The following is a 287,193-nucleotide window of genomic DNA, read 5'->3' on the forward strand; positions in this document are numbered from 1 at the left end:
TCCAGATAATTCTGGGTAATTGGAACATACATAACCTCTGGCTCATGTCCAGTTAAATCAACGATACGACGTTTGCTTTTTCTTATCGTTATTATTACATTTTCCTTTTGATTGCTGTTGCATCAAAGGACGTACCGCAGCTCCAACAGCAGCAGCCATAACCATAGCCTGTTCTTGGGAAAGCACTCGCTCTGCTGTTTCCAGCAGCTGAGCAGTGGTACTGCCTCGAGGTAGGGTACTAAGAGCTTTTTTGGTTTTATCATTTGCATTATCAAAAGCAAGTAAGTCTAAAAACTTCGCTTTCATTGTCTCATCAAGGTCAGGGTGAGCAGAAATAGCCGCATGCAATCTATCAACAAACTCAGAATAAGGCTCTGTAGATTTTTGGCGAACATTTGTGAAAGCAGGAGGAGTTTTTTCCCCTCTAATCCCCAAAAAAGCCCTGTGAGCTAACTGTTGACTGAGTTGCAAAACCTCCACAGCAAAATTAGCTTGCCAATCAGTCCGAACGTAAGGTCCCGTCCCCATTAACATCTGTATTTGTACCCCATACAAAGGATCACCTTGAGGACGCGGGGTGGCAGCAGCCTGATCACATAGGTTCTGCCACACACTGAAAAACTGCAACTGCTGAGAAGGGGTGAGCAACATTTGAGAAATCTGCTTTGAATCATGTGGTGTGAGTAAATTCGCAGTAAATAAATGCTCTACCATAGCCCTAGTATAGGGAGAGCTTAGTCCATATTGGCTAACAGCTTGTTTTGCCTCCTTTAACAATTTCCAATCAAACGGTTCCCAATCCTTTCCACCCCCCGCATTAGCAAACACCGGAAACGCCATAGGATCAAGAAACACGCCCTCAATTGCCGCATCTCTAATTACTCGCCTCCATCGGTTTGTTAATTCTTTCTCCCCTCCTACCGCTCCCCCACCCCCCGCATTTTCCGACGATGGTGGCCACGACAAGGCATGATGAGGCAGTGGCAAAGGAGCAGGGTAAACTGGAGAAGCTCGTGAACTGGATTGATCGTCTAGACGAGCTTCCATCGCTTCCAACTTTTTTAACAACTCCCGGAATTGATGGTCTGTCAGTACACCAGGTGGTACTCTAGTGCTGCTGCCGGGTGATGGTGGAGTAGAGGGTGGCAGAGGAGGGTACGGTATTGACTGATCCCTGGAATCCTCAGGGGAGTCTCCTTCGGTATTTTCAACAACAGAGTCTTTGGGAGGGGGAGGAGGAAACATAGTTTCTTCCTCTTTTCCACTTTCATAAACAGGTGTCTCAAGAGAGTCTGTAGCGGGAGTAGGCTGGCTCGGGGCAGTAACGGTGCGACTCGCTACATTCCCCTGTGTTATTCTGCAGCCCCGGGGTTGAGGGACGACAGCTTCTGGCGATCCCCCGAAAGAAAGACTCGTGGGAGAAACATCCTTAACTCCAGGTGTTAATGCTGCAAAGGCAGAGGCAGCCGCAGCACGTTCTGCCTGCATTGTTTTCAAAGTCTCTGATACTAACCTCCACACGGCGGAGAGTTTCTGCGCCTCCTTGGATCCTTTACTTACGTCATCCCACAACACCGCTCCTATTTTAGCCCACGTATCTTGAGCAAAAGCGGTAGCAACAGTGGGGATAAGTCCTTTATCCCGCGCCCACACTAAGAGCGCCTTCAAGGTAGGCGTATCATACTTTAATCCTCTCGTAGAGAGTATATGTTGGAGGAGCTTAACTACTGCCTCTTCTTCTTTGGAGAGTGTAGACCCCATCTCCTCCCCGGCCGCTCGCTTGGCCAATGCGAGATTCCCTACCTTGATGCGCTAGCGTCTTCCCGAGTGCCGGGGCAGCACTCGCCTATCGACCGGCTTCTTCCACCCCCTCCGTCCGTCGGTTGCTCATCGGGTATTTGCTGATCCCAATACCGATCTGAGGGTCCCTGTTCGGGCGCCACTTGTCGGCGCGGAAGGCTCGGACAATAACACAGCGACCAATGTGATCAGGTTAATGCCAGTTTATTGCACAGATAGCTCAGTTATTATAGATGTTCTGATTCCGCATCGCGCGCCGACAATTTGCTGATTGGTTGCACGAGCTGTGCACGCGGCAAGCAACATATTATAATTGGCTTAAAGCATCTGTCCACGCGGACAATCACCCCTCCTATATCCTGGGTGAAGTTCTACATTTCGCACACTGAATTCAGCACATTTTCTCATATCTTGTTGGTCTCAGCATTTCTAACATCGCTACAATGTTCTCACATGGCCTTCAAACTAACAAAGCCTACATGGTTGTTAGCAGTTCTTTGGTGCTTGGCCTACATAGTTGTTAGCAGCTCTTCGGTGCTTGGAGTGTTCACAGGATGACCCCTTTGTATTAAAAATCCTCCAACAAATCCCCCTTTTTGTTTTTGAACAATCCAAGCACCTGAAAACATTTTTTCCACAGACGCTTCTAAAGATCTTCGTAGACAAGAAAACAAACAAGGTAAAATGATCAGCAATATCATTACAACAATCAAAATTACAAGGCCCTGTTTCAACAAATCTTGTACCCAGCCTGCCAGTCCCCAAGAATTAAACAATTGCTCCAACCACGAATGACCCTGAGTGAGCTTATGCATATTGTGCTGTAACTGGGCTAAGTGGTCATGAATGGAGCGTGAGTGATCAGACAAATTCATACAACACATGCCTTCAAAATCCTCACAACCATGGCCTTGTGCTAACAACAAAAAATCAATAGCAGCACGATTCTGCAGCACAGCATGTCGTATACTATCAACATCTGTTAATAAAGCAGAAATCATCTCAGAAGTCAGGTTAAACTGTTTTATACTCCAACAGGCTAGCTTTTCTAGATCTGTTAAAGCCTTAGCTGCAATCACACCTGGAGCTAAAAAGCCTGCAAAAACTTTTGATGGGCGGTCCCAAAACTTGATGTGATCACTGCACTCAGGGGTAAAATCGGTAATCGCTCGTCGTGATCGCCGTGACTGGTTTCTAAGATTAATAAGACTAATCCTGTCAGGAGCAAACAAGGTAAGTCTGCCTAAATAACACGGTCCTCCTACTGTGCGACTAGGAATGCCTCCCCAAGCTCGATCACCACATATCAAAAAATATCCAGGTGGAAGTAGCTTTGGAAAAGATGCATTATTCCAAATCCCTCCATATGATAGTCCTAGATCAGCACCTTCGTTTTGACAATAATTACTCTTAATAAATGATACAGTAGGAGTAACATTTTGCATACCAGTGAAAGCACCTGTCATCTTAAACCCATAATCTCTTTGTAATACTGAATTTTGTCCTCCCAATTCAATACATCCTAAGCTAAAGTTGCCAATATGCTTGCCAGTATTGTTTCCCACATGATGTCCCACTGCTGGAAGTGACCCCAAAAGATCCAATTCCTACAAAGGAAAAGGAAATGATCGGTTTAAATGATTAATGAGATGACCTTGAAATAAGGATCCTACTCCTTTTGGACACCAATAGCTGTCTGCAGATCCTCGCAACAGGTTACAAGTGACGTTAACCTGCTCTGATTCTAACAACGAACTATTTGTTAAATTCACTTGGGATACATAGCCTTCAAAGTCCTCCAATCGCAGGAACGGAAAACCAATCAAACATGTTCGGAAAGGATCTGATGGAGTAGCCATGGATAAGCAAAAAGCCGAATTGCCTGTCTGATTTGCCCATGTTACCCATATGTTCTGCCTAGGGGATGTGTTTGTAATACCTTCCACTTCTGGTCCCACTAAACCAATAATCATTATCCCAATTATCCAACCCATGTTGCTGCTATGACTTTCCTTTTTGCTTCCAGCCAAATCGCCTTGCACACTTTTTCTTCGTCTTCTCCCACTCTTCCGGTTTTACCTTCCAAATGTGAGGTATTAAAACTTTTCTGCTACATGCCCTGTTAAAATAGCTATACGAACAGCCTGTTGTATTCTTACATACCGAACTTCCAGACAATCCGAACACCAAAACCCCGTCAATCCGGCACGTTGATAAAGTTGCTTCTTCCACTCGTTACACTTACAAAGAACCCACAATTCACATTCTTTACAAACTGGACATATGACAGTTGTCAAGCCTGCGAGAGCCAGAGTGGTGAGGTCACATGGTCACATCACTGTCTCGCGTTCTACTCTCTTGCGTTTCAGGTTCCCTCCACGGCTTAATCCAACGTGCTGGTACCCATCTTGGACCTTGATCTGTCAAAACACAAACATATCCGCGACCAGTCATTTTTATCTCCACTGGACCCTTCCATTGCCCTGATTGCCAATCCTTATACTGTACCCGTACTGGTGTGGTTGCTTGCAAACCAGACCGTAATGACATGTGATGAATCACTATCGGAGGTGAGTCACGTTCTCCAGTTAATCGCAAATAGTTCAATACATATAAAGCTTTTGCAAGGCGTTCTGCAGGAGAAGAGGTAATTTCTCCCCCTTTTTGTTTTTGCAAAAGCGACTTCAAGGTAGCATGTGCACGCTCGACTATGGCCTGTCCTGTGGGAGAATGAGGAATTCCAGTATGTTTACGTATACCCCATAAAGTACAGAATTTAGCAAATCGTTGAGAAACATAAGCAGGTCCATTATCGGTTTTAATTTCCTGGGGTACCCCCAAAACTGCTATAGCTGCACACATATGCTTAATAACATGTTTGGCCGTTTCTCCAGTTTGTGCTGTGGCCCAGATGGCATGCGAATAGGTATCAATGCTTACATGGACATATTTGAGCCGTCCAAATTCAGGAACATGGGTAATATCCATTTGCCATAATTGCAAGGAATGCAACCCACGTGGGTTCACACCCAGGCCAAGCCCAAAACCAGTTCCTTGGCAATCTGGACAGGATTGCACAATGCCACGTGTCTCAGAAATAGGTAAATTAAACTGTCTCGCTAATACTTTAGCTGATTGATGAAAAAATTCATGAGACACTCGAGCTTGTTCAAATAGGTTCGTTTGACGGTTCTCCCAGGTTGCTGCAACCAAACGGTCAGCACGATTATTACCAATGGCCAGGCCATAATCAGGTTGATGGCTACGTATGTGCACTATAAAATAAGGATACATTCTCTGATTTAACAAATGTAACAATTGTAACAATAACTGATATAAGACAGAATTTCTAAGAGATCGAAGCATCGAGCGTTCCAGTCTCATAACAGTACCAACAACATACATAGAATCTGAAACAATATTAATCGGTTCTTCCTGCCAATTTTGAAAAGCCCACACCACTGCCCGTAGTTCTAAAGTCTGTAAAGAATCTTGTAAAGCACCATCGAGCAGTTTGGAATGCCATTGTCCATTAAGGTACCAGGTAATCGCTGCTCTTTTTGATTTCTTTCCGGCATCCGTAAATACCGTGAGTCCAGATACTGGAGAATTCGAACGTCGTGGAGTCTCTTCAAAAGTTTGATTTCGGATCAATGGCAAGAGTTTCATCGGTGGGTAGACATTAGTGATTTGTCCAGAAAAATCCTCTAATGCATATTGTAAAACCTCTGAGGAAGAGAGAAGCCAATCCAGATAATTCTGGGTAATTGGAACATACATAACCTCTGGCTCATGTCCAGTTAAATCAACGATACGACGTTTGCTTTTTCTTATCGTTATTATTACATTTTCCTTTTGATTGCTGTTGCATCAAAGGACGTACCGCAGCTCCAACAGCAGCAGCCATAACCATAGCCTGTTCTTGGGAAAGCACTCGCTCTGCTGTTTCCAGCAGCTGAGCAGTGGTACTGCCTCGAGGTAGGGTACTAAGAGCTTTTTTGGTTTTATCATTTGCATTATCAAAAGCAAGTAAGTCTAAAAACTTCGCTTTCATTGTCTCATCAAGGTCAGGGTGAGCAGAAATAGCCGCATGCAATCTATCAACAAACTCAGAATAAGGCTCTGTAGATTTTTGGCGAACATTTGTGAAAGCAGGAGGAGTTTTTTCCCCTCTAATCCCCAAAAAAGCCCTGTGAGCTAACTGTTGACTGAGTTGCAAAACCTCCACAGCAAAATTAGCTTGCCAATCAGTCCAAACGTAAGGTCCCGTCCCCATTAACATCTGTATTTGTACCCCATACAAAGGATCACCTTGAGGACGCGGGGTGGCAGCAGCCTGATCACATAGGTTCTGCCACACACTGAAAAACTGCAACTGCTGAGAAGGGGTGAGCAACATTTGAGAAATCTGCTTTGAATCATGTGGTGTGAGTAAATTCGCAGTAAATAAATGCTCTACCATAGCCCTAGTATAGGGAGAGCTTAGTCCATATTGGCTAACAGCTTGTTTTGCCTCCTTTAACAATTTCCAATCAAACGGTTCCCAATCCTTTCCACCCCCCGCATTAGCAAACACCAGAAACGCCATAGGATCAAGAAACACGCCCTCAATTGCCGCATCTCTAATTACTCGCCTCCATCGGTTTGTTAATTCTTTCTCCCCTCCTACCGCTCCCCCACCCCCCGCATTTTCCGACGATGGTGGCCACGACAAGGCATGATGAGGCAGTGGCAAAGGAGCAGGGTAAACTGGAGAAGCTCGTGAACTGGATTGATCGTCTAGACGAGCTTCCATCGCTTCCAACTTTTTTAACAACTCCCGGAATTGATGGTCTGTCAGTACACCAGGTGGTACTCTAGTGCTGCTGCCGGGTGATGGTGGAGTAGAGGGTGGCAGAGGAGGGTACGGTATTGACTGATCCCTGGAATCCTCAGGGGAGTCTCCTTCGGTATTTTCAACAACAGAGTCTTTGGGAGGGGGAGGAGGAAACATAGTTTCTTCCTCTTTTCCACTTTCATAAACAGGTGTCTCAAGAGAGTCTGTAGCGGGAGTAGGCTGGCTCGGGGCAGTAACGGTGCGACTCGCTACATTCCCCTGTGTTATTCTGCAGCCCCGGGGTTGAGGGACGACAGCTTCTGGCGATCCCCCGAAAGAAAGACTCGTGGGAGAAACATCCTTAACTCCAGGTGTTAATGCTGCAAAGGCAGAGGCAGCCGCAGCACGTTCTGCCTGCATTGTTTTCAAAGTCTCTGATACTAACCTCCACACGGCGGAGAGTTTCTGCGCCTCCTTGGATCCTTTACTTACGTCATCCCACAACACCGCTCCTATTTTAGCCCACGTATCTTGAGCAAAAGCGGTAGCAACAGTGGGGATAAGTCCTTTATCCCGCGCCCACACTAAGAGCGCCTTCAAGGTAGGCGTATCATACTTTAATCCTCTCGTAGAGAGTATATGTTGGAGGAGCTTAACTACTGCCTCTTCTTCTTTGGAGAGTGTAGACCCCATCTCCTCCCCGGCCGCTCGCTTGGCCAATGCGAGATTCCCTACCTTGATGCGCTAGCGTCTTCCCGAGTGCCGGGGCAGCACTCGCCTATCGACCGGCTTCTTCCACCCCCTCCGTCCGTCGGTTGCTCATCGGGTATTTGCTGATCCCAATACCGATCTGAGGGTCCCTGTTCGGGCGCCACTTGTCGGCGCGGAAGGCTCGGACAATAACACAGCGACCAATGTGATCAGGTTAATGCCAGTTTATTGCACAGATAGCTCAGTTATTATAGATGTTCTGATTCCGCATCGCGCGCCGACAATTTGCTGATTGGTTGCACGAGCTGTGCACGCGGCAAGCAACATATTATAATTGGCTTAAAGCATCTGTCCACGCGGACAATCACCCCTCCTATATCCTGGGTGAAGTTCTACATTTCGCACACTGAATTCAGCACATTTTCTCATATCTTGTTGGTCTCAGCATTTCTAACATCGCTACAATGTTCTCACATGGCCTTCAAACTAACAAAGCCTACATGGTTGTTAGCAGTTCTTTGGTGCTTGGCCTACATAGTTGTTAGCAGCTCTTCGGTGCTTGGAGTGTTCACAGGATGACCCCTTTGTATTAAAAATCCTCCAACAAATCCCCCTTTTTGTTTTTGAACAATCCAAGCACCTGAAAACATTTTTTCCACAGACGCTTCTAAAGATCTTCGTAGACAAGAAAACAAACAAGGTAAAATGATCAGCAATATCATTACAACAATCAAAATTACAAGGCCCTGTTTCAACAAATCTTGTACCCAGCCTGCCAGTCCCCAAGAATTAAACAATTGCTCCAACCACGAATGACCCTGAGTGAGCTTATGCATATTGTGCTGTAACTGGGCTAAGTGGTCATGAATGGAGCGTGAGTGATCAGACAAATTCATACAACACATGCCTTCAAAATCCTCACAACCATGGCCTTGTGCTAACAACAAAAAATCAATAGCAGCACGATTCTGCAGCACAGCATGTCGTATACTATCAACATCTGTTAATAAAGCAGAAATCATCTCAGAAGTCAGGTTAAACTGTTTTATACTCCAACAGGCTAGCTTTTCTAGATCTGTTAAAGCCTTAGCTGCAATCACACCTGGAGCTAAAAAGCCTGCAAAAACTTTTGATGGGCGGTCCCAAAACTTGATGTGATCACTGCACTCAGGGGTAAAATCGGTAATCGCTCGTCGTGATCGCCGTGACTGGTTTCTAAGATTAATAAGACTAATCCTGTCAGGAGCAAACAAGGTAAGTCTGCCTAAATAACACGGTCCTCCTACTGTGCGACTAGGAATGCCTCCCCAAGCTCGATCACCACATATCAAAAAATATCCAGGTGGAAGTAGCTTTGGAAAAGATGCATTATTCCAAATCCCTCCATATGATAGTCCTAGATCAGCACCTTCGTTTTGACAATAATTACTCTTAATAAATGATACAGTAGGAGTAACATTTTGCATACCAGTGAAAGCACCTGTCATCTTAAACCCATAATCTCTTTGTAATACTGAATTTTGTCCTCCCAATTCAATACATCCTAAGCTAAAGTTGCCAATATGCTTGCCAGTATTGTTTCCCACATGATGTCCCACTGCTGGAAGTGACCCCAAAAGATCCAATTCCTACAAAGGAAAAGGAAATGATCGGTTTAAATGATTAATGAGATGACCTTGAAATAAGGATCCTACTCCTTTTGGACACCAATAGCTGTCTGCAGATCCTCGCAACAGGTTACAAGTGACGTTAACCTGCTCTGATTCTAACAACGAACTATTTGTTAAATTCACTTGGGATACATAGCCTTCAAAGTCCTCCAATCGCAGGAACGGAAAACCAATCAAACATGTTCGGAAAGGATCTGATGGAGTAGCCATGGATAAGCAAAAAGCCGAATTGCCTGTCTGATTTGCCCATGTTACCCATATGTTCTGCCTAGGGGATGTGTTTGTAATACCTTCCACTTCTGGTCCCACTAAACCAATAATCATTATCCCAATTATCCAACCCATGTTGCTGCTATGACTTTCCTTTTTGCTTCCAGCCAAATCGCCTTGCACACTTTTTCTTCGTCTTCTCCCACTCTTCCGGTTTTACCTTCCAAATGTGAGGTATTAAAACTTTTCTGCTACATGCCCTGTTAAAATAGCTATACGAACAGCCTGTTGTATTCTTACATACTGAACTTCCAGACAATCCGAACACCAAAACCCCGTCAATCCGGCACGTTGATAAAGTTGCTTCTTCCACTCGTTACACTTACAAAGAACCCACAATTCACATTCTTTACAAACTGGACATATGACAGTTGTCAAGCCTGCGAGAGCCAGAGTGGTGAGGTCACATGGTCACATCACTGTCTCGCGTTCTACTCTCTTGCGTTTCAGGTTCCCTCCACGGCTTAATCCAACGTGCTGGTACCCATCTTGGACCTTGATCTGTCAAAACACAAACATATCCGCGACCAGTCATTTTTATCTCCACTGGACCCTTCCATTGCCCTGATTGCCAATCCTTATACTGTACCCGTACTGGTGTGGTTGCTTGCAAACCAGACCGTAATGACATGTGATGAATCACTATCGGAGGTGAGTCACGTTCTCCAGTTAATCGCAAATAGTTCAATACATATAAAGCTTTTGCAAGGCGTTCTGCAGGAGAAGAGGTAATTTCTCCCCCTTTTTGTTTTTGCAAAAGCGACTTCAAGGTAGCGTGTGCACGCTCGACTATGGCCTGTCCTGTGGGAGAATGAGGAATTCCAGTATGTTTACGTATACCCCATAAAGTACAGAATTTAGCAAATCGTTGAGAAACATAAGCAGGTCCATTATCGGTTTTAATTTCCTGGGGTACCCCCAAAACTGCTATAGCTGCACACATATGCTTAATAACATGTTTGGCCGTTTCTCCAGTTTGTGCTGTGGCCCAGATGGCATGCGAATAGGTATCAATGCTTACATGGACATATTTGAGCCGTCCAAATTCAGGAACATGGGTAATATCCATTTGCCATAATTGCAAGGAATGCAACCCACGTGGGTTCACACCCAGGCCAAGCCCAAAACCAGTTCCTTGGCAATCTGGACAGGATTGCACAATGCCACGTGTCTCAGAAATAGGTAAATTAAACTGTCTCGCTAATACTTTAGCTGATTGATGAAAAAATTCATGAGACACTCGAGCTTGTTCAAATAGGTTCGTTTGACGGTTCTCCCAGGTTGCTGCAACCAAACGGTCAGCACGATTATTACCAATGGCCAGGCCATAATCAGGTTGATGGCTACGTATGTGCACTATAAAATAAGGATACATTCTCTGATTTAACAAATGTAACAATTGTAACAATAACTGATATAAGACAGAATTTCTAAGAGATCGAAGCATCGAGCGTTCCAGTCTCATAACAGTACCAACAACATACATAGAATCTGAAACAATATTAATCGGTTCTTCCTGCCAATTTTGAAAAGCCCACACCACTGCCCGTAGTTCTAAAGTCTGTAAAGAATCTTGTAAAGCACCATCGAGCAGTTTGGAATGCCATTGTCCATTAAGGTACCAGGTAATCGCTGCTCTTTTTGATTTCTTTCCGGCATCCGTAAATACCGTGAGTCCAGATACTGGAGAATTCGAACGTCGTGGAGTCTCTTCAAAAGTTTGATTTCGGATCAATGGCAAGAGTTTCATCGGTGGGTAGACATTAGTGATTTGTCCAGAAAAATCCTCTAATGCATATTGTAAAACCTCTGAGGAAGAGAGAAGCCAATCCAGATAATTCTGGGTAATTGGAACATACATAACCTCTGGCTCATGTCCAGTTAAATCAACGATACGACGTTTGCTTTTTCTTATCGTTATTATTACATTTTCCTTTTGATTGCTGTTGCATCAAAGGACGTACCGCAGCTCCAACAGCAGCAGCCATAACCATAGCCTGTTCTTGGGAAAGCACTCGCTCTGCTGTTTCCAGCAGCTGAGCAGTGGTACTGCCTCGAGGTAGGGTACTAAGAGCTTTTTTGGTTTTATCATTTGCATTATCAAAAGCAAGTAAGTCTAAAAACTTCGCTTTCATTGTCTCATCAAGGTCAGGGTGAGCAGAAATAGCCGCATGCAATCTATCAACAAACTCAGAATAAGGCTCTGTAGATTTTTGGCGAACATTTGTGAAAGCAGGAGGAGTTTTTTCCCCTCTAATCCCCAAAAAAGCCCTGTGAGCTAACTGTTGACTGAGTTGCAAAACCTCCACAGCAAAATTAGCTTGCCAATCAGTCCGAACGTAAGGTCCCGTCCCCATTAACATCTGTATTTGTACCCCATACAAAGGATCACCTTGAGGACGCGGGGTGGCAGCAGCCTGATCACATAGGTTCTGCCACACACTGAAAAACTGCAACTGCTGAGAAGGGGTGAGCAACATTTGAGAAATCTGCTTTGAATCATGTGGTGTGAGTAAATTCGCAGTAAATAAATGCTCTACCATAGCCCTAGTATAGGGAGAGCTTAGTCCATATTGGCTAACAGCTTGTTTTGCCTCCTTTAACAATTTCCAATCAAACGGTTCCCAATCCTTTCCACCCCCCGCATTAGCAAACACCGGAAACGCCATAGGATCAAGAAACACGCCCTCAATTGCCGCATCTCTAATTACTCGCCTCCATCGGTTTGTTAATTCTTTCTCCCCTCCTACCGCTCCCCCACCCCCCGCATTTTCCGACGATGGTGGCCACGACAAGGCATGATGAGGCAGTGGCAAAGGAGCAGGGTAAACTGGAGAAGCTCGTGAACTGGATTGATCGTCTAGACGAGCTTCCATCGCTTCCAACTTTTTTAACAACTCCCGGAATTGATGGTCTGTCAGTACACCAGGTGGTACTCTAGTGCTGCTGCCGGGTGATGGTGGAGTAGAGGGTGGCAGAGGAGGGTACGGTATTGACTGATCCCTGGAATCCTCAGGGGAGTCTCCTTCGGTATTTTCAACAACAGAGTCTTTGGGAGGGGGAGGAGGAAACATAGTTTCTTCCTCTTTTCCACTTTCATAAACAGGTGTCTCAAGAGAGTCTGTAGCGGGAGTAGGCTGGCTCGGGGCAGTAACGGTGCGACTCGCTACATTCCCCTGTGTTATTCTGCAGCCCCGGGGTTGAGGGACGACAGCTTCTGGCGATCCCCCGAAAGAAAGACTCGTGGGAGAAACATCCTTAACTCCAGGTGTTAATGCTGCAAAGGCAGAGGCAGCCGCAGCACGTTCTGCCTGCATTGTTTTCAAAGTCTCTGATACTAACCTCCACACGGCGGAGAGTTTCTGCGCCTCCTTGGATCCTTTACTTACGTCATCCCACAACACCGCTCCTATTTTAGCCCACGTATCTTGAGCAAAAGCGGTAGCAACAGTGGGGATAAGTCCTTTATCCCGCGCCCACACTAAGAGCGCCTTCAAGGTAGGCGTATCATACTTTAATCCTCTCGTAGAGAGTATATGTTGGAGGAGCTTAACTACTGCCTCTTCTTCTTTGGAGAGTGTAGACCCCATCTCCTCCCCGGCCGCTCGCTTGGCCAATGCGAGATTCCCTACCTTGATGCGCTAGCGTCTTCCCGAGTGCCGGGGCAGCACTCGCCTATCGACCGGCTTCTTCCACCCCCTCCGTCCGTCGGTTGCTCATCGGGTATTTGCTGATCCCAATACCGATCTGAGGGTCCCTGTTCGGGCGCCACTTGTCGGCGCGGAAGGCTCGGACAATAACACAGCGACCAATGTGATCAGGTTAATGCCAGTTTATTGCACAGATAGCTCAGTTATTATAGATGTTCTGATTCCGCATCGCGCGCCGACAATTTGCTGATTGGTTGCACGAGCTGTGCACGCGGCAAGCAACATATTATAATTGGCTTAAAGCATCTGTCCACGCGGACAATCACCCCTCCTATATCCTGGGTGAAGTTCTACATTTCGCACACTGAATTCAGCACATTTTCTCATATCTTGTTGGTCTCAGCATTTCTAACATCGCTACAATGTTCTCACATGGCCTTCAAACTAACAAAGCCTACATGGTTGTTAGCAGTTCTTTGGTGCTTGGCCTACATAGTTGTTAGCAGCTCTTCGGTGCTTGGAGTGTTCACAGGATGACCCCTTTGTATTAAAAATCCTCCAACAAATCCCCCTTTTTGTTTTTGAACAATCCAAGCACCTGAAAACATTTTTTCCACAGACGCTTCTAAAGATCTTCGTAGACAAGAAAACAAACAAGGTAAAATGATCAGCAATATCATTACAACAATCAAAATTACAAGGCCCTGTTTCAACAAATCTTGTACCCAGCCTGCCAGTCCCCAAGAATTAAACAATTGCTCCAACCACGAATGACCCTGAGTGAGCTTATGCATATTGTGCTGTAACTGGGCTAAGTGGTCATGAATGGAGCGTGAGTGATCAGACAAATTCATACAACACATGCCTTCAAAATCCTCACAACCATGGCCTTGTGCTAACAACAAAAAATCAATAGCAGCACGATTCTGCAGCACAGCATGTCGTATACTATCAACATCTGTTAATAAAGCAGAAATCATCTCAGAAGTCAGGTTAAACTGTTTTATACTCCAACAGGCTAGCTTTTCTAGATCTGTTAAAGCCTTAGCTGCAATCACACCTGGAGCTAAAAAGCCTGCAAAAACTTTTGATGGGCGGTCCCAAAACTTGATGTGATCACTGCACTCAGGGGTAAAATCGGTAATCGCTCGTCGTGATCGCCGTGACTGGTTTCTAAGATTAATAAGACTAATCCTGTCAGGAGCAAACAAGGTAAGTCTGCCTAAATAACACGGTCCTCCTACTGTGCGACTAGGAATGCCTCCCCAAGCTCGATCACCACATATCAAAAAATATCCAGGTGGAAGTAGCTTTGGAAAAGATGCATTATTCCAAATCCCTCCATATGATAGTCCTAGATCAGCACCTTCGTTTTGACAATAATTACTCTTAATAAATGATACAGTAGGAGTAACATTTTGCATACCAGTGAAAGCACCTGTCATCTTAAACCCATAATCTCTTTGTAATACTGAATTTTGTCCTCCCAATTCAATACATCCTAAGCTAAAGTTGCCAATATGCTTGCCAGTATTGTTTCCCACATGATGTCCCACTGCTGGAAGTGACCCCAAAAGATCCAATTCCTACAAAGGAAAAGGAAATGATCGGTTTAAATGATTAATGAGATGACCTTGAAATAAGGATCCTACTCCTTTTGGACACCAATAGCTGTCTGCAGATCCTCGCAACAGGTTACAAGTGACGTTAACCTGCTCTGATTCTAACAACGAACTATTTGTTAAATTCACTTGGGATACATAGCCTTCAAAGTCCTCCAATCGCAGGAACGGAAAACCAATCAAACATGTTCGGAAAGGATCTGATGGAGTAGCCATGGATAAGCAAAAAGCCGAATTGCCTGTCTGATTTGCCCATGTTACCCATATGTTCTGCCTAGGGGATGTGTTTGTAATACCTTCCACTTCTGGTCCCACTAAACCAATAATCATTATCCCAATTATCCAACCCATGTTGCTGCTATGACTTTCCTTTTTGCTTCCAGCCAAATCGCCTTGCACACTTTTTCTTCGTCTTCTCCCACTCTTCCGGTTTTACCTTCCAAATGTGAGGTATTAAAACTTTTCTGCTACATGCCCTGTTAAAATAGCTATACGAACAGCCTGTTGTATTCTTACATACCGAACTTCCAGACAATCCGAACACCAAAACCCCGTCAATCCGGCACGTTGATAAAGTTGCTTCTTCCACTCGTTACACTTACAAAGAACCCACAATTCACATTCTTTACAAACTGGACATATGACAGTTGTCAAGCCTGCGAGAGCCAGAGTGGTGAGGTCACATGGTCACATCACTGTCTCGCGTTCTACTCTCTTGCGTTTCAGGTTCCCTCCACGGCTTAATCCAACGTGCTGGTACCCATCTTGGACCTTGATCTGTCAAAACACAAACATATCCGCGACCAGTCATTTTTATCTCCACTGGACCCTTCCATTGCCCTGATTGCCAATCCTTATACTGTACCCGTACTGGTGTGGTTGCTTGCAAACCAGACCGTAATGACATGTGATGAATCACTATCGGAGGTGAGTCACGTTCTCCAGTTAATCGCAAATAGTTCAATACATATAAAGCTTTTGCAAGGCGTTCTGCAGGAGAAGAGGTAATTTCTCCCCCTTTTTGTTTTTGCAAAAGCGACTTCAAGGTAGCGTGTGCACGCTCGACTATGGCCTGTCCTGTGGGAGAATGAGGAATTCCAGTATGTTTACGTATACCCCATAAAGTACAGAATTTAGCAAATCGTTGAGAAACATAAGCAGGTCCATTATCGGTTTTAATTTCCTGGGGTACCCCCAAAACTGCTATAGCTGCACACATATGCTTAATAACATGTTTGGCCGTTTCTCCAGTTTGTGCTGTGGCCCAGATGGCATGCGAATAGGTATCAATGCTTACATGGACATATTTGAGCCGTCCAAATTCAGGAACATGGGTAATATCCATTTGCCATAATTGCAAGGAATGCAACCCACGTGGGTTCACACCCAGGCCAAGCCCAAAACCAGTTCCTTGGCAATCTGGACAGGATTGCACAATGCCACGTGTCTCAGAAATAGGTAAATTAAACTGTCTCGCTAATACTTTAGCTGATTGATGAAAAAATTCATGAGACACTCGAGCTTGTTCAAATAGGTTCGTTTGACGGTTCTCCCAGGTTGCTGCAACCAAACGGTCAGCACGATTATTACCAATGGCCAGGCCATAATCAGGTTGATGGCTACGTATGTGCACTATAAAATAAGGATACATTCTCTGATTTAACAAATGTAACAATTGTAACAATAACTGATATAAGACAGAATTTCTAAGAGATCGAAGCATCGAGCGTTCCAGTCTCATAACAGTACCAACAACATACATAGAATCTGAAACAATATTAATCGGTTCTTCCTGCCAATTTTGAAAAGCCCACACCACTGCCCGTAGTTCTAAAGTCTGTAAAGAATCTTGTAAAGCACCATCGAGCAGTTTGGAATGCCATTGTCCATTAAGGTACCAGGTAATCGCTGCTCTTTTTGATTTCTTTCCGGCATCCGTAAATACCGTGAGTCCAGATACTGGAGAATTCGAACGTCGTGGAGTCTCTTCAAAAGTTTGATTTCGGATCAATGGCAAGAGTTTCATCGGTGGGTAGACATTAGTGATTTGTCCAGAAAAATCCTCTAATGCATATTGTAAAACCTCTGAGGAAGAGAGAAGCCAATCCAGATAATTCTGGGTAATTGGAACATACATAACCTCTGGCTCATGTCCAGTTAAATCAACGATACGACGTTTGCTTTTTCTTATCGTTATTATTACATTTTCCTTTTGATTGCTGTTGCATCAAAGGACGTACCGCAGCTCCAACAGCAGCAGCCATAACCATAGCCTGTTCTTGGGAAAGCACTCGCTCTGCTGTTTCCAGCAGCTGAGCAGTGGTACTGCCTCGAGGTAGGGTACTAAGAGCTTTTTTGGTTTTATCATTTGCATTATCAAAAGCAAGTAAGTCTAAAAACTTCGCTTTCATTGTCTCATCAAGGTCAGGGTGAGCAGAAATAGCCGCATGCAATCTATCAACAAACTCAGAATAAGGCTCTGTAGATTTTTGGCGAACATTTGTGAAAGCAGGAGGAGTTTTTTCCCCTCTAATCCCCAAAAAAGCCCTGTGAGCTAACTGTTGACTGAGTTGCAAAACCTCCACAGCAAAATTAGCTTGCCAATCAGTCCGAACGTAAGGTCCCGTCCCCATTAACATCTGTATTTGTACCCCATACAAAGGATCACCTTGAGGACGCGGGGTGGCAGCAGCCTGATCACATAGGTTCTGCCACACACTGAAAAACTGCAACTGCTGAGAAGGGGTGAGCAACATTTGAGAAATCTGCTTTGAATCATGTGGTGTGAGTAAATTCGCAGTAAATAAATGCTCTACCATAGCCCTAGTATAGGGAGAGCTTAGTCCATATTGGCTAACAGCTTGTTTTGCCTCCTTTAACAATTTCCAATCAAACGGTTCCCAATCCTTTCCACCCCCCGCATTAGCAAACACCGGAAACGCCATAGGATCAAGAAACACGCCCTCAATTGCCGCATCTCTAATTACTCCCCTCCATCGGTTTGTTAATTCTTTCTCCCCTCCTACCGCTCCCCCACCCCCCGCATTTTCCGACGATGGTGGCCACGACAAGGCATGATGAGGCAGTGGCAAAGGAGCAGGGTAAACTGGAGAAGCTCGTGAACTGGATTGATCGTCTAGACGAGCTTCCATCGCTTCCAACTTTTTTAACAACTCCCGGAATTGATGGTCTGTCAGTACACCAGGTGGTACTCTAGTGCTGCTGCCGGGTGATGGTGGAGTAGAGGGTGGCAGAGGAGGGTACGGTATTGACTGATCCCTGGAATCCTCAGGGGAGTCTCCTTCGGTATTTTCAACAACAGAGTCTTTGGGAGGGGGAGGAGGAAACATAGTTTCTTCCTCTTTTCCACTTTCATAAACAGGTGTCTCAAGAGAGTCTGTAGCGGGAGTAGGCTGGCTCGGGGCAGTAACGGTGCGACTCGCTACATTCCCCTGTGTTATTCTGCAGCCCCGGGGTTGAGGGACGACAGCTTCTGGCGATCCCCCGAAAGAAAGACTCGTGGGAGAAACATCCTTAACTCCAGGTGTTAATGCTGCAAAGGCAGAGGCAGCCGCAGCACGTTCTGCCTGCATTGTTTTCAAAGTCTCTGATACTAACCTCCACACGGCGGAGAGTTTCTGCGCCTCCTTGGATCCTTTACTTACGTCATCCCACAACACCGCTCCTATTTTAGCCCACGTATCTTGAGCAAAAGCGGTAGCAACAGTGGGGATAAGTCCTTTATCCCGCGCCCACACTAAGAGCGCCTTCAAGGTAGGCGTATCATACTTTAATCCTCTCGTAGAGAGTATATGTTGGAGGAGCTTAACTACTGCCTCTTCTTCTTTGGAGAGTGTAGACCCCATCTCCTCCCCGGCCGCTCGCTTGGCCAATGCGAGATTCCCTACCTTGATGCGCTAGCGTCTTCCCGAGTGCCGGGGCAGCACTCGCCTATCGACCGGCTTCTTCCACCCCCTCCGTCCGTCGGTTGCTCATCGGGTATTTGCTGATCCCAATACCGATCTGAGGGTCCCTGTTCGGGCGCCACTTGTCGGCGCGGAAGGCTCGGACAATAACACAGCGACCAATGTGATCAGGTTAATGCCAGTTTATTGCACAGATAGCTCAGTTATTATAGATGTTCTGATTCCGCATCGCGCGCCGACAATTTGCTGATTGGTTGCACGAGCTGTGCACGCGGCAAGCAACATATTATAATTGGCTTAAAGCATCTGTCCACGCGGACAATCACCCCTCCTATATCCTGGGTGAAGTTCTACATTTCGCACACTGAATTCAGCACATTTTCTCATATCTTGTTGGTCTCAGCATTTCTAACATCGCTACAATGTTCTCACATGGCCTTCAAACTAACAAAGCCTACATAGTTGTTAGCAGTTCTTTGGTGCTTGGCCTACACAGTGGTTAGCAGCTCTTCGGTGCTTGGAGTGTTCACAGGATGACCCCTTTGTATTAAAAATCCTCCAACAGTTTTCTTAAACGTTTGTTCTTTATTTGGCTGCGTATTGCCTTGTAGTGCCCTGTATGGTGTTCTGTCTTGCGTTGCATTGCCCCGTCGTTCTCTTCACTGTCATTGTGGACGCTCTGGGATAGTAGCCATCTGTATCGTGGGGGTTTTACCGGGTGCTCTTTCTTTGACCACCGTGTATTGCCGTGCTACCGCCTTTGTGTTGGGTCTCGAATTGTATTGCCGCGTCATTGTTTTGACTGCCATCTGATGCGTCTGAGCATTAGACCGTCCTGTGTTGTCTTACGTTGTGCGTTGTATTGCTCTGTCGGTATCTTGCCTGCTGTCTGACCTCTGTTGGCGTTGGAAGGCACAGTATTGTGGGTCCCTTTGTGGGTTATTTATTTGACTGACTATTGCACTGTACTGCGCTGTGTAAAGTTACGTCTCGGATTCTGTTGTCCTGTAACTGTCTCGACCGCCACCTGACGCCCTGTGGGATGGTACTGCCCTGTGTGTTGGGGTTTTGCCAGGTTGTTCTTTCTTTCATTCTGTTTTGCATTGTACTGCCCTGTGCTGTGTTACGTTTGGCATTGTATTGCCATGTAATTGTCCCGAGTGCCACGTGATATATTGTGGCAGGGTGCTTCACAGTTTTGTGGTATTTTTTTAAGGGATGGTTGTTGATGTGAGTGTGTTTTGCCTTGTAGTGCCCTGTATCGTGTTTTGTCTTGCGTTGTATTGCCCTGTCATTGTCTAGACGGTCATTTTATAGACGTTCTGTCCTAGGACTGCACTGTAGTGTGACTTCTTTAATAGGTTGTTCTTTCTTTGACCGTGCAGTGTCTTGTAGTGCCCCATATCGTGTTACGCCTTGCGTTGTGTCGCTCTGTCGTTGTCTCGACTGCCATCTGAGAGAGAGTCTGGCATTGTATGGCACTGTACTGTGAATTCTTTCCTTGGCTGTTCTTTATTTGATGGTGTATGGCGTTGTACTGCCCTGTGTCACTTTGTCTTGCCTTGTATTACCCTGACGTTGTCTTGCTTGTTATTTGAGCTTGTCTGGGATTGGACTGCACTGTATTGTGAGTTTCTGAATGAGTTCTTGGGTTGTGTGTTCCATCGTAGCGTCCTGTACTGTTAGGCATTGCATTGCATTGCCCCATCGTTGTTTTGACGATCACTTGAAACATTCTGTCGGAGGACTGCGCTGTATCGTGGGTGTGTTGATGGGTTGTTCTTAATTTGGCTGCGTATTGCCTCGTGCTGCCCCGTGTTGTGTTATGTCTTGCATTGTATTGGTCTGTCATTGTTTCGACTGTTGTTTTAGGCTGTCTGGGATTGTACTGCTCTGTGTTGTGAATTCTTGAATTGGTTGTTCTTTGTTTGACCGGTGTGGTGGTGCGGTGCCCTCCTCCCCGCTGGTTCCCACCCCCTCACCCCCCCAACCCCCTTTTCTCTCCTCCCCGCAGGCAACAGAGTCAACACACCATCTGGAGTGAGGACTGAGTTATTTTTTTCCCAGGCTGATCTGACTACAAGTCAATTAGCTTCCTCTACAAATAGTGGACAGGACAAGAGCCCTTGGAGCCTTCCTGCCCGGCAGCGGCCTGTTCGCCACCTGCTGCACTTGAGCAGGGACGCTCACGTAAGGTTCTGCTCCTCGAGGTTGAGAGACGCCTTGCCGCAGCAGAATCTGGGTAAGTGACTAATAGCATGCAGAGCTTTGCAATCTTAGCTGAGTGATAGAACGGGTTGATGGCGCAGATACGATCCTTTAGAGGGAAAGGGTTGCCCAAGGCCGGGGCAAGGATGGGATCCAGCTGCACCTAGACTCCTCTCGGAGAAGGAGTTTAGAAAGCAAGGGGGTCCTTTCCGAGCCTCGTGACTCAAGGGGAGGGTCTCCCTGACAGCTCGTCTGACCCTGGCCCCTAGGCAGTAAATAACCCGGGGTACGTGGCCGTGCAATCTGCTGAAGCGCTGTCACGTGCACTGCTACCTTTGTTGAATCCCTGCGTGTGTGTTTCTAAATGTTTCCTTCTCTCTTAGGAGTGAAGTGAATCGCTCTGCCCGCCACAACTGCATATTGCCTTGTCCGGCCCTGTGTGGTGTTACGTCTTGCGTTGTATGGCTCTGTTGTTGTCTTGACTGTCACCTGATCTTTTCTGCCATTGTATGCCACCGTCTTGTCACTTCCTTCATCAGCTGTTTTTTATTTGACGGTGTATTGCATTGTACTGCCATGTACGCTGTTACGCTTTCTCGCATGGTATTGTCCTGTCATTGCCGGCTTTTTGACTTTAGACTTTGTGTTTAAAACTTTCACAATCCACTGCAGTCTGACCATTGGCTGTTGTTTATTGAACTGTGTGTCTGTTAAACAATTCCCAATCCCGTGCAGTCCTAGAATTGTTTGCTGTTTATTTGAGCGGGTATTGGCTTGTGCTGACCCGTATAGTGCTATGTCTGGTGTTGGATTACCCCGTCATTGTTTGGATTGTCATTTCAGCCATTGTGTTAAAAAATTCTCAAGACTGTGCAGTTCTGGACTCGTTTTCTTTGTATTTCACCGTGTATCGAATTGTAGTGCCCGGTATACTGTTAGGTCTTGCGTTGTATTGCTCTGGACCCGTCTTGATTGATATCTGATATGGTCTCTCATTGCAGTGCGCTGTCTCGTCAGTTGCCTTGATATCTGATATGTCCTCTCATTGTAGTGCGCTGTCTCGTCAATTTTGTATGCAGTTCTAGAATCTTTTTCTTTGTATTTCACCGTGTATCGGATTGTAGTGCCCAGTATACTGCTAGGTCTTGCGTTGTATTGCTCTGGACCCGTCTTGATGGATATCTGATATGTCCTCTCAATGCAGTGCGCTGTCTCGTCAGTTTTGTATGCAGTTCTAGAATCGTTTTCTTTGTATTTCACCGTGTATCGGACTGTAGTGCCCGGTATACTGTTAGGTCTTGCATTTTATATTGCTCTGGACCCGTCTTGATTGATATCTGATATGGTCTCTTATTGTAGCGCGCTGTCTCGTCAGTTTTCTAATGGGTTGTTCTCTGTTTGACTGCAGATTGCATTCTACTGTCCCCTATAATGGTATGTCTTGGATTCTGTTGCTCAGTCATTTTATCGAGTGCCATCTGCGACCGGGATTGCAGCGCACTCGTGTGTGGGTTTTCGATTGTCGGTTCATTAGTTGACTACCTCTTGCCTCGTCCTGCCCCGTGTTGTGTTTTGTCTTGCATTGTATTGGTATTGCCCTGTAATCGCCCTGACGACCGTCTGATCCGTTCCGGTATGTGCCGGTCGGTCTTGCGGTTTTTTTAAACGTTTGTTCTTTATTTGGCTGCGTATTGCCTTGTAGTGCCCTGTATGGTGTTCTGTCTTGCGTTGTCTTGCCCTGTCGTTCTCTTCACTGTCATTGTGGACGCTCTGGGATAGTAGCCATCTGTATCGTGGGGGTTTTACCGGGTGCTCTTTCTTAACCACCGTGTATTGCCGTGCTACTGCCTTTGTGTTGGGTCTCGAATTGTTTTGCCCCGTCATTGCTTTGACTGCCATCTGATGTGTCTTAGCATTAGACCGTCCTCTATTGTCCTTTCCGAGCCTCCTGACTCAAGGGGAGGGTCTCCCTGACAGCTCGTCTGACCCTTGGCCCTAGGCAGTAAATAACCCGGGGTACGTGGCCGTGGAGTCTGGTGAGGTGCCATCCTGTGCGCTCCTGCTACCTTTGTTGAATCACTTTGTTTGTGTTTCTAAAAGGCGCTCTGTTCTCTAGGCATCCATTTTCAGTGACTGGGACTTCTTCCCTGCATCCTTAAGATCTTAGGTCTCGAGGCCAGACTTCCTAGCGCATACATCTTCTCAGGTTCAGAGTCGTTTTTTGTGGCGTGCCGTGTTTGTGGTTTTGCGTGGGGGTTTTTTTTTTGTTTTGTTTTTTTTTTTTTTTTTTTTTTTTTTTAACGGCAGGTTGTAGTGTTACTCTGCACGGTATTTCTAAGTCAAAAGAAGACCTTGTTGTGGGGCGGGCAGTGTGTGTCACATGGGGTTCCCCCTAAAAGTGAAGGGAGAGCATCTAGGAAGAAGATGCAGAGCTGGTGGTCGGGGAGAGGCTCAGGGGAGGGGGTGATGTGCTGTGGGGCTTTGGCAATGGCCCCTGTTTCCAGTGGGCTCCAGCTGGGGCTGAGGCAGCCCAGGTGGGACCCATGAGGTGAGCATGGGCTGGGCCAAGGGCTTAAAGAGAAAGGCTGCCCTGGGGATGGGTCTGCTTTGCCAAGGGCCTCTAGCTTCCAAGGGGGCTGCCTGGGCACAGCTGCCTGCCAGCGCTGGCTGAGGAGTCAAACGAAGGGGGTTCCGACAGGCAGGTGCCTCCAGCCAGGAACGGACGGTCCCCGCAGCGAGGAAGGATCCCTCCCAGCCATCCCTGACGGAGGGCACCACCAGCACAGAGCGCCGGGAGCTCGCTGCCTTCGTCGGCTGCGTGTGTGAGCCTCATGGGACAAGAGCGTCGAGGCACCCCCTGCCCGCTCCTAGGTGGGCAAGGGTCGTCAGGTCGCCTGCACCACGGAGGACGAAGGGGCAGAGAGAGAAGCCTGTGAGCAGCGAAGGTCTCCCACACGTGCCAGGAGCTGCGGTGAGTCGTGTGCCCTCTTGTGCATGTCCAGGCCTTTCCCTGCCATGCCTCTTCTGATCTCTGCCTGCCGCCTTGCTTGTCCCGGCTTCTGGCTCCCCAAAAGCTTTTTGCTCCTCTGCTTAATGCCAGCATGTTCTTTCTCCCCTTCTCCGTTTCCTTTCTGTGCCTCTGCCTTCCCAGCTCCCCATGCTCTATTATTTTATTCTTCCCCCACTGCCTTCTTCGCTGTTGCTTGTGAAAATTGCATTTGTAGGTCTCCCCCTACCCAGCAACCTGTCTCTATTTCTAGTGACTCCCTCTGCTCCACCCCGCATCCCTCTTCCAGTGTCCTTTCTCTGTGGCTGTCGGTCCGACTCCATCTCCTGCTATTTAAATGGCTGCCTGCCTGTATGGCCAGTACCCCGTTGCTTTCCAAATCTTCTTTCTGTGTCTCCATTTACCCAGATCCCTGTCTGTATTTTTTAATGCTTCTTGCCTGTCCTCTACTTAGTTACTTTTCCAATTTTGTTTCATTGTCTGTCTTTATTCAGTTTGTTGACCCTTTTTTTTTTTTTTTGCTCCCTGTTTTCTTAATCTGTTTGTTTTTTAAATTTTCTTTCTCTCAACTTTTATCCAGTTTGCCATCCTCGCCTTGTTATTTTTCTTGTCTTTCTCTTACCCCCTCGCTTTAAAAATTCTGTGTCTACTTTTATGAAGCTGCCAGTACCAATTTTGGTTTCTTCTGTATTGGTCTGGTACTCCGTTCCGTTTACACTTTTTTATTTATTTTGCCCTTGCTATGTTTTTAATTTTTTTCCTTTCTTTCTGTCATCAGTCTTGCTTTTAAAAGGTTCTTTTTGTCCATTTTTATCTGGTGCACTGGGTATATTTTTAAATGTTTTCTTATTTCTTTAATGCAGAGGCTTTTTAAAATTTTCTTTCTACATCTCCGTTGCAGTTTGCCGTCCGTGTTTCCTAATCATTTTGTTTTGTTTCCCCAATCCCCATCACTTCTTAAGTTTTGGGGTTTTTTGGTCTTGTTTGTTGTCTTTATGGCTTATCTTTTCATTGAATCATTTCCTGTCTTTCCTTCCTGCTGTTGCATTTAAAATTGTCTTTCTACATCTGTCTTTGGTCGCCGTCCCTAATTTGTAATTTTTCTCTTTATTTACTCTACTGGTACCGCTCTTTCAGTGTTCTTGCTATGTATACTTTTGTTCTCTTTGCTGTCATTTTAAAATTATTTGTTGTCTTTCCTTAACGCTGTTGCTTTTTAATTTTTGTTTCTACGTCTCCGATTTAGTTTGCCATTGTTATTCTGTAATTCGTTTCCTTGCTCCTTTAATCACGGACGCTTTTAAGATTTTCCGTTTACACTTACCTCCTTTGCTGTCTTTCTTTTTAATTGTTTCTTGTCTTTCCTTCGTGCCCTCTGTTTTTTGATTTTCTTTCTAAGTGTTTTGAGTTCGCCATTTCTATTCTTTAATTTTTTTTTTCTTATTTTCTTAATTCCTGTGACTTATAAAATTTTACGTCTGAGCTCTTTCTCTCAGAAACCCGTCCTCAGCTGTGTTTGTGCCTCGGAGCCCTGTTATCACCCTCTGTGCCATCTAGGATGCTTCCATTTGGTCCCCGGCCTCCTGAGGACATCTGCACTCTGTTCCACCGCCCCCCTCCACTTTCCTCCTCATGTCCCTGTACCTTCTTCTGTCCCTGTGGCCCATTCAGGACCCTTCTCATCACGTCACAACAGCTATAGATGCCTCCGAGGTTACCCTTAGCACATATTCAGCTTTGTCGCGGACTTTGCGCACCCCTCTCCTTCCCTCGGAAGACTTCCCAAGTCCCTATATGTGACACAGTGTCACACCCCGAAGTTTTGCTTAGACCTGCGGAGCCTTGGGCTGCAAGATGTAACCTAGCAGCATAGCAGACTTTGGCTGAGCTCCTCCTTAGTCCAAGAAGGGTGGATAGTAGTTGCGTTTGAATTTGATATATTGGAACTTAACTAGCACAACGAAATTGTATAAGTAATATTGATGAAGAGCGTATGCTTAACGTTACAAATTTGAGTGACCGTTACGATCAAAGGAAAGGGAACTCTAATTCTTGGAAATGAAGAAAGGGACCTTTCTCTCCTGCGTCAGCAGAAGGCTGAGATACAGCTGTGAGATGGGACAGAGAGATCAGAAAAGCGAGTGAGAAGGTCAAAGCACTTGCACCAAAACTCCAGTCATCGAAGAGGACATGTAAGGGCTGAACAATTCAATCGGAGAAGAGACACGCGCTTGTCACATGAACACGGGCAGGAAAAGCTTATGTCATAGATGGTGAAGCTTCATAAAGCACAGGAAAAGCATCGAGGGGACGCTCAGCTCGAGCCGTATTAAAGCAAGTCTGTGACAGAATTTGTTGCCGAACCGTTCTTTACAGTCGGAGGCTAAGACTGGATCCAGCCGCACCTAGAGTCCTCCCTGAGAAGGAGTTTAGGAAGCAAGGGCTTCCGGTCTGAATGTCACTGTTCTTCTGTCCTCTCCTCCTTATAGCCGTGCAGCTATTAGTTCCCTGGCCTCCGAGGCAACGTTTACTCAGTCTGGATCCCCTCCAGATTTAATCATCACGTTCCCTGTCGCTTTTCTGTCTCTCCGGCTCCGTCGGGACTTTTCTTCTCCCGGTCACGATGCCCCTCGGGAGTTTCCCGGCGACCGGCATGCATCTCGTAGCATTTTAGGTGGGTCCGTCTTTGAGATGTAGTGCACTCATTTGTTTCTCTGTGCTACCTAGGATTCCCGTATTTCATCTCCAGCCACCCGGGAACATGCGTACTCCCCTCAGACGATCATCCGAGTTCCTCCTAGTCCTCCGCCCAGCCTTCTTTTGTCTATCAGCACCCCTCGATGCCCCTTTTTTCACCCTCACCAAGCCTCCCAAGACCTTTCTGGAACTCCACAGCTCCTCATAGCATTTTATCTCCCTTTCTGTCTCTCTTGTTCCATCAGAGCCTCCCGTGCTTCTTTGCTACGTGGCGCCCCTTCATCTTTCTCTCTACCATCGAGGGCGTCTCCATGGAGTTCCGCTCTCACTCCTTTGTCTGTAGTTTGTCTGTACCTCTTCCTGAGGCTCCTAAAGCCTTGCTGCGTGTCCGAGCCTTTTTTTCCTACCCTACCCCCTCAGAACGCCTGCGCTTTTTAAAGCCTTGTCTTCCGAGTCCTTTCTTATACTCCACAGCACTTCAGCTCCCTTTCGATTTTGTTCTTTTTGTGCTCTCCAGAGCGCCCTTAACTTCTTCTTTGATGCTTAGGATGCCTTTATTCTGTCCCCTGACGTCATCTGTACTTTGTCAAAATTCCCTTCAGAGTTCTGTCTTGTTATCTGTGAGGCTTATTCGGTCTCTCAGGCGGGGACTCGTCCGCTACCATCGCCGAGCTCTCGCAAGATATCCCTTAAGCGCCAGAACCTCATTTTAGCTCTGGAGCGCACTTTGCACCCCTTCTTTCCCTTCAGAACCTTTCCCAAGTTTGCAACGGTTAATGCCATCAGTCTTCCTGTTCTTTCTTGCTTTTGGTGCGCCTGAAGTCGGTCCCCTGAGGACAATCGTACTTTGCTCGATGCCCTGTTGATCTCATCGCATCCCAAGATATGTTTAGTTTCTCTGGCTCCTTCAGGACCTCTCTAATCTATGCGATAACGCGTCTTGTTCTGCGAGAACCTTTTCCAAAGTCATCTGTGTGCTCTAGAGCCTTGTGTTTGGTTTCTGTGGTATAATATTTTTCTACTTTGTATCGGGTTTCCTAAAGATGTCTACCATAGTCTCAGATCTCCTCTTAGCCTTCATCTACTTCTATCCATATGTCCACTATGATGATTTTTGCTGCCTTTTACAATTTGTTTTTCTTCTAGCTACTTAGGTGTTAATTAGGGTGCTTTATGGAGGTTCAGGAAATATGTGACTTGTATTTCCATGCTTTTTTGTTGCTTTTTGTATTTTGGGACTCAAGTAGCGCTGTTGAGTAAAAAGTCAAAGAGAGATTATCAACATGACTTTAAATTGCTAGCAATTTACAGTAAATACCGTATTTCACAGAGGAATATGTTTTGGAGAAAGTTTTCTTACAGAATCTGATTCTGTTTTGTTACTCACTCCCATCCACAAAGGGCTTCTGGCAGAAGTTCAGTAGTGCACGCGGTCTCGCTAGAAATAAGGAATGACCCCATAATAATATATCGTGTTTGGGTTTGTATTTTTTCCTTTTTGAAGGACGCTTAAGTACCTAAATTGAAATGATAATGTTGTCGTTGCACTGAATGAACTACTTTGCTATAGAGATTAGTCTGATATTTATTTTTTTTCTATCTACGTCCCGTAAAAAAAATAATTTAATTGCTTACCTGGACACATCATTGATGCAATAGATGTAGCTGCAAGCGCTGTCACGTGCACTGCTACCTTTGTTGAATGCCTGTGTGTGTGTGTTTCTAAATGTTTCTCCCCTTCTCTCTTAGGAGTGAAGTGAATCGCTCTGCCCGCCACAACTGCATATTGCCTTGTCCGGCCCCGTGTGGTGTCACGTCTTGCGTTGTATGGCTCTGTTGTTGTCTTGACTGTCATCTGATCTATTCTGCCGTTGTAGGCCACCGTCTTGTCACTTCCTTCATCAGCTGTTTTTTATTTGACGGTGTATTGCATTGTACTGCCATGTACGCCGTTACGCTGTCTCGCATTGTATTGTCCTGTCATTGTCGGGTTTTTGACTTTAGACTTTGTGTTGAAAACTTTCACAGTCCGACAATTGGCTGTTGCTTATTGAGCTGTGTATTCGTTAAACAATTCCCAATCCCGTGCAGTCCTAGAATTGTTTGCTGTTTATTTGAGCGGGTATTGGCTTGTGCTGACCCGTATAGTGCTATGTCTGGTGTTGGATTACCCCGTCATTGTTTGGATTGTCATTTCAGCCATTGTGTTACAAAATTCTCGAGAACGTGCAGTTCTGGAAACGTTTTCTTTGTATTTCACCGTGTATCAGATTGTAGTGCCCGGTATACTGTTAGGTCTTGCGTTGTATTGCTCTGGACCGATCTTGATTGATATCTGATATTTTCTCTCATTGTAGTGCACTGTCTCGTCAGTTTTGTAATGGGTTGTTCTCTGACTGCATATTGCATTCTACCGCCGCTATAATCACAGAATCACAGAATCTTAGTGGTTGGAAGGGACCTCTGAGATCATCAAGTCCAACCAGAAAAAAAAAAACCACACCAACACCCACCTACTAAACTCCACACCCACAACCCCACACCCAACACCCCACCACAAACCAATAATCTTGGGCACGAGATCATGCCCTGAAGAGCCACGTCTACACGTTTCTTAAATACCTCCAGCGATGGTGACTCCACCACCTCCCCGGGTAGGCCGCTCCAGTGCCTGACCACTCTTTCAGTAAAGTAATTCTTCCTAATATCTAATCTAAATCTCCCTTGCCGCAGCTTCATACCATTTCCTCTGGTCCTGTCGTTATTCCCTTGGGAGAAGAGGCCAACCCCTGCCTCTCTACAGTTTCCTTTCAGGTAGTTGTAGAGGGCAATGACGTCTCCCCTCAGCCTCCTCTTCTCCAAACTAAACATGCCCAGCTCCCTCAGCCTCTCCTCGTAGGACTTGTTCTCCAGACCCCTCACCAGCTTGGTGGCTCTCCTCTGGACACGCTCCAGCACTTCAATGTCTTTCCTGTAGTGAGGGGCCCAAAACTGAACACAGTACTTGAGGTGAGGCCTCACCAGTGCCGAGTACAGAGGCACGATGACTTCCCTACTCCTGCTGGCCACGCTATTCCTGATACAAGCCAGGATGCCATTGGCCCTCTTGGCCACCTGGGCACACTGCTGGCTCATGTTAAGCTGGCCGTTCACCAGCACCCCCAGGTCCTTTTCTGCCGGGCAGCTTTCGAGCCACTCTTCCCCAAGCCTGTAGCGTTGCCCGGGGTTGTTGTGACGAAAATGAAGGACCCGGCACTTGGCCTTATTAAACCTCATCCCATTGGCCTTGGCCCATTGATCCAGCCTGTCCAGGTCCCTCTGTAGAGCCTTCCTACCCTCAAGCAGATCAACACTCCCACCTAGTTTGGTGTCATCCGCAAACTTACTGAGGGTGCATTCAATCCCCTTGTCTAGATCATCAATAAAGATATTGAACAAGACTGGCCCCAAAACTGACCCCTGGGGGACACCACTGGTGACCGGCCGCCAACCAGATTTTGCTCCATTAATCACAACTTGCTGGGCACGGCCATCCAGCCAGTTTTTTATCCAGCAGAGGGTACACTTGTCTATGCCATGATTCTCCAGTTTCTCCAGGAGAATGCCGTGGGGGACGGTGTCGAAGGCCTTACCAAAGTCCAGGTAGACAACGTCCACAGCCTTCCCCTCATCGAGAAAGCGGGTCACATGGTCATAGAAAGAGATCAAGTTGGTCAGGCAGGACCTCCCTTTCATAAACCCATGCTGGCTGGCCCTGATCCCTTGGCTGCCCTGCACTTGCCTTGAGAGCTCACTCAGGATGATCCTCTCCATGATCTTTCCCGGTACCGAGGTCAGGCTGACGGGCCTGTAGTTTCCGGGATCCTCCTTCCGGCCCTTCTTGTAGATGGGCGTCACATTGGCCACCCTCCAGTCATCCGGCACCTCTCCTGTTGACCAGGATTGTTGATAGATAATGGAGAGAGGCTTGGTGAGCTCTCTTGCCAGCTCCCTGAGAACCTTTGGGTGAATCCCGTCCGGCCCCATAGACTTATGCGTGTCCAGGTGCATAAGCAAATCATTAACTACTTCCTCCTGGATTACAGGGGGGTTGTCCTGTTCTCCATTCTTATCTTCCAGACCAAGAAGCTGACCACCCTGGGGGTAGCTGGTCTGACTATTAAAGACAGAGGCAAAGGCGGCATTAAGTATCTCAGCCTTCTCCTCGTCCATGGTTGCAAGGTTTCCCCCCACATCCAGTAAGGGATGGACATTCTCTGTCACTCTCTTTTTGTTGATGTATTTATAGAAACTTTTTTTGTTGTCCCTTATGTTAATTGCCAGGTTGAGTTCCAGCTGGGCTTTTGCCTTCCTGATTTTTTCTCTGTATGACCTAACACGATCTCTGTACTCCTCCTGAGTTGCCTGTCCCCTCTTCCAAAGGTGGTAAACCTTCCTTTTTTCCTTAAGTCCCATCAAGAGCTCTTTGTTCATCCAGGCCGGCCATTTTCCCCGCCCTTTAATTTTGCGCCTCATGGGGACAGCCTGCTCCTGGGCCTTTAGGATTTCCCTCTTGAAGAGCGTCCAGCCTTCCTGGGCTCCTTTGTCTCTCAGGACTACCTCCCACGGGACTCTCCCAACCAGGGTTCTGAACAGGCTAAAGTCTGCCCACCGGAAGTCCAAGATGGAGGTTTTGTTAACCCCCTTCCTTACCTCACTACGGATGGAAAACTTAACCATTTCATGGTCACTAAGCCCAAGACGGCCTCCGACCTCCACATCCCCCACTAGCCCTTCTTTGTTTGTGAACAGTAGGTCTAGCAAGGCGACTCCCCTGGTAGGCTCACCTACCATTTGTGTCAGGAAGTTATCCTCCATACGCTCGAGGAACCTCCTAGCCTGCCTGCTCTCTGCTGTGTTATATTTCCAGCAGATGTCTGGTAAGTTGAAGTAAGTCCCCAACTAGAACAAGGGCTGGCGTTTGCGAGACTGCAGTCGGCCGCTTATAGAATACCTCATCAACCTGCTCATCCTGGTTGGGTGGTCTATAGCAAACTCCCAGCAAAAAGTCACCTTTGTTAGCCTTCCCTTTCACCCTTACCCATAAACACTCAACTTCTTCATCGACGGCTCGAGCCGTATTAATTATTAATTAATTAATTAATTTAATACAGCTCGAGCCGTATTAAAGCAAGTCTGTGACAGAATTTGTTGCCGAACCGTTCTTTACAGTCGGAGGCTAAGACTGGATCCAGCCGCACCTAGACTCCTCCCTGAGAAGGAGTTTAGGAAGCAAGGGCTTCCGGTCTGAATGTCACTGCTCGGCAGGAGGGTCTTCTCGGCTGTTCTTCAACACCCAACGCTGTTCTTCAACACCCAACGCTGTTCTTCTGTCCTCTCCTCCTTATAGCCGTGCAGCTATTAGTTCCCTGGCCTCCGAGGCAACGTTTACTCAGTCTGGATCCCCTCCAGATTTAATCATCACGTTCCCTGTCGCTTTTCTGTCTCTCCGGCTCCGTCGGGACTTTTCTTCTCCCGGTCACGATGCCCCTCGGGAGTTTCCCGGCGACCAGCATGCATCTCGTAGCATTTTAGGTGGGTCCGTCTTTGAGATGTAGTGCACTCATTTGTTTCTCTGTGCTACCTAGGATTCCCGTATTTCGTCTCCAGCCACCCGGGAACATGCGTACTCCCCTCAGACGATCATCCGAGTTCCTCCTAGTCCTCCGCCCAGCCTTCTTTTGTCTATCAGCACCCCTCGATGCCCCTTTTTTCACCCTCACCAAGCCTCCCGAGACCTTTCTGGAACTCCACAGCTCCTCATAGCATTTTATCTCCCTTTCTGTCTCTCTTGTTCCATCAGAGCCTCCCGTGCTTCTTTGCTACGTGGCGCCCCTTCATCTTTCTCTCTACCATCGAGGGCGTCTCCATGGAGTTCCGCTCTCACTCCTTCGTCTGTAGTTTGTCCGTACCTCTTCCTGAGGCTCCTAAAGCCTTGCTGCGTGTCCGAGCCTTTTTTTCCTACCCTACCCCCTCAGAACGCCTGCGCTTTTTAAAGCCTTGTCTTCCGAGTCCTTTCTTATACTCCACAGCACTTCAGCTCCCTTTCGATTTTGTTCTTTTTGTGCTCTCCAGAGCGCCCTTAACTTCTTCTTTGATGCTTAGGATGCCTTTATTCTGTCCCCTGACGTCATCTGTACTTTGTCAAAATTCCCTTCAGAGTTCTGTCTTGTTATCTGTGAGGCTTATTCGGTCTCTCAGGCGGGGACTCGTCCGCTACCATCGCCGAGCTCTCGCAAGATATCCCTTAAGCGCCAGAACCTCATTTTAGCTCTGGAGCGCACTTTGCACCCCTTCTTTCCCTTCAGAACCTTTCCCAAGTTTGCAACGGTTAATGCCATCAGTCTTCCTGTTCTTTCTTGCTTTTGGTGCGCCTGAAGTCGGTCCCCTGAGGACAATCGTACTTTGCTCGATGCCCTGTTGATCTCATCGCATCCCAAGATATGTTTAGTTTCTCTGGCTCCTTCAGGACCTCTCTAATCTATGCGATAACGCGTCTTGTTCTGCGAGAACCTTTTCCAAAGTCATCTGTGTGCTCTAGAGCCTTGTGTTTGGTTTCTGTGGTATAATATTTTTCTACTTTGTATCGGGTTTCCTAAAGATGTCTACCATAGTCTCAGATCTCCTCTTAGCCTTCATCTACTTCTATCCATATGTCCACTATGATGATTTTTGCTGCCTTTTACAATTTGTTTTTCTTCTAGCTACTTAGGTGTTAATTAGGGTGCTTTATGGAGGTTCAGGAAATATGTGACTTGTATTTCCATGCTTTTTTGTTGCTTTTTGTATTTTGGGACTCAAGTAGCGCTGTTGAGTAAAAAGTCAAAGAGAGATTATCAACATGACTTTAAATTGCTAGCAATTTACAGTAAATACCGTATTTCACAGAGGAATATGTTTTGGAGAAAGTTTTCTTACAGAATCTGATTCTGTTTTGTTACTCACTCCCATCCACAAAGGGCTTCTGGCAGAAGTTCAGTAGTGCACGCGGTCTCGCTAGAAATAAGGAATGACCCCATAATAATATATCGTGTTTGGGTTTGTATTTTTTCCTTTTTGAAGGACGCTTAAGTACCTAAATTGAAATGATAATGTTGTCGTTGCACTGAATGAACTACTTTGCTATAGAGATTAGTCTGATATTTATTTTTTTTCTATCTACGTCCCGTAAAAAAAATAATTTAATTGCTTACCTGGACACATCATTGATGCAATAGATGTAGCTGCAAGCGCTGTCACGTGCACTGCTACCTTTGTTGAATGCCTGTGTGTGTGTGTTTCTAAATGTTTCTCCCCTTCTCTCTTAGGAGTGAAGTGAATCGCTCTGCCCGCCACAACTGCATATTGCCTTGTCCGGCCCCGTGTGGTGTCACGTCTTGCGTTGTATGGCTCTGTTGTTGTCTTGACTGTCATCTGATCTTTTCTGCCGTTGTAGGCCACCGTCTTGTCACTTCCTTCATCAGCTGTTTTTTATTTGACGGTGTATTGCATTGTACTGCCATGTACGCCGTTACGCTGTCTCGCATTGTATTGTCCTGTCATTGTCGGGTTTTTGACTTTAGACTTTGTGTTGAAAACTTTCACAGTCCGACAATTGGCTGTTGCTTATTGAGCTGTGTATTCGTTAAACAATTCCCAATCCCGTGCAGTCCTAGAATTGTTTGCTGTTTATTTGAGCGGGTATTGGCTTGTGCTGACCCGTATAGTGCTATGTCTGGTGTTGGATTACCCCGTCATTGTTTGGATTGTCATTTCAGCCATTGTGTTACAAAATTCTCGAGACCGTGCAGTTCTGGAAACGTTTTCTTTGTATTTCACCATGTATCAGATTGTAGTGCCCGGTATACTGTTAGGTCTTGCGTTGTATTGCTCTGGACCGATCTTGATTGATATCTGATATTTTCTCTCATTGTAGTGCACTGTCTCGTCAGTTTTGTAATGGGTTGTTCTCTGACTGCATATTGCATTCTACCGCCGCTATAATCACAGAATCACAGAATCTTAGTGGTTGGAAGGGACCTCTGAGATCATCAAGTCCAACCAGAAAAAAAAAAACCACACCAACACCCACCTACTAAACTCCACACCCACAACCCCACACCCAACACCCCACCACAAACCAATAATCTTGGGCACTAGATCATGCCCTGAAGAGCCACGTCTACACGTTTCTTAAATACCTCCAGCGATGGTGACTCCACCACCTCCCCGGGTAGGCCGCTCCAGTGCCTGACCACTCTTTCAGTAAAGTAATTCTTCCTAATATCTAATCTAAATCTCCCTTGCCGCAGCTTCATACCATTTCCTCTGGTCCTGTCGTTATTCCCTTGGGAGAAGAGGCCAACCCCTGCCTCTCTACAGTTTCCTTTCAGGTAGTTGTAGAGGGCAATGACGTCTCCCCTCAGCCTCCTCTTCTCCAAACTAAACATGCCCAGCTCCCTCAGCCTCTCCTCGTAGGACTTGTTCTCCAGACCCCTCACCAGCTTGGTGGCTCTCCTCTGGACACGCTCCAGCACTTCAATGTCTTTCCTGTAGTGAGGGGCCCAAAACTGAACACAGTACTTGAGGTGAGGCCTCACCAGTGCCGAGTACAGAGGCACGATGACTTCCCTACTCCTGCTGGCCACGCTATTCCTGATACAAGCCAGGATGCCATTGGCCCTCTTGGCCACCTGGGCACACTGCTGGCTCATGTTAAGCTGGCCGTTCACCAGCACCCCCAGGTCCTTTTCTGCCGGGCAGCTTTCGAGCCACTCTTCCCCAAGCCTGTAGCGTTGCCCGGGGTTGTTGTGACGAAAATGAAGGACCCGGCACTTGGCCTTATTAAACCTCATCCCATTGGCCTTGGCCCATTGATCCAGCCTGTCCAGGTCCCTCTGTAGAGCCTTCCTACCCTCAAGCAGATCAACACTCCCACCTAGTTTGGTGTCATCCGCAAACTTACTGAGGGTGCATTCAATCCCCTTGTCTAGATCATCAATAAAGATATTGAACAAGACTGGCCCCAAAACTGACCCCTGGGGGACACCACTGGTGACCGGCCGCCAACCAGATTTTGCTCCATTAATCACAACTTGCTGGGCACGGCCATCCAGCCAGTTTTTTATCCAGCAGAGGGTACACTTGTCTATGCCATGATTCTCCAGTTTCTCCAGGAGAATGCCGTGGGGGACGGTGTCGAAGGCCTTACCAAAGTCCAGGTAGACAACGTCCACAGCCTTCCCCTCATCGAGAAAGCGGGTCACATGGTCATAGAAAGAGATCAAGTTGGTCAGGCAGGACCTCCCTTTCATAAACCCATGCTGGCTGGCCCTGATCCCTTGGCTGCCCTGCACTTGCCTTGAGAGCTCACTCAGGATGATCCTCTCCATGATCTTTCCCAGTACCGAGGTCAGGCTGACAGGCCTGTAGTTTCCGGGATCCTCCTTCCGGCCCTTCTTGTAGATGGGCGTCACATTGGCCACCCTCCAGTCATCCGGCACCTCTCCTGTTGACCAGGATTGTTGATAGATAATGGAGAGAGGCTTGGTGAGCTCTCTTGCCAGCTCCCTGAGAACCTTTGGGTGAATCCCGTCCGGCCCCATAGACTTATGCGTGTCCAGGTGCATAAGCAAATCATTAACTACTTCCTCCTGGATTACAGGGGGGTTGTCCTGTTCTCCATTCTTATCTTCCAGACCAAGAAGCTGACCACCCTGGGGGTAGCTGGTCTGACTATTAAAGACAGAGGCAAAGGCGGCATTAAGTATCTCAGCCTTCTCCTCGTCCATGGTTGCAAGGTTTCCCCCCACATCCAGTAAGGGATGGACATTCTCTGTCACTCTCTTTTTGTTGATGTATTTATAGAAACTTTTTTTGTTGTCCCTTATGTTAATTGCCAGGTTGAGTTCCAGCTGGGCTTTTGCCTTCCTGATTTTTTCTCTGTATGACCTAACACGATCTCTGTACTCCTCCTGAGTTGCCTGTCCCCTCTTCCAAAGGTGGTAAACCTTCCTTTTTTCCTTAAGTCCCATCAAGAGCTCTTTGTTCATCCAGGCCGGCCATTTTCCCCGCCCTTTAATTTTGCGCCTCATGGGGACAGCCTGCTCCTGGGCCTTTAGGATTTCCCTCTTGAAGAGCGTCCAGCCTTCCTGGGCTCCTTTGTCTCTCAGGACTACCTCCCACGGGACTCTCCCAACCAGGGTTCTGAACAGGCTAAAGTCTGCCCACCGGAAGTCCAAGATGGAGGTTTTGTTAACCCCCTTCCTTACCTCACTACGGATGGAAAACTTAACCATTTCATGGTCACTAAGCCCAAGACGGCCTCCGACCTCCACATCCCCCACTAGCCCTTCTTTGTTTGTGAACAGTAGGTCTAGCAAGGCAACTCCCCTGGTAGGCTCACCTACCATTTGTGTCAGGAAGTTATCCTCCATACGCTCGAGGAACCTCCTAGCCTGCCTGCTCTCTGCTGTGTTATATTTCCAGCAGATGTCTGATAAGTTGAAGTAAGTCCCCAACTAGAACAAGGGCTGGCGTTTGCGAGACTGCAGTCGGCCGCTTATAGAATACCTCATCAACCTGCTCATCCTGGTTGGGTGGTCTATAGCAAACTCCCAGCAAAAAGTCACCTTTGTTAGCCTTCCCTTTCACCCTTACCCATAAACACTCAACTTCTTCATCGACGGCTCGAGCCGTATTAATTATTAATTAATTAATTAATTTAATACAGCTCGAGCCGTATTAAAGCAAGTCTGTGACAGAATTTGTTGCCGAACCGTTCTTTACAGTCGGAGGCTAAGACTGGATCCAGCCGCACCTAGACTCCTCCCTGAGAAGGAGTTTAGGAAGCAAGGGCTTCCGGTCTGAATGTCACTGCTCGGCAGGAGGGTCTTCTCGGCTGTTCTTCAACACCCAACGCTGTTCTTCAACACCCAACGCTGTTCTTCTGTCCTCTCCTCCTTATAGCCGTGCAGCTATTAGTTCCCTGGCCTCCGAGGCAACGTTTACTCAGTCTGGATCCCCTCCAGATTTAATCATCACGTTCCCTGTCGCTTTTCTGTCTCTCCGGCTCCGTCGGGACTTTTCTTCTCCCGGTCACGATGCCCCTCGGGAGTTTCCCGGCGACCGGCATGCATCTCGTAGCATTTTAGGTGGGTCCGTCTTTGAGATGTAGTGCACTCATTTGTTTCTCTGTACTACCTAGGATTCCCGTATTTCGTCTCCAGCCACCCGGGAACACGCGTACTCCCCTCAGACGATCATCCGAGTTCCTCCTAGTCCTCCGCCCAGCCTTCTTTTGTCTATCAGCACCCCTCGATGCCCCTTTTTTCACCCTCACCAAGCCTCCCGAGACCTTTCTGGAACTCCACAGCTCCTCATAGCATTTTATCTCTCTTTCTGTCTCTCTTGTTCCATCAGAGCCTCCCGTGCTTCTTTGCTACGTGGCGCCCTTTCATCTTTCTCTCTACCATCGAGGGCGTCTCCATGGAGTTCCGCTCTCACTCCTTCGTCTGTAGTTTGTCCGTACCTCTTCCTGAGGCTCCTAAAGCCTTGCTGCGTGTCCGAGCCTTTTTTTCCTACCCTACCCCCTCAGAACGCCTGCGCTTTTTAAAGCCTTGTCTTCCGAGTCCTTTCTTATACTCCACAGCACTTCAGCTCCCTTTCGATTTTGTTCTTTTTGTGCTCTCCAGAGCGCCCTTAACTTCTTCTTTGATGCTTAGGATGCCTTTATTCTGTCCCCTGACGTCATCTGTACTTTGTCAAAATTCCCTTCAGAGTTCTGTCTTGTTATCTGTGAGGCTTATTCGGTCTCTCAGGCGGGGACTCGTCCGCTACCATCGCCGAGCTCTCGCAAGATATCCCTTAAGCGCCAGAACCTCATTTTAGCTCTGGAGCGCACTTTGCACCCCTTCTTTCCCTTCAGAACCTTTCCCAAGTTTGCAACGGTTAATGCCATCAGTCTTCCTGTTCTTTCTTGCTTTTGGTGCGCCTGAAGTCGGTCCCCTGAGGACAATCGTACTTTGCTCGATGCCCTGTTGATCTCATCGCATCCCAAGATATGTTTAGTTTCTCTGGCTCCTTCAGGACCTCTCTAATCTATGCGATAACGCGTCTTGTTCTGCGAGAACCTTTTCCAAAGTCATCTGTGTGCTCTAGAGCCTTGTGTTTGGTTTCTGTGGTATAATATTTTTCTACTTTGTATCGGGTTTCCTAAAGATGTCTACCATAGTCTCAGATCTCCTCTTAGCCTTCATCTACTTCTATCCATATGTCCACTATGATGATTTTTGCTGCCTTTTACAATTTGTTTTTCTTCTAGCTACTTAGGTGTTAATTAGGGTGCTTTATGGAGGTTCAGGAAATATGTGACTTGTATTTCCATGCTTTTTTGTTCCTTTTTGTATTTTGGGACTCAAGTAGTGCTGTAGGAATGTGTCTGAGAGAAAATGGTCATGTGAGCCAGCCTCCCTACTATGAGAGATTAGATTAAGGGCAAAACAGGTGGTAGAAGATGGAATTAGTACATGGGAAAAACAGGAACTGAGAAGGTAGAAAACATGTTGTGCTAATGACTAAGTAATTTACTATGTGAATTCTTGTAACCAACCTGATCTGTGAATGAACTGCATGGACAGCGCGTGAACAGAGACTGTAAGCCAATCATATAGCTGCCGCTAGCGCGTGCTCTTATTGCCTGTCTATATCTACTCTGTGTAAACTGGAATAAAGGGAGAACGATCATACTCATATTGAGATTCCATCGTTACTCCGGGTCCGTCTCCCACTCCGACATCTTCCGACATCTGGTAGCAGAGGATGGTTCAGCGCGACTGAGTTCTCCGAGACTGCGGTAAGCAGCTAGAGGAGGGGAGTGGGAAACTTCGGCTGGGAGACGTGCTGCTTGGGCGCATCAGCGGGAGCAGACAACGGCGTGAGGTCGCTCCTCACCTCCCAGGCGCAGCTATGGAAACAGAAGCTGCGGCCTCGCTACTCGCTGGGATCCTCTCTAAGAGAGGGATTGAAACACCAGCGAAACTGTTGCTCAAACTGATTAAGCCGGGGCAGGAGATGGGGCAACAAGTAACAAAAGAAGAAGGGGCTATATTAAGACTTCTCCTGCATATCCTCTCTAAGAGAGGGGTGAAATACGATGAGCGTATGCTCCGAAGGTTGTTAACCTGGTGCAGAGAGAACGGATTTGCACCAGAGCCCCAGACAGCTTTTAAACCAGAAATATGGGAGGCTGTTGGGAAAAAACTGTGGGAAGTGATAAGTAAAGGAGACAAAGAGGCATCACCGTTAGCGACGACATGGTGGTTGGTGTTATCGACCTTACAAGATATGAACGCGGAGCGAGCCACAGCAGCCGGGGCTTTTGCAGCATTACAACCCACGGGAGGGGGATCGAACAGGCCAGGTCCGAAGGTCTGGGACGATCCCCTGCTGATCCCCTCTGCTCCACCTGAGGCTGATGGAGGAGGCAGAATGTCAGCAGAGAAGGACAGAGCTGGAGCTGTTTGCTCCTGACATTGCCCGCCTCACCCCCTCCCCTCCCCAGTCATCTCCCTGAGATAAAAGTGCTGGTTTTGTATGTCTGCTGTGTAAGTGTGTGTGGGCGCCAGCTTGTACCTGCTGATCAGCATGTGTGCTACTGTTTGCTTTTTGTTGTGTGCAGTGTCGTTAGGTGACTCCACTTGAGCAGGTGTTCTGCCCAGTGTGGTACTGTTCGTATGCGACTAGGGCTGACACTCCGTCAAGTGAAGAAGTTTGTGTATACACAATGCTTAGACGTAAGGCGAGCGCACCCCAGGTAGATATACCAGGATGGGCTGTAGAACCGATGGAAGTCCTGAAATATTGGGGGAGTTTTCATGAGCCGACACGTTTACACTCTCGGGAACGGCTCGCCCGTGCAGGGCGTATCGCTGGTTGTTTGTTGTTTGTCTATAAGGTCATGGTTGATTGGGAAAAGGAGTTGAGCCAAAATCTATAGGATGCTCTGTATGAAAATGAGAAACTTAAGGAAAAATGAGAAACTGAGCTCTTGTTGCAAAGGCAGACTTTTATGTCAGTCGTAAGTGAAGAAAAAAAAAAAAAAAAGAAAAAAAAAGAAAAAAAGAGAAAAGAAAAAAAAGAAAAATAATTAAAAAAAAAAAAAAGAGGGAAAAAAAAAAAAAAAAAAAAAAAAAAAAGAAACCAAACAGGAACAATTAGATGGGAAATGTGCCACGTTAGCACAAAAGTATGCCATACGCGCTAGGAGAAAGCATCAGAAAAAGAGAAATAGGACACCTGATTCAAAGCAGTACCATAGAGATATGTTTTTGGGTTTTTTCCTATATGTGTATATGTTATTGCATGCCTTAGTAGATTGCTCTGTGTTATACCCTGCGAGACTAAAATGAACCCCAGCAGAAGCGGTCTCTTGAGCAAGGGGGTGGAATATGGGAAAGCAACGGAAAATCGGTGAGGAGGACTGTAAATACACGCAAGGGACTCGCACCTGGGTGCTGGAAAACACAGATATCACACCAATTGTTATTCAGTCTCGGGTGCTTGCAAGAAAAACATTTGGATGACATAAGCCTGTAATGGACGCACAGACACCTTATCCAGCTGCTTGGGAATCTTGGCCTGTTGTGGAAGAAGATCAAAGCACAGTACCAGCAAGAACAGGGAGTCCGCATGCGCTCTTGCTAACGAGGACTCTTTTGCTGCCAAGGATTTGTGATAACAAGGACTCTCTTGCTGCCAAGGATAAGTTTAACAATGCTACTAGTACCGCTATTTCTGAGTTATTGCTAGATGTAGATAGTATTCGATATGCGATGTTGCAAAACAGAACTGCTACTGATTTTTTGCTTTCAGCTCACAGACATGGTTGTCAAGATTTTAAAGGACTGTATTGTATGAATCTAAGTGACCACTCCAAATCCATCCATGCCCAGTTGCAGGAACTGCACCGACCGAACCAGCAACTTGTGGAGACCACTGGGTGAAATCTCTTTGCTGGATGGACTTGGGGGTGGGGTTGGTTGAAGCAAATTATACTCATCGCCTGTGTGGAAGGAATTTGTCTGTTATGTTTAGTATGCTGTTTGCTGTGTTTAATAAGCATTATACAATTAGTTGTAAATGCCGCTTTGCATCGTACCCTTGTACGAGTTGTAGAATATGTTGCTCTAAAAACTATGTGTGTATCCATGAGAACCTGACCTTCACAGAAGAAGATAACAAGAAGGGATTACAACAATGTAGTCACGTATCAGACAGCTGCCGTTAGCAAAGCTGGATCATGAGTTTGGTGAGACTCGCTGCATACACTGGCCACGTGTGCAGCGACTCTGGCCTGTACTTTTCTACTCGATCTAGTGCAGGAGAGTCTGGCGGGACTCGCTGCATGCACTGGCCATGCATGCAGCGACTCTAGCCTGTACTTCTCCACTCAATCCAGTGCAGGATATAAGGAGGCTGTCTCAGGTCAGAGAGGGGGAGAGAGACATGAGCACACTTTGAAGGTACAGGGGATGCCCTGAAGCACTGTGTCTGCCCCCGCCCCCCCCCATAAGTTCTATGTTCATTAACCCCAACAGCTCTGAAGGCATTACAGTATGTTGCAAGATAAGATATAGTCTACTACTGCTGCAAGACACACTGAACACCTTCCTACAAGAATTTCAACTTTATGCCCTGATAGGACAGTGGGATGATGCACTCGCAAAGAGCCTGACTGGGTTAGAGTGGGTATTTTGCCACATACCTTTTCAAAACCAGTAACTATGATGATTGAAATGTTACCACAATTGTTTTTCCAGGGTCGCTTGTGCTGTCAGCAACCGCAATGTATTTGAAATATTACAAAAGGATTTCTCGTGGGTAAATCCAAAGAAATTGGCTTTCTGGGCTAAATTTAGGAATCTGGGTATTTATTGCCTTAGCAGGGTTCTTTTTGATTCTGTTTTAATTGTGTTTAGTATATAACCTGCTAAGAGCGTCACAATGACTAGAAGCACAAGTCATGGCAACCTTGTTAATAAATGGTCTGGTGTTAAACAAAAAAGGGGGAGATGGGGCAGATCTATGAGCAGAGGCCTGCGTACGGCCAAAGATACAGTGAGCAGAGCACACAGTAACCACAGAGCCAAGAGAACAGTTCATACCTTCACTCCATCCTGTGATGACCATATAACATTTTCGAATCTCGGACAAAGAATAGGGCTAAGTATTCTTCCTTTGCTAGGAACAGCAACGGCATTAAATATGTTGAATAAGATAGGGTGTTGGGCAAGTAAACAGATAAACCTTACAACTGAAATCATATCTAGCTTGCTTACTGATGTTGATAGCATTCGGCATGCTATGTTGCAAAATCGAGCGGGTATTGATTTTTTGCTGTTAGCTCAGGGTCATGGATGTGAAGATTTTGAAGGTATGTGTTGTATGAACCTTTCCGACCACTCATCATCCATTCATAAGCAGTTACGGGATCTGAAGGATAACATGTCCAAATTAAAAGTGGTAAAAAACGGTTTCGATGATTGATTAAGCTCATGGGGTGTAACGGGATGGTTATCAGACTTCCTAAAACAAGGGCTCATGCTACTGTTGGTTATATTATTATTGATTATGGTAGCCTCATGTGTTCTCCGCAAAGTGACTGACATGATAGAAAATGTCATGCATAAGGTCTGGCTGGCTCAAGAAGAAAAAGGGGGTATTGTAGGAATGTGTCTGAGAGAAAATGGTCATGTGAGCCAGCCTCCCTACTATGAGAGATTAGATTAAGGGCAAAACAGGTGGTAGAAGATGGAATTAGTACATGGGAAAAACAGGAACTGAGAAGGTAGAAAACATGTTGTGCTAATGACTAAGTAATTTACTATGTGAATTCTTGTAACCAACCTGATCTGTGAATGAACTGCATGGACAGCGCGTGAACAGAGACTGTAAGCCAATCATATAGCTGCCGCTAGCGCGTGCTCTTATTGCCTGTCTATATCTACTCTGTGTAAACTGGAATAAAGGGAGAACGATCATACTCATATTGAGATTCCATCGTTACTCCGGGTCCGTCTCCCACTCCAACATAGTGCTGTTGAGTAAAAAGTCAAAGAGAGATTATCAACATGACTTTAAATTGCTAGCAATTTACAGTAAATACCGTATTTCACAGAGGAATATGTTTTGGAGAAAGTTTTCTTACAGAATCTGATTCTGTTTTGTTACTCACTCCCATCCACAAAGGGCTTCTGGCAGAAGTTCAGTAGTGCACGCGGTCTCGCTAGAAATAAGGAATGACCCCATAATAATATATCGTGTTTGGGTTTGTATTTTTTCCTTTTTGAAGGACGCTTAAGTACCTAAATTGAAATGATAATGTTGTCGTTGCACTGAATGAACTACTTTGCTATAGAGATTAGTCTGATATTTATTTTTTTTCTATCTACATCCCGTAAAAAAAATAATTTAATTGCTTACCTGGACACATCATTGATGCAATAGATGTAGCTGCAAGCGCTGTCACGTGCACTGCTACCTTTGTTGAATCCCTGTGTGTGTGTGTTTCTAAATGTTTCTCCCCTTCTCTCTTAGGAGTGAAGTGAATCGCTCTGCCTGCCACAACTGCATATTGCCTTGTCCGGCCCCGTGTGGTGTTACGTCTTGCGTTGTATGGCTCTGTTGTTGTCTTGACTGTCATCTGATCTTTTCTGCCGTTGTAGGCCACCGTCTTGTCACTTCCTTCATCAGCTGGTTTTTATTTGACGGTGTATTGCATTGTACTGCCATGTACGCCGTTACGCTGTCTCGCATTGTATTGTCCTGTCATTGTCAGGTTTGTGACTTTAGACTTTGTGTTTAAAACTTTCACAGTCCACTGCAGTCCAAAAATTGGCTGTTGTGTATTGAACTGTGTATTCGTTAAACAATTCCCAATCCCGTGCAGTCCTAGAATTGTTTGCTGTTTATTTGAGCGGGTATTGGCTTGTGCTGACCCGTATAGTGCTATGTCTGGTGTTGGATTACCCCGTCATTGTTTGGATTGTCATTTCAGCCATTGTGTTACAAAATTCTCGAGACCGTGCAGTTCTGGACTCGTTTTCTTTGTATTTCACCATGTATCGGATTGTAGTGCCTGGTATACTGGTAGGTCTTGCATTGTATTGCTCTGGACCCATCTTGATTGATATCTGATATGTCCTCTCATTGAAGCGTGCTGTCTCGTCAGTTTTGTATGCAGTTCTAGAATCGTTTTCTTTGTATTTCACCGTGTATCGCATTGTAGTGCCCGGTATACTGTTAGGTCTTGCATTTTATATTGCTCTGGACCCATCTTGATTGATATCTGATATGGTCTCTCATTGTAGCGCGCTGTCTCGTCAGTTTTCTAATGGGTTGTTCTCTGTTTGACTGCAGATTGCATTCTACCGCCCCCTATAATGGTATGTCTTGGATTCTGTTGCTCAGTCATTTTATCGAGTGCCATCTGCGACCGGGATTGCAGCGCACTCGTGTGTGGGTTTTCGATTGTCGGTTCATTAGTTGACTACCTCTTGCCTCGTCCTGCCCCGTGTTGTGTTTTGTCTTGCATTGTATTGCCCTGTAATCGCCCTGACGACCGTCTGATCCGTTCCGGTACGTGCCGCTCGGTCTTGCGGTTTTTTTAAACGTTTGTTCTTTATTTGGCTGCGTATTGCCTTGTAGTGCCCTGTATGGTGTTCTGTCTTGCGTTGCATTGCGCCGTCGTTCTCCTCACTGTCATTGTGGACGCTCTGGGATAGTAGCCATCTGTATCGTGGGGGTTTTACCGGGTGCTCTTTCTTTGACCACCGTGTATTGCCGTGCTACTGCCTTTGTGTTGTGTCTCGAATTGTATTGCCGCGTCATTGTTTTGACTGCCATCTGATGCGTCTGAGCATTAGACCGTCCTCTGTTGTCTTACGTTGTGCGTTGTATTGCTCTGTCGGTATCTTGCCTGCTGTCTGACCTCTGTTGGCGTTGGAAGGCACAGTATTGTGGGTCCCTTTGTGGGTTATTTATTTGACTGACTATTGCACTGTACTGCGCTGTGTAAAGTTACGTCTCGGATTCTGTTGTCCTGTGACTGTCTCGACCGCCACCTGACGCCCTGTGGGATGGTACTGCCCTGTGTGTTGGGGTTTTGCCAGGTTGTTCTTTCTTTCATTCTGTTTTGCATTGTACTGCCCTGTGCTGTGTTACGTTTGGCATTGTATTGCCATGTAATTGTCCTGAGTGCCACATGATATATTGTGGCAGGGTGCTGCACAGTTTTGTGGTATTTTTTTATGGGGTGGTTGTTGATGTGAGTGTGTTTTGCCTTGTAGTGCCCTGTATCGTGTTTTGTCTTGCGTTGTATTGCCCTGTCATTGTCTAGACGGTCATTTTATAGACGTTCTGTCCTAGGACTGCACTGTAGTGTGACTTCTTTAATCGGTTGTTGTTTCTTTGACAGTGCAGTGTCTTGTAGTGCCCCGTATCGTGTTACGCCTTGCATTGTGTCGCTCTGTCGTTGTCTCGACTGCCATCTGAGAGAGAGTCTGGCATTGTATGGCACTGTACTGTGAATTCTTTCCTTGGCTGTTCTTTATTTGATGGTGTATGGCGTTGTACTGCCCTGTGTCACTTTGTCTTGCCTTGTATTGCCCTGACGTTGTCTTGCTTGTTATTTGAGCTTGTCTGGGATTGGACTGCACTGTATTGTGAGTTTCTGAATGAGTTCTTGGGTTGTGTGTTCCATCGTAGCGTCCTGTACTGTTAGGCATTGCATTGCATTGCCCCATCGTTGTTTTGACGGTCACTTGAAACATTCTGTCGGAGGACTGCGCTGTATCGTGGGTGTGTTGATGGGTTGTTCTTAATTTGGCTGCGTATTGCCTCGTGCTGCCCCGTGTTGTGTTATGTCTTGCATTGTATTGGTCTGTCATTGTTTCGACTGTTGTTTTAAGCTGTCTGGGATTGTACTGCTCTGTGTTGTGAATTCTTGAATTGGTTGTTCTTTGTTTGACCGGTGTGGTGGTGCGGTGCCCTCCTCCCCGCTGGTTCCCACCCCCTCACCCCCCCAACCCCCTTTTCTCTCCTCCCCGCAGGCAACAGAGTCAACACACCATCTGGAGTGAGGACTGAGTTATTTTTTTCCCAGGCTGATCTGACTACAAGTCAATTAGCTTCCTCTACAAATAGTGGACAGGACAAGAGCCCTTGGAGCCTTCCTGCCCGGCAGCGGCCTGTTCGCCACCTGCTGCACTTGAGCAGGGACGCTCATGTAAGTTTCCGCTCCTCGAGGTTGAGAGATGCCTTGCCGCAGCAGAATCTGGGTAAATGACTAATAGCATGCAGAGCTTTGCAATCTTAGCTGAGTGATAGAACGGGTTGATGGCGCAGATACGATCCTTTAGAGGGAAAGGGTTGCCCAAGGCCGGGGCAAGGATGGGATCCAGCTGCACCTAGACTCCTCTCGGAGAAGGAGTTTAGAAAGCAAGGGGGTCCTTTCCGAGCCTCGTGACTCAAGGGGAGGGTCTCCCTGACAGCTCGTCTGACCCTGGCCCCTAGGCAGTAAATAACCCGGGGTACGTGGCCGTGCAATCTGCTGAAGCGCTGTCACGTGCACTGCTACCTTTGTTGAATCCCTGCGTGTGTGTTTCTAAATGTTTCCTTCTCTCTTAGGAGTGAAGTGAATCGCTCTGCCCGCCACAACTGCATATTGCCTTGTCCGGCCCTGTGTGGTGTTACGTCTTGCGTTGTATGGCTCTGTTGTTGTCTTGACTGTCACCTGATCTTTTCTGCCATTGTATGCCACCGTCTTGTCACTTCCTTCATCAGCTGTTTTTTATTTGACGGTGTATTGCATTGTACTGCCATGTACGCTGTTACGCTTTCTCGCATGGTATTGTCCTGTCATTGCCGGCTTTTTGACTTTAGACTTTGTGTTTAAAACTTTCACAATCCACTGCAGTCTGACCATTGGCTGTTGTTTATTGAACTGTGTGTCTGTTAAACAATTCCCAATCCCGTGCAGTCCTAGAATTGTTTGCTGTTTATTTGAGCGGGTATTGGCTTGTGCTGACCCGTATAGTGCTATGTCTGGTGTTGGATTACCCCGTCATTGTTTGGATTGTCATTTCAGCCATTGTGTTAAAAAATTCTCAAGACTGTGCAGTTCTGGACTCGTTTTCTTTGTATTTCACCGTGTATCGAATTGTAGTGCCCGGTATACTGTTAGGTCTTGCGTTGTATTGCTCTGGACCCGTCTTGATTGATATCTGATATGGTCTCTCATTGCAGTGCGCTGTCTCGTCAGTTGCCTTGATATCTGATATGTCCTCTCATTGTAGTGCGCTGTCTCGTCAATTTTGTATGCAGTTCTAGAATCTTTTTCTTTGTATTTCACCGTGTATCGGATTGTAGTGCCCAGTATACTGCTAGGTCTTGCGTTGTATTGCTCTGGACCCGTCTTGATGGATATCTGATATGTCCTCTCAATGCAGTGCGCTGTCTCGTCAGTTTTGTATGCAGTTCTAGAATCGTTTTCTTTGTATTTCACCGTGTATCGGACTGTAGTGCCCGGTATACTGTTAGGTCTTGCATTTTATATTGCTCTGGACCCGTCTTGATTGATATCTGATATGGTCTCTTATTGTAGCGCTCTGTCTCGTCAGTTTTCTAATGGGTTGTTCTCTGTTTGACTGCAGATTGCATTCTACTGTCCCCTATAATGGTATGTCTTGGATTCTGTTGCTCAGTCATTTTATCGAGTGCCATCTGCGACCGGGATTGCAGCGCACTCGTGTGTGGGTTTTCGATTGTCGGTTCATTAGTTGACTACCTCTTGCCTCGTCCTGCCCCGTGTTGTGTTTTGTCTTGCATTGTATTGGTATTGCCCTGTAATCGCCCTGACGACCGTCTGATCCGTTCCGGTGTGTGCCGGTCGGTCTTGCGGTTTTTTTAAACGTTTGTTCTTTATTTGGCTGCGTATTGCCTTGTAGTGCCCTGTATGGTGTTCTGTCTTGCGTTGTCTTGCCCTGTCGTTCTCTTCACTGTCATTGTGGACGCTCTGGGATAGTAGCCATCTGTATCGTGGGGGTTTTACCGGGTGCTCTTTCTTTGACCACCGTGTATTGCCGTGCTACTGCCTTTGTGTTGGGTCTCGAATTGTTTTGCCCCGTCATTGCTTTGACTGCCATCTGATGTGTCTTAGCATTAGACCGTCCTCTATTGTCCTTTCCGAGCCTCCTGACTCAAGGGGAGGGTTTCCCTGACAGCTCGTCTGACCCTTGGCCCTAGGCAGTAAATAACCCGGGGTACGTGGCCGTGGAGTCTGGTGAGGTGCCATCCTGTGCGCTCCTGCTACCTTTGTTGAATCACTTTGTTTGTGTTTCTAAAAGGCGCTCTGTTCTCTAGGCATCCATTTTCAGTGACTGGGACTTCTTCCCTGCATCCTTAAGATCTTAGGTCTTGAGGCCAGACTTCCTAGCGCATACATCTTCTCAGGTTCAGAGTCGTTTTTTGTGGCGTGCCGTGTTTGTGGTTTTGCGTGGGGGTTTTTTTTTTGTTTTGTTTTTTTGTTTGTTTTTTTTTTTTTTAACGGCAGGTTGTAGTGTTACTCTGCACGGTATTTCTAAGTCAAAAGAAGACCTTGTTGTGGGGCGGGCAGTGTGTGTCACATGGGGTTCCCCCTAAAAGTGAAGGGAGAGCATCTAGGAAGAAGATGCAGAGCTGGTGGTCGGGGAGAGGCTCAGGGGAGGGGGTGATGTGCTGTGGGGCTTTGGCAATGGCCCCTGTTTCCAGTGGGCTCCAGCTGGGGCTGAGGCAGCCCAGGTGGGACCCATGAGGTGAGCATGGGCTGGGCCAAGGGCTTAAAAAGAAAGGCTGCCCTGGGGATGGGTCTGCTTTGCCAAGGGCCTCTAGCTTCCAAGGGGGCTGCCTGGGCACAGCTGCCTGCCAGCGCTGGCTGAGGAGTCAAACGAAGGGGGTTCCGACAGGCAGGTGCCTCCAGCCAGGAACGGACGGTCCCCGCAGCGAGGAAGGATCCCTCCCAGCCATCCCTGACGGAGGGCACCACCAGCACAGAGCGCCGGGAGCTCGCTGCCTTCGTCGGCTGCGTGTGTGAGCCTCATGGGACAAGAGCGTCGAGGCACCCCCTGCCCGCTCCTAGGTGGGCAAGGGTCGTCAGGTCGCCTGCACCACGGAGGACGAAGGGGCAGAGAGAGAAGCCTGTGAGCAGCGAAGGTCTCCCACACGTGCCAGGAGCTGCGGTGAGTCGTGTGCCCTCTTGTGCATGTCCAGGCCTTTCCCTGCCATGCCTCTTCTGATCTCTGCCTGCCGCCTTGCTTGTCCCGGCTTCTGGCTCCCCAAAAGCTTTTTGCTCCTTTGCTTAATGCCAGCATGTTCTTTCTCCCCTTCTCCGTTTCCTTTCTGTGCCTCTGCCTTCCCAGCTCCCCATGCTCTATTATTTTATTCTTCCCCCACTGCCTTCTTCGCTGTTGCTTGTGAAAATTGCATTTGTAGGTCTCCCCCTACCCAGCAACCTGTCTCTATTTCTAGTGACTCCCTCTGCTCCACCCCGCATCCCTCTTCCAGTGTCCTTTCTCTGTGGCTGTCGGTCCGACTCCATCTCCTGCTATTTAAATGGCTGCCTGCCTGTATGGCCAGTACCCCGTTGCTTTCCAAATCTTCTTTCTGTGTCTCCATTTACCCAGATCCCTGTCTGTGTTTTTTAATGCTTCTTGCCTGTCCTCTACTTAGTTACTTTTCCAATTTTGTTTCATTGTCTGTCTTTATTCAGTTTGTTGACCCTTTTTTTTTTGCTCCCTGTTTTCTTAATCTGTTTGTTTTTTAAATTTTCTTTCTCTCAACTTTTATCCAGTTTGCCATCCTCGCCTTGTTATTTTTCTTGTCTTTCTCTTACCCCCTCGCTTTAAAAATTCTGTGTCTACTTTTATGAAGCTGCCAGTACCAATTTTGGTTTCTTCTGTATTGGTCTGGTACTCCGTTCCGTTTACACTTTTTTATTTATTTTGCCCTTGCTATGTTTTTAATTTTTTTCCTTTCTTTCTGTCATCAGTCTTGCTTTTAAAAGGTTCTTTTTGTCCATTTTTATCTGGTGCACTGGGTATATTTTTAAATGTTTTCTTATTTCTTTAATGCAGAGGCTTTTTAAAATTTTCTTTCTACATCTCCGTTGCAGTTTGCCGTCCGTGTTTCCTAATCATTTTGTTTTGTTTCCCCAATCCCCATCACTTCTTAAGTTTTGGGGTTTTTTGGTCTTGTTTGTTGTCTTTATGGCTTATCTTTTCATTGAATCATTTCCTGTCTTTCCTTCCTGCTGTTGCATTTAAAATTGTCTTTCTACATCTGTCTTTGGTCGCCGTCCCTAATTTGTAATTTTTCTCTTTATTTACTCTACTGGTACCACTCTTTCAGTGTTCTTGCTATGTATACTTTTGTTCTCTTTGCTGTCATTTTAAAATTATTTGTTGTCTTTCCTTAACGCTGTTGCTTTTTAATTTTTGTTTCTACGTCTCCGATTTAGTTTGCCATTGTTATTCTGTAATTCGTTTCCTTGCTCCTTTAATCACGGACGCTTTTAAGATTTTCCGTTTACACTTACCTCCTTTGCTGTCTTTCTTTTTAATTGTTTCTTGTCTTTCCTTCGTGCCCTCTGTTTTTTGATTTTCTTTCTAAGTGTTTTGAGTTCGCCATTTCTATTCTTTAATTTTTTTTTTCTTATTTTCTTAATTCCTGTGACTTATAAAATTTTACGTCTGAGCTCTTTCTCTCAGAAACCCGTCCTCAGCTGTGTTTGTGCCTTGGAGCCCTGTTATCACCCTCTGTGCCATCTAGGATGCTTCCATTTGGTCCCCGGCCTCCTGAGGACATCTGCACTCTGTTCCACCGCCCCCCTCCACTTTCCTCCTCATGTCCCTGTACCTTCTTCTGTCCCTGTGGCCCATTCAGGACCCTTCTCATCACGTCACAACAGCTATAGATGCCTCCGAGGTTACCCTTAGCACATATTCAGCTTTGTCGCGGACTTTGCGCACCCCTCTCCTTCCCTCGGAAGACTTCCCAAGTCCCTATATGTGACACAGTGTCACACCCCGAAGTTTTGCTTAGACCTGCGGAGCCTTGGGCTGCAAGATGTAACCTAGCAGCATAGCAGACTTTGGCTGAGCTCCTCCTTAGTCCAAGAAGGGCGGATAGTAGTTGCGTTTGAATTTGATATATTGGAACTTAACTAGCACAACGAAATTGTATAAGTAATATTGATGAAGAGCGTATGCTTAACGTTACAAATTTGAGTGACCGTTACGATCAAAGGAAAGGGAACTCTAATTCTTGGAAATGAAGAAAGGGACCTTTCTCTCCTGCGTCAGCAGAAGGCTGAGATACAGCTGTGAGATGGGACAGAGAGATCAGAAAAGCGAGTGAGAAGGTCAAAGCACTTGCATCAAAACTCCAGTCATCGAAGAGGACATGTAAGGGCTGAACAATTCAATCGGAGAAGAGACACGCGCTTGTCACATGAACACGGGCAGGAATAGCTTATGTCATAGATGGTGAGGCTTCATAAAGCACAGGAAAAGCATCGAGGGGTCGCTCATCTCGAGCCGTATTAAAGCAAGTCTGTGACAGAATTTGTTGCCGAACCGTTCTTTACAGTCGGAGGCTAAGACTGGATCCAGCCGCACCTAGACTCCTCCCTGAGAAGGAGTTTAGGAAGCAAGGGCTTCCGGTCTGACTGTCACTGCTTGGCAGGAGGGTCTTCTCGGCTGTTCTTCAACACCCAACGCTGTTCTTCTGTCCTCTCCTCCTTATAGCCGTGCAGCTATTAGTTCCCTGGCCTCCGAGGCAACGTTTACTCCGTCTGGATCCCCTCCAGATTTAATCATCACGTTCCCTGTCGTTTTTCTGTCTCTCCGGCTCCGTCGGGACTTTTCTTCTCCCGGTCACGATGCCCCTCGGGAGTTTCCCGGCGACCGGCATGCATCTCGTAGCATTTTAGGTGGGTCCGTCTTTGAGATGTAGTGCACTCATTTGTTTCTCTGTGCTACCTAGGATTCCCGTATTTCGTCTCCAGCCACCCGGGAACACGCGTACTCCCCTCAGATGATCATCCGAGTTCCTCCTAGTCCTCCGCCCAGCCTTCTTTTGTCTATCAGCACCCCTCGATGCCCCTTTTTTCACCCTCACCAAGCCTCCCAAGACCTTTCTGGAACTCCACAGCTCCTCATAGCATTTTATCTCCCTTTCTGTCTCTCTTGTTCCATCAGAGCCTCCCGTGCTTCTTTGCTACGTGGCGCCCCTTCATCTTTCTCTCTACCATCGAGGGCGTCTCCATGGAGTTCCGCTCTCACTCCTTCGTCTGTAGTTTGTCTGTACCTCTTCCTGAGGCTCCTAAAGCCTTGCTGCGTGTCCGAGCCTTTTTTTCCTACCCTACCCCCTCAGAACGCCTGCGCTTTTTAAAGCCTTGTCTTCCGAGTCCTTTCTTATACTCCACAGCACTTCAGCTCCCTTTCGATTTTGTTCTTTTTGTGCTCTCCAGAGCGCCCTTAACTTCTTCTTTGATGCTTAGGATGCCTTTATTCTGTCCCCTGACGTCATCTGTACTTTGTCAAAATTCCCTTCAGAGTTCTGTCTTGTTATCTGTGAGGCTTATTCGGTCTCTCAGGCGGGGACTCGTCCACTACCATCGCCGAGCTCTCGCAAGATATCCCTTAAGCGCCAGAACCTCATTTTAGCTCTGGAGCGCACTTTGCACCCCTTCTTTCCCTTCAGAACCTTTCCCAAGTTTGCAACGGTTAATGCCATCAGTCTTCCTGTTCTTTCTTGCTTTTGGTGCGCCTGAAGTCGGTCCCCTGAGGACAATCGTACTTTGCTCGATGCCCTGTTGATCTCATCGCATCCCAAGATATGTTTAGTTTCTCTGGCTCCTTCAGGACCTCTCTAATCTATGCGATAACGCGTCTTGTTCTGCGAGAACCTTTTCCAAAGTCATCTATGTGCTCTAGAGCCTTGTGTTTGGTTTCTGTGGTATAATATTTTTCTACTTTGTATCGGGTTTCCTAAAGATGTCTACCATAGTCTCAGATCTCCTCTTAGCCTTCATCTACTTCTATCCATATGTCCACTATGATGATTTTTGCTGCCTTTTACAATTTGTTTTTCTTCTAGCTACTTAGGTGTTAATTAGGGTGCTTTATGGAGGTTCAGGAAATACGTGACTTGTATTTCCATGCTTTTTTGTTGCTTTTTGTATTTTGGGACTCAAGTAGCGCTGTTGAGTAAAAAGTCAAAGAGAGATTATCAACATGACTTTAAATTGCTAGCAATTTACAGTAAATACCGTATTTCACAGAGGAATATGTTTTGGAGAAAGTTTTCTTACAGAATCTGATTCTGTTTTGTTACTCACTCCCATCCACAAAGGGCTTCTGGCAGAAGTTCAGTAGTGCACGCGGTCTCGCTAGAAATAAGGAATGACCCCATAATAATATATCGTGTTTGGGTTTGTATTTTTTCCTTTTTGAAGGACGCTTAAGTACCTAAATTGAAATGATAATGTTGTCATTGCACTGAATAAACTACTTTGCTATAGAGATTAGTCTGATATTTATTTTTTTTCTATCTACGTCCCGTAAAAAAAATAATTTAATTGCTTACCTGGACACATCATTGATGCAATAGATGTAGCTGCAAGCGCTGTCACGTGCACTGCTACCTTTGTTGAATGCCTGTGTGTGTGTGTTTCTAAATGTTTCTCCCCTTCTCTCTTAGGAGTGAAGTGAATCGCTCTGCCCGCCACAACTGCATATTGCCTTGTCCGGCCCCGTGTGGTGTCACGTCTTGCGTTGTATGGCTCTGTTGTTGTCTTGACTGTCATCTGATCTATTCTGCCATTGTAGGCCACCGTCTTGTCACTTCCTTCATCAGCTGTTTTTTATTTGACGGTGTATTGCATTGTACTGCCATGTACGCCGTTACGCTGTCTCGCATTGTATTGTCCTGTCATTGTCGGGTTTGTGACTTCAGACTTTGTGTTGAAAACTTTCACAGTCCGACAATTGGCTGTTGCTTGTTGAGCTGTGTATTCGTTAAACAATTCCCAATCCCGTGCAGTCCTAGAACTGTTTGCTGTTTATTTGAGCGGGTATTGGCTTGTGCTGACCCGTATAGTGCTATGTCTGGTGTTGGATTACCCCGTCATTGTTTGGATTGTCATTTCAGCCATTGTGTTACAAAATTCTCGAGACCGTGCAGTTCTGGAAACGTTTTCTTTGTATTTCACCATGTATCAGATTGTAGTGCCCGGTATACTGTTAGGTCTTGCGTTGTATTGCTCTGGACCGATCTTGATTGATATCTGATATTTTCTCTCATTGTAGTGCACTGTCTCGTCAGTTTTGTAATGGGTTGTTCTCTGACTGCATATTGCATTCTACCGCCGCTATAATCACAGAATCACAGAATCTTAGTGGTTGGAAGGGACCTCTGAGATCATCAAGTCCAACCAGAAAAAAAAAAACCACACCAACACCCACCTACTAAACTCCACACCCACAACCCCACACCCAACACCCCACCACAAACCAATAATCTTGGGCACTAGATCATGCCCTGAAGAGCCACGTCTACACGTTTCTTAAATACCTCCAGCGATGGTGACTCCACCACCTCCCCGGGTAGGCCGCTCCAGTGCCTGACCACTCTTTCAGTAAAGTAATTCTTCCTAATATCTAATCTAAATCTCCCTTGCCGCAGCTTCATACCATTTCCTCTGGTCCTGTCGTTATTCCCTTGGGAGAAGAGGCCAACCCCTGCCTCTCTACAGTTTCCTTTCAGGTAGTTGTAGAGGGCAATGACGTCTCCCCTCAGCCTCCTCTTCTCCAAACTAAACATGCCCAGCTCCCTCAGCCTCTCCTCGTAGGACTTGTTCTCCAGACCCCTCACCAGCTTGGTGGCTCTCCTCTGGACACGCTCCAGCACTTCAATGTCTTTCCTGTAGTGAGGGGCCCAAAACTGAACACAGTACTTGAGGTGAGGCCTCACCAGTGCCGAGTACAGAGGCACGATGACTTCCCTACTCCTGCTGGCCACGCTATTCCTGATACAAGCCAGGATGCCATTGGCCCTCTTGGCCACCTGGGCACACTGCTGGCTCATGTTAAGCTGGCCGTTCACCAGCACCCCCAGGTCCTTTTCTGCCGGGCAGCTTTCGAGCCACTCTTCCCCAAGCCTGTAGCGTTGCCCGGGGTTGTTGTGACGAAAATGAAGGACCCGGCATTTGGCCTTATTAAACCTCATCCCATTGGCCTTGGCCCATTGATCCAGCCTGTCCAGGTCCCTCTGTAGAGCCTTCCTACCCTCAAGCAGATCAACACTCCCACCTAGTTTGGTGTCATCCGCAAACTTACTGAGGGTGCATTCAATCCCCTTGTCTAGATCATCAATAAAGATATTGAACAAGACTGGCCCCAAAACTGACCCCTGGGGGACACCACTGGTGACCGGCCGCCAACCAGATTTTGCTCCATTAATCACAACTTGCTGGGCACGGCCATCCAGCCAGTTTTTTATCCAGCAGAGGGTACACTTGTCTATGCCATGATTCTCCAGTTTCTCCAGGAGAATGCCGTGGGGGACGGTGTCGAAGGCCTTACCAAAGTCCAGGTAGACAACGTCCACAGCCTTCCCCTCATCGAGAAAGCGGGTCACATGGTCATAGAAAGAGATCAAGTTGGTCAGGCAGGACCTCCCTTTCATAAACCCATGCTGGCTGGCCCTGATCCCTTGGCTGCCCTGCACTTGCCTTGAGAGCTCACTCAGGATGATCCTCTCCATGATCTTTCCCGGTACCGAGGTCAGGCTGACGGGCCTGTAGTTTCCGGGATCCTCCTTCCGGCCCTTCTTGTAGATGGGCGTCACATTGGCCACCCTCCAGTCATCCGGCACCTCTCCTGTTGACCAGGATTGTTGATAGATAATGGAGAGAGGCTTGGTGAGCTCTCTTGCCAGCTCCCTGAGAACCTTTGGGTGAATCCCGTCCGGCCCCATAGACTTATGCGTGTCCAGGTGCATAAGCAAATCATTAACTACTTCCTCCTGGATTACAGGGGGGTTGTCCTGTTCTCCATTCTTATCTTCCAGACCAAGAAGCTGACCACCCTGGGGGTAGCTGGTCTGACTATTAAAGACAGAGGCAAAGGCGGCATTAAGTATCTCAGCCTTCTCCTCGTCCATGGTTGCAAGGTTTCCCCCCACATCCAGTAAGGGATGGACATTCTCTGTCACTCTCTTTTTGTTGATGTATTTATAGAAACTTTTTTTGTTGTCCCTTATGTTAATTGCCAGGTTGAGTTCCAGCTGGGCTTTTGCCTTCCTGATTTTTTCTCTGTATGACCTAACACGATCTCTGTACTCCTCCTGAGTTGCCTGTCCCCTCTTCCAAAGGTGGTAAACCTTCCTTTTTTCCTTAAGTCCCATCAAGAGCTCTTTGTTCATCCAGGCCGGCCATTTTCCCCGCCCTTTAATTTTGCGCCTCATGGGGACAGCCTGCTCCTGGGCCTTTAGGATTTCCCTCTTGAAGAGCGTCCAGCCTTCCTGGGCTCCTTTGTCTCTCAGGACTACCTCCCACGGGACTCTCCCAACCAGGGTTCTGAACAGGCTAAAGTCTGCCCACCGGAAGTCCAAGATGGAGGTTTTGTTAACCCCCTTCCTTACCTCACTACGGATGGAAAACTTAACCATTTCATGGTCACTAAGCCCAAGACGGCCTCCGACCTCCACATCCCCCACTAGCCCTTCTTTGTTTGTGAACAGTAGGTCTAGCAAGGCAACTCCCCTGGTAGGCTCACCTACCATTTGTGTCAGGAAGTTATCCTCCATACGCTCGAGGAACCTCCTAGCCTGCCTGCTCTCTGCTGTGTTATATTTCCAGCAGATGTCTGGTAAGTTGAAGTAAGTCCCCAACTAGAACAAGGGCTGGCGTTTGCGAGACTGCAGTCGGCCGCTTATAGAATACCTCATCAACCTGCTCATCCTGGTTGGGTGGTCTATAGCAAACTCCCAGCAAAAAGTCACCTTTGTTAGCCTTCCCTTTCACCCTTACCCATAAACACTCAACTTCTTCATCGACGGCTCGAGCCGTATTAATTATTAATTAATTAATTAATTTAATACAGCTCGAGCCGTATTAAAGCAAGTCTGTGACAGAATTTGTTGCCGAACCGTTCTTTACAGTCGGAGGCTAAGACTGGATCCAGCCGCACCTAGAGTCCTCCCTGAGAAGGAGTTTAGGAAGTAAGGGCTTCCGGTCTGACTGTCACTGCTCGGCAGGAGGGTCTTCTCGGCTGTTCTTCAACACCCAACGCTGTTCTTCTGTCCTCTCCTCCTTATAGCCGTGCAGCTATTAGTTCCCTGGCCTCCGAGGCAACGTTTACTCAGTCTGGATCCCCTCCAGATTTAATCATCACGTTCCCTGTCGCTTTTCTGTCTCTCCGGCTCCGTCGGGACTTTTCTTCTCCCGGTCACGATGCCCCTCGGGAGTTTCCCGGCGACCGGCATGCATCTCGTAGCATTTTAGGTGGGTCCGTCTTTGAGATGTAGTGCACTCATTTGTTTCTCTGTGCTACCTAGGATTCCCGTATTTCGTCTCCAGCCACCCGGGAACACGCGTACTCCCCTCAGACGATCATCCGAGTTCCTCCTAGTCCTCCGCCCAGCCTTCTTTTGTCTATCAGCACCCCTCGATGCCCCTTTTTTCACCCTCACCAAGCCTCCCGAGACCTTTCTGGAACTCCACAGCTCCTCATAGCATTTTATCTCCCTTTCTGTCTCTCTTGTTCCATCAGAGCCTCCCGTGCTTCTTTGCTACGTGGCGCCCCTTCATCTTTCTCTCTACCATCGAGGGCGTCTCCATGGAGTTCCGCTCTCACTCCTTCGTCTGTAGTTTGTCTGTACCTCTTCCTGAGGCTCCTAAAGCCTTGCTGCGTGTCCGAGCCTTTTTTTCCTACCCTACCCCCTCAGAACGCCTGCGCTTTTTAAAGCCTTGTCTTCCGAGTCCTTTCTTATACTCCACAGCACTTCAGCTCCCTTTCGATTTTGTTCTTTTTGTGCTCTCCAGAGCGCCCTTAACTTCTTCTTTGATGCTTAGGATGCCTTTATTCTGTCCCCTGACGTCATCTGTACTTTGTCAAAATTCCCTTCAGAGTTCTGTCTTGTTATCTGTGAGGCTTATTCGGTCTCTCAGGCGGGGACTCGTCCGCTACCATCGCCGAGCTCTCGCAAGATATCCCTTAAGCGCCAGAACCTCATTTTAGCTCTGGAGCGCACTTTGCACCCCTTCTTTCCCTTCAGAACCTTTCCCAAGTTTGCAACGGTTAATGCCATCAGTCTTCCTGTTCTTTCTTGCTTTTGGTGCGCCTGAAGTCGGTCCCCTGAGGACAATCGTACTTTGCTCGATGCCCTGTTGATCTCATCGCATCCCAAGATATGTTTAGTTTCTCTGGCTCCTTCAGGACCTCTCTAATCTATGCGATAACGCGTCTTGTTCTGCGAGAACCTTTTCCAAAGTCATCTGTGTGCTCTAGAGCCTTGTGTTTGGTTTCTGTGGTATAATATTTTTCTTCTTTGTATCGGGTTTCCTAAAGATGTCTACCATAGTCTCAGATCTCCTCTTAGCCTTCATCTACTTCTATCCATATGTCCACTATGATGATTTTTGCTGCCTTTTACAATTTGTTTTTCTTCTAGCTACTTAGGTGTTAATTAGGGTGCTTTATGGAGGTTCAGGAAACATGTGACTTGTATTTCCATGCTTTTTTGTTCCTTTTTGTATTTTGGGACTCAAGTAGCGCTGTTGAGTAAAAAGTCAAAGAGAGATTATCAACATGACTTTAAATTGCTAGCAATTTACAGTAAATACCGTATTTCACAGAGGAATATGTTTTGGAGAAAGTTTTCTTACAGAATCTGATTCTGTTTTGTTACTCACTCCCATCCACAAAGGGCTTCTGGCAGAAGTTCAGTAGTGCACGCGGTCTCGCTAGAAATAAGGAATGACCCCATAATAATATATCGTGTTTGGGTTTGTATTTTTTCCTTTTTGAAGGACGCTTAAGTACCTAAATTGAAATGATAATGTTGTCGTTGCACTGAATGAACTACTTTGCTATAGAGATTAGTCTGATATTTATTTTTTTTCTATCTACATCCCGTAAAAAAAATAATTTAATTGCTTACCTGGACACATCATTGATGCAATAGATGTAGCTGCAAGCGCTGTCACGTGCACTGCTACCTTTGTTGAATCCCTGTGTGTGTGTGTTTCTAAATGTTTCTCCCCTTCTCTCTTAGGAGTGAAGTGAGTCGCTCTGCCTGCCACAACTGCATATTGCCTTGTCCGGCCCCGTGTGGTGTTACGTCTTGCGTTGTCTGGCTCTGTTGTTCTCTTGACTGTCATCTGATCTTTTCTGCCATTGTAGGCCACCGTCTTGTCACTTCCTTCATCAGCTGTTTTTTATTTGACGGTGTATTGCATTGTACTGCCATGTACGCCGTTACGCTGTCTCGCATTGTATTGTCCTGTCATTGTCAGGTTTGTGACTTTAGACTTTGTGTTTAAAACTTTCACAGTCCACTGCAGTCCAAAAATTGGCTGTTGTGTATTGAACTGTGTATTCGTTAAACAATTCCCAATCCCGTGCAGTCCTAGAATTGGTTGCTGTTTATTTGAGCGGGTATTGGCTTGTGCTGACCCGTATAGTGCTATGTCTGGTGTTGGATTACCCCGTCATTGTTTGGATTGTCATTTCAGCCATTGTGTTACAAAATTCTCGAGACCATGCAGTTCTGGACTCGTTTTCTTTGTATTTCACCGTGTATCGAATTGTAGTGCCCGGTATACTGTTAGGTCTTGCGTTGTATTGCTCTGGACCCATCTTGATTGATATCTGATATGTCCTCTCATTGAAGCGTGCTGTCTCGTCAGTTTTGTATGCAGTTCTAGAATCGTTTTCTTTGTATTTCACCATGTATCGGATTGTAGTGCCCGGTATACTGTTAGGTCTTGCATTGTATTGCTCTGGACCCGTCTTGATTGATGTCTGATATGTCCTCTCATTGCAGTGCGCTGTCTCGTCAGTTTTGTATGCAGTTCTAGAATAGTTTTCTTTGTATTTCACCGTGTATCGCATTGTAGTGCCCGGTATACTGTTAGGTCTTGCATTTTATATTGCTCTGGACCCATCTTGATTGATATCTGATATGGTCTCTCATTGTAGCGCGCTGTCTCGTCAGTTTTCTAATGGGTTGTTCTCTGTTTGACTGCAGATTGCATTCTACCGCCCCCTATAATGTTATGTCATGGATTCTGTTGCTCAGTCATTTTATCGAGTGCCATCTGCGACCGGGATTGCAGCGCACTCGTCTGTGCGTTTTCGATCGGCGGTTCATTATTTGACTACCTCTTGCCTCGTCCTGCCCCGTGTTGTGTTTTGTCTTGCATTGTATTGGTATTTCCCTGTAATCGCCCTGACGACCGTCTGATCCATTCCGGTACGTGCCGCTCGGTCTTGCGGGTTTTTTAAACGTTTGTTCTTTATTTGGCTGCGTATTGCCTTGTAGTGCCCTGTATGGTGTTCTGTCTTGCGTTGTCTTGCCCTGTCGTCCTCTTCACTGTCATTGTGGACGCTCTGGGATAGTAGCCATCTGTATCGTGGGGGTTTTACCGGGTGCTCTTTCTTTGACCACCGTGTATTGCCGTGCTACTGCCTTTGTGTTGTGTCTCGAATTGTATTGCCGCGTCATTGTTTTGACTGCCATCTGATGCGTCTGAGCATTAGACCGTCCTCTGTTGTCTTACGTTGTGCGTTGTATTGCTCTGTCGGTATCTTGCCTGCTGTCTGACCTCTGTTGGCGTTGGAAGGCACAGTATTGTGGGTCCCTTCGTGGGTTATTTATTTGACTGACTATTGCACTGTACTGCGCTGTGTAAAGTTACGTCTCGGATTCTGTTGTCCTGTAACTGTCTCGACCGCCACCTGACGCCCTGTGGGATCGTACTGCCCTGTGTGTTGGGGTTTTGCCAGGTTGTTCTTTCTTTCATTCTGTTTTGCATTGTACTGCCCTGTGCTGTGTTACGTTTGGCATTGTATTGCCATGTAATTGTCCTGAGTGCCACATGATATATTGTGGCAGGGTGCTGCACAGTTTTGTGGTATTTTTTTATGGGGTGGTTGTTGATGTGAGTGTGTTTTGCCTTGTAGTGCCCTGTATCGTGTTTTGTCATGCGTTGTATTGCCCTGTCATTGTCTAGACGGTCATTTTATAGACGTTCTGTCCTAGGACTGCACTGTAGTGTGACTTCTTTAATAGGTTGTTGTTTCTTTGACCGTGCAGTGTCTTGTAGTGCCCCGTATCGTGTTACGCCTTGCGTTGTGTCGCTCTGTCGTTGTCTCGACTGCCATCTGAGAGAGAGTCTGGCATTGTATGGCACTGTACTGTGAATTCTTTCCTTGGCTGTTCTTTATTTGATGGTGTATGGCGTTGTACTGCCCTGTGTAACTTTGTCTTGCCTTGTATTACCCTGACGTTGTCTTACTTGTTATTTGAGCTTGTCTGGGATTGGACTGCACTGTATTGTGAGTTTCTGAATGAGTTCTTGGGTTGTGTGTTCCATCGTAGCGTCCTGTACTGTTAGGCATTGCATTGCATTGCCCCATCGTTGTTTTGACGGTCACTTGAAACATTCTGTCGGAGGACTGCGCTGTATCGTGGGTGTGTTGATGGGTTGTTCTTAATTTGGCTGCGTATTGCCTCGTGCTGCCCCGTGTTGTGTTATGTCTTGCATTGTATTGGTCTGTCATTGTTTCGACTGTTGTTTTAGGCTGTCTGGGATTGTACTGCTCTGTGTTGTGAATTCTTGAATTGGTTGTTCTTTGTTTGACCGGTGTGGTGGTGCGGTGCCCTCCTCCCCGCTGGTTCCCACCCCCTCACCCCCCCAACCCCCTTTTCTCTCCTCCCCGCAGGCAACAGAGTCAACACACCATCTGGAGTGAGGACTGAGTTATTTTTTTCCCAGGCTGATCTGACTACAAGTCAATTAGCTTCCTCTACAAATAGTGGACAGGACAAGAGCCCTTAGAGCCTTCCTGCCCGGCAGCGGCCTGTTCGCCACCTGCTGCACTTGAGCAGGGACGCTCATGTAAGTTTCCGCTCCTCGAGGTTGAGAGACGCCTTGCCGCAGCAGAATCTGGGTAAATGACTAATAGCATGCAGAGCTTTGCAATCTTAGCTGAGTGATAGAACGGGTTGATGGCGCAGATACGATCCTTTAGAGGGAAAGGGTTGCCCAAGGCCGGGGCAAGGATGGGATCCAGCTGCACCTAGACTCCTCTCGGAGAAGGAGTTTAGAAAGCAAGGGGGTCCTTTCCGAGCCTCGTGACTCAAGGGGAGGGTCTCCCTGACAGCTCGTCTGACCCTGGCCCCTAGGCAGTAAATAACCCGGGGTACGTGGCCATGCAATCTGCTGAAGCGCTGTCACGTGCACTGCTACCTTTGTTGAATCCCTGCGTGTGTGTTTCTAAATGTTTCCTTCTCTCTTAGGAGTGAAGTGAATCGCTCTGCCCGCCACAACTGCATATTGCCTTGTCCGGCCCTGTGTGGTGTTACGTCTTGCGTTGTATGGCTCTGTTGTTGTCTTGACTGTCACCTGATCTTTTCTGCCATTGTATGCCACCGTCTTGTCACTTCCTTCATCAGCTGGTTTTTATTTGACGGTGTATTGCATTGTACTGCCATGTACGCTGTTACGCTTTCTCGCATGGTATTGTCCTGTCATTGCCGGCTTTTTGACTTTAGACTTTGTGTTTAAAACTTTCACAATCCACTGCAGTCTGACCATTGGCTGTTGTTTATTGAACTGTGTGTCTGTTAAACAATTCCCAATCCCGTGCAGTCCTAGAATTGTTTGCTGTTTATTTGAGCGGGTATTGGCTTGTGCTGACCCGTATAGTGCTATGTCTGGTGTTGGATTACCCCGTCATTGTTTGGATTGTCATTTCAGCCATTGTGTTAAAAAATTCTCAAGACTGTGCAGTTCTGGACTCGTTTTCTTTGTATTTCACCGTGTATCGAATTGTAGTGCCCGGTATACTGTTAGGTCTTGCGTTGTATTGCTCTGGACCCGTCTTGATGGATATCTGATATGTCCTCTCATTGAAGCGTGCTGTCTCGTCAGTTTTGTATGCAGTTCTAGAATCGTTTTCTTTGTATTTCACCATGTATCGGATTGTAGTGCCTGGTATACTGGTAGGTCTTGCATTGTATTGCTCTGGACCCGTCTTGATTGATGTCTGATATGTCCTCTCATTGCAGTGCGCTGTCTCGTCAGTTTTGTATGCAGTTCTAGAATCGTTTTCTTTGTATTTCACCGTGTATCGCATTGTAGTGCCCGGTATACTGTTAGGTCTTGCATTTTATATTGCTCTGGACCCATCTTGATTGATATCTGATATGGTCTCTCATTGTAGCGCGCTGTCTCGTCAGTTTTCTAATGGGTTGTTCTCTGTTTGACTGCAGATTGCATTCTACCGCCCCCTATAATGGTATGTCTTGGATTCTGTTGCTCAGTCATTTTATCGAGTGCCATCTGCGACCGGGATTGCAGCGCACTCGTCTGTGCGTTTTCGATCGGCGGTTCATTAGTTGACTACCTCTTGCCTCGTCCTGCCCCGTGTTGTGTTTTGTCTTGCATGGTATTGCCCTGTAATCGCCCTGACGACCGTCTGATCCGTTCCGGTACGTGCCGCTCGGTCTTGCGGGTTTTTTAAACGTTTGTTCTTTATTTGGCTGCGTATTGCCTTGTAGTGCCCTGTATGGTGTTCTGTCTTGCGTTGTCTTGCCCTGTCGTCCTCTTCACTGTCATTGTGGACGCTCTGGGATAGTAGCCATCTGTATCGTGGGGGTTTTACCGGGTGCTCTTTCTTTGACCACCGTGTATTGCCGTGCTACTGCCTTTGTGTTGTGTCTCGAATTGTATTGCCGCGTCATTGTTTTGACTGCCATCTGATGCGTCTGAGCATTAGACCGTCCTGTGTTGTCTTACGTTGTGCGTTGTATTGCTCTGTCGGTATCTTGCCTGCTGTCTGACCTCTGTTGGCGTTGGAAGGCACAGTATTGTGGGTCCCTTCGTGGGTTATTTATTTGACTGACTATTGCACTGTACTGCGCTGTGTAAAGTTACGTCTCGGATTCTGTTGTCCTGTAACTGTCTCGACCGCCACCTGACGCCCTGTGGGATGGTACTGCCCTGTGTGTTGGGGTTTTGCCAGGTTGTTCTTTCTTTCATTCTGTTTTGCATTGTACTGCCCTGTGCTGTGTTACGTTTGGCATTGTATTGCCATGTAATTGTCCCGAGTGCCACGTGATATATTGTGGCAGGGTGCTGCACAGTTTTGTGGTATTTTTTTATGGGGTGGTTGTTGATGTGAGTGTGTTTTGCCTTGTAGTGCCCTGTATCGTGTTTTGTCTTGCGTTGTATTGCCCTGTCATTGTCTAGACGGTCATTTTATAGACGTTCTGTCCTAGGACTGCACTGTAGTGTGACTTCTTTAATAGGTTGTTGTTTCTTTGACCGTGCAGTGTCTTGTAGTGCCCCATATCGTGTTACGCCTTGCGTTGTGTCGCTCTGTCGTTGTCTCGACTGCCATCTGAGAGAGTGTCTGGCATTGTATGGCACTGTACTGTGAATTCTTTCCTTGGCTGTTCTTTATTTGATGGTGTATGGCGTTGTACTGCCCTGTGTAACTTTGTCTGGCCTTGTATTACCCTGACGTTGTCTTACTTGTTATTTGAGCTTGTCTGGGATTGGACTGCACTGTATTGTGAGTTTCTGAATGAGTTCTTGGGTTGTGTGTTCCATCGTAGCGTCCTGTATTGTTAGGCATTGCACTGCATTGCCCCATCGTTGTTTTGACGGTCACTTGAAACATTCTGTCGGAGGACTGCGCTGTATCGTGGGTGTGTTGATGGGTTGTTCTTAATTTGGCTGCGTATTGCCTCGTGCTGCCCCGTGTTGTGTTATGTCTTGCATTGTATTGGTCTGTCATTGTTTCGACTGTTGTTTTAGGCTGTCTGGGATTGTACTGCTCTGTGTTGTGAATTCTTGAATTGGTTGTTCTTTGTTTGACCGGTGTGGTGGTGCGGTGCCCTCCTCCCCGCCGTTTCCCACCCCCTCACCCCCCCAACCCCCTTTTCTCTCCTCCCCGCAGGCAACAGAGTCAACACACCGTCTGGAGTGAGGACTGAACTATTTTTTTCCCAGGCTGATCTGACTACAAGTCAATTAGCTTCCTCTACAAATAGTGGACAGGACAAGAGCCCTTGGAGCCTTCCTGCCCGGCAGCGGCCTGTTCGCCACCTGCTGCGCTTGAGCGGGGACGCTCACGTAAGGTTCTGCTCCTCGAGGTTGAGAGACGCCTTGCCGCAGCAGAATCTGGGTAAGTGACTAATAGCATGCAGAGCTTTGCAATCTTAGCTGAGTGATAGAACGGGTTGATGGCGCAGATACGATCCTTTAGAGGGAAAGGGTTGCCCAAGGCCGGGGCAAGGATGGGATCCAGCCGCACCTAGACTCCTCTCGGAGAAGGAGTTTAGAAAGCAAGGGGGTCCTTTCCGAGCCTCGTGACTCAGGGGGAGGGTCTCCCTGACAGCTCGTCTGACCCTGGCCCCTAGGCAGTAAATAACCCGGGGTACGTGGCCGTGCAATCTGCTGAAGCGCTGTCACGTGCACTGCTACCTTTGTTGAATCCCTGCGTGTGTGTTTCTAAATGTTTCCTTCTCTCTTAGGAGTGAAGTGAATCGCTCTGCCCGCCACAACTGCATATTGCCTTGTCCGGCCCCGTGTGGTGTCACGTCTTGGTTGTATGGCTCTGTTGTTGTCTTGACTGTCACCTGATCTTTTCTGCCGTTGTAGGCCACCGTCTTGTCACTTCCTTCATCAGCTGGTTTTTATTTGACGGTGTATTGCATTGTACTGCCATGTACGCTGTTACGCTGTCTCGCATTGTATTGTCCTGTCATTGTCGGGTTTGTGACTTTAGACTTTGTGTTTAAAACTTTCACAGTCCACTGCAGTCCAAAAATTGGCTGTTGTTTATTGAACTGTGTATTCGTTAAACAATTCCCAATCCCGTGCAGTCCTAGAATTGTTTGCTGTTTATTTGAGCGGGTATTGGCTTGTGCTGACCCGTATAGTGCTATGTCTGGTGTTGGATTACCCCGTCATTGTTTGGATTGTCATTTCAGCCATTGTGTTACAAAATTCTCGAGACCGTGCAGTTCTGGACTCGTTTTCTTTTTATTTCACCGTTTATCGGATTGTAGTGCCCGGTATACTGTTAGGTCTTGCGTTGTATTGCTCTGGACCCGTCTTGATTGATATCTGATATGTCCTCTCATTGAAGCGTGCTGTCTCGTCAGTTTTGTATGCAGTTCTAGAATCGTTTTCTTTGTATTTCACCATGTATCGGATTGTAGTGCCTGGTATACTGTTAGGTCTTGCATTGTATTGCTCTGGACCCGTCTTGATTGATATCTGATATGTCCTCTCATTGCAGTGCGCTGTCTCGTCAGTTTTGTATGCAGTTCTAGAATCATTTTCTTTGTATTTCACCGTGTATCGCATTGTAGTGCCCGGTATACTGTTACATCTTGCATTGTATTGCTCTGGACGCGTCTCGAATGATATCTGGTATTTTCTATCATTAGAGCGCGCTGTCTCGTCAGTTTTCTAATGGGTTGTTCCCTGTTTGACTGCAGATTGCATTCTACCGCCCCCTATAATGTTATGTCTTGGATTCTGTTGCTCAGTCACTTTATTGAGTGCCATCTGCGACCGGGATTGCAGCGCACTCGTCTGTGGGTTTTCGATTGTCGGTTCATTATTTGACTACCTCTTGCCTCGTCCTGCCCCGTGTTGTGTTTTGTCTTGCATTGTATTGGTATTGCCCTGTAATCGCCCTGACGACCGTCTGATCCGTTCCGGTACGTGCCACTTGGTATTGCGGTTTTCTGTCGGCGCGGAAGGCTCGGACAATAACACAGCGACCAATGTGATCAGGTTAATGCCAGTTTATTGCACAGATAGCTCAGTTATTATAGATGTTCTGATTCCGCATCACGCGCCGACAATTTGCTGATTGGTTGCACGAGCTGTGCACGCGGCAAGCAACATATTATAATTGGCTTAAAGCATCTGTCCACGCGGACAATCACCCCTCCTATATCCTGGGTGAAGTTCTACATTTCGCACACTGAATTCAGCACATTTTCTCATATCTTGTTGGTCTCAGCATTTCTAACATCGCTACAATGTTCTCACATGGCCTTCAAACTAACAAAGCCTACATGGTTGTTAGCAGTTCTTTGGTGCTTGGCCTACATAGTTGTTAGCAGCTCTTCGGTGCTTGGAGTGTTCACAGGATGACCCCTTTGTATTAAAAATCCTCCAACAAATCCCCCTTTTTGTTTTTGAACAATCCAAGCACCTGAAAACATTTTTTCCACAGACGCTTCTAAAGATCTTCGTAGACAAGAAAACAAACAAGGTAAAATGATCAGCAATATCATTACAACAATCAAAATTACAAGGCCCTGTTTCAACAAATCTTGTACCCAGCCTGCCAGTCCCCAAGAATTAAACAATTGCTCCAACCACGAATGACCCTGAGTGAGCTTATGCATATTGTGCTGTAACTGGGCTAAGTGGTCATGAATGGAGCGTGAGTGATCAGACAAATTCATACAACACATGCCTTCAAAATCCTCACAACCATGGCCTTGTGCTAACAACAAAAAATCAATAGCAGCACGATTCTGCAGCACAGCATGTCGTATACTATCAACATCTGTTAATAAAGCAGAAATCATCTCAGAAGTCAGGTTAAACTGTTTTATACTCCAACAGGCTAGCTTTTCTAGATCTGTTAAAGCCTTAGCTGCAATCACACCTGGAGCTAAAAAGCCTGCAAAAACTTTTGATGGGCGGTCCCAAAACTTGATGTGATCACTGCACTCAGGGGTAAAATCGGTAATCGCTCGTCGTGATCGCCGTGACTGGTTTCTAAGATTAATAAGACTAATCCTGTCAGGAGCAAACAAGGTAAGTCTGCCTAAATAACACGGTCCTCCTACTGTGCGACTAGGAATGCCTCCCCAAGCTCGATCACCACATATCAAAAAATATCCAGGTGGAAGTAGCTTTGGAAAAGATGCATTATTCCAAATCCCTCCATATGATAGTCCTAGATCAGCACCTTCGTTTTGACAATAATTACTCTTAATAAATGATACAGTAGGAGTAACATTTTGCATACCAGTGAAAGCACCTGTCATCTTAAACCCATAATCTCTTTGTAATACTGAATTTTGTCCTCCCAATTCAATACATCCTAAGCTAAAGTTGCCAATATGCTTGCCAGTATTGTTTCCCACATGATGTCCCACTGCTGGAAGTGACCCCAAAAGATCCAATTCCTACAAAGGAAAAGGAAATGATCGGTTTAAATGATTAATGAGATGACCTTGAAATAAGGATCCTACTCCTTTTGGACACCAATAGCTGTCTGCAGATCCTCGCAACAGGTTACAAGTGACGTTAACCTGCTCTGATTCTAACAACGAACTATTTGTTAAATTCACTTGGGATACATAGCCTTCAAAGTCCTCCAATCGCAGGAACGGAAAACCAATCAAACATGTTCGGAAAGGATCTGATGGAGTAGCCATGGATAAGCAAAAAGCCGAATTGCCTGTCTGATTTGCCCATGTTACCCATATGTTCTGCCTAGGGGATGTGTTTGTAATACCTTCCACTTCTGGTCCCACTAAACCAATAATCATTATCCCAATTATCCAACCCATGTTGCTGCTATGACTTTCCTTTTTGCTTCCAGCCAAATCGCCTTGCACACTTTTTCTTCGTCTTCTCCCACTCTTCCGGTTTTACCTTCCAAATGTGAGGTATTAAAACTTTTCTGCTACATGCCCTGTTAAAATAGCTATACGAACAGCCTGTTGTATTCTTACATACCGAACTTCCAGACAATCCGAACACCAAAACCCCGTCAATCCGGCACGTTGATAAAGTTGCTTCTTCCACTCGTTACACTTACAAAGAACCCACAATTCACATTCTTTACAAACTGGACATATGACAGTTGTCAAGCCTGCGAGAGCCAGAGTGGTGAGGTCACATGGTCACATCACTGTCTCGCGTTCTACTCTCTTGCGTTTCAGGTTCCCTCCACGGCTTAATCCAACGTGCTGGTACCCATCTTGGACCTTGATCTGTCAAAACACAAACATATCCGCGACCAGTCATTTTTATCTCCACTGGACCCTTCCATTGCCCTGATTGCCAATCCTTATACTGTACCCGTACTGGTGTGGTTGCTTGCAAACCAGACCGTAATGACATGTGATGAATCACTATCGGAGGTGAGTCACGTTCTCCAGTTAATCGCAAATAGTTCAATACATATAAAGCTTTTGCAAGGCGTTCTGCAGGAGAAGAGGTAATTTCTCCCCCTTTTTGTTTTTGCAAAAGCGACTTCAAGGTAGCGTGTGCACGCTCGACTATGGCCTGTCCTGTGGGAGAATGAGGAATTCCAGTATGTTTACGTATACCCCATAAAGTACAGAATTTAGCAAATCGTTGAGAAACATAAGCAGGTCCATTATCGGTTTTAATTTCCTGGGGTACCCCCAAAACTGCTATAGCTGCACACATATGCTTAATAACATGTTTGGCCGTTTCTCCAGTTTGTGCTGTGGCCCAGATGGCATGCGAATAGGTATCAATGCTTACATGGACATATTTGAGCCGTCCAAATTCAGGAACATGGGTAATATCCATTTGCCATAATTGCAAGGAATGCAACCCACGTGGGTTCACACCCAGGCCAAGCCCAAAACCAGTTCCTTGGCAATCTGGACAGGATTGCACAATGCCACGTGTCTCAGAAATAGGTAAATTAAACTGTCTCGCTAATACTTTAGCTGATTGATGAAAAAATTCATGAGACACTCGAGCTTGTTCAAATAGGTTCGTTTGACGGTTCTCCCAGGTTGCTGCAACCAAACGGTCAGCACGATTATTACCAATGGCCAGGCCATAATCAGGTTGATGGCTACGTATGTGCACTATAAAATAAGGATACATTCTCTGATTTAACAAATGTAACAATTGTAACAATAACTGATATAAGACAGAATTTCTAAGAGATCGAAGCATCGAGCGTTCCAGTCTCATAACAGTACCAACAACATACATAGAATCTGAAACAATATTAATCGGTTCTTCCTGCCAATTTTGAAAAGCCCGCACCACTGCCCGTAGTTCTAAAGTCTGTAAAGAATCTTGTAAAGCACCATCGAGCAGTTTGGAATGCCATTGTCCATTAAGGTACCAGGTAATCGCTGCTCTTTTTGATTTCTTTCCGGCATCCGTAAATACCGTGAGTCCAGATACTGGAGAATTCGAACGTCGTGGAGTCTCTTCAAAAGTTTGATTTCGGATCAATGGCAAGAGTTTCATCGGTGGGTAGACATTAGTGATTTGTCCAGAAAAATCCTCTAATGCATATTGTAAAACCTCTGAGGAAGAGAGAAGCCAATCCAGATAATTCTGGGTAATTGGAACATACATAACCTCTGGCTCATGTCCAGTTAAATCAACGATACGACGTTTGCTTTTTCTTATCGTTATTATTACATTTTCCTTTTGATTGCTGTTGCATCAAAGGACGTACCGCAGCTCCAACAGCAGCAGCCATAACCATAGCCTGTTCTTGGGAAAGCACTCGCTCTGCTGTTTCCAGCAGCTGAGCAGTGGTACTGCCTCGAGGTAGGGTACTAAGAGCTTTTTTGGTTTTATCATTTGCATTATCAAAAGCAAGTAAGTCTAAAAACTTCGCTTTCATTGTCTCATCAAGGTCAGGGTGAGCAGAAATAGCCGCATGCAATCTATCAACAAACTCAGAATAAGGCTCTGTAGATTTTTGGCGAACATTTGTGAAAGCAGGAGGAGTTTTTTCCCCTCTAATCCCCAAAAAAGCCCTGTGAGCTAACTGTTGACTGAGTTGCAAAACCTCCACAGCAAAATTAGCTTGCCAATCAGTCCGAACGTAAGGTCCCGTCCCCATTAACATCTGTATTTGTACCCCATACAAAGGATCACCTTGAGGACGCGGGGTGGCAGCAGCCTGATCACATAGGTTCTGCCACACACTGAAAAACTGCAACTGCTGAGAAGGGGTGAGCAACATTTGAGAAATCTGCTTTGAATCATGTGGTGTGAGTAAATTCGCAGTAAATAAATGCTCTACCATAGCCCTAGTATAGGGAGAGCTTAGTCCATATTGGCTAACAGCTTGTTTTGCCTCCTTTAACAATTTCCAATCAAACGGTTCCCAATCCTTTCCACCCCCCGCATTAGCAAACACCGGAAACGCCATAGGATCAAGAAACACGCCCTCAATTGCCGCATCTCTAATTACTCCCCTCCATCGGTTTGTTAATTCTTTCTCCCCTCCTACCGCTCCCCCACCCCCCGCATTTTCCGACGATGGTGGCCACGACAAGGCATGATGAGGCAGTGGCAAAGGAGCAGGGTAAACTGGAGAAGCTCGTGAACTGGATTGATCGTCTAGACGAGCTTCCATCGCTTCCAACTTTTTTAACAACTCCCGGAATTGATGGTCTGTCAGTACACCAGGTGGTACTCTAGTGCTGCTGCCGGGTGATGGTGGAGTAGAGGGTGGCAGAGGAGGGTACGGTATTGACTGATCCCTGGAATCCTCAGGGGAGTCTCCTTCGGTATTTTCAACAACAGAGTCTTTGGGAGGGGGAGGAGGAAACATAGTTTCTTCCTCTTTTCCACTTTCATAAACAGGTGTCTCAAGAGAGTCTGTAGCGGGAGTAGGCTGGCTCGGGGCAGTAACGGTGCGACTCGCTACATTCCCCTGTGTTATTCTGCAGCCCCGGGGTTGAGGGACGACAGCTTCTGGCGATCCCCCGAAAGAAAGACTCGTGGGAGAAACATCCTTAACTCCAGGTGTTAATGCTGCAAAGGCAGAGGCAGCCGCAGCACGTTCTGCCTGCATTGTTTTCAAAGTCTCTGATACTAACCTCCACACGGCGGAGAGTTTCTGCGCCTCCTTGGATCCTTTACTTACGTCATCCCACAACACCGCTCCTATTTTAGCCCACGTATCTTGAGCAAAAGCGGTAGCAACAGTGGGGATAAGTCCTTTATCCCGCGCCCACACTAAGAGCGCCTTCAAGGTAGGCGTATCATACTTTAATCCTCTCGTAGAGAGTATATGTTGGAGGAGCTTAACTACTGCCTCTTCTTCTTTGGAGAGTGTAGACCCCATCTCCTCCCCGGCCGCTCGCTTGGCCAATGCGAGATTCCCTACCTTGATGCGCTAGCGTCTTCCCGAGTGCCGGGGCAGCACTCGCCTATCGACCGGCTTCTTCCACCCCCTCCGTCCGTCGGTTGCTCATCGGGTATTTGCTGATCCCAATACCGATCTGAGGGTCCCTGTTCGGGCGCCACTTGTCGGCGCGGAAGGCTCGGACAATAACACAGCGACCAATGTGATCAGGTTAATGCCAGTTTATTGCACAGATAGCTCAGTTATTATAGATGTTCTGATTCCGCATCGCGCGCCGACAATTTGCTGATTGGTTGCACGAGCTGTGCACGCGGCAAGCAACATATTATAATTGGCTTAAAGCATCTGTCCACGCGGACAATCACCCCTCCTATATCCTGGGTGAAGTTCTACATTTCGCACACTGAATTCAGCACATTTTCTCATATCTTGTTGGTCTCAGCATTTCTAACATCGCTACAATGTTTTCACATGGCCTTCAAACTAACAAAGCCTACATAGTTGTTAGCAGTTCTTTGGTGCTTGGCCTACACAGTGGTTAGCAGCTCTTCGGTGCTTGGAGTGTTCACAGGATGACCCCTTTGTATTAAAAATCCTCCAACAGTTTTCTTAAACGTTTGTTCTTTATTTGGCTGCGTATTGCCTTGTAGTGCCCTGTATGGTGTTCTGTCTTGCGTTGCATTGCCCCGTCGTTCTCTTCACTGTCATTGTGGACGCTCTGGGATAGTAGCCATCTGTATCGTGGGGGTTTTACCGGGTGCTCTTTCTTTGACCACCGTGTATTGCCGTGCTACCGCCTTTGTGTTGGGTCTCGAATTGTATTGCCGCGTCATTGTTTTGACTGCCATCTGATGCGTCTGAGCATTAGACCGTCCTGTGTTGTCTTACGTTGTGCGTTGTATTGCTCTGTCGGTATCTTGCCTGCTGTCTGACCTCTGTTGGCGTTGGAAGGCACAGTATTGTGGGTCCCTTTGTGGGTTATTTATTTGACTGACTATTGCACTGTACTGCGCTGTGTAAAGTTACGTCTCGGATTCTGTTGTCCTGTAACTGTCTCGACCGCCACCTGACGCCCTGTGGGATGGTACTGCCCTGTGTGTTGGGGTTTTGCCAGGTTGTTCTTTCTTTCATTCTGTTTTGCATTGTACTGCCCTGTGCTGTGTTACGTTTGGCATTGTATTGCCATGTAATTGTCCCGAGTGCCACGTGATATATTGTGGCAGGGTGCTGCAGTGTGTTGTGGGGTTTTTTTTAAGGGGTGGTTGTTGATGTGAGTGTGTTTTGCCTTGTAGTGCCCTGTATCGTGTTTTGTCTTGTGTTGTATTGCCCTGTCATTGTCTAGACAGTCATTTTATAGACGTTCTGTCCTAGGACTGCACTGTAGTGTGACTTCTTTAATAGGTTGTTGTTTCTTTGACCGTGCAGTGTCTTGTAGTGCCCCATATCGTGTTACGCCTTGCGTTGTGTCGCTCTGTCGTTGTCTCGACTGCCATCTGAGAGAGAGTCTGGCATTGTATGGCACTGTACTGTGAATTCTTTCCTTGGCTGTTCTTTATTTGATGGTGTATGGCATTGTACTGCCCTGTGTCACTTTGTCTTGCCTTGTATTACCCTGACGTTGTCTTGCTTGTTATTTGAGCTTGTCTGGGATTGGACTGCACTGTATTGTGAGTTTCTGAATGAGTTCTTGGGTTGTGTGTTCCATCGTAGCGTCCTGTATTGTTAGGCATTGCACTGCATTGCCCCATCGTTGTTTTGACGGTCACTTGAAACATTCTGTCGGAGGACTGCGCTGTATCGTGGGTGTGTTGATGGGTTGTTCTTAATTTGGCTGCGTATTGCCTCGTGCTGCCCCGTGTTGTGTTATGTCTTGCATTGTATTGGTCTGTCATTGTTTCGACTGTTGTTTTAGGCTGTCTGGGATTGTACTGCTCTGTGTTGTGAATTCTTGAATTGGTTGTTCTTTGTTTGACCGGTGTGGTGTTGCGGTGCCCTCCTCCCCGCTGGTTCCCACCCCCTCACCCCCCCAACCCCCTTTTCTCTCCTCCCCGCAGGCAACAGAGTCAACACACCGTCTGGAGTGAGGACTGAACTATTTTTTTCCCAGGCTGATCTGACTACAAGTCAATTAGCTTCCTCTACAAATAGTGGACAGGACAAGAGCCCTTGGAGCCTTCCTGCCCGGCAGCGGCCTGTTCGCCACCTGCTGCGCTTGAGCGGGGACGCTCACGTAAGTTTCCGCTCCTCGAGGTTGAGAGATGCCTTGCCGCAGCAGAATCTGGGTAAGTGACTAATAGCATGCAGAGCTTTGCAATCTTAGCTGAGTGATAGAACGGGTTGATGGCGCAGATACGATCCTTTAGAGGGAAAGGGTTGCCCAAAGCCGGGGCAAGGATGGGATCCAGCCGCACCTAGACTCCTCTCGGAGAAGGAGTTTAGAAAGCAAGGGGGTCCTTTCCGAGCCTCGTGACTCAAGGGGAGGGTCTCCCTGACAGCTCGTCTGACCCTGGCCCCTAGGCAGTAAATAACCCGGGGTACGTGGCCGTGCAATCTGCTGAAGCGCTGTCACGTGCACTGCTACCTTTGTTGAATCCCTGCGTGTGTGTTTCTAAATGTTTCCTTCTCTCTTAGGAGTGAAGTGAATCGCTCTGCCCGCCACAACTGCATATTGCCTTGTCCGGCCCCGTGTGGTGTCACGTCTTGCGTTGTATGGCTCTGTTGTTGTCTTGACTGTCACCTGATCTTTTCTGCCGTTGTATGCCACCGTCTTGTCACTTCCTTCATCAGCTGTTTTTTATTTGACGGTGTATTGCATTGTACTGCCATGTACGCCGTTACGCTGTCTCGCATTGTATTGTCCTGTCATTGTCGGGTTTGTGACTTTAGACTTTGTGTTTAAAACTTTCACAGTCCACTGCAGTCCAAAAATTGTCTGTTGTTTATTGAACTGTGTATTCGTTAAACAATTCCCAATCCCGTGCAGTCCTAGAATTGTTTGCTGTTTATTTGAGCGGGTATTGGCTTGTGCTGATCCGTATAGTGCTATGTCTGGTGTTGGAGTACCCCATCATTGTTTGGATTGTCATTTCAGCCATTGTGTTACAAAATTCTCAAGACTGTGCAGTTCTGGACTCCTTTTCTTTTTATTTCACCGTTTATCGGATTGTAGTGCCAGGTATAGTGTTAGGTCTTGCGTTGTATTGCTCTGGACCCGTCTTGATTGATATCTGATATGTCCTCTCATTGAAGCGTGCTGTCTCGTCAGTTTTGTATGCAGTTCTAGAATCGTTTTCTTTGTATTTCACCATGTATCGGATTGTAGTGCCTGGTATACTGTTAGGTCTTGCATTGTATTGCTCTGGACCCGTCTTGATTGATATCTGATATGTCCTCTCATTGCAGTGCGCTGTCTCGTCAGTTTTGTATGCAGTTCTAGAATCGTTTTCTTTGTATTTCACCGTGTATCGCATTGTAGTGCCCGGTATACTGTTACATCTTGCATTGTATTGCTCTGGACGCGTCTCGAATGATATCTGATATTTTCTATCATTAGAGCGCGCTTTCTCGTCAGTTTTCTAATGGGTTGTTCCCTGTTTGACTGCAGATTGCATTCTACCGCCCCCTATAATGTTATGTCTTGGATTCTGTTGCTCAGTCACTTTATTGAGTGCCATCTGCGACCGGGATTGCAGCGCACTCGTCTGTGGGTTTTCGATCGGCGGTTCATTATTTGACTACCTCTTGCCTCGTCCTGCCCCGTGTTGTGTTTTGTCTTGCATTGTATTGGTATTGCCCTGTAATCGCCCTGACGACCGTCTGATCCGTTCCGGTACGTGCCACTTGGTATTGCGGTTTTCTTAAACGTTTGTTCTTTATTTGGCTGTGTATTGCCTTGTAGTGCCCTGTATGGTGTTCTGTCTTGCGTTGCATTGCCCCATCGTTCTCTTCACTGTCATTGTGGACGCTCTGGGATAGTAGCCATCTGTATCGTGGGGGTTTTACCGGGTGCTCTTTCTTTGACCACCGTGTATTGCCGTGCTACCGCCTTTGTGTTGGGTCTCGAATTGTATTGCCGCGTCATTGTTTTGACTGCCATCTGATGCGTCTGAGCATTAGACCGTCCTCTGTTGTCTTACGTTGTGCGTTGTATTGCTCTGTCGGTATCTTGCCTGCTGTCTGACCTCTGTTGGCGTTGGAAGGCACAGTATTGTGGGTCCCTTTGTGGGTTATTTATTTGACTGACTATTGCACTGTACTGCGCTGTGTAAAGTTACGTCTCGGATTCTGTTGTCCTGTAACTGTCTCGACCGCCACCTGACGCCCTGTGGGATGGTACTGCCCTGTGTGTTGGGGTTTTGCCAGGTTGTTCTTTCTTTCATTCTGTTTTGCATTGTACTGCCCTGTGCTGTGTTACGTTTGGCATTGTATTGCCATGTAATTGTCCTGAGTGCCACGTGATATATTGTGGCAGGGTGCTGCAGTGTGTTGTGGGGTTTTTTTTAAGGGGTGGTTGTTGATGTGAGTGTGTTTTGCCTTGTAGTGCCCTGTATCGTGTTTTGTCTTGTGTTGTATTGCCCTGTCATTGTCTAGACGGTCATTTTATAGACGTTCTGTCCTAGGACTGCACTGTAGTGTGACTTCTTTAATAGGTTGTTGTTTCTTTGACCGTGCAGTGTCTTGTAGTGCCCCATATCGTGTTACGCCTTGCGTTGTGTCGCTCTGTCGTTGTCTCGACTGCCATCTGAGAGAGAGTCTGGCATTGTATGGCACTGTACTGTGAATTCTTTCCTTGGCTGTTCTTTATTTGATGGTGTATGGCGTTGTACTGCCCTGTGTCACTTTGTCTTGCCTTGTATTGCCCTGACGTTGTCTTGCTTGTTATTTGAGCTTGTCTGGGATTGGACTGCACTGTATTGTGAGTTTCTGAATGAGTTCTTGGGTTGTGTGTTCCATCGTAGCGTCCTGTATTGTTAGGCATTGCACTGCATTGCCCCATCGTTGTTTTGACGGTCACTTGAAACATTCTGTCGGAGGACTGCGCTGTATCGTGGGTGTGTTGATGGGTTGTTCTTAATTTGGCTGCGTATTGCCTCGTGCTGCCCCGTGTTGTGTTATGTCTTGCATTGTATTGGTCTGTCATTGTTTCGACTGTTGTTTTAGGCTGTCTGGGATTGTACTGCTCTGTGTTGTGAATTCTTGAATTGGTTGTTCTTTGTTTGACCGGTGTGGTGGTGCGGTGCCCTCCTCCCCGCCATTTCCCACCCCCTCACCCCCCCAACCCCCTTTTCTCTCCTCCCCGCAGGCAACAGAGTCAACACACCATCTGGACTGGGGACTGAGTTATTTTTTTCCCAGGCTGATCTGACTACAAGTCAATTAGCTTCCTCTACAAATAGTGGACAGGACAAGAGCCCTTGGAGCCTTCCTGCCCGGCAGCGGCCTGTTCGCCACCTGCTGCGCTTGAGCGGGGACGCTCATGTAAGGTTCTGCTCCTCGAGGTTGAGAGACGCCTTGCCGCAGCAGAATCTGGGTAAGTGACTAATAGCATGCAGAGCTTTGCAATCTTAGCTGAGTGAAAGAACGGGTTGATGGCGCAGATACGATCCTTTAGAGGGAAAGGGTTGCCCAAAGCCGGGGCAAGGATGGGATCCAGCCGCACCTAGACTCCTCTCGGAGAAGGAGTTTAGAAAGCAAGGGGGTCCTTTCCGAGCCTCGTGACTCAAGGGGAGGGTCTCCCTGACAGCTCGTCTGACCCTGGCCCCTAGGCAGTAAATAACCCGGGGTACGTGGCCGTGCAATCTGCTGAAGCGCTGTCACGTGCACTGCTACCTTTGTTGAATCCCTGCGTGTGTGTTTCTAAATGTTTCCTTCTCTCTTAGGAGTGAAGTGAATCGCTCTGCCCGCCACAACTGCATATTGCCTTGTCCGGCCCCGTGTGGTGTCACGTCTTGGTTGTATGGCTCTGTTGTTGTCTTGACTGTCACCTGATCTTTTCTGCCGTTGTATGCCACCGTCTTGTCACTTCCTTCATCAGCTGTTTTTTATTTGACGGTGTATTGCATTGTACTGCCATGTACGCCGTTACGCTGTCTCGCATTGTATTGTCCTGTCATTGTCGGGTTTGTGACTTTAGACTTTGTGTTTAAAACTTTCACAGTCCACTGCAGTCCAAAAATTGGCTGTTGTTTATTGAACTGTGTATTTGTTAAACAATTCCCAATCCCGTGCAGTCCTAGAATTGTTTGCTGTTTATTTGAGCGGGTAATGGCTTGTGCTGACCCGTATAGTGCTATGTCTGGTGTTGGATTACCCCGTCATTGTTTGGATTGTCATTTCAGCCATTGTGTTAAAAAATTCTCAAGACTGTGCAGTTCTGGACTCCTTTTCTTTTTATTTCACCGTTTATCGGATTGTAGTGCCCGGTATAGTGTTAGGTCTTGCGTTGTATTGCTCTGGACCCGTCTTGATTGATATCTGATATGTCCTCTCATTGAAGCGTGCTGTCTCGTCAGTTTTGTATGCAGTTCTAGAATCGTTTTCTTTGTATTTCACCATGTATCGGATTGTAGTGCCTGGTATACTGTTAGGTCTTGCATTGTATTGCTCTGGACGCGTCTCGAATGATATCTGATATTTTCTATCATTAGAGCGCTCTGTCTCGTCAGTTTTCTAATGGGTTGTTCCCTGTTTGACTGCAGATTGCATTCTACCGCCCCCTATAATGTTATGTCTTGGATTCTGTTGCTCAGTCACTTTATTGAGTGCCATCTGCGACCGGGATTGCAGCGCACTCGTCTGTGGGTTTTCGATCGGCGGTTCATTATTTGACTACCTCTTGCCTCGTCCTGCCCCGTGTTGTGTTTTGTCTTGCATTGTATTGGTATTGCCCTGTAATCGCCCTGACGACCGTCTGATCCGTTCCGGTACGTGCCACTTGGTATTGCGGTTTTCTTAAACGTTTGTTCTTTATTTGGCTGCGTATTGCCTTGTAGTGCCCTGTATGGTGTTCTGTCTTGCGTTGCATTGCCCCGTCGTTCTCTTCACTGTCATTGTGGACGCTCTGGGATAGTAGCCATCTGTATCGTGGGGGTTTTACCGGGTGCTCTTTCTTTGACCACCGTGTATTGCCGTGCTACGGCCTTTGTGTTGGGTCTCGAATTGTATTGCTGCGTCATTGTTTTGACTGCCATCTGATGCGTCTGAGCATTAGACCGTCCTGTGTTGTCTTACGTTGTGCGTTGTATTGCTCTGTCGGTATCTTGCCTGCTGTCTGACCTCTGTTGGCGTTGGAAGGCACAGTATTGTGGGTCCCTTTGTGGGTTATTTATTTGACTGACTATTGCACTGTACTGCGCTGTGTAAAGTTACGTCTCGGATTCTGTTGTCCTGTAACTGTCTCGACCGCCACCTGACGCCCTGTGGGATGGTACTGCCCTGTGTGTTGGGGTTTTGCCAGGTTGTTCTTTCTTTCATTCTGTTTTGCATTGTACTGCCCTGTGCTGTGTTACGTTTGGCATTGTATTGCCATGTAATTGTCCTGAGTGCCACATGATATATTGTGGCAGGGTGCTGCAGTGTGTTGTGGGTTTTTTTATAAGGGGTGGTTGTTGATGTGAGTGTGTTTTGCCTTGTAGTGCCCTGTATCGTGTTTTGTCATGCGTTGTATTGCCCTGTCATTGTCTAGACGGTCATTTTATAGACGTTCTGTCCTAGGACTGCACTGTAGTGTGACTTCTTTAATAGGTTGTTGTTTCTTTGACCGTGCAGTGTCTTGTAGTGCCCCATATCGTGTTACGCCTTGCATTGTGTCGCTCTGTCGTTGTCTCGACTGCCATCTGAGAGAGAGTCTGGCATTGTATGGCACTGTACTGTGAATTCTTTCCTTGGCTGTTCTTTATTTGATGGTGTATGGCGTTGTACTGCCCTGTGTCACTTTGTCTTGCCTTGTATTGCCCTGACGTTGTCTTGCTTGTTATTTGAGCTTGTCTGGGATTGGACTGCACTGTATTGTGAGTTTCTGAATGAGTTCTTGGGTTGTGTGTTCCATCGTAGCGTCCTGTATTGTTAGGCATTGCACTGCATTGCCCCATCGTTGTTTTGACGGTCACTTGAAACATTCTGTCGGAGGACTGCGCTGTATCGTGGGTGTGTTGATGGGTTGTTCTTAATTTGGCTGCGTATTGCCTCGTGCTGCCCCGTGTTGTGTTATGTCTTGCATTGTATTGGTCTGTCATTGTTTCGACTGTTGTTTTAGGCTGTCTGGGATTGTACTGCTCTGTGTTGTGAATTCTTGAATTGGTTTTTCTTTGTTTGACCGGTGTGGTGTTGCGGTGCCCTCCTCCCCGCCGTTTCCCACCCCCTCACCCCCCCAACCCCCTTTTCTCTCCTCCCCGCAGGCAACAGAGTCAACACACCGTCTGGAGTGAGGACTGAACTATTTTTTTCCCAGGCTGATCTGACTACAAGTCAATTAGCTTCCTCTACAAATAGTGGACAGGACAAGAGCCCTTGGAGCCTTCCTGCCCGGCAGCGGCCTGTTCGCCACCTGCTGCGCTTGAGCGGGGACGCTCACGTAAGTTTCCGCTCCTCGAGGTTGAGAGATGCCTTGCCGCAGCAGAATCTGGGTAAATGACTAATAGCATGCAGAGCTTTGCAATCTTAGCTGAGTGATAGAACGGGTTGATGGCGCAGATACGATCCTTTAGAGGGAAAGGGTTGCCCAAGGCCGGGGCAAGGATGGGATCCAGCCGCACCTAGACTCCTCTCGGAGAAGGAGTTTAGAAAGCAAGGGGGTCCTTTCTGAGCCTCGTGACTCAAGGGGAGGGTCTCCCTGACAGCTTGTCTGACCCTGGCCCCTAGGCAGTAAATAACCCGGGGTACGTGGCCGTGCAATCTGCTGAAGCGCTGTCACGTGCACTGCTACCTTTGTTGAATCCCTGCGTGTGTGTTTCTAAATGTTTCCTTCTCTCTTAGGAGTGAAGTGAATCGCTCTGCCCGCCACAACTGCATATTGCCTTGTCCGGCCCCGTGTGGTGTCACGTCTTGCGTTGTATGGCTCTGTTGTTGTCTTGACTGTCACCTGATCTTTTCTGCCGTTGTATGCCACCGTCTTGTCACTTCCTTCATCAGCTGTTTTTTATTTGACGGTGTATTGCATTGTACTGCCATGTACGCCGTTACGCTGTCTCGCATTGTATTGTCCTGTCATTGTCGGGTTTGTGACTTTAGACTTTGTGTTTAAAACTTTCACAGTCCACTGCAGTCCAAAAATTGTCTGTTGTTTATTGAACTGTGTATTCGTTAAACAATTCCCAATCCCGTGCAGTCCTAGAATTGTTTGCTGTTTATTTGAGCGGGTATTGGCTTGTGCTGATCCGTATAGTGCTATGTCTGGTGTTGGAGTACCCCATCATTGTTTGGATTGTCATTTCAGCCATTGTGTTACAAAATTCTCAAGACTGTGCAGTTCTGGACTCCTTTTCTTTTTATTTCACCGTTTATCGGATTGTAGTGCCAGGTATAGTGTTAGGTCTTGCGTTGTATTGCTCTGGACCCGTCTTGATTGATATCTGATATGTCCTCTCATTGAAGCGTGCTGTCTCGTCAGTTTTGTATGCAGTTCTAGAATCGTTTTCTTTGTATTTCACCATGTATCGGATTGTAGTGCCTGGTATACTGTTAGGTCTTGCATTGTATTGCTCTGGACCCGTCTTGATTGATATCTGATATGTCCTCTCATTGCAGTGCGCTGTCTCGTCAGTTTTGTATGCAGTTCTAGAATCGTTTTCTTTGTATTTCACCGTGTATCGCATTGTAGTGCCCGGTATACTGTTACATCTTGCATTGTATTGCTCTGGACGCGTCTCGAATGATATCTGATATTTTCTATCATTAGAGCGCGCTTTCTCGTCAGTTTTCTAATGGGTTGTTCCCTGTTTGACTGCAGATTGCATTCTACCGCCCCCTATAATGTTATGTCTTGGATTCTGTTGCTCAGTCACTTTATTGAGTGCCATCTGCGACCGGGATTGCAGCGCACTCGTCTGTGGGTTTTCGATCGGCGGTTCATTATTTGACTACCTCTTGCCTCGTCCTGCCCCGTGTTGTGTTTTGTCTTGCATTGTATTGGTATTGCCCTGTAATCGCCCTGACGACCGTCTGATCCGTTCCGGTACGTGCCACTTGGTATTGCGGTTTTCTTAAACGTTTGTTCTTTATTTGGCTGTGTATTGCCTTGTAGTGCCCTGTATGGTGTTCTGTCTTGCGTTGCATTGCCCCGTCGTTCTCTTCACTGTCATTGTGGACGCTCTGGGATAGTAGCCATCTGTATCGTGGGGGTTTTACCGGGTGCTCTTTCTTTGACCACCGTGTATTGCCGTGCTACCGCCTTTGTGTTGGGTCTCGAATTGTATTGCCGCGTCATTGTTTTGACTGCCATCTGATGCGTCTGAGCATTAGACCGTCCTGTGTTGTCTTACGTTGTGCGTTGTATTGCTCTGTCGGTATCTTGCCTGCTGTCTGACCTCTGTTGGCGTTGGAAGGCACAGTATTGTGGGTCCCTTTGTGGGTTATTTATTTGACTGACTATTGCACTGTACTGCGCTGTGTAAAGTTACGTCTCGGATTCTGTTGTCCTGTAACTGTCTCGACCGCCACCTGACGCCCTGTGGGATGGTACTGCCCTGTGTGTTGGGGTTTTGCCAGGTTGTTCTTTCTTTCATTCTGTTTTGCATTGTACTGCCCTGTGCTGTGTTACGTTTGGCATTGTATTGCCATGTAATTGTCCTGAGTGCCACGTGATATATTGTGGCAGGGTGCTGCAGTGTGTTGTGGGGTTTTTTTTAAGGGGTGGTTGTTGATGTGAGTGTGTTTTGCCTTGTAGTGCCCTGTATCGTGTTTTGTCTTGTGTTGTATTGCCCTGTCATTGTCTAGACGGTCATTTTATAGACGTTCTGTCCTAGGACTGCACTGTAGTGTGACTTCTTTAATAGGTTGTTGTTTCTTTGACCGTGCAGTGTCTTGTAGTGCCCCATATCGTGTTACGCCTTGCGTTGTGTCGCTCTGTCGTTGTCTCGACTGCCATCTGAGAGAGAGTCTGGCATTGTATGGCACTGTACTGTGAATTCTTTCCTTGGCTGTTCTTTATTTGATGGTGTATGGCGTTGTACTGCCCTGTGTCACTTTGTCTTGCCTTGTATTGCCCTGACGTTGTCTTGCTTGTTATTTGAGCTTGTCTGGGATTGGACTGCACTGTATTGTGAGTTTCTGAATGAGTTCTTGGGTTGTGTGTTCCATCGTAGCGTCCTGTATTGTTAGGCATTGCACTGCATTGCCCCATCGTTGTTTTGACGGTCACTTGAAACATTCTGTCGGAGGACTGCGCTGTATCGTGGGTGTGTTGATGGGTTGTTCTTAATTTGGCTGCGTATTGCCTCGTGCTGCCCCGTGTTGTGTTATGTCTTGCATTGTATTGGTCTGTCATTGTTTCGACTGTTGTTTTAGGCTGTCTGGGATTGTACTGCTCTGTGTTGTGAATTCTTGAATTGGTTGTTCTTTGTTTGACCGGTGTGGTGGTGCGGTGCCCTCCTCCCCGCCATTTCCCACCCCCTCACCCCCCCAACCCCCTTTTCTCTCCTCCCCGCAGGCAACAGAGTCAACACACCATCTGGACTGGGGACTGAGTTATTTTTTTCCCAGGCTGATCTGACTACAAGTCAATTAGCTTCCTCTACAAATAGTGGACAGGACAAGAGCCCTTGGAGCCTTCCTGCCCGGCAGCGGCCTGTTCGCCACCTGCTGCGCTTGAGCGGGGACGCTCATGTAAGGTTCTGCTCCTCGAGGTTGAGAGACGCCTTGCCGCAGCAGAATCTGGGTAAGTGACTAATAGCATGCAGAGCTTTGCAATCTTAGCTGAGTGAAAGAACGGGTTGATGGCGCAGATACGATCCTTTAGAGGGAAAGGGTTGCCCAAAGCCGGGGCAAGGATGGGATCCAGCCGCACCTAGACTCCTCTCGGAGAAGGAGTTTAGAAAGCAAGGGGGTCCTTTCCGAGCCTCGTGACTCAAGGGGAGGGTCTCCCTGACAGCTCGTCTGACCCTGGCCCCTAGGCAGTAAATAACCCGGGGTACGTGGCCGTGCAATCTGCTGAAGCGCTGTCACGTGCACTGCTACCTTTGTTGAATCCCTGCGTGTGTGTTTCTAAATGTTTCCTTCTCTCTTAGGAGTGAAGTGAATCGCTCTGCCCGCCACAACTGCATATTGCCTTGTCCGGCCCCGTGTGGTGTCACGTCTTGGTTGTATGGCTCTGTTGTTGTCTTGACTGTCACCTGATCTTTTCTGCCGTTGTATGCCACCGTCTTGTCACTTCCTTCATCAGCTGTTTTTTATTTGACGGTGTATTGCATTGTACTGCCATGTACGCCGTTACGCTGTCTCGCATTGTATTGTCCTGTCATTGTCGGGTTTGTGACTTTAGACTTTGTGTTTAAAACTTTCACAGTCCACTGCAGTCCAAAAATTGGCTGTTGTTTATTGAACTGTGTATTTGTTAAACAATTCCCAATCCCGTGCAGTCCTAGAATTGTTTGCTGTTTATTTGAGCGGGTATTGGCTTGTGCTGACCCGTATAGTGCTATGTCTGGTGTTGGATTACCCCGTCATTGTTTGGATTGTCATTTCAGCCATTGTGTTAAAAAATTCTCAAGACTGTGCAGTTCTGGACTCCTTTTCTTTTTATTTCACCGTTTATCGGATTGTAGTGCCCGGTATAGTGTTAGGTCTTGCGTTGTATTGCTCTGGACCCGTCTTGATTGATATCTGATATGTCCTCTCATTGAAGCGTGCTGTCTCGTCAGTTTTGTATGCAGTTCTAGAATCGTTTTCTTTGTATTTCACCATGTATCGGATTGTAGTGCCTGGTATACTGTTAGGTCTTGCATTGTATTGCTCTGGACCCGTCTTGATTGATATCTGATATGTCCTCTCATTGCAGTGCGCTGTCTCGTCAGTTTTGTATGCAGTTCTAGAATCATTTTCTTTGTATTTCACCGTGTATCGCATTGTAGTGCCCGGTATACTGTTACATCTTGCATTGTATTGCTCTGGACGCGTCTCGAATGTTATCTGATATTTTCTATCATTAGAGCGCTCTGTCTCGTCAGTTTTCTAATGGGTTGTTCCCTGTTTGACTGCAGATTGCATTCTACCGCCCCCTATAATGTTATGTCTTGGATTCTGTTGCTCAGTCACTTTATTGAGTGCCATCTGCGACCGGGATTGCAGCGCACTCGTCTGTGGGTTTTCGATCGGCGGTTCATTATTTGACTACCTCTTGCCTCGTCCTGCCCCGTGTTGTGTTTTGTCTTGCATTGTATTGGTATTGCCCTGTAATCGCCCTGACGACCGTCTGATCCGTTCCGGTACGTGCCACTTGGTATTGCAGTTTTCTTAAACGTTTGTTCTTTATTTGGCTGCGTATTGCCTTGTAGTGCCCTGTATGGTGTTCTGTCTTGCGTTGCATTGCCCCATCGTTCTCTTCACTGTCATTGTGGACGCTCTGGGATAGTAGCCATCTGTATCGTGGGGGTTTTACCGGGTGCTCTTTCTTTGACCACCGTGTATTGCCGTGCTACCGCCTTTGTGTTGGGTCTCGAATTGTATTGCCGCGTCATTGTTTTGACTGCCATCTGATGCGTCTGAGCATTAGACCGTCCTCTGTTGTCTTACGTTGTGCGTTGTATTGCTCTGTCGGTATCTTGCCTGCTGTCTGACCTCTGTTGGCGTTGGAAGGCACAGTATTGTGGGTCCCTTTGTGGGTTATTTATTTGACTGACTATTGCACTGTACTGCGCTGTGTAAAGTTACGTCTCGGATTCTGTTGTCCTGTAACTGTCTCGACCGCCACCTGACGCCCTGTGGGATGGTACTGCCCTGTGTGTTGGGGTTTTGCCAGGTTGTTCTTTCTTTCATTCTGTTTTGCATTGTACTGCCCTGTGCTGTGTTATGTTTGGCATTGTATTGCCATGTAATTGTCCTGAGTGCCACGTGATATATTGTGGCAGGGTGCTGCAGTGTGTTGTGGGTTTTTTTATAAGGGGTGGTTGTTGATGTGAGTGTGTTTTGCCTTGTAGTGCCCTGTATCGTGTTTTGTCATGCGTTGTATTGCCCTGTCATTGTCTAGACGGTCATTTTATAGACGTTCTGTCCTAGGACTGCACTGTAGTGTGACTTCTTTAATAGGTTGTTGTTTCTTTGACCGTGCAGTGTCTTGTAGTGCCCCGTATCGTGTTACGCCTTGCATTGTGTCGCTCTGTCGTTGTCTCGACTGCCATCTGAGAGAGAGTCTGGCATTGTATGGCACTGTACTGTGAATTCTTTCCTTGGCTGTTCTTTATTTGATGGTGTATGGCGTTGTACTGCCCTGTGTCACTTTGTCTTGCCTTGTATTGCCCTGACGTTGTCTTGCTTGTTATTTGAGCTTGTCTGGGATTGGACTGCACTGTATTGTGAGTTTCTGAATGAGTTCTTGGGTTGTGTGTTCCATCGTAGCGTCCTGTACTGTTAGGCATTGCATTGCATTGCCCCATCGTTGTTTTGACGGTCACTTGAAACATTCTGTCGGAGGACTGCGCTGTATCGTGGGTGTGTTGATGGGTTGTTCTTAATTTGGCTGCGTATTGCCTCGTGCTGCCCCGTGTTGTGTTATGTCTTGCATTGTATTGGTCTGTCATTGTTTCGACTGTTGTTTTAGGCTGTCTGGGATTGTACTGCTCTGTGTTGTGAATTCTTGAATTGGTCGTTCTTTGTTTGACCGGTGTGGTGGTGCGGTGGCCTCCTCCCCGCCGTTTCCCACCCCCTCACCCCCCCCAACCCCCTTTTCTCTCCTCCCCGCAGGCAACAGAGTCAACACACCGTCTGGAGTGAGGACTGAACTATTTTTTTCCCAGGCTGATCTGACTACAAGTCAATTAGCTTCCTCTACAAATAGTGGACAGGACAAGAGCCCTTGGAGCCTTCCTGCCTGGCAGCGGCCTGTTCGCCACCTGCTGCACTTGAGCAGGGACGCTCATGTAAGTTTCCGCTCCTCGAGGTTGAGAGACGCCTTGCCGCAGCAGAATCTGGGTAAGTGACTAATAGCATGCAGAGCTTTGCAATCTTAGCTGAGTGATAGAACGGGTTGATGGCGCAGATACGATCCTTTAGAGGGAAAGGGTTGCCCAAGGCCGGGGCAAGGATGGGATCCAGCCGCACCTAGACTCCTCTCGGAGAAGGAGTTTAGAAAGCAAGGGGGTCCTTTCCGAGCCTCGTGACTCAAGGGGAGGGTCTCCCTGACAGCTCGCCTGACCCTGGCCCCTAGGCAGTAAATAACCCGGGGTACGTGGCCGTGCAATCTGCTGAAGCGCTGTCACGTGCACTTCTACCTTTCTTGAGTCCCTGCGTGTGTGTTTCTAAGTGCGCTCTGTTCTCTAGGCATCCATTTTCAGTGACTGGGACTTCTTCCCTGCATTCTTAAGATCTTAGGTCTTGAAGCCAGGATTCCTGCGCATACATCTTTTCAGTTTGAGAATCACTTTGTGTGGTGTGTCATGTTTGTGGTTTTGTGGTATTGTTTTTGTGCTGGTGTTTTGGTTGGTGTTTGTTTTTTTTTTTTTTTTTTTTGGCTAATTGGCAGAGCGCCCACTGGGCGCTTCTTGTCCTGCCGAACAATTTTAAAGCGCTGATCGGACTTGCCTCTCAGAAGTCTCCAGACGGTCCTCTTCTGCAGCGTCGTTGCCAGCTGCCTGAGGAGCTGTCTTCTCTGAGCCCTAGCAGTTCTAGCCACCTACTGTTACGCACTGGGATTTCTTCCCTGCATCCTTACGTTCTCAGGTCTTGAAGCCATGCTTCCTGCACATACGTCATCTCTGTTTTGACAGGAACTTCTTGGAATGGTCCGTTACATTTGACTCTTTTATGGCTTGGCCGTAGAGCCTGGTCGCGTCAGCGCTGCGGCCCTGTCGGTCTTCTTGCCCGACAGCGTCTCTTGTCTGAAAGTCATTCTTCTTGTGGAGAGTTTTCTCTCGTCTCGGAGTCACGTTGTCTCTAGTGCTGTGTGGTGTTGGGCTGCACGTGGGTGTGTTTGGCGTGGAGCTGCGCTGCCTGGGGCTGTAGAGTCAGGGGTAGGGGGAAGAGCAGCAAGAGTCTATGGGTAATACGTTGATCTAATGATACTGCTGAGGCAAAGGTGGTACAGTCAACTCCCATCAAGTAGCCATCAGCAGGTGGTGTGGGCAGCTCTTTAATTAAGGGGTTTTTTTTTGGGATGAGCAGAGCTATGTGGGACATGCTGTTCAGCAGTAGTGAAGCAGACTGCCTCTCCAAGATGTTAAGGCTGCTTTGTGTGGGGTGTGATGTTTGTGTATTTTTTTTTTTGATGTCAGGCTGTAATTGTACTCCAGCTGGTATTTCTAAGTCAAGAGAAGACCTTTTCGGGGGGTGTGGAGTGTCACATGGGGTTCCCCCCAAAAGAGGCAGTTCACAGTCCAAAAATGCCTGAAAATTCATGGGGGGAATGTGTGTTTAAAAATAGAATAAAACCTGTATATATGGGCATGAGGCATTGAAATAAAGGACTTTCTCATTTTTATACCTATTGTTAAACATGAGTTTATGTATATAAAAAGGAGTTCAAAATAAAAACCTCCATCTGCTATATTATAGAAACGATGTTATCATATTGAAAGATCTGTCCCATAGCCAATTTTTGTCTTCATGGTTCTCTCTCTGTCTGGCTCCCTCTCGCTTTCTTCTGTCTGGTCTGTAGCCCATGGTTGTTTTCTTTCCCCTGTGGCTCCCTTTGCCTGTTCCCTGCCGCCCCCGCTTCTCTGCCCTGGAGCAGATGGCTGTTGTATTGGGTTTACGTGACAAGGTCTTTGCGGGGGCAGGGGCTGCAGGGGTGGGTTCTGTGAGAAGACACCAGAAGCTCCCCCCACGTTGGGCACAGCCAGCTCAGAGAGGGACCTTCCGCTGGTCAAACACCACTGTGGTCAGCAACACTGGCCAGGAGCGGAGCAGAGAGTCCCCTGCAACCCCTGGAGGCCCCGCTGTTGGAGCAGAAAAAAGAGGGCGAGGAGGAGGGAGCGGCAGAGACAATGCGAGATGAACCGACCACAGCCCTGACTCCCTGTCACCCTGCGTTGTCCGGGGTTACGATGTAGAGAAGTTCATCAGTGAAGATGATCCCAGACAAAAAGAGAGGGGTGGTGGGAAGGTGTTTTTTAAATTCGTTTTTGTTTCTCATTATGCGATTGGCAATAAATTAAATGGATTTCCCCAAACTGAGTCTGTTGCTCAACGTACAGGCTTTTTGATGTTAATTTCTCCCCTTGTCTCGTTGAGGAAGGGCAGAGACAGAGTGGCTGGGTGGGTACCCAGGGGCCAGCCGAGGTCAATCCACCACAGATGACTTCTACTACGCTCCCTGGCCTTGTCTTTTCACGCTTGACTAAGTTTCTTGTACCCGATCTCTTTTGAAACTTAATTTCTTACTTTCCATCTCTTTCTTTCTAATTCTTATGTTTCTTGATCCCAGTTAGTTTTCAATTATTCTTGCTACCTTTCCCTCTATCTGTCTCCCCAAATAAGTTTTAATTTCTTTCCCACGTTTCTTGTACCCTGTCGCTTTTCATAATAGTCTTCCTCCCTCTCTTTCTGTGCAGTCTTGGGTATGATTCTTGTATCCTGCACCTTTCAAAATTTTGTGTCTGCATCTCCTTCTAACCATTTCCCTGTCTATAATTCCCTGTTCTTCCCTCTCTGTCCTGCACCCTGTCACTTTTTTCATGTTTTTTTTCTACATCTCTCTGTTAGTTTTTGCTTATGTTTCTTGTGCCCTGTTGTTTTTCGAAGTTTTCTTTCAATGTGTACTTCTGTCGGGGTCCCTGTTTCTCTTTTTTATTTCTTCATGATTTTACATTTCCCCCGCTCCTTTGTCTCGTCTCTGTCGTCTTGTCCTGCTGGTCCCTTCCGCCTCTCTCTCCTGCTCCCCGTCTCTCTTCTTTGTCCTTCCATCTCTCTGTCCCTGGGCTTTTTTGCACAGTGTCTCCCTTCTCCTCTCTCAGCTCTTGTTGGCGGCATCCCCTTTCCTGCCTTCCTGTCGCACCCCCCTTCCCTATGTCCCTCTGTTCTTCCTCCTGCTTTTTCCTTCCCTTTTCTCCCGCTGTCCTGTTGCCTTTGGGCACTGAGCCTCGTAGCCAACTCGCTGCCGGGATTTCTTGGGCACATGAAGGAAGAAACACTTCCTGCCTCCTCTGTGCACCTGGCTGCCTTTGCTGCCCCCAGGGTGCAGAGCTGGCTGGCTTGCTGGGAGGGGCTCAGGGGAGGGGGTGATGTGCTGTGGGGCTTTGGCAATGGCCCCTGTTTCCAGTGGGCTCCAGCTGGGGCTGAGGCAGCCCAGGTGGGACCCATGAGGTGAGCATGGGCTGGGCCAAGGGCTTAAAAAGAAAGGCTGCCCTGGGGATGGGTCTGCTTTGCCAAGGGCCTCTAGCTTCCAAGGGGGCTGCCTGGGCACAGCTGCCTGCCAGCACTGGCTGAGGAGTCAAACGAAGGGGGTTCCGACAGGCAGGTGCCTCCAGCCAGGAACGGACGGTCCCCGCAGCGAGGAAGGATCCCTCCCAGCCATCCCTGACGGAGGGCACCACCAGCACAGAGCGCCGGGAGCTCGCTGCCTTCGTCGGCTGCGTGTGTGAGCCTCATGGGACAAGAGCGTCGAGGCACCCCCTGCCCGCTCCTAGGTGGGCAAGGGTCGTCAGGTCGCCTGCACCACGGAGGACGAAGGGGCAGAGAGAGAAGCCTGTGAGCAGCGAAGGTCTCCCACACGTGCCAGGAGCTGCGGTGAGTCGTGTGCCCTCTTGTGCATGTCCAGGCCTTTCCCTGCCATGCCTCTTCTGATCTCTGCCTGCCGCCTTGCTTGTCCCGGCTTCTGGCTCCCCAAAAGCTTTTTGCTCTTCTGCTTAATGCCAGCATGTTCTTTCTCCCCTTCTCCGTTTCCTTTCTGTGCCTCTGCCTTCCCAGCTCCCCATGCTCTATTATTTTATTCTTCCCCCACTGCCTTCTTCGCTGTTGCTTGTGAAAATTGCATTTGTAGGTCTCCCCCTACCCAGCAACCTGTCTCTATTTCTAGTGACTCCCTCTGCTCCACCCCGCATCCCTCTTCCAGTGTCCTTTCTCTGTGGCTGTCGGTCCGACTCCATCTCCTGCTATTTAAATGGCTGCCTGCCTGTATGGCCAGTACCCCGTTGCTTTCCAAATCTTCTTTCTGTGTCTCCATTTACCCAGATCCCTGTCTGTGTTTTTTAATGCTTCTTGCCTGTCCTCTACTTAGTTACTTTTCCAATTTTGTTTCATTGTCTGTCTTTATTCAGTTTGTTGACCCTTTTTTTTTTTTTGCTCCCTGTTTTCTTAATCTGTTTGTTTTTTAAATTTTCTTTCTCTCAACTTTTATCCAGTTTGCCATCCTCGCCTTGTTATTTTTCTTGTCTTTCTCTTACCCCCTCGCTTTAAAAATTCTGTGTCTACTTTTATGAAGCTGCCAGTACCAATTTTGGTTTCTTCTGTATTGGTCTGGTACTCCGTTCCGTTTACACTTTTTTATTTATTTTGCCCTTGCTATGTTTTTAATTTTTTTCCTTTCTTTCTGTCATCAGTCTTGCTTTTAAAAGGTTCTTTTTGTCCATTTTTATCTGGTGCACTGGGTATATTTTTAAATGTTTTCTTATTTCTTTAATGCAGAGGCTTTTTAAAATTTTCTTTCTACATCTCCGTTGCAGTTTGCCGTCCGTGTTTCCTAATCATTTTGTTTTGTTTCCCCAATCCCCATCACTTCTTAAGTTTTGGGGTTTTTTGGTCTTGTTTGTTGTCTTTATGGCTTATCTTTTCATTGAATCATTTCCTGTCTTTCCTTCCTGCTGTTGCATTTAAAATTGTCTTTCTACATCTGTCTTTGGTCGCCGTCCCTAATTTGTAATTTTTCTCTTTATTTACTCTACTGGTACCACTCTTTCAGTGTTCTTGCTATGTATACTTTTGTTCTCTTTGCTGTCATTTTAAAATTATTTGTTGTCTTTCCTTAACGCTGTTGCTTTTTAATTTTTGTTTCTACGTCTCCGATTTAGTTTGCCATTGTTATTCTGTAATTCGTTTCCTTGCTCCTTTAATCACGGACGCTTTTAAGATTTTCCGTTTACACTTACCTCCTTTGCTGTCTTTCTTTTTAATTGTTTCTTGTCTTTCCTTCGTGCCCTCTGTTTTTTGATTTTCTTTCTAAGTGTTTTGAGTTCGCCATTTCTATTCTTTAATTTTTTTTTTCTTATTTTCTTAATTCCTGTGACTTATAAAATTTTACGTCTGAGCTCTTTCTCTCAGAAACCCGTCCTCAGCTGTGTTTGTGCCTCGGAGCCCTGTTATCACCCTCTGTGCCATCTAGGATGCTTCCATTTGGTCCCCGGCCTCCTGAGGACATCTGCACTCTGTTCCACCGCCCCCCTCCACTTTCCTCCTCATGTCCCTGTACCTTCTTCTGTCCCTGTGGCCCATTCAGGACCCTTCTCATCACGTCACAACAGCTATAGATGCCTCCGAGGTTACCCTTAGCACATATTCAGCTTTGTCGCGGACTTTGCGCACCCCTCTCCTTCCCTCGGAAGACTTCCCAAGTCCCTATATGTGACACAGTGTCACACCCCGAAGTTTTGCTTAGACCTGCGGAGCCTTGGGCTGCAAGATGTAACCTAGCAGCATAGCAGACTTTGGCTGAGCTCCTCCTTAGTCCAAGAAGGGCGGATAGTAGTTGCGTTTGAATTTGATATATTGGAACTTAACTAGCACAACGAAATTGTATAAGTAATATTGATGAAGAGCGTATGCTTAACGTTACAAATTTGAGTGACCGTTACGATCAAAGGAAAGGGAACTCTAATTCTTGGAAATGAAGAAAGGGACCTTTCTCTCCTGCGTCAGCAGAAGGCTGAGATACAGCTGTGAGATGGGACAGAGAGATCAGAAAAGCGAGTGAGAAGGTCAAAGCACTTGCATCAAAACTCCAGTCATCGAAGAGGACATGTAAGGGCTGAACAATTCAATCGGAGAAGAGACACGCGCTTGTCACATGAACACGGGCAGGAATAGCTTATGTCATAGATGGTGAGGCTTCATAAAGCACAGGAAAAGCATCGAGGGGTCGCTCAGCTCGAGCCGTATTAAAGCAAGTCTGTGACAGAATTTGTTGCCGAACCGTTCTTTACAGTCGGAGGCTAAGACTGGATCCAGCCGCACCTAGACTCCTCCCTGAGAAGGAGTTTAGGAAGTAAGGGCTTCCGGTCTGAATGTCACTGTTCTTCTGTCCTCTCCTCCTTATAGCCGTGCAGCTATTAGTTCCCTGGCCTCCGAGGCAATGTTTACTCAGTCTGGATCCCCTCCAGATTTAATCATCACGTTCCCTGTCGCTTTTCTGTCTCTCCGGCTCCGTCGGGACTTTTCTTCTCCCGGTCACGATGCCCCTCGGGAGTTTCCCGGCGACCGGCATGCATCTCGTAGCATTTTAGGTGGGTCCGTCTTTGAGATGTAGTGCACTCATTTGTTTCTCTGTGCTACCTAGGATTCCCGTATTTCGTCTCCAGCCACCCGGGAACACGCGTACTCCCCTCAGACGATCATCCGAGTTCCTCCTAGTCCTCCGCCCAGCCTTCTTTTGTCTATCAGCACCCCTCGATGCCCCTTTTTTCACCCTCACCAAGCCTCCCGAGACCTTTCTGGAACTCCACAGCTCCTCATAGCATTTTATCTCCCTTTCTGTCTCTCTTGTTCCATCAGAGCCTCCCGTGCTTCTTTGCTACGTGGCGCCCCTTCATCTTTCTCTCTACCATCGAGGGCGTCTCCATGGAGTTCCGCTCTCACTCCTTCGTCTGTAGTTTGTCCGTACCTCTTCCTGAGGCTCCTAAAGCCTTGCTGCGTGTCCGAGCCTTTTTTTCCTACCCTACCCCCTCAGAACGCCTGCGCTTTTTAAAGCCTTGTCTTCCGAGTCCTTTCTTATACTCCACAGCACTTCAGCTCCCTTTCGATTTTGTTCTTTTTGTGCTCTCCAGAGCGCCCTTAACTTCTTCTTTGATGCTTAGGATGCCTTTATTCTGTCCCCTGACGTCATCTGTACTTTGTCAAAATTCCCTTCAGAGTTCTGTCTTGTTATCTGTGAGGCTTATTCGGTCTCTCAGGCGGGGACTCGTCCGCTACCATCGCCGAGCTCTCGCAAGATATCCCTTAAGCGCCAGAACCTCATTTTAGCTCTGGAGCGCACTTTGCACCCCTTCTTTCCCTTCAGAACCTTTCCCAAGTTTGCAACGGTTAATGCCATCAGTCTTCCTGTTCTTTCTTGCTTTTGGTGCGCCTGAAGTCGGTCCCCTGAGGACAATCGTACTTTGCTCGATGCCCTGTTGATCTCATCGCATCCCAAGATATGTTTAGTTTCTCTGGCTCCTTCAGGACCTCTCTAATCTATGCGATAACGCGTCTTGTTCTGCGAGAACCTTTTCCAAAGTCATCTGTGTGCTCTAGAGCCTTGTGTTTGGTTTCTGTGGTATAATATTTTTCTACTTTGTATCGGGTTTCCTAAAGATGTCTACCATAGTCTCAGATCTCCTCGTAGCCTTCATCTACTTCTATCCATATGTCCACTATGATGATTTTTGCTGCCTTTTACAATTTGTTTTTCTTCTAGCTACTTAGGTGTTAATTAGGGTGCTTTATGGAGGTTCAGGAAATATGTGACTTGTATTTCCATGCTTTTTTGTTGCTTTTTGTATTTTGGGACTCAAGTAGCGCTGTTGAGTAAAAAGTCAAAGAGAGATTATCAACATGACTTTAAATTGCTAGCAATTTACAGTAAATACCGTATTTCACAGAGGAATATGTTTTGGAGAAAGTTTTCTTACAGAATCTGATTCTGTTTTGTTACTCACTCCCATCCACAAAGGGCTTCTGGCAGAAGTTCAGTAGTGCACGCGGTCTCGCTAGAAATAAGGAATGACCCCATAATAATATATCGTGTTTGGGTTTGTATTTTTTCCTTTTTGAAGGACGCTTAAGTACCTAAATTGAAATGATAATGTTGTCGTTGCACTGAATGAACTACTTTGCTATAGAGATTAGTCTGATATTTATTTTTTTTCTATCTACATCCCGTAAAAAAAATAATTTAATTGCTTACCTGGACACATCATTGATGCAATAGATGTAGCTGCAAGCGCTGTCACGTGCACTGCTACCTTTGTTGAATCCCTGTGTGTGTGTGTTTCTAAATGTTTCTCCCCTTCTCTCTTAGGAGTGAAGTGAGTCGCTCTGCCTGCCACAACTGCATATTGCCTTGTCCGGCCCCGTGTGGTGTTACGTCTTGCGTTGTCTGGCTCTGTTGTTCTCTTGACTGTCATCTGATCTTTTCTGCCGTTGTAGGCCACCGTCTTGTCACTTCCTTCATCAGCTGTTTTTTATTTGATGGTGTATTGCATTGTACTGCCATGTACGCCGTTACGCTGTCTCGCATTGTATTGTCCTGTCATTGTCAGGTTTGTGACTTTAGACTTTGTGTTTAAAACTTTCACAGTCCACTGCAGTCCAAAAATTGGCTGTTGTTTATTGAACTGTGTATTCGTTAAACAATTCCCAATCCCGTGCAGTCCTAGAATTGTTTGCTGTTTATTTGAGCGGGTATTGGCTTGTGCTGACCCGTATAGTGCTATGTCTGGTGTTGGATTACCCCGTCATTGTTTGGATTGTCATTTCAGCCATTGTGTTACAAAATTCTCGAGACCGTGCAGTTCTGGACTCGTTTTCTTTGTATTTCACCGTGTATCGAATTGTAGTGCCCGGTATACTGTTAGGTCTTGCGTTGTATTGCTCTGGACCCATCTTGATTGATATCTGATATGTCCTCTCATTGCAGTGCGCTGTCTCGTCAGTTTTGTATGCAGTTCTAGAATCGTTTTCTTTGTATTTCACCGTGTATCGCATTGTAGTGCCCGGTATACTGTTAGGTCTTGCATTTTATATTGCTCTGGACCCGTCTTGATTGATATCTGATATGGTCTCTCATTGTAGCGCGCTGTCTCGTCAGTTTTCTAATGGGTTGTTCTCTGTTTGACTGCAGATTGCATTCTACCGCCCCCTATAATGGTATGTCTTGGATTCTGTTGCTCAGTCATTTTATCGAGTGCCATCTGCGACCGGGATTGCAGCGCACTCGTCTGTGCGTTTTCGATCGGCGGTTCATTAGTTGACTACCTCTTGCCTCGTCCTGCCCTGTGTTGTGTTTTGTCTTGCATTGTATTTCCCTGTAATCGCCCTGACGACCGTCTGATCCGTTCCGGTATGTGCCGGTCGGTCTTGCGGTTTTCTTAAACGTTTGTTCTTTATTTGGCTGCGTATTGCCTTGTAGTGCCCTGTATGGTGTTCTGTCTTGCGTTGTCTTGCCCTGTCGTTCTCTTCACTGTCATTGTGGACGCTCTGGGATAGTAGCCATCTGTATCGTGGGGGTTTTACCGGGTGCTCTTTCTTTGACCACCGTGTATTGCCGTGCTACTGCCTTTGTGTTGTGTCTCGAATTGTATTGCCGCGTCATTGTTTTGACTGCCATCTGATGCGTCTGAGCATTAGACCGTCCTCTATTGTCTTACGTTGTGCGTTGTATTGCTCTGTCGGTATCTTGCCTGCTGTCTGACCTCTGTTGGCGTTGGAAGGCACAGTATTGTGGGTCCCTTCGTGGGTTATTTATTTGACTGACTATTGCACTGTACTGCGCTGTGTAATGTTACGTCTCGGATTCTGTTGTCCTGTAACTGTCTCGACCGCCACCTGACGCCCTGTGGGATGGTACTGCCCTGTGTGTTGGGGTTTTGCCAGGTTGTTCTTTCTTTCATTCTGTTTTGCATTGTACTGCCCTGTGCTGTGTTATGTTTGGCATTGTATTGCCATGTAATTGTCCTGAGTGCCACATGATATATTGTGGCAGGGTGCTGCACAGTTTTGTGGTATTTTTTTATGAGGTGGTTGTTGATGTGAGTGTGTTTTGCCTTGTAGTGCCCTGTATCGTGTTTTGTCATGCGTTGTATTGCCCTGTCATTGTCTAGACGGTCATTTTATAGACGTTCTGTCCTAGGACTGCACTGTAGTGTGACTTCTTTAATAGGTTGTTGTTTCTTTGACAGTGCAGTGTCTTGTAGTGCCCCGTATCGTGTTACGCCTTGCATTGTGTCGCTCTGTCGTTGTCTCGACTGCCATCTGAGAGAGAGTCTGGCATTGTATGGCACTGTACTGTGAATTCTTTCCTTGGCTGTTCTTTATTTGATGGTGTATGGCGTTGTACTGCCCTGTGTAACTTTGTCTTGCCTTGTATTACCCTGACGTTGTCTTACTTGTTATTTGAGCTTGTCTGGGATTGGACTGCACTGTATTGTGAGTTTCTGAATGAGTTCTTGGGTTGTGTGTTCCATCGTAGCGTCCTGTACTGTTAGGCATTGCATTGCATTGCCCCATCGTTGTTTTGACGGTCACTTGAAACATTCTGTCGGAGGACTGCGCTGTATCGTGGGTGTGTTGATGGGTTGTTCTTAATTTGGCTGCGTATTGCCTCGTGCTGCCCCGTGTTGTGTTATGTCTTGCATTGTATTGGTCTGTCATTGTTTCGACTGTTGTTTTAGGCTGTCTGGGATTGTACTGCTCTGTGTTGTGAATTCTTGAATTGGTTGTTCTTTGTTTGACCGGTGTGGTGGTGCGGTGCCCTCCTCCCCGCTGGTTCCCACCCCCTCACCCCCCCAACCCCCTTTTCTCTCCTCCCCGCAGGCAACAGAGTCAACACACCATCTGGAGTGAGGACTGAGTTATTTTTTTCCCAGGCTGATCTGACTACAAGTCAATTAGCTTCCTCTACAAATAGTGGACAGGACAAGAGCCCTTGGAGCCTTCCTGCCCGGCAGCGGCCTGTTCGCCACCTGCTGCACTTGAGCAGGGACGCTCATGTAAGTTTCCGCTCCTCGAGGTTGAGAGACGCCTTGCCGCAGCAGAATCTGGGTAAATGACTAATAGCATGCAGAGCTTTGCAATCTTAGCTGAGTGATAGAACGGGTTGATGGCGCAGATACGATCCTTTAGAGGGAAAGGGTTGCCCAAGGCCGGGGCAAGGATGGGATCCAGCTGCACCTAGACTCCTCTCGGAGAAGGAGTTTAGAAAGCAAGGGGGTCCTTTCCGAGCCTCGTGACTCACGGGGAGGGTCTCCCTGACAGCTCGTCTGACCCTGGCCCCTAGGCAGTAAATAACCCGGGGTACGTGGCCGTGCAATCTGCTGAAGCGCTGTCACGTGCACTGCTACCTTTGTTGAATCCCTGCGTGTGTGTTTCTAAATGTTTCCTTCTCTCTTAGGAGTGAAGTGAATTGCTCTGCCCGCCACAACTGCGTATTGCCTTGTCCGGCCCTGTGTGGTGTTACGTCTTGCGTTGTATGGCTCTGTTGTTGTCTTGACTGTCACCTGATCTTTTCTGCCATTGTATGCCACTGTCTTGTCACTTCCTTCATCAGCTGTTTTTTATTTGACGGTGTATTGCATTGTACTGCCATGTACGCCGTTACGCTTTCTCGCATTGTATTGTCCTGTCATTGCCGGCTTTTTGACTTTAGACTTTGTGTTTAAAACTTTCACAATCCACTGCAGTCTGACCATTGGCTGTTGTTTATTGAACTGTGTGTCTGTTAAACAATTCCCAATCCCGTGCAGTCCTAGAATTGTTTGCTGTTTATTTGAGCGGGTATTGGCTTGTGCTGACCCGTATAGTGCTATGTCTGGTGTTGGATTACCCCGTCATTGTTTGGATTGTCATTTCAGCCATTGTGTTAAAAAATTCTCAAGACTGTGCAGTTCTGGACTCGTTTTCTTTGTATTTCACCGTGTATCGGATTGTAGTGCCCGGTATACTGTTAGGTCTTGCGTTGTATTGCTCTGGACCCGTCTTGATTGATATCTGATATGGTCTCTCATTGCAGTGCGCTGTCTCGTCAGTTGCCTTGATATCTGATATGTCCTCTCATTGTAGTGCGCTGTCTCGTCAATTTTGTATGCAGTTCTAGAATCTTTTTCTTTGTATTTCACCGTGTATCGGATTGTAGTGCCCAGTATACTGCTAGGTCTTGCGTTGTATTGCTCTGGACCCGTCTTGATGGATATCTGATATGTCCTCTCAATGCAGTGCGCTGTCTCGTCAGTTTTGTATGCAGTTCTAGAATCGTTTTCTTTGTATTTCACCGTGTATCGGACTGTAGTGCCCGGTATACTGTTAGGTCTTGCATTTTATATTGCTCTGGACCCGTCTTGATTGATATCTGATATGGTCTCTCATTGTAGCGCTCTGTCTCGTCAGTTTTCTAATGGGTTGTTCTCTGTTTGACTGCAGATTGCATTCTACTGTCCCCTATAATGGTATGTCTTGGATTCTGTTGCTCAGTCATTTTATCGAGTGCCATCTGCGACCGGGATTGCAGCGCACTCGTGTGTGGGTTTTCGATTGTCGGTTCATTAGTTGACTACCTCTTGCCTCGTCCTGCCCCGTGTTGTGTTTTGTCTTGCATTGTATTGGTATTGCCCTGTAATCGCCCTGACGACCGTCTGATCCGTTCCGGTATGTGCCGGTCGGTCTTGCGGTTTTTTTAAACGTTTGTTCTTTATTTGGCTGCGTATTGCCTTGTAGTGCCCTGTATGGTGTTCTGTCTTGCGTTGTCTTGCCCTGTCGTTCTCTTCACTGTCATTGTGGACGCTCTGGGATAGTAGCCATCTGTATCGTGGGGGTTTTACCGGGTGCTCTTTCTTTGACCACCGTGTATTGCCGTGCTACTGCCTTTGTGTTGGGTCTCGAATTGTATTGCCGCGTCATTGCTTTGACTGCCATCTGATGTGTCTTAGCATTAGACCGTCCTCTATTGTCCTTTCCGAGCCTCCTGACTCAAGGGGAGGGTCTCCCTGACAGCTCGTCTGACCCTTGGCCCTAGGCAGTAAATAACCCGGGGTACGTGGCCGTGGAGTCTGGTGAGGTGCCATCCTGTGCGCTCCTGCTACCTTTGTTGAATCACTTTGTTTGTGTTTCTAAAAGGCGCTCTGTTCTCTAGGCATCCATTTTCAGTGACTGGGACTTCTTCCCTGCATCCTTAAGATCTTAGGTCTCGAGGCCAGACTTCCTAGCGCATACATCTTCTCAGGTTCAGAGTCGTTTTTTGTGGCGTGCCGTGTTTGTGGTTTTGCGTGGGGTTTTTTTTTTTGTTTTGTTTATTTGTTTGTTTTTTTTTTTTTTAACGGCAGGTTGTAGTGTTACTCTGCACGGTATTTCTAAGTCAAAAGAAGACCTTGTTGTGGGGCGGGCAGTGTGTGTCACATGGGGTTCCCCCTAAAAGTGAAGGGAGAGCATCTAGGAAGAAGATGCAGAGCTGGTGGTCGGGGAGAGGCTCAGGGGAGGGGGTGATGTGCTGTGGGGCTTTGGCAATGGCCCCTGTTTCCAGTGGGCTCCAGCTGGGGCTGAGGCAGCCCAGGTGGGACCCGTGAGGTGAGCATGGGCTGGGCCAAGGGCTTAAAAAGAAAGGCTGCCCTGGGGATGGGTCTGCTTTGCCAAGGGCCTCTAGCTTCCAAGGGGGCTGCCTGGGCACAGCTGCCTGCCAGCGCTGGCTGAGGAGTCAAACGAAGGGGGTTCCGACAGGCAGGTGCCTCCAGCCAGGAACGGACGGTCCCCGCAGCGAGGAAGGATCCCTCCCAGCCATCCCTGACGGAGGGCACCACCAGCACAGAGCGCCGGGAGCTCGCTGCCTTCGTCGGCTGCGTGTGTGAGCCTCATGGGACAAGAGCGTCGAGGCACCCCCTGCCCGCTCCTAGGTGGGCAAGGGTCGTCAGGTCGCCTGCACCACGGAGGACGAAGGGGCAGAGAGAGAAGCCTGTGAGCAGCGAAGGTCTCCCACACGTGCCAGGAGCTGCGGTGAGTCGTGTGCCCTCTTGTGCATGTCCAGGCCTTTCCCTGCCATGCCTCTTCTGATCTCTGCCTGCCGCCTTGCTTGTCCCGGCTTCTGGCTCCCCAAAAGCTTTTTGCTCTTCTGCTTAATGCCAGCATGTTCTTTCTCCCCTTCTCCGTTTCCTTTCTGTGCCTCTGCCTTCCCAGCTCCCCATGCTCTATTATTTTATTCTTCCCCCACTGCCTTCTTCGCTGTTGCTTGTGAAAATTGCATTTGTAGGTCTCCCCCTACCCAGCAACCTGTCTCTATTTCTAGTGACTCCCTCTGCTCCACCCCGCATCCCTCTTCCAGTGTCCTTTCTCTGTGGCTGTCGGTCCGACTCCATCTCCTGCTATTTAAATGGCTGCCTGCCTGTATGGCCAGTACCCCGTTGCTTTCCAAATCTTCTTTCTGTGTCTCCATTTACCCAGATCCCTGTCTGTGTTTTTTAATGCTTCTTGCCTGTCCTCTACTTAGTTACTTTTCCAATTTTGTTTCATTGTCTGTCTTTATTCAGTTTGTTGACCCTTTTTTTTTTGCTCCCTGTTTTCTTAATCTGTTTGTTTTTTAAATTTTCTTTCTCTCAACTTTTATCCAGTTTGCCATCCTCGCCTTGTTATTTTTCTTGTCTTTCTCTTACCCCCTCGCTTTAAAAATTCTGTGTCTACTTTTATGAAGCTGCCAGTACCAATTTTGGTTTCTTCTGTATTGGTCTGGTACTCCGTTCCGTTTACACTTTTTTATTTATTTTGCCCTTGCTATGTTTTTAATTTTTTTCCTTTCTTTCTGTCATCAGTCTTGCTTTTAAAAGGTTCTTTTTGTCCATTTTTATCTGGTGCACTGGGTATATTTTTAAATGTTTTCTTATTTCTTTAATGCAGAGGCTTTTTAAAATTTTCTTTCTACATCTCCGTTGCAGTTTGCCGTCCGTGTTTCCTAATCATTTTGTTTTGTTTCCCCAATCCCCATCACTTCTTAAGTTTTGGGGTTTTTTGGTCTTGTTTGTTGTCTTTATGGCTTATCTTTTCATTGAATCATTTCCTGTCTTTCCTTCCTGCTGTTGCATTTAAAATTGTCTTTCTACATCTGTCTTTGGTCGCCGTCCCTAATTTGTAATTTTTCTCTTTATTTACTCTACTGGTACCGCTCTTTCAGTGTTCTTGCTATGTATACTTTTGTTCTCTTTGCTGTCATTTTAAAATTATTTGTTGTCTTTCCTTAACGCTGTTGCTTTTTAATTTTTGTTTCTACGTCTCCGATTTAGTTTGCCATTGTTATTCTGTAATTCGTTTCCTTGCTCCTTTAATCACGGACGCTTTTAAGATTTTCCGTTTACACTTACCTCCTTTGCTGTCTTTCTTTTTAATTGTTTCTTGTCTTTCCTTCGTGCCCTCTGTTTTTTGATTTTCTTTCTAAGTGTTTTGAGTTCGCCATTTCTATTCTTTAATTTTTTTTTTCTTATTTTCTTAATTCCTGTGACTTATAAAATTTTACGTCTGAGCTCTTTCTCTCAGAAACCCGTCCTCAGCTGTGTTTGTGCCTCGGAGCCCTGTTATCACCCTCTGTGCCATCTAGGATGCTTCCATTTGGTCCCCGGCCTCCTGAGGACATCTGCACTCTGTTCCACCGCCCCCCTCCACTTTCCTCCTCATGTCCCTGTACCTTCTTCTGTCCCTGTGGCCCATTCAGGACCCTTCTCATCACGTCACAACAGCTATAGATGCCTCCGAGGTTACCCTTAGCACATATTCAGCTTTGTCGCGGACTTTGCGCACCCCTCTCCTTCCCTCGGAAGACTTCCCAAGTCCCTATATGTGACACAGTGTCACACCCCGAAGTTTTGCTTAGACCTGCGGAGCCTTGGGCTGCAAGATGTAACCTAGCAGCATAGCAGACTTTGGCTGAGCTCCTCCTTAGTCCAAGAAGGGCGGATAGTAGTTGCGTTTGAATTTGATATATTGGAACTTAACTAGCACAACGAAATTGTATAAGTAATATTGATGAAGAGCGTATGCTTAACGTTACAAATTTGAGTGACCGTTACGATCAAAGGAAAGGGAACTCTAATTCTTGGAAATGAAGAAAGGGACCTTTCTCTCCTGCGTCAGCAGAAGGCTGAGATACAGCTGTGAGATGGGACAGAGAGATCAGAAAAGCGAGTGAGAAGGTCAAAGCACTTGCATCAAAACTCCAGTCATCGAAGAGGACATGTAAGGGCTGAACAATTCAATCGGAGAAGAGACACGCGCTTGTCACATGAACACGGGCAGGAATAGCTTATGTCATAGATGGTGAGGCTTCATAAAGCACAGGAAAAGCATCGAGGGGTCGCTCAGCTCGAGCCGTATTAAAGCAAGTCTGTGACAGAATTTGTTGCCGAACCGTTCTTTACAGTCGGAGGCTAAGACTGGATCCAGCCGCACCTAGACTCCTCCCTGAGAAGGAGTTTAGGAAGTAAGGGCTTCCGGTCTGAATGTCACTGTTCTTCTGTCCTCTCCTCCTTATAGCCGTGCAGCTATTAGTTCCCTGGCCTCCGAGGCAACGTTTACTCAGTCTGGATCCCCTCCAGATTTAATCATCACGTTCCCTGTCGCTTTTCTGTCTCTCCGGCTCCGTCGGGACTTTTCTTCTCCCGGTCACGATGCCCCTCGGGAGTTTCCCGGCGACCGGCATGCATCTCGTAGCATTTTAGGTGGGTCCGTCTTTGAGATGTAGTGCACTCATTTGTTTCTCTGTGCTACCTAGGATTCCCGTATTTCGTCTCCAGCCACCCGGGAACACGCGTACTCCCCTCAGACGATCATCCGAGTTCCTCCTAGTCCTCCGCCCAGCCTTCTTTTGTCTATCAGCACCCCTCGATGCCCCTTTTTTCACCCTCACCAAGCCTCCCGAGACCTTTCTGGAACTCCACAGCTCCTCATAGCATTTTATCTCCCTTTCTGTCTCTCTTGTTCCATCAGAGCCTCCCGTGCTTCTTTGCTACGTGGCGCCCCTTCATCTTTCTCTCTACCATCGAGGGCGTCTCCATGGAGTTCCGCTCTCACTCCTTCGTCTGTAGTTTGTCCGTACCTCTTCCTGAGGCTCCTAAAGCCTTGCTGCGTGTCCGAGCCTTTTTTTCCTACCCTACCCCCTCAGAACGCCTGCGCTTTTTAAAGCCTTGTCTTCCGAGTCCTTTCTTATACTCCACAGCACTTCAGCTCCCTTTCGATTTTGTTCTTTTTGTGCTCTCCAGAGCGCCCTTAACTTCTTCTTTGATGCTTAGGATGCCTTTATTCTGTCCCCTGACGTCATCTGTACTTTGTCAAAATTCCCTTCAGAGTTCTGTCTTGTTATCTGTGAGGCTTATTCGGTCTCTCAGGCGGGGACTCGTCCGCTACCATCGCCGAGCTCTCGCAAGATATCCCTTAAGCGCCAGAACCTCATTTTAGCTCTGGAGCGCACTTTGCACCCCTTCTTTCCCTTCAGAACCTTTCCCAAGTTTGCAACGGTTAATGCCATCAGTCTTCCTGTTCTTTCTTGCTTTTGGTGCGCCTGAAGTCGGTCCCCTGAGGACAATCGTACTTTGCTCGATGCCCTGTTGATCTCATCGCATCCCAAGATATGTTTAGTTTCTCTGGCTCCTTCAGGACCTCTCTAATCTATGCGATAACGCGTCTTGTTCTGCGAGAACCTTTTCCAAAGTCATCTGTGTGCTCTAGAGCCTTGTGTTTGGTTTCTGTGGTATAATATTTTTCTACTTTGTATCGGGTTTCCTAAAGATGTCTACCATAGTCTCAGATCTCCTCTTAGCCTTCATCTACTTCTATCCATATGTCCACTATGATGATTTTTGCTGCCTTTTACAATTTGTTTTTCTTCTAGCTACTTAGGTGTTAATTAGGGTGCTTTATGGAGGTTCAGGAAATACGTGACTTGTATTTCCATGCTTTTTTGTTCCTTTTTGTATTTTGGGACTCAAGTAGCGCTGTTGAGTAAAAAGTCAAAGAGAGATTATCAACATGACTTTAAATTGCTAGCAATTTACAGTAAATACCGTATTTCACAGAGGAATATGTTTTGGAGAAAGTTTTCTTACAGAATCTGATTCTGTTTTGTTACTCACTCCCATCCACAAAGGGCTTCTGGCAGAAGTTCAGTAGTGCACGCGGTCTCGCTAGAAATAAGGAATGACCCCATAATAATATATCGTGTTTGGGTTTGTATTTTTTCCTTTTTGAAGGACGCTTAAGTACCTAAATTGAAATGATAATGTTGTCGTTGCACTGAATGAACTACTTTGCTATAGAGATTAGTCTGATATTTATTTTTTTTCTATCTACATCCCGTAAAAAAAATAATTTAATTGCTTACCTGGACACATCATTGATGCAATAGATGTAGCTGCAAGCGCTGTCACGTGCACTGCTACCTTTGTTGAATCCCTGTGTGTGTGTGTTTCTAAATGTTTCTCCCCTTCTCTCTTAGGAGTGAAGTGAATCGCTCTGCCTGCCACAACTGCATATTGCCTTGTCCGGCCCCGTGTGGTGTTACGTCTTGCGTTGTCTGGCTCTGTTGTTCTCTTGACTGTCATCTGATCTTTTCTGCCGTTGTAGGCCACCGTCTTGTCACTTCCTTCATCAGCTGTTTTTTATTTGATGGTGTATTGCATTGTACTGCCATGTACGCCGTTACGCTGTCTCGCATTGTATTGTCCTGTCATTGTCAGGTTTGTGACTTTAGACTTTGTGTTTAAAACTTTCACAGTCCACTGCAGTCCAAAAATTGGCTGTTGTGTCTTGAACTGTGTATTCGTTAAACAATTCCCAATCCCGTGCAGTCCTAGAATTGTTTGCTGTTTATTTGAGCGGGTATTGGCTTGTGCTGACCCGTATAGTGCTATGTCTGGTGTTGGATTACCCCGTCATTGTTTGGATTGTCATTTCAGCCATTGTGTTACAAAATTCTCGAGACCGTGCAGTTCTGGACTCGTTTTCTTTGTATTTCACCGTGTATCGAATTGTAGTGCCCGGTATACTGTTAGGTCTTGCGTTGTATTGCTCTGGACCCGTCTTGATTGATATCTGATATGTCCTCTCATTGAAGCGTGCTGTCTCGTCAGTTTTGTATGCAGTTCTAGAATCGTTTTCTTTGTATTTCACCATGTATCGGATTGTAGTGCCTGGTATACTGGTAGGTCTTGCATTCTATTGCTCTGGACCCGTCTTGATTGATGTCTGATATGTCCTCTCATTGCAGTGCGCTGTCTCGTCAGTTTTGTATGCAGTTCTAGAATCGTTTTCTTTGTATTTCAACGTGTATCGCATTGTAGTGCCCGGTATACTGTTAGGTCTTGCATTTTATATTGCTCTGGACCCATCTTGATTGATATCTGATATGGTCTCTCATTGTAGCGCGCTGTCTCGTCAGTTTTCTAATGGGTTGTTCTCTGTTTGACTGCAGATTGCATTCTACCGCCCCCTATAATGGTATGTCTTGGATTCTGTTGCTCAGTCATTTTATCGAGTGCCATCTGCGACCGGGATTGCAGCGCACTCGTCTGTGCGTTTTCGATCGGCGGTTCATTAGTTGACTACCTCTTGCCTCGTCCTGCCCCGTGTTGTGTTTTGTCTTGCATTGTATTTCCCTGTAATCGCCCTGACGACCGTCTGATCCGTTCCGGTATGTGCCGGTCGGTCTTGCGGTTTTCTTAAACGTTTGTTCTTTATTTGGCTGCGTATTGCCTTGTAGTGCCCCGTATGGTGTTCTGTCTTGCGTTGCATTGCCCCGTCGTTCTCTTCACTGTCATTGTGGACGCTCTGGGATAGTAGCCATCTGTATCGTGGGGGTTTTACCGGGTGCTCTTTCTTTGACCACCGTGTATTGCCGTGCTACCGCCTTTGTGTTGGGTCTCGAATTGTATTGCCGCGTCATTGTTTTGACTGCCATCTGATGCGTCTGAGCATTAGACCGTCCTGTGTTGTCTTACGTTGTGCGTTGTATTGCTCTGTCGGTATCTTGCCTGCTGTCTGACCTCTGTTGGCGTTGGAAGGCACAGTATTGTGGGTCCCTTCGTGGGTTATTTATTTGACTGACTATTGCACTGTACTGCGCTGTGTAAAGTTACGTCTCGGATTCTGTTGTCCTGTAACTGTCTCGACCGCCACCTGACGCCCTGTGGGATGGTACTGCCCTGTGTGTTGGGGTTTTGCCAGGTTGTTCTTTCTTTCATTCTGTTTTGCATTGTACTGCCCTGTGCTGTGTTACGTTTGGCATTGTATTGCCATGTAATTGTCCTGAGTGCCACATGATATATTGTGGCAGGGTGCTGCACAGTTTTGTGGTATTTTTTTATGGGGTGGTTGTTGATGTGAGTGTGTTTTGCCTTGTAGTGCCCTGTATCGTGTTTTGTCTTGCGTTGTATTGCCCTGTCATTGTCTAGACGGTCATTTTATAGACGTTCTGTCCTAGGACTGCACTGTAGTGTGACTTCTTTAATAGGTTGTTGTTTCTTTGACAGTGCAGTGTCTTGTAGTGCCCCGTATCGTGTTACGCCTTGCATTGTGTCGCTCTGTCGTTGTCTCGACTGCCATCTGAGAGAGAGTCTGGCATTGTATGGCACTGTACTGTGAATTCTTTCCTTGGCTGTTCTTTATTTGATGGTGTATGGCGTTGTACTGCCCTGTGTAACTTTGTCTGGCCTTGTATTACCCTGACGTTGTCTTACTTGTTATTTGAGCTTGTCTGGGATTGGACTGCACTGTATTGTGAGTTTCTGAATGAGTTCTTGGGTTGTGTGTTCCATCGTAGCGTCCTGTACTGTTAGGCATTGCATTGCATTGCCCCATCGTTGTTTTGACGGTCACTTGAAACATTCTGTCGGAGGACTGCGCTGTATCGTGGGTGTGTTGATGGGTTGTTCTTAATTTGGCTGCGTATTGCCTCGTGCTGCCCCGTGTTGTGTTATGTCTTGCATTGTATTGGTCTGTCATTGTTTCGACTGTTGTTTTAGGCTGTCTGGGATTGTACTGCTCTGTGTTGTGAATTCTTGAATTGGTTGTTCTTTGTTTGACCGGTGTGGTGGTGCGGTGCCCTCCTCCCCGCTGGTTCCCACCCCCTCACCCCCCCAACCCCCTTTTCTCTCCTCCCCGCAGGCAACAGAGTCAACACACCATCTGGAGTGAGGACTGAGTTATTTTTTTCCCAGGCTGATCTGACTACAAGTCAATTAGCTTCCTCTACAAATAGTGGACAGGACAAGAGCCCTTGGAGCCTTCCTGCCCGGCAGCGGCCTGTTCGCCACCTGCTGCGCTTGAGCAGGGACGCTCATGTAAGTTTCCGCTCCTCGAGGTTGAGAGACGCCTTGCCGCAGCAGAATCTGGGTAAATGACTAATAGCATGCAGAGCTTTGCAATCTTAGCTGAGTGATAGAACGGGTTGATGGCGCAGATACGATCCTTTAGAGGGAAAGGGTTGCCCAAGGCCGGGGCAAGGATGGGATCCAGCTGCACCTAGACTCCTCTCGGAGAAGGAGTTTAGAAAGCAAGGGGGTCCTTTCCGAGCCTCGTGACTCAAGGGGAGGGTCTCCCTGACAGCTCGTCTGACCCTGGCCCCTAGGCAGTAAATAACCCGGGGTACGTGGCCGTGCAATCTGCTGAAGCGCTGTCACGTGCACTGCTACCTTTGTTGAATCCCTGCGTGTGTGTTTCTAAATGTTTCCTTCTCTCTTAGGAGTGAAGTGAATCGCTCTGCCCGCCACAACTGCATATTGCCTTGTCCGGCCCTGTGTGGTGTTACGTCTTGCGTTGTATGGCTCTGTTGTTGTCTTGACTGTCACCTGATCTTTTCTGCCGTTGTATGCCACCGTCTTGTCACTTCCTTCATCAGCTGTTTTTTATTTGACGGTGTATTGCATTGTACTGCCATGTACGCTGTTACGCTTTCTCGCATTGTATTGTCCTGTCATTGCCGGCTTTTTGACTTTAGACTTTGTGTTTAAAACTTTCACAATCCACTGCAGTCTGACCATTGGCTGTTGTTTATTGAACTGTGTGTCTGTTAAACAATTCCCAATCCCGTGCAGTCCTAGAATTGTTTGCTGTTTATTTGAGCGGGTATTGGCTTGTGCTGACCCGTATAGTGCTATGTCTGGTGTTGGATTACCCCGTCATTGTTTGGATTGTCATTTCAGCCATTGTGTTAAAAAATTCTCAAGACTGTGCAGTTCTGGACTCGTTTTCTTTGTATTTCACCGTGTATCGAATTGTAGTGCCCGGTATACTGTTAGGTCTTGCGTTGTATTGCTCTGGACCCGTCTTGATTGATATCTGATATGGTCTCTCATTGCAGTGCGCTGTCTCGTCAGTTGCCTTGATATCTGATATGTCCTCTCATTGTAGTGCGCTGTCTCGTCAATTTTGTATGCAGTTCTAGAATCTTTTTCTTTGTATTTCACCATGTATCGGATTGTAGTGCCCAGTATACTGCTAGGTCTTGCGTTGTATTGCTCTGGACCCGTCTTGATGGATATCTGATATGTCCTCTCAATGCAGTGCGCTGTCTCGTCAGTTTTGTATGCAGTTCTAGAATCGTTTTCTTTGTATTTCACCGTGTATCGGACTGTAGTGCCCGGTATACTGTTAGGTCTTGCATTTTATATTGCTCTGGACCCGTCTTGATTGATATCTGATATGGTCTCTCATTGTAGCGCTCTGTCTCGTCAGTTTTCTAATGGGTTGTTCTCTGTTTGACTGCAGATTGCATTCTACTGTCCCCTATAATGGTATGTCTTGGATTCTGTTGCTCAGTCATTTTATCGAGTGCCATCTGCGACCGGGATTGCAGCGCACTCGTGTGTGGGTTTTCGATTGTCGGTTCATTAGTTGACTACCTCTTGCCTCGTCCTGCCCCGTGTTGTGTTTTGTCTTGCATTGTATTGGTATTGCCCTGTAATCGCCCTGACGACCGTCTGATCCGTTCCGGTACGTGCCGCTCGGTCTTGCGGTTTTTTTAAACGTTTGTTCTTTATTTGGCTGCGTATTGCCTTGTAGTGCCCTGTATGGTGTTCTGTCTTGCGTTGTCTTGCCCTGTCGTTCTCTTCACTGTCATTGTGGACGCTCTGGGATAGTAGCCATCTGTATCGTGGGGGTTTTACCGGGTGCTCTTTCTTTGACCACCGTGTATTGCCGTGCTACTGCCTTTGTGTTGGGTCTCGAATTGTTTTGCCCCGTCATTGCTTTGACTGCCATCTGATGTGTCTTAGCATTAGACCGTCCTCTATTGTCCTTTCCGAGCCTCCTGACTCAAGGGGAGGGTCTCCCTGACAGCTCGTCTGACCCTTGGCCCTAGGCAGTAAATAACCCGGGGTACGTGGCCGTGGAGTCTGGTGAGGTGCCATCCTGTGCGCTCCTGCTACCTTTGTTGAATCACTTTGTTTGTGTTTCTAAAAGGCGCTCTGTTCTCTAGGCATCCATTTTCAGTGACTGGGACTTCTTCCCTGCATCCTTAAGATCTTAGGTCTTGAGGCCAGACTTCCTAGCGCATACATCTTCTCAGGTTCAGAGTCGTTTTTTGTGGCGTGCCGTGTTTGTGGTTTTGCGTGGGGGTTTTTTTTTTGTTTTGTTTTTTTGTTTGTTTTTTTTTTTTTTAACGGCAGGTTGTAGTGTTACTCTGCACGGTATTTCTAAGTCAAAAGAAGACCTTGTTGTGGGGCGGGCAGTGTGTGTCACATGGGGTTCCCCCTAAAAGTGAAGGGAGAGCATCTAGGAAGAAGATGCAGAGCTGGTGGTCGGGGAGAGGCTCAGGGGAGGGGGTGATGTGCTGTGGGGCTTTGGCAATGGCCCCTGTTTCCAGTGGGCTCCAGCTGGGGCTGAGGCAGCCCAGGTGGGACCCATGAGGTGAGCATGGGCTGGGCCAAGGGCTTAAAAAGAAAGGCTGCCCTGGGGATGGGTCTGCTTTGCCAAGGGCCTCTAGCTTCCAAGGGGGCTGCCTGGGCACAGCTGCCTGCCAGCGCTGGCTGAGGAGTCAAACGAAGGGGGTTCCGACAGGCAGGTGCCTCCAGCCAGGAACGGACGGTCCCCGCAGCGAGGAAGGATCCCTCCCAGCCATCCCTGACGGAGGGCACCACCAGCACAGAGCGCCGGGAGCTCGCTGCCTTCGTCGGCTGCGTGTGTGAGCCTCATGGGACAAGAGCGTCGAGGCACCCCCTGCCCGCTCCTAGGTGGGCAAGGGTCGTCAGGTCGCCTGCACCATGGAGGACGAAGGGGCAGAGAGAGAAGCCTGTGAGCAGCGAAGGTCTCCCACACGTGCCAGGAGCTGCGGTGAGTCGTGTGCCCTCTTGTGCATGTCCAGGCCTTTCCCTGCCATGCCTCTTCTGATCTCTGCCTGCCGCCTTGCTTGTCCCGGCTTCTGGCTCCCCAAAAGCTTTTTGCTCCTCTGCTTAATGCCAGCATGTTCTTTCTCCCCTTCTCCGTTTCCTTTCTGTGCCTCTGCCTTCCCAGCTCCCCATGCTCTATTATTTTATTCTTCCCCCACTGCCTTCTTCGCTGTTGCTTGTGAAAATTGCATTTGTAGGTCTCCCCCTACCCAGCAACCTGTCTCTATTTCTAGTGACTCCCTCTGCTCCACCCCGCATCCCTCTTCCAGTGTCCTTTCTCTGTGGCTGTCGGTCCGACTCCATCTCCTGCTATTTAAATGGCTGCCTGCCTGTATGGCCAGTACCCCGTTGCTTTCCAAATCTTCTTTCTGTGTCTCCATTTACCCAGATCCCTGTCTGTGTTTTTTAATGCTTCTTGCCTGTCCTCTACTTAGTTACTTTTCCAATTTTGTTTCATTGTCTGTCTTTATTCAGTTTGTTGACCCTTTTTTTTTTGCTCCCTGTTTTCTTAATCTGTTTGTTTTTTAAATTTTCTTTCTCTCAACTTTTATCCAGTTTGCCATCCTCGCCTTGTTATTTTTCTTGTCTTTCTCTTACCCCCTCGCTTTAAAAATTCTGTGTCTACTTTTATGAAGCTGCCAGTACCAATTTTGGTTTCTTCTGTATTGGTCTGGTACTCCGTTCCGTTTACACTTTTTTATTTATTTTGCCCTTGCTATGTTTTTAATTTTTTTCCTTTCTTTCTGTCATCAGTCTTGCTTTTAAAAGGTTCTTTTTGTCCATTTTTATCTGGTGCACTGGGTATATTTTTAAATGTTTTCTTATTTCTTTAATGCAGAGGCTTTTTAAAATTTTCTTTCTACATCTCCGTTGCAGTTTGCCGTCCGTGTTTCCTAATCATTTTGTTTTGTTTCCCCAATCCCCATCACTTCTTAAGGTTTGGGGTTTTTTGGTCTTGTTTGTTGTCTTTATGGCTTATCTTTTCATTGAATCATTTCCTGTCTTTCCTTCCTGCTGTTGCATTTAAAATTGTCTTTCTACATCTGTCTTTGGTCGCCGTCCCTAATTTGTAATATTTCTCTTTATTTACTCTACTGGTACCGCTCTTTCAGTGTTCTTGCTATGTATACTTTTGTTCTCTTTGCTGTCATTTTAAAATTATTTATTGTCTTTCCTTAACGCTGTTGCTTTTTAATTTTTGTTTCTACGTCTCCGATTTAGTTTGCCATTGTTATTCTGTAATTCGTTTCCTTGCTCCTTTAATCACGGACGCTTTTAAGATTTTCCGTTTACACTTACCTCCTTTGCTGTCTTTCTTTTTAATTGTTTCTTGTCTTTCCTTCGTGCCCTCTGTTTTTTGATTTTCTTTCTAAGTGTTTTGAGTTCGCCATTTCTATTCTTTAATTTTTTTTTTCTTATTTTCTTAATTCCTGTGACTTATAAAATTTTACGTCTGAGCTCTTTCTCTCAGAAACCCGTCCTCAGCTGTGTTTGTGCCTCGGAGCCCTGTTATCACCCTCTGTGCCATCTAGGATGCTTCCATTTGGTCCCCGGCCTCCTGAGGACATCTGCACTCTGTTCCACCGCCCCCCTCCACTTTCCTCCTCATGTCCCTGTACCTTCTTCTGTCCCTGTGGCCCATTCAGGACCCTTCTCATCACGTCACAACAGCTATAGATGCCTCCGAGGTTACCCTTAGCACATATTCAGCTTTGTCGCGGACTTTGCGCACCCCTCTCCTTCCCTCGGAAGACTTCCCAAGTCCCTATATGTGACACAGTGTCACACCCCGAAGTTTTGCTTAGACCTGCGGAGCCTTGGGCTGCAAGATGTAACCTAGCAGCATAGCAGACTTTGGCTGAGCTCCTCCTTAGTCCAAGAAGGGCGGATAGTAGTTGCGTTTGAATTTGATATATTGGAACTTAACTAGCACAACGAAATTGTATAAGTAATATTGATGAAGAGCGTATGCTTAACGTTACAAATTTGAGTGACCGTTACGATCAAAGGAAAGGGAACTCTAATTCTTGGAAATGAAGAAAGGGACCTTTCTCTCCTGCATCAGCAGAAGGCTGAGATACAGCTGTGGGATGGGACAGAGAGATCAGAAAAGCGAGTGAGAAGGTCAAAGCACTTGCATCAAAACTCCAGTCATCGAAGAGGACATGTAAGGGCTGAACAATTCAATCGGAGAAGAGACACGCGCTTGTCACATGAACACGGGCAGGAATAGCTTATGTCATAGATGGTGAGGCTTCATAAAGCACAGGAAAAGCATCGAGGGGTCGCTCAGCTCGAGCCGTATTAAAGCAAGTCTGTGACAGAATTTGTTGCCGAACCGTTCTTTACAGTCGGAGGCTAAGACTGGATCCAGCCGCACCTAGACTCCTCCCTGAGAAGGAGTTTAGGAAGTAAGGGCTTCCGGTCTGAATGTCACTGTTCTTCTGTCCTCTCCTCCTTATAGCCGTGCAGCTATTAGTTCCCTGGCCTCCGAGGCAACGTTTACTCAGTCTGGATCCCCTCCAGATTTAATCATCACGTTCCCTGTCGCTTTTCTGTCTCTCCGGCTCCGTCGGGACTTTTCTTCTCCCGGTCACGATGCCCCTCGGGAGTTTCCCGGCGACCGGCATGCATCTCGTAGCATTTTAGGTGGGTCCGTCTTTGAGATGTAGTGCACTCATTTGTTTCTCTGTGCTACCTAGGATTCCCGTATTTCGTCTCCAGCCACCCGGGAACACGCGTACTCCCCTCAGACGATCATCCGAGTTCCTCCTAGTCCTCCGCCCAGCCTTCTTTTGTCTATCAGCACCCCTCGATGCCCCTTTTTTCACCCTCACCAAGCCTCCCGAGACCTTTCTGGAACTCCACAGCTCCTCATAGCATTTTATCTCCCTTTCTGTCTCTCTTGTTCCATCAGAGCCTCCCGTGCTTCTTTGCTACGTGGCGCCCCTTCATCTTTCTCTCTACCATCGAGGGCGTCTCCATGGAGTTCCGCTCTCACTCCTTCGTCTGTAGTTTGTCCGTACCTCTTCCTGAGGCTCCTAAAGCCTTGCTGCGTGTCCGAGCCTTTTTTTCCTACCCTACCCCCTCAGAACGCCTGCGCTTTTTAAAGCCTTGTCTTCCGAGTCCTTTCTTATACTCCACAGCACTTCAGCTCCCTTTCGATTTTGTTCTTTTTGTGCTCTCCAGAGCGCCCTTAACTTCTTCTTTGATGCTTAGGATGCCTTTATTCTGTCCCCTGACGTCATCTGTACTTTGTCAAAATTCCCTTCAGAGTTCTGTCTTGTTATCTGTGAGGCTTATTCGGTCTCTCAGGCGGGGACTCGTCCGCTACCATCGCCGAGCTCTCGCAAGATATCCCTTAAGCGCCAGAACCTCATTTTAGCTCTGGAGCGCACTTTGCACCCCTTCTTTCCCTTCAGAACCTTTCCCAAGTTTGCAACGGTTAATGCCATCAGTCTTCCTGTTCTTTCTTGCTTTTGGTGCGCCTGAAGTCGGTCCCCTGAGGACAATCGTACTTTGCTCGATGCCCTGTTGATCTCATCGCATCCCAAGATATGTTTAGTTTCTCTGGCTCCTTCAGGACCTCTCTAATCTATGCGATAACGCGTCTTGTTCTGCGAGAACCTTTTCCAAAGTCATCTGTGTGCTCTAGAGCCTTGTGTTTGGTTTCTGTGGTATAATATTTTTCTACTTTGTATCGGGTTTCCTAAAGATGTCTACCATAGTCTCAGATCTCCTCTTAGCCTTCATCTACTTCTATCCATATGTCCACTATGATGATTTTTGCTGCCTTTTACAATTTGTTTTTCTTCTAGCTACTTAGGTGTTAATTAGGGTGCTTTATGGAGGTTCAGGAAATATGTGACTTGTATTTCCATGCTTTTTTGTTGCTTTTTGTATTTTGGGACTCAAGTAGCGCTGTTGAGTAAAAAGTCAAAGAGAGATTATCAACATGACTTTAAATTGCTAGCAATTTACAGTAAATACCGTATTTCACAGAGGAATATGTTTTGGAGAAAGTTTTCTTACAGAATCTGATTCTGTTTTGTTACTCACTCCCATCCACAAAGGGCCTCTGGCAGAAGTTCAGTAGTGCACGCGGTCTCGCTAGAAATAAGGAATGACCCCATAATAATATATCGTGTTTGGGTTTGTATTTTTTCCTTTTTGAAGGACGCTTAAGTACCTAAATTGAAATGATAATGTTGTCGTTGCACTGAATGAACTACTTTGCTATAGAGATTAGTCTGATATTTATTTTTTTTCTATCTACATCCCGTAAAAAAAATAATTTAATTGCTTACCTGGACACATCATTGATGCAATAGATGTAGCTGCAAGCGCTGTCACGTGCACTGCTACCTTTGTTGAATCCCTGTGTGTGTGTGTTTCTAAATGTTTCTCCCCTTCTCTCTTAGGAGTGAAGTGAATCGCTCTGCCTGCCACAACTGCATATTGCCTTGTCCGGCCCCGTGTGGTGTTACGTCTTGCGTTGTCTGGCTCTGTTGTTGTCTTGACTGTCATCTGATCTTTTCTGCCGTTGTAGGCCACCGTCTTGTCACTTCCTTCATCAGCTGTTTTTTATTTGACGGTGTATTGCATTGTACTGCCATGTACGCCGTTACGCTGTCTCGCATTGTATTGTCCTGTCATTGTCAGGTTTGTGACTTTAGACTTTGTGTTTAAAACTTTCACAATCCACTGCAGTCTGACCATTGGCTGTTGTGTCTTGAACTGTGTATTCGTTAAACAATTCCCAATCCCGTGCAGTCCTAGAATTGTTTGCTGTTTATTTGAGCGGGTATTGGCTTGTGCTGACCCGTATAGTGCTATGTCTGGTGTTGGATTACCCCGTCATTGTTTGGATTGTCATTTCAGCCATTGTGTTACAAAATTCTCGAGACCATGCAGTTCTGGACTCGTTTTCTTTGTATTTCACCGTGTATCGAATTGTAGTGCCCGGTATACTGTTAGGTCTTGCGTTGTATTGCTCTGGACCCATCTTGATTGATATCTGATATGTCCTCTCATTGAAGCGTGCTGTCTCGTCCGTTTTGTAATGGGTTGTTCTCTGACTGCATATTGCATTCTACCGCCGCTATAATCACAGAATCACAGAATCTTAGTGGTTGGAAGGGACCTCTGAGATCATCAAGTCCAACCAGAAAAAAAAAACAACAACAACAACAAAAAAAACCACACCAACACCCACCTACTAAACTCCACACCCACAACCCCACACCCAACACCCCACCACAAACCAATAATCTTGGGCACGAGATCATGCCCTGAAGAGCCACGTCTACACGTTTCTTAAATACCTCCAGCGATGGTGACTCCACCACCTCCCCGGGTAGGCCGCTCCAGTGCCTGACCACTCTTTCAGTAAAGTAATTCTTCCTAATATCTAATCTAAATCTCCCTTGCCGCAGCTTCATACCATTTCCTCTGGTCCTGTCGTTATTCCCTTGGGAGAAGAGGCCAACCCCTGCCTCTCTACAGTTTCCTTTCAGGTAGTTGTAGAGCGCAATGACGTCTCCCCTCAGCCTCCTCTTCTCCAAACTAAACATGCCCAGCTCCCTCAGCCTCTCCTCGTAGGACTTGTTCTCCAGACCCCTCACCAGCTTGGTGGCTCTCCTCTGGACACGCTCCAGCACTTCAATGTCTTTCCTGTAGTGAGGGGCCCAAAACTGAACACAGTACTTGAGGTGAGGCCTCACCAGTGCCGAGTACAGAGGCACGATGACTTCCCTACTCCTGCTGGCCACGCTATTCCTGATACAAGCCAGGATGCCATTGGCCCTCTTGGCCACCTGGGCACACTGCTGGCTCATGTTAAGCTGGCCGTTCACCAGCACCCCCAGGTCCTTTTCTGCCGGGCAGCTTTCGAGCCACTCTTCCCCAAGCCTGTAGCGTTGCCCGGGGTTGTTGTGACGAAAATGAAGGACCCGGCATTTGGCCTTATTAAACCTCATCCCATTGGCCTTGGCCCATTGATCCAGCCTGTCCAGGTCCCTCTGTAGAGCCTTCCTACCCTCAAGCAGATCAACACTCCCACCTAGTTTGGTGTCATCCGCAAACTTACTGAGGGTGCATTCAATCCCCTTGTCTAGATCATCAATAAAGATATTGAACAAGACTGGCCCCAAAACTGACCCCTGGGGGACACCACTGGTGACCGGCCGCCAACCAGATTTTGCTCCATTAATCACAACTTGCTGGGCACGGCCATCCAGCCAGTTTTTTATCCAGCAGAGGGTACACTTGTCTATGCCATGATTCTCCAGTTTCTCCAGGAGAATGCCGTGGGGGACGGTGTCGAAGGCCTTACCAAAGTCCAGGTAGACAACGTCCACAGCCTTCCCCTCATCGAGAAAGCGGGTCACATGGTCATAGAAAGAGATCAAGTTGGTCAGGCAGGACCTCCCTTTCATAAACCCATGCTGGCTGGCCCTGATCCCTTGGCTGCCCTGCACTTGCCTTGAGAGCTCACTCAGGATGATCCTCTCCATGATCTTTCCCGGTACCGAGGTCAGGCTGACAGGCCTGTAGTTTCCGGGATCCTCCTTCCGGCCCTTCTTGTAGATGGGCGTCACATTGGCCACCCTCCAGTCATCCGGCACCTCTCCTGTTGACCAGGATTGTTGATAGATAATGGAGAGAGGCTTGGTGAGCTCTCTTGCCAGCTCCCTGAGAACCTTTGGGTGAATCCCGTCCGGCCCCATAGACTTATGCGTGTCCAGGTGCATAAGCAAATCATTTTAACTACTTCCTCCTGGATTACAGGGGGGTTGTCCTGTTCTCCATTCTTATCTTCCAGACCAAGAAGCTGACCACCCTGGGGGTAGCTGGTCTGACTATTAAAGACAGAGGCAAAGGCGGCATTAAGTATCTCAGCCTTCTCCTCGTCCATGGTTGCAAGGTTTCCCCCCACATCCAGTAAGGGATGGACATTCTCTGTCACTCTCTTTTTGTTGATGTATTTATAGAAACTTTTTTTGTTGTCCCTTATGTTAATTGCCAGGTTGAGTTCCAGCTGGGCTTTTGCCTTCCTGATTTTTTCTCTGTATGACCTAACACGATCTCTGTACTCCTCCTGAGTTGCCTGTCCCCTCTTCCAAAGGTGGTAAACCTTCCTTTTTTCCTTAAGTCCCATCAAGAGCTCTTTGTTCATCCAGGCCGGCCATTTTCCCCGCCCTTTAATTTTGCGCCTCATGGGGACAGCCTGCTCCTGGGCCTTTAGGATTTCCCTCTTGAAGAGCGTCCAGCCTTCCTGGGCTCCTTTGTCTCTCAGGACTACCTCCCACGGGACTCTCCCAACCAGGGTTCTGAACAGGCTAAAGTCTGCCCACCGGAAGTCCAAGATGGAGGTTTTGTTAACCCCCTTCCTTACCTCACTACGGATGGAAAACTTAACCATTTCATGGTCACTAAGCCCAAGACGGCCTCCGACCTCCACATCCCCCACTAGCCCTTCTTTGTTTGTGAACAGTAGGTCTAGCAAGGCAACTCCCCTGGTAGGCTCACCTACCATTTGTGTCAGGAAGTTATCCTCCATACGCTCGAGGAACCTCCTAGCCTGCCTGCTCTCTGCTGTGTTATATTTCCAGCAGATGTCTGGTAAGTTGAAGTAAGTCCCCAACTAGAACAAGGGCTGGCGTTTGCGAGACTGCAGTCGGCCGCTTATAGAATACCTCATCAACCTGCTCATCCTGGTTGGGTGGTCTATAGCAAACTCCCAGCAAAAAGTCACCTTTGTTAGCCTTCCCTTTCACCCTTACCCATAAACACTCAACTTCTTCATCGACGGCTCGAGCCGTATTAATTATTAATTAATTAATTAATTTAATACAGCTCGAGCCGTATTAAAGCAAGTCTGTGACAGAATTTGTTGCCGAACTGTTCTTTACAGTCGGAGGCTAAGACTGGATCCAGCCGCACCTAGAGTCCTCCCTGAGAAGGAGTTTAGGAAGCAAGGGCTTCCGGTCTGAATGTCACTGCTCGGCAGGAGGGTCTTCTCGGCTGTTCTTCAACACCCAACGCTGTTCTTCTGTCCTCTCCTCCTTATAGCCGTGCAGCTATTAGTTCCCTGGCCTCCGAGGCAACGTTTACTCAGTCTGGATCCCCTCCAGATTTAATCATCACGTTCCCTGTCGCTTTTCTGTCTCTCCGGCTCCGTCGGGACTTTTCTTCTCCCGGTCACGATGCCCCTCGGGAGTTTCCCGGCGACCGGCATGCATCTCGTAGCATTTTAGGTGGGTCCGTCTTTGAGATGTAGTGCACTCATTTGTTTCTCTGTGCTACCTAGGATTCCCGTATTTCGTCTCCAGCCACCCGGGAACATGCGTACTCCCCTCAGACGATCATCCGAGTTCCTCCTAGTCCTCCGCCCAGCCTTCTTTTGTCTATCAGCACCCCTCGATGCCCCTTTTTTCACCCTCACCAAGCCTCCCGAGACCTTTCTGGAACTCCACAGCTCCTCATAGCATTTTATCTCCCTTTCTGTCTCTCTTGTTCCATCAGAGCCTCCCGTGCTTCTTTGCTACGTGGCGCCCCTTCATCTTTCTCTCTACCATCGAGGGCGTCTCCATGGAGTTCCGCTCTCACTCCTTCGTCTGTAGTTTGTCCGTACCTCTTCCTGAGGCTCCTAAAGCCTTGCTGCGTGTCCGAGCCTTTTTTTCCTACCCTACCCCCTCAGAACGCCTGCGCTTTTTAAAGCCTTGTCTTCCGAGTCCTTTCTTATACTCCACAGCACTTCAGCTCCCTTTCGATTTTGTTCTTTTTGTGCTCTCCAGAGCGCCCTTAACTTCTTCTTTGATGCTTAGGATGCCTTTATTCTGTCCCCTGACGTCATCTGTACTTTGTCAAAATTCCCTTCAGAGTTCTGTCTTGTTATCTGTGAGGCTTATTCGGTCTCTCAGGCGGGGACTCGTCCGCTACCATCGCCGAGCTCTCGCAAGATATCCCTTAAGCGCCAGAACCTCATTTTAGCTCTGGAGCGCACTTTGCACCCCTTCTTTCCCTTCAGAACCTTTCCCAAGTTTGCAACGGTTAATGCCATCAGTCTTCCTGTTCTTTCTTGCTTTTGGTGCGCCTGAAGTCGGTCCCCTGAGGACAATCGTACTTTGCTCGATGCCCTGTTGATCTCATCGCATCCCAAGATATGTTTAGTTTCTCTGGCTCCTTCAGGACCTCTCTAATCTATGCGATAACGCGTCTTGTTCTGCGAGAACCTTTTCCAAAGTCATCTGTGTGCTCTAGAGCCTTGTGTTTGGTTTCTGTGGTATAATATTTTTCTACTTTGTATCGGGTTTCCTAAAGATGTCTACCATAGTCTCAGATCTCCTCGTAGCCTTCATCTACTTCTATCCATATGTCCACTATGATGATTTTTGCTGCCTTTTACAATTTGTTTTTCTTCTAGCTACTTAGGTGTTAATTAGGGTGCTTTATGGAGGTTCAGGAAATATGTGACTTGTATTTCCATGCTTTTTTGTTCCTTTTTGTATTTTGGGACTCAAGTAGCGCTGTTGAGTAAAAAGTCAAAGAGAGATTATCAACATGACTTTAAATTGCTAGCAATTTACAGTAAATACCGTATTTCACAGAGGAATATGTTTTGGAGAAAGTTTTCTTACAGAATCTGATTCTGTTTTGTTACTCACTCCCATCCACAAAGGGCTTCTGGCAGAAGTTCAGTAGTGCACGCGGTCTCGCTAGAAATAAGGAATGACCCCATAATAATATATCGTGTTTGGGTTTGTATTTTTTCCTTTTTGAAGGACGCTTAAGTACCTAAATTGAAATGATAATGTTGTCGTTGCACTGAATGAACTACTTTGCTATAGAGATTAGTCTGATATTTATTTTTTTTCTATCTACATCCCGTAAAAAAAATAATTTAATTGCTTACCTGGACACATCATTGATGCAATAGATGTAGCTGCAAGCGCTGTCACGTGCACTGCTACCTTTGTTGAATCCCTGTGTGTGTGTGTTTCTAAATGTTTCTCCCCTTCTCTCTTAGGAGTGAAGTGAATCGCTCTGCCTGCCACAACTGCATATTGCCTTGTCCGGCCCCGTGTGGTGTTACGTCTTGCGTTGTCTGGCTCTGTTGTTCTCTTGACTGTCATCTGATCTTTTCTGCCGTTGTAGGCCACCGTCTTGTCACTTCCTTCATCAGCTGTTTTTTATTTGACGGTGTATTGCATTGTACTGCCATGTACGCCGTTACGCTGTCTCGCATTGTATTGTCCTGTCATTGTCAGGTTTGTGACTTTAGACTTTGTGTTTAAAACTTTCACAGTCCACTGCAGTCCAAAAATTGGCTGTTGTGTATTGAACTGTGTATTCGTTAAACAATTCCCAATCCCGTGCAGTCCTAGAATTGTTTGCTGTTTATTTGAGCGGGTATTGGCTTGTGCTGACCCGTATAGTGCTATGTCTGGTGTTGGATTACCCCGTCATTGTTTGGATTGTTATTTCAGCCATTGTGTTACAAAATTCTCGAGACCGTGCAGTTCTGGACTCGTTTTCTTTGTATTTCACCGTGTATCGAATTGTAGTGCCCGGTATACTGTTAGGTCTTGCGTTGTATTGCTCTGGACCCATCTTGATTGATATCTGATATGTCCTCTCATTGAAGCGTGCTGTCTCGTCAGTTTTGTATGCAGTTCTAGAATCGTTTTCTTTGTATTTCACCATGTATCGGATTGTAGTGCCTGGTATACTGGTAGGTCTTGCATTGTATTGCTCTGGACCCGTCTTGATTGATGTCTGATATGTCCTCTCATTGCAGTGCGCTGTCTCGTCAGTTTTGTATGCAGTTCTAGAATCGTTTTCTTTGTATTTCACCGTGTATCGCATTGTAGTGCCCGGTATACTGTTACATCTTGCATTGTATTGCTCTGGACGCGTCTCGAATGATATCTGATATTTTCTATCATTAGAGCGCGCTTTCTCGTCAGTTTTCTAATGGGTTGTTCCCTGTTTGACTGCAGATTGCATTCTACCGCCCCCTATAATGTTATGTCTTGGATTCTGTTGCTCAGTCACTTTATTGAGTGCCATCTGCGACCGGGCTTGCAGCGCACTCGTCTGTGGGTTTTCGATTGTCGGTTCATTATTTGACTACCTCTTGCCTCGTCCTGCCCCGTGTTGTGTTTTGTCTTGCATTGTATTGGTATTGCCCTGTAATCGCCCTGACGACCGTCTGATCCGTTCCGGTACGTGCCACTTGGTATTGCGGTTTTCTGTCGGCGCGGAAGGCTCGGACAATAACACAGCGACCAATGTGATCAGGTTAATGCCAGTTTATTGCACAGATAGCTCAGTTATTATAGATGTTCTGATTCCGCATCACGCGCCGACAATTTGCTGATTGGTTGCACGAGCTGTGCACGCGGCAAGCAACATATTATAATTGGCTTAAAGCATCTGTCCACGCGGACAATCACCCCTCCTATATCCTGGGTGAAGTTCTACATTTCGCACACTGAATTCAGCACATTTTCTCATATCTTGTTGGTCTCAGCATTTCTAACATCGCTACAATGTTCTCACATGGCCTTCAAACTAACAAAGCCTACATGGTTGTTAGCAGTTCTTTGGTGCTTGGCCTACATAGTTGTTAGCAGCTCTTCGGTGCTTGGAGTGTTCACAGGATGACCCCTTTGTATTAAAAATCCTCCAACAAATCCCCCTTTTTGTTTTTGAACAATCCAAGCACCTGAAAACATTTTTTCCACAGACGCTTCTAAAGATCTTCGTAGACAAGAAACAAACAAGGTAAAATGATCAGCAATATCATTACAACAATCAAAATTACAAGGCCCTGTTTCAACAAATCTTGTACCCAGCCTGCCAGTCCCCAAGAATTAAACAATTGCTCCAACCACGAATGACCCTGAGTGAGCTTATGCATATTGTGCTGTAACTGGGCTAAGTGGTCATGAATGGAGCGTGAGTGATCAGACAAATTCATACAACACATGCCTTCAAAATCCTCACAACCATGGCCTTGTGCTAACAACAAAAAATCAATAGCAGCACGATTCTGCAGCACAGCATGTCGTATACTATCAACATCTGTTAATAAAGCAGAAATCATCTCAGAAGTCAGGTTAAACTGTTTTATACTCCAACAGGCTAGCTTTTCTAGATCTGTTAAAGCCTTAGCTGCAATCACACCTGGAGCTAAAAAGCCTGCAAAAACTTTTGATGGGCGGTCCCAAAACTTGATGTGATCACTGCACTCAGGGGTAAAATCGGTAATCGCTCGTCGTGATCGCCGTGACTGGTTTCTAAGATTAATAAGACTAATCCTGTCAGGAGCAAACAAGGTAAGTCTGCCTAAATAACACGGTCCTCCTACTGTGCGACTAGGAATGCCTCCCCAAGCTCGATCACCACATATCAAAAAATATCCAGGTGGAAGTAGCTTTGGAAAAGATGCATTATTCCAAATCCCTCCATATGATAGTCCTAGATCAGCACCTTCGTTTTGACAATAATTACTCTTAATAAATGATACAGTAGGAGTAACATTTTGCATACCAGTGAAAGCACCTGTCATCTTAAACCCATAATCTCTTTGTAATACTGAATTTTGTCCTCCCAATTCAATACATCCTAAGCTAAAGTTGCCAATATGCTTGCCAGTATTGTTTCCCACATGATGTCCCACTGCTGGAAGTGACCCCAAAAGATCCAATTCCTACAAAGGAAAAGGAAATGATCGGTTTAAATGATTAATGAGATGACCTTGAAATAAGGATCCTACTCCTTTTGGACACCAATAGCTGTCTGCAGATCCTCGCAACAGGTTACAAGTGACGTTAACCTGCTCTGATTCTAACAACGAACTATTTGTTAAATTCACTTGGGATACATAGCCTTCAAAGTCCTCCAATCGCAGGAACGGAAAACCAATCAAACATGTTCGGAAAGGATCTGATGGAGTAGCCATGGATAAGCAAAAAGCCGAATTGCCTGTCTGATTTGCCCATGTTACCCATATGTTCTGCCTAGGGGATGTGTTTGTAATACCTTCCACTTCTGGTCCCACTAAACCAATAATCATTATCCCAATTATCCAACCCATGTTGCTGCTATGACTTTCCTTTTTGCTTCCAGCCAAATCGCCTTGCACACTTTTTCTTCGTCTTCTCCCACTCTTCCGGTTTTACCTTCCAAATGTGAGGTATTAAAACTTTTCTGCTACATGCCCTGTTAAAATAGCTATACGAACAGCCTGTTGTATTCTTACATACCGAACTTCCAGACAATCCGAACACCAAAACCCCGTCAATCCGGCACGTTGATAAAGTTGCTTCTTCCACTCGTTACACTTACAAAGAACCCACAATTCACATTCTTTACAAACTGGACATATGACAGTTGTCAAGCCTGCGAGAGCCAGAGTGGTGAGGTCACATGGTCACATCACTGTCTCGCGTTCTACTCTCTTGCGTTTCAGGTTCCCTCCACGGCTTAATCCAACGTGCTGGTACCCATCTTGGACCTTGATCTGTCAAAACACAAACATATCCGCGACCAGTCATTTTTATCTCCACTGGACCCTTCCATTGCCCTGATTGCCAATCCTTATACTGTACCCGTACTGGTGTGGTTGCTTGCAAACCAGACCGTAATGACATGTGATGAATCACTATTGGAGGTGAGTCACGTTCTCCAGTTAATCGCAAATAGTTCAATACATATAAAGCTTTTGCAAGGCGTTCTGCAGGAGAAGAGGTAATTTCTCCCCCTTTTTGTTTTTGCAAAAGCGACTTCAAGGTAGCGTGTGCACGCTCGACTATGGCCTGTCCTGTGGGAGAATGAGGAATTCCAGTATGTTTACGTATACCCCATAAAGTACAGAATTTAGCAAATCGTTGAGAAACATAAGCAGGTCCATTATCGGTTTTAATTTCCTGGGGTACCCCCAAAACTGCTATAGCTGCACACATATGCTTAATAACATGTTTGGCCGTTTCTCCAGTTTGTGCTGTGGCCCAGATGGCATGCGAATAGGTATCAATGCTTACATGGACATATTTGAGCCGTCCAAATTCAGGAACATGGGTAATATCCATTTGCCATAATTGCAAGGAATGCAACCCACGTGGGTTCACACCCAGGCCAAGCCCAAAACCAGTTCCTTGGCAATCTGGACAGGATTGCACAATGCCACGTGTCTCAGAAATAGGTAAATTAAACTGTCTCGCTAATACTTTAGCTGATTGATGAAAAAATTCATGAGACACTCGAGCTTGTTCAAATAGGTTCGTTTGACGGTTCTCCCAGGTTGCTGCAACCAAACGGTCAGCACGATTATTACCAATGGCCAGGCCATAATCAGGTTGATGGCTACGTATGTGCACTATAAAATAAGGATACATTCTCTGATTTAACAAATGTAACAATTGTAACAATAACTGATATAAGACAGAATTTCTAAGAGATCGAAGCATCGAGCGTTCCAGTCTCATAACAGTACCAACAACATACATAGAATCTGAAACAATATTAATCGGTTCTTCCTGCCAATTTTGAAAAGCCCGCACCACTGCCCGTAGTTCTAAAGTCTGTAAAGAATCTTGTAAAGCACCATCGAGCAGTTTGGAATGCCATTGTCCATTAAGGTACCAGGTAATCGCTGCTCTTTTTGATTTCTTTCCGGCATCCGTAAATACCGTGAGTCCAGATACTGGAGAATTCGAACGTCGTGGAGTCTCTTCAAAAGTTTGATTTCGGATCAATGGCAAGAGTTTCATCGGTGGGTAGACATTAGTGATTTGTCCAGAAAAATCCTCTAATGCATATTGTAAAACCTCTGAGGAAGAGAGAAGCCAATCCAGATAATTCTGGGTAATTGGAACATACATAACCTCTGGCTCATGTCCAGTTAAATCAACGATACGACGTTTGCTTTTTCTTATCGTTATTATTACATTTTCCTTTTGATTGCTGTTGCATCAAAGGACGTACCGCAGCTCCAACAGCAGCAGCCATAACCATAGCCTGTTCTTGGGAAAGCACTCGCTCTGCTGTTTCCAGCAGCTGAGCAGTGGTACTGCCTCGAGGTAGGGTACTAAGAGCTTTTTTGGTTTTATCATTTGCATTATCAAAAGCAAGTAAGTCTAAAAACTTCGCTTTCATTGTCTCATCAAGGTCAGGGTGAGCAGAAATAGCCGCATGCAATCTATCAACAAACTCAGAATAAGGCTCTGTAGATTTTTGGCGAACATTTGTGAAAGCAGGAGGAGTTTTTTCCCCTCTAATCCCCAAAAAAGCCCTGTGAGCTAACTGTTGACTGAGTTGCAAAACCTCCACAGCAAAATTAGCTTGCCAATCAGTCCGAACGTAAGGTCCCGTCCCCATTAACATCTGTATTTGTACCCCATACAAAGGATCACCTTGAGGACGCGGGGTGGCAGCAGCCTGATCACATAGGTTCTGCCACACACTGAAAAACTGCAACTGCTGAGAAGGGGTGAGCAACATTTGAGAAATCTGCTTTGAATCATGTGGTGTGAGTAAATTCGCAGTAAATAAATGCTCTACCATAGCCCTAGTATAGGGAGAGCTTAGTCCATATTGGCTAACAGCTTGTTTTGCCTCCTTTAACAATTTCCAATCAAACGGTTCCCAATCCTTTCCACCCCCCGCATTAGCAAACACCGGAAACGCCATAGGATCAAGAAACACGCCCTCAATTGCCGCATCTCTAATTACTCCCCTCCATCGGTTTGTTAATTCTTTCTCCCCTCCTACCGCTCCCCCACCCCCCGCATTTTCCGACGATGGTGGCCACGACAAGGCATGATGAGGCAGTGGCAAAGGATCAGGGTAAACTGGAGAAGCTCGTGAACTGGATTGATCGTCTAGACGAGCTTCCATCGCTTCCAACTTTTTTAACAACTCCCGGAATTGATGGTCTGTCAGTACACCAGGTGGTACTCTAGTGCTGCTGCCGGGTGATGGTGGAGTAGAGGGTGGCAGAGGAGGGTACGGTATTGACTGATCCCTGGAATCCTCAGGGGAGTCTCCTTCGGTATTTTCAACAACAGAGTCTTTGGGAGGGGGAGGAGGAAACATAGTTTCTTCCTCTTTTCCACTTTCATAAACAGGTGTCTCAAGAGAGTCTGTAGCGGGAGTAGGCTGGCTCGGGGCAGTAACGGTGCGACTCGCTACATTCCCCTGTGTTATTCTGCAGCCCCGGGGTTGAGGGACGACAGCTTCTGGCGATCCCCCGAAAGAAAGACTCGTGGGAGAAACATCCTTAACTCCAGGTGTTAATGCTGCAAAGGCAGAGGCAGCCGCAGCACGTTCTGCCTGCATTGTTTTCAAAGTCTCTGATACTAACCTCCACACGGCGGAGAGTTTCTGCGCCTCCTTGGATCCTTTACTTACGTCATCCCACAACACCGCTCCTATTTTAGCCCACGTATCTTGAGCAAAAGCGGTAGCAACAGTGGGGATAAGTCCTTTATCCCGCGCCCACACTAAGAGCGCCTTCAAGGTAGGCGTATCATACTTTAATCCTCTCGTAGAGCGTGTATGTTGGAGGAGCTTAACTACTGCCTCTTCTTCTTTGGAGAGTGTAGACCCCATCTCCTCCCCGGCCGCTCGCTTGGCCAATGCGAGATTCCCTACCTTGATGCGCTAGCGTCTTCCCGAGTGCCGGGGCAGCACTCGCCTATCGACCGGCTTCTTCCACCCCCTCCGTCCGTCGGTTGCTCATCGGGTATTTGCTGATCCCAATACCGATCTGAGGGTCCCTGTTCGGGCGCCACTTGTCGGCGCGGAAGGCTCGGACAATAACACAGCGACCAATGTGATCAGGTTAATGCCAGTTTATTGCACAGATAGCTCAGTTATTATAGATGTTCTGATTCCGCATCGCGCGCCGACAATTTGCTGATTGGTTGCACGAGCTGTGCACGCGGCAAGCAACATATTATAATTGGCTTAAAGCATCTGTCCACGCGGACAATCACCCCTCCTATATCCTGGGTGAAGTTCTACATTTCGCACACTGAATTCAGCACATTTTCTCATATCTTGTTGGTCTCAGCATTTCTAACATCGCTACAATGTTCTCACATGGCCTTCAAACTAACAAAGCCTACATGGTTGTTAGCAGTTCTTTGGTGCTTGGCCTACACAGTTGTTAGCAGCTCTTCGGTGCTTGGAGTGTTCACAGGATGACCCCTTTGTATTAAAAATCCTCCAACAGTTTTCTTAAACGTTTGTTCTTTATTTGGCTGCGTATTGCCTTGTAGTGCCCTGTATGGTGTTCTGTCTTGCGTTGCATTGCCCCGTCGTTCTCTTCACTGTCATTGTGGACGCTCTGGGATAGTAGCCATCTGTATCGTGGGGGTTTTACCGGGTGCTCTTTCTTTGACCACCGTGTATTGCCGTGCTACCGCCTTTGTGTTGGGTCTCGAATTGTATTGCCGCGTCATTGTTTTGACTGCCATCTGATGCGTCTGAGCATTAGACCGTCCTGTGTTGTCTTACGTTGTGCGTTGTATTGCTCTGTCGGTATCTTGCCTGCTGTCTGACCTCTGTTGGCGTTGGAAGGCACAGTATTGTGGGTCCCTTTGTGGGTTATTTATTTGACTGACTATTGCACTGTACTGCGCTGTGTAAAGTTACGTCTCGGATTCTGTTGTCCTGTAACTGTCTCGACCGCCACCTGACGCCCTGTGGGATGGTACTGCCCTGTGTGTTGGGGTTTTGCCAGGTTGTTCTTTCTTTCATTCTGTTTTGCATTGTACTGCCCTGTGCTGTGTTACGTTTGGCATTGTATTGCCATGTAATTGTCCCGAGTGCCACGTGATATATTGTGGCAGGGTGCTTCACAGTTTTGTGGTATTTTTTTAAGGGATGGTTGTTGATGTGAGTGTGTTTTGCCTTGTAGTGCCCTGTATCGTGTTTTGTCTTGCGTTGTATTGCCCTCTCATTGTCTAGACGGTCATTTTATAGACGTTCTGTCCTAGGACTGCACTGTAGTGTGACTTCTTTAATAGGTTGTTGTTTCTTTGACCGTGCAGTGTCTTGTAGTGCCCCATATCGTGTTACGCCTTGCGTTGTGTCGCTCTGTCGTTGTCTCGACTGCCATCTGAGAGAGAGTCTGGCATTGTATGGCACTGTACTGTGAATTCTTTCCTTGGCTGTTCTTTATTTGATGGTGTATGGCGTTGTACTGCCCTGTGTCACTTTGTCTTGCCTTGTATTGCCCTGACGTTGTCTTGCTTGTTATTTGAGCTTGTCTGGGATTGGACTGCACTGTATTGTGAGTTTCTGAATGAGTTCTTGGGTTGTGTGTTCCATCGTAGCGTCCTGTATTGTTAGGCATTGCACTGCATTGCCCCATCGTTGTTTTGACGGTCACTTGAAACATTCTGTCGGAGGACTGCGCTGTATCGTGGGTGTGTTGATGGGTTGTTCTTAATTTGGCTGCGTATTGCCTCGTGCTGCCCCGTGTTGTGTTATGTCTTGCATTGTATTGGTCTGTCATTGTTTCGACTGTTGTTTTAGGCTGTCTGGGATTGTACTGCTCTGTGTTGTGAATTCTTGAATTGGTTGTTCTTTGTTTGACCGGTGTGGTGGTGCGGTGCCCTCCTCCCCGCCGTTTCCCACCCCCTCACCCCCCCAACCCCCTTTTCTCTCCTCCCCGCAGGCAACAGAGTCAACACACCATCTGGAGTGAGGACTGAGTTATTTTTTTCCCAGGCTGATCTGACTACAAGTCAATTAGCTTCCTCTACAAATAGTGGACAGGACAAGAGCCCTTGGAGCCTTCCTGCCCGGCAGCGGCCTGTTCGCCACCTGCTGCGCTTGAGCGGGGACGCTCACGTAAGTTTCCGCTCCTCGAGGTTGAGAGATGCCTTGCCGCAGCAGAATCTGGGTAAGTGACTAATAGCATGCAGAGCTTTGCAATCTTAGCTGAGTGATAGAACGGGTTGATGGCGCAGATACGATCCTTTAGAGGGAAAGGGTTGCCCAAGGCCGGGGCAAGGATGGGATCCAGCCGCACCTAGACTCCTCTCGGAGAAGGAGTTTAGAAAGCAAGGGGGTCCTTTCTGAGCCTCGTGACTCAAGGGGAGGGTCTCCCTGACAGCTTGTCTGACCCTGGCCCCTAGGCAGTAAATAACCCGGGGTACGTGGCCGTGCAATCTGCTGAAGCGCTGTCACGTGCACTGCTACCTTTGTTGAATCCCTGCGTGTGTGTTTCTAAATGTTTCCTTCTCTCTTAGGAGTGAAGTGAATCGCTCTGCCCGCCACAACTGCATATTGCCTTGTCCGGCCCCGTGTGGTGTCACGTCTTGCGTTGTATGGCTCTGTTGTTGTCTTGACTGTCACCTGATCTTTTCTGCCGTTGTATGCCACCGTCTTGTCACTTCCTTCATCAGCTGTTTTTTATTTGACGGTGTATTGCATTGTACTGCCATGTACGCCGTTACGCTGTCTCGCATTGTATTGTCCTGTCATTGTCGGGTTTGTGACTTTAGACTTTGTGTTTAAAACTTTCACAGTCCACTGCAGTCCAAAAATTGGCTGTTGTTTATTGAAATGTGTATTTGTTAAACAATTCCCAATCCCGTGCAGTCCTAGAATTGTTTGCTGTTTATTTGAGCGGGTATTGGCTTGTGCTGACCCGTATAGTGCTATGTCTGGTGTTGGATTACCCCGTCATTGTTTGGATTGTCATTTCAGCCATTGTGTTAAAAAATTCTCAAGACTGTGCAGTTCTGGACTCCTTTTCTTTTTATTTCACCGTTTATCGGATTGTAGTGCCCGGTATACTGTTAGGTCTTGCGTTGTATTGCTCTGGACCCGTCTTGATTGATATCTGGTATGTCCTCTCATTGAAGCGTGCTGTCTCGTCAGTTTTGTATGCAGTTCTAGAATCGTTTTCTTTGTATTTCACCATGTATCGGATTGTAGTGCCTGGTATACTGTTAGGTCTTGCATTGTATTGCTCTGGACCCGTCTTGATTGATGTCTGATATGTCCTCTCATTGCAGTGCGCTGTCTCGTCAGTTTTGTATGCAGTTCTAGAATCATTTTCTTTGTATTTCACCGTGTATCGCATTGTAGTGCCCGGTATACTGTTACATCTTGCATTGTATTGCTCTGGACGCGTCTCGAATGATATCTGATATGGTCTCTCATTGTAGCGCGCTGTCTCGTCAGTTTTCTAATGGGTTGTTCCCTGTTTGACTGCAGATTGCATTCTACCGCCCCCTATAATGTTATGTCTTGGATTCTGTTGCTCAGTCACTTTATTGAGTGCCATCTGCGACCGGGATTGCAGCGCACTCGTCTGTGGGTTTTCGATCGGCGGTTCATTATTTGACTACCTCTTGCCTCGTCCTGCCCCGTGTTGTGTTTTGTCTTGCATTGTATTGGTATTGCCCTGTAATCGCCCTGACGAGCGTCTGATCCGTTCCGGTACGTGCCACTTGGTATTGCGGTTTTCTTAAACGTTTGTTCTTTATTTGGCTGCGTATTGCCTTGTAGTGCCCTGTATGGTGTTCTGTCTTGCGTTGCATTGCCCCGTCGTTCTCTTCACTGTCATTGTGGACGCTCTGGGATAGTAGCCATCTGTATCGTGGGGGTTTTACCGGGTGCTCTTTCTTTGACCACCATGTATTGCCGTGCTACCGCCTTTGTGTTGGGTCTCGAATTGTATTGCCGCGTCATTGTTTTGACTGCCATCTGATGCGTCTGAGCATTAGACCGTCCTGTGTTGTCGTGCGTTGTATTGCTCTGTCGGTATCTTGCCTGCTGTCTGACCTCTGTTGGCGTTGGAAGGCACAGTATTGTGGGTCCCTTTGTGGGTTATTTATTTGACTGACTATTGCACTGTACTGCGCTGTGTAAAGTTACGTCTCGGATTCTGTTGTCCTGTAACTGTCTCGACCGCCACCTGACGCCCTGTGGGATGGTACTGCCCTGTGTGTTGGGGTTTTGCCAGGTTGTTCTTTCTTTCATTCTGTTTTGCATTGTACTGCCCTGTGCTGTGTTACGTTTGGCATTGTATTGCCATGTAATTGTCCTGAGTGCCACGTGATATATTGTGGCAGGGTGCTGCAGTGTGTTGTGGGTTTTTTTATAAGGGGTGGTTGTTGATGTGAGTGTGTTTTGCCTTGTAGTGCCCTGTATCGTGTTTTGTCATGCGTTGTATTGCCCTGTCATTGTCTAGACGGTCATTTTATAGACGTTCTGTCCTAGGACTGCACTGTAGTGTGACTTCTTTAATAGGTTGTTGTTTCTTTGACCGTGCAGTGTCTTGTAGTGCCCCGTATCGTGTTACGCCTTGCGTTGTGTCGCTCTGTCGTTGTCTCGACTGCCATCTGAGAGAGAGTCTGGCATTGTATGGCACTGTACTGTGAATTCTTTCCTTGGCTGTTCTTTATTTGATGGTGTATGGCGTTGTACTGCCCTGTGTCACTTTGTCTTGCCTTGTATTGCCCTGACGTTGTCTTGCTTGTTATTTGAGCTTGTCTGGGATTGGACTGCACTGTATTGTGAGTTTCTGAATGAGTTCTTGGGTTGTGTGTTCCATCGTAGCGTCCTGTATTGTTAGGCATTGCACTGCATTGCCCCATCGTTGTTTTGACGGTCACTTGAAACATTCTGTCGGAGAACTGCGCTGTATCGTGGGTGTGTTGATGGGTTGTTCTTAATTTGGCTGCGTATTGCCTCGTGCTGCCCCGTGTTGTGTTATGTCTTGCATTGTATTGGTCTGTCATTGTTTCGACTGTTGTTTTAGGCTGTCTGGGATTGTACTGCTCTGTGTTGTGAATTCTTGAATTGGTTGTTCTTTGTTTGACCGGTGTGGTGGTGCGGTGCCCTCCTCCCCGCTGGTTCCCACCCCCTCACCCCCCCAACCCCCTTTTCTCTCCTCCCCGCAGGCAACAGAGTCAACACACCATCTGGAGTGAGGACTGAGTTATTTTTTTCCCAGGCTGATCTGACTACAAGTCAATTAGCTTCCTCTACAAATAGTGGACAGGACAAGAGCCCTTGGAGCCTTCCTGCCCGGCAGCGGCCTGTTCGCCACCTGCTGCACTTGAGCAGGGACGCTCATGTAAGTTTCCGCTCCTCGAGGTTGAGAGACGCCTTGCCGCAGCAGAATCTGGGTAAATGACTAATAGCATGCAGAGCTTTGCAATCTTAGCTGAGTGATAGAACGGGTTGATGGCGCAGATACGATCCTTTAGAGGGAAAGGGTTGCCCAAGGCCGGGGCAAGGATGGGATCCAGCTGCACCTAGACTCCTCTCGGAGAAGGAGTTTAGAAAGCAAGGGGGTCCTTTCCGAGCCTCGTGACTCAAGGGGAGGGTCTCCCTGACAGCTCGTCTGACCCTGGCCCCTAGGCAGTAAATAACCCGGGGTACGTGGCCGTGCAATCTGCTGAAGCGCTGTCACGTGCACTGCTACCTTTGTTGAATCCCTGCGTGTGTGTTTCTAAATGTTTCCTTCTCTCTTAGGAGTGAAGTGAATCGCTCTGCCCGCCACAACTGCATATTGCCTTGTCCGGCCCTGTGTGGTGTTACGTCTTGCGTTGTATGGCTCTGTTGTTGTCTTGACTGTCACCTGATCTTTTCTGCCATTGTATGCCACCGTCTTGTCACTTCCTTCATCAGCTGTTTTTTATTTGACGGTGTATTGCATTGTACAGCCATGTACGCTGTTACGCTTTCTCGCATTGTATTGTCCTGTCATTGCCGGCTTTTTGACTTTAGACTTTGTGTTTAAAACTTTCACAATCCACTGCAGTCTGATCATTGGCTGTTGTTTATTGAACTGTGTGTCTGTTAAACGATTCCCAATCCCGTGCAGTCCTAGAATTGTTTGCTGTTTATTTGAGCGGGTATTGGCTTGTGCTGACCCGTATAGTGCTATGTCTGGTGTTGGATTACCCCGTCATTGTTTGGATTGTCATTTCAGCCATTGTGTTAAAAAATTCTCAAGACTGTGCAGTTCTGGACTCGTTTTCTTTGTATTTCACCGTGTATCGAATTGTAGTGCCCGGTATACTGTTAGGTCTTGCGTTGTATTGCTCTGGACCCGTCTTGATTGATATCTGATATGGTCTCTCATTGCAGTGCGCTGTCTCGTCAGTTGCCTTGATATCTGATATGTCCTCTCATTGTAGTGCGCTGTCTCGTCAATTTTGTATGCAGTTCTAGAATCTTTTTCTTTGTATTTCACCGTGTATCGGATTGTAGTGCCCAGTATACTGCTAGGTCTTGCGTTGTATTGCTCTGGACCCGTCTTGATGGATATCTGATATGTCCTCTCAATGCAGTGCGCTGTCTCGTCAGTTTTGTATGCAGTTCTAGAATCGTTTTCTTTGTATTTCACCGTGTATCGGACTGTAGTGCCCGGTATACTGTTAGGTCTTGCATTTTATATTGCTCTGGACCCGTCTTGATTGATATCTGATATGGTCTCTTATTGTAGCGCTCTGTCTCGTCAGTTTTCTAATGGGTTGTTCTCTGTTTGACTGCAGATTGCATTCTACTGTCCCCTATAATGGTATGTCTTGGATTCTGTTGCTCAGTCATTTTATCGAGTGCCATCTGCGACCGGGATTGCAGCGCACTCGTGTGTGGGTTTTCGATTGTCGGTTCATTAGTTGACTACCTCTTGCCTCGTCCTGCCCCGTGTTGTGTTTTGTCTTGCATTGTATTGGTATTGCCCTGTAATCGCCCTGACGACCGTCTGATCCGTTCCGGTATGTGCCGGTCGGTCTTGCGGTTTTTTTAAACGTTTGTTCTTTATTTGGCTGCGTATTGCCTTGTAGTGCCCTGTATGGTGTTCTGTCTTGCGTTGTCTTGCCCTGTCGTTCTCTTCACTGTCATTGTGGACGCTCTGGGATAGTAGCCATCTGTATCGTGGGGGTTTTACCGGGTGCTCTTTCTTAACCACCGTGTATTGCCGTGCTACTGCCTTTGTGTTGGGTCTCGAATTGTTTTGCCCCGTCATTGCTTTGACTGCCATCTGATGTGTCTTAGCATTAGACCGTCCTCTATTGTCCTTTCCGAGCCTCCTGACTCAAGGGGAGGGTCTCCCTGACAGCTCGTCTGACCCTTGGCCCTAGGCAGTAAATAACCCGGGGTACGTGGCCGTGGAGTCTGGTGAGGTGCCATCCTGTGCGCTCCTGCTACCTTTGTTGAATCACTTTGTTTGTGTTTCTAAAAGGCGCTCTGTTCTCTAGGCATCCATTTTCAGTGACTGGGACTTCTTCCCTGCATCCTTAAGATCTTAGGTCTTGAGGCCAGACTTCCTAGCGCATACATCTTCTCAGGTTCAGAGTCGTTTTTTGTGGCGTGCCGTGTTTGTGGTTTTGCGTGGGGGTTTTTTTTTTGTTTTGTTTTTTTTGTTTGTTTTTTTTTTTTTTAACGGCAGGTTGTAGTGTTACTCTGCACGGTATTTCTAAGTCAAAAGAAGACCTTGTTGTGGGGCGGGCAGTGTGTGTCACATGGGGTTCCCCCTAAAAGTGAAGGGAGAGCATCTAGGAAGAAGATGCAGAGCTGGTGGTCGGGGAGAGGCTCAGGGGAGGGGGTGAGGTGCTGTGGGGCTTTGGCAATGGCCCCTGTTTCCAGTGGGCTCCAGCTGGGGCTGAGGCAGCCCAGGTGGGACCCATGAGGTGAGCATGGGCTGGGCCAAGGGCTTAAAAAGAAAGGCTGCCCTGGGGATGGGTCTGCTTTGCCAAGGGCCTCTAGCTTCCAAGGGGGCTGCCTGGGCACAGCTGCCTGCCAGCGCTGGCTGAGGAGTCAAACGAAGGGGGTTCCGACAGGCAGGTGCCTCCAGCCAGGAACGGACGGTCCCCGCAGCGAGGAAGGATCCCTCCCAGCCATCCCTGACGGAGGGCACCACCAGCACAGAGCGCCGGGAGCTCGCTGCCTTCGTCGGCTGCGTGTGTGAGCCTCATGGGACAAGAGCGTCGAGGCACCCCCTGCCCGCTCCTAGGTGGGCAAGGGTCGTCAGGTCGCCTGCACCACGGAGGACGAAGGGGCAGAGAGAGAAGCCTGTGAGCAGCGAAGGTCTCCCACACGTGCCAGGAGCTGCGGTGAGTCGTGTGCCCTCTTGTGCATGTCCAGGCCTTTCCCTGCCATGCCTCTTCTGATCTCTGCCTGCCGCCTTGCTTGTCCCGGCTTCTGGCTCCCCAAAAGCTTTTTGCTCTTCTGCTTAATGCCAGCATGTTCTTTCTCCCCTTCTCCGTTTCCTTTCTGTGCCTCTGCCTTCCCAGCTCCCCATGCTCTATTATTTTATTCTTCCCCCACTGCCTTCTTCGCTGTTGCTTGTGAAAATTGCATTTGTAGGTCTCCCCCTACCCAGCAACCTGTCTCTATTTCTAGTGACTCCCTCTGCTCCACCCCGCATCCCTCTTCCAGTGTCCTTTCTCTGTGGCTGTCGGTCCGACTCCATCTCCTGCTATTTAAATGGCTGCCTGCCTGTATGGCCAGTACCCCGTTGCTTTCCAAATCTTCTTTCTGTGTCTCCATTTACCCAGATCCCTGTCTGTATTTTTTAATGCTTCTTGCCTGTCCTCTACTTAGTTACTTTTCCAATTTTGTTTCATTGTCTGTCTTTATTCAGTTTGTTGACCCTTTTTTTTTTTTGCTCCCTGTTTTCTTAATCTGTTTGTTTTTTAAATTTTCTTTCTCTCAACTTTTATCCAGTTTGCCATCCTCGCCTTGTTATTTTTCTTGTCTTTCTCTTACCCCCTCGCTTTAAAAATTCTGTGTCTACTTTTATGAAGCTGCCAGTACCAATTTTGGTTTCTTCTGTATTGGTCTGGTACTCCGTTCCGTTTACACTTTTTTATTTATTTTGCCCTTGCTATGTTTTTAATTTTTTTCCTTTCTTTCTGTCATCAGTCTTGCTTTTAAAAGGTTCTTTTTGTCCATTTTTATCTGGTGCACTGGGTATATTTTTAAATGTTTTCTTATTTCTTTAATGCAGAGGCTTTTTAAAATTTTCTTTCTACATCTCCGTTGCAGTTTGCCGTCCGTGTTTCCTAATCATTTTGTTTTGTTTCCCCAATCCCCATCACTTCTTAAGTTTTGGGGTTTTTTGGTCTTGTTTGTTGTCTTTATGGCTTATCTTTTCATTGAATCATTTCCTGTCTTTCCTTCCTGCTGTTGCATTTAAAATTGTCTTTCTACATCTGTCTTTGGTCGCCGTCCCTAATTTGTAATTTTTCTCTTTATTTACTCTACCGGCTACTGCTCTTTCAGTGTTCTTGCCATGTATACTTTTGTTCTCTTTGCTGTCATTTTAAAATTATTTGTTGTCTTTCCTTAACGCTGTTGCTTTTTAATTTTTGTTTCTACGTCTCCGATTTAGTTTGCCATTGTTATTCTGTAATTCGTTTCCTTGCTCCTTTAATCACGGACGCTTTTAAGATTTTCCGTTTACACTTACCTCCTTTGCTGTCTTTCTTTTTAATTGTTTCTTGTCTTTCCTTCGTGCCCTCTGTTTTTTGATTTTCTTTCTAAGTGTTTTGAGTTCGCCATTTCTATTCTTTAATTTTTTTTTTCTTATTTTCTTAATTCCTGTGACTTATAAAATTTTACGTCTGAGCTCTTTCTCTCAGAAACCGTCCTCAGCTGTGTTTGTGCCTCGGAGCCCTGTTATCACCCTCTGTGCCATCTAGGATGCTTCCATTTGGTCCCCGGCCTCCTGAGGACATCTGCACTCTGTTCCACCGCCCCCCTCCACTTTCCTCCTCATGTCCCTGTACCTTCTTCTGTCCCTGTGGCCCATTCAGGACCCTTCTCATCACGTCACAACAGCTATAGATGCCTCCGAGGTTACCCTTAGCACATATTCAGCTTTGTCGCGGACTTTGCGCACCCCTCTCCTTCCCTCGGAAGACTTCCCAAGTCCCTATATGTGACACAGTGTCACACCCCGAAGTTTTGCTTAGACCTGCGGAGCCTTGGGCTGCAAGATGTAACCTAGCAGCATAGCAGACTTTGGCTGAGCTCCTCCTTAGTCCAAGAAGGGCGGATAGTAGTTGCGTTTGAATTTGATATATTGGAACTTAACTAGCACAACGAAATTGTATAAGTAATATTGATGAAGAGCGTATGCTTAACGTTACAAATTTGAGTGACCGTTACGATCAAAGGAAAGGGAACTCTAATTCTTGGAAATGAAGAAAGGGACCTTTCTCTCCTGCGTCAGCAGAAGGCTGAGATACAGCTGTGAGATGGGACAGAGAGATCAGAAAAGCGAGTGAGAAGGTCAAAGCACTTGCATCAAAACTCCAGTCATCGAAGAGGACATGTAAGGGCTGAACAATTCAATCGGAGAAGAGACACGCGCTTGTCACATGAACACGGGCAGGAAAAGCTTATGTCATAGATGGTGAGGCTTCATAAAGCACAGGAAAAGCATCGAGGGGTCCCTCAGCTCGAGCCGTATTAAAGCAAGTCTGTGACAGAATTTGTTGCCGAACCGTTCTTTACAGTCGGAGGCTAAGACTGGATCCAGCCGCACCTAGACTCCTCCCTGAGAAGGAGTTTAGGAAGCAAGGGCTTCCGGTCTGAATGTCACTGTTCTTCTGTCCTCTCCTCCTTATAGCCGTGCAGCTATTAGTTCCCTGGCCTCCGAGGCAACGTTTACTCAGTCTGGATCCCCTCCAGATTTAATCATCACGTTCCCTGTCGCTTTTCTGTCTCTCCGGCTCCGTCGGGACTTTTCTTCTCCCGGTCACGATGCCCCTCGGGAGTTTCCCGGCGACCGGCATGCATCTCGTAGCATTTTAGGTGGGTCCGTCTTTGAGATGTAGTGCACTCATTTGTTTCTCTGTGCTACCTAGGATTCCCGTATTTCATCTCCAGCCACCCGGGAACATGCGTACTCCCCTCAGACGATCATCCGAGTTCCTCCTAGTCCTCCGCCCAGCCTTCTTTTGTCTATCAGCACCCCTCGATGCCCCTTTTTTCACCCTCACCAAGCCTCCCAAGACCTTTCTGGAACTCCACAGCTCCTCATAGCATTTTATCTCCCTTTCTGTCTCTCTTGTTCCATCAGAGCCTCCCGTGCTTCTTTGCTACGTGGCGCCCCTTCATCTTTCTCTCTACCATCGAGGGCGTCTCCATGGAGTTCCGCTCTCACTCCTTCGTCTGTAGTTTGTCCGTACCTCTTCCTGAGGCTCCTAAAGCCTTGCTGCGTGTCCGAGCCTTTTTTTCCTACCCTACCCCCTCAGAACGCCTGCGCTTTTTAAAGCCTTGTCTTCCGAGTCCTTTCTTATACTCCACAGCACTTCAGCTCCCTTTCGATTTTGTTCTTTTTGTGCTCTCCAGAGCGCCCTTAACTTCTTCTTTGATGCTTAGGATGCCTTTATTCTGTCCCCTGACGTCATCTGTACTTTGTCAAAATTCCCTTCAGAGTTCTGTCTTGTTATCTGTGAGGCTTATTCGGTCTCTCAGGCGGGGACTCGTCCGCTACCATCGCCGAGCTCTCGCAAGATATCCCTTAAGCGCCAGAACCTCATTTTAGCTCTGGAGCGCACTTTGCACCCCTTCTTTCCCTTCAGAACCTTTCCCAAGTTTGCAACGGTTAATGCCATCAGTCTTCCTGTTCTTTCTTGCTTTTGGTGCGCCTGAAGTCGGTCCCCTGAGGACAATCGTACTTTGCTCGATGCCCTGTTGATCTCATCGCATCCCAAGATATGTTTAGTTTCTCTGGCTCCTTCAGGACCTCTCTAATCTATGCGATAACGCGTCTTGTTCTGCGAGAACCTTTTCCAAAGTCATCTGTGTGCTCTAGAGCCTTGTGTTTGGTTTCCGTGGTATAATATTTTTCTACTTTGTATCGGGTTTCCTAAAGATGTCTACCATAGTCTCAGATCTCCTCTTAGCCTTCATCTACTTCTATCCATATGTCCACTATGATGATTTTTGCTGCCTTTTACAATTTGTTTTTCTTCTAGCTACTTAGGTGTTAATTAGGGTGCTTTATGGAGGTTCAGGAAATATGTGACTTGTATTTCCATGCTTTTTTGTTGCTTTTTGTATTTTGGGACTCAAGTAGCGCTGTTGAGTAAAAAGTCAAAGAGAGATTATCAACATGACTTTAAATTGCTAGCAATTTACAGTAAATACCGTATTTCACAGAGGAATATGTTTTGGAGAAAGTTTTCTTACAGAATCTGATTCTGTTTTGTTACTCACTCCCATCCACAAAGGGCTTCTGGCAGAAGTTCAGTAGTGCACGCGGTCTCGCTAGAAATAAGGAATGACCCCATAATAATATATCGTGTTTGGGTTTGTATTTTTTCCTTTTTGAAGGACGCTTAAGTACCTAAATTGAAATGATAATGTTGTCGTTGCACTGAATGAACTACTTTGCTATAGAGATTAGTCTGATATTTATTTTTTTTCTATCTACGTCCCGTAAAAAAAATAATTTAATTGCTTACCTGGACACATCATTGATGCAATAGATGTAGCTGCAAGCGCTGTCACGTGCACTGCTACCTTTGTTGAATCCCTGTGTGTGTGTGTTTCTAAATGTTTCTCCCCTTCTCTCTTAGGAGTGAAGTGAATCGCTCTGCCCGCCACAACTGCATATTGCCTTGTCCGGCCCCGTGTGGTGTCACGTCTTGCGTTGTATGGCTCTGTTGTTGTCTTGACTGTCATCTGATCTTTTCTGCCGTTGTAGGCCACCGTCTTGTCACTTCCTTCATCAGCTGTTTTTTATTTGACGGTGTATTGCATTGTACTGCCATGTACGCCGTTACGCTGTCTCGCATTGTATTGTCCTGTCATTGTCGGGTTTTTGACTTTAGACTTTGTGTTGAAAACTTTCACAGTCCGACAATTGGCTGTTGCTTATTGAGCTGTGTATTCGTTAAACAATTCCCAATCCCGTGCAGTCCTAGAATTGTTTGCTGTTTATTTGAGCGGGTATTGGCTTGTGCTGACCCGTATAGTGCTATGTCTGGTGTTGGATTACCCCGTCATTGTTTGGATTGTCATTTCAGCCATTGTGTTACAAAATTCTCGAGACCGTGCAGTTCTGGAAACGTTTTCTTTGTATTTCACCGTGTATCAGATTGTAGTGCCCGGTATACTGTTAGGTCTTGCGTTGTATTGCTCTGGACCGATCTTGATTGATATCTGATATTTTCTCTCATTGTAGTGCACTGTCTCGTCAGTTTTGTAATGGGTTGTTCTCTGACTGCATATTGCATTCTACCGCCGCTATAATCACAGAATCACAGAATCTTAGTGGTTGGAAGGGACCTCTGAGATCATCAAGTCCAACCAGAAAAAAAAAAACCACACCAACACCCACCTACTAAACTCCACACCCACAACCCCACACCCAACACCCCACCACAAACCAATAATCTTGGGCACGAGATCATGCCCTGAAGAGCCATGTCTACACGTTTCTTAAATACCTCCAGCGATGGTGACTCCACCACCTCCCCGGGTAGGCCGCTCCAGTGCCTGACCACTCTTTCAGTAAAGTAATTCTTCCTAATATCTAATCTAAATCTCCCTTGCCGCAGCTTCATACCATTTCCTCTGGTCCTGTCGTTATTCCCTTGGGAGAAGAGGCCAACCCCTGCCTCTCTACAGTTTCCTTTCAGGTAGTTGTAGAGGGCAATGACGTCTCCCCTCAGCCTCCTCTTCTCCAAACTAAACATGCCCAGCTCCCTCAGCCTCTCCTCGTAGGACTTGTTCTCCAGACCCCTCACCAGCTTGGTGGCTCTCCTCTGGACACGCTCCAGCACTTCAATGTCTTTCCTGTAGTGAGGGGCCCAAAACTGAACACAGTACTTGAGGTGAGGCCTCACCAGTGCCGAGTACAGAGGCACGATGACTTCCCTACTCCTGCTGGCCACGCTATTCCTGATACAAGCCAGGATGCCATTGGCCCTCTTGGCCACCTGGGCACACTGCTGGCTCATGTTAAGCTGGCCGTTCACCAGCACCCCCAGGTCCTTTTCTGCCGGGCAGCTTTCGAGCCACTCTCCCCCAAGCCTGTAGCGTTGCCCGGGGTTGTTGTGACGAAAATGAAGGACCCGGCATTTGGCCTTATTAAACCTCATCCCATTGGCCTTGGCCCATTGATCCAGCCTGTCCAGGTCCCTCTGTAGAGCCTTCCTACCCTCAAGCAGATCAACACTCCCACCTAGTTTGGTGTCATCCGCAAACTTACTGAGGGTGCATTCAATCCCCTTGTCTAGATCATCAATAAAGATATTGAACAAGACTGGCCCCAAAACTGACCCCTGGGGGACACCACTGGTGACCGGCCGCCAACCAGATTTTGCTCCATTAATCACAACTTGCTGGGCACGGCCATCCAGCCAGTTTTTTATCCAGCAGAGGGTACACTTGTCTATGCCATGATTCTCCAGTTTCTCCAGGAGAATGCCGTGGGGGACGGTGTCGAAGGCCTTACCAAAGTCCAGGTAGACAACGTCCACAGCCTTCCCCTCATCGAGAAAGCGGGTCACATGGTCATAGAAAGAGATCAAGTTGGTCAGGCAGGACCTCCCTTTCATAAACCCATGCTGGCTGGCCCTGATCCCTTGGCTGCCCTGCACTTGCCTTGAGAGCTCACTCAGGATGATCCTCTCCATGATCTTTCCCAGTACCGAGGTCAGGCTGACAGGCCTGTAGTTTCCGGGATCCTCCTTCCGGCCCTTCTTGTAGATGGGCGTCACATTGGCCACCCTCCAGTCATCCGGCACCTCTCCTGTTGACCAGGATTGTTGATAGATAATGGAGAGAGGCTTGGTGAGCTCTCTTGCCAGCTCCCTGAGAACCTTTGGGTGAATCCCGTCCGGCCCCATAGACTTATGCGTGTCCAGGTGCATAAGCAAATCATTAACTACTTCCTCCTGGATTACAGGGGGGTTGTCCTGTTCTCCATTCTTATCTTCCAGACCAAGAAGCTGACCACCCTGGGGGTAGCTGGTCTGACTATTAAAGACAGAGGCAAAGGCGGCATTAAGTATCTCAGCCTTCTCCTCGTCCATGGTTGCAAGGTTTCCCCCCACATCCAGTAAGGGATGGACATTCTCTGTCACTCTCTTTTTGTTGATGTATTTATAGAAACTTTTTTTGTTGTCCCTTATGTTAATTGCCAGGTTGAGTTCCAGCTGGGCTTTTGCCTTCCTGATTTTTTCTCTGTATGACCTAACACGATCTCTGTACTCCTCCTGAGTTGCCTGTCCCCTCTTCCAAAGGTGGTAAACCTTCCTTTTTTCCTTAAGTCCCATCAAGAGCTCTTTGTTCATCCAGGCCGGCCATTTTCCCCGCCCTTTAATTTTGCGCCTCATGGGGACAGCCTGCTCCTGGGCCTTTAGGATTTCCCTCTTGAAGAGCGTCCAGCCTTCCTGGGCTCCTTTGTCTCTCAGGACTACCTCCCACGGGACTCTCCCAACCAGGGTTCTGAACAGGCTAAAGTCTGCCCACCGGAAGTCCAAGATGGAGGTTTTGTTAACCCCCTTCCTTACCTCACTACGGATGGAAAACTTAACCATTTCATGGTCACTAAGCCCAAGACGGCCTCCGACCTCCACATCCCCCACTAGCCCTTCTTTGTTTGTGAACAGTAGGTCTAGCAAGGCGACTCCCCTGGTAGGCTCACCTACCATTTGTGTCAGGAAGTTATCCTCCATACGCTCGAGGAACCTCCTAGCCTGCCTGCTCTCTGCTGTGTTATATTTCCAGCAGATGTCTGGTAAGTTGAAGTAAGTCCCCAACTAGAACAAGGGCTGGCGTTTGCGAGACTGCAGTCGGCCGCTTATAGAATACCTCATCAACCTGCTCATCCTGGTTGGGTGGTCTATAGCAAACTCCCAGCAAAAAGTCACCTTTGTTAGCCTTCCCTTTCACCCTTACCCATAAACACTCAACTTCTTCATCGACGGCTCGAGCCGTATTAATTATTAATTAATTAATTAATTTAATACAGCTCGAGCCGTATTAAAGCAAGTCTGTGACAGAATTTGTTGCCGAACTGTTCTTTACAGTCGGAGGCTAAGACTGGATCCAGCCGCACCTAGACTCCTCCCTGAGAAGGAGTTTAGGAAGCAAGGGCTTCCGGTCTGACTGTCACTGCTCGGCAGGAGGGTCTTCTCGGCTGTTCTTCAACGCCCGACGACGCTGTTCTTCTGTCCTCTCCTCCTTATAGCCGTGCAGCTATTAGTTCCCTGGCCTCCGAGGCAACGTTTACTCAGTCTGGATCCCCTCCAGATTTAATCATCACGTTCCCTGTCGCTTTTCTGTCTCTCCGGCTCCGTCGGGACTTTTCTTCTCCCGGTCACGATGCCCCTCGGGAGTTTCCCGGCGACCGGCATGCATCTCGTAGCATTTTAGGTGGGTCCGTCTTTGAGATGTAGTGCACTCATTTGTTTCTCTGTGCTACCTAGGATTCCCGTATTTCGTCTCCAGCCACCCGGGAACACGCGTACTCCCCTCAGACGATCATCCGAGTTCCTCCTAGTCCTCCGCCCAGCCTTCTTTTGTCTATCAGCACCCCTCGATGCCCCTTTTTTCACCCTCACCAAGCCTCCCGAGACCTTTCTGGAACTCCACAGCTCCTCATAGCATTTTATCTCCCTTTCTGTCTCTCTTGTTCCATCAGAGCCTCCCGTGCTTCTTTGCTACGTGGCGCCCCTTCATCTTTCTCTCTACCATCGAGGGCGTCTCCATGGAGTTCCGCTCTCACTCCTTTGTCTGTAGTTTGTCCGTACCTCTTCCTGAGGCTCCTAAAGCCTTGCTGCGTGTCCGAGCCTTTTTTTCCTACCCTACCCCCTCAGAACGCCTGCGCTTTTTAAAGCCTTGTCTTCCGAGTCCTTTCTTATACTCCACAGCACTTCAGCTCCCTTTCGATTTTGTTCTTTTTGTGCTCTCCAGAGCGCCCTTAACTTCTTCTTTGATGCTTAGGATGCCTTTATTCTGTCCCCTGACGTCATCTGTACTTTGTCAAAATTCCCTTCAGAGTTCTGTCTTGTTATCTGTGAGGCTTATTCGGTCTCTCAGGCGGGGACTCGTCCGCTACCATCGCCGAGCTCTCGCAAGATATCCCTTAAGCGCCAGAACCTCATTTTAGCTCTGGAGCGCACTTTGCACCCCTTCTTTCCCTTCAGAACCTTTCCCAAGTTTGCAACGGTTAATGCCATCAGTCTTCCTGTTCTTTCTTGCTTTTGGTGCGCCTGAAGTCGGTCCCCTGAGGACAATCGTACTTTGCTCGATGCCCTGTTGATCTCATCGCATCCCAAGATATGTTTAGTTTCTCTGGCTCCTTCAGGACCTCTCTAATCTATGCGATAACGCGTCTTGTTCTGCGAGAACCTTTTCCAAAGTCATCTGTGTGCTCTAGAGCCTTGTGTTTGGTTTCCGTGGTATAATATTTTTCTACTTTGTATCGGGTTTCCTAAAGATGTCTACCATAGTCTCAGATCTCCTCTTAGCCTTCATCTACTTCTATCCATATGTCCACTATGATGATTTTTGCTGCCTTTTACAATTTGTTTTTCTTCTAGCTACTTAGGTGTTAATTAGGGTGCTTTATGGAGGTTCAGGAAATATGTGACTTGTATTTCCATGCTTTTTTGTTGCTTTTTGTATTTTGGGACTCAAGTAGCGCTGTTGAGTAAAAAGTCAAAGAGAGATTATCAACATGACTTTAAATTGCTAGCAATTTACAGTAAATACCGTATTTCACAGAGGAATATGTTTTGGAGAAAGTTTTCTTACAGAATCTGATTCTGTTTTGTTACTCACTCCCATCCACAAAGGGCTTCTGGCAGAAGTTCAGTAGTGCACGCGGTCTCGCTAGAAATAAGGAATGACCCCATAATAATATATCGTGTTTGGGTTTGTATTTTTTCCTTTTTGAAGGACGCTTAAGTACCTAAATTGAAATGATAATGTTGTCGTTGCACTGAATGAACTACTTTGCTATAGAGATTAGTCTGATATTTATTTTTTTTCTATCTACGTCCCGTAAAAAAAATAATTTAATTGCTTACCTGGACATATCATTGATGCAATAGATGTAGCTGCAAGCGCTGTCACGTGCACTGCTACCTTTGTTGAATCCCTGTGTGTGTGTGTTTCTAAATGTTTCTCCCCTTCTCTCTTAGGAGTGAAGTGAATCGCTCTGCCCGCCACAACTGCATATTGCCTTGTCCGGCCCCGTGTGGTGTCACGTCTTGCGTTGTATGGCTCTGTTGTTGTCTTGACTGTCATCTGATCTATTCTGCCGTTGTAGGCCACCGTCTTGTCACTTCCTTCATCAGCTGTTTTTTATTTGACGGTGTATTGCATTGTACTGCCATGTACGCCGTTACGCTGTCTCGCATTGTATTGTCCTGTCATTGTCGGGTTTTTGACTTTAGACTTTGTGTTGAAAACTTTCACAGTCCGACAATTGGCTGTTGCTTATTGAGCTGTGTATTCGTTAAACAATTCCCAATCCCGTGCAGTCCTAGAATTGTTTGCTGTTTATTTGAGCGGGTATTGGCTTGTGCTGACCCGTATAGTGCTATGTCTGGTGTTGGATTACCCCGTCATTGTTTGGATTGTCATTTCAGCCATTGTGTTACAAAATTCTCGAGACCGTGCAGTTCTGGAAACGTTTTCTTTGTATTTCACCGTGTATCAGATTGTAGTGCCCGGTATACTGTTAGGTCTTGCGTTGTATTGCTCTGGACCGATCTTGATTGATATCTGATATTTTCTCTCATTGTAGTGCACTGTCTCGTCAGTTTTGTAATGGGTTGTTCTCTGACTGCATATTGCATTCTACCGCCGCTATAATCACAGAATCACAGAATCTTAGTGGTTGGAAGGGACCTCTGAGATCATCAAGTCCAACCAGAAAAAAAAAAACCACACCAACACCCACCTACTAAACTCCACACCCACAACCCCACACCCAACACCCCACCACAAACCAATAATCTTGGGCACTAGATCATGCCCTGAAGAGCCACGTCTACACGTTTCTTAAATACCTCCAGCGATGGTGACTCCACCACCTCCCCGGGTAGGCCGCTCCAGTGCCTGACCACTCTTTCAGTAAAGTAATTCTTCCTAATATCTAATCTAAATCTCCCTTGCCGCAGCTTCATACCATTTCCTCTGGTCCTGTCGTTATTCCCTTGGGAGAAGAGGCCAACCCCTGCCTCTCTACAGTTTCCTTTCAGGTAGTTGTAGAGGGCAATGACGTCTCCCCTCAGCCTCCTCTTCTCCAAACTAAACATGCCCAGCTCCCTCAGCCTCTCCTCGTAGGACTTGTTCTCCAGACCCCTCACCAGCTTGGTGGCTCTCCTCTGGACACGCTCCAGCACTTCAATGTCTTTCCTGTAGTGAGGGGCCCAAAACTGAACACAGTACTTGAGGTGAGGCCTCACCAGTGCCGAGTACAGAGGCACGATGACTTCCCTACTCCTGCTGGCCACGCTATTCCTGATACAAGCCAGGATGCCATTGGCCCTCTTGGCCACCTGGGCACACTGCTGGCTCATGTTAAGCTGGCCGTTCACCAGCACCCCCAGGTCCTTTTCTGCCGGGCAGCTTTCGAGCCACTCTTCCCCAAGCCTGTAGCGTTGCCCGGGGTTGTTGTGACGAAAATGAAGGACCCGGCATTTGGCCTTATTAAACCTCATCCCATTGGCCTTGGCCCATTGATCCAGCCTGTCCAGGTCCCTCTGTAGAGCCTTCCTACCCTCAAGCAGATCAACACTCCCACCTAGTTTGGTGTCATCCGCAAACTTACTGAGGGTGCATTCAATCCCCTTGTCTAGATCATCAATAAAGATATTGAACAAGACTGGCCCCAAAACTGACCCCTGGGGGACACCACTGGTGACCGGCCGCCAACCAGATTTTGCTCCATTAATCACAACTTGCTGGGCACGGCCATCCAGCCAGTTTTTTATCCAGCAGAGGGTACACTTGTCTATGCCATGATTCTCCAGTTTCTCCAGGAGAATGCCGTGGGGGACGGTGTCGAAGGCCTTACCAAAGTCCAGGTAGACAACGTCCACAGCCTTCCCCTCATCGAGAAAGCGGGTCACATGGTCATAGAAAGAGATCAAGTTGGTCAGGCAGGACCTCCCTTTCATAAACCCATGCTGGCTGGCCCTGATCCCTTGGCTGCCCTGCACTTGCCTTGAGAGCTCACTCAGGATGATCCTCTCCATGATCTTTCCCGGTACCGAGGTCAGGCTGACAGGCCTGTAGTTTCCGGGATCCTCCTTCCGGCCCTTCTTGTAGATGGGCGTCACATTGGCCACCCTCCAGTCATCCGGCACCTCTCCTGTTGACCAGGATTGTTGATAGATAATGGAGAGAGGCTTGGTGAGCTCTCTTGCCAGCTCCCTGAGAACCTTTGGGTGAATCCCGTCCGGCCCCATAGACTTATGCGTGTCCAGGTGCATAAGCAAATCATTAACTACTTCCTCCTGGATTACAGGGGGGTTGTCCTGTTCTCCATTCTTATCTTCCAGACCAAGAAGCTGACCACCCTGGGGGTAGCTGGTCTGACTATTAAAGACAGAGGCAAAGGCGGCATTAAGTATCTCAGCCTTCTCCTCGTCCATGGTTGCAAGGTTTCCCCCCACATCCAGTAAGGGATGGACATTCTCTGTCACTCTCTTTTTGTTGATGTATTTATAGAAACTTTTTTTGTTGTCCCTTATGTTAATTGCCAGGTTGAGTTCCAGCTGGGCTTTTGCCTTCCTGATTTTTTCTCTGTATGACCTAACACGATCTCTGTACTCCTCCTGAGTTGCCTGTCCCCTCTTCCAAAGGTGGTAAACCTTCCTTTTTTCCTTAAGTCCCATCAAGAGCTCTTTGTTCATCCAGGCCGGCCATTTTCCCCGCCCTTTAATTTTGCGCCTCATGGGGACAGCCTGCTCCTGGGCCTTTAGGATTTCCCTCTTGAAGAGCGTCCAGCCTTCCTGGGCTCCTTTGTCTCTCAGGACTACCTCCCACGGGACTCTCCCAACCAGGGTTCTGAACAGGCTAAAGTCTGCCCACCGGAAGTCCAAGATGGAGGTTTTGTTAACCCCCTTCCTTACCTCACTACGGATGGAAAACTTAACCATTTCATGGTCACTAAGCCCAAGACGGCCTCCGACCTCCACATCCCCCACTAGCCCTTCTTTGTTTGTGAACAGTAGGTCTAGCAAGGCGACTCCCCTGGTAGGCTCACCTACCATTTGTGTCAGGAAGTTATCCTCCATACGCTCGAGGAACCTCCTAGCCTGCCTGCTCTCTGCTGTGTTATATTTCCAGCAGATGTCTGGTAAGTTGAAGTAAGTCCCCAACTAGAACAAGGGCTGGCGTTTGCGAGACTGCAGTCGGCCGCTTATAGAATACCTCATCAACCTGCTCATCCTGGTTGGGTGGTCTATAGCAAACTCCCAGCAAAAAGTCACCTTTGTTAGCCTTCCCTTTCACCCTTACCCATAAACACTCAACTTCTTCATCGACGGCTCGAGCCGTATTAATTATTAATTAATTAATTAATTTAATACAGCTCGAGCCGTATTAAAGCAAGTCTGTGACAGAATTTGTTGCCGAACCGTTCTTTACAGTCGGAGGCTAAGACTGGATCCAGCCGCACCTAGACTCCTCCCTGAGAAGGAGTTTAGGAAGCAAGGGCTTCCGGTCTGAATGTCACTGCTCGGCAGGAGGGTCTTCTCGGCTGTTCTTCAACACCCAACGCTGTTCTTCAACACCCAACGCTGTTCTTCTGTCCTCTCCTCCTTATAGCCGTGCAGCTATTAGTTCCCTGGCCTCCGAGGCAACGTTTACTCAGTCTGGATCCCCTCCAGATTTAATCATCACGTTCCCTGTCGCTTTTCTGTCTCTCCGGCTCCGTCGGGACTTTTCTTCTCCCGGTCACGATGCCCCTCGGGAGTTTCCCGGCGACCGGCATGCATCTCGTAGCATTTTAGGTGGGTCCGTCTTTGAGATGTAGTGCACTCATTTGTTTCTCTGTGCTACCTAGGATTCCCGTATTTCGTCTCCAGCCACCCGGGAACACGCGTACTCCCCTCAGACGATCATCCGAGTTCCTCCTAGTCCTCCGCCCAGCCTTCTTTTGTCTATCAGCACCCCTCGATGCCCCTTTTTTCACCCTCACCAAGCCTCCCGAGACCTTTCTGGAACTCCACAGCTCCTCATAGCATTTTATCTCTCTTTCTGTCTCTCTTGTTCCATCAGAGCCTCCCGTGCTTCTTTGCTACGTGGCGCCCTTTCATCTTTCTCTCTACCATCGAGGGCGTCTCCATGGAGTTCCGCTCTCACTCCTTCGTCTGTAGTTTGTCCGTACCTCTTCCTGAGGCTCCTAAAGCCTTGCTGCGTGTCCGAGCCTTTTTTTCCTACCCTACCCCCTCAGAACGCCTGCGCTTTTTAAAGCCTTGTCTTCCGAGTCCTTTCTTATACTCCACAGCACTTCAGCTCCCTTTCGATTTTGTTCTTTTTGTGCTCTCCAGAGCGCCCTTAACTTCTTCTTTGATGCTTAGGATGCCTTTATTCTGTCCCCTGACGTCATCTGTACTTTGTCAAAATTCCCTTCAGAGTTCTGTCTTGTTATCTGTGAGGCTTATTCGGTCTCTCAGGCGGGGACTCGTCCGCTACCATCGCCGAGCTCTCGCAAGATATCCCTTAAGCGCCAGAACCTCATTTTAGCTCTGGAGCGCACTTTGCACCCCTTCTTTCCCTTCAGAACCTTTCCCAAGTTTGCAACGGTTAATGCCATCAGTCTTCCTGTTCTTTCTTGCTTTTGGTGCGCCTGAAGTCGGTCCCCTGAGGACAATCGTACTTTGCTCGATGCCCTGTTGATCTCATCGCATCCCAAGATATGTTTAGTTTCTCTGGCTCCTTCAGGACCTCTCTAATCTATGCGATAACGCGTCTTGTTCTGCGAGAACCTTTTCCAAAGTCATCTGTGTGCTCTAGAGCCTTGTGTTTGGTTTCTGTGGTATAATATTTTTCTACTTTGTATCGGGTTTCCTAAAGATGTCTACCATAGTCTCAGATCTCCTCTTAGCCTTCATCTACTTCTATCCATATGTCCACTATGATGATTTTTGCTGCCTTTTACAATTTGTTTTTCTTCTAGCTACTTAGGTGTTAATTAGGGTGCTTTATGGAGGTTCAGGAAATATGTGACTTGTATTTCCATGCTTTTTTGTTCCTTTTTGTATTTTGGGACTCAAGTAGTGCTGTAGGAATGTGTCTGAGAGAAAATGGTCATGTGAGCCAGCCTCCCTACTATGAGAGATTAGATTAAGGGCAAAACAGGTGGTAGAAGATGGAATTAGTACATGGGAAAAACAGGAACTGAGAAGGTAGAAAACATGTTGTGCTAATGACTAAGTAATTTACTATGTGAATTCTTGTAACCAACCTGATCTGTGAATGAACTGCATGGACAGCGCGTGAACAGAGACTGTAAGCCAATCATATAGCTGCCGCTAGCGCGTGCTCTTATTGCCTGTCTATATCTACTCTGTGTAAACTGGAATAAAGGGAGAACGATCATACTCATATTGAGATTCCATCGTTACTCCGGGTCCGTCTCCCACTCCGACATCTTCCGACATCTGGTAGCAGAGGATGGTTCAGCGCGACTGAGTTCTCCGAGACTGCGGTAAGCAGCTAGAGGAGGGGAGTGGGAAACTTCGGCTGGGAGACGTGCTGCTTGGGCGCATCAGCGGGAGCAGACAACGGCGTGAGGTCGCTCCTCACCTCCCAGGCGCAGCTATGGAAACAGAAGCTGCGGCCTCGCTACTCGCTGGGATCCTCTCTAAGAGAGGGATTGAAACACCAGCGAAACTGTTGCTCAAACTGATTAAGCCGGGGCAGGAGATGGGGCAACAAGTAACAAAAGAAGAAGGGGCTATATTAAGACTTCTCCTGCATATCCTCTCTAAGAGAGGGGTGAAATACGATGAGCGTATGCTCCGAAGGTTGTTAACCTGGTGCAGAGAGAACGGATTTGCACCAGAGCCCCAGACAGCTTTTAAACCAGAAATATGGGAGGCTGTTGGGAAAAAACTGTGGGAAGTGATAAGTAAAGGAGACAAAGAGGCATCACCGTTAGCGACGACATGGTGGTTGGTGTTATCGACCTTACAAGATATGAACGCGGAGCGAGCCACAGCAGCCGGGGCTTTTGCAGCATTACAACCCACGGGAGGGGGATCGAACAGGCCAGGTCCGAAGGTCTGGGACGATCCCCTGCTGATCCCCTCTGCTCCACCTGAGGCTGATGGAGGAGGCAGAATGTCAGCAGAGAAGGACAGAGCTGGAGCTGTTTGCTCCTGACATTGCCCGCCTCGCCCCCTCCCCTCCCCAGTCATCTCCCTGAGATAAAAGTGCTGGTTTTGTATGTCTGCTGTGTAAGTGTGTGTGGGCGCCAGCTTGTACCTGCTGATCAGCATGTGTGCTACTGTTTGCTTTTTGTTGTGTGCAGTGTCGTTAGGTGACTCCACTTGAGCAGGTGTTCTGCCCAGTGTGGTACTGTTCGTATGCGACTAGGGCTGACACTCCGTCAAGTGAAGAAGTTTGTGTATACACAATGTTTAGACGTAAGGCGAGCGCACCCCAGGTAGATATACCAGGATGGGCTGTAGAACCGATGGAAGTCCTGAAATATTGGGGGAGTTTTCATGAGCCGACACGTTTACACTCTCGGGAACGGCTCGCCCGTGCAGGGCGTATCGCTGGTTGTTTGTTGTTTGTCTATAAGGTCATGGTTGATTGGGAAAAGGAGTTGAGCCAAAATCTATAGGATGCTCTGTATGAAAATGAGAAACTTAAGGAAAAATGAGAAACTGAGCTCTTGTTGCAAAGGCAGACTTTTATGTCAGTCGTAAGTGAAGAAAAAAAAAAAAAAAAAGAAAAAAAAAAGAAAAAAAGAGAAAAGAAAAAAAAGAAAAATAATTAAAAAAAAAAAAAAGAGGGAAAAAAGAAAAAAAAAAAAAAAAAAAAAAGAAACCAAACAGGAACAATTAGATGGGAAATGTGCCACGTTAGCACAAAAGTATGCCATACGCGCTAGGAGAAAGCATCAGAAAAAGAGAAATAGGACACCTGATTCAAAGCAGTACCATAGAGATATGTTTTTGGGTTTTTTCCTATATGTGTATATGTTATTGCATGCCTTAGTAGATTGCTCTGTGTTATACCCTGCGAGACTAAAATGAACCCCAGCAGAAGCGGTCTCTTGAGCAAGGGGGTGGAATATGGGAAAGCAACGGAAAATCGGCGAGGAGGACTGTAAATACACGCAAGGGACTCGCACCTGGGTGCTGGAAAACACAGATATCACACCAATTGTTATTCAGTCTCGGGTGCTTGCAAGAAAAACATTTGGATGACATAAGCCTGTAATGGACGCACAGACACCTTATCCAGCTGCTTGGGAATCTTGGCCTGTTGTGGAAGAAGATCAAAGCACAGTACCAGCAAGAACAGGGAGTCCGCATGCGCTCTTGCTAACGAGGACTCTTTTGCTGCCAAGGATTTGTGATAACAAGGACTCTCTTGCTGCCAAGGATAAGTTTAACAATGCTACTAGTACCGCTATTTCTGAGTTATTGCTAGATGTAGATAGTATTCGATATGCGATGTTGCAAAACAGAACTGCTACTGATTTTTTGCTTTCAGCTCACAGACATGGTTGTCAAGATTTTAAAGGACTGTATTGTATGAATCTAAGTGACCACTCCAAATCCATCCATGCCCAGTTGCAGGAACTGCACCGACCGAACCAGCAACTTGTGGAGACCACTGGGTGAAATCTCTTTGCTGGATGGACTTGGGGGTGGGGTTGGTTGAAGCAAATTATACTCATCGCCTGTGTGGAAGGAATTTGTCTGTTATGTTTAGTATGCTGTTTGCTGTGTTTAATAAGCATTATACAATTAGTTGTAAATGCCGCTTTGCATCGTACCCTTGTACGAGTTGTAGAATATGTTGCTCTAAAAACTATGTGTGTATCCATGAGAACCTGACCTTCACAGAAGAAGATAACAAGAAGGGATTACAACAATGTAGTCACGTATCAGACAGCTGCCGTTAGCAAAGCTGGATCATGAGTTTGGTGAGACTCGCTGCATACACTGGCCACGTGTGCAGCGACTCTGGCCTGTACTTTTCTACTCGATCTAGTGCAGGAGAGTCTGGCGGGACTCGCTGCATGCACTGGCCATGCATGCAGCGACTCTAGCCTGTACTTCTCCACTCAATCCAGTGCAGGATATAAGGAGGCTGTCTCAGGTCAGAGAGGGGGAGAGAGACATGAGCACACTTTGAAGGTACAGGGGATGCCCTGAAGCACTGTGTCTGCCCCCGCCCCCCCCCATAAGTTCTATGTTCATTAACCCCAACAGCTCTGAAGGCATTACAGTATGTTGCAAGATAAGATATAGTCTACTACTGCTGCAAGACACACTGAACACCTTCCTACAAGAATTTCAACTTTATGCCCTGATAGGACAGTGGGATGATGCACTCGCAAAGAGCCTGACTGGGTTAGAGTGGGTATTTTGCCACATACCTTTTCAAAACCAGTAACTATGATGATTGAAATGTTACCACAATTGTTTTTCCAGGGTCGCTTGTGCTGTCAGCAACCGCAATGTATTTGAAATATTACAAAAGGATTTCTCGTGGGTAAATCCAAAGAAATTGGCTTTCTGGGCTAAATTTAGGAATCTGGGTATTTATTGCCTTAGCAGGGTTCTTTTTGATTCTGTTTTAATTGTGTTTAGTATATAACCTGCTAAGAGCGTCACAATGACTAGAAGCACAAGTCATGGCAACCTTGTTAATAAATGGTCTGGTGTTAAACAAAAAAGGGGGAGATGGGGCAGATCTATGAGCAGAGGCCTGCGTACGGCCAAAGATACAGTGAGCAGAGCACACAGTAACCACAGAGCCAAGAGAACAGTTCATACCTTCACTCCATCCTGTGATGACCATATAACATTTTCGAATCTCGGACAAAGAATAGGGCTAAGTATTCTTCCTTTGCTAGGAACAGCAACGGCATTAAATATGTTGAATAAGATAGGGTGTTGGGCAAGTAAACAGATAAACCTTACAACTGAAATCATATCTAGCTTGCTTACTGATGTTGATAGCATTCGGCATGCTATGTTGCAAAATCGAGCGGGTATTGATTTTTTGCTGTTAGCTCAGGGTCATGGATGTGAAGATTTTGAAGGTATGTGTTGTATGAACCTTTCCGACCACTCATCATCCATTCATAAGCAGTTACGGGATCTGAAGGATAACATGTCCAAATTAAAAGTGGTAAAAAACGGTTTCGATGATTGATTAAGCTCATGGGGTGTAACGGGATGGTTATCAGACTTCCTAAAACAAGGGCTCATGCTACTGTTGGTTATATTATTATTGATTATGGTAGCCTCATGTGTTCTCCGCAAAGTGACTGACATGATAGAAAATGTCATGCATAAGGTCTGGCTGGCTCAAGAAGAAAAAGGGGGTATTGTAGGAATGTGTCTGAGAGAAAATGGTCATGTGAGCCAGCCTCCCTACTATGAGAGATTAGATTAAGGGCAAAACAGGTGGTAGAAGATGGAATTAGTACATGGGAAAAACAGGAACTGAGAAGGTAGAAAACATGTTGTGCTAATGACTAAGTAATTTACTATGTGAATTCTTGTAACCAACCTGATCTGTGAATGAACTGCATGGACAGCGCGTGAACAGAGACTGTAAGCCAATCATATAGCTGCCGCTAGCGCGTGCTCTTATTGCCTGTCTATATCTACTCTGTGTAAACTGGAATAAAGGGAGAACGATCATACTCATATTGAGATTCCATCGTTACTCCGGGTCCGTCTCCCACTCCAACATAGTGCTGTTGAGTAAAAAGTCAAAGAGAGATTATCAACATGACTTTAAATTGCTAGCAATTTACAGTAAATACCGTATTTCACAGAGGAATATGTTTTGGAGAAAGTTTTCTTACAGAATCTGATTCTGTTTTGTTACTCACTCCCATCCACAAAGGGCTTCTGGCAGAAGTTCAGTAGTGCACGCGGTCTCGCTAGAAATAAGGAATGACCCCATAATAATATATCGTGTTTGGGTTTGTATTTTTTCCTTTTTGAAGGACGCTTAAGTACCTAAATTGAAATGATAATGTTGTCGTTGCACTGAATGAACTACTTTGCTATAGAGATTAGTCTGATATTTATTTTTTTTCTATCTACATCCCGTAAAAAAAATAATTTAATTGCTTACCTGGACACATCATTGATGCAATAGATGTAGCTGCAAGCGCTGTCACGTGCACTGCTACCTTTGTTGAATCCCTGTGTGTGTGTGTTTCTAAATGTTTCTCCCCTTCTCTCTTAGGAGTGAAGTGAATCGCTCTGCCTGCCACAACTGCATATTGCCTTGTCCGGCCCCGTGTGGTGTTACGTCTTGCGTTGTATGGCTCTGTTGTTGTCTTGACTGTCATCTGATCTTTTCTGCCGTTGTAGGCCACCGTCTTGTCACTTCCTTCATCAGCTGGTTTTTATTTGACGGTGTATTGCATTGTACTGCCATGTACGCCGTTACGCTGTCTCGCATTGTATTGTCCTGTCATTGTCAGGTTTGTGACTTTAGACTTTGTGTTTAAAACTTTCACAGTCCACTGCAGTCCAAAAATTGGCTGTTGTGTATTGAACTGTGTATTCGTTAAACAATTCCCAATCCCGTGCAGTCCTAGAATTGTTTGCTGTTTATTTGAGCGGGTATTGGCTTGTGCTGACCCGTATAGTGCTATGTCTGGTGTTGGATTACCCCGTCATTGTTTGGATTGTCATTTCAGCCATTGTGTTACAAAATTCTCGAGACCGTGCAGTTCTGGACTCGTTTTCTTTGTATTTCACCATGTATCGGATTGTAGTGCCTGGTATACTGGTAGGTCTTGCATTGTATTGCTCTGGACCCATCTTGATTGATATCTGATATGTCCTCTCATTGAAGCGTGCTGTCTCGTCAGTTTTGTATGCAGTTCTAGAATCGTTTTCTTTGTATTTCACCGTGTATCGCATTGTAGTGCCCGGTATACTGTTAGGTCTTGCATTTTATATTGCTCTGGACCCATCTTGATTGATATCTGATATGGTCTCTCATTGTAGCGCGCTGTCTCGTCAGTTTTCTAATGGGTTGTTCTCTGTTTGACTGCAGATTGCATTCTACCGCCCCCTATAATGGTATGTCTTGGATTCTGTTGCTCAGTCATTTTATCGAGTGCCATCTGCGACCGGGATTGCAGCGCACTCGTGTGTGGGTTTTCGATTGTCGGTTCATTAGTTGACTACCTCTTGCCTCGTCCTGCCCCGTGTTGTGTTTTGTCTTGCATTGTATTGCCCTGTAATCGCCCTGACGACCGTCTGATCCGTTCCGGTACGTGCCGCTCGGTCTTGCGGTTTTTTTAAACGTTTGTTCTTTATTTGGCTGCGTATTGCCTTGTAGTGCCCTGTATGGTGTTCTGTCTTGCGTTGCATTGCGCCGTCGTTCTCCTCACTGTCATTGTGGACGCTCTGGGATAGTAGCCATCTGTATCGTGGGGGTTTTACCGGGTGCTCTTTCTTTGACCACCGTGTATTGCCGTGCTACTGCCTTTGTGTTGTGTCTCGAATTGTATTGCCGCGTCATTGTTTTGACTGCCATCTGATGCGTCTGAGCATTAGACCGTCCTCTGTTGTCTTACGTTGTGCGTTGTATTGCTCTGTCGGTATCTTGCCTGCTGTCTGACCTCTGTTGGCGTTGGAAGGCACAGTATTGTGGGTCCCTTCGTGGGTTATTTATTTGACTGACTATTGCACTGTACTGCGCTGTGTAAAGTTACGTCTCGGATTCTGTTGTCCTGTGACTGTCTCGACCGCCACCTGACGCCCTGTGGGATGGTACTGCCCTGTGTGTTGGGGTTTTGCCAGGTTGTTCTTTCTTTCATTCTGTTTTGCATTGTACTGCCCTGTGCTGTGTTACGTTTGGCATTGTATTGCCATGTAATTGTCCTGAGTGCCACATGATATATTGTGGCAGGGTGCTGCACAGTTTTGTGGTATTTTTTTATGGGGTGGTTGTTGATGTGAGTGTGTTTTGCCTTGTAGTGCCCTGTATCGTGTTTTGTCATGCGTTGTATTGCCCTGTCATTGTCTAGACGGTCATTTTATAGACGTTCTGTCCTAGGACTGCACTGTAGTGTGACTTCTTTAATCGGTTGTTGTTTCTTTGACAGTGCAGTGTCTTGTAGTGCCCCGTATCGTGTTACGCCTTGCATTGTGTCGCTCTGTCGTTGTCTCGACTGCCATCTGAGAGAGAGTCTGGCATTGTATGGCACTGTACTGTGAATTCTTTCCTTGGCTGTTCTTTATTTGATGGTGTATGGCGTTGTACTGCCCTGTGTCACTTTGTCTTGCCTTGTATTGCCCTGACGTTGTCTTGCTTGTTATTTGAGCTTGTCTGGGATTGGACTGCACTGTATTGTGAGTTTCTGAATGAGTTCTTGGGTTGTGTGTTCCATCGTAGCGTCCTGTACTGTTAGGCATTGCATTGCATTGCCCCATCGTTGTTTTGACGGTCACTTGAAACATTCTGTCGGAGGACTGCGCTGTATCGTGGGTGTGTTGATGGGTTGTTCTTAATTTGGCTGCGTATTGCCTCGTGCTGCCCCGTGTTGTGTTATGTCTTGCATTGTATTGGTCTGTCATTGTTTCGACTGTTGTTTTAAGCTGTCTGGGATTGTACTGCTCTGTGTTGTGAATTCTTGAATTGGTTGTTCTTTGTTTGACCGGTGTGGTGGTGCGGTGCCCTCCTCCCCGCTGGTTCCCACCCCCTCACCCCCCCAACCCCCTTTTCTCTCCTCCCCGCAGGCAACAGAGTCAACACACCATCTGGAGTGAGGACTGAGTTATTTTTTTCCCAGGCTGATCTGACTACAAGTCAATTAGCTTCCTCTACAAATAGTGGACAGGACAAGAGCCCTTGGAGCCTTCCTGCCCGGCAGCGGCCTGTTCGCCACCTGCTGCACTTGAGCAGGGACGCTCATGTAAGTTTCCGCTCCTCGAGGTTGAGAGATGCCTTGCCGCAGCAGAATCTGGGTAAATGACTAATAGCATGCAGAGCTTTGCAATCTTAGCTGAGTGATAGAACGGGTTGATGGCGCAGATACGATCCTTTAGAGGGAAAGGGTTGCCCAAGGCCGGGGCAAGGATGGGATCCAGCTGCACCTAGACTCCTCTCGGAGAAGGAGTTTAGAAAGCAAGGGGGTCCTTTCCGAGCCTCGTGACTCAAGGGGAGGGTCTCCCTGACAGCTCGTCTGACCCTGGCCCCTAGGCAGTAAATAACCCGGGGTACGTGGCCGTGCAATCTGCTGAAGCGCTGTCACGTGCACTGCTACCTTTGTTGAATCCCTGCGTGTGTGTTTCTAAATGTTTCCTTCTCTCTTAGGAGTGAAGTGAATCGCTCTGCCCGCCACAACTGCATATTGCCTTGTCCGGCCCTGTGTGGTGTTACGTCTTGCGTTGTATGGCTCTGTTGTTGTCTTGACTGTCACCTGATCTTTTCTGCCATTGTATGCCACCGTCTTGTCACTTCCTTCATCAGCTGTTTTTTATTTGACGGTGTATTGCATTGTACTGCCATGTACGCTGTTACGCTTTCTCGCATGGTATTGTCCTGTCATTGCCGGCTTTTTGACTTTAGACTTTGTGTTTAAAACTTTCACAATCCACTGCAGTCTGACCATTGGCTGTTGTTTATTGAACTGTGTGTCTGTTAAACAATTCCCAATCCCGTGCAGTCCTAGAATTGTTTGCTGTTTATTTGAGCGGGTATTGGCTTGTGCTGACCCGTATAGTGCTATGTCTGGTGTTGGATTACCCCGTCATTGTTTGGATTGTCATTTCAGCCATTGTGTTAAAAAATTCTCAAGACTGTGCTGTTCTGGACTCGTTTTCTTTGTATTTCACCGTGTATCGAATTGTAGTGCCCGGTATACTGTTAGGTCTTGCGTTGTATTGCTCTGGACCCGTCTTGATTGATATCTGATATGGTCTCTCATTGCAGTGCGCTGTCTCGTCAGTTGCCTTGATATCTGATATGTCCTCTCATTGTAGTGCGCTGTCTCGTCAATTTTGTATGCAGTTCTAGAATCTTTTTCTTTGTATTTCACCATGTATCGGATTGTAGTGCCCAGTATACTGCTAGGTCTTGCGTTGTATTGCTCTGGACCCGTCTTGATGGATATCTGATATGTCCTCTCAATGCAGTGCGCTGTCTCGTCAGTTTTGTATGCAGTTCTAGAATCGTTTTCTTTGTATTTCACCGTGTATCGGACTGTAGTGCCCGGTATACTGTTAGGTCTTGCATTTTATATTGCTCTGGACCCGTCTTGATTGATATCTGATATGGTCTCTTATTGTAGCGCTCTGTCTCGTCAGTTTTCTAATGGGTTGTTCTCTGTTTGACTGCAGATTGCATTCTACTGTCCCCTATAATGGTATGTCTTGGATTCTGTTGCTCAGTCATTTTATCGAGTGCCATCTGCGACCGGGATTGCAGCGCACTCGTGTGTGGGTTTTCGATTGTCGGTTCATTAGTTGACTACCTCTTGCCTCGTCCTGCCCCGTGTTGTGTTTTGTCTTGCATTGTATTGGTATTGCCCTGTAATCGCCCTGACGACCGTCTGATCCGTTCCGGTGTGTGCCGGTCGGTCTTGCGGTTTTTTTAAACGTTTGTTCTTTATTTGGCTGCGTATTGCCTTGTAGTGCCCTGTATGGTGTTCTGTCTTGCGTTGTCTTGCCCTGTCGTTCTCTTCACTGTCATTGTGGACGCTCTGGGATAGTAGCCATCTGTATCGTGGGGGTTTTACCGGGTGCTCTTTCTTTGACCACCGTGTATTGCCGTGCTACTGCCTTTGTGTTGGGTCTCGAATTGTTTTGCCCCGTCATTGCTTTGACTGCCATCTGATGTGTCTTAGCATTAGACCGTCCTCTATTGTCCTTTCCGAGCCTCCTGACTCAAGGGGAGGGTTTCCCTGACAGCTCGTCTGACCCTTGGCCCTAGGCAGTAAATAACCCGGGGTACGTGGCCGTGGAGTCTGGTGAGGTGCCATCCTGTGCGCTCCTGCTACCTTTGTTGAATCACTTTGTTTGTGTTTCTAAAAGGCGCTCTGTTCTCTAGGCATCCATTTTCAGTGACTGGGACTTCTTCCCTGCATCCTTAAGATCTTAGGTCTCGAGGCCAGACTTCCTAGCGCATACATCTTCTCAGGTTCAGAGTCGTTTTTTGTGGCGTGCCGTGTTTGTGGTTTTGCGTGGGGGTTTTTTTTTGTTTTGTTTTTTTGTTTGTTTTTTTTTTTTTTAACGGCAGGTTGTAGTGTTACTCTGCACGGTATTTCTAAGTCAAAAGAAGACCTTGTTGTGGGGCGGGCAGTGTGTGTCACATGGGGTTCCCCCTAAAAGTGAAGGGAGAGCATCTAGGAAGAAGATGCAGAGCTGGTGGTCGGGGAGAGGCTCAGGGGAGGGGATGATGTGCTGTGGGGCTTTGGCAATGGCCCCTGTTTCCAGTGGGCTCCAGCTGGGGCTGAGGCAGCCCAGGTGGGACCCATGAGGTGAGCATGGGCTGGGCCAAGGGCTTAAAAAGAAAGGCTGCCCTGGGGATGGGTCTGCTTTGCCAAGGGCCTCTAGCTTCCAAGGGGGCTGCCTGGGCACAGCTGCCTGCCAGCGCTGGCTGAGGAGTCAAACGAAGGGGGTTCCGACAGGCAGGTGCCTCCAGCCAGGAACGGACGGTCCCCGCAGCGAGGAAGGATCCCTCCCAGCCATCCCTGACGGAGGGCACCACCAGCACAGAGCGCCGGGAGCTCGCTGCCTTCGTCAGCTGCGTGTGTGAGCCTCATGGGACAAGAGCGTCGAGGCACCCCCTGCCCGCTCCTAGGTGGGCAAGGGTCGTCAGGTCGCCTGCACCACGGAGGACGAAGGGGCAGAGAGAGAAGCCTGTGAGCAGCGAAGGTCTCCCACACGTGCCAGGAGCTGCGGTGAGTCGTGTGCCCTCTTGTGCATGTCCAGGCCTTTCCCTGCCATGCCTCTTCTGATCTCTGCCTGCCGCCTTGCTTGTCCCGGCTTCTGGCTCCCCAAAAGCTTTTTGCTCCTTTGCTTAATGCCAGCATGTTCTTTCTCCCCTTCTCCGTTTCCTTTCTGTGCCTCTGCCTTCCCAGCTCCCCATGCTCTATTATTTTATTCTTCCCCCACTGCCTTCTTCGCTGTTGCTTGTGAAAATTGCATTTGTAGGTCTCCCCCTACCCAGCAACCTGTCTCTATTTCTAGTGACTCCCTCTGCTCCACCCCGCATCCCTCTTCCAGTGTCCTTTCTCTGTGGCTGTCGGTCCGACTCCATCTCCTGCTATTTAAATGGCTGCCTGCCTGTATGGCCAGTACCCCGTTGCTTTCCAAATCTTCTTTCTGTGTCTCCATTTACCCAGATCCCTGTCTGTGTTTTTTAATGCTTCTTGCCTGTCCTCTACTTAGTTACTTTTCCAATTTTGTTTCATTGTCTGTCTTTATTCAGTTTGTTGACCCTTTTTTTTTTTTTGCTCCCTGTTTTCTTAATCTGTTTGTTTTTTAAATTTTCTTTCTCTCAACTTTTATCCAGTTTGCCATCCTCGCCTTGTTATTTTTCTTGTCTTTCTCTTACCCCCTCGCTTTAAAAATTCTGTGTCTACTTTTATGAAGCTGCCAGTACCAATTTTGGTTTCTTCTGTATTGGTCTGGTACTCCGTTCCGTTTACACTTTTTTATTTATTTTGCCCTTGCTATGTTTTTAATTTTTTTCCTTTCTTTCTGTCATCAGTCTTGCTTTTAAAAGGTTCTTTTTGTCCATTTTTATCTGGTGCACTGGGTATATTTTTAAATGTTTTCTTATTTCTTTAATGCAGAGGCTTTTTAAAATTTTCTTTCTACATCTCCGTTGCAGTTTGCCGTCCGTGTTTCCTAATCATTTTGTTTTGTTTCCCCAATCCCCATCACTTCTTAAGTTTTGGGGTTTTTTGGTCTTGTTTGTTGTCTTTATGGCTTATCTTTTCATTGAATCATTTCCTGTCTTTCCTTCCTGCTGTTGCATTTAAAATTGTCTTTCTACATCTGTCTTTGGTCGCCGTCCCTAATTTGTAATTTTTCTCTTTATTTACTCTACTGGTACCACTCTTTCAGTGTTCTTGCTATGTATACTTTTGTTCTCTTTGCTGTCATTTTAAAATTATTTGTTGTCTTTCCTTAACGCTGTTGCTTTTTAATTTTTGTTTCTACGTCTCCGATTTAGTTTGCCATTGTTATTCTGTAATTCGTTTCCTTGCTCCTTTAATCACGGACGCTTTTAAGATTTTCCGTTTACACTTACCTCCTTTGCTGTCTTTCTTTTTAATTGTTTCTTGTCTTTCCTTCGTGCCCTCTGTTTTTTGATTTTCTTTCTAAGTGTTTTGAGTTCGCCATTTCTATTCTTTAATTTTTTTTTTCTTATTTTCTTAATTCCTGTGACTTATAAAATTTTACGTCTGAGCTCTTTCTCTCAGAAACCCGTCCTCAGCTGTGTTTGTGCCTCGGAGCCCTGTTATCACCCTCTGTGCCATCTAGGATGCTTCCATTTGGTCCCCGGCCTCCTGAGGACATCTGCACTCTGTTCCACCGCCCCCCTCCACTTTCCTCCTCATGTCCCTGTACCTTCTTCTGTCCCTGTGGCCCATTCAGGACCCTTCTCATCACGTCACAACAGCTATAGATGCCTCCGAGGTTACCCTTAGCACATATTCAGCTTTGTCGCGGACTTTGCGCACCCCTCTCCTTCCCTCGGAAGACTTCCCAAGTCCCTATATGTGACACAGTGTCACACCCCGAAGTTTTGCTTAGACCTGCGGAGCCTTGGGCTGCAAGATGTAACCTAGCAGCATAGCAGACTTTGGCTGAGCTCCTCCTTAGTCCAAGAAGGGCGGATAGTAGTTGCGTTTGAATTTGATATATTGGAACTTAACTAGCACAACGAAATTGTATAAGTAATATTGATGAAGAGCGTATGCTTAACGTTACAAATTTGAGTGACCGTTACGATCAAAGGAAAGGGAACTCTAATTCTTGGAAATGAAGAAAGGGACCTTTCTCTCCTGCGTCAGCAGAAGGCTGAGATACAGCTGTGAGATGGGACAGAGAGATCAGAAAAGCGAGTGAGAAGGTCAAAGCACTTGCATCAAAACTCCAGTCATCGAAGAGGACATGTAAGGGCTGAACAATTCAATCGGAGAAGAGACACGCGCTTGTCACATGAACACGGGCAGGAATAGCTTATGTCATAGATGGTGAGGCTTCATAAAGCACAGGAAAAGCATCGAGGGGTCGCTCAGCTCGAGCCGTATTAAAGCAAGTCTGTGACAGAATTTGTTGCCGAACCGTTCTTTACAGTCGGAGGCTAAGACTGGATCCAGCCGCACCTAGACTCCTCCCTGAGAAGGAGTTTAGGAAGCAAGGGCTTCCGGTCTGACTGTCACTGCTTGGCAGGAGGGTCTTCTCGGCTGTTCTTCAACACCCAACGCTGTTCTTCTGTCCTCTCCTCCTTATAGCCGTGCAGCTATTAGTTCCCTGGCCTCCGAGGCAACGTTTACTCCGTCTGGATCCCCTCCAGATTTAATCATCACGTTCCCTGTCGTTTTTCTGTCTCTCCGGCTCCGTCAGGACTTTTCTTCTCCCGGTCACGATGCCCCTCGGGAGTTTCCCGGCGACCGGCATGCATCTCGTAGCATTTTAGGTGGGTCCGTCTTTGAGATGTAGTGCACTCATTTGTTTCTCTGTGCTACCTAGGATTCCCGTATTTCGTCTCCAGCCACCCGGGAACATGCGTACTCCCCTCAGACGATCATCCGAGTTCCTCCTAGTCCTCCGCCCAGCCTTCTTTTGTCTATCAGCACCCCTCGATGCCCCTTTTTTCACCCTCACCAAGCCTCCCAAGACCTTTCTGGAACTCCACAGCTCCTCATAGCATTTTATCTCCCTTTCTGTCTCTCTTGTTCCATCAGAGCCTCCCGTGCTTCTTTGCTACGTGGCGCCCCTTCATCTTTCTCTCTACCATCGAGGGCGTCTCCATGGAGTTCCGCTCTCACTCCTTCGTCTGTAGTTTGTCCGTACCTCTTCCTGAGGCTCCTAAAGCCTTGCTGCGTGTCCGAGCCTTTTTTTCCTACCCTACCCCCTCAGAACGCCTGCGCTTTTTAAAGCCTTGTCTTCCGAGTCCTTTCTTATACTCCACAGCACTTCAGCTCCCTTTCGATTTTGTTCTTTTTGTGCTCTCCAGAGCGCCCTTAACTTCTTCTTTGATGCTTAGGATGCCTTTATTCTGTCCCCTGACGTCATCTGTACTTTGTCAAAATTCCCTTCAGAGTTCTGTCTTGTTATCTGTGAGGCTTATTCGGTCTCTCAGGCGGGGACTCGTCCGCTACCATCGCCGAGCTCTCGCAAGATATCCCTTAAGCGCCAGAACCTCATTTTAGCTCTGGAGCGCACTTTGCACCCCTTCTTTCCCTTCAGAACCTTTCCCAAGTTTGCAACGGTTAATGCCATCAGTCTTCCTGTTCTTTCTTGCTTTTGGTGCGCCTGAAGTCGGTCCCCTGAGGACAATCGTACTTTGCTCGATGCCCTGTTGATCTCATCGCATCCCAAGATATGTTTAGTTTCTCTGGCTCCTTCAGGACCTCTCTAATCTATGCGATAACGCGTCTTGTTCTGCGAGAACCTTTTCCAAAGTCATCTGTGTGCTCTAGAGCCTTGTGTTTGGTTTCTGTGGTATAATATTTTTCTACTTTGTATCGGGTTTCCTAAAGATGTCTACCATAGTCTCAGATCTCCTCTTAGCCTTCATCTACTTCTATCCATATGTCCACTATGATGATTTTTGCTGCCTTTTACAATTTGTTTTTCTTCTAGCTACTTAGGTGTTAATTAGGGTGCTTTATGGAGGTTCAGGAAATATGTGACTTGTATTTCCATGCTTTTTTGTTGCTTTTTGTATTTTGGGACTCAAGTAGCGCTGTTGAGTAAAAAGTCAAAGAGAGATTATCAACATGACTTTAAATTGCTAGCAATTTACAGTAAATACCGTATTTCACAGAGGAATATGTTTTGGAGAAAGTTTTCTTACAGAATCTGATTCTGTTTTGTTACTCACTCCCATCCACAAAGGGCTTCTGGCAGAAGTTCAGTAGTGCACGCGGTCTCGCTAGAAATAAGGAATGACCCCATAATAATATATCGTGTTTGGGTTTGTATTTTTTCCTTTTTGAAGGACGCTTAAGTACCTAAATTGAAATGATAATGTTGTCGTTGCACTGAATGAACTACTTTGCTATAGAGATTAGTCTGATATTTATTTTTTTTCTATCTACATCCCGTAAAAAAAATAATTTAATTGCTTACCTGGACACATCATTGATGCAATAGATGTAGCTGCAAGCGCTGTCACGTGCACTGCTACCTTTGTTGAATCCCTGTGTGTGTGTGTTTCTAAATGTTTCTCCCCTTCTCTCTTAGGAGTGAAGTGAATCGCTCTGCCCGCCACAACTGCATATTGCCTTGTCCGGCCCCGTGTGGTGTCACGTCTTGCGTTGTATGGCTCTGTTGTTGTCTTGACTGTCATCTGATCTATTCTGCCGTTGTAGGCCACCGTCTTGTCACTTCCTTCATCAGCTGTTTTTTATTTGACGGTGTATTGCATTGTACTGCCATGTACGCCGTTACGCTGTCTCGCATTGTATTGTCCTGTCATTGTCGGGTTTTTGACTTTAGACTTTGTGTTGAAAACTTTCACAGTCCGACAATTGGCTGTTGCTTATTGAGCTGTGTATTCGTTAAACAATTCCCAATCCCGTGCAGTCCTAGAATTGTTTGCTGTTTATTTGAGCGGGTATTGGCTTGTGCTGACCCGTATAGTGCTATGTCTGGTGTTGGATTACCCCGTCATTGTTTGGATTGTCATTTCAGCCATTGTGTTACAAAATTCTCGAGACCGTGCAGTTCTGGAAACGTTTTCTTTGTATTTCACCGTGTATCAGATTGTAGTGCCCGGTATACTGTTAGGTCTTGCGTTGTATTGCTCTGGACCGATCTTGATTGATATCTGATATTTTCTCTCATTGTAGTGCACTGTCTCGTCAGTTTTGTAATGGGTTGTTCTCTGACTGCATATTGCATTCTACCGCCGCTATAATCACAGAATCACAGAATCTTAGTGGTTGGAAGGGACCTCTGAGATCATCAAGTCCAACCAGAAAAAAAAAAACCACACCAACACCCACCTACTAAACTCCACACCCACAACCCCACACCCAACACCCCACCACAAACCAATAATCTTGGGCACTAGATCATGCCCTGAAGAGCCACGTCTACACCTTTCTTAAATACCTCCAGCGATGGTGACTCCACCACCTCCCCGGGTAGGCCGCTCCAGTGCCTGACCACTCTTTCAGTAAAGTAATTCTTCCTAATATCTAATCTAAATCTCCCTTGCCGCAGCTTCATACCATTTCCTCTGGTCCTGTCGTTATTCCCTTGGGAGAAGAGGCCAACCCCTGCCTCTCTACAGTTTCCTTTCAGGTAGTTGTAGAGGGCAATGACGTCTCCCCTCAGCCTCCTCTTCTCCAAACTAAACATGCCCAGCTCCCTCAGCCTCTCCTCGTAGGACTTGTTCTCCAGACCCCTCACCAGCTTGGTGGCTCTCCTCTGGACACGCTCCAGCACTTCAATGTCTTTCCTGTAGTGAGGGGCCCAAAACTGAACACAGTACTTGAGGTGAGGCCTCACCAGTGCCGAGTACAGAGGCACGATGACTTCCCTACTCCTGCTGGCCACGCTATTCCTGATACAAGCCAGGATGCCATTGGCCCTCTTGGCCACCTGGGCACACTGCTGGCTCATGTTAAGCTGGCCGTTCACCAGCACCCCCAGGTCCTTTTCTGCCGGGCAGCTTTCGAGCCACTCTTCCCCAAGCCTGTAGCGTTGCCCGGGGTTGTTGTGACGAAAATGAAGGACCCGGCATTTGGCCTTATTAAACCTCATCCCATTGGCCTTGGCCCATTGATCCAGCCTGTCCAGGTCCCTCTGTAGAGCCTTCCTACCCTCAAGCAGATCAACACTCCCACCTAGTTTGGTGTCATCCGCAAACTTACTGAGGGTGCATTCAATCCCCTTGTCTAGATCATCAATAAAGATATTGAACAAGACTGGCCCCAAAACTGACCCCTGGGGGACACCACTGGTGACCGGCCGCCAACCAGATTTTGCTCCATTAATCACAACTTGCTGGGCACGGCCATCCAGCCAGTTTTTTATCCAGCAGAGGGTACACTTGTCTATGCCATGATTCTCCAGTTTCTCCAGGAGAATGCCGTGGGGGACGGTGTCGAAGGCCTTACCAAAGTCCAGGTAGACAACGTCCACAGCCTTCCCCTCATCGAGAAAGCGGGTCACATGGTCATAGAAAGAGATCAAGTTGGTCAGGCAGGACCTCCCTTTCATAAACCCATGCTGGCTGGCCCTGATCCCTTGGCTGCCCTGCACTTGCCTTGAGAGCTCACTCAGGATGATCCTCTCCATGATCTTTCCCGGTACCGAGGTCAGGCTGACAGGCCTGTAGTTTCCGGGATCCTCCTTCCGGCCCTTCTTGTAGATGGGCGTCACATTGGCCACCCTCCAGTCATCCGGCACCTCTCCTGTTGACCAGGATTGTTGATAGATAATGGAGAGAGGCTTGGTGAGCTCTCTTGCCAGCTCCCTGAGAACCTTTGGGTGAATCCCGTCCGGCCCCATAGACTTATGCGTGTCCAGGTGCATAAGCAAATCATTAACTACTTCCTCCTGGATTACAGGGGGGTTGTCCTGTTCTCCATTCTTATCTTCCAGACCAAGAAGCTGACCACCCTGGGGGTAGCTGGTCTGACTATTAAAGACAGAGGCAAAGGCGGCATTAAGTATCTCAGCCTTCTCCTCGTCCATGGTTGCAAGGTTTCCCCCCACATCCAGTAAGGGATGGACATTCTCTGTCACTCTCTTTTTGTTGATGTATTTATAGAAACTTTTTTTGTTGTCCCTTATGTTAATTGCCAGGTTGAGTTCCAGCTGGGCTTTTGCCTTCCTGATTTTTTCTCTGTATGACCTAACACGATCTCTGTACTCCTCCTGAGTTGCCTGTCCCCTCTTCCAAAGGTGGTAAACCTTCCTTTTTTCCTTAAGTCCCATCAAGAGCTCTTTGTTCATCCAGGCCGGCCATTTTCCCCGCCCTTTAATTTTGCGCCTCATGGGGACAGCCTGCTCCTGGGCCTTTAGGATTTCCCTCTTGAAGAGCGTCCAGCCTTCCTGGGCTCCTTTGTCTCTCAGGACTACCTCCCACGGGACTCTCCCAACCAGGGTTCTGAACAGGCTAAAGTCTGCCCACCGGAAGTCCAAGATGGAGGTTTTGTTAACCCCCTTCCTTACCTCACTATGGATGGAAAACTTAACCATTTCATGGTCACTAAGCCCAAGACGGCCTCCGACCTCCACATCCCCCACTAGCCCTTCTTTGTTTGTGAACAGTAGGTCTAGCAAGGCGACTCCCCTGGTAGGCTCACCTACCATTTGTGTCAGGAAGTTATCCTCCATACGCTCGAGGAACCTCCTAGCCTGCCTGCTCTCTGCTGTGTTATATTTCCAGCAGATGTCTGGTAAGTTGAAGTAAGTCCCCAACTAGAACAAGGGCTGGCGTTTGCGAGACTGCAGTCGGCCGCTTATAGAATACCTCATCAACCTGCTCATCCTGGTTGGGTGGTCTATAGCAAACTCCCAGCAAAAAGTCACCTTTGTTAGCCTTCCCTTTCACCCTTACCCATAAACACTCAACTTCTTCATCGACGGCTCGAGCCGTATTAATTATTAATTAATTAATTAATTTAATACAGCTCGAGCCGTATTAAAGCAAGTCTGTGACAGAATTTGTTGCCGAACTGTTCTTTACAGTCGGAGGCTAAGACTGGATCCAGCCGCACCTAGACTCCTCCCTGAGAAGGAATTTAGGAAGCAAGGGCTTCCGGTCTGACTGTCACTGCTCGGCAGGAGGGTCTTCTCGGCTGTTCTTCAACGCCCGACGACGCTGTTCTTCTGTCCTCTCCTCCTTATAGCCGTGCAGCTATTAGTTCCCTGGCCTCCGAGGCAACGTTTACTCAGTCTGGATCCCCTCCAGATTTAATCATCACGTTCCCTGTCGCTTTTCTGTCTCTCCGGCTCCGTCGGGACTTTTCTTCTCCCGGTCACGATGCCCCTCGGGAGTTTCCCGGCGACCGGCATGCATCTCGTAGCATTTTAGGTGGGTCCGTCTTTGAGATGTAGTGCACTCATTTGTTTCTCTGTGCTACCTAGGATTCCCGTATTTCGTCTCCAGCCACCCGGGAACACGCGTACTCCCCTCAGACGATCATCCGAGTTCCTCCTAGTCCTCCGCCCAGCCTTCTTTTGTCTATCAGCACCCCTCGATGCCCCTTTTTTCACCCTCACCAAGCCTCCCAAGACCTTTCTGGAACTCCACAGCTCCTCATAGCATTTTATCTCCCTTTCTGTCTCTCTTGTTCCATCAGAGCCTCCCGTGCTTCTTTGCTACGTGGCGCCCCTTCATCTTTCTCTCTACCATCGAGGGCGTCTCCATGGAGTTCCGCTCTCACTCCTTCGTCTGTAGTTTGTCCGTACCTCTTCCTGAGGCTCCTAAAGCCTTGCTGCGTGTCCGAGCCTTTTTTTCCTACCCTACCCCCTCAGAACGCCTGCGCTTTTTAAAGCCTTGTCTTCCGAGTCCTTTCTTATACTCCACAGCACTTCAGCTCCCTTTCGATTTTGTTCTTTTTGTGCTCTCCAGAGCGCCCTTAACTTCTTCTTTGATGCTTAGGATGCCTTTATTCTGTCCCCTGACGTCATCTGTACTTTGTCAAAATTCCCTTCAGAGTTCTGTCTTGTTATCTGTGAGGCTTATTCGGTCTCTCAGGCGGGGACTCGTCCGCTACCATCGCCGAGCTCTCGCAAGATATCCCTTAAGCGCCAGAACCTCATTTTAGCTCTGGAGCGCACTTTGCACCCCTTCTTTCCCTTCAGAACCTTTCCCAAGTTTGCAACGGTTAATGCCATCAGTCTTCCTGTTCTTTCTTGCTTTTGGTGCGCCTGAAGTCGGTCCCCTGAGGACAATCGTACTTTGCTCGATGCCCTGTTGATCTCATCGCATCCCAAGATATGTTTAGTTTCTCTGGCTCCTTCAGGACCTCTCTAATCTATGCGATAACGCGTCTTGTTCTGCGAGAACCTTTTCCAAAGTCATCTGTGTGCTCTAGAGCCTTGTGTTTGGTTTCTGTGGTATAATATTTTTCTACTTTGTATCGGGTTTCCTAAAGATGTCTACCATAGTCTCAGATCTCCTCTTAGCCTTCATCTACTTCTATCCATATGTCCACTATGATGATTTTTGCTGCCTTTTACAATTTGTTTTTCTTCTAGCTACTTAGGTGTTAATTAGGGTGCTTTATGGAGGTTCAGGAAACATGTGACTTGTATTTCCATGCTTTTTTGTTCCTTTTTGTATTTTGGGACTCAAGTAGCGCTGTTGAGTAAAAAGTCAAAGAGAGATTATCAACATGACTTTAAATTGCTAGCAATTTACAGTAAATACCGTATTTCACAGAGGAATATGTTTTGGAGAAAGTTTTCTTACAGAATCTGATTCTGTTTTGTTACTCACTCCCATCCACAAAGGGCTTCTGGCAGAAGTTCAGTAGTGCACGCGGTCTCGCTAGAAATAAGGAATGACCCCATAATAATATATCGTGTTTGGGTTTGTATTTTTTCCTTTTTGAAGGACGCTTAAGTACCTAAATTGAAATGATAATGTTGTCGTTGCACTGAATGAACTACTTTGCTATAGAGATTAGTCTGATATTTATTTTTTTTCTATCTACATCCCGTAAAAAAAATAATTTAATTGCTTACCTGGACACATCATTGATGCAATAGATGTAGCTGCAAGCGCTGTCACGTGCACTGCTACCTTTGTTGAATCCCTGTGTGTGTGTGTTTCTAAATGTTTCTCCCCTTCTCTCTTAGGAGTGAAGTGAGTCGCTCTGCCTGCCACAACTGCATATTGCCTTGTCCGGCCCCGTGTGGTGTTACGTCTTGCGTTGTCTGGCTCTGTTGTTCTCTTGACTGTCATCTGATCTTTTCTGCCGTTGTAGGCCACCGTCTTGTCACTTCCTTCATCAGCTGTTTTTTATTTGACGGTGTATTGCATTGTACTGCCATGTACGCCGTTACGCTGTCTCGCATTGTATTGTCCTGTCATTGTCAGGTTTGTGACTTTAGACTTTGTGTTTAAAACTTTCACAGTCCACTGCAGTCCAAAAATTGGCTGTTGTGTATTGAACTGTGTATTCGTTAAACAATTCCCAATCCCGTGCAGTCCTAGAATTGTTTGCTGTTTATTTGAGCGGGTATTGGCTTGTGCTGACCCGTATAGTGCTATGTCTGGTGTTGGATTACCCCGTCATTGTTTGGATTGTCATTTCAGCCATTGTGTTACAAAATTCTCGAGACCATGCAGTTCTGGACTCGTTTTCTTTGTATTTCACCGTGTATCAGATTGTAGTGCCCGGTATACTGTTAGGTCTTGCGTTGTATTGCTCTGGACCCATCTTGATTGATATCTGATATGTCCTCTCATTGAAGCGTGCTGTCTCGTCAGTTTTGTATGCAGTTCTAGAATCGTTTTCTTTGTATTTCACCATGTATCGGATTGTAGTGCCTGGTATACTGTTAGGTCTTGCATTGTATTGCTCTGGACCCGTCTTGATTGATGTCTGATATGTCCTCTCATTGCAGTGCGCTGTCTCGTCAGTTTTGTATGCAGTTCTAGAATCGTTTTCTTTGTATTTCACCGTGTATCGCATTGTAGTGCCCGGTATACTGTTAGGTCTTGCATTTTATATTGCTCTGGACCCATCTTGATTGATATCTGATATGGTCTCTCATTGTAGCGCGCTGTCTCGTCAGTTTTCTAATGGGTTGTTCTCTGTTTGACTGCAGATTGCATTCTACCGCCCCCTATAATGTTATGTCATGGATTCTGTTGCTCAGTCATTTTATCGAGTGCCATCTGCGACCGGGATTGCAGCGCACTCGTCTGTGCGTTTTCGATCGGCGGTTCATTAGTTGACTACCTCTTGCCTCGTCCTGCCCCGTGTTGTGTTTTGTCTTGCATTGTATTGGTATTTCCCTGTAATCGCCCTGACGACCGTCTGATCCATTCCGGTACGTGCCGCTCGGTCTTGCGGGTTTTTTAAACGTTTGTTCTTTATTTGGCTGCGTATTGCCTTGTAGTGCCCTGTATGGTGTTCTGTCTTGCGTTGTCTTGCCCTGTCGTCCTCTTCACTGTCATTGTGGACGCTCTGGGATAGTAGCCATCTGTATCGTGGGGGTTTTACCGGGTGCTCTTTCTTTGACCACCGTGTATTGCCGTGCTACTGCCTTTGTGTTGTGTCTCGAATTGTATTGCCGCGTCATTGTTTTGACTGCCATCTGATGCGTCTGAGCATTAGACCGTCCTCTGTTGTCTTACGTTGTGCGTTGTATTGCTCTGTCGGTATCTTGCCTGCTGTCTGACCTCTGTTGGCGTTGGAAGGCACAGTATTGTGGGTCCCTTCGTGGGTTATTTATTTGACTGACTATTGCACTGTACTGCGCTGTGTAAAGTTACGTCTCGGATTCTGTTGTCCTGTGACTGTCTCGACCGCCACCTGACGCCCTGTGGGATGGTACTGCCCTGTGTGTTGGGGTTTTGCCAGGTTGTTCTTTCTTTCATTCTGTTTTGCATTGTACTGCCCTGTGCTGTGTTACGTTTGGCATTGTATTGCCATGTAATTGTCCTGAGTGCCACATGATATATTGTGGCAGGGTGCTGCACAGTTTTGTGGTATTTTTTTATGGGGTGGTTGTTGATGTGAGTGTGTTTTGCCTTGTAGTGCCCTGTATCGTGTTTTGTCATGCGTTGTATTGCCCTGTCATTGTCTAGACGGTCATTTTATAGACGTTCTGTCCTAGGACTGCACTGTAGTGTGACTTCTTTAATCGGTTGTTGTTTCTTTGACCGTGCAGTGTCTTGTAGTGCCCCGTATCGTGTTACGCCTTGCATTGTGTCGCTCTGTCGTTGTCTCGACTGCCATCTGAGAGAGAGTCTGGCATTGTATGGCACTGTACTGTGAATTCTTTCCTTGGCTGTTCTTTATTTGATGGTGTATGGCGTTGTACTGCCCTGTGTAACTTTGTCTGGCCTTGTATTACCCTGACGTTGTCTTACTTGTTATTTGAGCTTGTCTGGGATTGGACTGCACTGTATTGTGAGTTTCTGAATGAGTTCTTGGGTTGTGTGTTCCATCGTAGCGTCCTGTACTGTTAGGCATTGCATTGCATTGCCCCATCGTTGTTTTGACGGTCACTTGAAACATTCTGTCGGAGGACTGCGCTGTATCGTGGGTGTGTTGATGGGTTGTTCTTAATTTGGCTGCGTATTGCCTCGTGCTGCCCCGTGTTGTGTTATGTCTTGCATTGTATTGGTCTGTCATTGTTTCGACTGTTGTTTTAGGCTGTCTGGGATTGTACTGCTCTGTGTTGTGAATTCTTGAATTGGTTGTTCTTTGTTTGACCGGTGTGGTGGTGCGGTGCCCTCCTCCCCGCTGGTTCCCACCCCCTCACCCCCCCAACCCCCTTTTCTCTCCTCCCCGCAGGCAACAGAGTCAACACACCATCTGGAGTGAGGACTGAGTTATTTTTTTCCCAGGCTGATCTGACTACAAGTCAATTAGCTTCCTCTACAAATAGTGGACAGGACAAGAGCCCTTAGAGCCTTCCTGCCCGGCAGCGGCCTGTTCGCCACCTGCTGCACTTGAGCAGGGACGCTCACGTAAGGTTCTGCTCCTCGAGGTTGAGAGATGCCTTGCCGCAGCAGAATCTGGGTAAATGACTAATAGCATGCAGAGCTTTGCAATCTTAGCTGAGTGATAGAACGGGTTGATGGCGCAGATACGATCCTTTAGAGGGAAAGGGTTGCCCAAGGCCGGGGCAAGGATGGGATCCAGCTGCACCTAGACTCCTCTCGGAGAAGGAGTTTAGAAAGCAAGGGGGTCCTTTCCGAGCCTCGTGACTCAAGGGGAGGGTCTCCCTGACAGCTCGTCTGACCCTGGCCCCTAGGCAGTAAATAACCCGGGGTACGTGGCCGTGCAATCTGCTGAAGCGCTGTCACGTGCACTGCTACCTTTGTTGAATCCCTGCGTGTGTGTTTCTAAATGTTTCCTTCTCTCTTAGGAGTGAAGTGAATCGCTCTGCCCGCCACAACTGCATATTGCCTTGTCCGGCCCTGTGTGGTGTTACGTCTTGCGTTGTATGGCTCTGTTGTTGTCTTGACTGTCACCTGATCTTTTCTGCCATTGTATGCCACCGTCTTGTCACTTCCTTCATCAGCTGGTTTTTATTTGACGGTGTATTGCATTGTACTGCCATGTACGCTGTTACGCTTTCTCGCATTGTATTGTCCTGTCATTGCCGGCTTTTTGACTTTAGACTTTGTGTTTAAAACTTTCACAATCCACTGCAGTCTGACCATTGGCTGTTGTTTATTGAACTGTGTGTCTGTTAAACAATTCCCAATCCCGTGCAGTCCTAGAATTGTTTGCTGTTTATTTGAGCGGGTATTGGCTTGTGCTGACCCGTATAGTGCTATGTCTGGTGTTGGATTACCCCGTCATTGTTTGGATTGTCATTTCAGCCATTGTGTTAAAAAATTCTCAAGACTGTGCAGTTCTGGACTCGTTTTCTTTGTATTTCACCGTGTATCGAATTGTAGTGCCCGGTATACTGTTAGGTCTTGCGTTGTATTGCTCTGGACCCGTCTTGATGGATATCTGATATGTCCTCTCAATGCAGTGCGCTGTCTCGTCAGTTTTGTATGCAGTTCTAGAATCGTTTTCTTTGTATTTCACCGTGTATCGGACTGTAGTGCCCGGTATACTGTTAGGTCTTGCATTTTATATTGCTCTGGACCCGTCTTGATTGATATCTGATATGGTCTCTTATTGTAGCGCGCTGTCTCGTCAGTTTTCTAATGGGTTGTTCTCTGTTTGACTGCAGATTGCATTCTACTGTCCCCTATAATGGTATGTCTTGGATTCTGTTGCTCAGTCATTTTATCGAGTGCCATCTGCGACCGGGATTGCAGCGCACTCGTGTGTGGGTTTTCGATTGTCGGTTCATTAGTTGACTACCTCTTGCCTCGTCCTGCCCCGTGTTGTGTTTTGTCTTGCATTGTATTGGTATTGCCCTGTAATCGCCCTGACGACCGTCTGATCCGTTCCGGTACGTGCCGCTCGGTCTTGCGGTTTTTTTAAACGTTTGTTCTTTATTTGGCTGCGTATTGCCTTGTAGTGCCCTGTATGGTGTTCTGTCTTGCGTTGTCTTGCCCTGTCGTTCTCTTCACTGTCATTGTGGATGCTCTGGGATAGTGGCCATCTGTATCGTGGGGGTTTTACCGGGTGCTCTTTCTTTGACCACCGTGTATTGCCGTGCTACTGCCTTTGTGTTGGGTCTCGAATTGTTTTGCCCCGTCATTGCTTTGACTGCCATCTGATGTGTCTTAGCATTAGACCGTCCTCTATTGTCCTTTCCGAGCCTCCTGACTCAAGGGGAGGGTCTCCCTGACAGCTCGTCTGACCCTTGGCCCTAGGCAGTAAATAACCCAGGGTACGTGGCCGTGGAGTCTGGTGAGGTGCCATCCTGTGCGCTCCTGCTACCTTTGTTGAATCACTTTGTTTGTGTTTCTAAAAGGCGCTCTGTTCTCTAGGCATCCATTTTCAGTGACTGGGACTTCTTCCCTGCATCCTTAAGATCTTAGGTCTTGAGGCCAGACTTCCTAGCGCATACATCTTCTCAGGTTCAGAGTCGTTTTTTGTGGCGTGCCGTGTTTGTGGTTTTGCGTGGGGGTTTTTTTTTTGTTTTGTTTTTTTTTTTTGTTTTTTTTTTTTTTAACGGCAGGTTGTAGTGTTACTCTGCACGGTATTTCTAAGTCAAAAGAAGACCTTGTTGTGGGGCGGGCAGTGTGTGTCACATGGGGTTCCCCCTAAAAGTGAAGGGAGAGCATCTAGGAAGAAGATGCAGAGCTGGTGGTCGGGGAGAGGCTCAGGGGAGGGGGTGATGTGCTGTGGGGCTTTGGCAATGGCCCCTGTTTCCAGTGGGCTCCAGCTGGGGCTGAGGCAGCCCAGGTGGGACCCATGAGGTGAGCATGGGCTGGGCCAAGGGCTTAAAGAGAAAGGCTGCCCTGGGGATGGGTCTGCTTTGCCAAGGGCCTCTAGCTTCCAAGGGGGCTGCCTGGGCACAGCTGCCTGCCAGCGCTGGCTGAGGAGTCAAACGAAGGGGGTTCCGACAGGCAGGTGCCTCCAGCCAGGAACGGACGGTCCCCGCAGCGAGGAAGGATCCCTCCCAGCCATCCCTGACGGAGGGCACCACCAGCACAGAGCGCCGGGAGCTCGCTGCCTTCGTCGGCTGCGTGTGTGAGCCTCATGGGACAAGAGCGTCGAGGCACCCCCTGCCCGCTCCTAGGTGGGCAAGGGTCGTCAGGTCGCCTGCACCACGGAGGACGAAGGGGCAGAGAGAGAAGCCTGTGAGCAGCGAAGGTCTCCCACACGTGCCAGGAGCTGCGGTGAGTCGTGTGCCCTCTTGTGCATGTCCAGGCCTTTCCCTGCCATGCCTCTTCTGATCTCTGCCTGCCGCCTTGCTTGTCCCGGCTTCTGGCTCCCCAAAAGCTTTTTGCTCCTCTGCTTAATGCCAGCATGTTCTTTCTCCCCTTCTCCGTTTCCTTTCTGTGCCTCTGCCTTCCCAGCTCCCCATGCTCTATTATTTTATTCTTCCCCCACTGCCTTCTTCGCTGTTGCTTGTGAAAATTGCATTTGTAGGTCTCCCCCTACCCAGCAACCTGTCTCTATTTCTAGTGACTCCCTCTGCTCCACCCCGCATCCCTCTTCCAGTGTCCTTTCTCTGTGGCTGTCGGTCCGACTCCATCTCCTGCTATTTAAATGGCTGCCTGCCTGTATGGCCAGTACCCCGTTGCTTTCCAAATCTTCTTTCTGTGTCTCCATTTACCCAGATCCCTGTCTGTGTTTTTTAATGCTTCTTGCCTGTCCTCTACTTAGTTACTTTTCCAATTTTGTTTCATTGTCTGTCTTTATTCAGTTTGTTGACCCTTTTTTTTTTTTGCTCCCTGTTTTCTTAATCTGTTTGTTTTTTAAATTTTCTTTCCCTCAACTTTTATCCAGTTTGCCATCCTCGCCTTGTTATTTTTCTTGTCTTTCTCTTACCCCCTCGCTTTAAAAACTCTGTGTCTACTTTTATGAAGCTGCCAGTACCAATTTTGGTTTCTTCTGTATTGGTCTGGTACTCCGTTCCGTTTACACTTTTTTATTTATTTTGCCCTTGCTATGTTTTTAATTTTTTTCCTTTCTGTCATCAGTCTTGCTTTTAAAAGGTTCTTTTTGTCCATTTTTATCTGGTGCACTGGGTATATTTTTAAATGTTTTCTTATTTCTTTAATGCAGAGGCTTTTTAAAATTTTCTTTCTACATCTCCGTTGCAGTTTGCCGTCCGTGTTTCCTAATCATTTTGTTTTGTTTCCCCAATCCCCATCACTTCTTAAGTTTTGGGGTTTTTTGGTCTTGTTTGTTGTCTTTATGGCTTATCTTTTCATTGAATCATTTCCTGTCTTTCCTTCCTGCTGTTGCATTTAAAATTGTCTTTCTACATCTGTCTTTGGTCGCCGTCCCTAATTTGTAATTTTTCTCTTTATTTACTCTACCGGCTACCGCTCTTTCAGTGTTCTTGCCATGTATACTTTTGTTCTCTTTGCTGTCATTTTAAAATTATTTGTTGTCTTTCCTTAACGCTGTTGCTTTTTAATTTTTGTTTCTACGTCTCCGATTTAGTTTGCCATTGTTATTCTGTAATTCGTTTCCTTGCTCCTTTAATCACGGACGCTTTTAAGATTTTCCGTTTACACTTACCTCCTTTGCTGTCTTTCTTTTTAATTGTTTCTTGTCTTTCCTTCGTGCCCTCTGTTTTTTGATTTTCTTTCTAAGTGTTTTGAGTTCGCCATTTCTATTCTTTAATTTTTTTTTTCTTATTTTCTTAATTCCTGTGACTTATAAAATTTTACGTCTGAGCTCTTTCTCTCAGAAACCCGTCCTCAGCTGTGTTTGTGCCTCGGAGCCCTGTTATCACCCTCTGTGCCATCTAGGATGCTTCCATTTGGTCCCCGGCCTCCTGAGGACATCTGCACTCTGTTCCACCGCCCCCCTCCACTTTCCTCCTCATGTCCCTGTACCTTCTTCTGTCCCTGTGGCCCATTCAGGACCCTTCTCATCACGTCACAACAGCTATAGATGCCTCCGAGGTTACCCTTAGCACATATTCAGCTTTGTCGCGGACTTTGCGCACCCCTCTCCTTCCCTCGGAAGACTTCCCAAGTCCCTATATGTGACACAGTGTCACACCCCGAAGTTTTGCTTAGACCTGCGGAGCCTTGGGCTGCAAGATGTAACCTAGCAGCATAGCAGACTTTGGCTGAGCTCCTCCTTAGTCCAAGAAGGGCGGATAGTAGTTGCGTTTGAATTTGATATATTGGAACTTAACTAGCACAACGAAATTGTATAAGTAATATTGATGAAGAGCGTATGCTTAACGTTACAAATTTGAGTGACCGTTACGATCAAAGGAAAGGGAACTCTAATTCTTGGAAATGAAGAAAGGGACCTTTCTCTCCTGCGTCAGCAGAAGGCTGAGATACAGCTGTGAGATGGGACAGAGAGATCAGAAAAGCGAGTGAGAAGGTCAAAGCACTTGCATCAAAACTCCAGTCATCGAAGAGGACATGTAAGGGCTGAACAATTCAATCGGAGAAGAGACAAGCGCTTGTCACATGAACACGGGCAGGAATAGCTTATGTCATAGATGGTGAGGCTTCATAAAGCACAGGAAAAGCATCGAGGGGTCGCTCAGCTCGAGCCGTATTAAAGCAAGTCTGTGACAGAATTTGTTGCCGAACCGTTCTTTACAGTCGGAGGCTAAGACTGGATCCAGCCGCACCTAGACTCCTCCCTGAGAAGGAGTTTAGGAAGTAAGGGCTTCCGGTCTGAATGTCACTGCTCGGCAGGAGGGTCTTCTCGGCTGTTCTTCAACGCCCGACGACGCTGTTCTTCTGTCCTCTCCTCCTTATAGCCGTGCAGCTATTAGTTCCCTGGCCTCCGAGGCAACGTTTACTCAGTCTGGATCCCCTCCAGATTTAATCATCACGTTCCCTGTCGCTTTTCTGTCTCTCCGGCTCCGTCGGGACTTTTCTTCTCCCGGTCACGATGCCCCTCGGGAGTTTCCCGGCGACCGGCATGCATCTCGTAGCATTTTAGGTGGGTCCGTCTTTGAGATGTAGTGCACTCATTTGTTTCTCTGTGCTACCTAGGATTCCCGTATTTCGTCTCCAGCCACCCGGGAACACGCGTACTCCCCTCAGACGATCATCCGAGTTCCTCCTAGTCCTCCGCCCAGCCTTCTTTTGTCTATCAGCACCCCTCGATGTCCCTTTTTTCACCCTCACCAAGCCTCCCGAGACCTTTCTGGAACTCCACAGCTCCTCATAGCATTTTATCTCCCTTTCTGTCTCTCTTGTTCCATCAGAGCCTCCCGTGCTTCTTTGCTACGTGGCGCCCCTTCATCTTTCTCTCTACCATCGAGGGCGTCTCCATGGAGTTCCGCTCTCACTCCTTCGTCTGTAGTTTGTCCGTACCTCTTCCTGAGGCTCCTAAAGCCTTGCTGCGTGTCCGAGCCTTTTTTTCCTACCCTACCCCCTCAGAACGCCTGCGCTTTTTAAAGCCTTGTCTTCCGAGTCCTTTCTTATACTCCACAGCACTTCAGCTCCCTTTCGATTTTGTTCTTTTTGTGCTCTCCAGAGCGCCCTTAACTTCTTCTTTGATGCTTAGGATGCCTTTATTCTGTCCCCTGACGTCATCTGTACTTTGTCAAAATTCCCTTCAGAGTTCTGTCTTGTTATCTGTGAGGCTTATTCGGTCTCTCAGGCGGGGACTCGTCCGCTACCATCGCCGAGCTCTCGCAAGATATCCCTTAAGCGCCAGAACCTCATTTTAGCTCTGGAGCGCACTTTGCACCCCTTCTTTCCCTTCAGAACCTTTCCCAAGTTTGCAACGGTTAATGCCATCAGTCTTCCTGTTCTTTCTTGCTTTTGGTGCGCCTGAAGTCGGTCCCCTGAGGACAATCGTACTTTGCTCGATGCCCTGTTGATCTCATCGCATCCCAAGATATGTTTAGTTTCTCTGGCTCCTTCAGGACCTCTCTAATCTATGCGATAACGCGTCTTGTTCTGCGAGAACCTTTTCCAAAGTCATCTGTGTGCTCTAGAGCCTTGTGTTTGGTTTCTGTGGTATAATATTTTTCTACTTTGTATCGGGTTTCCTAAAGATGTCTACCATAGTCTCAGATCTCCTCGTAGCCTTCATCTACTTCTATCCATATGTCCACTATGATGATTTTTGCTGCCTTTTACAATTTGTTTTTCTTCTAGCTACTTAGGTGTTAATTAGGGTGCTTTATGGAGGTTCAGGAAATATGTGACTTGTATTTCCATGCTTTTTTGTTGCTTTTTGTATTTTGGGACTCAAGTAGCGCTGTTGAGTAAAAAGTCAAAGAGAGATTATCAACATGACTTTAAATTGCTAGCAATTTACAGTAAATACCGTATTTCACAGAGGAATATGTTTTGGAGAAAGTTTTCTTACAGAATCTGATTCTGTTTTGTTACTCACTCCCATCCACAAAGGGCTTCTGGCAGAAGTTCAGTAGTGCACGCGGTCTCGCTAGAAATAAGGAATGACCCCATAATAATATATCGTGTTTGGGTTTGTATTTTTTCCTTTTTGAAGGACGCTTAAGTACCTAAATTGAAATGATAATGTTGTCGTTGCACTGAATGAACTACTTTGCTATAGAGATTAGTCTGATATTTATTTTTTTTCTATCTACATCCCGTAAAAAAAATAATTTAATTGCTTACCTGGACACATCATTGATGCAATAGATGTAGCTGCAAGCGCTGTCACGTGCACTGCTACCTTTGTTGAATCCCTGTGTGTGTGTGTTTCTAAATGTTTCTCCCCTTCTCTCTTAGGAGTGAAGTGAATCGCTCTGCCCGCCACAACTGCATATTGCCTTGTCCGGCCCTGTGTGGTGTTACGTCTTGCGTTGTCTGGCTCTGTTGTTGTCTTGACTGTCATCTGATCTTTTCTGCCGTTGTAGGCCACCGTCTTGTCACTTCCTTCATCAGCTGTTTTTTATTTGACGGTGTATTGCATTGTACTGCCATGTACGCCGTTACGCTGTCTCGCATTGTATTGTCCTGTCATTGTCAGGTTTGTGACTTTAGACTTTGTGTTTAAAACTTTCACAGTCCACTGCAGTCCAAAAATTGGCTGTTGTGTATTGAACTGTGTATTCGTTAAACAATTCCCAATCCCGTGCAGTCCTAGAATTGTTTGCTGTTTATTTGAGCGGGTATTGGCTTGTGCTGACCCGTATAGTGCTATGTCTGGTGTTGGATTACCCCGTCATTGTTTGGATTGTCATTTCAGCCATTGTGTTACAAAATTCTCGAGAACGTGCAGTTCTGGACTCGTTTTCTTTGTATTTCACCGTGTATCGAATTGTAGTGCCCGGTATACTGTTAGGTCTTGCGTTGTATTGCTCTGGACCCGTCTTGATTGATATCTGATATGTCCTCTCATTGAAGCGTGCTGTCTCGTCAGTTTTGTATGCAGTTCTAGAATCGTTTTCTTTGTATTTCACCATGTATCGGATTGTAGTGCCTGGTATACTGCTAGGTCTTGCGTTGTATTGCTCTGGACCCGTCTTGATTGATGTCTGATATGTCCTCTCATTGCAGTGCGCTGTCTCGTCAGTTTTGTATGCAGTTCTAGAATCGTTTTCTTTGTATTTCACCGTGTATCGCATTGTAGTGCCCGGTATACTGTTAGGTCTTGCATTTTATATTGCTCTGGACCCATCTTGATTGATATCTGATATGGTCTCTCATTGTAGCGCGCTGTCTCGTCAGTTTTCTAATGGGTTGTTCTCTGTTTGACTGCAGATTGCATTCTACCGCCCCCTATAATGGTATGTCTTGGATTCTGTTGCTCAGTCATTTTATCGAGTGCCATCTGCGACCGGGATTGCAGCGCACTCGTCTGTGGGTTTTCGATCGGCGGTTCATTAGTTGACTACCTCTTGCCTCGTCCTGCCCCGTGTTGTGTTTTGTCTTGCATGGTATTGCCCTGTAATCGCCCTGACGACCGTCTGATCCGTTCCGGTACGTGCCGCTCGGTCTTGCGGGTTTTTTAAACGTTTGTTCTTTATTTGGCTGCGTATTGCCTTGTAGTGCCCTGTATGGTGTTCTGTCTTGCGTTGTCTTGCCCTGTCGTCCTCTTCACTGTCATTGTGGACGCTCTGGGATAGTAGCCATCTGTATCGTGGGGGTTTTACCGGGTGCTCTTTCTTTGACCACCATGTATTGCCGTGCTACTGCCTTTGTGTTGTGTCTCGAATTGTATTGCCGCGTCATTGTTTTGACTGCCATCTGATGCGTCTGAGCATTAGACCGTCCTGTGTTGTCTTACGTTGTGCGTTGTATTGCTCTGTCGGTATCTTGCCTGCTGTCTGACCTCTGTTGGCGTTGGAAGGCACAGTATTGTGGGTCCCTTCGTGGGTTATTTATTTGACTGACTATTGCACTGTACTGCGCTGTGTAAAGTTACGTCTCGGATTCTGTTGTCCTGTAACTGTCTCGACCGCCACCTGACGCCCTGTGGGATGGTACTGCCCTGTGTGTTGGGGTTTTGCCAGGTTGTTCTTTCTTTCATTCTGTTTTGCATTGTACTGCCCTGTGCTGTGTTACGTTTGGCATTGTATTGCCATGTAATTGTCCCGAGTGCCACGTGATATATTGTGGCAGGGTGCTGCACAGTTTTGTGGTATTTTTTTATGGGGTGGTTGTTGATGTGAGTGTGTTTTGCCTTGTAGTGCCCTGTATCGTGTTTTGTCTTGCGTTGTATTGCCCTGTCATTGTCTAGACGGTCATTTTATAGACGTTCTGTCCTAGGACTGCACTGTAGTGTGACTTCTTTAATAGGTTGTTGTTTCTTTGACCGTGCAGTGTCTTGTAGTGCCCCATATCGTGTTACGCCTTGCGTTGTGTCGCTCTGTCGTTGTCTCGACTGCCATCTGAGAGAGAGTCTGGCATTGTATGGCACTGTACTGTGAATTCTTTCCTTGGCTGTTCTTTATTTGATGGTGTATGGCGTTGTACTGCCCTGTGTAACTTTGTCTGGCCTTGTATTACCCTGACGTTGTCTTACTTGTTATTTGAGCTTGTCTGGGATTGGACTGCACTGTATTGTGAGTTTCTGAATGAGTTCTTGGGTTGTGTGTTCCATCGTAGCGTCCTGTATTGTTAGGCATTGCATTGCATTGCCCCATCGTTGTTTTGACGATCACTTGAAACATTCTGTCGGAGGACTGCGCTGTATCGTGGGTGTGTTGATGGGTTGTTCTTAATTTGGCTGCGTATTGCCTCGTGCTGCCCCGTGTTGTGTTATGTCTTGCATTGTATTGGTCTGTCATTGTTTCGACTGTTGTTTTAGGCTGTCTGGGATTGTACTGCTCTGTGTTGTGAATTCTTGAATTGGTTGTTCTTTGTTTGACCGGTGTGGTGGTGCGGTGCCCTCCTCCCCGCCGTTTCCCACCCCCTCACCCCCCCAACCCCCTTTTCTCTCCTCCCCGCAGGCAACAGAGTCAACACACCGTCTGGAGTGAGGACTGAACTATTTTTTTCCCAGGCTGATCTGACTACAAGTCAATTAGCTTCCTCTACAAATAGTGGACAGGACAAGAGCCCTTGGAGCCTTCCTGCCCGGCAGCGGCCTGTTCGCCACCTGCTGCGCTTGAGCGGGGACGCTCACGTAAGGTTCTGCTCCTCGAGGTTGAGAGACGCCTTGCCGCAGCAGAATCTGGGTAAGTGACTAATAGCATGCAGAGCTTTGCAATCTTAGCTGAGTGATAGAACGGGTTGATGGCGCAGATACGATCCTTTAGAGGGAAAGGGTTGCCCAAGGCCGGGGCAAGGATGGGATCCAGCCGCACCTAGACTCCTCTCGGAGAAGGAGTTTAGAAAGCAAGGGGGTCCTTTCCGAGCCTCGTGACTCAGGGGGAGGGTCTCCCTGACAGCTCGTCTGACCCTGGCCCCTAGGCAGTAAATAACCCGGGGTACGTGGCCGTGCAATCTGCTGAAGCGCTGTCACGTGCACTGCTACCTTTGTTGAATCCCTGCGTGTGTGTTTCTAAATGTTTCCTTCTCTCTTAGGAGTGAAGTGAATCGCTCTGCCCGCCACAACTGCATATTGCCTTGTCCGGCCCCGTGTGGTGTCACGTCTTGGTTGTATGGCTCTGTTGTTGTCTTGACTGTCACCTGATCTTTTCTGCCGTTGTAGGCCACCGTCTTGTCACTTCCTTCATCAGCTGGTTTTTATTTGACGGTGTATTGCATTGTACTGCCATGTACGCTGTTACGCTGTCTCGCATTGTATTGTCCTGTCATTGTCGGGTTTGTGACTTTAGACTTTGTGTTTAAAACTTTCACAGTCCACTGCAGTCCAAAAATTGGCTGTTGTTTATTGAACTGTGTATTCGTTAAACAATTCCCAATCCCGTGCAGTCCTAGAATTGTTTGCTGTTTATTTGAGCGGGTATTGGCTTGTGCTGACCCGTATAGTGCTATGTCTGGTGTTGGATTACCCCGTCATTGTTTGGATTGTCATTTCAGCCATTGTGTTACAAAATTCTCGAGACCGTGCAGTTCTGGACTCGTTTTCTTTTTATTTCACCGTTTATCGGATTGTAGTGCCCGGTATACTGTTAGGTCTTGCGTTGTATTGCTCTGGACCCGTCTTGATTGATATCTGATATGTCCTCTCATTGAAGCGTGCTGTCTCGTCAGTTTTGTATGCAGTTCTAGAATCGTTTTCTTTGTATTTCACCATGTATCGGATTGTAGTGCCTGGTATACTGTTAGGTCTTGCATTGTATTGCTCTGGACCCGTCTTGATTGATATCTGATATGTCCTCTCATTGCAGTGCGCTGTCTCGTCAGTTTTGTATGCAGTTCTAGAATCATTTTCTTTGTATTTCACCGTGTATCGCATTGTAGTGCCCGGTATACTGTTACATCTTGCATTGTATTGCTCTGGACGCGTCTCGAATGATATCTGGTATTTTCTATCATTAGAGCGCGCTGTCTCGTCAGTTTTCTAATGGGTTGTTCCCTGTTTGACTGCAGATTGCATTCTACCGCCCCCTATAATGTTATGTCTTGGATTCTGTTGCTCAGTCACTTTATTGAGTGCCATCTGCGACCGGGATTGCAGCGCACTCGTCTGTGGGTTTTCGATCGGCGGTTCATTATTTGACTACCTCTTGCCTCGTCCTGCCCCGTGTTGTGTTTTGTCTTGCATTGTATTGGTATTGCCCTGTAATCGCCCTGACGACCGTCTGATCCATTCCGGTACGTGCCACTTGGTATTGCGGTTTTCTGTCGGCGCGGAAGGCTCGGACAATAACACAGCGACCAATGTGATCAGGTTAATGCCAGTTTATTGCACAGATAGCTCAGTTATTATAGATGTTCTGATTCCGCATCACGCGCCGACAATTTGCTGATTGGTTGCACGAGCTGTGCACGCGGCAAGCAACATATTATAATTGGCTTAAAGCATCTGTCCACGCGGACAATCACCCCTCCTATATCCTGGGTGAAGTTCTACATTTCGCACACTGAATTCAGCACATTTTCTCATATCTTGTTGGTCTCAGCATTTCTAACATCGCTACAATGTTCTCACATGGCCTTCAAACTAACAAAGCCTACATGGTTGTTAGCAGTTCTTTGGTGCTTGGCCTACATAGTTGTTAGCAGCTCTTCGGTGCTTGGAGTGTTCACAGGATGACCCCTTTGTATTAAAAATCCTCCAACAAATCCCCCTTTTTGTTTTTGAACAATCCAAGCACCTGAAAACATTTTTTCCACAGACGCTTCTAAAGATCTTCGTAGACAAGAAAACAAACAAGGTAAAATGATCAGCAATATCATTACAACAATCAAAATTACAAGGCCCTGTTTCAACAAATCTTGTACCCAGCCTGCCAGTCCCCAAGAATTAAACAATTGCTCCAACCACGAATGACCCTGAGTGAGCTTATGCATATTGTGCTGTAACTGGGCTAAGTGGTCATGAATGGAGCGTGAGTGATCAGACAAATTCATACAACACATGCCTTCAAAATCCTCACAACCATGGCCTTGTGCTAACAACAAAAAATCAATAGCAGCACGATTCTGCAGCACAGCATGTCGTATACTATCAACATCTGTTAATAAAGCAGAAATCATCTCAGAAGTCAGGTTAAACTGTTTTATACTCCAACAGGCTAGCTTTTCTAGATCTGTTAAAGCCTTAGCTGCAATCACACCTGGAGCTAAAAAGCCTGCAAAAACTTTTGATGGGCGGTCCCAAAACTTGATGTGATCACTGCACTCAGGGGTAAAATCGGTAATCGCTCGTCGTGATCGCCGTGACTGGTTTCTAAGATTAATAAGACTAATCCTGTCAGGAGCAAACAAGGTAAGTCTGCCTAAATAACACGGTCCTCCTACTGTGCGACTAGGAATGCCTCCCCAAGCTCGATCACCACATATCAAAAAATATCCAGGTGGAAGTAGCTTTGGAAAAGATGCATTATTCCAAATCCCTCCATATGATAGTCCTAGATCAGCACCTTCGTTTTGACAATAATTACTCTTAATAAATGATACAGTAGGAGTAACATTTTGCATACCAGTGAAAGCACCTGTCATCTTAAACCCATAATCTCTTTGTAATACTGAATTTTGTCCTCCCAATTCAATACATCCTAAGCTAAAGTTGCCAATATGCTTGCCAGTATTGTTTCCCACATGATGTCCCACTGCTGGAAGTGACCCCAAAAGATCCAATTCCTACAAAGGAAAAGGAAATGATCGGTTTAAATGATTAATGAGATGACCTTGAAATAAGGATCCTACTCCTTTTGGACACCAATAGCTGTCTGCAGATCCTCGCAACAGGTTACAAGTGACGTTAACCTGCTCTGATTCTAACAACGAACTATTTGTTAAATTCACTTGGGATACATAGCCTTCAAAGTCCTCCAATCGCAGGAACGGAAAACCAATCAAACATGTTCGGAAAGGATCTGATGGAGTAGCCATGGATAAGCAAAAAGCCGAATTGCCTGTCTGATTTGCCCATGTTACCCATATGTTCTGCCTAGGGGATGTGTTTGTAATACCTTCCACTTCTGGTCCCACTAAACCAATAATCATTATCCCAATTATCCAACCCATGTTGCTGCTATGACTTTCCTTTTTGCTTCCAGCCAAATCGCCTTGCACACTTTTTCTTCGTCTTCTCCCACTCTTCCGGTTTTACCTTCCAAATGTGAGGTATTAAAACTTTTCTGCTACATGCCCTGTTAAAATAGCTATACGAACAGCCTGTTGTATTCTTACATACCGAACTTCCAGACAATCCGAACACCAAAACCCCGTCAATCCGGCACGTTGATAAAGTTGCTTCTTCCACTCGTTACACTTACAAAGAACCCACAATTCACATTCTTTACAAACTGGACATATGACAGTTGTCAAGCCTGCGAGAGCCAGAGTGGTGAGGTCACATGGTCACATCACTGTCTCGCGTTCTACTCTCTTGCGTTTCAGGTTCCCTCCACGGCTTAATCCAACGTGCTGGTACCCATCTTGGACCTTGATCTGTCAAAACACAAACATATCCGCGACCAGTCATTTTTATCTCCACTGGACCCTTCCATTGCCCTGATTGCCAATCCTTATACTGTACCCGTACTGGTGTGGTTGCTTGCAAACCAGACCGTAATGACATGTGATGAATCACTATCGGAGGTGAGTCACGTTCTCCAGTTAATCGCAAATAGTTCAATACATATAAAGCTTTTGCAAGGCGTTCTGCAGGAGAAGAGGTAATTTCTCCCCCTTTTTGTTTTTGCAAAAGCGACTTCAAGGTAGCGTGTGCACGCTCGACTATGGCCTGTCCTGTGGGAGAATGAGGAATTCCAGTATGTTTACGTATACCCCATAAAGTACAGAATTTAGCAAATCGTTGAGAAACATAAGCAGGTCCATTATCGGTTTTAATTTCCTGGGGTACCCCCAAAACTGCTATAGCTGCACACATATGCTTAATAACATGTTTGGCCGTTTCTCCAGTTTGTGCTGTGGCCCAGATGGCATGCGAATAGGTATCAATGCTTACATGGACATATTTGAGCCGTCCAAATTCAGGAACATGGGTAATATCCATTTGCCATAATTGCAAGGAATGCAACCCACGTGGGTTCACACCCAGGCCAAGCCCAAAACCAGTTCCTTGGCAATCTGGACAGGATTGCACAATGCCACGTGTCTCAGAAATAGGTAAATTAAACTGTCTCGCTAATACTTTAGCTGATTGATGAAAAAATTCATGAGACACTCGAGCTTGTTCAAATAGGTTCGTTTGACGGTTCTCCCAGGTTGCTGCAACCAAACGGTCAGCACGATTATTACCAATGGCCAGGCCATAATCAGGTTGATGGCTACGTATGTGCACTATAAAATAAGGATACATTCTCTGATTTAACAAATGTAACAATTGTAACAATAACTGATATAAGACAGAATTTCTAAGAGATCGAAGCATCGAGCGTTCCAGTCTCATAACAGTACCAACAACATACATAGAATCTGAAACAATATTAATCGGTTCTTCCTGCCAATTTTGAAAAGCCCACACCACTGCCCGTAGTTCTAAAGTCTGTAAAGAATCTTGTAAAGCACCATCGAGCAGTTTGGAATGCCATTGTCCATTAAGGTACCAGGTAATCGCTGCTCTTTTTGATTTCTTTCCGGCATCCGTAAATACCGTGAGTCCAGATACTGGAGAATTCGAACGTCGTGGAGTCTCTTCAAAAGTTTGATTTCGGATCAATGGCAAGAGTTTCATCGGTGGGTAGACATTAGTGATTTGTCCAGAAAAATCCTCTAATGCATATTGTAAAACCTCTGAGGAAGAGAGAAGCCAATCCAGATAATTCTGGGTAATTGGAACATACATAACCTCTGGCTCATGTCCAGTTAAATCAACGATACGACGTTTGCTTTTTCTTATCGTTATTATTACATTTTCCTTTTGATTGCTGTTGCATCAAAGGACGTACCGCAGCTCCAACAGCAGCAGCCATAACCATAGCCTGTTCTTGGGAAAGCACTCGCTCTGCTGTTTCCAGCAGCTGAGCAGTGGTACTGCCTCGAGGTAGGGTACTAAGAGCTTTTTTGGTTTTATCATTTGCATTATCAAAAGCAAGTAAGTCTAAAAACTTCGCTTTCATTGTCTCATCAAGGTCAGGGTGAGCAGAAATAGCCGCATGCAATCTATCAACAAACTCAGAATAAGGCTCTGTAGATTTTTGGCGAACATTTGTGAAAGCAGGAGGAGTTTTTTCCCCTCTAATCCCCAAAAAAGCCCTGTGAGCTAACTGTTGACTGAGTTGCAAAACCTCCACAGCAAAATTAGCTTGCCAATCAGTCCGAACGTAAGGTCCCGTCCCCATTAACATCTGTATTTGTACCCCATACAAAGGATCACCTTGAGGACGCGGGGTGGCAGCAGCCTGATCACATAGGTTCTGCCACACACTGAAAAACTGCAACTGCTGAGAAGGGGTGAGCAACATTTGAGAAATCTGCTTTGAATCATGTGGTGTGAGTAAATTCGCAGTAAATAAATGCTCTACCATAGCCCTAGTATAGGGAGAGCTTAGTCCATATTGGCTAACAGCTTGTTTTGCCTCCTTTAACAATTTCCAATCAAACGGTTCCCAATCCTTTCCACCCCCCGCATTAGCAAACACCGGAAACGCCATAGGATCAAGAAACACGCCCTCAATTGCCGCATCTCTAATTACTCCCCTCCATCGGTTTGTTAATTCTTTCTCCCCTCCTACCGCTCCCCCACCCCCCGCATTTTCCGACGATGGTGGCCACGACAAGGCATGATGAGGCAGTGGCAAAGGAGCAGGGTAAACTGGAGAAGCTCGTGAACTGGATTGATCGTCTAGACGAGCTTCCATCGCTTCCAACTTTTTTAACAACTCCCGGAATTGATGGTCTGTCAGTACACCAGGTGGTACTCTAGTGCTGCTGCCGGGTGATGGTGGAGTAGAGGGTGGCAGAGGAGGGTACGGTATTGACTGATCCCTGGAATCCTCAGGGGAGTCTCCTTCGGTATTTTCAACAACAGAGTCTTTGGGAGGGGGAGGAGGAAACATAGTTTCTTCCTCTTTTCCACTTTCATAAACAGGTGTCTCAAGAGAGTCTGTAGCGGGAGTAGGCTGGCTCGGGGCAGTAACGGTGCGACTCGCTACATTCCCCTGTGTTATTCTGCAGCCCCGGGGTTGAGGGACGACAGCTTCTGGCGATCCCCCGAAAGAAAGACTCGTGGGAGAAACATCCTTAACTCCAGGTGTTAATGCTGCAAAGGCAGAGGCAGCCGCAGCACGTTCTGCCTGCATTGTTTTCAAAGTCTCTGATACTAACCTCCACACGGCGGAGAGTTTCTGCGCCTCCTTGGATCCTTTACTTACGTCATCCCACAACACCGCTCCTATTTTAGCCCACGTATCTTGAGCAAAAGCGGTAGCAACAGTGGGGATAAGTCCTTTATCCCGCGCCCACACTAAGAGCGCCTTCAAGGTAGGCGTATCATACTTTAATCCTCTCGTAGAGAGTATATGTTGGAGGAGCTTAACTACTGCCTCTTCTTCTTTGGAGAGTGTAGACCCCATCTCCTCCCCGGCCGCTCGCTTGGCCAATGCGAGATTCCCTACCTTGATGCGCTAGCGTCTTCCCGAGTGCCGGGGCAGCACTCGCCTATCGACCGGCTTCTTCCACCCCCTCCGTCCGTCGGTTGCTCATCGGGTATTTGCTGATCCCAATACCGATCTGAGGGTCCCTGTTCGGGCGCCACTTGTCGGCGCGGAAGGCTCGGACAATAACACAGCGACCAATGTGATCAGGTTAATGCCAGTTTATTGCACAGATAGCTCAGTTATTATAGATGTTCTGATTCCGCATCGCGCGCCGACAATTTGCTGATTGGTTGCACGAGCTGTGCACGCGGCAAGCAACATATTATAATTGGCTTAAAGCATCTGTCCACGCGGACAATCACCCCTCCTATATCCTGGGTGAAGTTCTACATTTCGCACACTGAATTCAGCACATTTTCTCATATCTTGTTGGTCTCAGCATTTCTAACATCGCTACAATGTTTTCACATGGCCTTCAAACTAACAAAGCCTACATAGTTGTTAGCAGTTCTTTGGTGCTTGGCCTACACAGTGGTTAGCAGCTCTTCGGTGCTTGGAGTGTTCACAGGATGACCCCTTTGTATTAAAAATCCTCCAACAGTTTTCTTAAACGTTTGTTCTTTATTTGGCTGCGTATTGCCTTGTAGTGCCCTGTATGGTGTTCTGTCTTGCGTTGCATTGCCCCGTCGTTCTCTTCACTGTCATTGTGGACGCTCTGGGATAGTAGCCATCTGTATCGTGGGGGTTTTACCGGGTGCTCTTTCTTTGACCACCGTGTATTGCCGTGCTACCGCCTTTGTGTTGGGTCTCGAATTGTATTGCCGCGTCATTGTTTTGACTGCCATCTGATGCGTCTGAGCATTAGACCGTCCTCTGTTGTCTTACGTTGTGCGTTGTATTGCTCTGTCGGTATCTTGCCTGCTGTCTGACCTCTGTTGGCGTTGGAAGGCACAGTATTGTGGGTCCCTTTGTGGGTTATTTATTTGACTGACTATTGCACTGTACTGCGCTGTGTAAAGTTACGTCTCGGATTCTGTTGTCCTGTAACTGTCTCGACCGCCACCTGACGCCCTGTGGGATGGTACTGCCCTGTGTGTTGGGGTTTTGCCAGGTTGTTCTTTCTTTCATTCTGTTTTGCATTGTACTGCCCTGTGCTGTGTTACGTTTGGCATTGTATTGCCATGTAATTGTCCCGAGTGCCACGTGATATATTGTGGCAGGGTGCTGCAGTGTGTTGTGGGTTTTTTTATAAGGGGTGGTTGTTGATGTGAGTGTGTTTTGCCTTGTAGTGCCCTGTATCGTGTTTTGTCTTGTGTTGTATTGCCCTGTCATTGTCTAGACAGTCATTTTATAGACGTTCTGTCCTAGGACTGCACTGTAGTGTGACTTCTTTAATAGGTTGTTGTTTCTTTGACCGTGCAGTGTCTTGTAGTGCCCCATATCGTGTTACGCCTTGCGTTGTGTCGCTCTGTCGTTGTCTCGACTGCCATCTGAGAGAGAGTCTGGCATTGTATGGCACTGTACTGTGAATTCTTTCCTTGGCTGTTCTTTATTTGATGGTGTATGGCATTGTACTGCCCTGTGTCACTTTGTCTTGCCTTGTATTGCCCTGACATTGTCTTGCTTGTTATTTGAGCTTGTCTGGGATTGGACTGCACTGTATTGTGAGTTTCTGAATGAGTTCTTGGGTTGTGTGTTCCATCGTAGCGTCCTGTATTGTTAGGCATTGCACTGCATTGCCCCATCGTTGTTTTGACGGTCACTTGAAACATTCTGTCGGAGGACTGCGCTGTATCGTGGGTGTGTTGATGGGTTGTTCTTAATTTGGCTGCGTATTGCCTCGTGCTGCCCCGTGTTGTGTTATGTCTTGCATTGTATTGGTCTGTCATTGTTTCGACTGTTGTTTTAGGCTGTCTGGGATTGTACTGCTCTGTGTTGTGAATTCTTGAATTGGTTGTTCTTTGTTTGACCGGTGTGGTGTTGCGGTGCCCTCCTCCCCGCCGTTTCCCACCCCCTCACCCCCCCAACCCCCTTTTCTCTCCTCCCCGCAGGCAACAGAGTCAACACACCGTCTGGAGTGAGGACTGAACTATTTTTTTCCCAGGCTGATCTGACTACAAGTCAATTAGCTTCCTCTACAAATAGTGGACAGGACAAGAGCCCTTGGAGCCTTCCTGCCCGGCAGCGGCCTGTTCGCCACCTGCTGCGCTTGAGCGGGGACGCTCACGTAAGTTTCCGCTCCTCGAGGTTGAGAGATGCCTTGCCGCAGCAGAATCTGGGTAAGTGACTAATAGCATGCAGAGCTTTGCAATCTTAGCTGAGTGATAGAACGGGTTGATGGCGCAGATACGATCCTTTAGAGGGAAAGGGTTGCCCAAGGCCGGGGCAAGGATGGGATCCAGCCGCACCTAGACTCCTCTCGGAGAAGGAGTTTAGAAAGCAAGGGGGTCCTTTCTGAGCCTCGTGACTCAAGGGGAGGGTCTCCCTGACAGCTTGTCTGACCCTGGCCCCTAGGCAGTAAATAACCCGGGGTACGTGGCCGTGCAATCTGCTGAAGCGCTGTCACGTGCACTGCTACCTTTGTTGAATCCCTGCGTGTGTGTTTCTAAATGTTTCCTTCTCTCTTAGGAGTGAAGTGAATTGCTCTGCCCGCCACAACTGCATATTGCCTTGTCCGGCCCCGTGTGGTGTCACGTCTTGCGTTGTATGGCTCTGTTGTTGTCTTGACTGTCACCTGATCTTTTCTGCCGTTGTATGCCACCGTCTTGTCACTTCCTTCATCAGCTGTTTTTTATTTGACGGTGTATTGCATTGTACTGCCATGTACGCTGTTACGCTGTCTCGCATTGTATTGTCCTGTCATTGTCGGGTTTGTGACTTTAGACTTTGTGTTTAAAACTTTCACAGTCCACTGCAGTCCAAAAATTGGCTGTTGTTTATTGAACTGTGTATTCGTTAAACAATTCCCAATCCCGTGCAGTCCTAGAATTGTTTGCTGTTTATTTGAGCGGGTATTGGCTTGTGCTGATCCGTATAGTGCTATGTCTGGTGTTGGAGTACCCCATCATTGTTTGGATTGTCATTTCAGCCATTGTGTTAAAAAATTCTCAAGACTGTGCAGTTCTGGACTCCTTTTCTTTTTATTTCACCGTTTATCGGATTGTAGTGCCCGGTATAGTGTTAGGTCTTGCGTTGTATTGCTCTGGACCCGTCTTGATTGATATCTGATATGTCCTCTCATTGAAGCGTGCTGTCTCGTCAGTTTTGTATGCAGTTCTAGAATCGTTTTCTTTGTATTTCACCATGTATCGGATTGTAGTGCCTGGTATACTGTTAGGTCTTGCATTGTATTGCTCTGGACCCGTCTTGATTGATATCTGATATGTCCTCTCATTGCAGTGCGCTGTCTCGTCAGTTTTGTATGCAGTTCTAGAATCATTTTCTTTGTATTTCACCGTGTATCGCATTGTAGTGCCCGGTATACTGTTACATCTTGCATTGTATTGCTCTGGACGCGTCTCGAATGATATCTGATATTTTCTATCATTAGAGCGCGCTTTCTCGTCAGTTTTCTAATGGGTTGTTCCCTGTTTGACTGCAGATTGCATTCTACCGCCCCCTATAATGTTATGTCTTGGATTCTGTTGCTCAGTCACTTTATTGAGTGCCATCTGCGACCGGGATTGCAGCGCACTCGTCTGTGGGTTTTCGATTGTCGGTTCATTATTTGACTACCTCTTGCCTCGTCCTGCCCCGTGTTGTGTTTTGTCTTGCATTGTATTGGTATTGCCCTGTTATCGCCCTGACGACCGTCTGATCCGTTCCGGTACGTGCCACTTGGTATTGCGGTTTTCTTAAACGTTTGTTCTTTATTTGGCTGTGTATTGCCTTGTAGTGCCCTGTATGGTGTTCTGTCTTGCGTTGCATTGCCCCGTCGTTCTCTTCACTGTCATTGTGGACGCTCTGGGATAGTAGCCATCTGTATCGTGGGGGTTTTACCGGGTGCTCTTTCTTTGACCACCGTGTATTGCCGTGCTACCGCCTTTGTGTTGGGTCTCGAATTGTATTGCCGCGTCATTGTTTTGACTGCCATCTGATGCGTCTGAGCATTAGACCGTCCTGTGTTGTCTTACGTTGTGCGTTGTATTGCTCTGTCGGTATCTTGCCTGCTGTCTGACCTCTGTTGGCGTTGGAAGGCACAGTATTGTGGGTCCCTTTGTGGGTTATTTATTTGACTGACTATTGCACTGTACTGCGCTGTGTAAAGTTACGTCTCGGATTCTGTTGTCCTGTAACTGTCTCGACCGCCACCTGACGCCCTGTGGGATGGTACTGCCCTGTGTGTTGGGGTTTTGCCAGGTTGTTCTTTCTTTCATTCTGTTTTGCATTGTACTGCCCTGTGCTGTGTTACGTTTGGCATTGTATTGCCATGTAATTGTCCCGAGTGCCACGTGATATATTGTGGCAGGGTGCTGCAGTGTGTTGTGGGGTTTTTTTTAAGGGGTGGTTGTTGATGTGAGTGTGTTTTGCCTTGTAGTGCCCTGTATCGTGTTTTGTCTTGTGTTGTATTGCCCTGTCATTGTCTAGACGGTCATTTTATAGACGTTCTGTCCTAGGACTGCACTGTAGTGTGACTTCTTTAATAGGTTGTTGTTTCTTTGACCGTGCAGTGTCTTGTAGTGCCCCATATCGTGTTACGCCTTGCGTTGTGTCGCTCTGTCGTTGTCTCGACTGCCATCTGAGAGAGAGTCTGGCATTGTATGGCACTGTACTGTGAATTCTTTCCTTGGCTGTTCTTTATTTGATGGTGTATGGCGTTGTACTGCCCTGTGTCACTTTGTCTTGCCTTGTATTGCCCTGACGTTGTCTTGCTTGTTATTTGAGCTTGTCTGGGATTGGACTGCACTGTATTGTGAGTTTCTGAATGAGTTCTTGGGTTGTGTGTTCCATCGTAGCGTCCTGTATTGTTAGGCATTGCACTGCATTGCCCCATCGTTGTTTTGACGGTCACTTGAAACATTCTGTCGGAGGACTGCGCTGTATCGTGGGTGTGTTGATGGGTTGTTCTTAATTTGGCTGCGTATTGCCTCGTGCTGCCCCGTGTTGTGTTATGTCTTGCATTGTATTGGTCTGTCATTGTTTCGACTGTTGTTTTAGGCTGTCTGGGATTGTACTGCTCTGTGTTGTGAATTCTTGAATTGGTTGTTCTTTGTTTGACCGGTGTGGTGGTGCGGTGCCCTCCTCCCCGCCGTTTCCCACCCCCTCACCCCCCCAACCCCCTTTTCTCTCCTCCCCGCAGGCAACAGAGTCATCACACCATCTGGACTGGGGACTGAGTTATTTTTTTCCCAGGCTGATCTGACTACAAGTCAATTAGCTTCCTCTACAAATAGTGGACAGGACAAGAGCCCTTGGAGCCTTCCTGCCCGGCAGCGGCCTGTTCGCCACCTGCTGCGCTTGAGCGGGGACGCTCATGTAAGGTTCTGCTCCTCGAGGTTGAGAGACGCCTTGCCGCAGCAGAATCTGGGTAAGTGACTAATAGCATGCAGAGCTTTGCAATCTTAGCTGAGTGATAGAACGGGTTGATGGCGCAGATACGATCCTTTAGAGGGAAAGGGTTGCCCAAAGCCGGGGCAAGGATGGGATCCAGCCGCACCTAGACTCCTCTCGGAGAAGGAGTTTAGAAAGCAAGGGGGTCCTTTCCGAGCCTCGTGACTCAAGGGGAGGGTCTCCCTGACAGCTCGTCTGACCCTGGCCCCTAGGCAGTAAATAACCCGGGGTACGTGGCCGTGCAATCTGCTGAAGCGCTGTCACGTGCACTGCTACCTTTGTTGAATCCCTGTGTGTGTGTTTCTAAATGTTTCCTTCTCTCTTAGGAGTGAAGTGAATCGCTCTGCCCGCCACAACTGCATATTGCCTTGTCCGGCCCCGTGTGGTGTCACGTCTTGGTTGTATGGCTCTGTTGTTGTCTTGACTGTCACCTGATCTTTTCTGCCGTTGTATGCCACCGTCTTGTCACTTCCTTCATCAGCTGTTTTTTATTTGACGGTGTATTGCATTGTACTGCCATGTACGCCGTTACGCTGTCTCGCATTGTATTGTCCTGTCATTGTCGGGTTTGTGACTTTAGACTTTGTGTTTAAAACTTTCACAGTCCACTGCAGTCCAAAAATTGGCTGTTGTTTATTGAACTGTGTATTTGTTAAACAATTCCCAATCCCGTGCAGTCCTAGAATTGTTTGCTGTTTATTTGAGCGGGTAATGGCTTGTGCTGACCCGTATAGTGCTATGTCTGGTGTTGGATTACCCCGTCATTGTTTGGATTGTCATTTCAGCCATTGTGTTAAAAAATTCTCAAGACTGTGCAGTTCTGGACTCCTTTTCTTTTTATTTCACCGTTTATCGGATTGTAGTGCCCGGTATAGTGTTAGGTCTTGCGTTGTATTGCTCTGGACCCGTCTTGATTGATATCTGATATGTCCTCTCATTGAAGCGTGCTGTCTCGTCAGTTTTGTATGCAGTTCTAGAATCGTTTTCTTTGTATTTCACCATGTATCGGATTGTAGTGCCTGGTATACTGTTAGGTCTTGCATTGTATTGCTCTGGACCCGTCTTGATTGATATCTGATATGTCCTCTCATTGCAGTGCGCTGTCTCGTCAGTTTTGTATGCAGTTCTAGAATCATTTTCTTTGTATTTCACCGTGTATCGCATTGTAGTGCCCGGTATACTGTTACATCTTGCATTGTATTGCTCTGGACGCGTCTCGAATGATATCTGGTATTTTCTATCATTAGAGCGCTCTGTCTCGTCAGTTTTCTAATGGGTTGTTCCCTGTTTGACTGCAGATTGCATTCTACCGCCCCCTATAATGTTATGTCTTGGATTCTGTTGCTCAGTCACTTTATTGAGTGCCATCTGCGACCGGGATTGCAGCGCACTCGTCTGTGGGTTTTCGATCGGCGGTTCATTATTTGACTACCTCTTGCCTCGTCCTGCCCCGTGTTGTGTTTTGTCTTGCATTGTATTGGTATTGCCCTGTAATCGCCCTGACGACCGTCTGATCCGTTCCGGTACGTGCCACTTGGTATTGCGGTTTTCTTAAACGTTTGTTCTTTATTTGGCTGCGTATTGCCTTGTAGTGCCCTGTATGGTGTTCTGTCTTGCGTTGCATTGCCCCGTCGTTCTCTTCACTGTCATTGTGGACGCTCTGGGATAGTAGCCATCTGTATCGTGGGGGTTTTACCGGGTGCTCTTTCTTTGACCACCGTGTATTGCCGTGCTACCGCCTTTGTGTTGGGTCTCGAATTGTATTGCTGCGTCATTTTTTTGACTGCCATCTGATGCGTCTGAGCATTAGACCGTCCTGTGTTGTCTTACGTTGTGCGTTGTATTGCTCTGTCGGTATCTTGCCTGCTGTCTGACCTCTGTTGGCGTTGGAAGGCACAGTATTGTGGGTCCCTTTGTGGGTTATTTATTTGACTGACTATTGCACTGTACTGCGCTGTGTAAAGTTACGTCTCGGATTCTGTTGTCCTGTAACTGTCTCGACCGCCACCTGACGCCCTGTGGGATGGTACTGCCCTGTGTGTTGGGGTTTTGCCAGGTTGTTCTTTCTTTCATTCTGTTTTGCATTGTACTGCCCTGTGCTGTGTTACGTTTGGCATTGTATTGCCATGTAATTGTCCTGAGTGCCACGTGATATATTGTGGCAGGGTGCTGCAGTGTGTTGTGGGTTTTTTTATAAGGGGTGGTTGTTGATGTGAGTGTGTTTTGCCTTGTAGTGCCCTGTATCGTGTTTTGTCATGCGTTGTATTGCCCTGTCATTGTCTAGACGGTCATTTTATAGACGTTCTGTCCTAGGACTGCACTGTAGTGTGACTTCTTTAATAGGTTGTTGTTTCTTTGACCGTGCAGTGTCTTGTAGTGCCCCGTATCGTGTTACGCCTTGCATTGTGTCGCTCTGTCGTTGTCTCGACTGCCATCTGAGAGAGAGTCTGGCATTGTATGGCACTGTACTGTGAATTCTTTCCTTGGCTGTTCTTTATTTGATGGTGTATGGCGTTGTACTGCCCTGTGTCACTTTGTCTTGCCTTGTATTGCCCTGACGTTGTCTTGCTTGTTATTTGAGCTTGTCTGGGATTGGACTGCACTGTATTGTGAGTTTCTGAATGAGTTCTTGGGTTGTGTGTTCCATCGTAGCGTCCTGTACTGTTAGGCATTGCATTGCATTGCCCCATCGTTGTTTTGACGGTCACTTGAAACATTCTGTCGGAGGACTGCGCTGTATCGTGGGTGTGTTGATGGGTTGTTCTTAATTTGGCTGCGTATTGCCTCGTGCTGCCCCGTGTTGTGTTATGTCTTGCATTGTATTGGTCTGTCATTGTTTCGACTGTTGTTTTAGGCTGTCTGGGATTGTACTGCTCTGTGTTGTGAATTCTTGAATTGGTTGTTCTTTGTTTGACCGGTGTGGTGGTGCGGTGCCCTCCTCCCCGCCGTTTCCCACCCCCTCACCCCCCCAACCCCCTTTTCTCTCCTCCCCGCAGGCAACAGAGTCAACACACCATCTGGACTGGGGACTGAGTTATTTTTTTCCCAGGCTGATCTGACTACAAGTCAATTAGCTTCCTCTACAAATAGTGGACAGGACAAGAGCCCTTGGAGCCTTCCTGCCCGGCAGCGGCCTGTTCGCCACCTGCTGCGCTTGAGCGGGGACGCTCATGTAAGGTTCTGCTCCTCGAGGTTGAGAGACGCCTTGCCGCAGCAGAATCTGGGTAAGTGACTAATAGCATGCAGAGCTTTGCAATCTTAGCTGAGTGATAGAACGGGTTGATGGCGCAGATACGATCCTTTAGAGGGAAAGGGTTGCCCAAAGCCGGGGCAAGGATGGGATCCAGCCGCACCTAGACTCCTCTCGGAGAAGGAGTTTAGAAAGCAAGGGGGTCCTTTCCGAGCCTCGTGACTCAAGGGGAGGGTCTCCCTGACAGCTCGTCTGACCCTGGCCCCTAGGCAGTAAATAACCCGGGGTACGTGGCCGTGCAATCTGCTGAAGCGCTGTCACGTGCACTGCTACCTTTGTTGAATCCCTGTGTGTGTGTTTCTAAATGTTTCCTTCTCTCTTAGGAGTGAAGTGAATCGCTCTGCCCGCCACAACTGCATATTGCCTTGTCCGGCCCCGTGTGGTGTCACGTCTTGGTTGTATGGCTCTGTTGTTGTCTTGACTGTCACCTGATCTTTTCTGCCGTTGTATGCCACCGTCTTGTCACTTCCTTCATCAGCTGTTTTTTATTTGACGGTGTATTGCATTGTACTGCCATGTACGCCGTTACGCTGTCTCGCATTGTATTGTCCTGTCATTGTCGGGTTTGTGACTTTAGACTTTGTGTTTAAAACTTTCACAGTCCACTGCAGTCCAAAAATTGGCTGTTGTTTATTGAACTGTGTATTTGTTAAACAATTCCCAATCCCGTGCAGTCCTAGAATTGTTTGCTGTTTATTTGAGCGGGTATTGGCTTGTGCTGACCCGTATAGTGCTATGTCTGGTGTTGGATTACCCCGTCATTGTTTGGATTGTCATTTCAGCCATTGTGTTAAAAAATTCTCAAGACTGTGCAGTTCTGGACTCCTTTTCTTTTTATTTCACCGTTTATCGGATTGTAGTGCCCGGTATAGTGTTAGGTCTTGCGTTGTATTGCTCTGGACCCGTCTTGATTGATATCTGATATGTCCTCTCATTGAAGCGTGCTGTCTCGTCAGTTTTGTATGCAGTTCTAGAATCGTTTTCTTTGTATTTCACCATGTATCGGATTGTAGTGCCTGGTATACTGTTAGGTCTTGCATTGTATTGCTCTGGACCCGTCTTGATTGATATCTGATATGTCCTCTCATTGCAGTGCGCTGTCTCGTCAGTTTTGTATGCAGTTCTAGAATCATTTTCTTTGTATTTCACCGTGTATCGCATTGTAGTGCCCGGTATACTGTTACATCTTGCATTGTATTGCTCTGGACGCGTCTCGAATGATATCTGATATTTTCTATCATTAGAGCGCTCTGTCTCGTCAGTTTTCTAATGGGTTGTTCCCTGTTTGACTGCAGATTGCATTCTACCGCCCCCTATAATGTTATGTCTTGGATTCTGTTGCTCAGTCACTTTATTGAGTGCCATCTGCGACCGGGATTGCAGCGCACTCGTCTGTGGGTTTTCGATCGGCGGTTCATTATTTGACTACCTCTTGCCTCGTCCTGCCCCGTGTTGTGTTTTGTCTTGCATTGTATTGGTATTGCCCTGTAATCGCCCTGACGACCGTCTGATCCGTTCCGGTACGTGCCACTTGGTATTGCGGTTTTCTTAAACGTTTGTTCTTTATTTGGCTGCGTATTGCCTTGTAGTGCCCTGTATGGTGTTCTGTCTTGCGTTGCATTGCCCCATCGTTCTCTTCACTGTCATTGTGGACGCTCTGGGATAGTAGCCATCTGTATCGTGGGGGTTTTACCGGGTGCTCTTTCTTTGACCACCGTGTATTGCCGTGCTACCGCCTTTGTGTTGGGTCTCGAATTGTATTGCTGCGTCATTGTTTTGACTGCCATCTGATGCGTCTGAGCATTAGACCGTCCTCTGTTGTCTTACGTTGTGCGTTGTATTGCTCTGTCGGTATCTTGCCTGCTGTCTGACCTCTGTTGGCGTTGGAAGGCACAGTATTGTGGGTCCCTTTGTGGGTTATTTATTTGACTGACTATTGCACTGTACTGCGCTGTGTAAAGTTACGTCTCGGATTCTGTTGTCCTGTAACTGTCTCGACCGCCACCTGACGCCCTGTGGGATGGTACTGCCCTGTGTGTTGGGGTTTTGCCAGGTTGTTCTTTCTTTCATTCTGTTTTGCATTGTACTGCCCTGTGCTGTGTTACGTTTGGCATTGTATTGCCATGTAATTGTCCTGAGTGCCACGTGATATATTGTGGCAGGGTGCTGCAGTGTGTTGTGGGTTTTTTTATAAGGGGTGGTTGTTGATGTGAGTGTGTTTTGCCTTGTAGTGCCCTGTATCGTGTTTTGTCATGCGTTGTATTGCCCTGTCATTGTCTAGACGGTCATTTTATAGACGTTCTGTCCTAGGACTGCACTGTAGTGTGACTTCTTTAATAGGTTGTTGTTTCTTTGACCGTGCAGTGTCTTGTAGTGCCCCGTATCGTGTTACGCCTTGCATTGTGTCGCTCTGTCGTTGTCTCGACTGCCATCTGAGAGAGAGTCTGGCATTGTATGGCACTGTACTGTGAATTCTTTCCTTGGCTGTTCTTTATTTGATGGTGTATGGCGTTGTACTGCCCTGTGTCACTTTGTCTTGCCTTGTATTGCCCTGACGTTGTCTTGCTTGTTATTTGAGCTTGTCTGGGATTGGACTGCACTGTATTGTGAGTTTCTGAATGAGTTCTTGGGTTGTGTGTTCCATCGTAGCGTCCTGTACTGTTAGGCATTGCATTGCATTGCCCCATCGTTGTTTTGACGGTCACTTGAAACATTCTGTCGGAGGACTGCGCTGTATCGTGGGTGTGTTGATGGGTTGTTCTTAATTTGGCTGCGTATTGCCTCGTGCTGCCCCGTGTTGTGTTATGTCTTGCATTGTATTGGTCTGTCATTGTTTCGACTGTTGTTTTAGGCTGTCTGGGATTGTACTGCTCTGTGTTGTGAATTCTTGAATTGGTCGTTCTTTGTTTGACCGGTGTGGTGGTGCGGTGCCCTCCTCCCCGCCGTTTCCCACCCCCTCACCCCCCCCAACCCCCTTTTCTCTCCTCCCCGCAGGCAACAGAGTCAACACACCGTCTGGAGTGAGGACTGAACTATTTTTTTCCCAGGCTGATCTGACTACAAGTCAATTAGCTTCCTCTACAAATAGTGGACAGGACAAGAGCCCTTGGAGCCTTCCTGCCCGGCAGCAGCCTGTTCGCCACCTGCTGCGCTTGAGCGGGGACGCTCACGTAAGGTTCTGCTCCTCGAGGTTGAGAGACGCCTTGCCGCAGCAGAATCTGGGTAAGTGACTAATAGCATGCAGAGCTTTGCAATCTTAGCTGAGTGATAGAACGGGTTGATGGCGCAGATACGATCCTTTAGAGGGAAAGGGTTGCCCAAGGCCGGGGCAAGGATGGGATCCAGCCGCACCTAGACTCCTCTCGGAGAAGGAGTTTAGAAAGCAAGGGGGTCCTTTCCGAGCCTCGTGACTCAAGGGGAGGGTCTCCCTGACAGCTCGCCTGACCCTGGCCCCTAGGCAGTAAATAACCCGGGGTACGTGGCCGTGCAATCTGCTGAAGCGCTGTCACGTGCACTTCTACCTTTCTTGAGTCCCTGCGTGTGTGTTTCTAAGTGCGCTCTGTTCTCTAGGCATCCATTTTCAGTGACTGGGACTTCTTCCCTGCATTCTTAAGATCTTAGGTCTTGAAGCCAGGATTCCTGCGCATACATCTTTTCAGTTTGAGAATCACTTTGTGTGGTGTGTCATGTTTGTGGTTTTGTGGTCTTGTTTTTGTGCTGGTGTTTTGGTTGGTGTTTGTTTTTTTTTTTTTTTTTTTTGGCTAATTGGCAGAGCGCCCACTGGGCGCTTCTTGTCCTGCCGAACAATTTTAAAGCGCTGATCGGACTTGCCTCTCAGAAGTCTCCAGACGGTCCTCTTCTGCAGCGTCGTTGCCAGCTGCCTGAGCAGCTGTCTTCTCTGAGCCCTAGCAGTTCTAGCCACCTACTGTTACGCACTGGGATTTCTTCCCTGCATCCTTACGTTCTCAGGTCTTGAAGCCATGCTTCCTGCACATACGTCATCTCTGTTTTGACAGGAACTTCTTGGAATGGTCCGTTACATTTGACTCTTTTATGGCTTGGCCGTAGAGCCTGGTCGCGTCAGCGCTGCGGCCCTGTCGGTCTTCTTGCCCGACAGCGTCTCTTGTCTGAAAGTCATTCTTCTTGTGGAGAGTTTTCTCTCGTCTCGGAGTCACGTTGTCTCTAGTGCTGTGTGGTGTTGGGCTGCACGTGGGTGTGTTTGGCGTGGAGCTGCGCTGCCTGGGGCTGTAGAGTCAGGGGTAGGGGGAAGAGCAGCAAGAGTCTATGGGTAATACGTTGATCTAATGATACTGCTGAGGCAAAGGTGGTACAGTCAACTCCCATCAAGTAGCCATCAGCAGGTGGTGTGGGCAGCTCTTTAATTAAGGGGTTTTTTTTTGGGATGAGCAGAGCTATGTGGGACATGCTGTTCAGCAGTAGTGAAGCAGACTGCCTCTCCAAGATGTTAAGGCTGCTTTGTGTGGGGTGTGATGTTTGTGTATTTTTTTTTTTTGATGTCAGGCTGTAATTGTACTCCAGCTGGTATTTCTAAGTCAAGAGAAGACCTTTTCGGGGGGTGTGGAGTGTCACATGGGGTTCCCCCCAAAAGAGGCAGTTCACAGTCCAAAAATGCCTGAAAATTCATGGGGGGAATGTGTGTTTAAAAATAGAATAAAACCTGTATATATGGGCATGAGGCATTGAAATAAAGGACTTTCTCATTTTTATACCTATTGTTAAACATGAGTTTATGTATATAAAAAGGAGTTCAAAATAAAAACCTCCATCTGCTATATTATAGAAACGATGTTATCATATTGAAAGATCTGTCCCATAGCCAATTTTTGTCTTCATGGTTCTCTCTCTGTCTGGCTCCCTCTCGCTTTCTTCTGTCTGGTCTGTAGCCCATGGTTGTTTTCTTTCCCCTGTGGCTCCCTTTGCCTGTTCCCTGCCGCCCCCGCTTCTCTGCCCTGGAGCAGATGGCTGTTGTATTGGGTTTACGTGACAAGGTCTTTGCGGGGGCAGGGGCTGCAGGGGTGGGTTCTGTGAGAAGACACCAGAAGCTCCCCCCACGTTGGGCACAGCCAGCTCAGAGAGGGACCTTCCGCTGGTCAAACACCACTGTGGTCAGCAACACTGGCCAGGAGCGGAGCAGAGAGTCCCCTGCAACCCCTGGAGGCCCCGCTGTTGGAGCAGAAAAAAGAGGGCGAGGAGGAGGGAGCGGCAGAGACAATGCGAGATGAACCGACCACAGCCCTGACTCCCTGTCACCCTGCGTTGTCCGGGGTTACGATGTAGAGAAGTTCATCAGTGAAGATGATCCCAGACAAAAAGAGAGGGGTGGTGGGAAGGTGTTTTTTAAATTCGTTTTTGTTTCTCATTATGCGATTGGCAATAAATTAAATGGATTTCCCCAAACTGAGTCTGTTGCTCAACGTACAGGCTTTTTGATGTTAATTTCTCCCCTTGTCTCGTTGAGGAAGGGCAGAGACAGAGTGGCTGGGTGGGTACCCAGGGGCCAGCCGAGGTCAATCCACCACAGATGACTTCTACTACGCTCCCTGGCCTTGTCTTTTCACGCTTGACTAAGTTTCTTGTACCCGATCTCTTTTGAAACTTAATTTCTTACTTTCCATCTCTTTCTTTCTAATTCTTATGTTTCTTGATCCCAGTTAGTTTTCAATTATTCTTGCTACCTTTCCCTCTATCTGTCTCCCCAAATAAGTTTTAATTTCTTTCCCACGTTTCTTGTACCCTGTCGCTTTTCATAATAGTCTTCCTCCCTCTCTTTCTGTGCAGTCTTGGGTATGATTCTTGTATCCTGCACCTTTCAAAATTTTGTGTCTGCATCTCCTTCTAACCATTTCCCTGTCTATAATTCCCTGTTCTTCCCTCTCTGTCCTGCACCCTGTCACTTTTTTCATGTTTTTTTTCTACATCTCTCTGTTAGTTTTTGCTTATGTTTCTTGTGCCCTGTTGTTTTTCGAAGTTTTCTTTCAATGTGTACTTCTGTCGGGGTCCCTGTTTCTCTTTTTTATTTCTTCATGATTTTACATTTCCCCCGCTCCTTTGTCTCGTCTCTGTCGTCTTGTCCTGCTGGTCCCTTCCGCCTCTCTCTCCTGCTCCCCGTCTCTCTTCTTTGTCCTTCCATCTCTCTGTCCCTGGGCTTTTTTGCACAGTGTCTCCCTTCTCCTCTCTCAGCTCTTGTTGGCGGCATCCCCTTTCCTGCCTTCCTGTCGCACCCCCCTTCCCTATGTCCCTCTGTTCTTCCTCCTGCTTTTTCCTTCCCTTTTCTCCCGCTGTCCTGTTGCCTTTGGGCACTGAGCCTCGTAGCCAACTCGCTGCCGGGATTTCTTGGGCACATGAAGGAAGAAACACTTCCTGCCTCCTCTGTGCACCTGGCTGCCTTTGCTGCCCCCAGGGTGCAGAGCTGGCTGGCTTGCTGGGAGGGGCTCAGGGGAGGGGGTGATGTGCTGTGGGGCTTTGGCAATGGCCCCTGTTTCCAGTGGGCTCCAGCTGGGGCTGAGGCAGCCCAGGTGGGACCCATGAGGTGAGCATGGGCTGGGCCAAGGGCTTAAAAAGAAAGGCTGCCCTGGGGATGGGTCTGCTTTGCCAAGGGCCTCTAGCTTCCAAGGGGGCTGCCTGGGCACAGCTGCCTGCCAGCGCTGGCTGAGGAGTCAAACGAAGGGGGTTCCGACAGGCAGGTGCCTCCAGCCAGGAACGGACGGTCCCCGCAGCGAGGAAGGATCCCTCCCAGCCATCCCTGACGGAGGGCACCACCAGCACAGAGCGCCGGGAGCTCGCTGCCTTCGTCGGCTGCGTGTGTGAGCCTCATGGGACAAGAGCGTCGAGGCACCCCCTGCCCGCTCCTAGGTGGGCAAGGGTCGTCAGGTCGCCTGCACCACGGAGGACGAAGGGGCAGAGAGAGAAGCCTGTGAGCAGCGAAGGTCTCCCACACGTGCCAGGAGCTGCGGTGAGTCGTGTGCCCTCTTGTGCATGTCCAGGCCTTTCCCTGCCATGCCTCTTCTGATCTCTGCCTGCCGCCTTGCTTGTCCCGGCTTCTGGCTCCCCAAAAGCTTTTTGCTCCTCTGCTTAATGCCAGCATGTTCTTTCTCCCCTTCTCCGTTTCCTTTCTGTGCCTCTGCCTTCCCAGCTCCCCATGCTCTATTATTTTATTCTTCCCCCACTGCCTTCTTCGCTGTTGCTTGTGAAAATTGCATTTGTAGGTCTCCCCCTACCCAGCAACCTGTCTCTATTTCTAGTGACTCCCTCTGCTCCACCCCGCATCCCTCTTCCAGTGTCCTTTCTCTGTGGCTGTCGGTCCGACTCCATCTCCTGCTATTTAAATGGCTGCCTGCCTGTATGGCCAGTACCCCGTTGCTTTCCAAATCTTCTTTCTGTGTCTCCATTTACCCAGATCCCTGTCTGTGTTTTTTAATGCTTCTTGCCTGTCCTCTACTTAGTTACTTTTCCAATTTTGTTTCATTGTCTGTCTTTATTCAGTTTGTTGACCCTTTTTTTTTTGCTCCCTGTTTTCTTAATCTGTTTGTTTTTTAAATTTTCTTTCTCTCAACTTTTATCCAGTTTGCCATCCTCGCCTTGTTATTTTTCTTGTCTTTCTCTTACCCCCTCGCTTTAAAAATTCTGTGTCTACTTTTATGAAGCTGCCAGTACCAATTTTGGTTTCTTCTGTATTGGTCTGGTACTCCGTTCCGTTTACACTTTTTTATTTATTTTGCCCTTGCTATGTTTTTAATTTTTTTCCTTTCTTTCTGTCATCAGTCTTGCTTTTAAAAGGTTCTTTTTGTCCATTTTTATCTGGTGCACTGGGTATATTTTTAAATGTTTTCTTATTTCTTTAATGCAGAGGCTTTTTAAAATTTTCTTTCTACATCTCCGTTGCAGTTTGCCGTCCGTGTTTCCTAATCATTTTGTTTTGTTTCCCCAATCCCCATCACTTCTTAAGTTTTGGGGTTTTTTGGTCTTGTTTGTTGTCTTTATGGCTTATCTTTTCATTGAATCATTTCCTGTCTTTCCTTCCTGCTGTTGCATTTAAAATTGTCTTTCTACATCTGTCTTTGGTCGCCGTCCCTAATTTGTAATTTTTCTCTTTATTTACTCTACTGGTACCGCTCTTTCAGTGTTCTTGCTATGTATACTTTTGTTCTCTTTGCTGTCATTTTAAAATTAATTGTTGTCTTTCCTTAACGCTGTTGCTTTTTAATTTTTGTTTCTACGTCTCCGATTTAGTTTGCCATTGTTATTCTGTAATTCGTTTCCTTGCTCCTTTAATCACGGACGCTTTTAAGATTTTCCGTTTACACTTACCTCCTTTGCTGTCTTTCTTTTTAATTGTTTCTTGTCTTTCCTTCGTGCCCTCTGTTTTTTGATTTTCTTTCTAAGTGTTTTGAGTTCGCCATTTCTATTCTTTAATTTTTTTTTTCTTATTTTCTTAATTCCTGTGACTTATAAAATTTTACGTCTGAGCTCTTTCTCTCAGAAACCCGTCCTCAGCTGTGTTTGTGCCTCGGAGCCCTGTTATCACCCTCTGTGCCATCTAGGATGCTTCCATTTGGTCCCCGGCCTCCTGAGGACATCTGCACTCTGTTCCACCGCCCCCCTCCACTTTCCTCCTCATGTCCCTGTACCTTCTTCTGTCCCTGTGGCCCATTCAGGACCCTTCTCATCACGTCACAACAGCTATAGATGCCTCCGAGGTTACCCTTAGCACATATTCAGCTTTGTCGCGGACTTTGCGCACCCCTCTCCTTCCCTCGGAAGACTTCCCAAGTCCCTGTATGTGACACAGTGTCACACCCCGAAGTTTTGCTTAGACCTGCGGAGCCTTGGGCTGCAAGATGTAACCTAGCAGCATAGCAGACTTTGGCTGAGCTCCTCCTTAGTCCAAGAAGGGCGGATAGTAGTTGCGTTTGAATTTGATATATTGGAACTTAACTAGCACAACGAAATTGTATAAGTAATATTGATGAAGAGCGTATGCTTAACGTTACAAATTTGAGTGACCGTTACGATCAAAGGAAAGGGAACTCTAATTCTTGGAAATGAAGAAAGGGACCTTTCTCTCCTGCGTCAGCAGAAGGCTGAGATACAGCTGTGAGATGGGACAGAGAGATCAGAAAAGCGAGTGAGAAGGTCAAAGCACTTGCATCAAAACTCCAGTCATCGAAGAGGACATGTAAGGGCTGAACAATTCAATCGGAGAAGAGACACGCGCTTGTCACATGAACACGGGCAGGAAAAGCTTATGTCATAGATGGTGAGGCTTCATAAAGCACAGGAAAAGCATCGAGGGGTCCCTCAGCTCGAGCCGTATTAAAGCAAGTCTGTGACAGAATTTGTTGCCGAACCGTTCTTTACAGTCGGAGGCTAAGACTGGATCCAGCCGCACCTAGACTCCTCCCTGAGAAGGAGTTTAGGAAGCAAGGGCTTCCGGTCTGAATGTCACTGCTCGGCAGGAGGGTCTTCTCGGCTGTTCTTCAACACCCAACGCTGTTCTTCAACACCCAACGCTGTTCTTCAACACCCAACGCTGTTCTTCAACACCCAACGCTGTTCTTCAACACCCAACGCTGTTCTTCAACACCCAACGCTGTTCTTCAACACCCAACGCTGTTCTTCAACACCCAACGCTGTTCTTCAACACCCAACGCTGTTCTTCAACACCCAACGCTGTTCTTCAACACCCAACGCTGTTCTTCAACACCCAACGCTGTTCTTCAACACCCAACGCTGTTCTTCAACACCCAACGCTGTTCTTCAACACCCAACGCTGTTCTTCAACACCCAACGCTGTTCTTCAACACCCAACGCTGTTCTTCAACACCCAACGCTGTTCTTCAACACCCAACGCTGTTCTTCTGTCCTCTCCTCCTTATAGCCGTGCAGCTATTAGTTCCCTGGCCTCCGAGGCAACGTTTACTCAGTCTGGATCCCCTCCAGATTTAATCATCACGTTCCCTGTCGCTTTTCTGTCTCTCCGGCTCCGTCGGGACTTTTCTTCTCCCGGTCACGATGCCCCTCGGGAGTTTCCCGGCGACCGGCATGCATCTCGTAGCATTTTAGGTGGGTCCGTCTTTGAGATGTAGTGCACTCATTTGTTTCTCTGTGCTACCTAGGATTCCCGTATTTCGTCTCCAGCCACCCGGGAACACGCGTACTCCCCTCAGACGATCATCCGAGTTCCTCCTAGTCCTCCGCCCAGCCTTCTTTTGTCTATCAGCACCCCTCGATGCCCCTTTTTTCACCCTCACCAAGCCTCCCGAGACCTTTCTGGAACTCCACAGCTCCTCATAGCATTTTATCTCCCTTTCTGTCTCTCTTGTTCCATCAGAGCCTCCCGTGCTTCTTTGCTACGTGGCGCCCCTTCATCTTTCTCTCTACCATCGAGGGCGTCTCCATGGAGTTCCGCTCTCACTCCTTCGTCTGTAGTTTGTCCGTACCTCTTCCTGAGGCTCCTAAAGCCTTGCTGCGTGTCCGAGCCTTTTTTTCCTACCCTACCCCCTCAGAACGCCTGCGCTTTTTAAAGCCTTGTCTTCCGAGTCCTTTCTTATACTCCACAGCACTTCAGCTCCCTTTCGATTTTGTTCTTTTTGTGCTCTCCAGAGCGCCCTTAACTTCTTCTTTGATGCTTAGGATGCCTTTATTCTGTCCCCTGACGTCATCTGTACTTTGTCAAAATTCCCTTCAGAGTTCTGTCTTGTTATCTGTGAGGCTTATTCGGTCTCTCAGGCGGGGACTCGTCCGCTACCATCGCCGAGCTCTCGCAAGATATCCCTTAAGCGCCAGAACCTCATTTTAGCTCTGGAGCGCACTTTGCACCCCTTCTTTCCCTTCAGAACCTTTCCCAAGTTTGCAACGGTTAATGCCATCAGTCTTCCTGTTCTTTCTTGCTTTTGGTGCGCCTGAAGTCGGTCCCCTGAGGACAATCGTACTTTGCTCGATGCCCTGTTGATCTCATCGCATCCCAAGATATGTTTAGTTTCTCTGGCTCCTTCAGGACCTCTCTAATCTATGCGATAACGCGTCTTGTTCTGCGACAACCTTTTCCAAAGTCATCTGTGTGCTCTAGAGCCTTGTGTTTGGTTTCTGTGGTATAATATTTTTCTACTTTGTATCGGGTTTCCTAAAGATGTCTACCATAGTCTCAGATCTCCTCTTAGCCTTCATCTACTTCTATCCATATGTCCACTATGATGATTTTTGCTGCCTTTTACAATTTGTTTTTCTTCTAGCTACTTAGGTGTTAATTAGGGTGCTTTATGGAGGTTCAGGAAATACGTGACTTGTATTTCCATGCTTTTTTGTTCCTTTTTGTATTTTGGGACTCAAGTAGCGCTGTTGAGTAAAAAGTCAAAGAGAGATTATCAACATGACTTTAAATTGCTAGCAATTTACAGTAAATACCGTATTTCACAGAGGAATATGTTTTGGAGAAAGTTTTCTTACAGAATCTGATTCTGTTTTGTTACTCACTCCCATCCACAAAGGGCTTCTGGCAGAAGTTCAGTAGTGCACGCGGTCTCGCTAGAAATAAGGAATGACCCCATAATAATATATCGTGTTTGGGTTTGTATTTTTTCCTTTTTGAAGGACGCTTAAGTACCTAAATTGAAATGATAATGTTGTCGTTGCACTGAATAAACTACTTTGCTATAGAGATTAGTCTGATATTTATTTTTTTTCTATCTACGTCCCGTAAAAAAAATAATTTAATTGCTTACCTGGACACATCATTGATGCAATAGATGTAGCTGCAAGCGCTGTCACGTGCACTGCTACCTTTGTTGAATCCCTGTGTGTGTGTGTTTCTAAATGTTTCTCCCCTTCTCTCTTAGGAGTGAAGTGAATCGCTCTGCCTGCCACAACTGCATATTGCCTTGTCCGGCCCCGTGTGGTGTCACGTCTTGCGTTGTATGGCTCTGTTGTTGTCTTGACTGTCATCTGATCTATTCTGCCATTGTAGGCCACCGTCTTGTCACTTCCTTCATCAGCTGTTTTTTATTTGACGGTGTATTGCATTGTACTGCTATGTACGCCGTTACGCTGTCTCGCATTGTATTGTCCTGTCATTGTCGGGTTTTTGACTTTAGACTTTGTGTTGAAAACTTTCACAGTCCGACAATTGGCTGTTGCTTATTGAGCTGTGTATTCGTTAAACAATTCCCAATCCCGTGCAGTCCTAGAATTGTTTGCTGTTTATTTGAGCGGGTATTGGCTTGTGCTGACCCGTATAGTGCTATGTCTGGTGTTGGATTACCCCGTCATTGTTTGGATTGTCATTTCAGCCATTGTGTTACAAAATTCTCGAGACCGTGCAGTTCTGGAAACGTTTTCTTTGTATTTCACCGTGTATCAGATTGTAGTGCCCGGTATAGTGTTAGGTCTTGCGTTGTATTGCTCTGGACCGATCTTGATTGATATCTGATATTTTCTCTCATTGTAGTGCACTGTCTCGTCAGTTTTGTAATGGGTTGTTCTCTGACTGCATATTGCATTCTACCGCCGCTATAATCACAGAATCACAGAATCTTAGTGGTTGGAAGGGACCTCTGAGATCATCAAGTCCAACCAGAAAAAAAAAAACCACACCAACACCCACCTACTAAACTCCACACCCACAACCCCACACCCAACACCCCACCACAAACCAATAATCTTGGGCACGAGATCATGCCCTGAAGAGCCATGTCTACACGTTTCTTAAATACCTCCAGCGATGGTGACTCCACCACCTCCCCGGGTAGGCCGCTCCAGTGCCTGACCACTCTTTCAGTAAAGTAATTCTTCCTAATATCTAATCTAAATCTCCCTTGCCGCAGCTTCATACCATTTCCTCTGGTCCTGTCGTTATTCCCTTGGGAGAAGAGGCCAACCCCTGCCTCTCTACAGTTTCCTTTCAGGTAGTTGTAGAGGGCAATGACGTCTCCCCTCAGCCTCCTCTTCTCCAAACTAAACATGCCCAGCTCCCTCAGCCTCTCCTCGTAGGACTTGTTCTCCAGACCCCTCACCAGCTTGGTGGCTCTCCTCTGGACACGCTCCAGCACTTCAATGTCTTTCCTGTAGTGAGGGGCCCAAAACTGAACACAGTACTTGAGGTGAGGCCTCACCAGTGCCGAGTACAGAGGCACGATGACTTCCCTACTCCTGCTGGCCACGCTATTCCTGATACAAGCCAGGATGCCATTGGCCCTCTTGGCCACCTGGGCACACTGCTGGCTCATGTTAAGCTGGCCGTTCACCAGCACCCCCAGGTCCTTTTCTGCCGGGCAGCTTTCGAGCCACTCTTCCCCAAGCCTGTAGCGTTGCCCGGGGTTGTTGTGACGAAAATGAAGGACCCGGCATTTGGCCTTATTAAACCTCATCCCATTGGCCTTGGCCCATTGATCCAGCCTGTCCAGGTCCCTCTGTAGAGCCTTCCTACCCTCAAGCAGATCAACACTCCCACCTAGTTTGGTGTCATCCGCAAACTTACTGAGGGTGCATTCAATCCCCTTGTCTAGATCATCAATAAAGATATTGAACAAGACTGGCCCCAAAACTGACCCCTGGGGGACACCACTGGTGACCGGCCGCCAACCAGATTTTGCTCCATTAATCACAACTTGCTGGGCACGGCCATCCAGCCAGTTTTTTATCCAGCAGAGGGTACACTTGTCTATGCCATGATTCTCCAGTTTCTCCAGGAGAATGCCGTGGGGGACGGTGTCGAAGGCCTTACCAAAGTCCAGGTAGACAACGTCCACAGCCTTCCCCTCATCGAGAAAGCGGGTCACATGGTCATAGAAAGAGATCAAGTTGGTCAGGCAGGACCTCCCTTTCATAAACCCATGCTGGCTGGCCCTGATCCCTTGGCTGCCCTGCACTTGCCTTGAGAGCTCACTCAGGATGATCCTCTCCATGATCTTTCCCGGTACCGAGGTCAGGCTGACAGGCCTGTAGTTTCCGGGATCCTCCTTCCGGCCCTTCTTGTAGATGGGCGTCACATTGGCCACCCTCCAGTCATCCGGCACCTCTCCTGTTGACCAGGATTGTTGATAGATAATGGAGAGAGGCTTGGTGAGCTCTCTTGCCAGCTCCCTGAGAACCTTTGGGTGAATCCCGTCCGGCCCCATAGACTTATGCGTGTCCAGGTGCATAAGCAAATCATTAACTACTTCCTCCTGGATTACAGGGGGGTTGTCCTGTTCTCCATTCTTATCTTCCAGACCAAGAAGCTGACCACCCTGGGGGTAGCTGGTCTGACTATTAAAGACAGAGGCAAAGGCGGCATTAAGTATCTCAGCCTTCTCCTCGTCCATGGTTGCAAGGTTTCCCCCCACATCCAGTAAGGGATGGACATTCTCTGTCACTCTCTTTTTGTTGATGTATTTATAGAAACTTTTTTTGTTGTCCCTTATGTTAATTGCCAGGTTGAGTTCCAGCTGGGCTTTTGCCTTCCTGATTTTTTCTCTGTATGACCTAACACGATCTCTGTACTCCTCCTGAGTTGCCTGTCCCCTCTTCCAAAGGTGGTAAACCTTCCTTTTTTCCTTAAGTCCCATCAAGAGCTCTTTGTTCATCCAGGCCGGCCATTTTCCCCGCCCTTTAATTTTGCGCCTCATGGGGACAGCCTGCTCCTGGGCCTTTAGGATTTCCCTCTTGAAGAGCGTCCAGCCTTCCTGGGCTCCTTTGTCTCTCAGGACTACCTCCCACAGGACTCTCCCAACCAGGGTTCTGAACAGGCTAAAGTCTGCCCACCGGAAGTCCAAGATGGAGGTTTTGTTAACCCCCTTCCTTACCTCACTACGGATGGAAAACTTAACCATTTCATGGTCACTAAGCCCAAGACGGCCTCCGACCTCCACATCCCCCACTAGCCCTTCTTTGTTTGTGAACAGTAGGTCTAGCAAGGCGACTCCCCTGGTAGGCTCACCTACCATTTGTGTCAGGAAGTTATCCTCCATACGCTCGAGGAACCTCCTAGCCTGCCTGCTCTCTGCTGTGTTATATTTCCAGCAGATGTCTGGTAAGTTGAAGTAAGTCCCCAACTAGAACAAGGGCTGGCGTTTGCGAGACTGCAGTCGGCCGCTTATAGAATACCTCATCAACCTGCTCATCCTGGTTGGGTGGTCTATAGCAAACTCCCAGCAAAAAGTCACCTTTGTTAGCCTTCCCTTTCACCCTTACCCATAAACACTCAACTTCTTCATCGACGGCTCGAGCCGTATTAATTATTAATTAATTAATTAATTTAATACAGCTCGAGCCGTATTAAAGCAAGTCTGTGACAGAATTTGTTGCCGAACCGTTCTTTACAGTCGGAGGCTAAGACTGGATCCAGCCGCACCTAGAGTCCTCCCTGAGAAGGAGTTTAGGAAGCAAGGGCTTCCGGTCTGACTGTCACTGCTCGGCAGGAGGGTCTTCTCGGCTGTTCTTCAACACCCAACGCTGTTCTTCTGTCCTCTCCTCCTTATAGCCGTGCAGCTATTAGTTCCCTGGCCTCCGAGGCAACGTTTACTCAGTCTGGATCCCCTCCAGATTTAATCATCACGTTCCCTGTCGCTTTTCTGTCTCTCCGGCTCCGTCGGGACTTTTCTTCTCCCGGTCACGATGCCCCTCGGGAGTTTCCCGGCGACCGGCATGCATCTCGTAGCATTTTAGGTGGGTCCGTCTTTGAGATGTAGTGCACTCATTTGTTTCTCTGTGCTACCTAGGATTCCCGTATTTCGTCTCCAGCCACCCGGGAACACGCGTACTCCCCTCAGACGATCATCCGAGTTCCTCCTAGTCCTCCGCCCAGCCTTCTTTTGTCTATCAGCACCCCTCGATGCCCCTTTTTTCACCCTCACCAAGCCTCCCGAGACCTTTCTGGAACTCCACAGCTCCTCATAGCATTTTATCTCCCTTTCTGTCTCTCTTGTTCCATCAGAGCCTCCCGTGCTTCTTTGCTACGTGGCGCCCCTTCATCTTTCTCTCTACCATCGAGGGCGTCTCCATGGAGTTCCGCTCTCACTCCTTCGTCTGTAGTTTGTCCGTACCTCTTCCTGAGGCTCCTAAAGCCTTGCTGCGTGTCCGAGCCTTTTTTTCCTACCCTACCCCCTCAGAACGCCTGCGCTTTTTAAAGCCTTGTCTTCCGAGTCCTTTCTTATACTCCACAGCACTTCAGCTCCCTTTCGATTTTGTTCTTTTTGTGCTCTCCAGAGCGCCCTTAACTTCTTCTTTGATGCTTAGGATGCCTTTATTCTGTCCCCTGACGTCATCTGTACTTTGTCAAAATTCCCTTCAGAGTTCTGTCTTGTTATCTGTGAGGCTTATTCGGTCTCTCAGGCGGGGACTCGTCCGCTACCATCGCCGAGCTCTCGCAAGATATCCCTTAAGCGCCAGAACCTCATTTTAGCTCTGGAGCGCACTTTGCACCCCTTCTTTCCCTTCAGAACCTTTCCCAAGTTTGCAACGGTTAATGCCATCAGTCTTCCTGTTCTTTCTTGCTTTTGGTGCGCCTGAAGTCGGTCCCCTGAGGACAATCGTACTTTGCTCGATGCCCTGTTGATCTCATCGCATCCCAAGATATGTTTAGTTTCTCTGGCTCCTTCAGGACCTCTCTAATCTATGCGATAACGCGTCTTGTTCTGCGAGAACCTTTTCCAAAGTCATCTGTGTGCTCTAGAGCCTTGTGTTTGGTTTCTGTGGTATAATATTTTTCTACTTTGTATCGGGTTTCCTAAAGATGTCTACCATAGTCTCAGATCTCCTCTTAGCCTTCATCTACTTCTATCCATATGTCCACTATGATGATTTTTGCTGCCTTTTACAATTTGTTTTTCTTCTAGCTACTTAGGTGTTAATTAGGGTGCTTTATGGAGGTTCAGGAAATACGTGACTTGTATTTCCATGCTTTTTTGTTCCTTTTTGTATTTTGGGACTCAAGTAGCGCTGTTGAGTAAAAAGTCAAAGAGAGATTATCAACATGACTTTAAATTGCTAGCAATTTACAGTAAATACCGTATTTCACAGAGGAATATGTTTTGGAGAAAGTTTTCTTACAGAATCTGATTCTGTTTTGTTACTCACTCCCATCCACAAAGGGCTTCTGGCAGAAGTTCAGTAGTGCACGCGGTCTCGCTAGAAATAAGGAATGACCCCATAATAATATATCGTGTTTGGGTTTGTATTTTTTCCTTTTTGAAGGACGCTTAAGTACCTAAATTGAAATGATAATGTTGTCGTTGCACTGAATGAACTACTTTGCTATAGAGATTAGTCTGATATTTATTTTTTTTCTATCTACATCCCGTAAAAAAAATAATTTAATTGCTTACCTGGACACATCATTGATGCAATAGATGTAGCTGCAAGCGCTGTCACGTGCACTGCTACCTTTGTTGAATCCCTGTGTGTGTGTGTTTCTAAATGTTTCTCCCCTTCTCTCTTAGGAGTGAAGTGAATCGCTCTGCCTGCCACAACTGCATATTGCCTTGTCCGGCCCCGTGTGGTGTTACGTCTTGCGTTGTCTGGCTCTGTTGTTCTCTTGACTGTCATCTGATCTTTTCTGCCGTTGTAGGCCACCGTCTTGTCACTTCCTTCATCAGCTGGTTTTTATTTGACGGTGTATTGCATTGTACTGCCATGTACGCCGTTACGCTGTCTCGCATTGTATTGTCCTGTCATTGTCAGGTTTGTGACTTTAGACTTTGTGTTTAAAACTTTCACAGTCCACTGCAGTCCAAAAATTGGCTGTTGTGTATTGAACTGTGTATTCGTTAAACAATTCCCAATCCCGTGCAGTCCTAGAATTGTTTGCTGTTTATTTGAGCGGGTATTGGCTTGTGCTGACCCGTATAGTGCTATGTCTGGTGTTGGATTACCCCGTCATTGTTTGGATTGTCATTTCAGCCATTGTGTTACAAAATTCTCGAGACCGTGCAGTTCTGGACTCGTTTTCTTTGTATTTCACCGTGTATCGAATTGTAGTGCCCGGTATACTGTTAGGTCTTGCGTTGTATTGCTCTGGACCCGTCTTGATTGATATCTGATATGTCCTCTCATTGAAGCGTGCTGTCTCGTCAGTTTTGTATGCAGTTCTAGAATCGTTTTCTTTGTATTTCACCATGTATCGGATTGTAGTGCCCAGTATACTGCTAGGTCTTGCGTTGTATTGCTCTGGACCCGTCTTGATTGATGTCTGATATGTCCTCTCATTGCAGTGCGCTGTCTCGTCAGTTTTGTATGCAGTTCTAGAATCGTTTTCTTTGTATTTCACCGTGTATCGGACTGTAGTGCCCGGTATACTGTTAGGTCTTGCATTTTATATTGCTCTGGACCCATCTTGATTGATATCTGATATGGTCTCTCATTGTAGCGCGCTGTCTCGTCAGTTTTCTAATGGGTTGTTCTCTGTTTGACTGCAGATTGCATTCTACCGCCCCCTATAATGGTATGTCTTGGATTCTGTTGCTCAGTCATTTTATCGAGTGCCATCTGCGACCGGGATTGCAGCGCACTCGTCTGTGCGTTTTCGATCGGCGGTTCATTAGTTGACTACCTCTTGCCTCGTCCTGCCCCGTGTTGTGTTTTGTCTTGCATTGTATTTCCCTGTAATCGCCCTGACGACCGTCTGATCCGTTCCGGTATGTGCCGCTCGGTCTTGCGGGTTTTTTAAACGTTTGTTCTTTATTTGGCTGCGTATTGCCTTGTAGTGCCCTGTATGGTGTTCTGTCTTGCGTTGTCTTGCCCTGTCGTCCTCTTCACTGTCATTGTGGACGCTCTGGGATAGTAGCCATCTGTATCGTGGGGGTTTTACCGGGTGCTCTTTCTTTGACCACCGTGTATTGCCGTGCTACTGCCTTTGTGTTGTGTCTCGAATTGTATTGCCGCGTCATTGTTTTGACTGCCATCTGATGCGTCTGAGCATTAGACCGTCCTCTGTTGTCTTACGTTGTGCGTTGTATTGCTCTGTCGGTATCTTGCCTGCTGTCTGACCTCTGTTGGCGTTGGAAGGCACAGTATTGTGGGTCCCTTTGTGGGTTATTTATTTGACTGACTATTGCACTGTACTGCGCTGTGTAAAGTTACGTCTCGGATTCTGTTGTCCTGTAACTGTCTCGACCGCCACCTGACGCCCTGTGGGATGGTACTGCCCTGTGTGTTGGGGTTTTGCCAGGTTGTTCTTTCTTTCATTCTGTTTTGCATTGTACTGCCCTGTGCTGTGTTACGTTTGGCATTGTATTGCCATGTAATTGTCCTGAGTGCCACATGATATATTGTGGCAGGGTGCTGCACAGTTTTGTGGTATTTTTTTATGGGGTGGTTGTTGATGTGAGTGTGTTTTGCCTTGTAGTGCCCTGTATCGTGTTTTGTCTTGCGTTGTATTGCCCTGTCATTGTCTAGACGGTCATTTTATAGACGTTCTGTCCTAGGACTGCACTGTAGTGTGACTTCTTTAATAGGTTGTTGTTTCTTTGACAGTGCAGTGTCTTGTAGTGCCCCGTATCGTGTTACGCCTTGCATTGTGTCGCTCTGTCGTTGTCTCGACTGCCATCTGAGAGAGAGTCTGGCATTGTATGGCACTGTACTGTGAATTCTTTCCTTGGCTGTTCTTTATTTGATGGTGTATGGCGTTGTACTGCCCTGTGTCACTTTGTCTGGCCTTGTATTACCCTGACGTTGTCTTACTTGTTATTTGAGCTTGTCTGGGATTGGACTGCACTGTATTGTGAGTTTCTGAATGAGTTCTTGGGTTGTGTGTTCCATCGTAGCGTCCTGTACTGTTAGGCATTGCATTGCATTGCCCCATCGTTGTTTTGACGGTCACTTGAAACATTCTGTCGGAGGACTGCGCTGTATCGTGGGTGTGTTGATGGGTTGTTCTTAATTTGGCTGCGTATTGCCTCGTGCTGCCCCGTGTTGTGTTATGTCTTGCATTGTATTGGTCTGTCATTGTTTCGACTGTTGTTTTAGGCTGTCTGGGATTGTACTGCTCTGTGTTGTGAATTCTTGAATTGGTCGTTCTTTGTTTGACCGGTGTGGTGGTGCGGTGGCCTCCTCCCCGCCGTTTCCCACCCCCTCACCCCCCCCAACCCCCTTTTCTCTCCTCCCCGCAGGCAACAGAGTCAACACACCGTCTGGAGTGAGGACTGAACTATTTTTTTCCCAGGCTGATCTGACTACAAGTCAATTAGCTTCCTCTACAAATAGTGGACAGGACAAGAGCCCTTGGAGCCTTCCTGCCCGGCAGCGGCCTGTTCGCCACCTGCTGCGCTTGAGCGGGGACGCTCACGTAAGGTTCTGCTCCTCGAGGTTGAGAGATGCCTTGCCGCAGCAGAATCTGGGTAAGTGACTAATAGCATGCAGAGCTTTGCAATCATAGCTGAGTGATAGAACGGGTTGATGGCGCAGATACGATCCTTTAGAGGGAAAGGGTTGCCCAAGGCCGGGGCAAGGATGGGATCCAGCCGCACCTAGACTCCTCTCGGAGAAGGAGTTTAGAAAGCAAGGGGGTCCTTTCCGAGCCTCGTGACTCAAGGGGAGGGTCTCCCTGACAGCTCGTCTGACCCTGGCCCCTAGGCAGTAAATAACCCGGGGTACGTGGCCGTGCAATCTGCTGAAGCGCTGTCACGTGCACTGCTACCTTTGTTGAATCCCTGCGTGTGTGTTTCTAAATGTTTCCTTCTCTCTTAGGAGTGAAGTGAATCGCTCTGCCCGCCACAACTGCATATTGCCTTGTCCGGCCCTGTGTGGTGTTACGTCTTGCGTTGTATGGCTCTGTTGTTGTCTTGACTGTCACCTGATCTTTTCTGCCATTGTATGCCACCGTCTTGTCACTTCCTTCATCAGCTGTTTTTTATTTGACGGTGTATTGCATTGTACTGCCATGTACGCTGTTACGCTTTCTCGCATTGTATTGTCTTGTCATTGCCGGCTTTTTGACTTTAGACTTTGTGTTTAAAACTTTCACAATCCACTGCAGTCTGACCATTGGCTGTTGTTTATTGAACTGTGTGTCTGTTAAACAATTCCCAATCCCGTGCAGTCCTAGAATTGTTTGCTGTTTATTTGAGCGGGTATTGGCTTGTGCTGACCCGTATAGTGCTATGTCTGGTGTTGGATTACCCCGTCATTGTTTGGATTGTCATTTCAGCCATTGTGTTAAAAAATTCTCAAGACTGTGCAGTTCTGGACTCGTTTTCTTTGTATTTCACCGTGTATCGAATTGTAGTGCCCGGTATACTGTTAGGTCTTGCGTTGTATTGCTCTGGACCCGTCTTGATTGATATCTGATATGGTCTCTCATTGCAGTGCGCTGTCTCGTCAGTTGCCTTGATATCTGATATGTCCTCTCATTGTAGTGCGCTGTCTCGTCAATTTTGTATGCAGTTCTAGAATCTTTTTCTTTGTATTTCACCGTGTATCGGATTGTAGTGCCCAGTATACTGCTAGGTCTTGCGTTGTATTGCTCTGGACCCGTCTTGATGGATATCTGATATGTCCTCTCAATGCAGTGCGCTGTCTCGTCAGTTTTGTATGCAGTTCTAGAATCGTTTTCTTTGTATTTCACCGTGTATCGGACTGTAGTGCCCGGTATACTGTTAGGTCTTGCATTTTATATTGCTCTGGACCCGTCTTGATTGATATCTGATATGGTCTCTCATTGTAGCGCTCTGTCTCGTCAGTTTTCTAATGGGTTGTTCTCTGTTTGACTGCAGATTGCATTCTACTGTCCCCTATAATGGTATGTCTTGGATTCTGTTGCTCAGTCATTTTATCGAGTGCCATCTGCGACCGGGATTGCAGTGCACTCGTGTGTGGGTTTTCGATTGTCGGTTCATTAGTTGACTACCTCTTGCCTCGTCCTGCCCCGTGTTGTGTTTTGTCTTGCATTGTATTGGTATTGCCCTGTAATCGCCCTGACGACCGTCTGATCCGTTCCGGTATGTGCCGGTCGGTCTTGCGGTTTTTTTAAACGTTTGTTCTTTATTTGGCTGCGTATTGCCTTGTAGTGCCCTGTATGGTGTTCTGTCTTGCGTTGTCTTGCCCTGTCGTCCTCTTCACTGTCATTGTGGACGCTCTGGGATAGTAGCCATCTGTATCGTGGGGGTTTTACCGGGTGCTCTTTCTTTGACCACCGTGTATTGCCGTGCTACTGCCTTTGTGTTGGGTCTCGAATTGTTTTGCCCCGTCATTGCTTTGACTGCCATCTGATGTGTCTTAGCATTAGACCGTCCTCTATTGTCCTTTCCGAGCCTCCTGACTCAAGGGGAGGGTCTCCCTGACAGCTCGTCTGACCCTTGGCCCTAGGCAGTAAATAACCCGGGGTACGTGGCCGTGGAGTCTGGTGAGGTGCCATCCTGTGCGCTCCTGCTACCTTTGTTGAATCACTTTGTTTGTGTTTCTAAAAGGCGCTCTGTTCTCTAGGCATCCATTTTCAGTGACTGGGACTTCTTCCCTGCATCCTTAAGATCTTAGGTCTCGAGGCCAGACTTCCTAGCGCATACATCTTCTCAGGTTCAGAGTCGTTTTTTGTGGCGTGCCGTGTTTGTGGTTTTGCGTGGGGGTTTTTTTTTTGTTTTGTTTTTTTGTTTGTTTTTTTTTTTTTTTAACGGCAGGTTGTAGTGTTACTCTGCACAGTATTTCTAAGTCAAAAGAAGACCTTGTTGTGGGGCGGGCAGTGTGTGTCACATGGGGTTCCCCCTAAAAGTGAAGGGAGAGCATCTAGGAAGAAGATGCAGAGCTGGTGGTCGGGGAGAGGCTCAGGGGAGGGGGTGATGTGCTGTGGGGCTTTGGCAATGGCCCCTGTTTCCAGTGGGCTCCAGCTGGGGCTGAGGCAGCCCAGGTGGGACCCGTGAGGTGAGCATGGGCTGGGCCAAGGGCTTAAAAAGAAAGGCTGCCCTGGGGATGGGTCTGCTTTGCCAAGGGCCTCTAGCTTCCAAGGGGGCTGCCTGGGCACAGCTGCCTGCCAGCGCTGGCTGAGGAGTCAAACGAAGGGGGTTCCGACAGGCAGGTGCCTCCAGCCAGGAACGGACGGTCCCCGCAGCGAGGAAGGATCCCTCCCAGCCATCCCTGACGGAGGGCACCACCAGCACAGAGCGCCGGGAGCTCGCTGCCTTCGTCGGCTGCGTGTGTGAGCCTCATGGGACAAGAGCGTCGAGGCACCCCCTGCCCGCTCCTAGGTGGGCAAGGGTCGTCAGGTCGCCTGCACCACGGAGGACGAAGGGGCAGAGAGAGAAGCCTGTGAGCAGCGAAGGTCTCCCACACGTGCCAGGAGCTGCGGTGAGTCGTGTGCCCTCTTGTGCATGTCCAGGCCTTTCCCTGCCATGCCTCTTCTGATCTCTGCCTGCCGCCTTGCTTGTCCCGGCTTCTGGCTCCCCAAAAGCTTTTTGCTCTTCTGCTTAATGCCAGCATGTTCTTTCTCCCCTTCTCCGTTTCCTTTCTGTGCCTCTGCCTTCCCAGCTCCCCATGCTCTATTATTTTATTCTTCCCCCACTGCCTTCTTCGCTGTTGCTTGTGAAAATTGCATTTGTAGGTCTCCCCCTACCCAGCAACCTGTCTCTATTTCTAGTGACTCCCTCTGCTCCACCCCGCATCCCTCTTCCAGTGTCCTTTCTCTGTGGCTGTCGGTCCGACTCCATCTCCTGCTATTTAAATGGCTGCCTGCCTGTATGGCCAGTACCCCGTTGCTTTCCAAATCTTCTTTCTGTGTCTCCATTTACCCAGATCCCTGTCTGTGTTTTTTAATGCTTCTTGCCTGTCCTCTACTTAGTTACTTTTCCAATTTTGTTTCATTGTCTGTCTTTATTCAGTTTGTTGACCCTTTTTTTTTTGCTCCCTGTTTTCTTAATCTGTTTGTTTTTTAAATTTTCTTTCTCTCAACTTTTATCCAGTTTGCCATCCTCGCCTTGTTATTTTTCTTGTCTTTCTCTTACCCCCTCGCTTTAAAAATTCTGTGTCTACTTTTATGAAGCTGCCAGTACCAATTTTGGTTTCTTCTGTATTGGTCTGGTACTCCGTTCCGTTTACACTTTTTTATTTATTTTGCCCTTGCTATGTTTTTAATTTTTTTCCTTTCTTTCTGTCATCAGTCTTGCTTTTAAAAGGTTCTTTTTGTCCATTTTTATCTGGTGCACTGGGTATATTTTTAAATGTTTTCTTATTTCTTTAATGCAGAGGCTTTTTAAAATTTTCTTTCTACATCTCCGTTGCAGTTTGCCGTCCGTGTTTCCTAATCATTTTGTTTTGTTTCCCCAATCCCCATCACTTCTTAAGTTTTGGGGTTTTTTGGTCTTGTTTGTTGTCTTTATGGCTTATCTTTTCATTGAATCATTTCCTGTCTTTCCTTCCTGCTGTTGCATTTAAAATTGTCTTTCTACATCTGTCTTTGGTCGCCGTCCCTATTTTCTAATATTTCTCTTTATTTACTCTACTGGTACCGCTCTTTCAGTGTTCTTGCTATGTATACTTTTGTTCTCTTTGCTGTCATTTTAAAATTATTTGTTGTCTTTCCTTAACGCTGTTGCTTTTTAATTTTTGTTTCTACGTCTCCGATTTAGTTTGCCATTGTTATTCTGTAATTCGTTTCCTTGCTCCTTTAATCACGGACGCTTTTAAGATTTTCCGTTTACACTTACCTCCTTTGCTGTCTTTCTTTTTAATTGTTTCTTGTCTTTCCTTCGTGCCCTCTGTTTTTTGATTTTCTTTCTAAGTGTTTTGAGTTCGCCATTTCTATTCTTTAATTTTTTTTTTCTTATTTTCTTAATTCCTGTGACTTATAAAATTTTACGTCTGAGCTCTTTCTCTCAGAAACCCGTCCTCAGCTGTGTTTGTGCCTCGGAGCCCTGTTATCACCCTCTGTGCCATCTAGGATGCTTCCATTTGGTCCCCGGCCTCCTGAGGACATCTGCACTCTGTTCCACCGCCCCCCTCCACTTTCCTCCTCATGTCCCTGTACCTTCTTCTGTCCCTGTGGCCCATTCAGGACCCTTCTCATCACGTCACAACAGCTATAGATGCCTCCGAGGTTACCCTTAGCACATATTCAGCTTTGTCGCGGACTTTGCGCACCCCTCTCCTTCCCTCGGAAGACTTCCCAAGTCCCTATATGTGACACAGTGTCACACCCCGAAGTTTTGCTTAGACCTGCGGAGCCTTGGGCTGCAAGATGTAACCTAGCAGCATAGCAGACTTTGGCTGAGCTCCTCCTTAGTCCAAGAAGGGCGGATAGTAGTTGCGTTTGAATTTGATATATTGGAACTTAACTAGCACAACGAAATTGTATAAGTAATATTGATGAAGAGCGTATGCTTAACGTTACAAATTTGAGTGACCGTTACGATCAAAGGAAAGGGAACTCTAATTCTTGGAAATGAAGAAAGGGACCTTTCTCTCCTGCGTCAGCAGAAGGCTGAGATACAGCTGTGAGATGGGACAGAGAGATCAGAAAAGCGAGTGAGAAGGTCAAAGCACTTGCATCAAAACTCCAGTCATCGAAGAGGACATGTAAGGGCTGAACAATTCAATCGGAGAAGAGACACGCGCTTGTCACATGAACACGGGCAGGAATAGCTTATGTCATAGATGGTGAGGCTTCATAAAGCACAGGAAAAGCATCGAGGGGTCGCTCAGCTCGAGCCGTATTAAAGCAAGTCTGTGACAGAATTTGTTGCCGAACCGTTCTTTACAGTCGAAGGCTAAGACTGGATCCAGCCGCACCTAGACTCCTCCCTGAGAAGGAGTTTAGGAAGTAAGGGCTTCCGGTCTGAATGTCACTGTTCTTCTGTCCTCTCCTCCTTATAGCCGTGCAGCTATTAGTTCCCTGGCCTCCGAGGCAACGTTTACTCAGTCTGGATCCCCTCCAGATTTAATCATCACGTTCCCTGTTGCTTTTCTGTCTCTCCGGCTCCGTCGGGACTTTTCTTCTCCCGGTCACGATGCCCCTCGGGAGTTTCCCGGCGACCGGCATGCATCTCGTAGCATTTTAGGTGGGTCCGTCTTTGAGATGTAGTGCACTCATTTGTTTCTCTGTGCTACCTAGGATTCCCGTATTTCGTCTCCAGCCACCCGGGAACACGCGTACTCCCCTCAGACGATCATCCGAGTTCCTCCTAGTCCTCCGCCCAGCCTTCTTTTGTCTATCAGCACCCCTCGATGCCCCTTTTTTCACCCTCACCAAGCCTCCCGAGACCTTTCTGGAACTCCACAGCTCCTCATAGCATTTTATCTCCCTTTCTGTCTCTCTTGTTCCATCAGAGCCTCCCGTGCTTCTTTGCTACGTGGCGCCCCTTCATCTTTCTCTCTACCATCGAGGGCGTCTCCATGGAGTTCCGCTCTCACTCCTTCGTCTGTAGTTTGTCCGTACCTCTTCCTGAGGCTCCTAAAGCCTTGCTGCGTGTCCGAGCCTTTTTTTCCTACCCTACCCCCTCAGAACGCCTGCGCTTTTTAAAGCCTTGTCTTCCGAGTCCTTTCTTATACTCCACAGCACTTCAGCTCCCTTTCGATTTTGTTCTTTTTGTGCTCTCCAGAGCGCCCTTAACTTCTTCTTTGATGCTTAGGATGCCTTTATTCTGTCCCCTGACGTCATCTGTACTTTGTCAAAATTCCCTTCAGAGTTCTGTCTTGTTATCTGTGAGGCTTATTCGGTCTCTCAGGCGGGGACTCGTCCGCTACCATCGCCGAGCTCTCGCAAGATATCCCTTAAGCGCCAGAACCTCATTTTAGCTCTGGAGCGCACTTTGCACCCCTTCTTTCCCTTCAGAACCTTTCCCAAGTTTGCAACGGTTAATGCCATCAGTCTTCCTGTTCTTTCTTGCTTTTGGTGCGCCTGAAGTCGGTCCCCTGAGGACAATCGTACTTTGCTCGATGCCCTGTTGATCTCATCGCATCCCAAGATATGTTTAGTTTCTCTGGCTCCTTCAGGACCTCTCTAATCTATGCGATAACGCGTCTTGTTCTGCGAGAACCTTTTCCAAAGTCATCTGTGTGCTCTAGAGCCTTGTGTTTGGTTTCTGTGGTATAATATTTTTCTACTTTGTATCGGGTTTCCTAAAGATGTCTACCATAGTCTCAGATCTCCTCTTAGCCTTCATCTACTTCTATCCATATGTCCACTATGATGATTTTTGCTGCCTTTTACAATTTGTTTTTCTTCTAGCTACTTAGGTGTTAATTAGGGTGCTTTATGGAGGTTCAGGAAATACGTGACTTGTATTTCCATGCTTTTTTGTTCCTTTTTGTATTTTGGGACTCAAGTAGCGCTGTTGAGTAAAAAGTCAAAGAGAGATTATCAACATGACTTTAAATTGCTAGCAATTTACAGTAAATACCGTATTTCACAGAGGAATATGTTTTGGAGAAAGTTTTCTTACAGAATCTGATTCTGTTTTGTTACTCACTCCCATCCACAAAGGGCTTCTGGCAGAAGTTCAGTAGTGCACGCGGTCTCGCTAGAAATAAGGAATGACCCCATAATAATATATCGTGTTTGGGTTTGTATTTTTTCCTTTTTGAAGGACGCTTAAGTACCTAAATTGAAATGATAATGTTGTCGTTGCACTGAATGAACTACTTTGCTATAGAGATTAGTCTGATATTTATTTTTTTTCTATCTACATCCCGTAAAAAAAATAATTTAATTGCTTACCTGGACACATCATTGATGCAATAGATGTAGCTGCAAGCGCTGTCACGTGCACTGCTACCTTTGTTGAATCCCTGTGTGTGTGTGTTTCTAAATGTTTCTCCCCTTCTCTCTTAGGAGTGAAGTGAATCGCTCTGCCCGCCACAACTGCATATTGCCTTGTCCGGCCCCGTGTGGTGTTACGTCTTGCGTTGTCTGGCTCTGTTGTTCTCTTGACTGTCATCTGATCTTTTCTGCCGTTGTAGGCCACCGTCTTGTCACTTCCTTCATCAGCTGTTTTTTATTTGACGGTGTATTGCATTGTACTGCCATGTACGCCGTTACGCTGTCTCGCATTGTATTGTCCTGTCATTGTCAGGTTTGTGACTTTAGACTTTGTGTTTAAAACTTTCACAGTCCACTGCAGTCCAAAAATTGGCTGTTGTGTCTTGAACTGTGTATTCGTTAAACAATTCCCAATCCCGTGCAGTCCTAGAATTGTTTGCTGTTTATTTGAGCGGGTATTGGCTTGTGCTGACCCGTATAGTGCTATGTCTGGTGTTGGATTACCCCGTCATTGTTTGGATTGTCATTTCAGCCATTGTGTTACAAAATTCTCGAGACCATGCAGTTCTGGACTCGTTTTCTTTGTATTTCACCGTGTATCGAATTGTAGTGCCCGGTATACTGTTAGGTCTTGCGTTGTATTGCTCTGGACCCGTCTTGATTGATGTCTGATATGTCCTCTCATTGCAGTGCGCTGTCTCGTCAGTTTTGTATGCAGTTCTAGAATCGTTTTCTTTGTATTTCACCGTGTATCGCATTGTAGTGCCCGGTATACTGTTAGGTCTTGCATTTTATATTGCTCTGGACCCATCTTGATTGATATCTGATATGGTCTCTCATTGTAGCGCGCTGTCTCGTCAGTTTTCTAATGGGTTGTTCTCTGTTTGACTGCAGATTGCATTCTACCGCCCCCTATAATGGTATGTCTTGGATTCTGTTGCTCAGTCATTTTATCGAGTGCCATCTGCGACCGGGATTGCAGCGCACTCGTCTGTGCGTTTTCGATCGGCGGTTCATTAGTTGACTACCTCTTGCCTCGTCCTGCCCCGTGTTGTGTTTTGTCTTGCATTGTATTTCCCTGTAATCGCCCTGACGACCGTCTGATCCGTTCCGGTATGTGCCGGTCGGTCTTGCGGTTTTCTTAAACGTTTGTTCTTTATTTGGCTGCGTATTGCCTTGTAGTGCCCCGTATGGTGTTCTGTCTTGCGTTGCATTGCCCCGTCGTTCTCTTCACTGTCATTGTGGACGCTCTGGGATAGTAGCCATCTGTATCGTGGGGGTTTTACCGGGTGCTCTTTCTTTGACCACCGTGTATTGCCGTGCTACCGCCTTTGTGTTGGGTCTCGAATTGTATTGCCGCGTCATTGTTTTGACTGCCATCTGATGCGTCTGAGCATTAGACCGTCCTGTGTTGTCTTACGTTGTGCGTTGTATTGCTCTGTCGGTATCTTGCCTGCTGTCTGACCTCTGTTGGCGTTGGAAGGCACAGTATTGTGGGTCCCTTCGTGGGTTATTTATTTGACTGACTATTGCACTGTACTGCGCTGTGTAAAGTTACGTCTCGGATTCTGTTGTCCTGTAACTGTCTCGACCGCCACCTGACGCCCTGTGGGATGGTACTGCCCTGTGTGTTGGGGTTTTGCCAGGTTGTTCTTTCTTTCATTCTGTTTTGCATTGTACTGCCCTGTGCTGTGTTACGTTTGGCATTGTATTGCCATGTAATTGTCCTGAGTGCCACATGATATATTGTGGCAGGGTGCTGCACAGTTTTGTGGTATTTTTTTATGGGGTGGTTGTTGATGTGAGTGTGTTTTGCCTTGTAGTGCCCTGTATCGTGTTTTGTCTTGCGTTGTATTGCCCTGTCATTGTCTAGACGGTCATTTTATAGACGTTCTGTCCTAGGACTGCACTGTAGTGTGACTTCTTTAATAGGTTGTTGTTTCTTTGACAGTGCAGTGTCTTGTAGTGCCCCGTATCGTGTTACGCCTTGCATTGTGTCGCTCTGTCGTTGTCTCGACTGCCATCTGAGAGAGAGTCTGGCATTGTATGGCACTGTACTGTGAATTCTTTCCTTGGCTGTTCTTTATTTGATGGTGTATGGCGTTGTACTGCCCTGTGTAACTTTGTCTGGCCTTGTATTACCCTGACGTTGTCTTACTTGTTATTTGAGCTTGTCTGGGATTGGACTGCACTGTATTGTGAGTTTCTGAATGAGTTCTTGGGTTGTGTGTTCCATCGTAGCGTCCTGTACTGTTAGGCATTGCATTGCATTGCCCCATCGTTGTTTTGACGGTCACTTGAAACATTCTGTCGGAGGACTGCGCTGTATCGTGGGTGTGTTGATGGGTTGTTCTTAATTTGGCTGCGTATTGCCTCGTGCTGCCCCGTGTTGTGTTATGTCTTGCATTGTATTGGTCTGTCATTGTTTCGACTGTTGTTTTAGGCTGTCTGGGATTGTACTGCTCTGTGTTGTGAATTCTTGAATTGGTTGTTCTTTGTTTGACCGGTGTGGTGGTGCGGTGCCCTCCTCCCCGCTGGTTCCCACCCCCTCACCCCCCCAACCCCCTTTTCTCTCCTCCCCGCAGGCAACAGAGTCAACACACCATCTGGAGTGAGGACTGAGTTATTTTTTTCCCAGGCTGATCTGACTACAAGTCAATTAGCTTCCTCTACAAATAGTGGACAGGACAAGAGCCCTTGGAGCCTTCCTGCCCGGCAGCGGCCTGTTCGCCACCTGCTGCGCTTGAGCAGGGACGCTCATGTAAGTTTCCGCTCCTCGAGGTTGAGAGACGCCTTGCCGCAGCAGAATCTGGGTAAATGACTAATAGCATGCAGAGCTTTGCAATCTTAGCTGAGTGATAGAACGGGTTGATGGCGCAGATACGATCCTTTAGAGGGAAAGGGTTGCCCAAGGCCGGGGCAAGGATGGGATCCAGCTGCACCTAGACTCCTCTCGGAGAAGGAGTTTAGAAAGCAAGGGGGTCCTTTCCGAGCCTCGTGACTCAAGGGGAGGGTCTCCCTGACAGCTCGTCTGACCCTGGCCCCTAGGCAGTAAATAACCCGGGGTACGTGGCCGTGCAATCTGCTGAAGCGCTGTCACGTGCACTGCTACCTTTGTTGAATCCCTGCGTGTGTGTTTCTAAATGTTTCCTTCTCTCTTAGGAGTGAAGTGAATCGCTCTGCCCGCCACAACTGCATATTGCCTTGTCCGGCCCTGTGTGGTGTTACGTCTTGCGTTGTATGGCTCTGTTGTTGTCTTGACTGTCACCTGATCTTTTCTGCCGTTGTATGCCACCGTCTTGTCACTTCCTTCATCAGCTGTTTTTTATTTGACGGTGTATTGCATTGTACTGCCATGTACGCTGTTACGCTTTCTCGCATTGTATTGTCCTGTCATTGCCGGCTTTTTGACTTTAGACTTTGTGTTTAAAACTTTCACAATCCACTGCAGTCTGACCATTGGCTGTTGTTTATTGAACTGTGTGTCTGTTAAACAATTCCCAATCCCGTGCAGTCCTAGAATTGTTTGCTGTTTATTTGAGCGGGTATTGGCTTGTGCTGACCCGTATAGTGCTATGTCTGGTGTTGGATTACCCCGTCATTGTTTGGATTGTCATTTCAGCCATTGTGTTAAAAAATTCTCAAGACTGTGCAGTTCTGGACTCGTTTTCTTTGTATTTCACCGTGTATCGAATTGTAGTGCCCGGTATACTGTTAGGTCTTGCGTTGTATTGCTCTGGACCCGTCTTGATTGATATCTGATATGGTCTCTCATTGCAGTGCGCTGTCTCGTCAGTTGCCTTGATATCTGATATGTCCTCTCATTGTAGTGCGCTGTCTCGTCAATTTTGTATGCAGTTCTAGAATCTTTTTCTTTGTATTTCACCATGTATCGGATTGTAGTGCCCAGTATACTGCTAGGTCTTGCGTTGTATTGCTCTGGACCCGTCTTGATGGATATCTGATATGTCCTCTCAATGCAGTGCGCTGTCTCGTCAGTTTTGTATGCAGTTCTAGAATCGTTTTCTTTGTATTTCACCGTGTATCGGACTGTAGTGCCCGGTATACTGTTAGGTCTTGCATTTTATATTGCTCTGGACCCGTCTTGATTGATATCTGATATGGTCTCTCATTGTAGCGCTCTGTCTCGTCAGTTTTCTAATGGGTTGTTCTCTGTTTGACTGCAGATTGCATTCTACTGTCCCCTATAATGGTATGTCTTGGATTCTGTTGCTCAGTCATTTTATCGAGTGCCATCTGCGACCGGGATTGCAGCGCACTCGTGTGTGGGTTTTCGATTGTCGGTTCATTAGTTGACTACCTCTTGCCTCGTCCTGCCCCGTGTTGTGTTTTGTCTTGCATTGTATTGGTATTGCCCTGTAATCGCCCTGACGACCGTCTGATCCGTTCCGGTACGTGCCGCTCGGTCTTGCGGTTTTTTTAAACGTTTGTTCTTTATTTGGCTGCGTATTGCCTTGTAGTGCCCTGTATGGTGTTCTGTCTTGCGTTGTCTTGCCCTGTCGTTCTCTTCACTGTCATTGTGGACGCTCTGGGATAGTAGCCATCTGTATCGTGGGGGTTTTACCGGGTGCTCTTTCTTTGACCACCGTGTATTGCCGTGCTACTGCCTTTGTGTTGGGTCTCGAATTGTTTTGCCCCGTCATTGCTTTGACTGCCATCTGATGTGTCTTAGCATTAGACCGTCCTCTATTGTCCTTTCCGAGCCTCCTGACTCAAGGGGAGGGTCTCCCTGACAGCTCGTCTGACCCTTGGCCCTAGGCAGTAAATAACCCGGGGTACGTGGCCGTGGAGTCTGGTGAGGTGCCATCCTGTGCGCTCCTGCTACCTTTGTTGAATCACTTTGTTTGTGTTTCTAAAAGGCGCTCTGTTCTCTAGGCATCCATTTTCAGTGACTGGGACTTCTTCCCTGCATCCTTAAGATCTTAGGTCTTGAGGCCAGACTTCCTAGCGCATACATCTTCTCAGGTTCAGAGTCGTTTTTTGTGGCGTGCCGTGTTTGTGGTTTTGCGTGGGGGTTTTTTTTTTGTTTTGTTTTTTTGTTTGTTTTTTTTTTTTTTAACGGCAGGTTGTAGTGTTACTCTGCACGGTATTTCTAAGTCAAAAGAAGACCTTGTTGTGGGGCGGGCAGTGTGTGTCACATGGGGTTCCCCCTAAAAGTGAAGGGAGAGCATCTAGGAAGAAGATGCAGAGCTGGTGGTCGGGGAGAGGCTCAGGGGAGGGGGTGATGTGCTGTGGGGCTTTGGCAATGGCCCCTGTTTCCAGTGGGCTCCAGCTGGGGCTGAGGCAGCCCAGGTGGGACCCGTGAGGTGAGCATGGGCTGGGCCAAGGGCTTAAAAAGAAAGGCTGCCCTGGGGATGGGTCTGCTTTGCCAAGGGCCTCTAGCTTCCAAGGGGGCTGCCTGGGCACAGCTGCCTGCCAGCGCTGGCTGAGGAGTCAAACGAAGGGGGTTCCGACAGGCAGGTGCCTCCAGCCAGGAACGGACGGTCCCCGCAGCGAGGAAGGATCCCTCCCAGCCATCCCTGACGGAGGGCACCACCAGCACAGAGCGCCGGGAGCTCGCTGCCTTCGTCGGCTGCGTGTGTGAGCCTCATGGGACAAGAGCGTCGAGGCACCCCCTGCCCGCTCCTAGGTGGGCAAGGGTCGTCAGGTCGCCTGCACCACGGAGGACGAAGGGGCAGAGAGAGAAGCCTGTGAGCAGCGAAGGTCTCCCACACGTGCCAGGAGCTGCGGTGAGTCGTGTGCCCTCTTGTGCATGTCCAGGCCTTTCCCTGCCATGCCTCTTCTGATCTCTGCCTGCCGCCTTGCTTGTCCCGGCTTCTGGCTCCCCAAAAGCTTTTTGCTCTTCTGCTTAATGCCAGCATGTTCTTTCTCCCCTTCTCCGTTTCCTTTCTGTGCCTCTGCCTTCCCAGCTCCCCATGCTCTATTATTTTATTCTTCCCCCACTGCCTTCTTCGCTGTTGCTTGTGAAAATTGCATTTGTAGGTCTCCCCCTACCCAGCAACCTGTCTCTATTTCTAGTGACTCCCTCTGCTCCACCCCGCATCCCTCTTCCAGTGTCCTTTCTCTGTGGCTGTCGGTCCGACTCCATCTCCTGCTATTTAAATGGCTGCCTGCCTGTATGGCCAGTACCCCGTTGCTTTCCAAATCTTCTTTCTGTGTCTCCATTTACCCAGATCCCTGTCTGTGTTTTTTAATGCTTCTTGCCTGTCCTCTACTTAGTTACTTTTCCAATTTTGTTTCATTGTCTGTCTTTATTCAGTTTGTTGACCCTTTTTTTTTTGCTCCCTGTTTTCTTAATCTGTTTGTTTTTTAAATTTTCTTTCTCTCAACTTTTATCCAGTTTGCCATCCTCGCCTTGTTATTTTTCTTGTCTTTCTCTTACCCCCTCGCTTTAAAAATTCTGTGTCTACTTTTATGAAGCTGCCAGTACCAATTTTGGTTTCTTCTGTATTGGTCTGGTACTCCGTTCCGTTTACACTTTTTTATTTATTTTGCCCTTGCTATGTTTTTAATTTTTTTCCTTTCTTTCTGTCATCAGTCTTGCTTTTAAAAGGTTCTTTTTGTCCATTTTTATCTGGTGCACTGGGTATATTTTTAAATGTTTTCTTATTTCTTTAATGCAGAGGCTTTTTAAAATTTTCTTTCTACATCTCCGTTGCAGTTTGCCGTCCGTGTTTCCTAATCATTTTGTTTTGTTTCCCCAATCCCCATCACTTCTTAAGTTTTGGGGTTTTTTGGTCTTGTTTGTTGTCTTTATGGCTTATCTTTTCATTGAATCATTTCCTGTCTTTCCTTCCTGCTGTTGCATTTAAAATTGTCTTTCTACATCTGTCTTTGGTCGCCGTCCCTATTTTCTAATATTTCTCTTTATTTACTCTACTGGTACCGCTCTTTCAGTGTTCTTGCTATGTATACTTTTGTTCTCTTTGCTGTCATTTTAAAATTATTTGTTGTCTTTCCTTAACGCTGTTGCTTTTTAATTTTTGTTTCTACGTCTCCGATTTAGTTTGCCATTGTTATTCTGTAATTCGTTTCCTTGCTCCTTTAATCACGGACGCTTTTAAGATTTTCCGTTTACACTTACCTCCTTTGCTGTCTTTCTTTTTAATTGTTTCTTGTCTTTCCTTCGTGCCCTCTGTTTTTTGATTTTCTTTCTAAGTGTTTTGAGTTCGCCATTTCTATTCTTTAATTTTTTTTTTCTTATTTTCTTAATTCCTGTGACTTATAAAATTTTACGTCTGAGCTCTTTCTCTCAGAAACCCGTCCTCAGCTGTGTTTGTGCCTCGGAGCCCTGTTATCACCCTCTGTGCCATCTAGGATGCTTCCATTTGGTCCCCGGCCTCCTGAGGACATCTGCACTCTGTTCCACCGCCCCCCTCCACTTTCCTCCTCATGTCCCTGTACCTTCTTCTGTCCCTGTGGCCCATTCAGGACCCTTCTCATCACGTCACAACAGCTATAGATGCCTCCGAGGTTACCCTTAGCACATATTCAGCTTTGTCGCGGACTTTGCGCACCCCTCTCCTTCCCTCGGAAGACTTCCCAAGTCCCTATATGTGACACAGTGTCACACCCCGAAGTTTTGCTTAGACCTGCGGAGCCTTGGGCTGCAAGATGTAACCTAGCAGCATAGCAGACTTTGGCTGAGCTCCTCCTTAGTCCAAGAAGGGCGGATAGTAGTTGCGTTTGAATTTGATATATTGGAACTTAACTAGCACAACGAAATTGTATAAGTAATATTGATGAAGAGCGTATGCTTAACGTTACAAATTTGAGTGACCGTTACGATCAAAGGAAAGGGAACTCTAATTCTTGGAAATGAAGAAAGGGACCTTTCTCTCCTGCGTCAGCAGAAGGCTGAGATACAGCTGTGAGATGGGACAGAGAGATCAGAAAAGCGAGTGAGAAGGTCAAAGCACTTGCATCAAAACTCCAGTCATCGAAGAGGACATGTAAGGGCTGAACAATTCAATCGGAGAAGAGACACGCGCTTGTCACATGAACACGGGCAGGAATAGCTTATGTCATAGATGGTGAGGCTTCATAAAGCACAGGAAAAGCATCGAGGGGTCGCTCAGCTCGAGCCGTATTAAAGCAAGTCTGTGACAGAATTTGTTGCCGAACCGTTCTTTACAGTCGGAGGCTAAGACTGGATCCAGCCGCACCTAGACTCCTCCCTGAGAAGGAGTTTAGGAAGTAAGGGCTTCCGGTCTGAATGTCACTGTTCTTCTGTCCTCTCCTCCTTATAGCCGTGCAGCTATTAGTTCCCTGGCCTCCGAGGCAACGTTTACTCAGTCTGGATCCCCTCCAGATTTAATCATCACGTTCCCTGTCACTTTTCTGTCTCTCCGGCTCCGTCGGGACTTTTCTTCTCCCGGTCACGATGCCCCTCGGGAGTTTCCCGGCGACCGGCATGCATCTCGTAGCATTTTAGGTGGGTCCGTCTTTGAGATGTAGTGCACTCATTTGTTTCTCTGTGCTACCTAGGATTCCCGTATTTCGTCTCCAGCCACCCGGGAACACGCGTACTCCCCTCAGACGATCATCCGAGTTCCTCCTAGTCCTCCGCCCAGCCTTCTTTTGTCTATCAGCACCCCTCGATGCCCCTTTTTTCACCCTCACCAAGCCTCCCGAGACCTTTCTGGAACTCCACAGCTCCTCATAGCATTTTATCTCCCTTTCTGTCTCTCTTGTTCCATCAGAGCCTCCCGTGCTTCTTTGCTACGTGGCGCCCCTTCATCTTTCTCTCTACCATCGAGGGCGTCTCCATGGAGTTCCGCTCTCACTCCTTCGTCTGTAGTTTGTCCGTACCTCTTCCTGAGGCTCCTAAAGCCTTGCTGCGTGTCCGAGCCTTTTTTTCCTACCCTACCCCCTCAGAACGCCTGCGCTTTTTAAAGCCTTGTCTTCCGAGTCCTTTCTTATACTCCACAGCACTTCAGCTCCCTTTCGATTTTGTTCTTTTTGTGCTCTCCAGAGCGCCCTTAACTTCTTCTTTGATGCTTAGGATGCCTTTATTCTGTCCCCTGACGTCATCTGTACTTTGTCAAAATTCCCTTCAGAGTTCTGTCTTGTTATCTGTGAGGCTTATTCGGTCTCTCAGGCGGGGACTCGTCCGCTACCATCGCCGAGCTCTCGCAAGATATCCCTTAAGCGCCAGAACCTCATTTTAGCTCTGGAGCGCACTTTGCACCCCTTCTTTCCCTTCAGAACCTTTCCCAAGTTTGCAACGGTTAATGCCATCAGTCTTCCTGTTCTTTCTTGCTTTTGGTGCGCCTGAAGTCGGTCCCCTGAGGACAATCGTACTTTGCTCGATGCCCTGTTGATCTCATCGCATCCCAAGATATGTTTAGTTTCTCTGGCTCCTTCAGGACCTCTCTAATCTATGCGATAACGCGTCTTGTTCTGCGAGAACCTTTTCCAAAGTCATCTGTGTGCTCTAGAGCCTTGTGTTTGGTTTCTGTGGTATAATATTTTTCTACTTTGTATCGGGTTTCCTAAAGATGTCTACCATAGTCTCAGATCTCCTCTTAGCCTTCATCTACTTCTATCCATATGTCCACTATGATGATTTTTGCTGCCTTTTACAATTTGTTTTTCTTCTAGCTACTTAGGTGTTAATTAGGGTGCTTTATGGAGGTTCAGGAAATACGTGACTTGTATTTCCATGCTTTTTTGTTCCTTTTTGTATTTTGGGACTCAAGTAGCGCTGTTGAGTAAAAAGTCAAAGAGAGATTATCAACATGACTTTAAATTGCTAGCAATTTACAGTAAATACCGTATTTCACAGAGGAATATGTTTTGGAGAAAGTTTTCTTACAGAATCTGATTCTGTTTTGTTACTCACTCCCATCCACAAAGGGCTTCTGGCAGAAGTTCAGTAGTGCACGCGGTCTCGCTAGAAATAAGGAATGACCCCATAATAATATATCGTGTTTGGGTTTGTATTTTTTCCTTTTTGAAGGACGCTTAAGTACCTAAATTGAAATGATAATGTTGTCGTTGCACTGAATGAACTACTTTGCTATAGAGATTAGTCTGATATTTATTTTTTTTCTATCTACATCCCGTAAAAAAAATAATTTAATTGCTTACCTGGACACATCATTGATGCAATAGATGTAGCTGCAAGCGCTGTCACGTGCACTGCTACCTTTGTTGAATCCCTGTGTGTGTGTGTTTCTAAATGTTTCTCCCCTTCTCTCTTAGGAGTGAAGTGAATCGCTCTGCCCGCCACAACTGCATATTGCCTTGTCCGGCCCCGTGTGGTGTTACGTCTTGCGTTGTCTGGCTCTGTTGTTCTCTTGACTGTCATCTGATCTTTTCTGCCGTTGTAGGCCACCGTCTTGTCACTTCCTTCATCAGCTGTTTTTTATTTGACGGTGTATTGCATTGTACTGCCATGTACGCCGTTACGCTGTCTCGCATTGTATTGTCCTGTCATTGTCAGGTTTGTGACTTTAGACTTTGTGTTTAAAACTTTCACAGTCCACTGCAGTCCAAAAATTGGCTGTTGTTTATTGAACTGTGTATTCGTTAAACAATTCCCAATCCCGTGCAGTCCTAGAATTGTTTGCTGTTTATTTGAGCGGGTATTGGCTTGTGCTGACCCGTATAGTGCTATGTCTGGTGTTGGATTACCCCGTCATTGTTTGGATTGTCATTTCAGCCATTGTGTTACAAAATTCTCGAGACCATGCAGTTCTGGACTCGTTTTCTTTGTATTTCACCGTGTATCGAATTGTAGTGCCCGGTATACTGTTAGGTCTTGCGTTGTATTGCTCTGGACCCGTCTTGATTGATATCTGATATGTCCTCTCATTGAAGCGTGCTGTCTCGTCAGTTTTGTATGCAGTTCTAGAATCGTTTTCTTTGTATTTCACCATGTATCGGATTGTAGTGCCCAGTATACTGCTAGGTCTTGCATTGTATTGCTCTGGACCCGTCTTGATTGATGTCTGATATGTCCTCTCATTGCAGTGCGCTGTCTCGTCAGTTTTGTATGCAGTTCTAGAATCGTTTTCTTTGTATTTCACCGTGTATCGCATTGTAGTGCCCGGTATACTGTTAGGTCTTGCATTTTATATTGCTCTGGACCCATCTTGATTGATATCTGATATGGTCTCTCATTGTAGCGCGCTGTCTCGTCAGTTTTCTAATGGGTTGTTCTCTGTTTGACTGCAGATTGCATTCTACCGCCCCCTATAATGGTATGTCTTGGATTCTGTTGCTCAGTCATTTTATCGAGTGCCATCTGCGACCGGGATTGCAGCGCACTCGTCTGTGCGTTTTCGATCGGCGGTTCATTAGTTGACTACCTCTTGCCTCGTCCTGCCCCGTGTTGTGTTTTGTCTTGCATTGTATTTCCCTGTAATCGCCCTGACGACCGTCTGATCCGTTCCGGTACGTGCCGCTCGGTCTTGCGGGTTTTTTAAACGTTTGTTCTTTATTTGGCTGCGTATTGCCTTGTAGTGCCCTGTATGGTGTTCTGTCTTGCGTTGTCTTGCCCTGTCGTCCTCTTCACTGTCATTGTGGACGCTCTGGGATAGTAGCCATCTGTATCGTGGGGGTTTTACCGGGTGCTCTTTCTTTGACCACCGTGTATTGCCGTGCTACCGCCTTTGTGTTGGGTCTCGAATTGTATTGCCGCGTCATTGTTTTGACTGCCATCTGATGCGTCTGAGCATTAGACCGTCCTGTGTTGTCTTACGTTGTGCGTTGTATTGCTCTGTCGGTATCTTGCCTGCTGTCTGACCTCTGTTGGCGTTGGAAGGCACAGTATTGTGGGTCCCTTCGTGGGTTATTTATTTGACTGACTATTGCACTGTACTGCGCTGTGTAAAGTTACGTCTCGGATTCTGTTGTCCTGTAACTGTCTCGACCGCCACCTGACGCCCTGTGGGATGGTACTGCCCTGTGTGTTGGGGTTTTGCCAGGTTGTTCTTTCTTTCATTCTGTTTTGCATTGTACTGCCCTGTGCTGTGTTACGTTTGGCATTGTATTGCCATGTAATTGTCCCGAGTGCCACGTGATATATTGTGGCAGGGTGCTTCACAGTTTTGTGGTATTTTTTTATGGGGTGGTTGTTGATGTGAGTGTGTTTTGCCTTGTAGTGCCCTGTATCGTGTTTTGTCTTGCGTTGTATTGCCCTGTCATTGTCTAGACGGTCATTTTATAGACGTTCTGTCCTAGGACTGCACTGTAGTGTGACTTCTTTAATAGGTTGTTGTTTCTTTGACTGTGCAGTGTCTTGTAGTGCCCCATATCGTGTTACGCCTTGCGTTGTGTCGCTCTGTCGTTGTCTCGACTGCCATCTGAGAGAGAGTCTGGCATTGTATGGCACTGTACTGTGAATTCTTTCCTTGGCTGTTCTTTATTTGATGGCGTATGGCGTTGTACTGCCCTGTGTCACTTTGTCTTGCCTTGTATTGCCCTGACGTTGTCTTGCTTGTTATTTGAGCTTGTCTGGGATTGGACTGCACTGTATTGTGAGTTTCTGAATGAGTTCTTGGGTTGTGTGTTCCATCGTAGCGTCCTGTATTGTTAGGCATTGCACTGCATTGCCCCATCGTTGTTTTGACGGTCACTTGAAACATTCTGTCGGAGGACTGCGCTGTATCGTGGGTGTGTTGATGGGTTGTTCTTAATTTGGCTGCGTATTGCCTCGTGCTGCCCCGTGTTGTGTTATGTCTTGCATTGTATTGGTCTGTCATTGTTTCGACTGTTGTTTTAGGCTGTCTGGGATTGTACTGCTCTGTGTTGTGAATTCTTGAATTGGTTGTTCTTTGTTTGACCGGTGTGGTGGTGCGGTGCCCTCCTCCCCGCTGGTTCCCACCCCCTCACCCCCCCAACCCCCTTTTCTCTCCTCCCCGCAGGCAACAGAGTCAACACACCGTCTGGAGTGAGGACTGAGTTATTTTTTTCCCAGGCTGATCTGACTACAAGTCAATTAGCTTCCTCTACAAATAGTGGACAGGACAAGAGCCCTTGGAGCCTTCCTGCCCGGCAGCGGCCTGTTCGCCACCTGCTGCGCTTGAGCGGGGACGCTCATGTAAGTTTCCGCTCCTCGAGGTTGAGAGACGCCTTGCCGCAGCAGAATCTGGGTAAATGACTAATAGCATGCAGAGCTTTGCAATCTTAGCTGAGTGATAGAACGGGTTGATGGCGCAGATACGATCCTTTAGAGGGAAAGGGTTGCCCAAGGCCGGGGCAAGGATGGGATCCAGCTGCACCTAGACTCCTCTCGGAGAAGGAGTTTAGAAAGCAAGGGGGTCCTTTCCGAGCCTCGTGACTCAAGGGGAGGGTCTCCCTGACAGCTCGTCTGACCCTGGCCCCTAGGCAGTAAATAACCCGGGGTACGTGGCCGTGCAATCTGCTGAAGCGCTGTCACGTGCACTGCTACCTTTGTTGAATCCCTGCGTGTGTGTTTCTAAATGTTTCCTTCTCTCTTAGGAGTGAAGTGAATCGCTCTGCCCGCCACAACTGCATATTGCCTTGTCCGGCCCTGTGTGGTGTTACGTCTTGCGTTGTATGGCTCTGTTGTTGTCTTGACTGTCACCTGATCTTTTCTGCCGTTGTATGCCACCGTCTTGTCACTTCCTTCATCAGCTGTTTTTTATTTGACGGTGTATTGCATTGTACTGCCATGTACGCTGTTACGCTTTCTCGCATTGTATTGTCCTGTCATTGCCGGCTTTTTGACTTTAGACTTTGTGTTTAAAACTTTCACAATCCACTGCAGTCTGACCATTGGCTGTTGTTTATTGAACTGTGTGTCTGTTAAACAATTCCCAATCCCGTGCAGTCCTAGAATTGTTTGCTGTTTATTTGAGCGGGTATTGGCTTGTGCTGACCCGTATAGTGCTATGTCTGGTGTTGGATTACCCCGTCATTGTTTGGATTGTCATTTCAGCCATTGTGTTAAAAAATTCTCGAGACCGTGCAGTTCTGGACTCGTTTTCTTTGTATTTCACCGTGTATCGAATTGTAGTGCCCGGTATACTGTTAGGTCTTGCGTTGTATTGCTCTGGACCCGTCTTGATTGATATCTGATATGTCCTCTCATTGAAGCGTGCTGTCTCGTCCGTTTTGTAATGGGTTGTTCTCTGACTGCATATTGCATTCTACCGCCGCTATAATCACAGAATCACAGAATCTTAGTGGTTGGAAGGGACCTCTGAGATCATCAAGTCCAACCAGAAAAAAAAAACAACAACAACAACAAAAAAAACCACACCAACACCCACCTACTAAACTCCACACCCACAACCCCACACCCAACACCCCACCACAAACCAATAATCTTGGGCACGAGATCATGCCCTGAAGAGCCACGTCTACACGTTTCTTAAATACCTCCAGCGATGGTGACTCCACCACCTCCCCGGGTAGGCCGCTCCAGTGCCTGACCACTCTTTCAGTAAAGTAATTCTTCCTAATATCTAATCTAAATCTCCCTTGCCGCAGCTTCATACCATTTCCTCTGGTCCTGTCGTTATTCCCTTGGGAGAAGAGGCCAACCCCTGCCTCTCTACAGTTTCCTTTCAGGTAGTTGTAGAGCGCAATGACGTCTCCCCTCAGCCTCCTCTTCTCCAAACTAAACATGCCCAGCTCCCTCAGCCTCTCCTCGTAGGACTTGTTCTCCAGACCCCTCACCAGCTTGGTGGCTCTCCTCTGGACACGCTCCAGCACTTCAATGTCTTTCCTGTAGTGAGGGGCCCAAAACTGAACACAGTACTTGAGGTGAGGCCTCACCAGTGCCGAGTACAGAGGCACGATGACTTCCCTACTCCTGCTGGCCACGCTATTCCTGATACAAGCCAGGATGCCATTGGCCCTCTTGGCCACCTGGGCACACTGCTGGCTCATGTTAAGCTGGCCGTTCACCAGCACCCCCAGGTCCTTTTCTGCCGGGCAGCTTTCGAGCCACTCTTCCCCAAGCCTGTAGCGTTGCCCGGGGTTGTTGTGACGAAAATGAAGGACCCGGCATTTGGCCTTATTAAACCTCATCCCATTGGCCTTGGCCCATTGATCCAGCCTGTCCAGGTCCCTCTGTAGAGCCTTCCTACCCTCAAGCAGATCAACACTCCCACCTAGTTTGGTGTCATCCGCAAACTTACTGAGGGTGCATTCAATCCCCTTGTCTAGATCATCAATAAAGATATTGAACAAGACTGGCCCCAAAACTGACCCCTGGGGGACACCACTGGTGACCGGCCGCCAACCAGATTTTGCTCCATTAATCACAACTTGCTGGGCACGGCCATCCAGCCAGTTTTTTATCCAGCAGAGGGTACACTTGTCTATGCCATGATTCTCCAGTTTCTCCAGGAGAATGCCGTGGGGGACGGTGTCAAAGGCCTTACCAAAGTCCAGGTAGACAACGTCCACAGCCTTCCCCTCATCGAGAAAGCGGGTCACATGGTCATAGAAAGAGATCAAGTTGGTCAGGCAGGACCTCCCTTTCATAAACCCATGCTGGCTGGCCCTGATCCCTTGGCTGCCCTGCACTTGCCTTGAGAGCTCACTCAGGATGATCCTCTCCATGATCTTTCCCGGTACCGAGGTCAGGCTGACGGGCCTGTAGTTTCCGGGATCCTCCTTCCGGCCCTTCTTGTAGATGGGCGTCACATTGGCCACCCTCCAGTCATCCGGCACCTCTCCTGTTGACCAGGATTGTTGATAGATAATGGAGAGAGGCTTGGTGAGCTCTCTTGCCAGCTCCCTGAGAACCTTTGGGTGAATCCCGTCCGGCCCCATAGACTTATGCGTGTCCAGGTGCATAAGCAAATCATTAACTACTTCCTCCTGGATTACAGGGGGGTTGTCCTGTTCTCCATTCTTATCTTCCAGACCAAGAAGCTGACCACCCTGGGGGTAGCTGGTCTGACTATTAAAGACAGAGGCAAAGGCGGCATTAAGTATCTCAGCCTTCTCCTCGTCCATGGTTGCAAGGTTTCCCCCCACATCCAGTAAGGGATGGACATTCTCTGTCACTCTCTTTTTGTTGATGTATTTATAGAAACTTTTTTTGTTGTCCCTTATGTTAATTGCCAGGTTGAGTTCCAGCTGGGCTTTTGCCTTCCTGATTTTTTCTCTGTATGACCTAACACGATCTCTGTACTCCTCCTGAGTTGCCTGTCCCCTCTTCCAAAGGTGGTAAACCTTCCTTTTTTCCTTAAGTCCCATCAAGAGCTCTTTGTTCATCCAGGCCGGCCATTTTCCCCGCCCTTTAATTTTGCGCCTCATGGGGACAGCCTGCTCCTGGGCCTTTAGGATTTCCCTCTTGAAGAGCGTCCAGCCTTCCTGGGCTCCTTTGTCTCTCAGGACTACCTCCCACGGGACTCTCCCAACCAGGGTTCTGAACAGGCTAAAGTCTGCCCACCGGAAGTCCAAGATGGAGGTTTTGTTAACCCCCTTCCTTACCTCACTATGGATGGAAAACTTAACCATTTCATGGTCACTAAGCCCAAGACGGCCTCCGACCTCCACATCCCCCACTAGCCCTTCTTTGTTTGTGAACAGTAGGTCTAGCAAGGCAACTCCCCTGGTAGGCTCACCTACCATTTGTGTCAGGAAGTTATCCTCCATACGCTCGAGGAACCTCCTAGCCTGCCTGCTCTCTGCTGTGTTATATTTCCAGCAGATGTCTGGTAAGTTGAAGTAAGTCCCCAACTAGAACAAGGGCTGGCGTTTGCGAGACTGCAGTCGGCCGCTTATAGAATACCTCATCAACCTGCTCATCCTGGTTGGGTGGTCTATAGCAAACTCCCAGCAAAAAGTCACCTTTGTTAGCCTTCCCTTTCACCCTTACCCATAAACACTCAACTTCTTCATCGACGGCTCGAGCCGTATTAATTATTAATTAATTAATTAATTTAATACAGCTCGAGCCGTATTAAAGCAAGTCTGTGACAGAATTTGTTGCCGAACCGTTCTTTACAGTCGGAGGCTAAGACTGGATCCAGCCGCACCTAGACTCCTCCCTGAGAAGGAGTTTAGGAAGCAAGGGCTTCCGGTCTGACTGTCACTGCTCGGCAGGAGGGTCTTCTCGGCTGTTCTTCAACGCCCGACGACGCTGTTCTTCTGTCCTCTCCTCCTTATAGCCGTGCAGCTATTAGTTCCCTGGCCTCCGAGGCAACGTTTACTCAGTCTGGATCCCCTCCAGATTTAATCATCACGTTCCCTGTCGCTTTTCTGTCTCTCCGGCTCCGTCGGGACTTTTCTTCTCCCGGTCACGATGCCCCTCGGGAGTTTCCCGGCGACCGGCATGCATCTCGTAGCATTTTAGGTGGGTCCGTCTTTGAGATGTAGTGCACTCATTTGTTTCTCTGTGCTACCTAGGATTCCCGTATTTCGTCTCCAGCCACCCGGGAACACGCGTACTCCCCTCAGACGATCATCCGAGTTCCTCCTAGTCCTCCGCCCAGCCTTCTTTTGTCTATCAGCACCCCTCGATGCCCCTTTTTTCACCCTCACCAAGCCTCCCGAGACCTTTCTGGAACTCCACAGCTCCTCATAGCATTTTATCTCCCTTTCTGTCTCTCTTGTTCCATCAGAGCCTCCCGTGCTTCTTTGCTACGTGGCGCCCCTTCATCTTTCTCTCTACCATCGAGGGCGTCTCCATGGAGTTCCGCTCTCACTCCTTCGTCTGTAGTTTGTCCGTACCTCTTCCTGAGGCTCCTAAAGCCTTGCTGCGTGTCCGAGCCTTTTTTTCCTACCCTACCCCCTCAGAACGCCTGCGCTTTTTAAAGCCTTGTCTTCCGAGTCCTTTCTTATACTCCACAGCACTTCAGCTCCCTTTCGATTTTGTTCTTTTTGTGCTCTCCAGAGCGCCCTTAACTTCTTCTTTGATGCTTAGGATGCCTTTATTCTGTCCCCTGACGTCATCTGTACTTTGTCAAAATTCCCTTCAGAGTTCTGTCTTGTTATCTGTGAGGCTTATTCGGTCTCTCAGGCGGGGACTCGTCCGCTACCATCGCCGAGCTCTCGCAAGATATCCCTTAAGCGCCAGAACCTCATTTTAGCTCTGGAGCGCACTTTGCACCCCTTCTTTCCCTTCAGAACCTTTCCCAAGTTTGCAACGGTTAATGCCATCAGTCTTCCTGTTCTTTCTTGCTTTTGGTGCGCCTGAAGTCGGTCCCCTGAGGACAATCGTACTTTGCTCGATGCCCTGTTGATCTCATCGCATCCCAAGATATGTTTAGTTTCTCTGGCTCCTTCAGGACCTCTCTAATCTATGCGATAACGCGTCTTGTTCTGCGAGAACCTTTTCCAAAGTCATCTGTGTGCTCTAGAGCCTTGTGTTTGGTTTCTGTGGTATAATATTTTTCTACTTTGTATCGGGTTTCCTAAAGATGTCTACCATAGTCTCAGATCTCCTCGTAGCCTTCATCTACTTCTATCCATATGTCCACTATGATGATTTTTGCTGCCTTTTACAATTTGTTTTTCTTCTAGCTACTTAGGTGTTAATTAGGGTGCTTTATGGAGGTTCAGGAAATATGTGACTTGTATTTCCATGCTTTTTTGTTCCTTTTTGTATTTTGGGACTCAAGTAGCGCTGTTGAGTAAAAAGTCAAAGAGAGATTATCAACATGACTTTAAATTGCTAGCAATTTACAGTAAATACCGTATTTCACAGAGGAATATGTTTTGGAGAAAGTTTTCTTACAGAATCTGATTCTGTTTTGTTACTCACTCCCATCCACAAAGGGCTTCTGGCAGAAGTTCAGTAGTGCACGCGGTCTCGCTAGAAATAAGGAATGACCCCATAATAATATATCGTGTTTGGGTTTGTATTTTTTCCTTTTTGAAGGACGCTTAAGTACCTAAATTGAAATGATAATGTTGTCGTTGCACTGAATGAACTACTTTGCTATAGAGATTAGTCTGATATTTATTTTTTTTCTATCTACATCCCGTAAAAAAAATAATTTAATTGCTTACCTGGACACATCATTGATGCAATAGATGTAGCTGCAAGCGCTGTCACGTGCACTGCTACCTTTGTTGAATCCCTGTGTGTGTGTGTTTCTAAATGTTTCTCCCCTTCTCTCTTAGGAGTGAAGTGAATCGCTCTGCCTGCCACAACTGCATATTGCCTTGTCCGGCCCCGTGTGGTGTTACGTCTTGCGTTGTCTGGCTCTGTTGTTCTCTTGACTGTCATCTGATCTTTTCTGCCGTTGTAGGCCACCGTCTTGTCACTTCCTTCATCAGCTGTTTTTTATTTGACGGTGTATTGCATTGTACTGCCATGTACGCCGTTACGCTGTCTCGCATTGTATTGTCCTGTCATTGTCAGGTTTGTGACTTTAGACTTTGTGTTTAAAACTTTCACAGTCCACTGCAGTCCAAAAATTGGCTGTTGTGTATTGAACTGTGTATTCGTTAAACAATTCCCAATCCCGTGCAGTCCTAGAATTGTTTGCTGTTTATTTGAGCGGGTATTGGCTTGTGCTGACCCGTATAGTGCTATGTCTGGTGTTGGATTACCCCGTCATTGTTTGGATTGTTATTTCAGCCATTGTGTTACAAAATTCTCGAGACCGTGCAGTTCTGGACTCGTTTTCTTTGTATTTCACCGTGTATCGAATTGTAGTGCCCGGTATACTGTTAGGTCTTGCGTTGTATTGCTCTGGACCCATCTTGATTGATATCTGATATGTCCTCTCATTGAAGCGTGCTGTCTCGTCAGTTTTGTATGCAGTTCTAGAATCGTTTTCTTTGTATTTCACCATGTATCGGATTGTAGTGCCTGGTATACTGGTAGGTCTTGCATTGTATTGCTCTGGACCCGTCTTGATTGATGTCTGATATGTCCTCTCATTGCAGTGCGCTGTCTCGTCAGTTTTGTATGCAGTTCTAGAATCGTTTTCTTTGTATTTCACCGTGTATCGCATTGTAGTGCCCGGTATACTGTTAGGTCTTGCATTTTATATTGCTCTGGACCCATCTTGATTGATATCTGATATGGTCTCTCATTGTAGCGCGCTGTCTCGTCAGTTTTCTAATGGGTTGTTCTCTGTTTGACTGCAGATTGCATTCTACCGCCCCCTATAATGGTATGTCTTGGATTCTGTTGCTCAGTCATTTTATCGAGTGCCATCTGCGACCGGGATTGCAGCGCACTCGTCTGTGCGTTTTCGATCGGCGGTTCATTAGTTGACTACCTCTTGCCTCGTCCTGCCCCGTGTTGTGTTTTGTCTTGCATTGTATTTCCCTGTAATCGCCCTGACGACCGTCTGATCCGTTCCGGTACGTGCCGCTCGGTCTTGCGGGTTTTTTAAACGTTTGTTCTTTATTTGGCTGCGTATTGCCTTGTAGTGCCCTGTATGGTGTTCTGTCTTGCGTTGTCTTGCCCTGTCGTCCTCTTCACTGTCATTGTGGACGCTCTGGGATAGTAGCCATCTGTATCGTGGGGGTTTTACCGGGTGCTCTTTCTTTGACCACCGTGTATTGCCGTGCTACCGCCTTTGTGTTGGGTCTCGAATTGTATTGCCGCGTCATTGTTTTGACTGCCATCTGATGCGTCTGAGCATTAGACCGTCCTGTGTTGTCTTACGTTGTGCGTTGTATTGCTCTGTCGGTATCTTGCCTGCTGTCTGACCTCTGTTGGCGTTGGAAGGCACAGTATTGTGGGTCCCTTCGTGGGTTATTTATTTGACTGACTATTGCACTGTACTGCGCTGTGTAAAGTTACGTCTCGGATTCTGTTGTCCTGTAACTGTCTCGACCGCCACCTGACGCCCTGTGGGATGGTACTGCCCTGTGTGTTGGGGTTTTGCCAGGTTGTTCTTTCTTTCATTCTGTTTTGCATTGTACTGCCCTGTGCTGTGTTACGTTTGGCATTGTATTGCCATGTAATTGTCCCGAGTGCCACGTGATATATTGTGGCAGGGTGCTTCACAGTTTTGTGGTATTTTTTTATGGGGTGGTTGTTGATGTGAGTGTGTTTTGCCTTGTAGTGCCCTGTATCGTGTTTTGTCTTGCGTTGTATTGCCCTGTCATTGTCTAGACGGTCATTTTATAGACGTTCTGTCCTAGGACTGCACTGTAGTGTGACTTCTTTAATAGGTTGTTGTTTCTTTGACTGTGCAGTGTCTTGTAGTGCCCCATATCGTGTTACGCCTTGCGTTGTGTCGCTCTGTCGTTGTCTCGACTGCCATCTGAGAGAGAGTCTGGCATTGTATGGCACTGTACTGTGAATTCTTTCCTTGGCTGTTCTTTATTTGATGGTGTATGGCGTTGTACTGCCCTGTGTCACTTTGTCTTGCCTTGTATTGCCCTGACGTTGTCTTGCTTGTTATTTGAGCTTGTCTGGGATTGGACTGCACTGTATTGTGAGTTTCTGAATGAGTTCTTGGGTTGTGTGTTCCATCGTAGCGTCCTGTATTGTTAGGCATTGCACTGCATTGCCCCATCGTTGTTTTGACGGTCACTTGAAACATTCTGTCGGAGGACTGCGCTGTATCGTGGGTGTGTTGATGGGTTGTTCTTAATTTGGCTGCGTATTGCCTCGTGCTGCCCCGTGTTGTGTTATGTCTTGCATTGTATTGGTCTGTCATTGTTTCGACTGTTGTTTTAGGCTGTCTGGGATTGTACTGCTCTGTGTTGTGAATTCTTGAATTGGTTGTTCTTTGTTTGACCGGTGTGGTGGTGCGGTGCCCTCCTCCCCGCTGGTTCCCACCCCCTCACCCCCCCAACCCCCTTTTCTCTCCTCCCCGCAGGCAACAGAGTCAACACACCGTCTGGAGTGAGGACTGAGTTATTTTTTTCCCAGGCTGATCTGACTACAAGTCAATTAGCTTCCTCTACAAATAGTGGACAGGACAAGAGCCCTTGGAGCCTTCCTGCCCGGCAGCGGCCTGTTCGCCACCTGCTGCGCTTGAGCGGGGACGCTCATGTAAGTTTCCGCTCCTCGAGGTTGAGAGACGCCTTGCCGCAGCAGAATCTGGGTAAATGACTAATAGCATGCAGAGCTTTGCAATCTTAGCTGAGTGATAGAACGGGTTGATGGCGCAGATACGATCCTTTAGAGGGAAAGGGTTGCCCAAGGCCGGGGCAAGGATGGGATCCAGCTGCACCTAGACTCCTCTCGGAGAAGGAGTTTAGAAAGCAAGGGGGTCCTTTCCGAGCCTCGTGACTCAAGGGGAGGGTCTCCCTGACAGCTCGTCTGACCCTGGCCCCTAGGCAGTAAATAACCCGGGGTACGTGGCCGTGCAATCTGCTGAAGCGCTGTCACGTGCACTGCTACCTTTGTTGAATCCCTGCGTGTGTGTTTCTAAATGTTTCCTTCTCTCTTAGGAGTGAAGTGAATCGCTCTGCCCGCCACAACTGCATATTGCCTTGTCCGGCCCTGTGTGGTGTTACGTCTTGCGTTGTATGGCTCTGTTGTTGTCTTGACTGTCACCTGATCTTTTCTGCCGTTGTATGCCACCGTCTTGTCACTTCCTTCATCAGCTGTTTTTTATTTGACGGTGTATTGCATTGTACTGCCATGTACGCTGTTACGCTTTCTCGCATTGTATTGTCCTGTCATTGCCGGCTTTTTGACTTTAGACTTTGTGTTTAAAACTTTCACAATCCACTGCAGTCTGACCATTGGCTGTTGTTTATTGAACTGTGTGTCTGTTAAACAATTCCCAATCCCGTGCAGTCCTAGAATTGTTTGCTGTTTATTTGAGCGGGTATTGGCTTGTGCTGACCCGTATAGTGCTATGTCTGGTGTTGGATTACCCCGTCATTGTTTGGATTGTCATTTCAGCCATTGTGTTAAAAAATTCTCAAGACTGTGCAGTTCTGGACTCGTTTTCTTTGTATTTCACCGTGTATCGAATTGTAGTGCCCGGTATACTGTTAGGTCTTGCGTTGTATTGCTCTGGACCCGTCTTGATTGATATCTGATATGGTCTCTCATTGCAGTGCGCTGTCTCGTCAGTTGCCTTGATATCTGATATGTCCTCTCATTGTAGTGCGCTGTCTCGTCAATTTTGTATGCAGTTCTAGAATCTTTTTCTTTGTATTTCACCATGTATCGGATTGTAGTGCCCAGTATACTGCTAGGTCTTGCGTTGTATTGCTCTGGACCCGTCTTGATGGATATCTGATATGTCCTCTCAATGCAGTGCGCTGTCTCGTCAGTTTTGTATGCAGTTCTAGAATTGTTTTCTTTGTATTTCACCGTGTATCGGACTGTAGTGCCCGGTATACTGTTAGGTCTTGCATTTTATATTGCTCTGGACCCGTCTTGATTGATATCTGATATGGTCTCTCATTGTAGCGCTCTGTCTCGTCAGTTTTCTAATGGGTTGTTCTCTGTTTGACTGCAGATTGCATTCTACTGTCCCCTATAATGGTATGTCTTGGATTCTGTTGCTCAGTCATTTTATCGAGTGCCATCTGCGACCGGGATTGCAGCGCACTCGTGTGTGGGTTTTCGATTGTCGGTTCATTAGTTGACTACCTCTTGCCTCGTCCTGCCCCGTGTTGTGTTTTGTCTTGCATTGTATTGGTATTGCCCTGTAATCGCCCTGACGACCGTCTGATCCGTTCCGGTACGTGCCGCTCGGTCTTGCGGTTTTTTTAAACGTTTGTTCTTTATTTGGCTGCGTATTGCCTTGTAGTGCCCTGTATGGTGTTCTGTCTTGCGTTGCATTGCCCCGTCGTTCTCTTCACTGTCACTGTGGACGCTCTGGGATAGTAGCCATCTGTATCGTGGGGGTTTTACCGGGTGCTCTTTCTTTGACCACCGTGTATTGCCGTGCTACTGCCTTTGTGTTGGGTCTCGAATTGTATTGCCGCGTCATTGCTTTGACTGCCATCTGATGTGTCTTAGCATTAGACCGTCCTCTATTGTCCTTTCCGAGCCTCCTGACTCAAGGGGAGGGTCTCCCTGACAGCTCGTCTGACCCTTGGCCCTAGGCAGTAAATAACCCGGGGTACGTGGCCGTGGAGTCTGGTGAGGTGCCATCCTGTGCGCTCCTGCTACCTTTGTTGAATCACTTTGTTTGTGTTTCTAAAAGGCGCTCTGTTCTCTAGGCATCCATTTTCAGTGACTGGGACTTCTTCCCTGCATCCTTAAGATCTTAGGTCTTGAGGCCAGACTTCCTAGCGCATACATCTTCTCAGGTTCAGAGTCGTTTTTTGTGGCGTGCCGTGTTTGTGGTTTTGCGTGGGGGGTTTTTTTTTGTTTTGTTTTTTTTTTTGTTTTTTTTTTTTTTAACGGCAGGTTGTAGTGTTACTCTGCACGGTATTTCTAAGTCAAAAGAAGACCTTGTTGTGGGGCGGGCAGTGTGTGTCACATGGGGTTCCCCCTAAAAGTGAAGGGAGAGCATCTAGGAAGAAGATGCAGAGCTGGTGGTCGGGGAGAGGCTCAGGGGAGGGGGTGATGTGCTGTGGGGCTTTGGCAATGGCCCCTGTTTCCAGTGGGCTCCAGCTGGGGCTGAGGCAGCCCAGGTGGGACCCGTGAGGTGAGCATGGGCTGGGCCAAGGGCTTAAAAAGAAAGGCTGCCCTGGGGATGGGTCTGCTTTGCCAAGGGCCTCTAGCTTCCAAGGGGGCTGCCTGGGCACAGCTGCCTGCCAGCGCTGGCTGAGGAGTCAAACGAAGGGGGTTCCGACAGGCAGGTGCCTCCAGCCAGGAACGGACGGTCCCCGCAGCGAGGAAGGATCCCTCCCAGCCATCCCTGACGGAGGGCACCACCAGCACAGAGCGCCGGGAGCTCGCTGCCTTCGTCGGCTGCGTGTGTGAGCCTCATGGGACAAGAGCGTCGAGGCACCCCCTGCCCGCTCCTAGGTGGGCAAGGGTCGTCAGGTCGCCTGCACCACGGAGGACGAAGGGGCAGAGAGAGAAGCCTGTGAGCAGCGAAGGTCTCCCACACGTGCCAGGAGCTGCGGTGAGTCGTGTGCCCTCTTGTGCATGTCCAGGCCTTTCCCTGCCATGCCTCTTCTGATCTCTGCCTGCCGCCTTGCTTGTCCCGGCTTCTGGCTCCCCAAAAGCTTTTTGCTCTTCTGCTTAATGCCAGCATGTTCTTTCTCCCCTTCTCCGTTTCCTTTCTGTGCCTCTGCCTTCCCAGCTCCCCATGCTCTATTATTTTATTCTTCCCCCACTGCCTTCTTCGCTGTTGCTTGTGAAAATTGCATTTGTAGGTCTCCCCCTACCCAGCAACCTGTCTCTATTTCTAGTGACTCCCTCTGCTCCACCCCGCATCCCTCTTCCAGTGTCCTTTCTCTGTGGCTGTCGGTCCGACTCCATCTCCTGCTATTTAAATGGCTGCCTGCCTGTATGGCCAGTACCCCGTTGCTTTCCAAATCTTTCTGTGTCTCCATTTACCCAGATCCCTGTCTGTGTTTTTTAATGCTTCTTGCCTGTCCTCTACTTAGTTACTTTTCCAATTTTGTTTCATTGTCTGTCTTTATTCAGTTTGTTGACCCTTTTTTTTTTGCTCCCTGTTTTCTTAATCTGTTTGTTTTTTAAATTTTCTTTCTCTCAACTTTTATCCAGTTTGCCATCCTCGCCTTGTTATTTTTCTTGTCTTTCTCTTACCCCCTCGCTTTAAAAATTCTGTGTCTACTTTTATGAAGCTGCCAGTACCAATTTTGGTTTCTTCTGTATTGGTCTGGTACTCCGTTCCGTTTACACTTTTTTATTTATTTTGCCCTTGCTATGTTTTTAATTTTTTTCCTTTCTTTCTGTCATCAGTCTTGCTTTTAAAAGGTTCTTTTTGTCCATTTTTATCTGGTGCACTGGGTATATTTTTAAATGTTTTCTTATTTCTTTAATGCAGAGGCTTTTTAAAATTTTCTTTCTACATCTCCGTTGCAGTTTGCCGTCCGTGTTTCCTAATCATTTTGTTTTGTTTCCCCAATCCCCATCACTTCTTAAGTTTTGGGGTTTTTTGGTCTTGTTTGTTGTCTTTATGGCTTATCTTTTCATTGAATCATTTCCTGTCTTTCCTTCCTGCTGTTGCATTTAAAATTGTCTTTCTACATCTGTCTTTGGTCGCCGTCCCTAATTTGTAATTTTTCTCTTTATTTACTCTACTGGTACCGCTCTTTCAGTGTTCTTGCTATGTATACTTTTGTTCTCTTTGCTGTCATTTTAAAATTATTTGTTGTCTTTCCTTAACGCTGTTGCTTTTTAATTTTTGTTTCTACGTCTCCGATTTAGTTTGCCATTGTTATTCTGTAATTCGTTTCCTTGCTCCTTTAATCACGGACGCTTTTAAGATTTTCCGTTTACACTTACCTCCTTTGCTGTCTTTCTTTTTAATTGTTTCTTGTCTTTCCTTCGTGCCCTCTGTTTTTTGATTTTCTTTCTAAGTGTTTTGAGTTCGCCATTTCTATTCTTTAATTTTTTTTTTCTTATTTTCTTAATTCCTGTGACTTATAAAATTTTACGTCTGAGCTCTTTCTCTCAGAAACCGTCCTCAGCTGTGTTTGTGCCTCGGAGCCCTGTTATCACCCTCTGTGCCATCTAGGATGCTTCCATTTGGTCCCCGGCCTCCTGAGGACATCTGCACTCTGTTCCACCGCCCCCCTCCACTTTCCTCCTCATGTCCCTGTACCTTCTTCTGTCCCTGTGGCCCATTCAGGACCCTTCTCATCACGTCACAACAGCTATAGATGCCTCCGAGGTTACCCTTAGCACATATTCAGCTTTGTCGCGGACTTTGCGCACCCCTCTCCTTCCCTCGGAAGACTTCCCAAGTCCCTATATGTGACACAGTGTCACACCCCGAAGTTTTGCTTAGACCTGCGGAGCCTTGGGCTGCAAGATGTAACCTAGCAGCATAGCAGACTTTGGCTGAGCTCCTCCTTAGTCCAAGAAGGGCGGATAGTAGTTGCGTTTGAATTTGATATATTGGAACTTAACTAGCACAACGAAATTGTATAAGTAATATTGATGAAGAGCGTATGCTTAACGTTACAAATTTGAGTGACCGTTACGATCAAAGGAAAGGGAACTCTAATTCTTGGAAATGAAGAAAGGGACCTTTCTCTCCTGCGTCAGCAGAAGGCTGAGATACAGCTGTGAGATGGGACAGAGAGATCAGAAAAGCGAGTGAGAAGGTCAAAGCACTTGCATCAAAACTCCAGTCATCGAAGAGGACATGTAAGGGCTGAACAATTCAATCGGAGAAGAGACACGCGCTTGTCACATGAACACGGGCAGGAAAAGCTTATGTCATAGATGGTGAGGCTTCATAAAGCACAGGAAAAGCATCGAGGGGTCGCTCAGCTCGAGCCGTATTAAAGCAAGTCTGTGACAGAATTTGTTGCCGAACCGTTCTTTACAGTCGGAGGCTAAGACTGGATCCAGCCGCACCTAGACTCCTCCCTGAGAAGGAGTTTAGGAAGTAAGGGCTTCCGGTCTGAATGTCACTGTCCTTCTGTCCTCTCCTCCTTATAGCCGTGCAGCTATTAGTTCCCTGGCCTCCGAGGCAACGTTTACTCAGTCTGGATCCCCTCCAGATTTAATCATCACGTTCCCTGTCGCTTTTCTGTCTCTCCGGCTCCGTCGGGACTTTTCTTCTCCCGGTCACGATGCCCCTCGGGAGTTTCCCGGCGACCGGCATGCATCTCGTAGCATTTTAGGTGGGTCCGTCTTTGAGATGTAGTGCACTCATTTGTTTCTCTGTGCTACCTAGGATTCCCGTATTTCGTCTCCAGCCACCCGGGAACACGCGTACTCCCCTCAGACGATCATCCGAGTTCCTCCTAGTCCTCCGCCCAGCCTTCTTTTGTCTATCAGCACCCCTCGATGCCCCTTTTTTCACCCTCACCAAGCCTCCCGAGACCTTTCTGGAACTCCACAGCTCCTCATAGCATTTTATCTCCCTTTCTGTCTCTCTTGTTCCATCAGAGCCTCCCGTGCTTCTTTGCTACGTGGCGCCCCTTCATCTTTCTCTCTGCCATCGAGGGCGTCTCCATGGAGTTCCGCTCTCACTCCTTCGTCTGTAGTTTGTCCGTACCTCTTCCTGAGGCTCCTAAAGCCTTGCTGCGTGTCCGAGCCTTTTTTTCCTACCCTACCCCCTCAGAACGCCTGCGCTTTTTAAAGCCTTGTCTTCCGAGTCCTTTCTTATACTCCACAGCACTTCAGCTCCCTTTCGATTTTGTTCTTTTTGTGCTCTCCAGAGCGCCCTTAACTTCTTCTTTGATGCTTAGGATGCCTTTATTCTGTCCCCTGACGTCATCTGTACTTTGTCAAAATTCCCTTCAGAGTTCTGTCTTGTTATCTGTGAGGCTTATTTGGTCTCTCAGGCGGGGACTCGTCCGCTACCATCGCCGAGCTCTCGCAAGATATCCCTTAAGCGCCAGAACCTCATTTTAGCTCTGGAGCGCACTTTGCACCCCTTCTTTCCCTTCAGAACCTTTCCCAAGTTTGCAACGGTTAATGCCATCAGTCTTCCTGTTCTTTCTTGCTTTTGGTGCGCCTGAAGTCGGTCCCCTGAGGACAATCGTACTTTGCTCGATGCCCTGTTGATCTCATCGCATCCCAAGATATGTTTAGTTTCTCTGGCTCCTTCAGGACCTCTCTAATCTATGCGATAACGCGTCTTGTTCTGCGAGAACCTTTTCCAAAGTCATCTGTGTGCTCTAGAGCCTTGTGTTTGGTTTCTGTGGTATAATATTTTTCTACTTTGTATCGGGTTTCCTAAAGATGTCTACCATAGTCTCAGATCTCCTCGTAGCCTTCATCTACTTCTATCCATATGTCCACTATGATGATTTTTGCTGCCTTTTACAATTTGTTTTTCTTCTAGCTACTTAGGTGTTAATTAGGGTGCTTTATGGAGGTTCAGGAAATATGTGACTTGTATTTCCATGCTTTTTTGTTGCTTTTTGTATTTTGGGACTCTAGTAGCGCTGTTGAGTAAAAAGTCAAAGAGAGATTATCAACATGACTTTAAATTGCTAGCAATTTACAGTAAATACCGTATTTCACAGAGGAATATGTTTTGGAGAAAGTTTTCTTACAGAATCTGATTCTGTTTTGTTACTCACTCCCATCCACAAAGGGCCTCTGGCAGAAGTTCAGTAGTGCACGCGGTCTCGCTAGAAATGAGGAATGACCCCATAATAATATATCGTGTTTGGGTTTGTATTTTTTCCTTTTTGAAGGACGCTTAAGTACCTAAATTGAAATGATAATGTTGTCGTTGCACTGAATGAACTACTTTGCTATAGAGATTAGTCTGATATTTATTTTTTTTCTATCTACATCCCGTAAAAAAAATAATTTAATTGCTTACCTGGACACATCATTGATGCAATAGATGTAGCTGCAAGCGCTGTCACGTGCACTGCTACCTTTGTTGAATCCCTGTGTGTGTGTGTTTCTAAATGTTTCTCCCCTTCTCTCTTAGGAGTGAAGTGAATCGCTCTGCCTGCCACAACTGCATATTGCCTTGTCCGGCCCCGTGTGGTGTTACGTCTTGCGTTGTCTGGCTCTGTTGTTGTCTTGACTGTCATCTGATCTTTTCTGCCGTTGTAGGCCACCGTCTTGTCACTTCCTTCATCAGCTGTTTTTTATTTGACGGTGTATTGCATTGTACTGCCATGTACGCCGTTACGCTGTCTCGCATTGTATTGTCCTGTCATTGTCAGGTTTGTGACTTTAGACTTTGTGTTTAAAACTTTCACAGTCCACTGCAGTCCAAAAATTGGCTGTTGTGTATTGAACTGTGTATTCGTTAAACAATTCCCAATCCCGTGCAGTCCTAGAATTGTTTGCTGTTTATTTGAGCGGGTATTGGCTTGTGCTGACCCGTATAGTGCTATGTCTGGTGTTGGATTACCCCGTCATTGTTTGGATTGTCATTTCAGCCATTGTGTTACAAAATTCTCGAGACCGTGCAGTTCTGGACTCGTTTTCTTTGTATTTCACCGTGTATCGAATTGTAGTGCCCGGTATACTGTTAGGTCTTGCGTTGTATTGCTCTGGACCCATCTTGATTGATATCTGATATGTCCTCTCATTGAAGCGTGCTGTCTCGTCCGTTTTGTAATGGGTTGTTCTCTGACTGCATATTGCATTCTACCGCCGCTATAATCACAGAATCACAGAATCTTAGTGGTTGGAAGGGACCTCTGAGATCATCAAGTCCAACCAGAAAAAAAAAACAACAACAACAACAAAAAAAACCACACCAACACCCACCTACTAAACTCCACACCCACAACCCCACACCCAACACCCCACCACAAACCAATAATCTTGGGCACGAGATCATGCCCTGAAGAGCCACGTCTACACGTTTCTTAAATACCTCCAGCGATGGTGACTCCACCACCTCCCCGGGTAGGCCGCTCCAGTGCCTGACCACTCTTTCAGTAAAGTAATTCTTCCTAATATCTAATCTAAATCTCCCTTGCCGCAGCTTCATACCATTTCCTCTGGTCCTGTCGTTATTCCCTTGGGAGAAGAGGCCAACCCCTGCCTCTCTACAGTTTCCTTTCAGGTAGTTGTAGAGCGCAATGACGTCTCCCCTCAGCCTCCTCTTCTCCAAACTAAACATGCCCAGCTCCCTCAGCCTCTCCTCGTAGGACTTGTTCTCCAGACCCCTCACCAGCTTGGTGGCTCTCCTCTGGACACGCTCCAGCACTTCAATGTCTTTCCTGTAGTGAGGGGCCCAAAACTGAACACAGTACTTGAGGTGAGGCCTCACCAGTGCCGAGTACAGAGGCACGATGACTTCCCTACTCCTGCTGGCCACGCTATTCCTGATACAAGCCAGGATGCCATTGGCCCTCTTGGCCACCTGGGCACACTGCTGGCTCATGTTAAGCTGGCCGTTCACCAGCACCCCCAGGTCCTTTTCTGCCGGGCAGCTTTCGAGCCACTCTTCCCCAAGCCTGTAGCGTTGCCCGGGGTTGTTGTGACGAAAATGAAGGACCCGGCATTTGGCCTTATTAAACCTCATCCCATTGGCCTTGGCCCATTGATCCAGCCTGTCCAGGTCCCTCTGTAGAGCCTTCCTACCCTCAAGCAGATCAACACTCCCACCTAGTTTGGTGTCATCCGCAAACTTACTGAGGGTGCATTCAATCCCCTTGTCTAGATCATCAATAAAGATATTGAACAAGACTGGCCCCAAAACTGACCCCTGGGGGACACCACTGGTGACCGGCCGCCAACCAGATTTTGCTCCATTAATCACAACTTGCTGGGCACGGCCATCCAGCCAGTTTTTTATCCAGCAGAGGGTACACTTGTCTATGCCATGATTCTCCAGTTTCTCCAGGAGAATGCCGTGGGGGACGGTGTCGAAGGCCTTACCAAAGTCCAGGTAGACAACGTCCACAGCCTTCCCCTCATCGAGAAAGCGGGTCACATGGTCATAGAAAGAGATCAAGTTGGTCAGGCAGGACCTCCCTTTCATAAACCCATGCTGGCTGGCCCTGATCCCTTGGCTGCCCTGCACTTGCCTTGAGAGCTCACTCAGGATGATCCTCTCCATGATCTTTCCCGGTACCGAGGTCAGGCTGACAGGCCTGTAGTTTCCGGGATCCTCCTTCCGGCCCTTCTTGTAGATGGGCGTCACATTGGCCACCCTCCAGTCATCCGGCACCTCTCCTGTTGACCAGGATTGTTGATAGATAATGGAGAGAGGCTTGGTGAGCTCTCTTGCCAGCTCCCTGAGAACCTTTGGGTGAATCCCGTCCGGCCCCATAGACTTATGCGTGTCCAGGTGCATAAGCAAATCATTTTAACTACTTCCTCCTGGATTACAAGGGGGTTGTCCTGTTCTCCATTCTTATCTTCCAGACCAAGAAGCTGACCACCCTGGGGGTAGCTGGTCTGACTATTAAAGACAGAGGCAAAGGCGGCATTAAGTATCTCAGCCTTCTCCTCGTCCATGGTTGCAAGGTTTCCCCCCACATCCAGTAAGGGATGGACATTCTCTGTCACTCTCTTTTTGTTGATGTATTTATAGAAACTTTTTTTGTTGTCCCTTATGTTAATTGCCAGGTTGAGTTCCAGCTGGGCTTTTGCCTTCCTGATTTTTTCTCTGTATGACCTAACACGATCTCTGTACTCCTCCTGAGTTGCCTGTTCCCTCTTCCAAAGGTGGTAAACCTTCCTTTTTTCCTTAAGTCCCATCAAGAGCTCTTTGTTCATCCAGGCCGGCCATTTTCCCCGCCCTTTAATTTTGCGCCTCATGGGGACAGCCTGCTCCTGGGCCTTTAGGATTTCCCTCTTGAAGAGCGTCCAGCCTTCCTGGGCTCCTTTGTCTCTCAGGACTACCTCCCACGGGACTCTCCCAACCAGGGTTCTGAACAGGCTAAAGTCTGCCCACCGGAAGTCCAAGATGGAGGTTTTGTTAACCCCCTTCCTTACCTCACTATGGATGGAAAACTTAACCATTTCATGGTCACTAAGCCCAAGACGGCCTCCGACCTCCACATCCCCCACTAGCCCTTCTTTGTTTGTGAACAGTAGGTCTAGCAAGGCAACTCCCCTGGTAGGCTCACCTACCATTTGTGTCAGGAAGTTATCCTCCATACGCTCGAGGAACCTCCTAGCCTGCCTGCTCTCTGCTGTGTTATATTTCCAGCAGATGTCTGGTAAGTTGAAGTAAGTCCCCAACTAGAACAAGGGCTGGCGTTTGCGAGACTGCAGTCGGCCGCTTATAGAATACCTCATCAACCTGCTCATCCTGGTTGGGTGGTCTATAGCAAACTCCCAGCAAAAAGTCACCTTTGTTAGCCTTCCCTTTCACCCTTACCCATAAACACTCAACTTCTTCATCGACGGCTCGAGCCGTATTAATTATTAATTAATTAATTAATTTAATACAGCTCGAGCCGTATTAAAGCAAGTCTGTGACAGAATTTGTTGCCGAACCGTTCTTTACAGTCGGAGGCTAAGACTGGATCCAGCCGCACCTAGAGTCCTCCCTGAGAAGGAGTTTAGGAAGCAAGGGCTTCCGGTCTGACTGTCACTGCTCGGCAGGAGGGTCTTCTCGGCTGTTCTTCAACACCCAACGCTGTTCTTCTGTCCTCTCCTCCTTATAGCCGTGCAGCTATTAGTTCCCTGGCCTCCGAGGCAACGTTTACTCAGTCTGGATCCCCTCCAGATTTAATCATCACGTTCCCTGTCGCTTTTCTGTCTCTCCGGCTCCGTCGGGACTTTTCTTCTCCCGGTCACGATGCCCCTCGGGAGTTTCCCGGCGACCGGCATGCATCTCGTAGCATTTTAGGTGGGTCCGTCTTTGAGATGTAGTGCACTCATTTGTTTCTCTGTGCTACCTAGGATTCCTGTATTTCGTCTCCAGCCACCCGGGAACACGCGTACTCCCCTCAGACGATCATCCGAGTTCCTCCTAGTCCTCCGCCCAGCCTTCTTTTGTCTATCAGCACCCCTCGATGCCCCTTTTTTCACCCTCACCAAGCCTCCCGAGACCTTTCTGGAACTCCACAGCTCCTCATAGCATTTTATCTCCCTTTCTGTCTCTCTTGTTCCATCAGAGCCTCCCGTGCTTCTTTGCTACGTGGCGCCCCTTCATCTTTCTCTCTACCATCGAGGGCGTCTCCATGGAGTTCCGCTCTCACTCCTTCGTCTGTAGTTTGTCCGTACCTCTTCCTGAGGCTCCTAAAGCCTTGCTGCGTGTCCGAGCCTTTTTTTCCTACCCTACCCCCTCAGAACGCCTGCGCTTTTTAAAGCCTTGTCTTCCGAGTCCTTTCTTATACTCCACAGCACTTCAGCTCCCTTTCGATTTTGTTCTTTTTGTGCTCTCCAGAGCGCCCTTAACTTCTTCTTTGATGCTTAGGATGCCTTTATTCTGTCCCCTGACGTCATCTGTACTTTGTCAAAATTCCCTTCAGAGTTCTGTCTTGTTATCTGTGAGGCTTATTCGGTCTCTCAGGCGGGGACTCGTCCGCTACCATCGCCGAGCTCTCGCAAGATATCCCTTAAGCGCCAGAACCTCATTTTAGCTCTGGAGCGCACTTTGCACCCCTTCTTTCCCTTCAGAACCTTTCCCAAGTTTGCAACGGTTAATGCCATCAGTCTTCCTGTTCTTTCTTGCTTTTGGTGCGCCTGAAGTCGGTCCCCTGAGGACAATCGTACTTTGCTCGATGCCCTGTTGATCTCATCGCATCCCAAGATATGTTTAGTTTCTCTGGCTCCTTCAGGACCTCTCTAATCTATGCGATAACGCGTCTTGTTCTGCGAGAACCTTTTCCAAAGTCATCTGTGTGCTCTAGAGCCTTGTGTTTGGTTTCTGTGGTATAATATTTTTCTACTTTGTATCGGGTTTCCTAAAGATGTCTACCATAGTCTCAGATCTCCTCGTAGCCTTCATCTACTTCTATCCATATGTCCACTATGATGATTTTTGCTGCCTTTTACAATTTGTTTTTCTTCTAGCTACTTAGGTGTTAATTAGGGTGCTTTATGGAGGTTCAGGAAATATGTGACTTGTATTTCCATGCTTTTTTGTTGCTTTTTGTATTTTGGGACTCTAGTAGCGCTGTTGAGTAAAAAGTCAAAGAGAGATTATCAACATGACTTTAAATTGCTAGCAATTTACAGTAAATACCGTATTTCACAGAGGAATATGTTTTGGAGAAAGTTTTCTTACAGAATCTGATTCTGTTTTGTTACTCACTCCCATCCACAAAGGGCTTCTGGCAGAAGTTCAGTAGTGCACGCGGTCTCGCTAGAAATAAGGAATGACCCCATAATAATATATCGTGTTTGGGTTTGTATTTTTTCCTTTTTGAAGGACGCTTAAGTACCTAAATTGAAATGATAATGTTGTCGTTGCACTGAATGAACTACTTTGCTATAGAGATTAGTCTGATATTTATTTTTTTTCTATCTACATCCCGTAAAAAAAATAATTTAATTGCTTACCTGGACACATCATTGATGCAATAGATGTAGCTGCAAGCGCTGTCACGTGCACTGCTACCTTTGTTGAATCCCTGTGTGTGTGTGTTTCTAAATGTTTCTCCCCTTCTCTCTTAGGAGTGAAGTGAATCGCTCTGCCTGCCACAACTGCATATTGCCTTGTCCGGCCCCGTGTGGTGTTACGTCTTGCATTGTCTGGCTCTGTTGTTCTCTTGACTGTCATCTGATCTTTTCTGCCGTTGTAGGCCACCGTCTTGTCACTTCCTTCATCAGCTGTTTTTTATTTGACGGTGTATTGCATTGTACTGCCATGTACGCCGTTACGCTGTCTCGCATTGTATTGTCCTGTCATTGTCAGGTTTGTGACTTTAGACTTTGTGTTTAAAACTTTCACAGTCCACTGCAGTCCAAAAATTGGCTGTTGTGTATTGAACTGTGTATTCGTTAAACAATTCCCAATCCCGTGCAGTCCTAGAATTGTTTGCTGTTTATTTGAGCGGGTATTGGCTTGTGCTGACCCGTATAGTGCTATGTCTGGTGTTGGATTACCCCGTCATTGTTTGGATTGTTATTTCAGCCATTGTGTTACAAAATTCTCGAGACCGTGCAGTTCTGGACTCGTTTTCTTTGTATTTCACCGTGTATCGAATTGTAGTGCCCGGTATACTGTTAGGTCTTGCGTTGTATTGCTCTGGACCCATCTTGATTGATATCTGATATGTCCTCTCATTGAAGCGTGCTGTCTCGTCAGTTTTGTATGCAGTTCTAGAATCGTTTTCTTTGTATTTCACCATGTATCGGATTGTAGTGCCTGGTATACTGGTAGGTCTTGCATTGTATTGCTCTGGACCCGTCTTGATTGATGTCTGATATGTCCTCTCATTGCAGTGCGCTGTCTCGTCAGTTTTGTATGCAGTTCTAGAATCGTTTTCTTTGTATTTCACCGTGTATCGCATTGTAGTGCCCGGTATACTGTTAGGTCTTGCATTTTATATTGCTCTGGACCCATCTTGATTGATATCTGATATGGTCTCTCATTGTAGCGCGCTGTCTCGTCAGTTTTCTAATGGGTTGTTCTCTGTTTGACTGCAGATTGCATTCTACCGCCCCCTATAATGGTATGTCTTGGATTCTGTTGCTCAGTCATTTTATCGAGTGCCATCTGCGACCAGGATTGCAGCGCACTCGTCTGTGCGTTTTCGATCGGCGGTTCATTAGTTGACTACCTCTTGCCTCGTCCTGCCCCGTGTTGTGTTTTGTCTTGCATTGTATTTCCCTGTAATCGCCCTGACGACCGTCTGATCCGTTCCGGTACGTGCCGCTCGGTCTTGCGGGTTTTTTAAACGTTTGTTCTTTATTTGGCTGCGTATTGCCTTGTAGTGCCCTGTATGGTGTTCTGTCTTGCGTTGTCTTGCCCTGTCGTCCTCTTCACTGTCATTGTGGACGCTCTGGGATAGTAGCCATCTGTATCGTGGGGGTTTTACCGGGTGCTCTTTCTTTGACCACCGTGTATTGCCGTGCTACCGCCTTTGTGTTGGGTCTCGAATTGTATTGCCGCGTCATTGTTTTGACTGCCATCTGATGCGTCTGAGCATTAGACCGTCCTGTGTTGTCTTACGTTGTGCGTTGTATTGCTCTGTCGGTATCTTGCCTGCTGTCTGACCTCTGTTGGCGTTGGAAGGCACAGTATTGTGGGTCCCTTCGTGGGTTATTTATTTGACTGACTATTGCACTGTACTGCGCTGTGTAAAGTTACGTCTCGGATTCTGTTGTCCTGTAACTGTCTCGACCGCCACCTGACGCCCTGTGGGATGGTACTGCCCTGTGTGTTGGGGTTTTGCCAGGTTGTTCTTTCTTTCATTCTGTTTTGCATTGTACTGCCCTGTGCTGTGTTACGTTTGGCATTGTATTGCCATGTAATTGTCCCGAGTGCCACGTGATATATTGTGGCAGGGTGCTTCACAGTTTTGTGGTATTTTTTTATGGGGTGGTTGTTGATGTGAGTGTGTTTTGCCTTGTAGTGCCCTGTATCGTGTTTTGTCTTGCGTTGTATTGCCCTGTCATTGTCTAGACGGTCATTTTATAGACGTTCTGTCCTAGGACTGCACTGTAGTGTGACTTCTTTAATCGGTTGTTGTTTCTTTGACAGTGCAGTGTCTTGTAGTGCCCCATATCGTGTTACGCCTTGCGTTGTGTCGCTCTGTCGTTGTCTCGACTGCCATCTGAGAGAGAGTCTGGCATTGTATGGCACTGTACTGTGAATTCTTTCCTTGGCTGTTCTTTATTTGATGGTGTATGGCGTTGTACTGCCCTGTGTCACTTTGTCTTGCCTTGTATTGCCCTGACGTTGTCTTGCTTGTTATTTGAGCTTGTCTGGGATTGGACTGCACTGTATTGTGAGTTTCTGAATGAGTTCTTGGGTTGTGTGTTCCATCGTAGCGTCCTGTATTGTTAGGCATTGCACTGCATTGCCCCATCGTTGTTTTGACGGTCACTTGAAACATTCTGTCGGAGGACTGCGCTGTATCGTGGGTGTGTTGATGGGTTGTTCTTAATTTGGCTGCGTATTGCCTCGTGCTGCCCCGTGTTGTGTTATGTCTTGCATTGTATTGGTCTGTCATTGTTTCGACTGTTGTTTTAGGCTGTCTGGGATTGTACTGCTCTGTGTTGTGAATTCTTGAATTGGTTGTTCTTTGTTTGACCGGTGTGGTGGTGCGGTGCCCTCCTCCCCGCCGTTTCCCACCCCCTCACCCCCCCAACCCCCTTTTCTCTCCTCCCCGCAGGCAACAGAGTCAACACACCGTCTGGAGTGAGGACTGAACTATTTTTTTCCCAGGCTGATCTGACTACAAGTCAATTAGCTTCCTCTACAAATAGTGGACAGGACAAGAGCCCTTGGAGCCTTCCTGCCCGGCAGCGGCCTGTTCGCCACCTGCTGCACTTGAGCGGGGACGCTCACGTAAGTTTCCGCTCCTCGAGGCTGAGAGATGCCTTGCCGCAGCAGAATCTGGGTAAGTGACTAATAGCATGCAGAGCTTTGCAATCTTAGCTGAGTGATAGAACGGGTTGATGGCGCAGATACGATCCTTTAGAGGGAAAGGGTTGCCCAAAGCCGGGGCAAGGATGGGATCCAGCCGCACCTAGACTCCTCTCGGAGAAGGAGTTTAGAAAGCAAGGGGGTCCTTTCCGAGCCTCGTGACTCAAGGGGAGGGTCTCCCTGACAGCTCGTCTGACCCTGGCCCCTAGGCAGTAAATAACCCGGGGTACGTGGCCGTGCAATCTGCTGAAGCACTGTCACGTGCACTGCTACCTTTGTTGAATCCCTGCGTGTGTGTTTCTAAATGTTTCCTTCTCTCTTAGGAGTGAAGTGAATCGCTCTGCCCGCCACAACTGCATATTGCCTTGTCCGGCCCCGTGTGGTGTCACGTCTTGTGTTGTATGGTCTGTTGTTGTCTTGACTGTCACCTGATCTTTTCTGCCGTTGTAGGCCACCGTCTTGTCACTTCCTTCATCAGCTGTTTTTTATTTGACGGTGTATTGCATTGTACTGCCATGTACGCTGTTACGCTGTCTCGCATTGTATTGTCCTGTCATTGTCGGGTTTGTGACTTTAGACTTTGTGTTTAAAACTTTCACAGTCCACTGCAGTCCAAAAATTGTCTGTTGTTTATTGAACTGTGTATTCGTTAAACAATTCCCAATCCCGTGCAGTCCTAGAATTGTTTGCTGTTTATTTGAGCGGGTATTGGCTTGTGCTGACCCGTATAGTGCTATGTCTGGTGTTGGATTACCCCGTCATTGTTTGGATTGTCATTTCAGCCATTGTGTTAAAAAATTCTCAAGACTGTGCAGTTCTGGACTCGTTTTCTTTTTATTTCACCGTTTATCGGATTGTAGTGCCCGGTATACTGTTAGGTCTTGCGTTGTATTGCTCTGGACCCATCTTGATTGATATCTGATATGTCCTCTCATTGAAGCGTGCTGTCTCGTCAGTTTTGTATGCAGTTCTAGAATCGTTTTCTTTGTATTTCACCATGTATCGGATTGTAGTGCCTGGTATACTGTTAGGTCTTGCATTGTATTGCTCTGGACCCGTCTTGATTGATATCTGATATGTCCTCTCATTGCAGTGCGCTGTCTCGTCAGTTTTGTATGCAGTTCTAGAATCATTTTCTTTGTATTTCACCGTGTATCGCATTGTAGTGCCCGGTATACTGTTACATCTTGCATTGTATTGCTCTGGACGCGTCTCGAATGATATCTGATATTTTCTATCATTAGAGCGCGCTTTCTCGTCAGTTTTCTAATGGGTTGTTCCCTGTTTGACTGCAGATTGCATTCTACCGCCCCCTATAATGTTATGTCTTGGATTCTGTTGCTCAGTCACTTTATTGAGTGCCATCTGCGACCGGGCTTGCAGCGCACTCGTCTGTGGGTTTTCGATTGTCGGTTCATTATTTGACTACCTCTTGCCTCGTCCTGCCCCGTGTTGTGTTTTGTCTTGCATTGTATTGGTATTGCCCTGTAATCGCCCTGACGACCGTCTGATCCGTTCCGGTACGTGCCACTTGGTATTGCGGTTTTCTGTCGGCGCGGAAGGCTCGGACAATAACACAGCGACCAATGTGATCAGGTTAATGCCAGTTTATTGCACAGATAGCTCAGTTATTATAGATGTTCTGATTCCGCATCACGCGCCGACAATTTGCTGATTGGTTGCACGAGCTGTGCACGCGGCAAGCAACATATTATAATTGGCTTAAAGCATCTGTCCACGCGGACAATCACCCCTCCTATATCCTGGGTGAAGTTCTACATTTCGCACACTGAATTCAGCACATTTTCTCATATCTTGTTGGTCTCAGCATTTCTAACATCGCTACAATGTTCTCACATGGCCTTCAAACTAACAAAGCCTACATGGTTGTTAGCAGTTCTTTGGTGCTTGGCCTACATAGTTGTTAGCAGCTCTTCGGTGCTTGGAGTGTTCACAGGATGACCCCTTTGTATTAAAAATCCTCCAACAAATCCCCCTTTTTGTTTTTGAACAATCCAAGCACCTGAAAACATTTTTTCCACAGACGCTTCTAAAGATCTTCGTAGACAAGAAAACAAACAAGGTAAAATGATCAGCAATATCATTACAACAATCAAAATTACAAGGCCCTGTTTCAACAAATCTTGTACCCAGCCTGCCAATCCCCAAGAATTAAACAATTGCTCCAACCACGAATGACCCTGAGTGAGCTTATGCATATTGTGCTGTAACTGGGCTAAGTGGTCATGAATGGAGCGTGAGTGATCAGACAAATTCATACAACACATGCCTTCAAAATCCTCACAACCATGGCCTTGTGCTAACAACAAAAAATCAATAGCAGCACGATTCTGCAGCACAGCATGTCGTATACTATCAACATCTGTTAATAAAGCAGAAATCATCTCAGAAGTCAGGTTAAACTGTTTTATACTCCAACAGGCTAGCTTTTCTAGATCTGTTAAAGCCTTAGCTGCAATCACACCTGGAGCTAAAAAGCCTGCAAAAACTTTTGATGGGCGGTCCCAAAACTTGATGTGATCACTGCACTCAGGGGTAAAATCGGTAATCGCTCGTCGTGATCGCCGTGACTGGTTTCTAAGATTAATAAGACTAATCCTGTCAGGAGCAAACAAGGTAAGTCTGCCTAAATAACACGGTCCTCCTACTGTGCGACTAGGAATGCCTCCCCAAGCTCGATCACCACATATCAAAAAATATCCAGGTGGAAGTAGCTTTGGAAAAGATGCATTATTCCAAATCCCTCCATATGATAGTCCTAGATCAGCACCTTCGTTTTGACAATAATTACTCTTAATAAATGATACAGTAGGAGTAACATTTTGCATACCAGTGAAAGCACCTGTCATCTTAAACCCATAATCTCTTTGTAATACTGAATTTTGTCCTCCCAATTCAATACATCCTAAGCTAAAGTTGCCAATATGCTTGCCAGTATTGTTTCCCACATGATGTCCCACTGCTGGAAGTGACCCCAAAAGATCCAATTCCTACAAAGGAAAAGGAAATGATCGGTTTAAATGATTAATGAGATGACCTTGAAATAAGGATCCTACTCCTTTTGGACACCAATAGCTGTCTGCAGATCCTCGCAACAGGTTACAAGTGACGTTAACCTGCTCTGATTCTAACAACGAACTATTTGTTAAATTCACTTGGGATACATAGCCTTCAAAGTCCTCCAATCGCAGGAACGGAAAACCAATCAAACATGTTCGGAAAGGATCTGATGGAGTAGCCATGGATAAGCAAAAAGCCGAATTGCCTGTCTGATTTGCCCATGTTACCCATATGTTCTGCCTAGGGGATGTGTTTGTAATACCTTCCACTTCTGGTCCCACTAAACCAATAATCATTATCCCAATTATCCAACCCATGTTGCTGCTATGACTTTCCTTTTTGCTTCCAGCCAAATCGCCTTGCACACTTTTTCTTCGTCTTCTCCCACTCTTCCGGTTTTACCTTCCAAATGTGAGGTATTAAAACTTTTCTGCTACATGCCCTGTTAAAATAGCTATACGAACAGCCTGTTGTATTCTTACATACCGAACTTCCAGACAATCCGAACACCAAAACCCCGTCAATCCGGCACGTTGATAAAGTTGCTTCTTCCACTCGTTACACTTACAAAGAACCCACAATTCACATTCTTTACAAACTGGACATATGACAGTTGTCAAGCCTGCGAGAGCCAGAGTGGTGAGGTCACATGGTCACATCACTGTCTCGCGTTCTACTCTCTTGCGTTTCAGGTTCCCTCCACGGCTTAATCCAACGTGCTGGTACCCATCTTGGACCTTGATCTGTCAAAACACAAACATATCCGCGACCAGTCATTTTTATCTCCACTGGACCCTTCCATTGCCCTGATTGCCAATCCTTATACTGTACCCGTACTGGTGTGGTTGCTTGCAAACCAGACCGTAATGACATGTGATGAATCACTATCGGAGGTGAGTCACGTTCTCCAGTTAATCGCAAATAGTTCAATACATATAAAGCTTTTGCAAGGCGTTCTGCAGGAGAAGAGGTAATTTCTCCCCCTTTTTGTTTTTGCAAAAGCGACTTCAAGGTAGCGTGTGCACGCTCGACTATGGCCTGTCCTGTGGGAGAATGAGGAATTCCAGTATGTTTACGTATACCCCATAAAGTACAGAATTTAGCAAATCGTTGAGAAACATAAGCAGGTCCATTATCGGTTTTAATTTCCTGGGGTACCCCCAAAACTGCTATAGCTGCACACATATGCTTAATAACATGTTTGGCCGTTTCTCCAGTTTGTGCTGTGGCCCAGATGGCATGCGAATAGGTATCAATGCTTACATGGACATATTTGAGCCGTCCAAATTCAGGAACATGGGTAATATCCATTTGCCATAATTGCAAGGAATGCAACCCACGTGGGTTCACACCCAGGCCAAGCCCAAAACCAGTTCCTTGGCAATCTGGACAGGATTGCACAATGCCACGTGTCTCAGAAATAGGTAAATTAAACTGTCTCGCTAATACTTTAGCTGATTGATGAAAAAATTCATGAGACACTCGAGCTTGTTCAAATAGGTTCGTTTGACGGTTCTCCCAGGTTGCTGCAACCAAACGGTCAGCACGATTATTACCAATGGCCAGGCCATAATCAGGTTGATGGCTACGTATGTGCACTATAAAATAAGGATACATTCTCTGATTTAACAAATGTAACAATTGTAACAATAACTGATATAAGACAGAATTTCTAAGAGATCGAAGCATCGAGCGTTCCAGTCTCATAACAGTACCAACAACATACATAGAATCTGAAACAATATTAATCGGTTCTTCCTGCCAATTTTGAAAAGCCCGCACCACTGCCCGTAGTTCTAAAGTCTGTAAAGAATCTTGTAAAGCACCATCGAGCAGTTTGGAATGCCATTGTCCATTAAGGTACCAGGTAATCGCTGCTCTTTTTGATTTCTTTCCGGCATCCGTAAATACCGTGAGTCCAGATACTGGAGAATTCGAACGTCGTGGAGTCTCTTCAAAAGTTTGATTTCGGATCAATGGCAAGAGTTTCATCGGTGGGTAGACATTAGTGATTTGTCCAGAAAAATCCTCTAATGCATATTGTAAAACCTCTGAGGAAGAGAGAAGCCAATCCAGATAATTCTGGGTAATTGGAACATACATAACCTCTGGCTCATGTCCAGTTAAATCAACGATACGACGTTTGCTTTTTCTTATCGTTATTATTACATTTTCCTTTTGATTGCTGTTGCATCAAAGGACGTACCGCAGCTCCAACAGCAGCAGCCATAACCATAGCCTGTTCTTGGGAAAGCACTCGCTCTGCTGTTTCCAGCAGCTGAGCAGTGGTACTGCCTCGAGGTAGGGTACTAAGAGCTTTTTTGGTTTTATCATTTGCATTATCAAAAGCAAGTAAGTCTAAAAACTTCGCTTTCATTGTCTCATCAAGGTCAGGGTGAGCAGAAATAGCCGCATGCAATCTATCAACAAACTCAGAATAAGGCTCTGTAGATTTTTGGCGAACATTTGTGAAAGCAGGAGGAGTTTTTTCCCCTCTAATCCCCAAAAAAGCCCTGTGAGCTAACTGTTGACTGAGTTGCAAAACCTCCACAGCAAAATTAGCTTGCCAATCAGTCCGAACGTAAGGTCCCGTCCCCATTAACATCTGTATTTGTACCCCATACAAAGGATCACCTTGAGGACGCGGGGTGGCAGCAGCCTGATCACATAGGTTCTGCCACACACTGAAAAACTGCAACTGCTGAGAAGGGGTGAGCAACATTTGAGAAATCTGCTTTGAATCATGTGGTGTGAGTAAATTCGCAGTAAATAAATGCTCTACCATAGCCCTAGTATAGGGAGAGCTTAGTCCATATTGGCTAACAGCTTGTTTTGCCTCCTTTAACAATTTCCAATCAAACGGTTCCCAATCCTTTCCACCCCCCGCATTAGCAAACACCGGAAACGCCATAGGATCAAGAAACACGCCCTCAATTGCCGCATCTCTAATTACTCCCCTCCATCGGTTTGTTAATTCTTTCTCCCCTCCTACCGCTCCCCCACCCCCCGCATTTTCCGACGATGGTGGCCACGACAAGGCATGATGAGGCAGTGGCAAAGGATCAGGGTAAACTGGAGAAGCTCGTGAACTGGATTGATCGTCTAGACGAGCTTCCATCGCTTCCAACTTTTTTAACAACTCCCGGAATTGATGGTCTGTCAGTACACCAGGTGGTACTCTAGTGCTGCTGCCGGGTGATGGTGGAGTAGAGGGTGGCAGAGGAGGGTACGGTATTGACTGATCCCTGGAATCCTCAGGGGAGTCTCCTTCGGTATTTTCAACAACAGAGTCTTTGGGAGGGGGAGGAGGAAACATAGTTTCTTCCTCTTTTCCACTTTCATAAACAGGTGTCTCAAGAGAGTCTGTAGCGGGAGTAGGCTGGCTCGGGGCAGTAACGGTGCGACTCGCTACATTCCCCTGTGTTATTCTGCAGCCCCGGGGTTGAGGGACGACAGCTTCTGGCGATCCCCCGAAAGAAAGACTCGTGGGAGAAACATCCTTAACTCCAGGTGTTAATGCTGCAAAGGCAGAGGCAGCCGCAGCACGTTCTGCCTGCATTGTTTTCAAAGTCTCTGATACTAACCTCCACACGGCGGAGAGTTTCTGCGCCTCCTTGGATCCTTTACTTACGTCATCCCACAACACCGCTCCTATTTTAGCCCACGTATCTTGAGCAAAAGCGGTAGCAACAGTGGGGATAAGTCCTTTATCCCGCGCCCACACTAAGAGCGCCTTCAAGGTAGGCGTATCATACTTTAATCCTCTCGTAGAGAGTATATGTTGGAGGAGCTTAACTACTGCCTCTTCTTCTTTGGAGAGTGTAGACCCCATCTCCTCCCCGGCCGCTCGCTTGGCCAATGCGAGATTCCCTACCTTGATGCGCTAGCGTCTTCCCGAGTGCCGGGGCAGCACTCGCCTATCGACCGGCTTCTTCCACCCCCTCCGTCCGTCGGTTGCTCATCGGGTATTTGCTGATCCCAATACCGATCTGAGGGTCCCTGTTCGGGCGCCACTTGTCGGCGCGGAAGGCTCGGACAATAACACAGCGACCAATGTGATCAGGTTAATGCCAGTTTATTGCACAGATAGCTCAGTTATTATAGATGTTCTGATTCCGCATCGCGCGCCGACAATTTGCTGATTGGTTGCACGAGCTGTGCACGCGGCAAGCAACATATTATAATTGGCTTAAAGCATCTGTCCACGCGGACAATCACCCCTCCTATATCCTGGGTGAAGTTCTACATTTCGCACACTGAATTCAGCACATTTTCTCATATCTTGTTGGTCTCAGCATTTCTAACATCGCTACAATGTTCTCACATGGCCTTCAAACTAACAAAGCCTACATAGTTGTTAGCAGTTCTTTGGTGCTTGGCCTACACAGTTGTTAGCAGCTCTTCGGTGCTTGGAGTGTTCACAGGATGACCCCTTTGTATTAAAAATCCTCCAACAGTTTTCTTAAACGTTTGTTCTTTATTTGGCTGCGTATTGCCTTGTAGTGCCCTGTATGGTGTTCTGTCTTGCGTTGCATTGCCCCGTCGTTCTCTTCACTGTCATTGTGGACGCTCTGGGATAGTAGCCATCTGTATCGTGGGGGTTTTACCGGGTGCTCTTTCTTTGACCACCGTGTATTGCCGTGCTACCGCCTTTGTGTTGGGTCTCGAATTGTATTGCCGCGTCATTGTTTTGACTGCCATCTGATGCGTCTGAGCATTAGACCGTCCTGTGTTGTCTTACGTTGTGCGTTGTATTGCTCTGTCGGTATCTTGCCTGCTGTCTGACCTCTGTTGGCGTTGGAAGGCACAGTATTGTGGGTCCCTTTGTGGGTTATTTATTTGACTGACTATTGCACTGTACTGCGCTGTGTAAAGTTACGTCTCGGATTCTGTTGTCCTGTAACTGTCTCGACCGCCACCTGACGCCCTGTGGGATGGTACTGCCCTGTGTGTTGGGGTTTTGCCAGGTTGTTCTTTCTTTCATTCTGTTTTGCATTGTACTGCCCTGTGCTGTGTTACGTTTGGCATTGTATTGCCATGTAATTGTCCCGAGTGCCACGTGATATATTGTGGCAGGGTGCTTCACAGTTTTGTGGTATTTTTTTAAGGGATGGTTGTTGATGTGAGTGTGTTTTGCCTTGTAGTGCCCTGTATCGTGTTTTGTCTTGCGTTGTATTGCCCTGTCATTGTCTAGACGGTCATTTTATAGACGTTCTGTCCTAGGACTGCACTGTAGTGTGACTTCTTTAATAGGTTGTTCTTTCTTTGACCGTGCAGTGTCTTGTAGTGCCCCATATCGTGTTACGCCTTGCGTTGTGTCGCTCTGTCGTTGTCTCGACTGCCATCTGAGAGAGAGTCTGGCATTGTATGGCACTGTACTGTGAATTCTTTCCTTGGCTGTTCTTTATTTGATGGTGTATGGCGTTGTACTGCCCTGTGTCACTTTGTCTTGCCTTGTATTGCCCTGACGTTGTCTTGCTTGTTATTTGAGCTTGTCTGGGATTGGACTGCACTGTATTGTGAGTTTCTGAATGAGTTCTTGGGTTGTGTGTTCCATCGTAGCGTCCTGTATTGTTAGGCATTGCACTGCATTGCCCCATCGTTGTTTTGACGGTCACTTGAAACATTCTGTCGGAGGACTGCGCTGTATCGTGGGTGTGTTGATGGGTTGTTCTTAATTTGGCTGCGTATTGCCTCGTGCTGCCCCGTGTTGTGTTATGTCTTGCATTGTATTGGTCTGTCATTGTTTCGACTGTTGTTTTAGGCTGTCTGGGATTGTACTGCTCTGTGTTGTGAATTCTTGAATTGGTTGTTCTTTGTTTGACCGGTGTGGTGGTGCGGTGCCCTCCTCCCCGCCGTTTCCCACCCCCTCACCCCCCCAACCCCCTTTTCTCTCCTCCCCGCAGGCAACAGAGTCAACACACCATCTGGAGTGAGGACTGAGTTATTTTTTTCCCAGGCTGATCTGACTACAAGTCAATTAGCTTCCTCTACAAATAGTGGACAGGACAAGAGCCCTTGGAGCCTTCCTGCCCGGCAGCGGCCTGTTCGCCACCTGCTGCGCTTGAGCGGGGACGCTCACGTAAGTTTCCGCTCCTCGAGGTTGAGAGATGCCTTGCCGCAGCAGAATCTGGGTAAGTGACTAATAGCATGCAGAGCTTTGCAATCTTAGCTGAGTGATAGAACGGGTTGATGGCGCAGATACGATCCTTTAGAGGGAAAGGGTTGCCCAAGGCCGGGGCAAGGATGGGATCCAGCCGCACCTAGACTCCTCTCGGAGAAGGAGTTTAGAAAGCAAGGGGGTCCTTTCTGAGCCTCGTGACTCAAGGGGAGGGTCTCCCTGACAGCTTGTCTGACCCTGGCCCCTAGGCAGTAAATAACCCGGGGTACGTGGCCGTGCAATCTGCTGAAGCGCTGTCACGTGCACTGCTACCTTTGTTGAATCCCTGCGTGTGTGTTTCTAAATGTTTCCTTCTCTCTTAGGAGTGAAGTGAATCGCTCTGCCCGCCACAACTGCATATTGCCTTGTCCGGCCCCGTGTGGTGTCACGTCTTGCGTTGTATGGCTCTGTTGTTGTCTTGACTGTCACCTGATCTTTTCTGCCGTTGTATGCCACCGTCTTGTCACTTCCTTCATCAGCTGTTTTTTATTTGACGGTGTATTGCATTGTACTGCCATGTACGCCGTTACGCTCTCTCGCATTGTATTGTCCTGTCATTGTCGGGTTTGTGACTTTAGACTTTGTGTTTAAAACTTTCACAGTCCACTGCAGTCCAAAAATTGGCTGTTGTTTATTGAACTGTGTATTTGTTAAACAATTCCCAATCCCGTGCAGTCCTAGAATTGTTTGCTGTTTATTTGAGCGGGTATTGGCTTGTGCTGACCCGTATAGTGCTATGTCTGGTGTTGGATTACCCCGTCATTGTTTGGATTGTCATTTCAGCCATTGTGTTAAAAAATTCTCAAGACTGTGCAGTTCTGGACTCCTTTTCTTTTTATTTCACCGTTTATCGGATTGTAGTGCCCGGTATACTGTTAGGTCTTGCGTTGTATTGCTCTGGACCCGTCTTGATTGATATCTGGTATGTCCTCTCATTGAAGCGTGCTGTCTCGTCAGTTTTGTATGCAGTTCTAGAATCGTTTTCTTTGTATTTCACCATGTATCGGATTGTAGTGCCTGGTATACTGTTAGGTCTTGCATTGTATTGCTCTGGACCCATCTTGATTGATGTCTGATATGTCCTCTCATTGCAGTGCGCTGTCTCGTCAGTTTTGTATGCAGTTCTAGAATCATTTTCTTTGTATTTCACCGTGTATCGCATTGTAGTGCCCGGTATACTGTTACATCTTGCATTGTATTGCTCTGGACGCGTCTCGAATGATATCTGATATTTTCTATCATTAGAGCGCTCTGTCTCGTCAGTTTTCTAATGGGTTGTTCCCTGTTTGACTGCAGATTGCATTCTACCGCCCCCTATAATGTTATGTCTTGGATTCTGTTGCTCAGTCACTTTATTGAGTGCCATCTGCGACCGGGATTGCAGCGCACTCGTCTGTGGGTTTTCGATCGGCGGTTCATTATTTGACTACCTCTTGCCTCGTCCTGCCCCGTGTTGTGTTTTGTCTTGCATTGTATTGGTATTGCCCTGTAATCGCCCTGACGAGCGTCTGATCCGTTCCGGTACGTGCCACTTGGTATTGCGGTTTTCTTAAACGTTTGTTCTTTATTTGGCTGCGTATTGCCTTGTAGTGCCCTGTATGGTGTTCTGTCTTGCGTTGCATTGCCCCGTCGTTCTCTTCACTGTCATTGTGGACGCTCTGGGATAGTAGCCATCTGTATCGTGGGGGTTTTACCGGGTGCTCTTTCTTTGACCACCATGTATTGCCGTGCTACCGCCTTTGTGTTGGGTCTCGAATTGTATTGCCGCGTCATTGTTTTGACTGCCATCTGATGCGTCTGAGCATTAGACCGTCCTGTGTTGTCGTGCGTTGTATTGCTCTGTCGGTATCTTGCCTGCTGTCTGACCTCTGTTGGCGTTGGAAGGCACAGTATTGTGGGTCCCTTTGTGGGTTATTTATTTGACTGACTATTGCACTGTACTGCGCTGTGTAAAGTTACGTCTCGGATTCTGTTGTCCTGTAACTGTCTCGACCGCCACCTGACGCCCTGTGGGATGGTACTGCCCTGTGTGTTGGGGTTTTGCCAGGTTGTTCTTTCTTTCATTCTGTTTTGCATTGTACTGCCCTGTGCTGTGTTACGTTTGGCATTGTATTGCCATGTAATTGTCCTGAGTGCCACGTGATATATTGTGGCAGGGTGCTGCAGTGTGTTGTGGGTTTTTTTATAAGGGGTGGTTGTTGATGTGAGTGTGTTTTGCCTTGTAGTGCCCTGTATCGTGTTTTGTCATGCGTTGTATTGCCCTGTCATTGTCTAGACGGTCATTTTATAGACGTTCTGTCCTAGGACTGCACTGTAGTGTGACTTCTTTAATAGGTTGTTGTTTCTTTGACCGTGCAGTGTCTTGTAGTGCCCCGTATCGTGTTACGCCTTGCGTTGTGTCGCTCTGTCGTTGTCTCGACTGCCATCTGAGAGAGAGTCTGGCATTGTATGGCACTGTACTGTGAATTCTTTCCTTGGCTGTTCTTTATTTGATGGTGTATGGCGTTGTACTGCCCTGTGTCACTTTGTCTTGCCTTGTATTGCCCTGACGTTGTCTTGCTTGTTATTTGAGCTTGTCTGGGATTGGACTGCACTGTATTGTGAGTTTCTGAATGAGTTCTTGGGTTGTGTGTTCCATCGTAGCGTCCTGTATTGTTAGGCATTGCACTGCATTGCCCCATCGTTGTTTTGACGGTCACTTGAAACATTCTGTCGGAGAACTGCGCTGTATCGTGGGTGTGTTGATGGGTTGTTCTTAATTTGGCTGCGTATTGCCTCGTGCTGCCCCGTGTTGTGTTATGTCTTGCATTGTATTGGTCTGTCATTGTTTCGACTGTTGTTTTAGGCTGTCTGGGATTGTACTGCTCTGTGTTGTGAATTCTTGAATTGGTTGTTCTTTGTTTGACCGGTGTGGTGGTGCGGTGCCCTCCTCCCCGCTGGTTCCCACCCCCTCACCCCCCCAACCCCCTTTTCTCTCCTCCCCGCAGGCAACAGAGTCAACACACCATCTGGAGTGAGGACTGAGTTATTTTTTTCCCAGGCTGATCTGACTACAAGTCAATTAGCTTCCTCTACAAATAGTGGACAGGACAAGAGCCCTTGGAGCCTTCCTGCCCGGCAGCGGCCTGTTCGCCACCTGCTGCACTTGAGCAGGGACGCTCATGTAAGTTTCCGCTCCTCGAGGTTGAGAGACGCCTTGCCGCAGCAGAATCTGGGTAAATGACTAATAGCATGCAGAGCTTTGCAATCTTAGCTGAGTGATAGAACGGGTTGATGGCGCAGATACGATCCTTTAGAGGGAAAGGGTTGCCCAAGGCCGGGGCAAGGATGGGATCCAGCTGCACCTAGACTCCTCTCGGAGAAGGAGTTTAGAAAGCAAGGGGGTCCTTTCCGAGCCTCGTGACTCAAGGGGAGGGTCTCCCTGACAGCTCGTCTGACCCTGGCCCCTAGGCAGTAAATAACCCGGGGTACGTGGCCGTGCAATCTGCTGAAGCGCTGTCACGTGCACTGCTACCTTTGTTGAATCCCTGCGTGTGTGTTTCTAAATGTTTCCTTCTCTCTTAGGAGTGAAGTGAATCGCTCTGCCCGCCACAACTGCATATTGCCTTGTCCGGCCCTGTGTGGTGTTACGTCTTGCGTTGTATGGCTCTGTTGTTGTCTTGACTGTCACCTGATCTTTTCTGCCATTGTATGCCACCATCTTGTCACTTCCTTCATCAGCTGTTTTTTATTTGACGGTGTATTGCATTGTACTGCCATGTACGCTGTTACGCTTTCTCGCATTGTATTGTCCTGTCATTGCCGGCTTTTTGACTTTAGACTTTGTGTTTAAAACTTTCACAATCCACTGCAGTCTGACCATTGGCTGTTGTTTATTGAACTGTGTGTCTGTTAAACAATTCCCAATCCCGTGCAGTCCTAGAATTGTTTGCTGTTTATTTGAGCGGGTATTGGCTTGTGCTGACCCGTATAGTGCTATGTCTGGTGTTGGATTACCCCGTCATTGTTTGGATTGTCATTTCAGCCATTGTGTTAAAAAATTCTCAAGACTGTGCAGTTCTGGACTCGTTTTCTTTGTATTTCACCGTGTATCGAATTGTAGTGCCCGGTATACTGTTAGGTCTTGCGTTGTATTGCTCTGGACCCGTCTTGATTGATATCTGATATGGTCTCTCATTGCAGTGCGCTGTCTCGTCAGTTGCCTTGATATCTGATATGTCCTCTCATTGTAGTGCGCTGTCTCGTCAATTTTGTATGCAGTTCTAGAATCTTTTTCTTTGTATTTCACCGTGTATCGGATTGTAGTGCCCAGTATACTGCTAGGTCTTGCGTTGTATTGCTCTGGTCCCGTCTTGATGGATATCTGATATGTCCTCTCAATGCAGTGCGCTGTCTCGTCAGTTTTGTATGCAGTTCTAGAATCGTTTTCTTTGTATTTCACCGTGTATCGGACTGTAGTGCCCGGTATACTGTTAGGTCTTGCATTTTATATTGCTCTGGACCCGTCTTGATTGATATCTGATATGGTCTCTTATTGTAGCGCTCTGTCTCGTCAGTTTTCTAATGGGTTGTTCTCTGTTTGACTGCAGATTGCATTCTACTGTCCCCTATAATGGTATGTCTTGGATTCTGTTGCTCAGTCATTTTATCGAGTGCCATCTGCGACCGGGATTGCAGCGCACTCGTGTGTGGGTTTTCGATTGTCGGTTCATTAGTTGACTACCTCTTGCCTCGTGCTGCCCCGTGTTGTGTTTTGTCTTGCATTGTATTGGTATTGCCCTGTAATCGCCCTGACGACCGTCTGATCCGTTCCGGTATGTGCCGGTCGGTCTTGCGGTTTTTTTAAACGTTTGTTCTTTATTTGGCTGCGTATTGCCTTGTAGTGCCCTGTATGGTGTTCTGTCTTGCGTTGTCTTGCCCTGTCGTTCTCTTCACTGTCATTGTGGACGCTCTGGGATAGTAGCCATCTGTATCGTGGGGGTTTTACCGGGTGCTCTTTCTTAACCACCGTGTATTGCCGTGCTACTGCCTTTGTGTTGGGTCTCGAATTGTTTTGCCCCGTCATTGCTTTGACTGCCATCTGATGTGTCTTAGCATTAGACCGTCCTCTATTGTCCTTTCCGAGCCTCCTGACTCAAGGGGAGGGTCTCCCTGACAGCTCGTCTGACCCTTGGCCCTAGGCAGTAAATAACCCGGGGTACGTGGCCGTGGAGTCTGGTGAGGTGCCATCCTGTGCGCTCCTGCTACCTTTGTTGAATCACTTTGTTTGTGTTTCTAAAAGGCGCTCTGTTCTCTAGGCATCCATTTTCAGTGACTGGGACTTCTTCCCTGCATCCTTAAGATCTTAGGTCTTGAGGCCAGACTTCCTAGCGCATACATCTTCTCAGGTTCAGAGTCGTTTTTTGTGGCGTGCCGTGTTTGTGGTTTTGCGTGGGGGTTTTTTTTTTGTTTTTTTTTTTTTTTTTTTTTTTTTTTTTTTTAATGGCAGGTTGTAGTGTTACTCTGCACGGTATTTCTAAGTCAAAAGAAGACCTTGTTGTGGGGCGGGCAGTGTGTGTCACATGGGGTTCCCCCTAAAAGTGAAGGGAGAGCATCTAGGAAGAAGATGCAGAGCTGGTGGTCGGGGAGAGGCTCAGGGGAGGGGGTGAGGTGCTGTGGGGCTTTGGCAATGGCCCCTGTTTCCAGTGGGCTCCAGCTGGGGCTGAGGCAGCCCAGGTGGGACCCATGAGGTGAGCATGGGCTGGGCCAAGGGCTTAAAAAGAAAGGCTGCCCTGGGGATGGGTCTGCTTTGCCAAGGGCCTCTAGCTTCCAAGGGGGCTGCCTGGGCACAGCTGCCTGCCAGCGCTGGCTGAGGAGTCAAACGAAGGGGGTTCCGACAGGCAGGTGCCTCCAGCCAGGAACGGACGGTCCCCGCAGCGAGGAAGGATCCCTCCCAGCCATCCCTGACGGAGGGCACCACCAGCACAGAGCGCCGGGAGCTCGCTGCCTTCGTCGGCTGCGTGTGTGAGCCTCATGGGACAAGAGCGTCGAGGCACCCCCTGCCCGCTCCTAGGTGGGCAAGGGTCGTCAGGTCGCCTGCACCACGGAGGACGAAGGGGCAGAGAGAGAAGCCTGTGAGCAGCGAAGGTCTCCCACACGTGCCAGGAGCTGCGGTGAGTCGTGTGCCCTCTTGTGCATGTCCAGGCCTTTCCCTGCCATGCCTCTTCTGATCTCTGCCTGCCGCCTTGCTTGTCCCGGCTTCTGGCTCCCCAAAAGCTTTTTGCTCTTCTGCTTAATGCCAGCATGTTCTTTCTCCCCTTCTCCGTTTCCTTTCTGTGCCTCTGCCTTCCCAGCTCCCCATGCTCTATTATTTTATTCTTCCCCCACTGCCTTCTTCGCTGTTGCTTGTGAAAATTGCATTTGTAGGTCTCCCCCTACCCAGCAACCTGTCTCTATTTCTAGTGACTCCCTCTGCTCCACCCCGCATCCCTCTTCCAGTGTCCTTTCTCTGTGGCTGTCGGTCCGACTCCATCTCCTGCTATTTAAATGGCTGCCTGCCTGTATGGCCAGTACCCCGTTGCTTTCCAAATCTTCTTTCTGTGTCTCCATTTACCCAGATCCCTGTCTGTGTTTTTTAATGCTTCTTGCCTGTCCTCTACTTAGTTACTTTTCCAATTTTGTTTCATTGTCTGTCTTTATTCAGTTTGTTGACCCTTTTTTTTTTTTTTGCTCCCTGTTTTCTTAATCTGTTTGTTTTTTAAATTTTCTTTCTCTCAACTTTTATCCAGTTTGCCATCCTCGCCTTGTTATTTTTCTTGTCTTTCTCTTACCCCCTCGCTTTAAAAATTCTGTGTCTACTTTTATGAAGCTGCCAGTACCAATTTTGGTTTCTTCTGTATTGGTCTGGTACTCCGTTCCGTTTACACTTTTTTATTTATTTTGCCCTTGCTATGTTTTTAATTTTTTTCCTTTCTTTCTGTCATCAGTCTTGCTTTTAAAAGGTTCTTTTTGTCCATTTTTATCTGGTGCACTGGGTATATTTTTAAATGTTTTCTTATTTCTTTAATGCAGAGGCTTTTTAAAATTTTCTTTCTACATCTCCGTTGCAGTTTGCCGTCCGTGTTTCCTAATCATTTTGTTTTGTTTCCCCAATCCCCATCACTTCTTAAGTTTTGGGGTTTTTTGGTCTTGTTTGTTGTCTTTATGGCTTATCTTTTCATTGAATCATTTCCTGTCTTTCCTTCCTGCTGTTGCATTTAAAATTGTCTTTCTACATCTGTCTTTGGTCGCCGTCCCTAATTTGTAATTTTTCTCTTTATTTACTCTACTGGTACCGCTCTTTCAGTGTTCTTGCTATGTATACTTTTGTTCTCTTTGCTGTCATTTTAAAATTATTTGTTGTCTTTCCTTAACGCTGTTGCTTTTTAATTTTTGTTTCTACGTCTCCGATTTAGTTTGCCATTGTTATTCTGTAATTCGTTTCCTTGCTCCTTTAATCACGGACGCTTTTAAGATTTTCCGTTTACACTTACCTCCTTTGCTGTCTTTCTTTTTAATTGTTTCTTGTCTTTCCTTCGTGCCCTCTGTTTTTTGATTTTCTTTCTAAGTGTTTTGAGTTCGCCATTTCTATTCTTTAATTTTTTTTTTCTTATTTTCTTAATTCCTGTGACTTATAAAATTTTACGTCTGAGCTCTTTCTCTCAGAAACCCGTCCTCAGCTGTGTTTGTGCCTCGGAGCCCTGTTATCACCCTCTGTGCCATCTAGGATGCTTCCATTTGGTCCCCGGCCTCCTGAGGACATCTGCACTCTGTTCCACCGCCCCCCTCCACTTTCCTCCTCATGTCCCTGTACCTTCTTCTGTCCCTGTGGCCCATTCAGGACCCTTCTCATCACGTCACAACAGCTATAGATGCCTCCGAGGTTACCCTTAGCACATATTCAGCTTTGTCGCGGACTTTGCGCACCCCTCTCCTTCCCTCGGAAGACTTCCCAAGTCCCTATATGTGACACAGTGTCACACCCCGAAGTTTTGCTTAGACCTGCGGAGCCTTGGGCTGCAAGATGTAACCTAGCAGCATAGCAGACTTTGGCTGAGCTCCTCCTTAGTCCAAGAAGGGTGGATAGTAGTTGCGTTTGAATTTGATATATTGGAACTTAACTAGCACAACGAAATTGTATAAGTAATATTGATGAAGAGCGTATGCTTAACGTTACAAATTTGAGTGACCGTTACGATCAAAGGAAAGGGAACTCTAATTCTTGGAAATGAAGAAAGGGACCTTTCTCTCCTGCGTCAGCAGAAGGCTGAGATACAGCTGTGAGATGGGACAGAGAGATCAGAAAAGCGAGTGAGAAGGTCAAAGCACTTGCACCAAAACTCCAGTCATCGAAGAGGACATGTAAGGGCTGAACAATTCAATCGGAGAAGAGACACGCGCTTGTCACATGAACACGGGCAGGAAAAGCTTATGTCATAGATGGTGAAGCTTCATAAAGCACAGGAAAAGCATCGAGGGGACGCTCAGCTCGAGCCGTATTAAAGCAAGTCTGTGACAGAATTTGTTGCCGAACCGTTCTTTACAGTCGGAGGCTAAGACTGGATCCAGCCGCACCTAGACTCCTCCCTGAGAACGAGTTTAGGAAGCAAGGGCTTCCGGTCTGAATGTCACTGTTCTTCTGTCCTCTCCTCCTTATAGCCGTGCAGCTATTAGTTCCCTGGCCTCCGAGGCAACGTTTACTCAGTCTGGATCCCCTCCAGATTTAATCATCACGTTCCCTGTCGCTTTTCTGTCTCTCCGGCTCCGTCGGGACTTTTCTTCTCCCGGTCACGATGCCCCTCGGGAGTTTCCCGGCGACCGGCATGCATCTCGTAGCATTTTAGGTGGGTCCGTCTTTGAGATGTAGTGCACTCATTTGTTTCTCTGTGCTACCTAGGATTCCCGTATTTCATCTCCAGCCACCCGGGAACATGCGTACTCCCCTCAGACGATCATCCGAGTTCCTCCTAGTCCTCCGCCCAGCCTTCTTTTGTCTATCAGCACCCCTCGATGCCCCTTTTTTCACCCTCACCAAGCCTCCCAAGACCTTTCTGGAACTCCACAGCTCCTCATAGCATTTTATCTCCCTTTCTGTCTCTCTTGTTCCATCAGAGCCTCCCGTGCTTCTTTGCTACGTGGCGCCCCTTCATCTTTCTCTCTACCATCGAGGGCGTCTCCATGGAGTTCCGCTCTCACTCCTTCGTCTGTAGTTTGTCCGTACCTCTTCCTGAGGCTCCTAAAGCCTTGCTGCGTGTCCGAGCCTTTTTTTCCTACCCTACCCCCTCAGAACGCCTGCGCTTTTTAAAGCCTTGTCTTCCGAGTCCTTTCTTATACTCCACAGCACTTCAGCTCCCTTTCGATTTTGTTCTTTTTGTGCTCTCCAGAGCGCCCTTAACTTCTTCTTTGATGCTTAGGATGCCTTTATTCTGTCCCCTGACGTCATCTGTACTTTGTCAAAATTCCCTTCAGAGTTCTGTCTTGTTATCTGTGAGGCTTATTCGGTCTCTCAGGCGGGGACTCGTCCGCTACCATCGCCGAGCTCTCGCAAGATATCCCTTAAGCGCCAGAACCTCATTTTAGCTCTGGAGCGCACTTTGCACCCCTTCTTTCCCTTCAGAACCTTTCCCAAGTTTGCAACGGTTAATGCCATCAGTCTTCCTGTTCTTTCTTGCTTTTGGTGCGCCTGAAGTCGGTCCCCTGAGGACAATCGTACTTTGCTCGATGCCCTGTTGATCTCATCGCATCCCAAGATATGTTTAGTTTCTCTGGCTCCTTCAGGACCTCTCTAATCTATGCGATAACGCGTCTTGTTCTGCGAGAACCTTTTCCAAAGTCATCTGTGTGCTCTAGAGCCTTGTGTTTGGTTTCTGTGGTATAATATTTTTCTACTTTGTATCGGGTTTCCTAAAGATGTCTACCATAGTCTCAGATCTCCTCGTAGCCTTCATCTACTTCTATCCATATGTCCACTATGATGATTTTTGCTGCCTTTTACAATTTGTTTTTCTTCTAGCTACTTAGGTGTTAATTAGGGTGCTTTATGGAGGTTCAGGAAATACGTGA

Source organism: Rissa tridactyla, chromosome Z (assembly GCF_028500815.1).
Source record: "Rissa tridactyla isolate bRisTri1 chromosome Z, bRisTri1.patW.cur.20221130, whole genome shotgun sequence".
NCBI lineage: Eukaryota > Metazoa > Chordata > Aves > Charadriiformes > Laridae > Rissa > Rissa tridactyla.